Here is a 274,924-nt window from a genome sequence, read left to right as displayed (position 1 = left end):
ACGGTTGCAGTCTCATAAGAATGTGATGTGCCGAGATCTCGACAGGTAGGTGGGGCAAAAAGTAAACGATTTGGGGACGAATGTGAATTCTAACACCCAGGCGATTGACAGACTGGTGCAGGAGTCTAAAGAGACAAAGAAGACAGCGGAGGAAGCCAAAGAGAGGGTATTGGCAGTAGAACAAAAGATACCACCAATAAATAAAAAATTGGATGAATACAAGGTACAATTCTCTTTGATTGAACTTAAAGAGAAACAGACCAACTTGAGAATTAGATCGGTCCCAGAAATAGAAGAAGGAGACTTGATAGAACTGTTGACATCGGAATTTGAGGAGTGCTGGGACCTGGATCCAGAGAAAGAAGAATTTAAGATAGTGAGTGCTTTTCGATTGGGAAGGGTTAAGAGGAAAAATAGGCCGAGAGACTGCTTGATTGCTCTAAGGACAAAAGAGGAAAGAGATAAAATACTGAGTCTACACTACCAGAAAGCACTCGATATCCAAGGGGTGAGAATTGAGATTTTTAAAGATATCCCGAAATACCTGCTTGATCTTAGAACCAATTACGGAAATTTGGTGGACCTGCTAAAAAGAAACGGAATTCTGTTCAGGTGGGAATTCCCACAAGGCCTCTCGTTTACATTTAAAGGAAAGAAAATTAAGATAAGATCAGAGGAAGATAAAGAGAGTTTTCTGAGAAATTTTGGAGAAGAATTACAAAGAGAGGCCAGAACAAAAGACTCGGAAATATTAGGACTGGGACCACCTGACTTAGGAAGAACTCTCTTGGGACTGGACCAACGGAAAGAGATACCGCCGACAAACCAAGAGCAACTTCTAGGAGCAACTGGTGGAACATCAGAATAGAAACAACATGTCTCTGCAGATGTTAACTTGGAATGTTCGAGGTTTGAACTCCCCCAGCAAAAGGAAGAGGATTTTTCATATTCTGAAAAAGGAACAACTGGACCTAATTTGCCTACAAGAAACACATATAACAAGACTCCAAAGGAAATTATTGATAAATAAAAAGTTAGGTCAAGACTTTATTTCATCAGACAAAGTAAAAAAAAGAGGAGTTGTGATCTACGCAAAAGAGAAATTATCACCAAAGTTTCTCCTTAAAGATGAACATGGACGATTTGTGGCAATTGAAATACAATTTCAAGGAGAGAAATTAGTAATAATCGGAGTCTATGCACCTAATGAGGGGAAATCAGAGTTTTATAAGAAACTGCATGAGACGTTAATGGACTTTATAGATCGAAATATCATTTTGATGGGAGATATGAATGGCGTTGTCTCGACATATATGGATAAATCTGAAAGACAAGTAGTCACAAAAGATGGAAGACTACCAAAGACCTTTTTTGAATTGACAGACAATATGGACTTGATTGATATTTGGAGAACTAAAAATCCCCTAGGTAGAGAGGGGACCTTCTTCTCTGAAGCCAATTTGACCTGGACTAGAATAGACCAAATTTGGATTACAAGAGGGATGGCACCCAAGATTCGAAAGGTGGAAATCTGCCCCAAAATCTGCTCCGACCATAACCCAGTGAAGATGGATATGAAACTAACACCCACTGGTTCCTTTAGATGGAGAATGAATGACACCTTGTTTAGAGACTCTGAAATTGTGAAAAAGGCCCAAAAAACACTAAAAGACTACTTTGAGATAAATTTGAAGACTACCGTGGAGAAAAGAGTAATCTGGGATGCAAGTAAAGCCGTAATGAGGGGGTTTCTGATCCAGCAAAATGCTATAAAGAGGAAACTTCAAGAGGAGAAGAAAGAAAAGATTTTAGAGAAAATTAGAGAAGGCGAGAAGAGATTAAGGACTAAACCTAAGTCACAAGACATTCTACGAGAAATTAAATTACATCAGGCACAATACTTGAAAATGGTTAACCAGGATATAGAATGGAAAATTAAACAAATGAGACAAAAAACCTTCGAATCGGCCAATAAGTGTGGAAAGCTGCTAGCTTGGCAGCTGAAGAAAAGACAGAAATTAAATACTGTTACCAATCTTGAAGTAAATGGACGAAATATACAAAACCCACGGGAGATTCAAGACTGCTTCCAGAGATACTTTAAACAACTGTATTCACAAGGGCCACAGAATGAGATTAAAATCGAGAAATTTTTGGAAACAAATGGATTACAAAAAATTTCTCAAGAGAATAAATTAATATTGAACGACAAAATTTCTGAACAGGAGGTTGAAGGTGCCATTAAGAACCTGCAACTAGGCAAGTCTCCAGGCCCGGATGGGCTAACCTCCAAATACTACAAAGACATGAAAGATTACTTAATTCAACCTCTAATGGAGGTTGGCAATGAAATTATGGAAGGGAAAAGAGCGCCGGAGTCGTGGAAAGAAGCTTACATCACGCTTATACCGAAAAATGAGATAGAAAAGACACAACTAAAGAACTACCGCCCCATATCCCTACTTAATGTGGATTATAAAATTTTTGCTGATATTTTAGCTAGAAGATTGAAAAAAGTTTTAGCAAAAATGATTCATAAAGACCAAGCTGGCTTTCTCCCAGGCAGACAATTGTCAAATAACACGAGAAATTTAATTGACATTTTAGAAAAGCTACAAGTTAATATAAATACAAAAGCTGTTTTAATATTTATTGATGCGGAGAAAGCCTTTGACAATATTTCGTGGAGCTTTATGAGGAAAAATTTGCAAGGGATGGGGGTTGGAGAAAGGTTTGGAAACGGTATAGGCGCGATTTACTCAGAACAGAAGGCGAAATTAATAGTGAATAATGCAGTAACGGAAGAAGTTAAGATAGAGAAAGGGACACGACAAGGCTGCCCAATTTCCCCTTTGCTTTTTATTTCAGTCCTGGAGGTCTTGCTGAATATGATTAGAAGGGACCAACAGATTCAGGGTATACAGGTCGGAGTTAAACACTATAAACTTAAAGCCTATGCAGATGACCTAGTACTGACGCTACAGGAGCCAATCCCTAGTTCTAAAAGAGCACTGGAAATAATACAAGAATTTGGTCGGGTGGCAGGTTTTAAATTGAATAAATCAAAAACTATGGTTTTAGAGAAAAATTTGACAGCAGTAGAGAAGGAAAGGTTTCAGGAAGAAACAGGTTTAATATTGGTGAAAAAAGTGAAATATCTAGGGGTGAACTTGACTTCGAAGAATGTAAATTTATTTAAAGATAACTATGAGAAGTGTTGGTCAGAAGTGAAAAAAGATCTTGAAATTTGGACAAACTTGAAACTTTCCTTACTGGGTAGAATTGCTGTTATCAAAATGAATGTATTGCCAAGAATGTTGTTTTTGTTTCAGACGCTACAAATCATTGACAAAATGGACTGTTTTGAGAAGTGGCAAAAAGAAATTTCTAGATTTGTCTGGCAGGGCAAAAAGCCCAGAATAAAATACAAAATTCTTACTGACGCAAAGGAAAGAGGGGGGTTTGCCCTGCCAGACTTTAAGTTATATTATGAAGCAGCAGCTTTTTGCTGGCTGAAGGATTGGCTACTTCTTGAAAACACGGATATTTTGGATTTGGAAGGATATGATAACGTTTTTGGGTGGCATGCATATTTGTGGTACGGTAAGGCTAAAGTGTACAAGACTTTTAAAAACCATATTGTCAGGAAAGCATTGTTTAATGTCTGGATGAAATACAAAGATTTATTGGAAAATAAAACCCCTAGGTGGCTCTCACCTATGGAAGCAAAGGCCTTAAAAAAGCTTAATATGGAATCTAATTGGCCAAAATATTGGGAAATTCTGGAGCAGGAGGGAGATAAAATGAAATTGCAAAGCTATGAGAAACTTAAGGATAAGGTGCGAGACTGGTTACATTATTTTCAAATAAGAGAGGCCTATCATTTGGACAGGAAAATTGGCTTCCAGGTGGAAAAATCAAAGTTGGAAACAGAATTGTTAGAACCCAATGCTAAGATATTGTCGAGAATGTATAACTTGCTGTTGAAGTGGAATACTGAGGATGAAACGGTAAAATCTGCTATGATAAAATGGGCACAAGACGTTGGTCATAACATTATGTTTGTTGACTGGGAACAGTTGTGGACCACCGGTATGAAATTCACGGCATGTAATGCCTTAAGAGAGAATATTATGAAAATGATATATAGGTGGTACATGACCCCAGTCAAACTTGCAAAAATCTATCATTTGCCCGATAATAAATGTTGGAAATGCAAAGAAACTGAAGGGACATTCTTTCACCTTTGGTGGACGTGCCCAAGGATCAAGGCTTTCTGGGAGATGATATATAATGAACTGAAAAAGGTATTTAAGTATACCTTCTTGAAGAAACCAGAGGCCTTTCTTCTGGGCATGGTCGGCCAATTGGTGCCAAAGAAGGATAGAACTTTCTTTATGTACGCTACAGCAGCAGCAAGAATACTCATCGCAAAGTATTGGAAGACACAAGATCTACCCACTCTGGAAGAATGGCAGATGCAAGTAATAGACTATATGGAACTGGCTGAAATGACTGGCAGAATTCGAGATCAAGGAGAAGAGCAGGTGGAAGAGGACTGGAAGAAGTTTAAAGTCTATCTACAAAAACACTGTAAAATCTTTGAATGTTGAGGACATTGAAAAGGAAAGAAGGGGTTCTAGTGACTGAGTTAAATAAGAGCACAAAGGGAGGGATCAAGAATCAAAATGAACAAAGACTGAGCTTGCTGAACTAATTATTACATAGAATACAAGATCGGGAGGCGGGTGGAAGTAAGGAAAATAAGGTTTTGAAGGTTATAATTGGAAAGTGAGGGATTTCTTTTTGTTTTTTTTTATGTTAAAATCCCTTTTTTTCTCTTTTTTTGTGTCTATGTTTTCTTTTCTTTTGCAATGTTTGTGAAAACTTTTCTTTTTGTAATGTTTGTGAAAATTTGCTTTTTTTGTTCTTTTTTGTGAAAAATGCAATAAAAATTATTTAAAAAAAAAAAAAAGAGATCTCGTCAGGTAGGGCAACGAAGTGGAAAGGACTTTTTAATATTAAATAAATAAATAAGCACACAAATCAAATTTTGGCTTGTTGCTTTTCTGTGGAAGTTTATCGATTTTCTTTATTTTATTATAAATCTGGTTGCTAAGCAATCCCTCTCTCCTCCCTCCGCAACGGGAACAGGGGAAGGAGGGGGGGGGGCAAGGAGAAATTTATATCTTGCAATAAAATCAAATAAGGAGATGGGAACATTTCCTACCTTCGGAAACCTGACATGGAGGGGGGGGGGAGGACGCGAAGATCAGTCAATATTAACAAGCATCATTTCAGCGAAAAGAACAATTCGGTTTATAGACAACATTGTCCTTACATGGCAGCAATGATTCACTCGGCGGCTGCTATCGCCAGGCCCAGAACCAGCAGGGCAGCTCAGATAAAGCAAAGTTAGAAGCTCTGCTTCGGCCTAACCAAAGTCTAACCTGGCCTTTGCCAACCTGGTGCCCATCCAGACACTTTGGACTACAACTCCCATCAGCGTGTGGTGGCAGGGGCTGATGGGAGTTGTAGTCCGAAAAATCTGGAGGGTCCCAGGTTGGCAAAGGTGAGGCATAGATGCTAAAGAAGGCAATCAAGTTAGGTAGGAAGCCAGGGTCTCATTAAAAGGGATGGAATTTGATTCATTTCTCATTTAAAGGCAAACCTACTTCATTCACAAAGGGACATGTGTGGCGCTGTGGGTTAAACCACAGAGCCTAGGACTTGCCGATTAGAAGGTCGGCGGTTCAAATCCCCGCGATGGGGTGAGCTCCCGTTGCTCGGTCCAGCTCCTGCCAACCTAGCAGTTCGAAAGCACGTCAAAGTGCAAGTAGATAAATAGGTACCATTCTGGCAGGAAGGTAAATGGCGTTTCCGTGCGCTGCTCTGGTTCGCCAGAAGCGGCTTAGTCATGCTGGCCACATGACCCGGAAGCTGTACGCCGGCTCCCTTGGCCAATAAAGCGAGATGAGTGCCGCAACCCCAGAGTCGGTCATAACTGGACCTAATGATCAGGGGTCCCTTTACCTTTACCTTACTTCATTCACACTTTCTGAAACAAATCTTCCCAGAGAGCTGCTGCCAGCCAGTGTAGACAATATTGGCCTAGATGGACCACCGGTCTGATGACATGGCATAAGGCCTCTTGCTATGTACCAATGTAATATGTCTACTGAAAAACATTTGCACTTTCTGAATATAGTTCGAAATTTGCACTTTCCTTCAAAATTTGCACTTTCTGAATATAGATTTGCAATGAGGTTCTCCAGCTATGTCATGTGCAGAAAACACATTGCTGCTATTATTAATTTTTTATACCGCTTGGATGTCCAAATGCAGTTACTGTGTTAAAGGGTGCATAATAATGCATTGATTTATTAAAATGATACACCAAAATGCATCCTTTGGGGGAAATCTGCCTTGCAGAAATGCATTCAGTTAGGCAAAAATCATACACAAAAATGTGCATTAGAAGAAATCCACACTAAAAATGCTGATGACTTTTCATAAAGACCCTTTTTATTTAAAAAAAAAATCATGAAAAGTTGATGTGGAGATGTGCAGATCTGACAACTATTCCTCCTAGCAGATTGTAGACACGACTTTAAGAAGGTATTATCAAAAGATGACCAAGGCAGATCCTGATGTCTTTTTCTTCCAGCCACAACACCTTCTGCTTTTAAAATTGCTTGCGTTAGATGATGGGCAAATTATTTTTTGGTCCTTATAGCTAAAGCTGATGGTAGCGGCATTTTCCACCCTGAAAGACTGCTTTCTGGCTCAGGATGGCCATAAAAAAATACCTCTCCTTCCGTCTGCTGCCATCGACAGCTCAATGAAGTTATTTTAAAAACCAGAAATCTATTTGCCTGTTGTCGGGAATAGCAGATGGAGAGAGATCAAAGCAGATTTCACAAAATGAAGGATGTCCAAAAAAATAAAAATGGGGGTGGGGACCCAAAGGATTGCTTCAGTTGCAGGAAATAGGATTGAAGTCAGCAGAACCTGGTGACAGAATGGAAGGATACTAAAGGAGTGTGGCTTGGAGACGTTTTCAGGTGCAATGATGCCTGAGTGTCAGGGTAACTGATGGCTCTAGCAAATGAATGTGGGGATAATGAGTCTTTCAAGTCTGATCAAATTCACGGGAGAGAAGGCAATCAGCAGCTGCTGGCCACAAGAGCAATGTTCCACCTCCACCATCAGGAAACATAAAGGAGCAGAATGCTGCTATGCTCACATCCAGCTTGGTGGCTTCCCACAGGTATCCAGTGGGCCACTGTGAAAACAGGGTGTTGGACTAGGTGGATCATTGGCCAGATCCCGCAGGCTCAGATTATGCTCTTATGTTCTCATTGTCATTTGTGCCATATGCACAGAAGAAATCAGAAGTCAATTTTGATCTGGGGGATGGGAGGGTATGGTATGTCGGACTCCTACAAGAAATTCACACAGACGCTGAAATAATTATCCAAGGGAGCAGTACAGGTGTGTTTCTTCTACAGCTATTGGGTGTGGTTTTATTGATGACACAAACAAGATGGGGTCAGACCCTCCAAGTGTCCCTATTTTCCAGGGACAGTCCCAGGTGCAGAAGCCGTCTCGGTTTCTGATTTGACCCCAGAATGTCCCGCTTCTCCTATTTTCATCGGAGAAATGTTGGAAGGTATGGAGTTCTCTGTCCCCAGAGCTGCCTGAAGGCAGCCTTATATAGAATCATATAATCATAGAATCATAGAGTTGGAAGAGACCACAAGGGCCATCGAGTCCAACCCCCTGCCAAGCAGGAAACACCATCAGAGCACTCCTGACATATGGTTGTCAAGCCTCTGCTTAAAGACCTCCAAAGAAGGAGACTCCACCACACTCCTTGGCAGCAAATTCCCTGTCGAACAGCTCTTACTGTCAGGAAGTTCTTCCTAATATTTAGGTGGAATCTTCTTTCTTGTAGTTTGGATCCATTGCTCCGTGTCCGCTTCTCTGGAGCAGCAGAAAACAACCTTTCTCCCTCCTCTATGTGACATCCTTTTATATATTTGAACATGGCTATCTTATCACCCCTTAACCTCCTCTTCTCCAGGCTAAACATGCCCAGCTCCCTTAGCCGTTCCTCATAAGGCATCATTTCCAGGCCTTTGACCATTTTGGTTGTCCTCCTCTGGACACGTTCCAGTTTGTCAGTGTCCTTCTTGAACTGTGGTGCCCAGAACTGGACACAGTACTCCAGGTGAGGTCTGACCAGAGCAGAATACAGTGGCACTATTACTTCCCTTGATCTAGATGCTATACTCCTATTGATGCAATTGATCCTATTGATCCTATTGATATAGGGAAGTATTTTAACGTGTAACATTTTATTATGTTTTCATATATGTTGGAAGCAGCCCAGAGTGGCTGGGGCAACCCAGTCAGATCGGAGGGGTACAAATAGTAAAATTTGGACGTCCATATTTTCGTTGGAGAAATGTTGGAGGGTATGTAGAGTGCTCTCTTTGGGCCTGGTGTGGTGCAAATGGTCGCAACAAGATGGCTGATGGGGGCAGGCTATCGCTAGCACATAACTCTGATGCTCAAAAGTCTGCATTGGCTGCCGGCACACTCCCAGGCCAGGTTCAAGGTTATAACATTAATTTACAATGCCCTATGATACTGCAAGGACCACCTGATCCTTTCTATCCCTGCCCAATCATTGAGGTCTTTGGGAGAAGTCACTGTTAGTGGACCTCAGTATCATGGGCCCCATTTTACTGAATTCCCTTCCAGTTGATGCCAGACAGGCCCCCTCCCTGTTGCACTTCTGGTGCCTACCGAAGACTTTTTGTTGTGTTTCGTTTTGTTCCAGCAGCCAATTTAAACTGAATCCTGCTTTAACTGATTTTTATTGTATTCAGGGCCAGATTTAGGTTTGATGAGGCCTTAAGCTACTGAAGGTAATGGGGCCCTTTATGTGTTCAGCTGTACTTTGTCAACAACAAATTGTCGCTGTTTTTTCCTGTTGAATATATGCTATATGGTAATTTATAGGCCTAATAGGTATCTAAAGCCATTTGCACATGTTGCCCTGCAACCAGTCCATGCAGAATGTAGGCATCCTATATATAGAAATGAGCAAATCAGTGATATTTTAGGGAGCAGGCTAGCAGGCGGGGCCCATTACTTACATCATAGGACCCTACACAACACAAAACACTGTTGTTGAAATGTACATCCAGTTTTTTTCTCTTTAAATTTTTTTGGGGCCCCCAAGAGAGTGGGGCCCTAAGCTATAGCTTGTTTAGCTTATACCGTATTTTTCGCCCTATAGGACGCACTTTTTCCCCTCCAAAAATGAAGGGGAAATCTGTGTGCGTCCTATGGGGCGAATGCGGGAGTTCCCGCAGGGCTCCCTAGGCTGCGGATAGCAGCCTGCTGCCCGGCCCGCGGGCGCCCTGAAGCAGAGCGCCCCGCGCGCCGGGCAGACATCCGCAGCCTAGGGAGCCCTGTGGAAGTTCCCGCAGGGCTCCCTAGGCTGCGGATAGCAGTCTGCTGCACGGAGCATGGGGAGCGCTGAAGCAGAGCGCCCCGCGCTTCGGGCAAACATCGGGCAGCCCCACAAGCTCGGGGGACAGCGAGGAGGCGCAGCGCCGCCATCCCGCTGTTTGGATTCCCCGACCTGGTTTGGATTCCCCGACCTGGTTTTGGGGGGGGGGGAATAAAGGGAATTTTTCCCCCTTTATTTCCCCCCCAAAAAACTAGGTGCGTCCTATGGGACGAAAAATACGGTAGGTAAATCCGGCACTGATTGCATTGCATTTCTTGTAGACCGTTCAGGGACAGTCACAATGAAGTTGTGAGTAAATCGTTTGAATAAATGAAATGAAATGAAAACATGGCTGTCCTTTGACTCCTGCCTATGAGCCTTTGCAGATAGTGTAAAATGGGTTGTTTGCTTTTCTGAAATCTCCAAGTTTTCTTTGTTCTTGGTCCTGTATACCCTGTACCTATATGAAACCGGAAGATGGAGAATTCATTTTGTAGCTTAAAGTGTGATTTGCAATATACTTTACCCTGTGTAGCCAACTGCATTGTAATCTTTTAAGAGTTTGTGTTTTGCTCTTGTATTTCTTTCTTTAAAATGATATATGTTCATTTTTAAATTCAATAAAACTATTGTTGTAGTTACTCAATTAAGGTTTCAAGACCATACACACTTCACTGGTAGTAAGTCCTATTGAACTTCATAAGACTTAAGACAGTCAAATGATTGCCCTGTAAAAGTTCCTTCATTTGTTAGCAGTGCAATCCAACACAGGACTACTCAATTGTAGTGCTAGGAGAATCCGTCAGTTTCAGTTTCTCTGAGTTTTTCATTTTTCATTTCTTAAATTCAGTCCTCCACATTTCCTCATCAGTTAGCATTTTTTTATTTTAAAAAAGCCCATAAACATTTGTCACTATGTATTTAGCACTAATATACTTCTTTTTATGCTATTTTGCTAATATACAAATTTTTGCAAAGCAAGCTTCCCTAATACAATTGCTTACTGTATGTTATTTTCTCTAATGTATGCATTTTTATGCACATTTACCCTAGGATGTGCATTTCTGTCCATGCCACTTGGCCAAAGAAGTGCATTGCAAATTTCAGAGAAGTAGGAGTTTAGAAGGATGGCTGTATTATGGTCCATGTATCATTCTTGAAAGTGTGAATTAAGTAGGGTGAAATGAATTGAATCTCTTGCCCATCTTCCCCATTCCTACTTAGAAGCAAACACTATTGATAACAGCAACGACTGAATTATTCTCCTTGTGATACTTGTGCCGCTGCTGCTAAAGGTGACCCACAGACGAGGCTGCCTCTCCTCCTCCTCTTCTCCCTACTTCTCTCTCTGCCACACACACACTTTCTTGCGTGTGACAGAGCCAGATAAGAGACAAGCTGCACAAAGCACAGCGGCAAATCAGCCCTTTGTCCTGGAAATCACTTTCTCATTTTGCTGCGTTTCCAGTCATTTGAACTTTTCCCGTTCTGAGGTGGATCCTTCCAGGAACTGCTCCTGGAGTCATTCAAGCAGATCGATCCCGCTGCATGGCGTCATGGCTTTGTGTCAGGGAACCAGAGCGAAAACAAGTGCCAAGGGGTCTGGAATGGCCTGTGCCATCTGCGGCAACAGCTTGCCAACTCACTGAAAAGCAAGGAAATGGAGCCATCAACTTGCAAAAGTTGTGAACATCACAGGGTCAGTCTGTTACTAGGGATGAGCAGCCTTTTCTTCTGCTGAGGAACGGATTCCCTTGGGGGTAGTCTGTCGGGGTCATTTGCTGGTGATTGGCAAAGTCATAATTGTCAGTGGGTGGAGGCTGGGGGCAGTGCCAGATGACCTGTTGATGGAGTATTCAGCTTGATTTGTTTTGCAAGGAATCAGATGATGCTGGCTATTTAATAATAATAATAATAATAATAATAATAATAATAATTTATTATTTATACCCTGCCCAACTGGCTGGGCTTCCCCAGCCATTCTGGGCAGCTTCCAACACAATATTAAAATACAGTAATGCCTCAAACATTAAAAGCTTCCATAAACAGGGCTGCCTTCAGATGTCTTCTAAAAGTCTGGTAGTTGTTGTTCTCTTTGACATCTGGTGAGAGGGCATTCCCCAGGGTGGGTGCCACTACTGAGAAGTTCCTCTGCCTGGTTCCCTGTAACTTGGCTTCTCGCAGTAAGGGAACCACCAGAAGGCCCTCGGTACTGGACCTCAGTGTCCCTGCAGAACAATGGGGGTGGAGATGCTCTTTCAGGTATACTGGACCGAGGCCGTTTAGGGCTTTAAAGGTCAGCACCAACACTTTGAATTCATTCTGTTTCCCTCACAGGGAGATGAGATGGCGTTGTGTTAGAACGAGTGTGGTTCCTGGGAATACAAAAAGGTCAGAAACTATTGGGAAATGATATATAATGGTTAAGAAACCAGAAGCATTCCTCCTAGGTATTTTAGATCAAGAAATAAGAAAAAGACAACTGGAAATTATTTATGTATGCAACAACAGCGGCAAGAATTGTACTAGCACAAGCATGGAAGACAGAAGAAATCCCAATGAAAGAACAATGGCAACAGAAACTTATGGAATATGCAGAATTAGCAAAATTAACAGATAAATTACATGAAAGGGACAACAAAGACTTCAAAAGAGAATGGGAACGACTTCTGGAGGTGCCGCGAACGGCAATGGCGGTCCTCTTCCTTCTGTGAAGAGGAAGCTCCATGGGAAACGGGTCGTCCGCTACGGCGAAGCGGAGACCCACGTCGGAAACCCACAGGCAGCAAAAGCCTGTGGTCTCGGGACCCGGCGGGCACCAGAAGCAACCCCTGAAACGTTGAAGGAACCCCGTAAGGGGCTCCGGAGCGGGGAGGGGGTAGCGGCGCTGTGGGTCGTTTCACAAGCTACGGAGTGAAGCCGCGCTGCTGCTGCCGGTGAGCGCTGACCTCTTTTCCTGAAACTTCTGATTTGGAAAAGCAACAATCCGTGAGTAAAGAGGACTTTACAAAATTTGAGACTAAAAATTATTGAATTTGGCTGAAAGCGGAGCGACGTAAAACAGGAAGTCCGTCTTCCGCTGTCACTGAACTTCAAAGCAAAGAGCTGGAGGAGTGGAGGCAAAGAAAGAATTTTTTAACCTAATCGATCTGAGCAACCGCTGAACTTTCTTGTAAGCAAAACAAGGACTTTAAGCACTTGATTTTATGCTCTTTACTTGCATCGTGATACCTTTCTTCTATTGGAAATATAATTTGAGTAAGAAACCCAGGTTCTGGAGCTGCCTGAGTAACTGAGCTGTCAGTCTGCAGATTTGGTTACTTTGAATTAAAAATTGCAACAATCTGAGGGAGTTTGGACTTGCTACTTTGAAGCATCATTTGAAATACCAGTTTGCACTGTTTGAAATAATGTGGCTGCTAATACTAACTCTGCTTAAAATCTGCTATTGAAGGTTCCTGGACTTTAAACTTGATTTTAGCAATTTTACCAGAATTGATCTCTTCCCTAAAGACATTTTAAGCTCCCCCTAGAGGATTCGGGATTTACAGCAGTGACATTATTTTACTTTCCTTTCCCGGCCTCCTGTTTGACTGTTACCATCTGGGCTGTTGTTTTCTCATGGGAACAACTCAGCTTGACCTTGACTTTTAGATAACTCTGGAATGAGTGGCGCAAGAAAAAAGGGACCAAAAACTAGACAAACAACTTTAACAACTTTAACCGCAGCCTCTCAGGCACGCAGATCATCTGTACCTACTCTGCCTTCAGAAGAAGAAGCTGCTTCTCGGCCACAAGCAGGGGAGGGAGAAACTGAGCAATTACAACTGGAAGATATGGCCTCAGGAGCAACTGCTTCTATTTTAGAGAAAATCTACGAAAAACTGGAATCTTTGGACAAGAGAGTAGAATCTCTGGATAAGAAAGCTGATGAGCAAACAGCTAAAATTGATCAAAACACAGAATGTTTAAATAGATTAACTGGACAAGTATCACAGAACGTACAAGCAATTGGAGATCTGACGGAGGCCACGGCAGAAAATCGGAAATTGGCTGAGGATACTAGCCAAAGACTGGGAAATTTGGAACAAGAGGTAAGACCACTCAGTAAACAAGTAGGTGAACACCAGACCTACCTTTCCATGATAGAATTGCGGAACCGGGAGAGTAACCTTAGGATAAGGTCGATACCAGAAGCGGAAGAAGGCAACTTAGCTGAGTTCCTGACTAAAGAGTTTTCCAAGTTTTGGAATTTAGAGGAAAAGGATTTTAAAATCGTATCAGCCTTCAGGCTTGGAAGACTTGTAAAGAAAGAGAAGCCCAGAGACTGTTTGATAACATTGAGATCAAAGGAGGAAAGGGATAAGATTTTGGGCCTACACTACGGAAAGTCACTGGACATTTCGGACAGAAGAATTGGAATTTACAAGGACATTCCTAAACAACTGTTGGATCTTAGATCTGACTATCTTGAACTGGTCAAATTGTTGAGGAGCAACTCAATTATCTTCAGGTGGGAATTTCCCCAAGGAGTATCTTTCACTTTTAGAGGGAAGAAGGTTAAAATCAGAACATTGGAAGACAGAGATAAATTTTTGACTGCATACGGAGAGGACCTTCAAAAGGGAATTGAATTACCCTCTGGGTCTGGAGCACCAGCGGTACCTGCACCCTCGGAACCTGAAGATCCAGTGAACAAGACACCACCCCCAGGAAAATAATCAGACTAATTCAGGATGTCTCTGCAACTCTTGAGTTGGAATATAAATGGCTGTAACATCCCGGAAAAAAGGAGGAAAACTTTTCACATATTAAAAAAGGAACAATTGGATATCATTTGCCTACAAGAAACACATGTGACTAGGCTCCACAGAAAAGTGTTAATAAACAAAAGACTTGGTCAGGAATTTATATCTTCGGACAAAGTAAAGAAGAGAGGCGTGGTGATATATGCAAAAGAGAGCCTGTCACCCAAATTCTTATTTAAAGATGAACATGGAAGAATTTTAGCAATTGAGATACAACATCAAGGAGAGAAGATTTTGTTATTAGGAATTTATGCACCAAATGAAGGGAAATCGGAATTTTACAAGAAGTTGCATGAGACAATGCTGGATTATCTGGACTATGACAACATCATTATGATGGGAGATATGAATGGGGTCGTATCAACTAACATGGATAAGTCACAAAGCCAAAATGTTACAAAGGACGGCAGACTACCAAAGACTTTTTTTGAAATGACAGACAATATGGACTTAATTGACATTTGGAGAACGAAGAACCCCTTGGGAAGAGAGGGAACATTTTTCTCTGAAGCCCAGCTGACTTGGACAAGAATCGACCAAATATGGATAACTAGAGGTCTGGCACCCAAGGTCAGAAAGGTGGAAATTTGCCCAAAGACCTGCTCCGACCATAATGCAACGAAGATGGACATGACACTACTACCAACCGGCTCCTTTAGATGGAAGATGAATGACAATTTGTTTAGAGATCAGGAGATTGTTGAGAAGGCCCAAAAAGCCTTGAAGGACTATTTTGAGATAAACATGAACACTACGGTGGAAAAAAAGAACTATCTGGGACGCAAGTAAGGCTGTAATGAGGGGGTTCTTGATACAACAGAATGCTGTAAAGAAAAGGATACAGAATGAGAGGAAAGATAAGATATTGGAGAAAATCAAAGAATTGGAGAAGAAGTTAAGATCAAATCCGAAGTCACAGCCGACCCTGAGAGAAATCAAACTTCATCAAGCACAATATTCTAAATTGATAAACCAGGAAATAGAGTGGAAGATTAAATTAATGAAACAAAAAACTTTTGAATCGGCAAATAAATGTGGGAAACTGCTAGCTTGGCAGTTGAAGAGGAGACAAAAACTAAATACAGTCACAAATTTAGAAATTGAAGGAAGAAATATTCAGAACCCTGTGGAGATCAGAAAGTGCTTCCAGAGATATTTCAAAAGATTATATACTCAAGGGCCGCAAGATGAGGTTGAGATTAAACAATTTTTGGAAAAAAATGGACTAATAAAATTGTCACAAGAAAATAGATCAATCCTGAATTGCAAAATAACACGACAAGAGATTGAACAAGCCATTCAGAACATGCAATTGGGCAAATCCCCAGGGCCAGATGGGCTGACCTCCAAGTACTACAAGACATTAAAAGACTATCTGATACAACCACTGATGGAGGTCAGCAATGAAATTATGGAGAGGAAGAAGGCGCCGGAATCGTGGAAAGAAGCTTTTATCACATTGATACCAAAATCGGAAGCCGAAAAGACACAACTTAAGAACTATCGTCCCATCTCCCTTTTAAATGTGGATTACAAAATATTTGCAGATGTTTTGGCAAGTAGACTCAAAAAAGTATTAAATGAAGTAATTCATAAAGACCAGGCAGGCTTTCTCCCAGGTAGACACCTGTTTGCTAACACAAGGAATATCATTGACATTTTGGAACTTTTGCAAACAGACATAAATACAAAAGCAGTGTTAATCTTTATAGATGCGGAGAAGGCCTTTGACAATATCTCTTGGAAATTTATGAAGGGAAATTTAAAAGAAATGGGAGTGGGACGGGGTTTTGAGAATGGGATTGATGCAATATATTCAGAACAAAAAGCTAAATTGATAGTTAACAATGTGGTTACAGAAGAGTTTAAAATTGAAAAAGGAACACGACAAGGCTGCCCCATTTCCCCTCTGCTATTTATTTCGGTTCTGGAGGTGCTCTTGAATATGATCAGAGGGGACCGGTTGGTGGAAGGAATCCAGGTCGGAGCAAAACAATACAAACTTAAAGCTTTTGCAGATGACCTAGTTTTGACCCTGCAGGAGCCAGAATCTAGTATGAAAAGAGTGTTACAATTGATTCAAGACTTTGGTCGGGTGGCGGGATTTAAATTAAACAAACAGAAAACTAAGGTGCTGGGGAAAAATTTGACAGATACAGAGTCAGAACGGTTTCAGAGAGAGACAGAACTAACTGTGGTTAAAAAAGTAAAGTACCTAGGGGTAAACATAACAGCAAAAAATCTGAGTCTTTTTAAGGATAACTATGAAAAATGTTGGTCTGAAATTAAAAGAGACTTAGACAGTTGGACAAAATTGAAACTTTCTTTGTTAGGCCGAATTGCTGCTATTAAGATGAATGTATTGCCAAAAATGTTGTTTTTGTTTCAAACACTACAGATTGTGGACAAGACGGAGTGCTTCCGGAAGTGGCAGAGAGACATCTCTAAGTTTGTCTGGCAGGGCAAAAAGCCCAGAATTAAGTTTAAGATATTAACTGATGCGAAAGAAAGAGGGGGCTTTGCCCTGCCAGACCTAAAGTTGTACTATGAGGCCGCAGCTTTCTGCTGGCTAAAAGACTGGCTACTTCTCGAGGACACTGACGTTCTGGATCTGGAAGGTTTTAACAATGCTTTTGGTTGGCATGCATACTTATGGTATGACAAGGTTAAGATCAATAAGGCCTTTAAGAATCATATTGTCAGAAAAGCAGTGTTTAATGTCTGGACAAAATATAAAGACTTATTGGAAAATAAAACTCCAAGGTGGCTTTCACCGCTGGAAGCTAAGGCCCGAAAAAGACCCAATATGGAGGCCAAATGGCCAAAATATTGGGAAATACTAGAAAAAGATGGAGACAATTGGAAATTGCAGAGTTTGGAGAAAATGAAGGATAAAGTGCGAGACTGGTTACACTACGCTCAGATTAAAGAAGTCTTTAAAAATGACAAAAAGTTAGGGTTCCAGGTGGAGAAATCGAAGTTGGAAACAGAACTGTTAGAGCCTAAGACTAAGGTACTTTCAAGAATGTATAACTTGCTGTTAAAATGGAATACACAAGATGAAATGGTTAAATCGGCTATGATAAAGTGGGCACAAGACATTGGGCACAACATTATGTTTGAGGACTGGGAAAGGTTGTGGACCATTGGGTTGAACTTCACTGCATGTAATGCTTTGAAGGAAAATGTAATGAAAATGATATATAGATGGTACATGACCCCAGTTAAACTTGCCAAAATATACCATTTGTCTGATAATAAATGTTGGAAATGTAAAGAAAATGAAGGAACATTCTTTCACCTCTGGTGGACTTGCCCTAGAGTGAAGGCTTTCTGGGAAATGATATATAATGAGCTGAAAAAGGTATTTAAGTATACTTTCACTAAGAAACCAGAGGCCTTCCTTTTGGGTATTGTCGGCCAGAAGGTGTTAAGGAAGGACCGAACATTTTTTATGTATGCAACAACAGCAGCAAGGATACTTATCGCTAAGCACTGGAAAACCCAAGATCTACCCACACTGGAAGAGTGGCAGATGCAGCTGATAGACTATATGGAACTAGCCGAGATGACCGGCAGAATCCGAGACCTGGGAGAAGAGAAAGTTGAAGAAGACTGGAAGAAATTTAAGATTTATTTTAAAAAGCATTGTAATTTGGTTGAATGTTAAGAAGGATGCTAGATCATAAATAATTGAGCACCACTAAACTAGATGGAATTAGGATGACAAGTGAGATTGAGGAAAAAATATAAACCTTTGGGAGAATTATTAGATTATATTTTAAATGAATGGGATACAAGAATGTAAACAAGATGATAAATTGCGGGTAAGAATTGACAATGATGCAAGTGGGAGCGGGAGACGTGAGGGAGTCCAATGAAGCTAAGAAAATATGTTATGATATATGTTTCATTGTTTTTTATTTCTGCAATTATGTTTAAAAATTTTAATAAATAAATATATATATATATATATATAAAAGAGAGAGAGAATGGGAGCCACTTACAATATACATGAAGAGACAACATGAGGAGTTGGACTCATTGGCAAAGTTTGAGTAAACATTCACAAATGTATATAATAATAATAAATAGATGTAAATGTATTAGGAATTAATTGGGGAAATAAGGATGAATGCAGGATGAATATATTGAAAGTAATATTGAATATTACTATTGAATATATTGAAAGTATGCAGGATGAATATATTGAAAGTAAAACAAAGTGGAAGCATGAGGGAAGTCCAAGGGAGGGTGGCAGGAAAAAATGGAAAATTGTTAGAGAGGTATTTCATAAAGGATGTATTTATTGAAAAACCAATGAAAAATAATTTTAAAGGGGGGGGGGGAGAACGAGTGTTGTTGCACTCCTTCCAGAGCATTGTAGGACCACTTTCTTTATTTCAAAACGTTCAGTCTTTTGAAGGAAATGCAAGACTTTTCCAATCAATGAAAATAATGTAGCCTGAGTTGGCCAGTAAGTCACAGAGGCTGTGTATCCGCAGCATCTTAAAGGGGATTCGGCACGTCCCATGTTTCCAAATTCTTCACATCGCCCATACAACACTGTCCCCCTTCCAAGTGACAACATGCACTTTCCATTAAAAAGAAATCAAAACGCACGTCAACATTCTGCATTTCTAGAGAGGCTTGCCTATTGTTTATTTTGTTGTTGTTTATTCATTGCATTTATATCACACCATTTTTTTCTCTGAAGGAGTTCAAGGTGACACACATCTCTCTTCCCCCTCTTCATATAATCCCCACAACAACCCATGAGGTAGGTTAGGCTGAAAGGCAGTGAGCTTCATGGCTTTACTACTGTGGTGAAGCCTCTTCGTTTTAATTTGCTTGATGTAGATGTTGCATTTACCATGGATATCTGAACTGGACCCCTGTGCAGTTCCAAATAATATATATATATATTATTAACACAGGTAAATGGAAGCAGCCAGCAGGTAAAAGCTCCATTACGTTCCCTAATTCATTTCCACAACATCTCCTATTGTGATCGATTAATGATGACCTCAGTCTTCAGTCATGAATTATGGGTGTTTTTCCTCCTGCCTCATTATCCTGCATTATTGATGGCATTCTGCATCCTGCTCAACACATCCCTCATCCTCAGATTCTCTATGAGGATGTCTGCATTATTTGTGGTCACTGTTAAGTGAATACAGTATTGAGAGTATTGAGGACAGAGGCAAGAATTCTTTTAGCCCCAAAATGGAAACAAGTACGAACAAAAGAAGAGTGGCAGATGAAGACGATCGACTTTGCAGAACTGGCAAAGCTGACAGGAAAAATCTGAAACCAGCATGACCAAGTATTCCAAAAGGACTGGAGTAAATTTATATGATATCTGAAAGGTTAGTGTAAGCAATTAACATCACTAGCAGGCTTGCCTGAAGTCTTGTAAGGAGAAATTTTCTACCTTTCTATGTTTATTTAAAATTTGAGCTATTTTGTAATGAATGCAACTAGAATTTGAAAACAGTCAAAATGCAATGATACAAAGGTTAGTTTTGAAAGCTATGAGGCGGGAGGGAAGTTTAAAGGCTCTAAAGAGCCAGGGAGGTAAAGTGGATAATAATGATGTGAATGTATATTATTAAAAAGGAAAATAAATAAAAATTATATATATTAAAAAGATAGAGAATATTGAGAACAGCATTCTCTTTCAGGCATATTATATTGGAATTGGCTTGTTTGCATAGATGCTGGCAATGTCATGCTGAAAACGCCTCTCTGAGGCATATGATGCGGGCATTAACTTAGTTCTGGAAAGAAAATCCTTCATGTTCATGCACTTTGAAATTACTTTCCTGTGATGTGGGGACTAACAGATGGGCAAGGAAAGTGGAGCCTACCGGCCCTTATGGTGGCAAAGAAACACCCACCATCTATGACTTACTCAGTGGTCTGCTCATCTTATGTCTCACTGCTCATCCTATGTCTGAAGATATAGCTTATACTCAACCATCTCATTTAGAAGCCTGTTATTTTTATTTTATTGCATCTATATCCCGCCTCTTCAAGGAGCTCAAGGAGGTATACATGGCTCTTCCAATCCACATTTAACCCCCACAACAACCCTGTGAGGTAGGTTAGGCATACAAGCAGTGAATGCTCCCCACCCCCAAGTGAGCTTCATAGCTGAGTGGGGATTTGAACCCTGGCCCAACAATCTTCTAACCACTCTACACCACATATGGTCTGCTTATAGTAACTTATATGTTGAAGTCAGCATTGATAGGACATTGATCAGACCTTCTTAAATGTCAACTGATGATGCTTCCATCTTTTCTTCCTGTTAAACCTACATTGTTGTTGTTGTTTTTTAAAAAGATTGGGTTGTACCCAAAGCTAGTCCTCCTTCAGTATGACCAAATGAGGTCCATTAATTTCAATGGGTTTGTTCTAAGTAAAGCTTTGGTTTTTTTAAGAAAAACGGCAGCAACACACAATAACATAGAAACATGGGTACCTCCTGGAAATGTCAGGTCAGAACCTGGACCCTCATTGGCACTTCCCCCTGAGCTTGAGGAACCAAATGCCTGCCCCAGGAGGTGGAGAGAAAGACAGACTGATAAAGATGTTGGCTATTTGCAGATTAGTTGCGCTGCAGAGAGCTTGCTGGGGAGACCACACATTACAAGGAACACAAAATAACTTTAGCTAGGTTTTAATAACAATAACAAAAACCCCTTTTACATTAATTATAATATATGAATAAGCATGACCCAACCAGCAACCCATCCACCAGGGTACTGAGAGAGCTAGGTGCTGCTATCTATATACTATCCCAATTGCTGACACAGCTTAATCAACACAACTTAACAGCACCTACTATACTGCTTCACAGCTGTAAAACTAGGTAATGTTGTTTGCTCTGGCCCTTAAAGAAATACACATCTTGTGGAACAATAATGAACCTTCAAATTTAAAGAGACCATTCAACAAGACACACACACACACACACACAGAGAGAGAGAGAGAGAGAGAGAGGTGCTCTTGGAGCTATCCATGGTTCTGAAACCCAACCAATGCTTTTCCCTTTCCAGGCTCCAGCATCAGACCAGGACATGACATTACAGTCCATGGTTCAAATTCCTGCTCAGCCATGAAGCTCACAGGATAGTCACAGACAAGTCACTGTTTGCTGAGTCTTGCCAGGGTTGTTTTGAGGTTTTTGAAAAAGGGGGAGGATCTATGCCATCTCAAGGTAACCAGGATGTCAGGAAAATGAATAAACCCCGTATTAACTGAATCTGTCGGGGTGATATGGGATTGAGGGGGCAACTCCCATCTCTTGTGGGGGTGCAGTTAGTGCCAGCATCGTCCGTTAAGAGCTTGGGTGTAATCTTCGATACCTCCCTCTTTATGGAGGCGCAGATTACAGCTATAACAAAGGCAGCATTTTTTCATCTCCGCCAGGCTAAGCAGTTGGCTCCTTATCTCTCTCGCCCTGACCTAGCCACTGTGATCCACGCGACGGTCACCTCCAGACTGGATTATTGTAACTCGCTCTACGTGGGGCTACCCTTGAGACTGACCCAGAAACTCCAGCGGGTGCAGAATGCCGCGGCGAGACTCCTTATGGGGTCTTCGCTGCGAGATCACATTCATCCGGTGCTATACCAGCTGCACTGGCTCCCGGTGGAGTACAGGATCAGGTTTAAGGTGCTGGTTTTAACCTTTAAAGCCCTATACGGCCTAGGACCCTCGTACCTATGGGACCGCCTCTCCTGGTATGTCCCACATAGGAACTTACGGTCTGCAAATAAAAACATCTTGAAGATCCCAGGCCACAGAGAGGTTAGGCTGGCCTCAACTAGAGCCAGGGCCTTTTCGGCCGCGGCTCCAATCTGGTGGAACGCTCTGTCACAAGAGACTAGGGCCCTGCGGGACTTGACATCTTTCCGCAGGGCCTGCAAGACAGAGCTGTTCCACCAGGCCTTTGGTCAGGGCGCAGCCTGACCCCCCTCCTCTGGCAATCTGCACAAAATTTTGCTTATTGGTTGCCATCAATTTGATTTTAATTAATTTTTATAATGAAATGTTTTTAGAATCGTTGGATTATTTTGATCGTTGTTAGCTGCCCTGAGCCCAGCTTCAGCTGGGGAGGGCGGGATATAAATAAAATTTATTATTATTATTATTATTATTATTATTATTATTATTATTATCTAGCGGTTAACTTACTTTCTTGTTCTTTAGCTTTGTGATTTATGCATATTGTCAAATGGGTGAGGATTGCAGTGGTAATAATAATAATAATAATAATAATAATAATAATAATAATAGTATATTAATAATAAATTATTTATAACCCACCCATCTGGTGGGGTTTCCCCAGCCACTCTGGGCAGCCCCCAACAGAATATTAATAATAATAAAGTGATGAAGCATCAAACATTAAAAAACTTCCCTAAACAAGCACAGAGTACATTTCGTACTCCAGTCAGGAAAGGCAACAAACACAGACATATCACGTAACGTGGTGGTGGACAAGAATGGGGTTTCCCCACCCCAGTTAAATGTCCAACAATTCACAGACAAAAAAGACAAACAATTGAGCATGGTCAGGAAAGCAGATGAAAGATTAAATAAATAAATGAAACTTGTGCAAAAGAGGCAATATGGCAGTATTTAAAGACAAGACAGAAACAACAGATAAAATACTCATGTAATCAAAAACAGTGACAGATGAAATCATATTTGGATGGAACTTGCCATCTGTATGAATGTGTTGTTGAATAAGGTGTACTAAAAAAACCCCAAGCCAGCCTCAGAAACCCCAAGTTGGTGAGTCAATTTCTCTGATGAAGTATTTTCAGATCAGGGAGTCTGACTTCCAAACAGGACTGAGTGACTGCCAAAACACCCTCTTCTTACTCCTTAAACCCTAGCTATGTCGCTTTAATATTTCACATGGAGGGTTCGAATACTGACCCATTCACAGGGCACAGAGAGGCTCTCTCTGAATTGCCAGAGACGACAGCGCATGGAAAAGCCAAAAGACATTAGCCGTGACCAGCAGCTGATTTGGCTCATTTTGGATTACGTCATCCATTCCACCGAACCAGTGTGGGAGCTGATGAGTAAATGGAAAGCGATCTGCACATGAGCGCACCGTGTACCCTTGCTCCAGTTCTACTGCCAGTAGGAACATCTTCCCAAAGTGGAAGATTAATCATGCGCTATCTAGTGGGCTCGTGCAGCAGGGAGAGCGCATGAGAGAGGGCGGAAACAGGCCAGCAAGATGTACGAAAGCCCACGGTAAACAAAACTGCTTCCCCACTATCAAGAAAGGTGAGCAAAACAAAGCATGAGGCCATTCTTAAAAGCAGGACCTGCAAAAAAAAGTTGCAAAGTGCTCCTGTTTCATGGTCCCAGCCAGCCATGCCCTTTCAGAATTCTCCATTCCATCTCCCACCTGCTGTGTTCAATTTTCCTGCAACATTGCCAGTTCTGCACATCAAAGTGTTCCAGTGGGTATATATAGGGTAAGGTGATCTTGCAAGTAATTAATTACTTGATTAATTACGTAGTGATCTTCAATGGATCTCAAGGAAGGGAAACATTTAAAAAAGCACCCTCATTCCCCCCCAACTCTTCCATAACTTTCCCACAAGGGGGAGTTTTTGTACCGTTTTTGCAGGAAAATTAGAAACCACCACCTTTGCAGCAAGTAGCAAGGGAGAAATTTGCTTTGATGCATGTTATAGGCAAAACAGTAGCAAACCAAATCACAGCTCTCCTTAGAAATTTTCACTTTCCTGAATGTTTGCAGTTCCCCAGCCAAGTGTACGAAAAATGCATATACAAGAATGAAATGTGTGCAAGTTGTTGGAAATAGCATACAAAGATTTGCTTATAGTATTTTTATTTTATTTATTTATTAAATTTGCATACTGCCCTTCACTTGAAGACCGCAGGGCAGTTCACAACGTAAAAATACAAAATGGAACATTTTCTTACCAAAGAGAGGGGAAATTGGGCAAAATGGCATTAAGAATGTGTTAGAAGAAATTTGCGCTAAAATGCTGATGGATTTTCATGAGGACTCTCTCTTCTCTCTATGCAGACTGATGCAGAAAAGTGCAGAACCAAACTTAAGATTTTTTTGTAGGGCAGGGGAGAAAGAGAGAAATAAAAATGGACAGATTTGCTCATGTCTCTTTTGCAGCACAATCGTAATCCAATTAGGAGGCGCTCTTTGCTCATTAGAGGCAACAAAGGGTTGTGTGTGAAAGTTTTAAAGAAAATATAAATAGCGGTCTTGTGGGTGTAGTTAAAAATGATGGAATTTGCTCCCCAAAGGAAGCAGTTATGGCTGCCATCTTGGATGACGTTGAAAGAAGATTGGCCAAATTTCTAGAGGTAAAGGCTATCAAAGGCTAAGAGTCATCATGGCTACGTTTTGTCTCCACTGTCAGAGGCAGCATGGCTCTGAATATGACCCAGAGTCCCAAGTGGGGAAGAAGAAGAAGAGTTTGGATTTGATATCCCGCCTTTCACTCCCTTTAAGGAGTCTCAAAGCGGCTAACATTCTCCTTTCCCTTCCTCTCTCACAACAAACACTCTGTGAGGTGAGTGGGGCTGAGAGTCTTCAGAGAAGTGTGACTAGCCCAAGGTCACCCAGCAGCTGCATGTGGGGGAGCGGGGAAGCGAACCCGGTTCCCCAGATTATGAGTCCACCACTCCTAACCACTACACCACACTGGCACACTGGGAGAGGGGTCTTGTGTTGGGGTCCCGCTTGTGGGTTTCCTGCAGGCATCTGGGCGGCCACTGTGAGATCAGGCTAGATGGGCCATTGGCCTGATCCAGCACACTCCTCTTCTCGGACCCAGCCAGCAAGGACAATGGTCTGGGATAACAGGAGTTGTAACACCACAACATTTAGAGGGGCTCCAGCTTGGGGGAGCTGGCACTGCACAAATGGTTTGCAGGATGTGCAAAATGGGCCATCGCTGCCCAAGCAGCAAAGCATCACACCAGCCCTTCAAGAAACAAACATTGATCCTTCCACGAAACATTTTTCTCCACATTTGTCCTTGGGCTTTATCTTAGGAATGCTGGAACTAATGTACCTCTTCCCCACCCCAGTGATTTACCTGGGCCCTCAGATTAGCTGCTTCTTTCCATTTAACACACAGGATAAAAATCTAGCAGACACCCATTTAAGAAAGGCCACCATTGTTTGTCAATTGCAGGCACTGCCAGGAAGTGGCTTCTATTCATAGCCTTAAGCAGATTCTCTACATAATACCCAGACAGCACAGAGGCAAGAAATGCCATTTATCTTCTTGGAAGGAACTGGAGATTGTTTTCATACTTTCACAGCGTTCTTTGGAGAAGGGAGGGATGTCGCTTCCTCTGTTTTGGCACAAAACCTGTTTCGGCAACAAAACCACATTATCGCTTTCATTACGTTATTAATCTGAAACGATCGCGCTCCCCTCAAAAATGGTAGGGTTAGAAAAGGTTCAGGAAAAAAACAGCAACCAAAATGACCATAAGAATGGAATGATGGGACTTCTTAGTTTAGAGAAAAGGTGAGAAGGAGGTGCATAAATTCATAAAAATCATTTATGGCAAGCAGAAAGTGGAGAACATATTTTCTCCCTCTCTCCCTCTCCCTCTCTCGTAGCAGTGGGCACCCAATGAAGCTGAACATTGAGAGGTTCAGGATAGATAAAAGTTGAACTATGGAATTGTTGTTGTTGTTGTTTAGTCGTGTCCAACTCTTCGTGACCCCATGGACCAGAGCATGCCAGGCACTCCTGTCTTCCACTGCCTCCCACCGTTTGGTCAAACTCATGCTGGTAGCTTCGATAACACTGTCCAACCATCTCGTCCTCTGCCGTCCCCTTCTCCTTGTGCCCTCCATCTTTCCCAACATCAGGGTCTTTTCCAGGGAGTCTTCTCTTCTCATGAGGTGGCCAAAGTATTGGAGCCTGAGCTTCAGGATCTGTCCTTCCAGTGAGCACTCAGGGCTGATTTCCTTAAGAATGGATAGGTTTGATCTTCTTGCAGTCCATAGACTCTCAAGAGTCTCCTCCAGCACCAAACTATGGAATTAGCACCCACAATAGACAGGTATAGCCACTAACTTCAAGGGCTTCAAAAGAGGATCAGACAATTTCATGGAGGTATAGACTATCAATGGCTACTAACCATGATGGCTATGCTCAGTCTCCACTGTTGCAATGCAGTCATGCTTCTGAATACCAGTTGCTGGAAGCCATAGGAGGGGAGAGTGCTGAGTTCAGGTCCTGCTTGCGGACTTTCCCCCACCCCCAAGGCATTTGGTTGGCCAGTGTGAGACCAGGATGCAGGACTAGATGGGCCAATGGCCTGATCCAGCAGCCTCTTCTTGTGTTTTCACGCATTCTTTAAATAACTGAAGGGCCATCACATGACCTCCTGCAAGATTTGTTGTCTGCTGCCCCAGAGGGCAGAACTAGCACAAAGAGGCTCAAGTTACAGAAGGGAAACATGAGGGTTAACTTCCTAACAGCAAGAGCAGTTTGACAATTGGTGCCGACAGGAACATGAGGCTGTACCCAATATTGTGCTTCTTATAGAGCAGACCAGGGACGCAGGTGGCGCTGTGGGTTAAAGCCTCAGCGCCTAGGGCTTGCCGATCGAAAGGTCGGCGGTTCGAATCCCTGCGGCGGGGTGCGCTCCCGCTGCTCGGTCCCAGCGCCTGCCAACCTAGCAGTTCGAAAGCACCTCCGGGTGCAAGTAGATAAATAGGGACCGCTTACCAGCGGGAAGGTAAACGGCGTTTCCGTGTGCGGCTCTGGCTCTGGCCAGAGCAGCTTCGTCACGCTGGCCACGTGACCCGGAAGTGTCTCCGGACAGCGCTGGCCCCTGGCCTCTTAAGTGAGATGGGCGCACAACCCCAGAGTCTGTCAAGACTGGCCTGTACGGGCAGGGGTACCTTTACCTTTACCTTTTATAGAGCAGACCAATTAGGCCCATCTGCACTATAAATTTAGAACAGTGTCGCAGCCAAAGAATCCTGGGAAGTGTAGTGTAATGAATGTATGGGGGTTGCTCGTGCGTAAGTTGCCACTATGCTTGGCTAGTTAGCCTGGTTAAACCTTTCCTGACTGGACAGCCCTTCACTTCGTGGCTGTTCAGTCACTAGCAGAATCAGTCAGTGGGCGTTTCTTAAACTTCTTCCAGCACAAAAGCTCTTTGACGCCAAGTCTACGCCTACTTTCCCTGCGCGGAAGTCTTCTGCGCAGGGTGGGTGTGGGCAGAGGAGGACCTGTGCTCTCCCCACTGGTCTCCAGCGAAGAGTCCTGGAGACCCCTCTCCGATTCCCCCAACCGCCCCCCTTTATCCTTGGTGTTACGCTGATTTCCTTCCCAAGTCGATGAGTTCCCTCTCTCCCTGCTTGGCCCTTCTCCGGCATCGCTTGGGAGCTCTGCCTCCACTGCTGGCTCCGATGTCAGTTCCCTGACATGTAGTTTGTTAAAGATGCTGAGAGGCATCCCTCTTTCCCCTCACAGAGCTACAAGTCTCAGAACAGCTCAGTAATCCACCCCACTTCCCAGAGAACTATGGGGACTGTAGCTGTGTGAGGGGAATGGGGTCTCCTTCAGCACTCTTTTTCAAAATTAAAATATATTTTCCATTTTCACATTTTACAAGCATTTTTAACGAGAAAAACAAAATCTTTACAAATTTAATTTGCATTTCCCTCAACTCCCCTCCTTTCTGCAGTTATTTAGTTCATATCTTTTTATTACTGTATATCCAATTCAAACCTATTTACCAAATTTCTTTTATCTTCCCCTTTAATTATCTCTTGCTGCATATGTTTATATCAATGCTGCTAAAATTTTAATTTATTTACAATGTATCTTCAAATAATCAATAATTTTCCCCTATTCTGGTTTTAAATAATCTCTCATCTTGATTTCTAATTCTTCCGGTAAGTTTCGCCATTTCTGCATGCTCCATCAATTAAAACTGCCAGTCCTGTTTTGTTGGGACTGCTGCTTCTTTCCATCTTTGGGTGTAAATCATCTGGGAAGCTGTGGTAGCATACATAAAGTTTTTTTCCTGTTCATTGCGTACTTCTCCAACAATTATACCTAGAAGAAAAACTTCTGGTTTTTTCACAAAAGTGATATTCAACATTCCCCCCCCCCCAACTCATTATAAATCATTTCACAGAAAGCTTTTGCTAACTCACATGACAGTTCTCAGCATTCTTAACCAATTATGCTTCCCACGATTCTTTGGGGTGAAGTGAAAGTGATATGATACTGCTTTCAATATATGGTGCAGAAGGAACCTTAGGTCCATTCATTTTAGGAGTTCTTACCACTGAATGAAGCCGAGTTGACTATACAGTGGTACCTCAGGTTAAGAACTTAATTCGTTCTGGAGGTCCGTTCTCAACCTGAAACTGTTCTTAACCTGAGGTACCACTTTAGCTAATGGGGCCTCCCACTGCCGCTGTGTGATTTCTGTTCTCATCCTGAAGCAAAGTTCCTAACCCGAGGTACTATTTCTGGGTTAGCAGAGTTTGTAACCTGAAGCGTCTGTAACCTGAGGTACCACTGTATTTATTTATTGGCCGCTGTATAAGCCAAGCTATATTTGTGGCCATCTTGCAGGGATTAAATGGAACAAAGTTTACAGTAAATCAGTATAATGCAGTTTATACATAGTATAATACCCCTTGTAAAATAAGGTATAGTGGTACCTCGGGTTATGAACTTAATTCGTTCCGGCGGTCCATTCTTAACCTGAAACTGTTCTTGACCTGAGGTACCACTTTAGCTCATGGGGCCTCCCACCACCGCCGCAAAATTTCTGTTGTCATCCTGAGGTAAATTTCTTAACCCAAAGTACTATATCTAGGTTATCAGAGTCTGTAACCTGAAGCGTCTGTAACCCGAGGTACCACTGTAACCTGAAGAAGAATAGGAAGCTGCTTTTTATGGAACCAGGCCATTAGCAGTGTAGTTATCAGCTACACTGATCGCTGTGGCTCTCCAGGGTTTCAGAGAGGGGTCTCTCCCAGCCTTCCTTGGCAGTTGCTGGGCTTTGAAGCTGGGACCCTCTGCATGCTTAGCAGACCCTAAATCACTACAGCCTGTCCCAAGAACACTTTGACAGTGGTACCAGGTGGCCCCAAAGGTGGCAATGGACTCTCCCTGGTTGGAGGCCATCTGTCAAGGATGCTCTTCTGCCTCTGGCGTTCCTGCATTGAGCAGAGGGTTAGACTATCTGACACCCCTCTCCAACTCCATGGTTCTCTGGCAATCTTAGTAAGGGCTGTTGAGATTATCGTGGTTGGTGGGAAAAGTGCATTGGAATACTGGTTGCTGGAAACTGCAGGAGGGGAGGGGGACCAAATCCTGCTTCTTGAACAAGCTTGGTTGGCCACTGTGAGGACAGGATGCTGGACTAGATGGGCCATTGGCCTGATCCAGCCGGGTCCTACTTAAGGCGTTCTTAGGGTTAACCCAGACAGCATCAGCTGAGGTGCCAGAGTGGGTGAGACAAGGAAGACATCCTGCCTCTCTTGCGAAGGCAGCTTCAAGTTGCAAAGGAAAGGGCAATGTGTGGGTTGTAGGTTTCAGTTAGGGTTCTTCCTGTCTCCCCACCCCACGTAGAAGAATCACCTTCAAATCAAAGGGTATGCCGTTCCTCAAACAAACTCTTAAAAACAATCACACATACACACACCCCATTCAAAGTCATGCATATCGTGGCCACATTTCAGCACACAATTAATTACATTTCTGCGCATTACGGGCTTAAGTGTGCCTCACTTTGCCCTGGATTGGGGCCTGTATTTCTCATTGCCTCATTTACCAATGTACTAGAACACACTGCATTTTCTTTCTGTTTTAAGACAGCAACAACAAAAAATCTCAAAACAGGCACATGCATTTCTGAAAGTGGCAACAGAGTTCCTTTTTACTGAATTAATTCTGTGTTGCCAAAAGATTGAGGTCTAGGACAAAAGGGCAGCCAAATATTCTCACTTCTGATGAGAACTATTTTCATAACTGAAACTGAAAGAGATGGAGAGGAGGGCTGGATTTAGGAATGAAATGATCAGAAACAATTTGATTCAAAAACATTATTTATTTACATACCTATCCTAAGGCTTCACTTGGATGCAAAAGTCCCGGTGAATAATTTCAGCACACCATATTTCTAAGCAAGTACACTTAAGATCCTAGTAAGCATTTCTCTCAAATAATAATAATTTATAATAATAATTTATTATTTATACCAATTGTAAGAAGAGAAGCTGAACCCAATGCACAGTGCAATGAGTTCTGCCAGAATCTTCAAAACAAAGCTTTTCACAAAGTAAGTACTGGGAGCTTGTAGTCCAAATTTGAATATCCAAGGAATATTTCCTTCCCCACACTAACAGCACATGTCCTTAGAAGAAAAACTCACTGACTTCACTGGGACTAACTGGGTGGGGATAGCATTGAAACAATCCGATCCCTTTACTTGGGAGTAAGCCCTATTAAACTCAGTGAGATTTACTGCTGAGTAGGTAAGTGTACAAGATTGCACTGTAAATCTTCTACTTGGCAACAGCTTCTTCCAAGGAGCACTTCATATCAAGATAGGATCTGAAACGTACAATATGTACCACAGCAGATTTGCTCCTTTCTATGGGAGAAGGTCAGGATTCTCTTTCTCTTCATCACAATGTCTCCTGTTGGGTTTCTGATTTTTCTTCTATTAGGTCTTTAAATCCCAATTTTGCCAATGGTTCTTTGGCCATAAGTTGTCTAAACAAACAAAAAAACAAAAACAACAGTGTTTTAAATGTATGGGGTGGATGTGGACTCATTGTCAGCAAAAAAAGAAGAAGAGGAGAAAAGAAAAAGTGCAGGGGGAATTAAGTACAGTGGTGCCTCGCAAGACGAAATTAATCCGTTCCGCGAGTCTCTTCGTCTAGCAGTTTTTTCGTCTTGCGAAGCAAGCCCATTGACAGCTTAGCGGATTAGCGCTATTAGCAGCTTTTAGAGGCTTTTAGCGGCTTATCGGCTTAGCAGATCAGCTGATAAGCGGCTTAGCGGCTTAGAAAAAGGGGGGGAAGGAAAAAGAACTCGCAAGACATTTTTGTCTTGCAAAGCAAGCCCATAGGGAAATTCATTTTGCGAAGCGCCTCCAAAACGGAAAACCCTTTCGTCTAGCGGATTTCCTGTCTTGCAAGGCGTTCGTCTTGCGGGGCACCACTGTACTGTAATTTTACAGATTTCAAAAATGAAGCAGTCAGTGGTTTGCGGAGCCAAAAATCCACTGTGCACTGACAGCCCAGCATAAGTTGTCTCTGGCAAATTGAGAGCAAACCTCCATTAGCTTAAGTGAAGTGTTGCAAATAAGAATGCACTTGCCTCTCCATTCTGCATTCTAAATATTCCTTTGATTCCTGCCTGCACAATGCATTCTCAAAGCTGTTCTCCCTCAGACACTTCATGAATTTTTCTTTGAAGGCTGTACATTCACCTGTGCGACAGAAGGAAAGCATGTTTTTTGAAACAGGAGGCATGAAAAGAAACAGACATGGAATTAAGAGTAAGACAAAACAATAGCGCTATTCAAAAGGGCAGGCTGGCTGCTGTGGCTCACCACGAGAACGTAATGCAGTAGGCGGGGACACACCTCGAAACCACCGAGGCGCCAGCAAACCTCCAGGTCACTAAGCTCCAAGGAAAAAATAGTTTCAAAGGGGGAATTCAGTGTGAAGTTGCTGATTTACAATTCATTAGCAGTTCTCAGGATTCTTTAAGGGAAGCCAAGACTATCGTGGTATGGTGCTCCTTTAAATCTATAGTGGCATTGGCTCAATCTAGCAGGCTGTTCTTATGCTATTGCTTTATATGTACAGTGCAGGTGATGCCTTACAGAGGGGGAGAATTACAAACGCCACCTTGAGCTCCTTGCGCCCCCCCCAAAAAAAAGGGAGATAGATATATATTTTTGTATGTTTTAAAATAGGCTTGTAATTTTTTTTGTTGATTCTATCATCTTATATTTTTGTAGACCACTTTGAGGTTTGTCTGTTTTATACAATCAAATGGTGCATAAATTTTACGAAATAAGATAAATAAATAAAATGCAATCGAAATAAATAAATAAATAAATAATGTTCTTCTGCCTCTCTTACTGGTCCCAGTGTCAATTCTTGTGCTGGAGGTGGAGCTTTAAAAATCATTGATTTGCACCCCTGCCCTTCCATTTTTATGGCGAAAAATGCTCCCCCAGGTGTTGAGGGACTCCAACTCCCATCAGCCCTAGCCAGCATGGCCCCCACCAAGGATGATGGGAGTTATAGTCCCTCAGCAGCACGATGGTCAAAAGTTCTCCTCCCCTCCCCTAGGGGGCCCATGACAGAGGTTCTGCTAACGGAAAGCTATCGTTTCCATGGGCTCACAGCGGTACCCCTCTATCCCTTGCGCATCTATGGGCAAGCGCCCTTATTGACTGTACGCTTTTAGGCCGGAAATGCCTGTCGTACTTTCTCTCCCCCACCCAACGTCCTCTCTATGGTGGGTGGAGGAATCGCACATGCGCAGTCGAGGTGACGGACGGTTGCGGGGGGGGGGAACCTTCTCACCGAAATGATCCAGAGGGAAAGCGCCTTTGTCCGGCGGCCTCGGCTTGAAGCTTTTCGTCCCGAAGTTCATAGCCGTAGACATGACGACGACTCTCCGAAGACCCGACACAGCCGCTGCGCCTCTGACCGAGCCTTCGCCTCACTTCCGGGATCTCCGTGTTGTCAAGCCCCAGGTTGTGGAGTGGAGCGCCGAGCCAGGCCAGAAGAAACGAGAGCAGAGCTGATCGGGCGGGGAGGAGCCGAGCAGTTAGCTCCGCCTCCTTTTGCCCCAGGGGGGTGCCTGGCCGGGATGGAGCTGGCATTTTAAAATCTTATTTTACTTATTGCTAAATATGTGCTTTGCAGAAAGCAAAGGAGCCTTGCGATATTTCAGAGACTAACCAGTCTTAATTGCGCCTTCAGATTGAAACTGGAAGACGTGATTTCTTCAATTCCAGGAAATCTCTACCGCTTTGCTGTATAATTCTTTAGAAAATAAATAAATAAATCTCCAAGCGGTTTGCAACCTACCTACATCAAAACATCAGATAAGACGATCCAGGATAAAACATTACTGAAGAAAGTCAAATATAAAACTTGCATTCAAAGTAACACAATCAACAAGAAACTAAAACATTACAGTGGTACCTCAGGTTAAGAACTTAATTCATTCTGGAGATCTGTTCTTAACCTGAAACTGTTCTTAACCTGAGATACCACTTTAGCTAATGGGACCTCCTGCTGCTGCTGCTGCTGTGCTGCTGCTGCACAATTTCTGTTCTCATCCTGAAGCAAAGTTCTTAACACAAGGTAATATTTATGGGTTAGCACAGTCTGTAACCTGAAGCGTATTTAACCTGAAGCGTATGTAACCCGAGGTACCACTGTATCTTAAAGGAGGTCAGCTACACAGTGCGCATTTACCGCAGCAACGTTAACAACGAGAAAACATTATCTTAAATGTTCCAGTCCTTCAGCTGGGATACTTGTTCAAGCAGAAGGTGGCTTTTTTCAGAATATAGATTTAAGTGTTAGCAGCTTAAAACACAGGCAGTTCTCCCCTGTCGCATTTCAAGTCACATTTGCACGCTGCTGTACACGCCAGAAAGGGGATGGAGCAGACGCTCCAAGTGTCCCTGTTTTCCAGGGATATCCCTGATTTAGAGAATCCATCCCGGTTTCTGCTTTGATCCTGGAATGTCCCACTTTTCCTTAGAATGTCTCTATTTTCATTGGAGAAATGTGGGAGGGTATGGAGGCAACTGACCCGCGAGCCATCTGAAGGCAATCCTGTATAGGATTGTTTTTTAATGTTTTATTATGTGTTGGAAGCTGCCCAGAGTGGCTGGGGTAACACAGTCAGATGTGTGGGGTGTAAATAGTAAAATGATCATTATGGAATGGGACATCCCTATATTTATGGAAGAAATGTTGGAGGGTGTGATGGAGGTGTCTTCACCTAATGAGCATTGCCTGTTTGATTTCTCTGTGGCTTCATTACCCCACATAACTACTATTTAGTGAAGCTCACACCTGTGCATGTGCCATCATCTGCACATGCACAATGGCTGCCTCAAATGTATGCACCTGAGGTTAATTGCAAAATGAGTGTGGTTTCCGTGTTCAAATCGGATGGGAGCTGGTTTAAGAGACAATGCATCCGACAGCAGGTTTTCTCAAGAAACTACAGGACAGATGTGGATGTGGCTAACATCCTGTGTACACTGCTTCAAACACCAGCAGTGGGAGCAGGTTGGAGCCACATGACTTGGTAATGCCTTTCACTGGCTCTGCTTTTGACCTCTCTCCGCCTTCTGCCCTTTCGGTCTCAAGGGCCACTGGACACCACTGGTTGTTGTGAGACACTGGTTGTCTGTAGCTCTTGGGAAGCAGGGTTGAATATACATGGTATAAAACAGTTGCAGAAAAGCAGGTGGTTCGGCAGCTTTCCCTGCAAAGTGGGTGAAATGCCATAACATCACCTGGGCATGCCTTTACTTTGTTCTGTTCATTGCATAATAAGCCCTGCGGTTGGTATACTCATACGGGAACTGTATTTGGTGATTTATTACCACTGGCATTTTGAACAAAATGTTCTTCCAAGAAAAACTTAGTTCTGATTTTACTGCGTTTTTAAAAAAGAAAAAGAAAAGATGGCCCAAGTTACTTAACAGACTGAAGAGTTCAGTGCCATGCAGTCCTGTGCATGTTTACTTCTGAGTCAGCCCCCACTGTGTGTAGTGGAGCTTCATTTTCACAAACATGTGCACAGGATCCTTTTTGTTAAGTTGTGGGTGAACATATCAGATGACACAGCAATTCTTCAAACAGCTCTTGGTTATTCACAGACCAGAACAGAACTGAACTGAAGGGTTCAGCCATCCTGCTTATACAGAGCTCCACTAGAACGCAACAGTAACCATTTTCTGTAACCATCCAATCACTGAATGTCACTTTCAATCCCTTATTTGCATATGTGGACCTGAGTGAAAACTATCTACAGTATCCCCCTGCTGGCCCAGGGTGAGAACTTCAGTACATAACACTTTTGTCTCATCTAAGTTCTTAAGATCAACCCTACAAGTACCTAAACACGTCTCCAATGCTACCATACATCTCAAAGCTGGATTCGTAAGTATCGAGGCCAGAGTATGGCTTGCCACACTGAATTATTGGCTGAGACTATCCTTCCTCCCACGTGGTCTTGCTCCCTTAACTATTAAGGATGGTTTCCAAACGACAGGGAAATGTGTTACATACTCAGTTGCTAGCTTTATGTGTTTTATGTTTTAAGTTTTATGTGTTCAGTTTATCTGTATGTATCTTATGCTGGCCTGGGACCGAAATAAAATTTGATACTGATACTACCTCATTTTAATTTGCTGGGATCTGTTGCAGGAAGAGCTGAAGCCAGCTGCATACCGACACATTTCAGTTACAAGAAAGCCTGATAATTTATAGGCCTGGATAATTTATAGGCATGTCCATGAGCTTCTTTCTTTTTCTTAATAGAGTCATACCTCGGGTTGAAGTTGCTTCAAGTTGAGTGCTTTTGGGTTGCTCTTTTGTAGTTTATTAGCAGCCAGTCTTATGTTGTATCAACTTGTTTCTTTGAAGCGTGTAATATTGTTTTGATAGCTGTAATATTTATTTATTTCTCCTCATGTTTCCTAAAATTTAATATATATGTTAAGGACCTTGCTCCCATACGTTATGCGCAGCAGCAGAAAGTAGATCCAAACTTGGGTTATGTGGGTGGGGCAAACTGAACATGCCTGTTCTGCGGTGATTGTAAACTTAGTAGACATCAGATCCATTAAAAGATGGTCAGTAAGAGATCTCAATGAGCAGGGAAGTACTTAGATGCTCTCTCGCGCGTCCAGATCATAAGGTAATCGTTGCAAAAATATCACTGCCGCTCAAGGCGACCTGTTGTTTGTGCTCCTTAATCCTTTCCCACTCTAGAATTTGAAACTGTAAATGGAAAAGTACACCCAGTTTAGTTACATAACCATCGGATTAGGCATCTTGAAATCTGAGGTCTTAATTATGTTGTTCCTGCAAACCATGAGTAATGAATTTTTTTGGGGTTTCTAAGCAACTGATTGTTTTCTACGGTATATAATGCAATTAGCACTTTGAAATTTGGCTGGTTATTACTTTTGGCAATAACACGAGGAAGGAAACATGCAGGAGGAAACACTAGGGTTGCCATATTTTTTTAAAAAAATCTTTTTTCCTTTCTGGCAAAAGCTGTTAACCTTTTTCCCCCAGTTTTCTCCAAACTTGTTGAGCTTTTTCAGCAAAAACGGCACTGCTGCTAGGGGCTGCTATTCGGCTGGATTTTTCCAAAAATTTTCCTGATTGCCACCCAGACACTGTTGCTGACTGCAGTATTCCGGATACTACATTCAAATAACCACACCTAGAATGCTGGTGGGCCTCTTGCCCAGTCACACATCCCTGCTTCTCTTTCCATAAGAATATCCCCTTCAACATTCCTCACATGAAAACATTTGTGAGTCGAGGACCCGCCACTCACTTGAGGATAAGAAAGACACAAGGACGCAGTATATTAGGTTAATGGGCTAAAAAAGGCCACAACTTTATTAATTACAGCATGTGAGTGGTACAGTGGTACCTCGGGTTATATACGCTTCAGGTTACACACTCTGCTAACCCAGAAATAGTGCTTCAGGTTAAGAACTTTGTTTCAAGATAAGAACAGATATCGTGCTCTGGCGGCGCAGCAGCAGCAGGAGGCCCCATTAGCTAAAGTGGTGCTTCAGGTTAAGAACAGTTTCAGGTTAAGAACGGACCTCTGGAACGAATTAAGTGCTTAACCTGAGGTACCACTGTATTGGCTTAGGCACTGGATAAAACAACAGAGTGTGACTCCACCCCTCAGGGAGAGGTGAGTCTATCAAGGGTTAACCACCAGTAGGAGGAGCTTGTTGATGCAAATACAACTGGAAGTTCCCCCTGATGTCACCGGGGGTCGTGCCATGGCCCTAGCCACCTAGCAAGGGCGTCAGACAGGATCCATGACCGCCGGATTCCTTTAACGGAATAACCAAAAGTGGAGGGGTAGGCGATGGCGACACCCTGCCCTCCAATACACAAACATATTCCAATGCCTAACCGCCACCCGAGCCAAAAAGGCTCGCCGCCAATACCCTCACAGCTGCAACCAATCCCTAAGGCTTCTGATGATGTCGGCCAGCCAAATATCATTGCCAAGATCCGAAAGGTCAACACCATCTTCCCAGAACAGAGTCAACTCGCTGAACCGGATGTCAGCATGCATAATCACAAAGCCATTCATAAAGCGCAATTTGCACACCATCACCCGATTTACAAGTTTTCTGGATTTGTCGATGGCCGTAGGGCTACGGGAGCCTCGCCAAAACCTCCTCTTCAGAAGGTTGGACCAAAACAAAGTTGTCCTGGGGAATAGAGCAGCCGGATCATCATCTGACGAAACCCAGCAGCGCAATGAGAAGGCAACGCTGCCACAGCCGCATTTGAGCGGCTAAACCCCCGCCTCCTCAGCTTCTGCCCTATTGGTTGGTTGCCAGGGGGCGTGGCACAGCAGCCGGGACAGCAGACGCAGGGGCCAGAACACCCCCTACCACGCGGGAAACGACTCCCGCTCACAACTCCTCCCCTCTGGAAGGAGGAGAGGCTTTCTCAACCCAACCCTTCTTGACCCATTTTTTTGTCCTCCCTCCTCCTAGAGCACTTCCACCACCACTGCCCCAACGAGGCACAGCACACCCTCCCTCCATTGTTCCGGGAAAACCCCTTGATCCCAATTTTGTTGTTTTCTTGGGTAATAATAATAGTAATAATAATAATTTATCATTTATACCCCGCGCATCTGGCTGGGCTTCCCCAGCCACTCTGGGCGGCTTCCAACAAAATATTAAAATACAGTAGTCCATCAAACATTAAAATCTTCCCTAAACAGGGCTTCCTTCAGATGCCTTCTAAATGTCTGGTAGTTGTTGTTGGGTAGATTTACAAAAAGAAAAAAACACACACAAAAAAATTTTTTTTTAGAAAGGGGCACGATTAGATGCCCCCTCGCTCACCACTACATTAATTTGTCCAGTTCATAGAAATCATAGAATTGTAGATGATCATTCTAGTCCAAATGCCTGCAATGGAAGTGAGGAAATTGCTGTTTCCCACTAAGGCCTTTCACACAAACCAGATGCTGCAACAGTGCTGTAGTTACCCAAGTAAACAACTGCAGTGACTATGTTCTATCTCCAATGTTTAGAAATATATATATTGTAAGAAAATAGTCACGAAATTAAAAGACGCCTGCTTCTTGGGAGAAAAGCAATGACAAACCTAGACAGCATCTTAAAAAGCAGGAACATCACCTTGCCAACAAAAGTCTGTATAGTTAAAGCTATGGTTTTTCCAGTAGTGATGTATGGAAGTGAGTGCTGGACCATAAAGAAGGCTGATCGCCAAAGAATTGATGCTTTTGAATTATGGTGCTGGAGGAGACTCTTGAGAGTCCCATGGACTGCAAGAAGATCAAACCTATCCATTCTTGAGGAAATCAGCCCTGATTGCTCACTGGAAGGACAGATCCTGAAGCTGAGGCTCCAGATGTTGGGAAAGATTGAGGGCACAAGGAGAAGGGGACGAGAGAGGACGAGATGGCTGAACAGTGTTCTTGAAGCTACCAGCATGAGTTTGACCAAACTGCGGGAGGCAGTGGAAGACAGGAGTGCCTGGCGTGCTCTGGTCCATGGAGTCACGAAGAGTCGGACACGACTAAATGATTAAACAACAACAAATACACACACACATATTTATATTCAAATATCCATCAATTTTATTTTATTGTTTTACAGTTATATATTTGTTTTGTTTAACAGGATTTATATAGCACATACACAGAGTGCACATTACTTTCAGAGTGGAATGGACTTATAAATGTTGAAAATAACTTTTGTTAAAAAACCCAGAAGCTTATCTTTTAGGTATAATTGAGGAAGAGGTGCCCAAAGATAAGAAAAAAAGCTCTTTGTGTATGCTACCACAGCTGCCCAAATGGTATATGCCTAAAGATAGAAAGAAGTTTCAATGAAAGTCCATCATCAGACAGATGGAATACACAGAGATGGCGAAACTTGCCGAGAAGAACAAGAGATCAAGATGAGAGACTTTTCAACACGGTATGGGGAAAATTTGTCAAATATATGAAAACAAATTGTAAATGATAAAAACATTAGCAGACATGAGCAGTAAGAAATAAAGGGAGTGAAAAGGTAACATTTGTAAATAGGTTTGAATTGGTTATGTAGTAAGATTGTGATATATAATGGGGGGGTTGAAGAAAAGCAGGTTGAATTTGTTTAGATTTAATTTTTGTTGTTAAAATATTGTAAAATGCAAAAATAAAACATATATTTTTAAAAATTGATATGTGAACCTGACATGAACCAGAAATAGGTTAACCCATCCATCCCTCGTCTGAGAAAACCTTGTTAGGATGTTTAAGACAAACAAGTAAGGCCAAATCGTGCTTCTGGACTGCAGAGCTGCATCCACAGACTCATAATCTTTCAATTTATTTGCTGTTGCGACCATTATGGTAATTTCAACCATCACTAAAAAAGGAAATATACGTCCTATCCATACTATACAGAATGTGCATAGATGCACCATTAAAAGACCATAGTCTCACAGTGCACGTGGTTGGTTTGCCGCTAGTTACATGCATTGAGTATCCCTCGATGTTTCTAGACAATGGAGTGACTTGTATCGGAAAAATGCTCTTGTATCGGAAAAAGGGGCCCTAGTTTGTTCTCTGGTATTTTCTGGTTCTTGAGCACAAAGGCAAGCTGAGTATAGATTAACTTAGTTGTTCTTTACCAAGGGATAGTTTGCCAGGCTGCACCAGCTGATTGCTGATCATCCTTATCAGCCTGCAAATACAATTCTGTATCAGAAACCCAGGAAGTGGAGGAATGATAAAATTCTCACCACTTGGCCGGATGATACAGGAGATTAGATTATCACATGGTTACATACGCAGTCGTGTAATGCATAACCACTGGGTAAATGATTGTCTGCATTCGCCCAGTGAGATCAAGATTTCCAGAAATATCACATTCAAACTAAACCTACATCTTGCTGAATACCAACAAACACTTGCATTTCAGTTTCAGCCTAAAGCATATTAGTTAGTCTTAGCCTTTTTCCTTCTGCATTTGAAAGTATTGTAGAAATCAAATATGAGATCAGCTGTGATGAGTGCATATATTATGCTTTGCGGTATTCCAGTTTTATTTTGTGGCTTTCAGTTGTTGGACTTATATAAGTATTATTTCTTTGGCTGCCTGGATTACAGCGGATGAGCATTACGATTTAAAATGTATAAATTGTAACATTGGACATGCTTATCTCATTCATCCAGATGATAAGAAATCTTCTAAACCAGGGTAGGTAACCTCCACCACATGGACTCACCTTGACCCACCAAAGGTTCCAATTAAAACCACACCCACTTGTCAATCAGGTGACATCACATCAATAGGCTAGCGACATCACTTTGATAGAATGTCCTTCCACTGGCAGGTGAAGACATTTTTTTACTTCAGTAGGCTTTTTGGGAGCTGTTTTTTTTTTTTTTTTTTTTAAGGAATGGGCTCTTAATAGTGGTTGTTTTGTTTTCTAAGCTATCTGCATTTTAATAGGTATGCTTTTGTATTGTTTTCATCCCAAAGTTAGTATATTTAAAAGGTAAAGGGACCCCTGACCATTAGGTCCAGTCGTGACCGACTCTGGGGTTGCGGCGCTCATCTAGCTTTATTGGGCGAGGGAGCCGGCATACAGCTTCCGGGTCATGTGGCCAGCATGACTAAGCCGCTTCTGGCAAACCAGAGCAGCACACGGAAACACCGTTTACCTTCCCGCCAGAGTGGTACCTATTTATCTACTTGCACTTTGACGTGCTTTCGAACTGTTAGGTGGGCAGGAGCAGGGTCCGAGCAACGGGAGCTCACCCCGTCACAGGGATTCGAACCGCTGACCTTCTGATCGGCAAGTCCTAGGCTCTGTGGTTTAACCCACAGCACCACCCGTGTCCCTCTAATTTATTTAGTTTATTTAGTGGTGTGCATTTTAGCTGTATTTGTTTTGAGTTTTGTGAGCTGCTTGGATCTGGGAAAAAGACAGGATATAAATAAAACAACAATAATAATGTATTTTGGAATTGTTAAAATTTAGTGTCTGTTTCAAGAGGTACAACTAAGGCCAAGGGCAAAGCAAAGCTCACCTGGTGCCTTTGCCCAGCTTCCTTGAACAGCCTCAGGGACACCCCAGAGCCACCAGAATCCCTTCCTCTTCTAGAGCCAGCTGTAACTTGTGAATAATCACTAGGTAACCACTTTTGTTGCCGTAATCCTGAATCACTTTGAGCTTCCAACCATAGCTGGCAGATGTGGGGGATGGAATGTGGCTAAGAAACTTTGCCTGAAGTACTCTTGACTGTAAGAATCGGGCGGGGGGGGGGCCTGTTAGAATTCCTGCTCTATGATTGCAGTCATGGGATTGTTGTCTATCATATGACTGTATATGTTTTGACTCCACAGAGTGGGAAGTGACAGAGACAGGATGTTTGTGTTACTGTGTTCCATGAAGTGAGACTATTGTCTTTTGTTCTTTTTTTCTCTTTGCTGTCTGATGCTAGAGAGAGAGGGAGCCATGTTGCAGTGCTCTGTGTGTGTTTATATGTAAATAAAGTAGATTAGCCAAAATGCTGAGTTGCTGAGGTCTGTCACACAAGGTGCGCAAACTCTGCAGATCCCTAAGTGTGCCGGTGTCGGTTGGCATCAGTCGCTGTGATGTTTGGGCTGAAGAAAGCTTATGAAACTCTTGAACGATCGACCAGGAGGGAGGGAACATGTCAGTCGGGCATGTGTCCCTGCCAGGGTCCTACTTGAGTGTAGGCTGAACTCCTGACAGAAACCTCCATACAACTTCATATGGACATATGGCCTCCAGAAAGTTGCCCTGAAGAGATGGTGACCTTCGAGCTGAAAAGCATTCCCTATTCCTTTTATAAAGCAATGCCAATCCATTACATTAATTTGAAAATTTCATGTCTGAGAAGCGGGGACCCAAAAGATAATTGTAATTAGGAGCCAGATTGAGAAGAGCGGGGGTAACCTTACAAGGATAAACTTTAGTTTTTTCCAGAGTTGCTCCAAGCTAATAGTAACCTTTCTGATGACAGGAATCTCCTGCAAGACATCTGATCACAAATACTTTTACCGTAACCAGTGAAAAGAACATACCAGGAAAGCAAAAGGCAGCATCTTGTTGGGCCACACCTGCAATTTTGCAAAAGGTAAGTGTATTCCATTTAGTCCAGCTGTCATCTGATGGAAAAACAATGTCTAATCAGTTTTGTTTAACAATGTTAACCTCTTCTGCCTTAAAGAAACAGCTTACAGCACACATGTAATCCGCCCCAAACTTTTATCAGCTAGAGTAGGCTTAAACCGATAGCATAAATCATTGAGTGAGCGAATCTATTGTAAAAGTTGTTCTTACGCTTAGTGCACAAGCCTCGTACTTAGCTTGCCTTAAAAGCATTGAGCTAATGGACAGGTTGATCTGCCTTCAGGCTGGACCCTTGTCCCTGACAGACAGTGGTTAATCCTTCATTTGACAAGCACAATCTTCCTTGCCATGACGTGGAGAACCAGTGTCAGAAAATGAGAAAGACATGCTCTATAAAAATCCTTCAAGTTTTCTTTGACGTTCAGCACTATCCTGTATCTCTTGCATGGCCCATTGATTTCCATATGGCTTACTCTCTTGTAAAGTGTACTGTGCATTTCTTGCCAGTTTGTTTTTGGGCCCAATTCAAGCTGCTCACGTTTGTTTAAAAAAAACCTGCTTGGTTCCAAGTATTGGAAATACTGCCTCCTTCCCTAAAGACCTTCTCAGGTATTTGCATCAGCTGTTTATTTATTATATATATTAGTCAATTATGTTTTCCCTCACTTTTGCATTTTTCTAGTCTTAAATTCAGTTCTCCATATTTTCACATCACTTCACTGTTTTATTTTTCTAGTCATCATGAAGATTCACTGATGAATTTATCCTAATATATACTCTTTTATCTGCCTAATTTGCCTAAAACACACCTTTCCCCCCCGCAAAGCAATTTTCTATATTTTGATGCATTTTTGTATGTGACTGCCACATTTCTATATGTTCTGCACACACAATGCCCTTGTAAATGCTTTTTGGAAAACATGACTCGGCTGGAAAACTGCAGTGCATAATTCAGAGAGGTGCGAATTGGAAAGGATGGCCGCGTTTCGGTTTGTGTATCGTGGGCATAGGCAAACTTGGCCCTCCAGATGTTTTGGGACTACAACTCCCATCATCCCTGACCACTGGTCCTGTTAGCTAGGGATGGCGGGAGTTGTAGTCCCAAAACATCTGGAGGGCTGAGTTTTCCTGTGCCTGGTGTATCGTTTCGGGAACTGTGAATTAGGCAAGTTCGCCTTTAAATGCAAACTGAACCCAATTTCGCCCATCCTCCATTCCCAGTTCACAAATAATTGCTCCTTGTCCCCTGGCAATGAGTCATACCTTTAAGAAAGAGCCTCCACCGCCTGCATTCTCCGCAGTAGATAAACCCCCTACTCTGTTTCTGCTCAACCTGGGAGGCACGTAGACTAGCTGTGCAATAAACAGACAGAAAACAGAGGCACTTTCTGGCCAGGAATTTCCTTTCAGCGCAGCAGCCTTGCATAACCTTGTCATTTAAACTGCTCCTCTCTACATCTCTTGACCTTTGTACAAGACAATCCCAGCTTGTGAAGGAGAACATTCCCTCTATCAAGGCATGGGCAAGGGGCCAAAGTAGTGGGTAGGGGCACATACCTCTTAGGTGGGGGGTGAGGGGTGTGTCTCAGCAAGCAAAAATCCTCCCCGATGATACATGTCAAGCTGGCTCGGGATTTATTTATTTTTCAACACGTAGCCACCTGGGCCTTGAACAAATATCACCATGCGTAGTATTCTGCTGGTTCTGACTTTGGCATTAACACCCCCCAGTCCCTCATTCTTTCTCCCCTCTCTGTGCAGTGTGGGAAAGGGCCATGGTTCAGTGCCAGAGCCTCTGTTTCACACTTGGAGATGGTCTTAGGTTCAGTCTCTGCCATCTCCAAGGAGAGATGGGGAAAACTTGGGTCTGTCACCACGGAGAGCTACTGTCAGTGCAGGCAGGACTGAGATAGATGAAACTCTGGTTTGGCTCAGCTCCTTAAGGCAGCTCCCTATACACAATTTTTGGTCGGGCACCTGATAAACGATACGGCCCTTGCCATTCCATCAAATGAAAAGCAAAGACCTTCTGATTCCTGATTTTAGCTCAGTGGTCAGCAACCTTTTTCAGCCATGGGCCGGGACACTGTCTCTCATACCATGTGGTGAGCCAGACTATATTTTGGAGGGGGGGGGGAATGAACGAATTCCTATGCCCCACAAATAACCCAGAGATGCATTTTAAATAAAAGCACACCTTCTACTCATGTAAAAACACCAGGCAAGCCCCACAAATAACCCAGAGATGCATTTTGAATAAAAAGACACTTTCTACTCATGTAAAAACACGCTGATTCCTGGACCATCTGTGGACCGGATTGAGAAGGCGATTGGGCCGCATCCAGCTCACGGGCCTTAGGTTGCCTACCCCTGTTTTATCTAAATCATACTGTCTTCTCTCCATAGTCTTCAAATACTGGACCCCAGGACCCCTTCTGCAATTTCCAGTTCTTGTTTTCAATCTGCAAACAGAACGTAATTGATTATATTGTTTCCAACCCATTCACACTGCGTTTCCTTTACATTGAAATGAATGGTGCGGAATGATGTCGTGATAACGTTATCAGTTACGTAAAATTCCACCCCAGCAGACAGCTAGGGGAGTAACGTAGTTTGGGCGAAATGTGAACTGCAGGAGAATGGAAACAGCCCTGTGTGTGATAGATATGAGTCAGAATGAAAATTGAAGACTTTTGACAGCCCTACAAAATTTGCACAGGTTATTTTGTTTTATTTATTTTTTTACAAAAAAACAATGACCCAACACAAAGATGGTCCTCTAAGACAAACATATGCAGTGCTTTTTTTCGGGGGCTGGGGGACTTTTGTCCATTTACTGTATTTATTTTCCCCGATTTGAACTATAAAATGGTGGTTTCCTTAAGTCAAAATGAGAGTACCCTGAAACATTTTTTAAGAAAAAAAAAAGCTCTGGATACATGTATGTGTCCTTTCTGTCTCCGTTGCAGAAATAATGAAGAAATTATCTGAACGCTTTAGATTGAAGTATATCCCGTGGATGTGAGCTGAATTTGTACTGCAAAATAATTTCCCAAGTTTTAATGCCATGTGAATGACTGCGTACGATGACTGCTAATTTATATGTCTGTTTATAATTTAATGTGGCTGTTGTTGTTTTAACAAAGGGGAAAGACATGAGTAGGCTCTCTGAGGCTCGGCTCAAAGGAGCCAGGTCTACGGTCTCTTGGGTTACTCCCTAACAACGCCCCTGAATTTGGCCAATGCACCTGCTGCTTATTGCGTGTCAAGACCCCGCAGCCACCCCCTCATTGGGAAATAACTCACACAAGGACACAGATATTAAGCTTATGTTATTGGGCAAATTTGGCCACAGCTTTATTGAATTACAGAATGTGAGCGGTTTTGGCTTAGGCATTGATTGGACCCGACTACATCTGACTCCTGCCTGCTGCGCAGGAAGTCCGGTAAGGGTAAACCACAGGTAGGGAGGAGCCCTGTCAATGCAAACCAACTCAAGCTCCCCCTGGTGTTCCCATCGGGGTCATGTCAAGGCCCTAGCCCCCGACCGGGCTTCGGACAAGATCTGCACCCCCAGATTCCTTTAACGGAATGCCCTTAAGCATGGAGGGGCAGGTGATAGCCACACCTCACTTCCCCCGCGCAAAGTCAAACAATGCCTAACCACAACCCTAACAAAGCTGTGATGATTGCTACGAGGTGGGCGAAAACCAAGTGGCCAGTGCCAATTTGCTAAGTGGAAAAAATTCCTACCAGGCCTTTCGGACAACCAAGGTGACCAACCAAAGTCCATAGCAAGGCCAGTGCCTAACCTGCAAATAGGGAGGGAGGGTGGGTGATTGAGGAAGTGAGCCAAGAGGAAGTCCTCTGGCTCGCCCCTTGGTTTAAACTGCCCCGGCCACACACCCCCAGCCAGCGGATTGGCTGGCCGGGCTCTAACGTGGCCGGGATCCCCCGGGCAACGGGGGCAAAGTCCCCCACTCCCAGTGGGGAGTGGGTGGTCATGCGGTCCACTGCAACTCCTCCTCACTGGGAAGTGGAGCAGATTTACCACCATCCCTTGCAATGCTGGCTGCCACTGGCTTTTTGAGGAAGATGCCTTTGCAGGGTTTCAGGTCATTGGAACACAGGGACACAGGAAGGTGTCTTATGCTGAGCAAGAGCATTTGTCCATTTAGCTCAGTATTGTCTACACCAACTGGCAGCGACTCTCCAGGAGTTTTAAGCAAGGAGCCTTTCCAAGCCCCAACTGGACTTGAACCTGCAACCTTCTGCATGCAAAGCAAATGCTCTCCTACTGAGCTAAGGAGAAAAGGTAGACCTGAACCCCAAAGCTCTTTTTTTTAAAGGGAGGAAGGGAGGGAAAAGAAATCCGCAGCCATGCAGATTTTTAGACTGCCCCCAGTTGCCTGAGAGTTGTGCAAACCTTTGCACTTCATTTTGCTTCCAAACTGTCACCGTTTCCCTGTGGGATTCAATCATGGTTGAACCATTCAGCTTGATTTAGAACTCTTGTGCAACAAACTTGCTTCCACCTCCAAAACCAGACCTTCTTTTGGGTTGGGTGGGGAATATAGAAAAACAGAGTGGAAAGTGTGGGATAGCATTTGCTTGGTGCAACTTCATCTCACCTCCCCGCAAACAAATCAGAATAAATGTCGTCCAACTTCCTTGCAAATTCGGTGTAAGCAAATCAGGATGAATGCTCAGTTATGAGGTCACACGGAAGCAACCTTTGTGATCTTCCCTTTCTCCTTTTGCGTTCCTGTAAAAGTGGGATTTAACCTTCACAGCACTTTTTTTTTAGGGGGACACAGTGTTTTCCATGACCATCGCAGCCAGCTCTTTGTGTTCCAGGATTACAAGGGTCATGAAAATGCCAGGAATTTGGTCTGTCTGCATTCTTTAGGGAACTGCCTATGCGGGAGATAGAAGGCCATCCATCTGCCTCACTTACGGTAAATGCTTGATGAAACCTTCCAAGTCAAGCATGGCAAAAATTAATAATAATTGCAACATACCTGGCTGAAGTGCCAACTGTAGAGACAAATCAGCAGGGCATGACGTACTTATTAAGAAATCAAATGGAAAAGTTAAATAGGAAGAACTGAAACATGATCATTAGCAATTAAATATGTTTGGCTGTTCTGAAATCGCCCGGGGCATGGAGCTGAGTAACTTCATTCTGCTTCTTCTTGCCCAAGTCCCAAGTTGTGTTCCCCTCGGTTGCTTGACAAGAAGTAAGAGGTTGCACGTGTTCAGGATCCCAGCCAGCCAGCTAAGCCATTTCCCAGAATATTCCATTGTGTTCCTCTCCCCTCTGGTTTTCCAACTCCCCCTCCCTCCCTCCCAAAATAATAAAAAACCACCCCACCCTCAGTAAATCAGCATTCTGTGAACACTAAGCATGCTCAGTCTCCCCGCGGAGCTGTTTTTGGTGTTCTCCCCCACTTTAGGGGTCGGCCCTGATCACAAAGCCTTTGTTGCATTTCTTCAAACCTTGGGGGTTCCGCTGAGCCTGGTGAGATCCTCTCCTCTCCCCCCCACAATGGTGGGGCCAAGTTCGCTGTTTGGATACAATGAAATTAAGTGACAGGCGACATGTTGCGGCTGCCCTGTGGAGGTTCTCTGGTTCATCACAGAGGTGAAAAGCTGAGGATCAGTGGGAGGCAAGAAGCCATCACCGAAGGAAAGGTTGCTCTCGAGCAGCCATGCCCTCCAGATGTTTTGGACTACAACTCCCATCAGCCCCAGGCAGTGTGCTGATGGGAGTTGTAGTCCACCCCTACATACTGTGGTTACATATGCTTCAGGTTACAGACGCTTCAGGTTACAGACTCTGCTAACCCAGAAATAGTACCTCGGTTAAGAACTTTGCTTCAGGATGAGAACAGAAATTGTGCTCCGGCGGTGCGGCTGCAGCAGGAGGCCCCATTAGCTAAAGTGGTGCTTCAGGTTAAGAACGGACCTCCAGAACGAATTAAGTACTTAACCCGAGGTACTACTGTACATCCACTTACAAATCAGCTTGTGCACACTTCGTGCAAATCCATGCGCTCTTTGTGATGGTGGCTAAGCAGTCACCCACACCAGATTCAGGGTTCACTCTGTGAACCTCCTTCCTTGCCCCACTTGCTCTGAAGAAGCTGGTAGCCCCCCAGTTCCTGCCACAATTCAGTTTAAAAGGAAATGAGGTCGATCCAGCAATTTGGCCCCAAGTCACACACCCAGAAGGCTAGAAGGGTGTGTGAAGCCCCATGGTGCCATACAATGTTTGTATCTAATCCTATACCCAGAGGCAGGGCCCAGTAACTCAAAACCGACTTCTTTTCTTTCCAATCAGAAACTGCTTAGACCACATTCTCCAGAAGTGTTTAAAAAGGGTGGGGTTACTGCATTTACACAAGCTCTGCTAGATTTTTTTTTTGGTGTGTGTGTGGTAATTGCAAAGCAGAAATATAAAGCTCAGAACCAGTGGACAGATCGGGGCAACTGAATATTTTCTCCCATTCTTTCTGGAGAAGCAACTTTTTGAAAAAATAAAAAATGCCTCTGTTAAATTTCCTCCTCTCTTCTCCTGTGTGCATTTGTCTGCTGTGCCTGGTGTTCTTCTTGGCATCGCTCTATTTTCCAAGGAGCTTCGGAAAACCAAATTTTAAATTCCCGCCTGGTCCGACCCCTCTCCCAATCATTGGGAACCTACATTTGCTGGATATGAAAAGGCAGGACAAATCCATATTGAAGGTAGGGAATAAAATTGCTTCACATAAGCTGTGCTTTTGGTCCCTTTGTGCAAATTCAAGAGCGGATTAGGGAAGAGGGAGAAGTCTGATTTGGTTCAGAGGCGAACTTAACCAAATTCACACATTCCAAAAGAATGTGCGAACTGAAATCCACACTTTTCTACTTTTTCATTTTTTGCAATGCAGTTCTCTAGCTAAGCTACCGTCAGGGTAAAATGTACCTATGCATGCATATATTACTGAAAACATACAGGAAAGTATTGTATTTGGCTGAATCGCTTGCAAAAATATGTATATCTGTCAAAACTGCATACAAAAAAGGTGTTTATTAGGATAAGTTTTTACTAAAATGCTGCTGAATTTGTGTAAGGATCTTTTTTAAGTCGCAAATTGCTACAGAAATGCTCAGAACTGAATTTGAAATTGGGAAACTGAGAAACTGAGAGAACTGATAATTGACAGATTTGCCCATCCCTAGTAAAGATTTATATTTCTGGCATACATTTGTTTTAAATCAGTTGAGTAAGATAATGCTGTGCTACAGGAGAAACATGAATGCAATCATATGTTGGTTCGAGTTTAACACAGTCGTTATCTCTTTATGTGCACATCCTCTACATATTTCAACCATTTTATTTATTTTTAACTTTTGTGGAATTACTCTAGAGTAAACAAGGAGTGGGTTGCAGTGGTGCACTTTGAAACAGGTCTTCCTGCATTACTTCCACCAGCCCCTATTCAATAATTAATTAAATTTGCTGTAACTGTGGGGGCTTTATATATTAATTTGACAGCTCCCATCCCCTGCTTTAGCAAACAACAGATGCAAAGAGAACTCACAGTACAATTATGTAACATGCATATGGCTCTAAAGAGGCAAAGTGTTTGTTTAGATAATCTTTTTTGAATAGGGATGGGTTGCAGGGAGAGTTTGCATTTAAAGGCAAACTTACATAACTGGCATTTTCCAAGACAGTATGAGAGCCAAAACACAGCCATTCTTCAAATTTTGTAGTGCTCCAGATTTTGCAGCCAAATAATGTGCAGTTGCCAGGGGTCCAGCAGAGCTTCCTGTTTATACCTGCATTAAGCCATGTCTAGGCACTTAAGCATTCAAGAATGTACATACCTTAGTTCTCGAATGCCTTGGTACTTGTACGTTTTGGCTCCCAAATGCCGAAAACCCGGAAGTGTGTGTTCCGGTTTTCAAACGTTCTTTGGAAGCCAAACGTCCAATGCAGCTTCCACGGCTTCCGATTGAGTGCAGGAAGCTCCTGCAGCCAACCAGAAGTCACGCCTTGGTTTTCGAACAGTTCCGGAAGTCAAACGGACTCCCGGAACAGATTAAGTTTGACAACCAAGGTAGCACTGTCTTATTTGTATTAAAATGCTGATAAGTTTTCATGAGGACTTAAAAAAAAAAAAATTGCAAAGTAATATGGAAATGTGAAGAACTGAAGATCAGAAAAATGTGAAACTAAGAGAAACTGAAACTGACAAGACTCTGGTCCCCAAAGACAAGGCAGAGCAATTGGTTATTCAGTCCATCCTTCCTGGGCACAAAGTCTCCTCCAAATATGTATATGTCAAAGAATAGTGAAATATACTCGGAGTCCTGTAGTGATTTCATGCTCTTTATTGCAGCTTGTAAAACAGTGATTGAATTGCCCCCCAAACCTCAGGCTTTTCTATACATTATTTACACAATGAGTCCCGTCGGATTGGTTGATTCTGCTTCCCTCCTGGAGCCTGATTGGCCTTTTTCTGCAGGCCAATCAGTTGTTGCATTCTACGATCCTACCAGCCTAATAGGCTGATTAACTTCCTCCTGGAGCCTGATTGGTCTTTTCCTGCAAGCCAATCACTTGTTGCATTCTAGGATCCTACTTGCCTATTGCTCTAGGATCCAAGCTTAGGTAAAGGTAAAGGTACCCCTGCCCGTAAGGGCCAGTCTTGCCAGACTCTGGGGTTGGTGCGCCCATCTCACTCAAGAGGCCGGGGGCCAGCGCTGTCCGGAGACACTTCCGGGTCACGTGGCCAGCGTGACATCGCTGCTCTGGCCAGAGCCAAAGCCAGAGCCAGAGCCGCACACGGAAACGCTGTTTACCTTCCCGCTTGTAAGCGGTCCCTATTTATCTACTTGCACCCGGGGGTGCTTTCGAACTGCTAGGTTGGCAGGCGCTGGGACCAAACGACGGGAGCGCACCCCGCCGCAGGGATTCGAACCGCCGACCTTTCGATCGGCAAGCCCTAGGCACTGAGGCTTTTACCCACAGCGCCACCTGCGTCCCTAGTACATAACAAATAGCTATTCATCAGAAGCAGAGTTCTCTACTGCCTTCCACTGCATAGCAGCCTGTTCTATCCAGATCTCCAAGAACACTTCAGATACCCTGAAAACAAGATCCATCTTCAGGGAAGAAGGAGTTGATGATGTTATTCAAGTCATTCTTGTTTGCCTCCGTTAAGGTGTAGGGATTTGAGGGAGATTCAATTCAGTTCTCATTTAAAGACAAACCAAGCAATCCCTACTTTCTGAAACAATATGTGAACCGAAACACAGTTACCCTTCAGAATTTGAACTTCTCCAAATTTTTCAGTCAAGGAATGGGTACCAAAAATGCATGTATATAGTGTGTGCATAAGAATGCATGGTTTAACAAGCAGAAATACAAAAAAAAAAAAAAAATGCATTATATTGGAGGAAAATGCTTTGCCAAAAGTGTAAATTATTGGGCAAAACTGTATATTAGGAGAAATGTGCTGCAGTAACAAGACCATTTGAAGGTACTTTGTTATAACCCCTGCTTACCTTTCAGCTTGCTGAGAAATATGGCCCGGTGTTCACCCTCCATTTTGGATTCCAAAAAGTAGTAGTGCTGACTGGCTACGAAGCTGTGAGAGATGCCCTTGTGACCTTTACGGAGGACTTTGTGGACAGGCCGCCAATCCCAATATTTGAAGAGATTCAGCGTGGAAATGGTAACGGACTGTCGTGGACTGGCTGGATACAGAGGAACGGGGGCGGGGGGGAGCACCAGCTGGGGAACCCCCAAGGGAACCACCAGTGGTAGAAGGTTCAGAGGCAGGGGATTGTTGGTGGGATGACAATGAGGGGAAAGAGGGAGCAGAATGGGAGGAGGAGGTGTCAGAAACGGCAACAGGGTTTAGTGAGCAGGAAGAGGCTGTGACAGAGAGCAGTCCAGACTCAGAGGCAGGAGAGGAGGGTGGCAGATGAGTCAGGCTGCTGAAGAAGCCAGGGAAATCTCCCCCTCCTGCTGTGATCAGCTTCCCTCTCCCCCAGTGTCCCAGAACACGCAGAGAAATGAAGAGGGTGGAGTACAGAGAGACAAGACGAATGAGCCTTAGGCTGCTGGGGAAGGAACCTTAGAGAGCGGTGAGAAGGCAGGGACCTTCAGTCCTTGCAACTGCTTCATTAGTGCAAGAGTTGCTGTGGTCACTAGGCCTGTGCTGTTTTGGTTTCTTTGACTAAAGAGTTAACTTCGCTGACAGTAATGTTTTTTTTAATTCCTGACTCCTCCTCTAGACATTGACTAAACACAATTGCCTTAATTCCTGCTTTTCTGCAAATCCCTTATAAAGTTGTGGCGTGCTTTTGTAAGGCAATCAGCAGCTTGTGAGAAGGAGGGGGGCTTTGATGTCAGGATGCTTGGAACTGCCAGGGGAACTCAGGGTTTGGGAATGTCAGGTGGCAGAGGAACCAACCCCCCCCCCCCACAGCAGGTTGCCAGAACAGATAAGACAAGGAAAAGACCTTACCACCTGCTTTTTATTCAACATTTACAGAGAGAGGCTTGGGAATGCAGCCTCTCGGAATAATGGTGTTGTCCCAAGTGACTCTCCACCACCCCCCTTCTCTCCCACTTCCTCATTCATCAATAGTAGCACCCCCTCTACGGTTGCCACTTAGGGCCATCTGTCTTCGAGCTCTTTTAAGGCTCGCCGGGTTCTGGGAGATGGTGGGTCTGGAATGCTTTCTAGTGATAACATGTCAGCCAGCTGCTCCGGCTCTGCCGCCTCCTCCTCTCCCATTATTTCCCAGCTTCTCTCCTCATCTTCCTCTGAGCTGTGACCTCCCTCAAACCCCTGTTGTAATTCTGAACTGTCGTCTTCTTCTCTGGAAGGATCAGGCTGGGAAGGTGGTCTCCACCATTCCTCTGCCCAGTCCCTGACAGGGGAATGGGGAAGATGAGAAGAACAGTGGTTCTGGTGATACATATACATATACATATACATATACATATACATATGCATATGCATATGCATATGCATACACACACACACACACACACACACACACACACACACATATATATGGAAGTCTTATGTATCTTAAAAAAAAATAATTCACAGAACTCTTCCCTAATTCAAATGAGTGAGACCAGGTCTTATGTCTACCCCAACAGGGGTGTTTTTTTCCACCGGAGAGCTGTGGAGGACTACAAGGAGATTCACCATGGCCAGCATGCGCAATCTTGGAGTGGGGAAGAAGCTCATAGAGCAGCAGATTAATGAAGAACTTGGTTTCCTTGTAGAGGACATTAAATCGTTTGAAGGTGAGTGTGGAAAATTTAGGAGGTTAGGGCAGAACCAGCTGCACGGATATAAGATGGGGGACACCTGGCTTGCCAGTAGTGCATGTAAAAGGGATCTGGGGGTCTTAGTAGACCACAAGCTTAGCATGAGTCCACAGTGTGATGCAGCAGCAAAAAGAAAAAAAGCTACTGGTATTCTGTGCTGCATCAACAGAAGTATGGTGTCGCAATCAGGAAAGTCTTAGCCCCACTCTATTCTGTCTTGGTCAGACCTATACTGGAGTCCTGTGTCCATTTCTGATCACCACAATTTAAGAAGGATATTGAAAACCTGGAACATGTGCAAAGGACGGCAATGAAGATGATAAAGGGTCTGGAAACCAAGGCTTATGGGGTAATTGGGTATGTTTGGCCTGGTAAAGAGAAAATTAAGAGGAGATATGATTGTTGTTGTTTAGTCGTATCCGACTCTTCATGACCCCATGGACCAGAGCACGCCAGGCACTCCTGTCTTCCACTGCCTCCCGCAGTTTGGTCAGGCTCATGTTTGTAGCTTCGAGAACACTGTCCAACCATCTCATCCTCTGTCGTCCCCTTCTCCTTGTGCCCTCCATCTTTCCCAACATCAGGGTCTTTTCCAGGGAGTCTTCTCTTCTCATGAGGTGGCCAAAGTACTGGAGCCTCAGCTTCACGATCTGTCCTTCCAGTGAGCACTCAGGGCTCCTTAAGAATGGATAGGATTGATCTTCTTGCAGTCCATGGGACTCTCAAGAGTCTCCTCCAGCACCATAATTCAAAAGCATCAATTCTTCAGCGATCAGCTTTCTTTATGGTCCAGCTCTCACTTCCGTACATCACTACTGGGAAAACCATAGCTTTAACTATACGGACCTTGTTGGCAAGGTGATGTCTCTGCTTTTTTAAGATGCTGTCTGTGCTTGGCCTGGTAAAGAGAAGATTAAGCGGAGATATGATAGCCATCTTCAAATAAAGGGCTGTCACATGGAAGATGGAACACGCTTGCTTTTCCTGCTCCAGTGACTAGGACCCAGTTAATGGCTTCAAGTTACAAGAAAGGAAATTCTGACTAAACATTAGGAAGAACTTTCTGACAGTAAGGACTGTTTGACAGTGGGACAGACAAGAGGTGGTGGACGCTCCTTCCTTGGGGGGGGGGGGTTAAGCAGAGGTTGGATGGCCACCTGTCATGTATGATCTAATTGAGATTCCTTCCTTCCAGGGGGTTGGACTCGATGACCCTCAAGGTCCCTCCCAGCTCTACAATTCTATGATTCTAAGTCAGAGTGACTGCTCAAAATAGCCAATGTTGTCCGATCTTCCTGCAAACAAGTGAGGATAAATGCTCAATGAACAGATTTTCCCAAGTCTCCGAGGTGTGGGTGCCCCCAGCGCACATGTGCATGAGCATTAACACACCAAGCTGTGCCCAGCTTCCCATTTCACACCCTGCAGCTACTGAGGGATGTTTTGAACCACTGATAATAGCATTGATCCAAGACAGGAGGTGGTGATAATGGGAAAACTGTCGACATAAATCAGCAACCCAAGCTTTCAAGCCAGGACACACTATCAGCAGAGCAAATGGCACACACGGAATAGGCGTGAGGCTTGTGGAAGCATACTACAACTACAGATTTATTAATCATAAATCAGGACAAAGAAAGTTGTCTTCTCTCTTTCTCGTCTTCTCAGAGAGAACCGGAAAAGCAAAAGCTATACACAATGGAAGTTCCCAGCAAGCTGTGCTGGAATGTAAACAGACATGTGACATGCAACAGTTCCACACATCTGCTCCTTAAGGTGGAAGGGAAATCTCAACAAAAACTGGGCCATTTTGTGGCAAGGATCGTTGCACTAGTTGGGTTCTTTATCACTTCCAACTCTATAATTTCCCTGGTAATGGTACAGAAACACTGCTGCATTTATGTGCACAGTGAGCAACTGGCTTTATAGGAAAACCATACTGGAGAAATTATGGACCCCACAGTGGACAGCACAGTTATCACTCCCTCCCTCCATGAACTTTTCTTACCTCTTGACTTCTATGATTCTGTGATTGACTTGGCAAGTGGCCCCTGTTCCACTTCCGAATCTCTAGCTACTGATCTTCATTTATTGTTGCGAACGATAAGGTTTCAACTCCTGGCTTCCACTGGGACTTGTCCCTGTTTTATTCTCGGTTTCATCCATTTAGGTGAACCTTTCGTTCTCAGAACCTTTAACACTGCCCCAACCAACATTACTTTCGCTCTGCTGTTTGGAGAGAGGTTCGACTACAAAGATCCAGTATTCACCACCCTGCTAAGACTCATAGACGAAGTTATGTGCCTTCTTGGATCTCCATTTTTGCACGTAAGAAAACTTTGTAGCTGCTACTTCATACACTTATGGGGTAATAAACTGGAAGGAATTCCTAACTAGATGTTCTGAGTTGAGGGTCCAGGATTTGTCTTCCCCATTCAATAGAAAGTAAGAATGATGGGTTTATTTAGTACATGAAGAAGAGTGAAATTTCCCCTGGGAGCTGTAGTTTGCTAAGGCAGCTGATCTCACAGTTACCTGCACCCTTAAAATGGCATCTCAGTGCCTTAAATACATGATGCGGATGTGACCATAGTCTAATACTCAGTTTCCCCCTGTTTGAAGTCCAATTTGCTAGCCACTATACCACGTTAGTTCTCTTTAGCATGTAAGATTCTCAACCTTGAGTGTGAGACACATTCACACAATTTTAGGTCCCATCTACATCATACATTGAAATCACTCCTATGGCAGCTTTCAGTTTTTGTGTGAGAGAGATTAGATTTCCTCTCAACTGCTTCTTGGGTTACAAAGCTGAAGGTTAATAGAAAATCCATGCAAAATCAGAATGCAACACGCATTCACTTTGGCCTATAGATACCTGATCCAAGAGAGGGACATCCAAGACTATTATAATCCCAGTCTGGGTTAATTCTCATTGTACTCCAGGGAGCTCTGACCTCTTTTCATCACAAACAGTGCTGTTTCCATTCCGCTGCAGTTCAGTTCCCACCAAATACTATTTTATTAATCTCGCTGTCTACTATCTAACACAACTGACATATATACTCTCTCTCTCTCTCTCTCTCTCTCTGTGTGTGTGTGTGTGTGTGTGTATAAATAAAACTTCATTACGGTTACAGACCAGCATATACAACTAACATAAATTTTCTCTATTTTCTCTATGTGGTGTTAGTTACAAATTTAAGGTAATTGATGACATTTCCCTCCTATACCATTCGTTTCAATGCAAAGGCCATTTATTTTGATGCTGAGGAAACATAATTCAAGTCGGGCGGGGGTGCAGAGTGACCATCATCAGTTACATACCCTTTGCAGACTGAAAACAGCAACAACAGCAAATACCAATTGGTATTCACTGGATTGATCTCCATTTCATGTGTGGGTTGAATAAGCAGACATCAACAATTTCTGCTTCTGTTTCGATTTTTATTGGAATTCTCCGACATCCCAACTCAGGGGCAATCCTTCTTCCTGAAGACTCTGGGGAGGGGTTAGACAGTCATGGGAATATGTATTTCCTTGGACAATCCTTTCCCCAAGCACAACCCTGGCGAGTGACTTTTGTCTACATTACTTTTCAAGGTAACTAACATTTATTTCACCACCACTCCCAATGTTTCCCCCTTAATTTCCTCCTGACTAGCTGTTTAATTTCTACCCGTTCCTTGGATTTCTTTTCAACGCTCACAAAATTCTACTGAAGAGGATCGAAGACGTCCGTATCATTATAAGGGAATACATCAAGACAAGCAAGCAAGACATCAACGCCAACAACCTCAAAAGCTACACAGATGCATTGGTCTTTAAGCAACGAGAGGTATTTTGATGATTTAGGTTTCAGGACCTCAGAAGTACCCTACTGCAGGAGTTGGGAATCTCAAACCCAGGGGCCAAACGAATCCTTCTGTCTGGCCCTTGGCACTCTCGCCAGGCTACACCTCCTCCTTGGACCACCTCACACTTTTCACCAGCCCAATTATACACCATCTTTGAGTGGTTTTGCCTGGTTGGAAGATAGAACAGAGTCTGTGTACAAACTAACCTTCTGTAGAAAGACAAGCAATACATTCATGGCTCTGCCAGGTTTTGCCTCTGGCCCCATCCACTACGGGCATGAGAGTGTGGCCTAGTGGTTAGAGCAGGCTTCCTTCCTCAAACTTGGCCCTACAGATGTTTTTGGCCTACAATTCCCATGATCCCTAGCTAGCAGGACCAGTGGTCAGGGATGGTGGAAATTGTAGTCTCCAAACATCTGGAGGGCCGAGTTTGAGGAAGCCTGGGTTAGAGTGTTGGGCTAGGAGCTGGGTGACCAGAGTTTGAATCCCCACTCAGCCATGAAGCTCAGTGGGTGACCTTGGGCCAGTCACTGCCTCTCAGCATTGTTGTGGGGATTAAATGCATATGCCACCCTGAGTTACTTGGAGGAAGATGGGATAGAAATGTAACAAATAATGCAATAATAAATAGATAATGTGGCCCTCGAAAGGTTTCTCCAGAAATGAATGCGGCCTTCAGACTGAAGTCCCAACTTTGGGACTTCAAAGCGCCCAACCACCTGTCATCCTTGTCCCCGATCCCCACACCTGTTGGATTTGGCCTGAGGCTGGATCTAGACACATCAAAAAAAAACATTTCAGGAAAACGCATTGTAAACCTCAAAGCGGTAAATCGTGTCGGTGAAAGATGGAACTCCACAGCGCCATCTAGTGTCACGGTGTTATAACACGTATAAAACGCTTTTCCTTTACTAATTTAACTCAGTCCTGAGAGGCTATGATCCAGTTAAGAATTGGGCTCATTGAGCCAAAAAGGTCCCTTATCCCTGGCCTGTCTAGTCCAGCATCCTGGCCAACAAGATGAGTCTGTGTGCCAGAAGTCCACAAGCAAGATGTAATGCCCCTGCTTGTGTTCCTCAACAACTGGGTGCCAGAGGCATACCGTATACAGTGGTGCCTCGGGTTAAGTACTTAATTCGTTCCGGAGGTCCATTCTTAACCTGAAACTGTTCTTAACCTGAAGCATCACTTTAGCTAATGGTGCCTCCTGCTGCCGCTGCACTGCCGGAGCACGATTTCTGTTCTCATCCTGAAGCAAATTTCTTAACCTGAAGCACTATTTCTGGATTAGCGGAGTCTGTAACCTGAAGCGTATGTAACCTGAAGCGTATGTAACCTGAGCTACCACTGTATTTCCACCGATACCTGTGTATTAAATAGAGTGAGAGTATTTTTGTCTTCAATTTCAATCATGTGTTCTACCACCTCCTCAGGATACGACTAAGCGAGAGAACCTTTTTAATGATGACAACCTCATTGCTTCCATCCTGGATCTTGTCATGGCTGGAACAGAGACCACAGCAACAACATTGCAATGGGCTGTTCTGCTGATGATGAAGTACCCAAAGATTCAAAGTGAGTGGCCAGTTTATTCACAGTCTCCTCCTTCTGCTACTGCTTCTAGATGATATGACCTTCTAGGCAAAAGAAGCTCTATGGCTGAATTAGGCCCAAGGCCCATCTGGTCCAGCATCTGTTTCTCACAGCAACCAATCCGATGCCTCTGGGAAACCCACAGCTGGAACCTAAGGGAAATAGCTCTCTCTGAACTAAGGAGGGAGGAGAAATTCAAGTCAGTATGCATTTAAGGCCAAATCGATCAAATTTGCACTTCCTGAAACAATACACGCAAGTCCCACTATCCAAACACAAGGTGTTATCACGAAATTGTTTGTCTGACAAGCGTTTGCATAATGACTCAACGATTTCCACTTATTCCTATGGGGAAATCTCTAATGTGTTTCTGACCAAGGAATTTTGACCCTAAAAGGATAAAAGAAACCTGGGAAAACCTGTGGATCAGAAAAAGCACAAGGTTTTTATTAAGGCTGCTTATTTGTTTACAGTGCTACAAGTCCAGCTGTTTGGATATCTGAATCTGTGGTGTGTACTAATTCCTCATGTTTGGATAAGTGAATTATCCAAGCCAGGAGTATCTACAGGTGCAAGGAATTTAATGGCACCCTGTTCATCGGTTTTGTTCCAGAAAAGGTTCAAGAGGAGATTGGGCGGGTTGTGAAACCAGGCCACTGGGCCACATACGATGACCGGAAAGACATGCCCTATACCAATGCAGTGATCCACGAGGTACAGAGATTCATCACGCTCTTGCCGCATGTCCCACGCAGCACATCAGCTGACACGCATTTCAGGGGCTACTTTCTCCCAAAGGTACCTTCGCCAAAGGTGCATGCCTGGTTTTGCATGCTGAGAATACTTCATCGTACTTTAGCATTGTTCTGTTAACTCTAGTCAATTTTAACAGCTGAGCTGCTCTTGAGCATGACTTGTGTTCTGTTCTGTCTTCACACCTGCAGGTTCCTCACTTGATGGCAATGTAATGCCATGCAGACCCTGACATGTATGTGTGAATGAAACACATGCTTTCTTGTGGGTCCATTCACACATGCAGCTCATCAGGGGTTGAGACCATATAACACCGGTCCTGAAAGACCTACATTGGCTCCCAGTACGTTTCCGAGCACAATTCAAAGTGTTGGTGCTGACCTTTAAAGCCCTAAACAGCCTTGGCCCAGTATACCTGAAAGAGCATCTCCACCTCCATCATTTAGCTCAGACACTGAGGTCCAGTGCCAAGGGCCCTCTGGCGGTTCCCTCACTGCGAGAAATGAGGTTACAGGGAACCAGGCAGAGGGCCTTCTCGGTAGTGGCACCCACCCTGTGGAATGCCCTCCCATCAGATGTCAAGGAAATAAATAACTATCTGACTTTTAAAAGACATCTGAAGGCAGCCCTGTTTAGGGAAGTTTTTAATGTTTGATGTTTTATTCTGTTTAATATTCTGTTGGGAGCCGCCCAGAGTGGCTGGGGAAACCCAGCCAGATGGGCGAGGTGTAAATAAATAATTTTAATTATTATTATTATTATTATTATTAAATGAAGGCAACATTCATGTGGGAGCTAGCACTTGGTCAAGTCACGTTTCATAGAATCAGAGAACTGTAGAGCTGGGAGGGACGAGGGTCGTCTATGCAATTTCTGCAATGCAGAAATGTTTTGCCCAGTGTAAGGCTCGAACCCACGACATCGATATTAAGCGTCTCACGCTCTACCGACTGAGCTATCCCAAGCTGCCATCTGGTGCTACTCCTAATAAAGGCACTATAGGTGACTAGCAGAAGACCTCTGAAGGGGAAACTGTGAATGTTTGTGTTTGCCTGCCCGTCTTTACATCCTCAAGTTGGAAAATTCAGGACAGATTAAAGAAACTACATCTTCATGCGACATATAGTTAAACTATGAAACTCACTCGCCCAGGAGGCAGGGATGGCCACCAACGAGTTTGTTAAGGGTGCTGGGAATAGTAGCTTGGGGGGGACTACAATTCCCAGGATTATTTCAGTGGAAGTGAGTGTGCTTTAAATGTATGGTGTGTATGCAGCCTTGGTTTGTAAATTGCAAACTGGGTAAAGGTAAAGGTAAAGGGACCCCTGACCATTAGGTCCAGTCATGACCGACTCTGGGGTTCCGGCACTCATCTCGCTTTACTGGCCGAGGGAGCCGGTGTACAGCTCCCAGGTCATGTGGCCAGCATGACTAAGCCGCTTCTGGTGAACCAGAGCAGTGCACGGAAATGCCGTTTACCTTCCCGCCTGAGCGGTACCTATTTATCTACTTGCACTTAGGTTCCCTTTAAAAATGCAGCATGAACAAAATCCTTCAGGGATAAAGTATTTTCCATTGCCTTATTGCATCAGTGCAGGAGCAGTCCTGGTAAATGAGATGGCAATTTTCAGACTCTAAACCTGATCTTCTCTCACCCCTGCTTACAATTTCCATCACCTCCACCCCATGCTGTCTGATCCAGGGAACGATGGTGATTCCTTCGCTCACTTCAGTGCTTCTGGATCGAAGCCACTGGGAGACTCCTCATGAGTTCAACCCTAACCACTTCCTTGACGCCGACGGGAAGTTTGTCAAGAAAGAAGCCTTCATGCCTTTCTCCTTAGGTACTTATTTTCCCCCCAAATACATTCCAAATACAGAGCCAGTGTGGTGTAGTGGTTAAGAGCAGTGGACTCGTAATCTGTGGAACCGGGTTCGCGTCTCCACTCCTCCACATGCAGCTGCTGGGTGACTTTGGGCTAGTCACACTTCTTTGAAGTTTCTCAGCTTCACTCACCTCACAGAGTGTTTGTTGTGGGGGAGGAAGGGAAAGGAGAATGTTAGCCGCTTTGAGACTCCTTCGGGTAGTGATAAAGCGGGATATCAAATCCAAAAAATAAATAATTTTTTTAAATTAAATTTCCACTTTAAACAAAGAAAAAAACAATAAATTTCGACAGTCATTCACACAACTTCTTTTCCATCGTTCTGCTGAGCAAAGACTTCTCTCCCTCCCACCAACAGGTTTTTCTATTCCAGTCTGCATCTCGCAGTTTCCTCATATTTTTCAAGTCTACATTGTAAGACTTATTTCAATCCTGCTAGTGTCTTCAAACTTCTACAGTTATTATTTATGTAGTCTATAAATTTACTCCAGTCTCTTTGGAATTTTGATTCCTCCTGATCTCGGGTCCTGCAAGTCAGTTTTGCCAATTCCGCGTAATCCACCATTTTCGTCTCCCATTCCTCCAATGTTGGTAACTCCTGTAATTTCCACTTTGGGGCTAATAAAGTTCTGGCAGCGGTTGTTGCATGCATAAATAGTCTTTGGTCCACCTTTGCAATTTCCTCTTCCATCAAGCCCAGCAAAAAAGCTTCTGGCTTTTTGGGAAAGGTGTATTTAAACATCTTTTTCAGTTCATTATAAATCCCTTCCCAAAATTGTTTTGATTTCTCGCATGTCCACCACATATGATAAAAGTCTCCACCCTTCTCTTTACATTTCCAGCATACTTTATTACTTATCCTAAGGTACTTAAAGGGGTTCGTTCGTATTGGCGGTATAAATCTGTTGAAAAATTATCAGCCCCCCTGTGCAGTGTTGTGACGGGGCAAGAGCTGTATCTTGAGAAATTCTCAAGCTCTGCAGCCCTCTCTCGTGGTCTGGAACAAGTAACTCCCTTGCATTGGGAGCAAGGTGTGTAGTTATTGGCAAAGTATTTATATGGCCCTGTAGGCTGTTCCAAGTGTGAACTGTTCATTTCCTTTATAATTCTTCCAGCAGCCTTGTAAGGCTGGCCAGCCCTTTAAACCCTATATTGCAGATGAGGCTGAGGTGAGGGGTGACTGGATCACTCTATTGCTAAAGGTAAAGGTGACCCCTGACCATTAGGTCCAGTCGTGGCCGACTCTGGGGTTGTGGTGCTCATCTCACTTTATTGGCCGAGGGAGCCGGCGTACAGCTTCTGGGTCATGTGGCCAGCATGACTAAGCCGCTTCTGACAAACCAGAGCAGCGCACGGAAACGCAGTTTATCTTCCCGCCGGAGCAGTATCTACTTGCACTTTGACGTGCTTTCAAACTGCTAGGTTGGCAGGAGCAGGGACCGAGCAACAGGAGCTCACCCCGTCGCAGGGATTTGAACCGCTGACCTTCTGATTGGCAAGTCCTAGGCTCTGCGGTTTAACCCACAGCGCCACCTGTGTCCCTATACTCTATTGCTAGCCAATGCCAATTTTGCATGTACATTCACAAAGGGCCTTCCTATCCTGTTTCCACACCATAATGAGATTTTGAAAACTGCATTGTAAATATATTTTTTCCACAAACATAGTCAGGTGTGCGTTTTACCCTAAAAGGTTCATTTTGTTTTGTTTTTTGTTTTTTATTTTATTGACTTAAAAAAAAAATTATACAGGCAGCAAAACAAAAAAGCCTAAATTAACATTGCCTTCTACCGATAAGAAATAATAATAACTATTACAATAATGAAAATACTAAATGTACATTTACTTCCACTTTTAAACTTCTGTTCTGGTTACAATATATTACTTTTCTATAAGAATCTATTATATCCTTTGCTGTCCCATATATTATTTTATTTCCCAAATTCAACCTAACCCTCCCCTCCTCCCCACTGCTTCCCTTCACCTGTGTGAGATCTTCCCATCATAATATATTTTTTTCTAGTTGCTGTGATAAAATAGAGTAACTTGAAAACTGTTAAATTATAATTACTTCTTTTGTCCTTACGCACTTAACAATTTGTTAAGCAATTGCTTAAATGTTCTTTTTGTAGGCATTTCCCTACCCTGTAATATACCCATTTTTGAACACATTTCTGCTTCTTTTTAACTGTGCCCTTTGGTATATTTTCTAAGCTACGGCACACGATTCAGAGAAGTGCAAAGGGCGGTGGTCTTTTCAAGGCGTGCCACCGGTCAACTCCCAATTCTTTTTTGGTTTTGCAGGGCGCCGAAATTGCATCGGCGAAAGCTTGGCCAAGATGGAACTTTTCCTGTTCTTCACGGGACTGCTGCAGAAATTCACTTTCCAGCCGCCACCAGGGCTTACGGAAACTGACTTGGACCTGACCGTTCCTAAGACGACCTTCACTTTGAGGCCGCAACCTCAGCTGGCTTGCGCCATTCCCCTGGAGTGAAGAGAGGACATTGCGATGAGATAATCCACACACCATGAGGGGGAACTCAAGTAGGGCATTCCTTTTGGCGGAGCAGAAACTGATGGATCGGTACCTTAGCAAAGCTAGAGTTGCCATGGGGTGTATGCTTGAGAGGCAAATGCAACTGGTCCCAACAAACTTGACTTTTTCCATGCTTGTCATACTTTTAAATATATGCGTAACAGCTTAAGCATGTGGGAAAGCAAACATCCTATACTTGGACTTTCAGAAAGCTTTTGCTAAAAGAGTGAATTCGATATTAGAGATCATTACGAAACGGATTGTGAAAATAAAATTATAGGTACCGTCATGCCTTTATACAAACCTATAGTGTGCCCACACTTGGAATACTCTGTGGAATTAGGATTGTTGCACCTCAAAAAGGATATTGTAGAGCTGGGTAAAGGATAGGAAAGCACAACCAGGATGATTAGAGAGTAGAGGAACTCCCCTGTGGAGAAAGAGGCATGATGTTCGGGGCTTTTTAGTTGTGGGGGAAAAGGAGGGTATTCAAAAGATCTTAGGTTTTGTTTCCCTTAATCGTTGCTGCTTCCCAGAGGCGGGATAATTAATAGCAGTACTCAAGACTAAAACCCTTTCTCAGTTCCCAATTCAGAGACTCTGCTGCCTCCCTGCTGCTAGTCTGGGTCACAGCAAGCACTTTCCCCCAGCCTTTTCTGCTAATAAATTTACACTTGGGATTCTAAAATCCACAATTACTGAGTCCATTTTGTTCTCATATTCTGCTGTCCCGGAACTATACTTCCTGCCGATTTTGGATCTAGAGTCACATTAAAATTTATTAATGGAAAATAGACTAAGGAGAGGTATTCCAGTCCCTTGGTTGCAGGTTCACAGCAGATTCAACAATACTGGAGATGCTTTGAAAAAAGAAGGAACAAAGATTATGACGGTTATAAGAAGCCGCGTGGAGAAGAAAGGTTTATCGTACTCCCAATGTCTTGTTTTCAGATCGTGATCTATGGTTTCAGCGAAGAGTAAACTTCTTTGGGTGGTAACCTGGATGCTTGTGTGCCTTGTTTATTCAGAAAGTGTGGGTGATAATCAGATTCCTCATCTGTGGAAACAAAAGAACTGGGACGTAAGCAGACAACATCCTTACCCTAACCGAACCAAGGTGGCAGTACTGAAAATGAGTGAAAAAGGAACCCTTCTGTCAGGCGGCAAAATTCAAAAACGATATTATATAAAAAAGAGGCTGGATGGCTATCTGTCAGGTTGTTTTGTTGCTGCATGCCTGTGAAGTGTTTAATGAAGGGAAGAGGCACTTCACAGAGCGGTTTGCCATTAAACAGTTCTCCTGGGATGCCTACTACCTAAGCTGCTCACTCACCCACCTGACATTGTTTTCACACTGGAGTTAGCATGATGACAACCTTACATTTTTATGTATATAGGCAGATAAATAAATATGCTAGCTAAACAAAAGTTTTACATTGGCATAGTTTGCATCTGTCGCACCAAGTATCAGGTGAAGCCATGACAATGTCACGGTTCAAACCGCCAGCTTGCTTCAAAATGGCAGCCAGCATCCCAATGTTGACAAAACTTGCCACTCCCACCTCAGGAATCCTTGTGCCAAATTTGACAACGATCTCTTAAGAAGTGTTGAAACGCATAGAGAACAAATAGACAAACTGCTCCCCAAGATATAGAGTAGATAATTTATTATTATTATTATTACCATTATGCAAATTAATACACACCACCCTTTTAACCACCACCCTTTCCCTAATTGGATGACCAACAGAGACATTCAACAGTCAGAAAAATACAATGGTTTATTGAGTTTGGAGACTCCAGTTTGTTCATGACACTATGGAGACTTTGTTCCTCTCCTTTGCAAAACGCTAATGTGGGTAAAATATATGTTCAACCAGAAACAGGAGATGATATCCAACCAAGTCACACTCAGAAAAGCCCCAAACAAAACAGTGGACTTATATAGCTGAATTGATTTTAATGGGACTACGCCGGCCAGCATTGGATCCCATCCACAGCTTTACAAGATATTGACAGAATGTGGGCTTCTATTAATGCAGAGCACTTAATCAAAATCACAAACTAGCTGGGCTCATCTTATCAAGGACTAGAGGTAGTGTTCTTTTAAAAAGATGAATGGCAAAACCTTCCCAATCTTTAGAAGAGAGGAATAAAGGGAGAAAGAAGGGGAGAGGGGGACGCCCCATATGAAGAAATTTTTCACATGGCAGTTAGCAAACAGTACAGCTGGTTCCCATCAGCATATGTCACATTGCCTTGGTCCCATTTCTAGTGCCAATTTCACATGACTGAAAGTTCACCTCAGTTTTAAAACCACATGATGCTTCTGTGTCAGCAATCATGGGTTCTGTGATTCCAGTTTGCTCCTTGGCTAAGAGTCTAGGAGGAGGACAGCTAGGATCTCCATTTGATATGGCACCCAGACTACAATGTTTCGTCCTTCTTTATGAGAGACGGTGCTGGTTTGCAGCAAGCGTTTGAATTGCATTTCCTTGAAAGGCTCCTGAGATCAGCCCAAGCTTTTGCAATGCACTCAATTCTTTACAGACCTCTGGGCAAGCTGCTGCTGCTGAAACAAGCAATTGGAGAACACGGTGCAACTCTCATTCAGATGCGGTCTGATCATACTCAAGTGTCTAATTGTATTTTTCTAGATCAAACGGGGGGATCAATCAGGAACGTGTCTGCTGGATTTTGGAGCCACTCACACTGCCCCCCAGTTCTGGATGGCACAAATGTTTGAGGAAAAGCAAACAAATCAGAATGAAAACCCAGCTGAAAGGTGCACTCGTTTTCATTGAAGGATTTGTGGATTCATGAAGACGCATTTGCCATCCCAGATATGGAGCTGATAAAGTTCCATTAAGTCCTCCTTTGCTGTCTCCGTGTCCTGTTAAAAAACAACATCCCTTAATAAAAACTGGTCAGGTGATGGGAGCAAACTTTCTGCCTAAGACCCTGGTGCAAAAAGCAACTAAAATCTGAGTGAGGTTTTGCCTATATTCATGGTTACACACCCAGCTCCTTAAGCCCAGAAGAACTAATTACTCCTATGGGGAAATGGCCCCCTGATACAGGACCTAAGTGAGGAGCAAAGCATCCTTTGAGTTAATTTGGCCTTTGATTTTCTTAGTGTTGGGTGTCTGATAGGGAATTTGTGCAGTTAGAAAACCTGCTTTTTAAGAAAAACACCAGGCAGCCATCTTACTCTGTCTAATGGTATGGCCCATAGGTGTGGACAGCCCCTTACGGGGTCTTTGCTGCGAGATCACATTCATCCGGTGCTATACCAGCTGCACTGGCTCCCGGTGGAGTACAGGATCAGGTTTAAGGTGCTAGTTTTAACCTTCAAAGCCCTATACGGCCTAGGACCCTCGTAACTATGGGACCGCCTCTCCTGGTATGCCCCACAGAGGAACTTACGGTCTTCAAATAAAAACATCTTGAAGGTCCCAGGCCACAGAGAGGTTAGGCTGGCCTCAGCTAGAGCCAGGGCTTTTTCGGCTGTGGCTCCAACCTGGTGGAACGCTCTGTCACAAGAGACAAGGGCCCTGTAGGACTTGACATCTTTCCGCAGGGCCTGCAAGACAGAGCTGTTCCACCAGGCATTTGGTCAGGGTGCAGCCTGACCCCCTCCTTTGGCAATCTTTACAAAACTCTAGTTTATGGTTGCCATCAATTTGGATTTTAATTAACTTTTATAATGTTTTTATAATGTTGCACTGTTTTGGTGTTGTTAGCCGCCCTGGGCCCGGCTTCGGCTGGGGAGGGCGGGATATAAATAAAATTTATTATTATTATTATTATTATTATTATTATTATTATTATTATTATTTCAGTGAAGGAAGGAGCGCAAATGATTAGACAAACAAATAAGGATAGGGGAGAGGTAAGTAGGCAAAATGCTAACAAAATAACCACAACAGGAGTAGTCAAGAAGTCAAAACAGAAGATTTTTCCTGTGAAGTTTTTAATGTGTGACATTATTATTATTATTATTATTATTATTATTATTATTACCTATTTTTAATCTTTGTTGGAAGCTGCCCAGATGGGCAGCGTACAAATAATAAATTATCATCATCATCATCATCATGTCAAGCAGATTTGGAGGGCAGAGGGCAGGGTGGCTCTTTTTCCTCCTTGCTTGCAAGCTGCAAAAGCAGCCCCTCACTCTCACAGATTTCTTTCCGCAAAAGATGGAAAGTGGAGCTTGGACAGAGACAGAGCAATGAGACAAGAAACAGATGCAGAAAAAGGCTTCTGTCTGTGGAGGAGGGAGAAGGACTCCTTTTTTCTCCCTTACTGCAATTGCTGGAGCCAATCACTCCCTGAGACAGATCTGGTCAGAAGCCACACCTCAATTCCAGCCTTTTTATTCTGCCTGCATCTCTATCTGTGTTCCTTGATATCCACTTTCTTGAAACTTTAGCGGGTGCTTGAGCACCCTCAGCACACCCCTTGAGCACACCTGTAGTAAGGTCACCATTGTTGCTAATCCAAAGCCTGAGTCTACTTAGCAATGTCATTTGGAAAGCATATCTACAGTAGACATTTTGTCAGTTGGTAGAGTATGAGACTCTTAATCTCAGGGTCAATCCCCACGGTGGGCAAAAGATTCTTGCATAGCAAGGGGTTGGACTACATGACCCTCGTGGTCCCTTCCAACTCTACAATTCTATGATTTCAGAGGATTTTTAAAAAAGTATTATACCTGAAGGCAACTGTTTCATGGGCAGCGGTCCTTCTGGTTTATGTTCTTTTTTTCTAATAGCGATCTAACAAAAGAAATAGGAGACAATTAATTTATTTCAACCAAGTAGATTTATATTTGATATAAGTATCAAAATATGAAAAACTGAAAAGAATGGTGCACATAAAAAAGCACACTTAAGTATGAATACATTTTAAAAAATTAGAATAGGAAGAATTAAACTAAAAACAGGGAGCCCAGGTTCCATAGTTTAACTATGAAAGAAGTACATTGACTATGAAGAAGTACATTCTTTTGTTTGTTCTGAATCTCCCAATATTCAGCTTCATTGAATAGCCACATGTTCCAGCATTTTGAGAGAGGGAGAAAATCTTTTATCTACCCACTTTATCCATGCAATGCATGAATTCCTTGATCAGCAAGGAATTAGTGGCCATTGTAACAAAGAGTCATGTTTTAGGAAAATTTGCCATTACCGAAAGCCAACAGATAGCCACTCACTTAAAGAACTTGGCCTGTGTTAAATAGCTCCTAGCTTTTGCGATTTCATCAACAAGTTTCTTTAAATCATCTCCTTCAAACAAGGGGAAAGCTGGATCCTGAAAAAAGAAAAAAGAATACATGTCTTTGGATGGATGGAAATTTATCGGTAAAGAAAATAAAACGTTTTTACAAAATGATGTAGAAATGTAGAGAGAGAACTGAAGAGCAGAAAAATGAGGAAGTGAGAGAAACCAAACTGGACAGATCTGACTAGCTCTAATCTCACCTCACTTTTCATAGGCACAACTATGAACCAGAAAATTAGAGAACTGATACGTCTGTCTATCTGCAGAAATGCCCTGGGCTTGCCTTGCCCTCTTAAATTGGTTCATCTATGTGTACAGGAAGCATACAAACAGGTAGTGCCCCAGGTGTGGACTGCTTAAATGGGCAAGGGATGGATCCGGGAAGCCTATCCCACTCTGTCGGCTCCACTCCCTAACACAGCCCAAGTCCCCAGCCTACATCCCCATTTGCCAAAGCAGGGTTCACACTAGGATCCGGTTCCTGATAGGCGGAATAAATAAATAAAAAGGTTAAGTGGAATAGAGATAGAGAAATGACTGTTCCTGAAGAGCTATGGGAATGTTTATGATATTTATTTATCTTGTTTTTCTATTGCAACCAGGGAAAACTGTTTTAAGGGGGCATATGGCAGCATAGAGAAGGTAATGCTGAATTTGTCAGGAGGAAAAGGGAGACTTTGCTCATGTATGGTGATGGAAAAATCAGAAAGCAAAATGTTTTTGAAGTCTGGTGATAAAGTTGATTAAGGACACTTTCCCAGTTAAACCTTAAACCCAAACCATTGCAAAATTTACTGGATGCAGTAAAAATAGTTATTAGCCTGGATAAACACAAGGCAGTTTTATATGTAATTACAAATGCAAGAAACGTATTTGCTATGTTATGGAAGGGTATTTAAAAAACCACTAGTAAAACAGAGTTGATTAAGAAAATATGGGATCAATCTGAAATGGCTAAGATTACAGCACTTGAACACATCAATAAAATAGGCATTGGCATTAGAGAAATGAGAACCTGTAATTCAAAATATTTTTAAAAGGAGTTGACTATAAATGACTTGGAGTCATTTACAGGAGTCTATAAAGGTTAGGCTTTTAAAGTGACTCCACTGGAATGGATTACTTGTGGCAGAGACAAACCACACATACAGGCGTCTCCCCACTTAAGTGTGAGCGAATTGCACACGACTGTGTACATGTGCGGTGCTGGGAAATAAATCATTCAGACCCAGAAATGGAGGGGGAAAGCTGGCGAGTTCTCATCGCTCACAAGAAGACCCTCCCTGGTGCCTGAAGAGGACGTCAGTGAGGGCGGAGGAGGCCCCAAAGAAACCAGTCATATTCCCATGTCAATTTGTTTGTGGTTGCCAAAGCCAGAAGGGAAGCCTCTCCTTCCATAAATGACTCGCCATGTGAAACTGCTCAAAAAAGCAGAATGAGCTATGACCCAAAAGGAACTCTCTGGAGATTTTCTTTTTGGAATAACAGGGAGGGAAAAACCTGTTATTTGTTGATGGGTGGAGGTACATATCAAGATTCCCATGCTTGCCTTAGCAGCTCAAAGGACCAGACAGACTTTCATGGTACTACACAGGATCCCATGTGCTGGGATCCGGAGTGAAAAATAAGGTACAGCAGGAGAAGCTACATCAACTCAACATACATCTTCGTCCTTAAAGCCTTCCGATAGTAGTCGATGTGCTGCCATCTGTCCGTCCACATCCCCGTGGCACCGATGGTAGCGCCCACCCGTCTGGAAGGCCAGTTTCTTAAGAAAGTCATTAGCTGCTCTGTGGAAGACAAGAGGGATGGGGGTGGGGAGAGTTCTTTGTACTATCTTTCAAATAGGTTTGAGTGTTATCATCACATCTCTTCTAAGAATGTCATTTCAATGTGGGTGACATCGCTGCTATGTTGCATCAGCCCTGCCCAGAGAAATAATTCACATTTGCTTGTAAAATTATTATCTCAAGAGGATTCTAGGCCTTCCTCAAGGAACCCCGGCAGCTTTCTTGAGGGTGGAGGTTGGATTACCCTCTGTGTCTGCCAGGGCCCACTTAAGATTCCTACGATTTTACATCAACTTTGCAAACACTTCAAACACCTTATTGGCCAAACAAGCCTTTGTATCTCTTCAAATGAACACCACTTGGCGTCAAAACCTATCTGAGATCCTGGTTAGATACACCCTACCGAAGTTTAATACTCTCAAACTGTGGAGCCCGGACAAAGTTCGGGAATGGATCCTGGAGAGAGACGCCCTGTTAGACATCACAAAAATACAGAACCCAGGGTCCTCCCACTGGTTTCCCCGACTGAAAACAGTCAAAACCTGCGCCAATTACTTGGCGAATATCACCAATCCCACCCTTCGGAGAGCTTTCACCATGGCCCGTTTTCAAACCATTCCCACGGCCTATCTGTCAGGCAGATATGCAAAAATCCCAGTAGAGCAGCGTATATGTCCTTGTCATATGAGAACCAAAGAGGATCTCACACATTACATGTTGTATTATCCCATCTATTCAGCCTTCAGGGATGTGATGTTACAAACTATTCCAAAATCAATAGTCAACTCTGAGGACCAAGTAAAGTTTTTACTGGTGGACGCTGATCCACGGATTTCTCATGTGGTAGCGGTCTTTGTGGTGAAGGCTATGAAAACTAGGGTATGGTTCCTGGATGAAATGGTGAGGTCCCTCCCATTGCTCTCCTAACCTATTGCTGTATCTTCTTTCCTGAATGGTGGGGTTTTTTGGGTAGTTTCCTTTGCTGGGACCGCATGGCATGAATTTTAGCTTATTTTTATAATTTTATTGTTTATCTTTTTAATAATGTTTTATGGTATTTTGTGTAAAGGCATGGACCTCACAAATTTAATAAACTGTACTGTACATTTGCTTGTAACTTCTGGTTTCAGATCAAACCAAGTCCCTGGGAACATTAAGAGTGAGGTTCGTTCTTGGTTTTTGTTTATTAAAACAAGTAGTTAAACATTTAAATGAATGCACTTTATTAAAAGAATATTGGACCCCTCTGGTTTTCTATTCACCCATCTCTCACTGTTAGCGAGCATTCTGAGCATGTTCTGACTGCCTGAGTTTCTCCCCATAAAGGTATGCCTCTCTCTTTTGGCTAGTTCTGTGAACCTTGAATTGTCCCAAAGCCTGCTGATCCCTCCCTCTTGTGCATGGGATGATGCAGTTTGGGGAAACTTTCAAAACCAGTGCAGCTCCAGTCCTAACCTTACGGATCATGCAGTTTTAAGTGGAAGATCTCTTGGAAATGGAGAATCCTCTGTTCCATTGTCAGCTTCATCCATGTTTTCCCTCATGTCAACAAAAAAAAAGATTAGAAAGCCAACTTTTTTCCCAGCAAAGCAAAACATACCTGTCTGAGCAATTAAACGAAATAGTGTGGATTATAATTCCTCGTTTCTTCAAAAGCATTTCAATTTCTTTCAGGACCAAACTGCAGCTGGTGTCTGGTTTTCCATCAGTCAGAACGTACAAAGCCTCAACCTCCGGAAGGCTGAAAGCTCTCTGAAAGAGCAGAATGGCATAACCTATATAATAATCAGGTTATGCAGAAGCACACTATGGTGAAATATAGTTCACCCCACAGGCAATCAGGGGGAATAATTGGCTCTTTCTAGCTGTCTATGCTTCGCAGCTTTGTTTGCACAATGCTAAACCTAACTCTTCGAATGGCTTAGTCCCTGCCCTTCCTCCAAGCTCAACAAGTCACAAACAAAATGGTGGACTCTCATTTGGAATTTTCTAGGAGGCGGAAACTTCCAGCAGAACAGAGATGGAGCCACAGTAATAGCTGCATGCCAGCTAGAGGTCTTCAGTAGGGAGACACCCACTCTCTGCCACAGGGACCCTGGTGCACACAGAACGCTCTGCCCTGCTTAACAAACCCGTAAAGCCTTGAGAATGGATGTATTCCCATGAGCGTGAAATGTTGACAGCCACTGTACAGCGTCATGGCATGTTTCATTTGTGGCCTCCACAAGGCACTCCTGCCAAACGTCAACATCTTCGGCAAAGCTGATGAGACTGAACCTGATGAGAAAGAGGTGTGTCCGTCAAAACATTAAGCCAGCTAAGACTGCCATATCAACTATGGAGCTGAGAAAAGCCCAGCTTTCAACATTCAACTGGCATGCAAAATCCGTTGGGCAAAAGAAAACATTTAGCTCCACCCACAAGCTTTTTGCCGTGAAATGTGCCTCTTTGTATTATCTAAGCTGGTTGCCTAATGCCCAGGCAGGTGTTCCTGAGGCTGTAGTTAATTTTCTGCTAGAAACAAAACCACTGGGTTTGGCCTGGACATAAAGATGGAGGTTATCATTAAACATGGCTGATGGCACCCAGCTCTCTCTCTCTCTCTCTCTCTCTCTCTCCTTTTCATCCAACACAGGAGAAGCACCAGGGGCCTAGTCCACTTCTTTGTCCAGTTTGTCGCAGAATCTTCCTCTGCCCTTTGTGTGGTGGCTATTGTGTAGTGCTTGACCTTGCTATGGTTAACTGTTGGTTGCTGTATTCAGGGCCCAGTAGGAATTTGCCCAAGGGACATATTGACTCTGTCCTTTGCTTTCACCTACCTCATATCAATTGTTACAACTTTGGTGATTAAGGCATTGGGTAAGTCTTTGGTGGAGGGGAGGTTGTAGCCTGCAGGTGTATCTCATTAAAGGGACCCAGGAGAAGCTGCTTCTGTCCAGAAGGCCAGGTGGGGGCTAGGCCATAGCACTCCTTGAGATGGCAACCCTGCAAGGGATACCTATTTGATGTGTGTCATTAGGTCCTCTTTGCCTTGGGTTGACCCCAAACCTCAGTAGGCTGCCTAATGCTCAAACGGTTCTCCAATGCCTTGCCAAACCTTTTCATATGTAATCAATAAAGTCGTGGCCTGATTTGACCTAAGCTACGTGTCCTATGTAATCACTGGTATTGGTCCTGGGGGGGGGGGGGCGCCTGATTTATGCAATGATTCTTGCCTCACTAAGGCTTGCACAAGAGTGTTAAAAGGATATTGCAAAAGATGCATGCACTGATTAAAAACCAGAAAGAAAAAAAGGATTATTTATGCCGTGAAATTATAATCTCCTATGGGAATCTCCCACACGTTCTGGGTGGAGAATTAGAGATAATAACCCCTCCTAACTGAGTTACTGAAATTGAAACATGCCATCGTGCAGTAGCTGGTGGAAACAGGCATGGTTGTATCATTTGGGCTGCCAGAAACAAAATTTAAAAATTCCTTCCAGTAGCACCTTAGAGACCAACTAAGTTTGTTATTGGTATAAGCTTTCTTCAGATACATCTTAGAAGGACCAAAACACAAGCCAGTCACTACATGTAACTAAATCAACATTTTATCCTTTCTGAGAAGAAACACTTGAGGAAAGCCATATGAGAGCATTTGAATATCCATAAGGGGGGGGGGGGGTACTATGGTGGGAAAGCAAGTTGATACCCCAAAACAGGGTCCTCTCAACAACTCCTTTTTTCTAATCTTAAATTCACTTCTCCACATTTCTGCAGCAATTTGCAGATTCTTAAAAAAAAAAATCCTCATGAAAATTCTTCAGCATTTTAGTGCAAATTTCACCTTATAAACACATTTTTTGTATATAGTCTTGATTTATGGACATATTTTTGTAAGCAATTTCTCCTACTATAATGCATGCTATTTTTCATTTTTGTGCACATTTCCCCCTAACATATGTATTTTGGTAAACAATAGATGGAGAACTGCATTGCAAAATTTGGATACGTGTGAATTTATAAGCATGGCTGTGTTTCGGTTTTCAAATTGTTTCGGAAAGAGCAAATTCGATAAGTTTGCCATTAAATCTGAACTGACTTGCATTTCTCCCTCATCTTAAGGTCACCTCTGCACCTTCCTTACTTCACATTATTCTTCCTCAGCTGTTCCCAGATAAGGGAGGTGAGCTCTTTTGTGACCTCCTGCAAAGAACGGTCCATGGAACCAGACGTATCAATCAGGATGCAAACATTCGCTTCCAAAACGACACCAAACAATCGACGACTACCTATTTTTTAAAAAAAGAAATGAAATGAGCAGGTAGGCTGCACATTCAGATGGGGAGGGGTGTTACTGCATTTGTTTTCGTGGTTATAATGTCACTGCTTCTGTCCCGTTTTGTAAGGTTCCTTTCACTCCGCAACACCCTTAGTTTTTGTAACACAGGGGAATTGAAGGCCATTATGGGCTGAGCTGACATGCATTTTACAAAACACAAAACTCAACTGAGTGTGTTTGCACACAGATGATGTGGGGGTGGGTGGAACTCAACAGCCGCAGGACAGTGAATCCCATCCCTAGTCACCACTGCATCTAGCTTGTCTCTCAGCTCAGTAATTAAACTCAAGTGGCCTTGCACCGGTTACCATTCATTTCTCACTCATAGTTTTTTAAAAATGACAGTGATAATATTAACTAATAATAAACTTCATGTGAGCTATGGGCTATTCAAATGTTGGAAGCCGACTTGCAAATAGTTATCACCTCTCCTCTGTAATTTCTATCTCACAACTATTGCAATGGCAAAATGTTAGCTGTTCTCATGCAATGTCTTAAGAAAGGAGCAATGCTGGTCTTGTCTTTTGGTCAAACTCTGCTTCCTATGAACACCCCTGGAATGTTAAGTGTGCTTTCTCCATGAATCCTTTGGCTGGCCACTCCATGGTGGAAGAGTCAGCTCTAGGGGTGTGGCTGTAAGAGCAGCTGCTGCTGCTGCTGCTACCACCACACACAAAACAAAGCCTTCTCTCCGTTAGGTTTAGAGCAGAGATGTGTCCTTTAGGGCTAGTGGGTCAAGAAGATCAACAGCTGGAGGAGCCACAGTCAATGACAGGCAGAGGCAACTAATTCTAGTTTTGTTCCCATCCTCCTCCCTGCTGAATTCTACAACAGACAACCCTGAGATTACAGAGAAGAAAACTGAGGACGGATCTACACTCATCGTTTATAACATTAAAAAATGTGTTATTAAAATGTTACACCAGAGGCCGCTTCAGAGCAGCGAGCCCCCGGCAAAGGGAAACTGCCATTAAACATTATAGAACATTATATTTTATAACGTTTAGAAGATCAGTGTAGATCCAGCCTGAGAGGCAGTGCTGCCTCATGGAGTGACTCAAGGTTGGCTGGGGAGGTAATATATACCCATCCAATTTTGTCAAAATATATATTATCTTCTTTATACATGAAGAATTACTGGGGGGACTGTAGAAGGCAATTTGTGGGTGAGACGGAGATAAAGTTTAGTGCACTGAGTAGAGCTCTGGCTTTGAGCAGGACAACACTGAGTTCAAAATCTTGCTTAATCGCAAACACCTTGGATTATCTTAGACCACTTAATTCTCTATCAGCCTCAATCCATTATCTAGTGAAAGGAAACTTCCCTCCCAAGGCTGCGTGAATTAGCTTTCTATCCTAGGGCAATAAACAGATATTATTCAACACTGCAGCGACTTCTCCTTCTTAGAGGTAGTACACACCTGACAGAAGCCACTGGACTCTTCGAAGATAGCACCGCAACACTCTCTCCATCTGTTCAATGTACACTTCCAGGTCCTTGGGCTGAATCTGCAGATGTTTGACAATTCCCTAAAAATACAGTTTGCATTTTGTCACTACAGATGTGCAGATATACAGTGGTACCTCCATTTATGAACTTAATTCGTTCCAGCTGTCCGTTCCTAACCTGGAACCATTCTTATCCTGTGGCCCGCTTTTGCTAATGGGGCCTCCCACTGCTGCCACACCGCCAGCGTGTGACTTCCACTCGCATCCCGGGGCAAGGTTTGCTACCCAGAACACCTACTTCCAGGTTAGCGGAGCTCGTTACCCAAAGAGTTTATAAGGAGGACAGTACGGTACAGAAGGCGGTGAAGGTCCTGTGTGAGTGCCTGGAGGCGGTTGGAGGATGGATGGCGGCTAACAGATTGAGGTTGAATCCTGACAAGACAGAAGTACTGTTTTGGGGGGACAGGGGGCTGGCAGGGGGGTTCCCTGGTCCTGAATGGGGTAATTGTGCCCCTGAAGGACCAGGTGCGCAGCCTGGGAGTCATTTTGGACTCACAGCTGTCCATGGAGGCGCAGGTTAATTCTGTGTCCAGGGCAGCTCTCTACCAGCTCCACTTGGTACGCAGGCTAAGACCCTACCTGCCCACAGACTGTCTCGCCAGAGTGGTGCATGCTCTAGTTATCTCCTGCTTGGACTACTGCAATGCACTCTACGTGGGGCTACCTTTGAAGGTGACCCAGAAACTGCAATTAATCCAGAATGCGGCAGCTAGACTGGTGACCGGGAGTGGCCGCCGGGACCACATAATACCGGTCCTGAGAGATCTGCATTGGCTCCCAGTACGTTTCCGAGCACAATTCAAAGTGTTGGTGCTGACCTTTAAAGCCCTAAATGGCCTCGGTCCTGTATACCTGAAGGAGTGTCTCCACCCCCATCATTCAGCCCGGACACTGAGATCCAGCGCCAAGGGCCTTCTGGCGGTTCCCTCATTGCGAGAAGTGAGGTTACAGGGAACAAGACAGAGGGCCTTCTTGGTAGTGGCGCCCACCCTGTGGAACACCCTCCCTTCAGATGTGAAGGAAATAAGCAGCTATCCTATCTTTAAAAGACATCTGAAGGCAGCCCTGTTTAGGGAAGTTTTTAATATTTAATGCTGTATTGTTTTTAACATTTGATTGGGAGCCGCCCAGAGTGGCTGGGGGAACTCATCCAGATGGGCGGGGTATAAATAATAAATTATTATTATTATTATTATTATTATTATTATTATTATTATTAAGCTGAGGTTCCACTGTAATGTTAAATTAAGGTCATGTCAGATATCTATAGGTTAGACAGGGTAGAAGTTCCTGATGGACTACATGGAATTGGTGGAAATGACTGGCAGAATCCGAGACCAGGGAGAAGAGTCGGTGGAAGAAGACTGGAAAAAGTTTAAAGACTATTTATGGAAATACTGTAAAATTAATGAGTGTTAGGAAAATGTTGGAATGAAGTTATATGGCTTTAGTAGAAATGTTATAAGGAATTAAGGATAAATAGATTAATAGAGTATTAAAGGGAAAATAAGGTTAGAATGTGTTAAGATAATTATAGGATTAAAAATAGAGGAAGATGGAAAGGAATTGCTGGAAAAATTAATAGAAGTGGAATACAAAAAGGGAGGTGTGAGGAGGTCGCGGGAATAAGTGAATGAAAGATAAGATATTGAATTTTTTTGATGTGTTTTAAACTGTGTTTGTTTTGTTTTGTTAGTTTAATGTTAGTGTTTTGTTAGTGTAATGTAGTGTGTGTGTTTTTTGTATTGTATTGTATTGTATTGTTTTTATTTTTTGTAGTGTTTAAATTGTTGGAAAAGGTAATAAATATTATCTTAAAAAAATAGACAGGGTAGAAGTTCCTAGACTTGGGTGATCATGTTAAATTACCTGGGTGCATTTGGGGAAAGAGTGCAGGCAAACTTGAGGGAGGGTAGCTGGTGGTGGGAGTTGAGGGCTATAGGCCTGACCATGTTCTTCATTAACAGATTGGGTGAAAAATCTATTTTCAATTGTTCACTGTGCCATCTTGAAAATAATTCATTTGAGAGCCAAGCTATGCACAGGAATATTAATTAATAACTCTTCTTTTAAGTGCATAGGGATAAAGAACACCTTTGTTGGTCCCATGGCCAAGAGAAATAGGTCCCATTGGCTCCTTCTACATCCCATACCCTCCAACATTTCTCCGATGAAAATAGGGACATCTTAAGGAAAAGCGGGACATTATGGGATCAAATCAGAAACTGGGGCAGCTTCTCTAAATCAGGGATGTCCCTGGAAAATAGAGAAATTTTGCAGCGTCTGACATCCAAGTTCTTACTCCCATTTCCTTTCAGTAGCTTTGCCAGGGTCACAATGGGGTCTCCCGTTTCTTGAAAAATTCAGCCACATCTTTGGAGCCAGAAAGAAGAAGGCTCAAGTATTTCATGAAAACATTGTTTTTATAATGAAGGTGATGGACTATATGGAGCTGGCGGAAATGACTGGCAGAATCCGAGACCAAGGAGAAGAGTCGGTGGAAGAAGATTGGAAGAAATTTAAAGTTTATTTACAGATACATTGTAAAATTAAGGAATGTTAGAAGGATGTTGGAATGAAGTTATGTGGCTTTAGCAGAAATGTTATAAAGGATTAAGTAATAATGGATTGTTAATTGGTGAAAGAAGAGAGTGTAAAATTACAGTATGGTAAGATAAATTATTAGGATAAAAACAAAGATGGAAAGGATTTGCTGAAATATCTAATTGAACTAGAATACAAAAAAGGGAGGTGTGAGGAGGTCAAGGAAACAAGCAGATGAAAAATAAGTTATGGGAAGGTTTGATTTGTTTTTTGTTCGTATTTTTCTATGCTTTTTTTTCTTCTTTTTTGTCTGTATCTATTGTGATGTATTGCTTTGTTTTTTCTTGCTTAATTTAGTGTTGTTGTTTTTGTAACCTTTAAAACTGGAATAAATATTATTTAAAAAAAAGAAAAAGAAAAAGAAAACATTGTTTTTATATACAACAGCAGCTTATTCTATGATTTCAAAAAGGCCAGCGAAAATTTGACTGGAACACAGGAAACCACATTGAAAGATGTCGTCAAAGCAGAAGTCTAGGTAACTGGCAGAAATAAGACATTTTTGTACCACAATAGGAGGAAAAGCCATAGGACTTACGTGGATCTCCACGCTCGGGAAGATGTCACAGTATTTTGCTGAGACTTGCTTGTGCAAAGATGCCACCATTTCCTTCTGATGCACACACTCAGGTCCAAAAACAAGGCTGGGCAAGTCTAACTTCAATTTCTTTATACTGAATCTGCTCAGCCACTTTTTGAGAGAAAGGAGGACAAAATAATAGCTATGCTCAACCATCTTATTTATTCAGAAAGTTATTACCCCCTTCCACCCCCTCCACAAGGCAGGTGCAGCTTACAGATATAAATTGCAACATACAAACAACCATAATGCCAACCAATAAAGCACAAATGTATCAAACTAAAGATGATATGTTTAGGACGTATATCAGTCAAAGACATACTGCTGCCCTAGGCTTCTTTGGGGAGAAGGGCAGGATATGAAATGAGTGAAGGAATAAAATGAAGAACACTCAATGCTTCCACAGCAATTCATATCAAAGCGGTAAAATCAATAAAGAATCTAGTGGCATTTTAAGGCCCGACAGAGCCATCTCTTTAGAAAAATTATGAATCATACCGCTTTAGTGGAGCATATCTCTTCTTCAAATGGCAAAACAGGAACAGGAATCTGCTTCTTCACATTTTTCGTGTTTGAATATTTTTTATAAACTGCACCTAGGAAAAAAAAGAAGCTGCAGTGTTCCACTCTGGGCAAAAATATGCTTCATGCCAAAAAAATATGGCATGCCATATGCTGGTGGAGGCACATATACAGTGGTGCCTCGCAAGACGAAATTAATTCGTTCTGTGAGTTTTTTCGTCTTGTGATTTTTTCATCTTGCGAAGCACCGACTTTGGAAAAGCTTCAAAAATCACCAAAATCTTCAAAAACCTCAAAAAAGGCTACCACACCGTGTGCTATGAGTTGCTCCTCGAAGTGAATGCACGGTTTTAAGAAAAAGGAAACAAACTTGCAAGACGTTTTTGTCTTGCAAAGCAAGCCCATAGGGAAATCCGTCTTGCGAAGCAACTCAAAAAACGAAAAACTCTTTCGTTTTGCGAGTTTTTCGTCTTACGAGGCATTCGTCTTGCGAGGTACCACTGTAACTTGCATTACAGTGGTACCTCTGGATGCGAACGGGATCCATTCCGGAGCCCCGTTCGCATCCTGAAGCGAACGTAACATGCAACTGCATGTCTGCGCATGTGCGGGTCGCGTTTTGCTGCTTCCGTGCATGCACGTGATGTCATTTTGAGCGTCTGCGCATGCGCAAGCAGCGAAACCCGGAAGTAATGTGCTCCGTTACTTTTGGGTCGCCGTGGAGCGCAACCCAAAAATATTCACCCTGAAGCTACTTCAACCCGAGGTATGACTGTATCTACTTCCTACCTAATATAAGAGCTCTACCAGTGGGTGGTGCTGTGGGTTAAACCACAGAGCCTACGACTTGCCAATCAGAAGGTCGGCGGTTCGAATCCCCACAATGGGGTGAGCTCCCATTGTTCGGTCCCTGCTCCTGCCAACCTAGCAATTCGAAAGCACGTCAAAGTGCAAGTAGATAAATAGGTACCGCTCTGGTGGGAAGGTAAACGGCGTTTCTGTGCGCTGCTCTGGTTCGCCAGAAGCGGCTTAGTCATGCTGACCACATGACCCGGAAGCTGTACGCTGGCTCCCTCGGCCAATAAAGCGAGATGAGCGCCGCAACCCCAGAGTCAGCCATGACTGGATCTAATGGTCAGGGGTCCCTTTACCCCTTTACCTTTACCATATCACACCAAGGATCCATCTAGTGTCCCACTTGGCCAGCCAGATGCTTCTTGAAATCACTTAAGCATGAAGGCAACAACCTTCCCCCATGTCCCATGTCTGGAACAGAAATCAATGCAACTAACACAATTGGTTTTTGCTGTTGCTTTCAGTCCGCAAACAATATGTCATTGATTGCATCCTCTGCACTGAAATGAATGGGGTGGAATAATGTAATGACTTTACCAAATTAATTGCATAAATGGCTTAATTTCACCACATCAGACAGCAAGAGAAATAATCTAGGTTTTGGCAGAAGACAAACTGCAGGGGAATGGAAACAGTGCTGCATGTGACAAATACACGATGGAATGGAAGATGATGTCTTCCATCATCCCAATTTGGCTCTACTAGAGCAGTGTTTCCCAACCTTGGGCCTCCAGCTGTTTTTGAACTACAATTCCCATCAGGTTGAGAAACGCTGCCCTAACCCCTCTTCTCACTCCTCCGACACCTGAAATGCCTCCCCTCTAGCACACTCAATTGCTATTGGAACAAGTCAGAGAAAAGGAGAAAATCTGCAGTGAGACTCCTCATTATCAAAGTTTTAAAACTGCTGGTTTAGTAAGAAAAAGACTGCACACCTTGGGATACCCACCTACTTTTTTCCCTTTGTCAGCATAAAATAACAAGAGAGAAACCTCTGGACGCTTCTTTGACTTGAAGTTGTGTTTCTTTTTTCCGCTTGTCAGATAAATTTCCTTTGAAGGTACTGCAACACAAGGGCAAATAATAATAATTATTATTCTATTTAACCTAAGAATGCAATGCTTATCAGAATATTAATTTATCATCATCATCATCTCTGGCAGGGTTTAAATCATGGGGCTGTGGAGAGGGGGTCCCCCAAGCTACAGTGTTAGCAAACTATGGAGAAGGTCATGATTTGGCCCTGAAGCCCAGCTCCCAAAGTTCAGACACTGCCTTGATTTGGCTGCTTTAAGCAGTGCTTTTTTCCTGGGGGGACGCAGGAGTACGCATACCCCTAAATATTTTGTGAATCTAAGTTTGGCCTCATTGAGGGGCAGTATTTCAATATGAGTAGGAAAATGAGAGTACCCCTAAACATTTTTTTAAAGAAAAAAAAGCACTGACTTTAAATATCAAGATTCCCTTTTTGGAAACAAAGATGAAAAGGGGAAATAGGTAAGGCTCAGATGGATCCACAAAGGAATACTGCAGAAAACTTGTACTGCGGAACTTGTGGACAGTGTGAGATAAATATGCTATTAATATGAGGAACACTGTTGCCCTGAACTCTTCTCTTAGCCACAGTTATAACTTGCCTTTTTCAGCCCTTTGTGAGACCCTTGACTCACAAACATCAGTCAAAGAAATATGCAGTCAAATGTTTTCTTTAACTGTTAATGACAGTAGGACCACCTACTGTTTCAATTATGAAACAGTTTTCCTAAACACAGCAAGCCTTGAAACAATTTTTTAGCTTTCATTCCACCTGGAGCAGTAGGGCCCATGACACTGATTTCCACCGGCCTTCTTCCCCTACTTGAGCTGGTTACTAGGGCTTATGCACTGGATCCCGGATTATTGGGGAGGGGATCCTGGCTTCAGCTGAGTTGAGTGGAATCAGCCCCAGATCACCACAGGCTCTGTTGGGCCACTGAGTGAGGTGGTCCTTAAAGCATCCTGGGCCTAAGTTGGGCATGGGTTTACCCAACTCAGTCCTACTCAGAGTAGATCCATTGAAAATAATGAACCTAAGTTAGTCATGCCCATTAACTTGATTGGTAACACTCTTGAGTTGGACTAGAAACTGGATGCAAACCATACATTATCAAGAGCCAATTCTTCTCCAGACGCCTCACACACTTCATCCAGCCTTAGTCAGCAGGCTTTGCTATTTCATCAAGCTGGTAGTAAACAAAGCTTGAAACAACAAATATATCTATTTGTAATCATGCAAGCAATAGCAATTCAAATCCATGGGCTTAATTTACACACACCTGGAGGAATTTCTGCTTTGGCACTTGGTGGACGCCATAGGAGAGCTTTCATCGTGCCATTTCTGGCCCCATCGAGCTGGTCTCTGAAGTTCTAAAAAGGCACAGTCAACATCTGAGAAAACCTTCTGCCACTTTGCCCCCGCCTACCAGCATGCTACGTGGTTCTTATTTTCAAAACCGCTTTTGGGATACCACAATGGCAACAATTATGCAACCAGATTGCTGAGTGGAGCGCCTGGACACACAGGTCACACCTGTGCTGAGACAACTGCTCTGGTTGCCAGCCAGCTACCAGGTCATGTTCAAGGTCTTCTTGTTTACTTGGCCCTGTATAGACCTGTATGATCTGCACTCAACCCTATCACAGAGCAGCAACGCCCCCTCCCCCCCCCCGGCATTTTCAGCTTTCGTCCTTGTATTGTAGAATCATAGAAGCCAACTACTAGGGACATGGTTAGTGGCACTGATGAAGGCAGTTTTCATCTTAAAATACCAAACAGTGTCATACCATCCTGGCAAGAGTGAGGGCAGTTGGCCTTGGAAATGGTAGCCTCTGTGGTCTACTCTTCTTCTGTGTTTCTAGCGTTGTTAGGTCTCCTTCAGGCATCAACTGATTAGCCAAATGACTTCCTGAACGCTGCTTTAAGGATCCCACTAGTAAGGCACACTGAAAAACAGAAGGGATAGGAAAGGTTTAGACTTTCCCTGGAAAGCAAATGCAGTGGGGGGGGGGGAGGGAAGCCTTATCAGTTTCTATCAGGACTGAACTAAAAAGGAAATAGCTAATGTATTGCCTTCAGATGGGCAAAATGGGGGGGGGGGGGTCCCATTCCACAACACTTGGAGAAATACAACAGAGAACTACACATACACATCCTCTTCTGATGTGCCTTATGCATCAATAAAAAAATATTTCTTGTTCTCTCTTCTGATATGGCCTATGTTTTATTATTATTTTGATCACTGTCTCTTTGCATTTGTATTGGAACACTGAACATAGTTTGTTCTTGTTTCAATCTGGTTGTTAGCTGTCTTGTAGGACCAAACCTGAGAATGGAACGTAAGCTAGGAATTTAAAAAATCATCATCATTGTCACCATCAACATTAGATGTTGTTCCCAAGCCATCAATTATCATCAACACAGAAGGATGTTGTCATTCCCAAGTCATCCATATCATCATTGTCCATGAACCTAAGAGGATGCAGTTCCTATGTCATTGCAAATTTGGAAATTCACCTTTCCATTTCACGTTTTATGGGTTTAACAATGGAACACCAGCCTACTCAGGTTGTCACCAAACTGATGGCCACCAATGTGGATAGATTTACAAGGGGATGAAACGAAGGCCACATCCACACCATACATTTAAAGCACTCTTATCCCAATTTAATAGTCATGCCTTCCCCCAAAAGGATCTTGGGAATGTAGTTTGCTAAGGGTTATGAGCATTGTTAGAAGACCCCCCCCCCATTACCACCCACCACCCAAATGTTACAGTTCCCTGGGAAGATTGCTAAACCATTCTGGGAACTGTATCTCTGTGAGGAGAATAGAGGTCTTCTAACAACTCACAGTATCTTTAAGAAACCACAACTCCCAGGGTTCTCTGGGAGGGGGAAGCCATGACTATTAAAGTGGTATAAGCATCTGGTGAGGATATGGCCAAATTAATGGAAGATATTAATGGCTACTCATCATGACAACTATGTACTACCTTCAATATAGGAGGCAGTATGCCCCCAAGTCCCAGTTGAGGGAACACAAGTGGGAGAGGTCTATTGCATTCATGTTGTGCTTCCCATAGATGTCTGGTTGGTCAATGTGGGTAACAGGATGCTGGACCAACTAGGGTTTGATGTGGTCCAGAATAGGTCTTCTTAAGTTCTTAAATGTGAAGCAGATCCTGTACATGACTGAACAAATGCATCCCGTTCAACCTAACAAACACAGCACCCATTTCAGAAGAAGAATATCTGAACGTATACCTTGTGAGAATAGTTGACAGCTTTTTCCATTTCAGATAGGATAATGCTGATATCATCACTTTCATAGATGCCTAACAGGAGGAGAGAAAAGAAGAGCAAAAAGGCCAGCAGAAGGCATGTCCTTAAACTCCCTAGCGTTTAAATTTTTTTTTAATAGATCAGTAAGCAACTGCAACATGGAGAAGCATATTGATCATTGATAGTCCCAGACCCATTTCTGTTGAAACATTATAGGGTTGAGTTGTTGTTGTTGTTCGTTTCATTTCTATACCACCTTATATTTTTAAGAAAAAATAATCTCAAAGTGGCTTACAACCCACATTAAACCATCAAATAAAACAACCCAAAATAAAACTTTACTGAAGAAAGTTAAGTGTACGATCAAGGCAACTAAAATATCATCTTAAAACTTCCGGGTTAGCGCCATCGCCGAATGGCGGATTCCCTCTGAGCTCCGGAGGGAATTGGCTCAGCAGGGGGTCGGGTCTGCTGCGGCGGCGACGTGGGGACCCTAAAAAACCACAGGCGCGGAAGCCTGTAGACCTGGTGACTCGGCGGGCACCATTTGCGCCCCCCCGACCCGAGAGGGAGCCTTTTTAAAGGCTTCGGAACGGGGGACGGGGAGAGGCGTGGTGCTGAGCGTCCTCTGCTTCCCCTGCTGAGTGAAGCCGCATGCCATGGACGGAGAGCGCTGGCTTTTTCCTCTGAACTTTCAGATTAAAAGCAACAACCCGTGAGTAATACGGAAATTGGACTTATAAAAGAAAGAATTTTTTTGAATTTGGTATGACCGGGGAAGACGCAAAGAGGAAGTCCGTCTCCCCTGCCTTGTAAACAACCTGAAGCAAGGACTAAATAATTAAGGTCGAGAGAATATCTCCTTTTTATTGGATTAAACTATTAATTACACGGATTGACAGTATAAGTAACTGTGCTGGAGGATAAGAGCTAACTTTGAGAGCTAAAGTGCCCCCCCCCCAAGACCCAGGAGCGATCCGCGAGAGGAGCCTGCTGAGGAGACATAGAAGATTTTGACAGCTGTCAAACTAGCTGTCAAAGTGGGAAAAATAGAGAACTTTGTTTCTGATGTTTTTGCTGGTTACATTAGCTACAATATAGTGATAAATTGTTGAAAATAAAGAAGAATTGAAACAAGTTAACTTGACTTTTGGGCTGGAAGTGTAAGGAATACTTAATAACCAGAATCCCTCTAGAGGGGGTTCAGGGACACTACAAGAATGGAAATAGGTGGGAAAATACTAGCTGACCTGGACGAGGTTGCTTTTCTCGTGAGAAAATTGGTAGAGCAAAGTCATGTTTTGTCTACAGTCCAGGCAGCTGAACAAGAAATGAAACTTGAGAAATTAGAGGAAGTGGAGAAAGAGATATTTGTTGAACAGGAGCAGCAGGAAGGAGGGGCTGAAATGCTGCAGAAGGCAAAGGAGAGCCGGAGGCCTGTCAAGATGGATATAAAAGAAAAAAAGGACTGGATGATGAAAATTTGGTTTGAATTGAAGAAGGAGGAATGGAAAGATCTTCCTTTGTGGAGATCTGAAGATTTTGGGGCATCTGGACCAAAAAGGATTAAGAAACAATTTCTGAGTTTCACCTTTAAATATGGAGGCCCGGCTGGAAGGAACATGGACATTTTCGGGACAGAGCCCTTCCGAGATTTGGCGGTTAATATAAAGGACTATCAAAAAAAACCGGCAGACAGGAACTGAGAGAGAATTAAGAGCCTCTGACGTGAGGAACCCAGGCTGATAGCAGATGGACTAATGGACAATGGTTTAGGGATTGAAACCGGGAAAAGGAGGGTGGGGTTTGGGAATCCGAAGGGTGTACAAATATATTTTGATTTTTTCTATTGTTTATTTTTTTTGCTTTGTTATTAATACAAAAATGGGGAATTCGTGTAAGGGAGATTGGGTCGATCTTAGAAAAACTCTTTAAGCATAATGATTAATGTATATAAGTTAAAGTTTGATATATAAATTGAATTAAGTATAATAACAAATTAGGGTTAAAAATTAGGGATAAGAACTTGTTGAATAAATATTTGGACATGGAATACAAGAAGGGGAGGCGAGGGCAAGTCGCAGAAAAAAGTTATTGAAAATCAGGATTTTAAAGGTTGAATGTTTTTTAATTTTGTTTTTTCTCTTTTTCTCTTTTCTTTTTTCCTTTTTATCTTTTTTGGAAAGTTGTTTTTGGTTTTTGTGTATTATTTGAAACTATAATAAATATCATTAAAAAAATTAAATAAAATATCATCTTAAAAAAAATCTCAAAGTAAAACATGGCGAAAGGAAGTCAAATATAAACCAGCATAATTAGCAAGAGAATAAAACATTATCATACGCATAGGATATATCTGCTGCTGTTGCTGTCAACCCTGCCTATGGTGGTTCATGGCGGGCAGCGGCTGTGGAGGCTCAGGCTCAATGACCTGGGACTGCACTAAGAGACAGCCAAGAGGGTCTCTTGCCTCTTCAGCAGACTCAGCTTTTGTAGCTGGAGCTGAATAAGGATGGGAGCGTGAGCAAGTAAAGGAAAAGGTTTTCTAAAAGTAAAAGGAGGTCCCAGTAGGGTTGCAGAAGATTCCCAGTTCAAGTTCAAAACCATGTGTACAGTTTGTGAGCATGTGGAGAACCACAACAACCTGCCCTTCACCCTAAGGTCTGAAGGTGGGTCACAACAATTTAATTTACTCTACAGTAGTACCTCGGGTTAAGTACTTAATTCGTTCTGGAGGTCCGTTCTTAACCTGAAACTGTTCTTAACCTGAAGCACCACTTTAGCTAATGGGGCCTCCTGCTGCTGTCGCGCCACCGGAGCACGATTTCTGTTCTCATCCTGAAGCAAAGTTCTTAATCCGAGGCACTATTTCTAGGTTAGCGGAGTCTGTAACCTGAAGTGTATGTAACCTGAAGCGTATGTAACCCGAGGTACCACTGTATCTGATAATATTTCTATATCGCTTACATTAAAAGTAATCTCACAGCAGTTTACAATATACATTGAATCAGTGTTACAGATAACTGGGCAGAAGGAACAGGGCTATCATTTCAGGAAAGCCCAAGTAAACAAGTTTTTACTAAATGCTGGGCTGGAAACACCCAACAGTCACTATCTTCTGAATAAAACTACACCATCTGTACTGCTGCAGGTTGCAGCTTTATTAGCAAGGTTTCCGCCATTGATCTTAGTGAAGGTAGTCAGTCCTTTAGCATCCCAGAGACTGGAGACCCTGAGAAATACACTGTGCATCCCAGGGCTCCTTAGGCCGGGGATACATGCCATTTAAAACACAGCATTAAAAACAGTTTAAAAGAAATTGCAATCCTAAAAATGCATGTCACAAACAAACAAAACATCTGAACATCATATACCTGTTTCTCCAAACCAATGAAACCGACCATTGGCAGTCTGGGTGATTTCTTTACAAATCGCAGCAGTTTCATTCAGACTTGCATAACGCGGCGGGATATCATCAAGGGAGAAACCGTCGATGCTGAACAGACAGACATGCAGCTTCAAGTCACAGCCGCCACAGACCTCAGCCAGGTAAGAACAGATGGCATGCTGGAAGGCAAGAATATAAGCCATCGAAACCACTTGGGAGTACTGTTTGATGATACTAACTCAACAATTTTAGCATTTGTATAGTGCTCGCAGTCATCACAGTCTGTAAGGTGGGAATCCTTTTCCAAACTGAGGGCTGCATTTCCTCATGTGCAACTTTCTGGAGGCTGGTTGCCGTGAGAGGCAAGGTGGACAGAGCTGCCAAAGTGACTCTGTACAGTAGCTAACCTTCCAGCCAGGCAATAGTCAGTGGTTGGCACACGCATCTCTCTGCCCTGGCAAGTAAGAGGCATTGCACCACTCAAAGACACATTCCAACCAGGCAAAAAAGTATTGAAGGAATGCACAGAGAAGGGGCAGCGAGGGGCGTGGCCTGAGAAGAATTGCATAGTCTGCATACAGAAGCCTGGCGGTTGCAAGTGGCCCCTGGGTCAAACTTAACATAGAGCACACAGCACAAGCCCTGTGAGACAGAACCACCTTAGAGTCAAGGGGACCATCTCACCTGCAGAATTGTGGGTGCCCAAGCACCCACAGCCGCCTGGAGTTGGCTCCTATGCTTAGAATGCATGTAGGAGAACACATGTTTGAATACATACAGGCGTCAAAATCTCTCTGCGAGTGCAAAGCTATCATGCAATAGTTCTGACAATAACAAGCATCTCTGGGCTGATGGTAAGCTGGTTTGGGGATTTTACCCACCTTTTCTTGGTCAGGGACTCCAGTCGTAAGCAAGTACATGCTTTGAGATTTATGCTTGTCTTTATCTTTAAAGTCTATCTCCACAGCTCTCCTAAGCGCAGTCATAAGATTTCTAGTGCCTTCACACTGAAGGGTCAGTACCCAGCTAGAAGAGGAGTTGAACAATCTTTTATTTTATTTTTAAACGCCCAAGTATCACCAAAACACTAATCATGGCTTCCAAACATTTTGTGACTGCCATGCTGGCTCATGCTAACAATCCTAGGGCAAACTCAGGTAGGGAATAAAAGAAAACATCGATTTCTGCTCCGGCCCACATTTGCCACATTGCTGTTTCCATTCAGCTGCAGTTCGGCTTCTGAGGGAAATGATGTTATATGTCGCAGATACTGACATAATTAGTTATGTAAATAATTATGCAATTATTATGCAATTCCACAGCGTTCATTTCAATGCAAAGGAAACACAATGTAAATGGTTGGAAAAGTCATTGATTACGTATCATTTGCAGAATACAAACCACAGAAGGAAATACCAATCGTATTTGCTGCATTGGTTTCCCTTCCAGACATGGTAGAAATAAGCGTACATTGGCAATTTCTGCTCCCATTTGCATCAGAATTCTTCAACATACCTAGGCATGGGAAACCTGTGGCCCTCCAGAAGTTGTTAAACTGCAGATCCCATCAGCACCAGCCAGAATGATGCACGGTCAGGGATGATGGGAGCTAAAGCTAAACTTGTGGGAGACCACAAGTTGTGGGAGGCCACAAGTTCCCAAATCCTATCCTATAAACAGTTCCAGGCATAGCCTGAAAGCAGGGAATTAGGAAGAGGGAGTAAACCCCACTTCCTGTTTTTGAGTGGTGGCAAGGGCAGACTTATATGGGAGAGATGTGCAAACTGATTCCATTTCTGGGATAAGCACATCTCCCCTAAATGAGTCCCTTCTCTAGTTTTATACGAGCTGTGTAAAAATAAGGAGCTCAGCTCATTCATGACTCCCATTGGTCTACAAACCCACTTCCGACCTCGGGAGGAGGTGGTGTTGCGGGCTTCACGCCCCCAACACGTGCGCGGAGGCTGGCTTCCAGCCCCTGTGCGATCAGGGGAATCCTCGGGCAGCGTCATCCCCTGAGCCAGCCAATCGGCTGGCTCGGGGTGTGTGGCTTGCCTCATTTAAGGCAAGCATGGCCCGGGATGCATCAGCAGGGCTCCCCCTGTTGGTGTTAACCCTTCCCGGTCTTCAAGCAAACAGGCTGAAGCCGGATAGTCGGATAGGACCAATGCCTAAGCCAATACCGCTCTTTACCTGTAACCAATAAAGTTGTGGCCAATTTTAGTCCATTAACCTAAAATAATGTTGTTATGTTTCTTTATTCCTACTGGTGGGAGGCAGGAACTCGCCACGCAACTAGATAATCTTAAATGCATGTGAAAATTGGATTGAACAGAGATCACTAACCTAGGGGTTTTACCAGTGAGGCTTCCCTTAAAAGATGTTTTACTTACCTCCAGGCCCTTTGTAGGTTGTCTAGGTGCAAAGGAACCATTTCTGCCTGCCAGGCCTTAACGTCATTTCCAAAGCTGCAAGAAACACAGAGCAAATAACTAAACGCTACTTCACAGCATATCAGCCTGCAACAGAACATGCTTGAGCAGTTAAGGTTCCAAAAACAGTAGCAATTCTACACCTATCGACCTGGGAGTAAGTTGCATAGCACTCAGTGAGACTTACTTCTGAGTAGGCATGTATAGGATTGCGCTCTCAGACACTGAGCTGCAATGGGTGCTTTCTGCTATTTTAAGCCTAAACATTCAGAGGAATAAAAAAATCAGAAGAGGCCTGCTGGATGAAGTCAATGGCCCAACTAGTCCAGCATCTTGTTCTCGCAGTTGCCAACCAGATGCTTTTGAGAATCCTGCAAGCAAAAACCAAGCCCAAGAGCACTTTCCACTCCAGCAACTGCTTTTATTCAGAAGCATTCCTGCCTTGAAGGCAAAGCAATAGCTAACATGGCTTCATTAATCAGAAGGTTAATTTAGCAAGGATGCCAAATGCTCATGGCCAGACCTACCTCCAAGAAATGGTTGCAAGCATTGCATGGCAGTTACTTACGCTATGATATTGAAGAAATCCTTACTCGACATCTGCTCCTCGAGTAAAAGTCGCAGGGAATGTTGGATATGAATGATGTACATGGCATTTGTTTTGGAGACATCAATAAGAATGACGATCCTGTATGAGAGACCACCAGCATCAGAGACACAACTTTTAAATCAACGTTTCCCCATTTTTATTGTCTAGAAATTTTGAAGGGAAACTATACTGGCGTCAGGGACGCAGGTGGCGCTGTGGGTTAAAGCCTCAGCGCCTAGGACTTGCCGATCGAAAGGTCGGCGGTTCGAATCCCTGCGGCGGGGTGCGCTCCCGCTGCTCGGTCCCAGCGCCTGCCAACCTAGCAGTTCGAAAGCACCTCCGGGTGCAAGTAGATAAATAGGGACCGCTTACCAGCGGGAAGGTAAACGGCGTTTCCGTGTGCGGCTCTGGCTCTGGCTCTGGCCAGAGCAGCGATGTCACGCTGGCCACGTTACCCGGAAGTGTCTCCGGACAGCGCTGGCCCCTGGCCTCTTAAGTGAGATGGGCGCACAACCCCAGAGTCTGTCAAGACTGGCCCGTACGGGCAGGGGTACCTTTACCTTTATACTGGCGTCAAAGGCCTGGGAGTGGGGTCATAGCTCAGTAGTGCAATTTCTTGAAGATGGGAGTGGAATTGTGCTCAAGGAACATTCTACGTCTACATGTGTGTGAAGCTCTGCTGGAGGGGAAAGGGTAGGGAGACCCTTAATGAAGACTAACTTTTCTGATCCCTAACCATTTTAGGCAATTTGTGCCCTGCTTCCAGTTGCCTTTAAAAAAGCTAAGGAAACAGAGCTTTTAAAAAAGCAGATCCTGAACATGCATGCTCACCGAGTGCATGGAAGCATCCATATTTCAAGATAGGGAATGGGAAACTGTGGCCCTCCAGATGCTGTTGGACTACAATTCCCATAAGCCCTGGTGCCATTCTATTGGCTATACTGGGACATTAGAGTAAAGGGCAGGCAATAAATTTATTAATAATATCTGTTTTTCATTATTTCTTGTACACTGTCATGTGTAGGGTGGCATGGCAATGTTCAGAATACATCTCTCTCTCTCTCTCTCACACACACACACACACACACACACAAAAACACATGAGGGGCAATTTAGGGCATCATTTTACAAAACTGGATGTGGATAAGCAAAACACTGATACCTCTTCTCACAAACAGTTCCCCAAATTCTTCTACTAGCTGTGGAGAGCCAGTCTACCCGTCTCTCATACATCCTCACCAGTCTGCCAAGCCGTTTCTGTAGATGCAATTCAAAACATAGTTGATGAGAACGGTTACTTGCACATTTCAGACAACTGCTTCAGCAACCGTTCCATTCTTTGAGTACGTTCTTGGCTTCCACTATATTTCTCACCACAGTTCATGGGCAACATACACCTTTCCCCCCTCCATTCTTAACTGCCTCAAATAAATTAAAAACTCCCAAAACCAAAATGTAATTAAGATAAGACTTCACTCCAAGCATGATGCCTTGATAATAACTGTTAAGTTGTGGGTTGACATAGCAGACGGCACAGCGATTTCTCCAAGTAGCTCTTTATTTTGTAAGCTGGAATAGAACTGACTGCAAACAGCTCAGCCGGCCTGCTTTTATAGGCAGCCGGCTGTCAACATTGTAGCAACAACAGCCCAGAGTTCCCGCCTAAAATAACTGACGTGGACCTGAGTGAAAACTATCTACAGACCTGAGTGAAAACTATATACAGTATCCCCCTGCTGGCCCAGGGTGAAACTTCACTACATAACACCCCTCCCCACCGAGATAAGGCGTTAGTTACAATCGTAATGGTTTCCTTATATACAGCACTACGCGTAATGGTTCAATTAGGCACAAAAGCATATTGGTTACATTTCCCATACTTAGACCAACAGTGATACATGTCCAGCAACATAGTCCTTTAAATAAGTTGGGCGCTTGGGAACTCTGCCAGACCGCCGGGGACTGGTAGCCAAGTCCGGAGGGCCACACAGTTCTTGCTGAGGCTGTGGTGCGACCCTAGGTGACGTTGGAACCAACTCCCCTGGATCTGCTGCTGTGGGTGGAGCCTCCACAAGTGGAGTGGTCTGAGTCTGTGGTAAGTCTGGCAGACCCTCTGAAGCGGCTTGGTTCGGCTCCACGCTGGCAGTTTGCGAGGGAGGTGTAGGTGGGGCCTCGCCATCTGTACGTGTCTCTTCTGGAGCCGCAAGCGCAGTTGGGGGCACCTCGGTAGTGTCCAAGTCCCCAACCCTGCGCCTAAGCTGGTCTATGTGCCGTCGCCACAAGCGTCCGTCTTCGAGTGCCACCTGGTACGAGCGAGGTCCAGTGGCTCCCACTACTGTGGCTGGCACCCAAGGAATGTCCCCCACATAGTTCTGGGCAAAGACCTGGTTTCCTGGGACAAATGACCGTGGCGCGTTGGCACAGCCTGGGGGTTCAGCCACGGCAAAGTCCGGGTGTAGCCGGTCGAGCGGTGACCTGAGGCGGCGGCCCATAAGCAGTTCAGCAGGACTCCTCCCTGTGGCCGCATGGGGGGTGATGTGTTGCACGAACAAGTATTCGGCGAACCGCTCATGCCAGTCTCCCCGGTCCAGGCGCGCCAGTGCCTCTTTTGCCGAGCGCACCATTCTTTCCGCTTGCCCGTTGCTGGATGGATGAAAGGGTGCCGTTAGGGCATGGCGGATGCCCAGTCCCAAAAGATACCGCTCAAACGTGCCTGACGTGAACTGCGGTCCGTTGTCAGAGACAAGGACATCAGGACACCCATGCGTTGCAAACAGGCCTCGCAGCACCCGGATGACAGCTTCGGTAGTGGTGGAGGGCATCAGGGCGACCTCCAGCCATTTGGAATAGGCGTCCACCACTACCATAAAGGTCCGGCCGTGAAAGGGGCCAGCCAGATCGATGTGCACCCTCGACCAGGGTGTCTTTGGCGTCTCCCAGGTGTGTCCCTTAGCTGCCGGTGGTGCAGGCCTCGACTCTTGGCACGCTTGACAGGCGGACACCCAGGCAGTGATGGCATCGTCCATATTAGGCCACCAGACGTAACACCGAGCCAACGCCTTCATTTTGACAATTCCCGGGTGGCCAACGTGCAGAGCCTCCAGGACGCGCTGACAGAGTCCCTGGGGAATCATGACGCGGTCTCCCCACAGCAGACAGCCGCGATGAGCTGAGAGTTCATGTTGTCTGGTTGCGAAGGGCTGGAACTCCGATGCAAAAGGCCCTTGTGGCCACCCCCTCCACACCCAGTTGAGCACCCGGCTGATGGTGCGATCCTGGGCAGACGCGGAGGCCACAGTGGCAGCCGATACAGGCGCTGCCGGAAGATCCTCAATCAGAAGGAGCAATGAAGCTGGAGCCGGGTCTTCCACAAATGCTGGAAGAGGGCAACGGCTGAGGGCGTCGGCATGGCCCATCGATAGGCAGCCAGGAAAACAGTCCATCGCAGCATGCGTGGCGAGAGGACCGGTGGAGTTGGACGATCACCGGCAAGGAGGCCCAGGAGTGGCTTGTGGTCAGTGATGAGGTCAAAAGTCCTGCCACAGAGGTATTCATGGAACCTCTTCACTCCAGCCACAAGTGCCAGTGCCTCCTTGTCGAGCTGGCTGTAATTCCGTTCCGTCGGAAAAGTAGGCAAGCGGTGCTTCTCTTCCATCTGGAAAACGGTGACTAAGGATAGCAGGTGCCAAAAGGTGAGGCGTCGCAGGCAAGGACCAGCGGCCTGGATTCACTGTACTGTACCAGCACACTGTCTGATGAAAGGAGATCCTTGACCGCCGTCTCCCGATGACCCCAGGCCCAAGGCGTCTTAGTGCTAAGGAGTCGGTGAAGAGGCTCAGCCACTGTGGCTTTGTGGGCCAGGAACATGTTATAAAAGTTCAGCAGCCCCAGGAACGCCTGCAACTCCGTCTTGTTCTTTGGGGTGGGGGCCTGCTGGATAGCGTGGATCTTGGATGTGGTCGGGTGAAGGCCGGAGGCATCGATAAGATAGCCCAGGAACTCTACCTGTGGAACGGCGATCTGGCACTTCTCCCTCTTTACCTTGAGCCCGGCCTCTTGGAACCTGGTCAGCACGGCACGGAGGCGCTCGAACAGCTGCTGGTGTGAGTCTACAGACACCAAGACGTCATCAAAATATGGTACCACGCCCAGAAGCCCTTGCAGGAGACGCTCCATAAGGCTTTGGAAGATGCCAGGAGCCACACTCACCCCGAACTGCAACCGGCGGCAACGGAATGCCCCCCGGTGGGTGACGATCGTCTGGGCTTCAGCAGTGGCATCATCGACTGGCAGTTGTTGATAGGCTTGGGCAAGGTCCAGCTTAGCGAAGACCTTACCCTCACCCAGGGAATGCAGCAGGTGTTGGACAACAGGAACCGGATAAGCGTGCTGCTGAAGTGCCTTGTTGATCGTGCACTTGTAGTCAGCGCAGATTCTCACCGACCCATCTGGCTTGACAGGCGTGACGATGGGGGTTTCCCACTTGGCGTGGTCAACCGGCTCCAAAACTCCTTGGGCGATCAGTTTGTCCAGTTGTTCGTCCACCTTAGCCTTGAGAGCAAAGGGAACCCGGCGTGGCTTTAGCTTGATGGGGGCGACTTGTGGATCAAGGCTAAAGGAGATGGGCGTACCTGTATATTGTCCCAAGGTGCCGTCAAAAACCTCGGCAAAGTCTTTGACCAGACCCTCAGTCTCTGCGTTAGAGATGCAGTTGATGCCGGTGACTTCCAGGCCGAGGGCATCAAACCAGTCTAGCCCTAGGAGGCTTGGCCGCTGTCCTTCGACCACCACCAACCGGAGCAGGCCCGAAAAATCCTTGAAGGCGATCCGGAACCGGCCAACGCCTACCACGGGAATGTCGTTTCCCTGGTAGTCTCTCAGGTGTACGCGATGAGAGTCGAGTTGCCTTTTGGACACTCTGGGTACCAGTCTTTTGATGGTGCTCCATGACACGATGGACAGGGCAGACCCGGTGTCGATCTCCATGTCACATGGAGCTCCTTCAATGAGCACCGTGACGTTCAGCTTGCGTCGCGTAGGCGAGTCGGTTTGGCCAATCGTGGTTCCAGACGGGCAGCGGCAGTTGGTGAGAGCGAAACAACTTTCCTTGGCAGACTGGAGTGAAGACTTGGACTTGCGAGTCGATGAAGGGGGGGTGTCAGACGGAGCCGATTGGCAGACCTTAGCGATGTGGCCCCTTCTGGAACACTTCCTACAGATGGCGTCTCTGAATCGACACTTGGCACAGGAATGGTTGCCTCCGCAGCCGGCACATTCCGGTTGGCCCTTGGACTTCTGTTGGAACTTCCTGCGCTCCCGCTTTGTCTGGTGCACGTCATCGTCTTCACTGGAGGATGCCTCATCACTGCTGGCCTCTTCGTGATGCACCGGAACTGGCTCCCTAGCAAGACGCGGGCTGCTGGACTTGCGGATCTCCTGGGCGGAGCGTTCAGCAGCTTCTGAGGCCACAGCCTCCTCAATGGCTTTCTGTAGCGTGAGGTCTGGCTTGGCGAGGAGACGCCGTTGCAGATGGATGTCCCGGACCCCGCAGACGATTCGATCCATCAGGGCATCGTCTAAGTCTCAGAACTCACAGTGCATTGCAGCCTGTCGCAGGGCGGTGGTGTAGTTGTTGATTGACTGCCCCTCTGCCTGGTTCCGGTGGTAGAATGCATGGCGGGCAGCAATCTTGGACGGCTTTGGTGCGTAGTGGTTGCGGAGCTTCTCTTGGATCATGTCCCATGGTGTTGCCTGGACTGCTTCAGGCGCAACCAATGCTCGGGCCGTCTCAAACACCTCAGGCCCACAGAGGCTGAGGAATAGGCCCCGCTTCCGATCCTTTGATACTGCTGTCAGCTCGTTGGCTTGGAGGTAGCAGTCGAACCGAGCGAGGTAGGAGTCCCATGATTCAGAGGCTGGCGCAAACGGCGGTAGAGGCACAAGTGAAGACATGATTCCGATGCCGGCGTGAAGGGCGATGGATGGAACACAGTGCTCTTAGCCAGAACAGTCAGCTCTGAATTGGTTCTGTCCAGTGATTTCGCTCAGTGATTTCGCTCTGTGATTCAGCTCAGTGATTCAGCTCAGTTCAGAGGCTGGCCGCATCTGGCTGTGCTCTGATGTCCATCGATCCCACCTTCGTCGCCAGTGTTAAGTTGTGGGTTGACATAGCAGACGGCACAGCGATTTCTCCAAGTAGCTCTTTATTTTGTAAGCTGGAATAGAACTGACTGCAAACAACTCAGCCGGCCTGCTTTTATAGGCAGCCGGCTGTCAACATTGTAGCAACAACAGCCCAGAGTTCCCGCCTAAAATAACTGACGTGGACCTGAGTGAAAACTATCTACAGACCTGAGTGAAAACTATATACAGTATCCCCCTGCTGGCCCAGGGTGAAACTTCACTACATAACAATAACTGCTTCCCTTTTCTTTGGATGCCTCTTCCTATAGCAGTCCTGGTGTGTCTTCTGATTCTGTGGTCACTTCCTGACAACCTGCTTACTGAGAGTTCACAGGAACATAGGAAGCTGTCTTATACCAAGCCAGGCCATTGGTTGATCTTGCTCAGTATTGCCTCCATTGATTGGCAGCAGCTCTCCATGGTTTCACAAAGAAGACATTCCCAGTCCTGCCTGGAGATGTTGGGGAGTGGATCCTGGACCTTCTGCATGCATGGCATGTGATCTGCCACTGAGTCTTACCCTATACTAGTGAGGAAAGTACTGAGCTAGATAGGCCAATGCAATATAAGGTAGCTCCCTACATTCATCTTCAACCTGTGCACAAACTTCACAGAGAGATTAGATGACAACAACTGTTTGTCAAGCCTTCGTTCTGATTTGTTTGTGGGGAGATTAGATGACATGCGCATCTTAGTCAAAACTGCACACAAAAAAGAGCAGTTGGCTTAGATTAAACTGGAATGCCATTAACTCTGGCCATGGGGATTTATGTATAGGTCCTTCAGTCACCTGATAGTCATACAGTATGGGTGGATCAACGTGAATATTTTTAATCGTCCCATCATGCCATTCAAACTGGGTCATTGCTTTCTGAAACAAGGAGAGAGAGAGAGAGGCAGAGAGAGATAAAATTAATCATATGTTCTAGTAACAAGTCTGACAACCAAATCATCAATCCGGTGACAGTTTGTTTCAGGGTGGGCAAAGGATGGTACCTGACGGATGGCAACAGCCAACAGAGCATGGGTGGCTAACCTGTGACCCTCTACAGCTGTTGTTGGACTACAACGCCCTCCATCTCTGGGATGTTGGCCATATGGGGTAGGGGGTGTTGGACCACATGGCCTCCAGATTCTAATCTAAAACTCCTCTTTACTTACCTCATGTAATGTGGAGGATACCATTTTCCGAAGGACAGGCACAAATTCTTCCACAGGGGAGAAAGCATTGGGTGCCAAAACTTGATAAAGGCTTAATTTCCTGGCTGTAACAAACAAGGAACCAAAGAGTAAATGAAAGGCCCGTTCAGGTGGCTCAAGCAGGCTTCATTTCACATGGAACCTTTTGGCCAGGGATGGGGAAATCTCTGGTCCTGAGGCCAAATGCTTCTCTATTTGCCATATGGAACTTCCCACAGCCCTCACAGGCCTTACTTCACAGCCTGAGTATTTTTGCCTAGCTGGGATGTGTCACTGAACTCTGGTCGTGCCTCTTTCTTGCTTGGATGGAAAGGGGCAGGTGAGTGTATACGGAAACTAGTCTACAGTGGTGCCCCACAAGACGAATGCCTCGCAAGACGGAAAACTCGCTAGACGAAAGAGTTTTCCGTTTTGGAGGTGCTTCGCAAAACGAATTTCCTATGGGCTTGCTTCGCAAGACGAAAATGTCTTGCGAGATCCTGCGGGTTCCCCCCCCCCTTTTCCCCCCTTTTTCTAAGCCGCTAAGCCGCTTATCCGCTAAGCCGATAAACCACTAAAAGCCGCTAAACCGCTAATAGTGCTAATCCGCTAAGCCGTCAATGGGCTTGCTTCGCAAGACGAAAAAACCGCTAGACGAAGAGAATCGCGGAACAGATTCTTTTTGTCTTGCGAGGCACCACTGTACTGTACAAAGGTAACATCTTCATCTGTTGTGCCATTTCCCCGTGACCTTGCCCCACTAATTAATCCACGTGGAAACAGGCGGTTGCAACTAAAATCTCATCCCTGGGCTTCTCTCGAGGTCTACTACTTATCATGGGATACGATCAGGTTAAAGCATTCATTAAATGATGTGTAGTAGACACAGAGTGCCAATTGGATCCACCAGGTACCTTGCCTCCTCTCTGGCATATCTAACTAAAATTGAAGTCTCTAAACCCCGAAGGGCTTTTACCCTGGCTCAATGTCATGCCCTTCCCTCGGTCGTTATTGAAGGCCAATACAGGAAGATTGACCACCCGGAGAGACAATGCCCCTGTGACTTGGGACAAATAGAAATGGTAGAGCATGTCCTTCTCCAGGGCCTGTATTACAGAGACATTCGTACTAGCCTGATTCCCCCATTACTTCATAAGCACCCAGGGCAGACAGGACAATTCTACATCGCCCTGCTGCTCTCGGATACTGATCCTGATGCAATGTATAGTGTTGCTAGGTTATACACAGCAGCACTCGAGATTCGTAGGAAGATGACCTGTGCCACAAATCAGCTTTAATGAACATATCAGAGTGCTCTGTAAATGAGAGCTAAAGCCTTTATGTATCAACCTTTTGTGCTCCTCCACACCCGCCCAATGTTCCTGACCCTTCTTTTGGATTCTTTTAGCTTCTTTTAAATTCTTATAGACTTTTACATTCACCTTGTGTTTTAATACCTTTTAGCTTTCTAAAGAGCTTTTTAGATATTAAATGCTGGTCTATGACTGTAATAAAGATTTGTTGTTGTTGTTGTTGTGCCATCCATGTTTGCCTTTGGCTCCTCCACCACTGGCAAATGGACCTCAGAACGTTGCCCAGAAGGGAATATGATTCGCAGGCTGAAGAAGGTTTCCCACACCCAACCCTTGCCCTTGCAGTCTACTTTACCTTTTAGTCCATTCGTTTTTAACCATTCAGCCGAGGTTTGGGCCGAAAAGCTTGGGATTAGTATTGCAAGAGGACAATCATGTTTTGGCGGCTTTGGCAGGGAGGTTTCAGAGGGAAGCTTCAAACACTCCATGGAACCCTAAATAAAGATATTTAAAATCTCATCTACAAAATCCTGCATTTCCATTTTGTCTCCTCCAAACGCCCAAAAGCTGGGAACATATTAATGAAACATTTAAAAAGGCATTCTAATCTACTTATCTCCTTTCCTACATTTTTTCTATTGTCCACTCCCTAAGATCAAGGGTAGACAGAACAGTGCCCTCCAGATATTGTAGAAATATAGTCCCAATAAAGAACCACACTCATTAAAAATATGTAGCATTGATCAAAATATCCACATTCAGGGGCAATATGCCTTTTGGTTATTGCAAGTTGCTGGACCACAACAGCATAAAAGGGCTATTGTGTTTAGGTGTTCTAGGGGTGACAGGCTGGCTTCTGTAAGCCGATGGATGCTGACCTAGACATGCCTTTGGTCTGATCCTGCAGGGTTCTTATGTTCTTAGGCACTAGCATAATTTCCAAAGTTGCACCCCAGCATCTCTCAGTGATAAAAAAAAGATTAAGCCACAATACATACAGCAAACACATCAAGGCTTTCCTTTTTTATATGTGAAAAAAAGTGCAGACCACTTGTTCTCAACTGTGTGGAATATTTTGAAAAGGCACTAACAACCTCGCCTCGGCCTCTCAAAATCCCAAGCTGACACCTTCCACAAAACTTTGAAACAAAAGAACTTTTTTAAAGGGCTTTACAAATATAGGTAAAAGAAAGGTTTAGATTGTGAGGCTGAGGACAGAGACTGTCTTATCACTGACAATCGTAAGCCGCCATCCATGAGACTTTTTTGGCTGAAGCGAGGGATCTGACTGCTGTTTTTAAGATAATAAAATAAAAAGGGTAGAGAGCTCTAATTTGACTCAGGACTCATCAGAACTATTTAGATAATGGTATCACTACAATACGTTTCTCTGTGGCTGAACACTAATTAGATGTCCAGCAGCTTTTTTTAGATCTACTGGTCTTTTAAAATAAAACAGCCAATTAAATGAGATCAGGTACTTACTTGTTTCATTACGTTAAAAAGTGTGTCACCCATCCTCCCCTGGTAGATTTCACTTATGATGTTGAGCAACTCCTTGGCCTTTTGGCGTTCAAGAAGGATCAGTTGAATATCAGTGCTGTCACAATTCTGATCATGCAACAGAATTAAAAAGCCAATCAGATTGCTTCATTGCTCGCGGGTATACTGGCTTAGCAAGCTTTTATTATTATTTATTTAAAGCATTTTTCTTTTCTTTATTGTTGATAAAATCCCCTAGCAGTTAACAGACACAGGAAATTCTGACTAAGAGGTTAATTTTAAAAAGGCAGCATATAAAGTGATGAACACTAAAAAAGACGCTAAAATTCTGCAAGCAGCAGCTGTAAAATAAAGGTGGAGGAAACAGTGAACCAAAAACGAATTACCGAAAGCCTGGCAGGCCTTAATGCAATCAGCCCCCAATTATCTGAAAGAGGACCTTCTTCCTTATAGACAAACCCAGAGATTAAGATCAGTGGAAGAGGTCCTCTTAGAGACTGGGTGGGGATGGCGGCTTATGAAGTAGCCTCAGACTTCACAAACTGTATGTAGTTATACATTAAAGGTAAAGGTAAAGGGACCCCTGACCATTAGGTCCAGTCATGGCCGACTCAGGGGTTGCGGTGCTCATCTCGCTTTACTGGCCGAGGGAGCCGGAGTACAGCTTCCAGGTCATGTTGCCAGCATGACTAAGAAGCTTCTGGCAAATGAGAGAAGCGCAAGGAAACACCATTTACCTTCCCGCCGGAGCGGTACCTATTTATCTACTTGCACTTTGATGTGCTTTCAAACTGCTAGGTTGGCAGGAGCAGGGACCGAGCAATGGAAGCTCACCCCGTCGCTGGGATTCGAACCACCGACCTTCTGATCGGCAAGTCCTAGGCTCAGTGGTTTAACCCACAGCGCCACCCACAGCATCCTCAGTTATACATTAACACTTATTTATATAGCACCATCAATGTACTTGTCTCAACTGCTTTTCAAGCCATTCAAGTTGGTTGTCATCACCGCCCCCCATGGGAGCATCTGCTCACCTGGCACTCTGCACGGGTGGCCATTGCTGCGCGACATGTCTGTGGTGGGTTCAGGGAATATGCCATGTTCCAGAGCAGGTGGGGAAGCTGATGGTCACCTGGCATTACCCGCCTCCAGCCATGTTGGGCTCTCAGGTAAGAGCAGGCAGTGCCCGCTTAGCCAATCAGAGGCAAGGGCTTGGGGGCTGCAACCCCATGTCTATTTAAGGGAATAGCCAGGTACAGACCACCCTCTTGGCACTCTTATGAGCTCATAAAGAAGTTTCCTGTCCACTTCTACAACCTTATGAGCGGGCAAGGCAATCACCAAGCGCTTTGCTAACAACGTTTTAAAATAGTGCAGTTGTCCAAGTGAGGAGTGACCTACCTCTCTCTTTGAGGAGTAACAGTGATAATAGCCTCCCACATCTTCTGCTATGCTTCTTACCACACCCTGCATAGATCGCATCAAAGAAAATGGTTGAGCACAGAACGGCTGCATAAATACCCATATTCACTAAACCTAGGGTTGCCATACGTCTGGACTTAGCCGGTATTCAACCCTTTTAAACAGTGTCCGGGCGGAAAGCACTGAAAGGTCTGGGAAATGGCAGCCCCCCAAAAGCTCAACTAACAGACAATGAGGGAGGTATTTCTTTGCTGTTGCTTACCTAACTATGGCATCAAAAACAGCCCTGCACTTGTAGGCATAACCACATAACTAACATAATGTGTAGCTGGGTCCTTCAGTAAGCATCAAGTAGTGAAATATTTTTACCAAGCACAAAGAAGGAACACAGAAAGTTGTCTTATACTAGATGAAATTTGCCGCCTAGCTCAGTCTTGTCTCCAGCCTAGGGATTGGCAAATCTATGCAATTTTGCCTAAGACACACATTTTTTTGCAAAGCAATTTCCCCTTATGCAATGGTTTTTTTAACACAATATCCACCGATATGTGCATTTTCCAGCACACTAGTATATGCATTTTTGTACACATTTCTTGGTTGAAGAAATGCATTGAACTGCGCTTTGATTCGCATATTGCTTTGGGAAGTGTGAATTAAGGAGGTTGGCCTATAAAAATGAACTGACTTGAATTTCTCCCTCCTTCACAGCTAGAGAGCTTCTACCATGTCAGCTGTGCTTCCCTGGTCCTTTTAAGTAGAGACAGGCCGACCAGAGGCTGAACCTGAGACCGTCTTGACTCAAAGTATACGCATTGCCCTAGAGCTACACTACCCTCCCCAGACAAACTTACAGGAGGAACTTGATTGCTACAGTCATATGTGACAGTGTGGACCAACAGCTTTCTCCCCACGGTACATTCCTGGATATACTCAGACAATATTTCCGAGGCTTGATCTGGGCTGTTTTGGGAAGGGTGGGGGGAGGAAAAACACACACATGAATATCAAACACCGGATGGATCCCTACAAAAGGTATGAAGAACCTGTGGCCCTCCAGATACAGATAATGATACAATTCACATCATCGCCCCTGAGAACATTGGCCATGTTGGCTGGGGCTCATGGAAGCTGTGTACACACTAAACCAGGCACCCCCAAACTCGGCCCTCCAGGTGTTTTGGGACTACAATTCCCATCATCCCTGACCACTGGTCCTGTTAGCTAGGGATGATGGGAGTTGTAGGCCGAAAACATCTGGAGGGCTGAATTTGGGGGTGCTTGCACTAAACATTTAAAGCTCCCCCGCAAAGGATTCTGGGACCTGTAATTTGAGTTCCTCTCTGTGGAGAAGTAACTATGAGGAATAAATGACAGTTCCCAAGATTCTTGGGGACATGCGGATATATGCTATAAAACAGGGGTCAGCAAAGTTTTTCAGGGCTGGTCCACTGTCCCTCAGACCTTGTGGGGAGACGGACTATATTTTTTGGGGGGGATGAACGAATTCCTATGTCCCACAAATAACCCAGAGATGCATTTTAAATAAAAGCACACATTCTACTCATGTAAAAACACCAGGCAGGCCCCACAAATAACCCAGAGATTCATTTTAAATAAAAGGACACATTCTACTCATGTAAAAACACGCTGATTCCCGGTCCGTCCATGGGCCGGATTTAGAAGGCGATTGGGCCAGATCTGGCCCCCGGGCCTTATTTTGCCTACCCATGCTATAAAAGGTAAAAAGGTACTTTTAAGCTTTAAGTGTATGGCATGTATGAATCCAGAGCCCATCAAGAGCTGGAGAACCACATTCTCTATCCCAGTCCTGCAATATTTGGGGCTTTTAGACTTAAGAAGAAGAGGAGGAGAGTGGGAACAGTGATAGAATTGTACATGATGTGGGGACAGTGTAAAGAGAGACATGTTCCTCCCTTACTTATACTAGAACTGAGTACAGGAATTTAAATAATACAGGTGAAAAAGCAAAGTGGCACTAAGGAAATTGCTCCACCAGAGCATTTCTGCCTGATGGAATGATCTTCCCTCCCCACCCACCCCTGAAATGAATGCAACAAATTCATTCATTTCAGTGGGTCTACTCTGAACAGGACTCACATTGGATACAGCCTAAAAGACAGTGTCTTGCCATGTATTCAGAAAGATGACCTACCAGCTTCCTACCACAATCACCAGTGAATTCAGTTCTTTTACTGTAAGGGCTTTCTTCAATGCTTTGAGCAAATTGCAGCCGCCGCTGGGTTTGAGATTTAGCACCCATTGCCTTGCTTCATCTAAACTAAAGGGGGAAAACAATCATTTGAAAGTGGAATCTATTGTACATCAATTAGATACTAGCAAAAGAGGTATGATAGGCAGGCAAGATGAAATAAACAGGCAACACGCAATGCCCCCAGGGTGCACATCACACCCCCAGGACAGGCACCAGCCATGCCCCCGCCTGTTCTCCACTCCGGGGGCTGCAGCATGTTGCTCCGCCACTGTTGTGAACGACCACCTCAGAGGCCTTTCTGGCTAAAAGGCAGCATAGAAATAAACTCTAATAATAACAGTGTTGGTCTTTGAAAGGCCTTTCAATTAGGAAGGACAAAACTCTCCCCCCTCCCAACATAAACTTATGAAATTTTCAGCCACAAAGAATGTTGCTGACCAATGATCTGTACGGCTTGAAAATTCATGGAAGTGATGTCTTCTCTAAAGCTATCACCACAGTTGTTGTTGTTGTTTAGTCGTTTAGTCGTGTCCGACTCTTCGTGACCCCATGGACCAGAGAACGCCAGGCACTCCTGTCCTCCACTGCCCCCCGCAGCTTGGTCAGACTCATGCTGGTAACCTCGAAAACACTATCCAACCATCTCCTTGTGCCCTCTTCTCCTTGTGCCCTCTTCTCCAACCCCCTTCTCCTTGTGCCCTCCATCTTTCCCAACATCAGGGTCTTCTCCAGGGAGTCTTCTCTACTCATGAGGTGGCCAAAGTTCTGGAGCCTCAGCTTCACAATCTGTCCTTCCAGTGAGCACTCAGGGCTGATTTCCTTCAGAATGGATAGGTTTGATCTTCTTGCAGTCCATGGGACTCTCAAGAGTCTCCTCCAGCACCATAATTCAAAAGCATCAATTCTTCGGAGATCAGCCTTCTTTATGGTCCAGCTCTCACTTCCATACATCACTACTGGGAAAACCATAGCTTTAACTATATGGACCTTTGTTGGCAAGGTGATGTCTCTACTTCTCAAGATGCTGTCTAGGCCTGTCATTGCCCTTCTCCCAAGAAGCAGGCGTCTTTTAATTTCGTGGCTGCTGTCACCATCTGCAGTGATCTCACCACAGTTAAGTGGAACCTTCATGTCATGTAGCTCAGTGGCAGAGGATGTCTGCTTTGTGTGCAGAAGATTCCAGGTTCTATTCCCTGCTAAATATAATTGTTTAATTGTACACTGAAATGGAGAATGCCAGTATGCATGTTGCTGAAAGGGTTGGGGAAAATTTCACTGAAGGATACTTAGGTTGCTGATCCCTGGTTTAACCTTAGAACAGGCGGTTGAGGTATTCGATTGCAAATCTCCATTTTGAAAGGGAGTTGCCTTTACCTTTTCCCAGGCACAGTGAGAGGAAAGATGTGATAATGAAGCCTCTCCAAGAGCTGCATAGCCTTAGGCTGGATGCAGCCTAATGTAAGCTATGGGAGAGACAGAGCTTTGATTTTTGCTCCGATCCTAATTATGCTATCTAAGAAGAAGAATCTATGTTTGGACAAGTATGTGCTCTATACAACTTTCTCGCTGTATCATTGATGTTTTTGTACCTGTTTCGAAGAAGTTCTGGTTAGTAAAGCTTTGACTCATAATTATGGGTCTGGACAACTTTTATTTCAAAAGGAGTCAGCTTTTATGCATCCAATTGCTTCATGCTGCACCATATTAATATCTGCAATATTCCTGGCAGTTAGTGGAGATAGCTTCAGAATAGGATTAGACAAATGCATGGAGGGTGAAAAGCTATTAATGGCTATGAGCGACAATGTTCTCCTTCCACTGCTCTTGAATGCCAATTGCTGGGTATCATAAATGGGGAGAGTGTGCTGTTGTACGCAGGCTTCCTATAGGCATCTGGTGCAAGATGCTAGACTAGATGGGCCTCTGGCAGGATCTAATAGGGCTCTTTTTATGTTCCTACTAAAGGAAGCCAGAGCGGCATACAGCACAATCATAAACCCATACAGTATAAGAAGAACAACTAGCAACCATTATCTGAAAAAAACCAGTATATAATATAAAGCCTCTCCTGAACCTAAGGAGGGGGAGGGGTTGCGGGCTCACGCCCCCGACAACACTCTCACGGGGCTGGTGCCAGCCTCGCGAGATCCAGGGATTCCCCCCATTAATATTCATCCCCTTCAGCGCCAGCCAATCGGCTGGCGGCAGGGGTGGGCTTACCGAGGGGCACTTAAGGTCAGGGCAGACCTGGCTCGCCCCTTTTCGCTCTTACTGCAGTGGCTGTGAATAGAGCCAAGAGGATCCTAGAGCACTCGGTGGCGCGTAGAGTGGCTGCAATAGGTGGGCGGGTCATTGAACACCCATGCATCCAGTTTAGCAAGGAAGCACTCTACCGCGGGGATGGCGTGCGTCTCTCCGATGCTGGTAACGATATTTGGCTAGCCGACATTTTTCAGGGAATCAGGGATTGGTTACAGGTCTGAGGGTATTAGCGGCGAGCCTGGCTCGAGTGGCGGTTAGGCATTGGCAGGGGTATTGTTATGCAAATGAGGTCGGGGGGGAGGAACGCCATCACCTCCCCCAAATTATGAAGGGTAGTTTGTTAAAGGACTCTGAGGGGCGTCACCTCGTCCGAAACCTACGGAGACTAGGGCCTAAAGCGCGCTCCCGAGCGGTAACCCCTTGGGGAGCGCCTAGGGATGTGCATATCGGGGGCTCCCCCTGTTGGTGCTTAACCCTTCCAGGTTAGACCGGATAGTCTGTTAGGGCCAATGCCTAAAGCCAATACCGCTCTTACCTGTAATCAATAAAGCTGTGGCCATTTTTCGCCCATTAACAGAAATTCTGGTGTCCTGTGTCTTTATTTACTTCATCTGTGGGAGGGGGCGGGAATTGCCACGCAACCAAGACCAACACACACACACACACACAAATACTTTAGAGCCAAGCAACTCACTTACACCTTCTCGTCGATAAATCTTGGCTTCTCCCAAAGTAATGAAATATTGGTACCAAATGAAAGGAAGTATAACTTCTTCATGTAAAGCAGCTGCTCATCTATTACAGACTTAAGCAGAAAACAAAAGGCGGCAATTAGATGCTTGCCAAGGTATATAGCAAGCCTAAATCAAGCTCTACACCAAGCTGAGTGTTGAAGTTGTCTTATTTCTTTTCCTACATTCATATCCTGTCATCATAGAACCCAAGAGAACACCCATGTGGCTCTGAAATGGTCACCCACCCAGACACAGACCAAACAGACTTTTACATTGATGGTCGGTTACATGTTTTCAGGCCAGCTCTTTCCAACATAGTGCCTTCCAGATGTTCCAGGTTACAAGTCCATCAACCCCAGCCAGCACTAGGGCCGATGGAATTTTAAAGCCAAAACATCTGGAGAGCACCAGGTTGGTGAAGACCATACTCTGGCACTAGCATATTTTGTTTATGACATCTCCATACACTGAAAATGAGTAAAACCTATGAACAGTGACCAATGCCAATCCCTTTTTCCTCTCCTCCCTCTGCTAGCTTTTCTGTTCTGCTTTAGTTTGCCCTCTTTTGTTTTTATGGTTGCATTTGATATAAAAAGGAAAAAGTCAAGAAAAATGTTAGTACTTGAAACCAAAAAGATTATCAGGGATGCCCCCTGAAGAAGACTTTGAATTCTTAACTCCAACCCTTCTTCCCCACAGATCAGCTTGTCCTGTTGTCATTTTCTGGTTGGGAAAATAAAAAATTCAACCCCATCTTTGGTGAATGAATGGTGAAACCTGAATGAAATTAATCTCTGTCTACTCCCAAACACAACAGCTACAGTTGCTGAACAGAATTTTGTATCCTAGAAGAAGCTGCCTGCTGCCTGACAACAAGAAATGAACTAATAAATATATCAACTGAAGACTGGAAATACTGAATGAGAAGCGAATGAAAATTAAACATACTGCATTCGAGAAGTTCGTTAACGGAGCCATACACAACTACAACCAGAAAATAAGAAAGATGCTAAATTTAAATTCATGTTAAATTTGTCTGATCATGATTGTGATTTTTTTTTTTTTTACTATAGGAGTTACCGGCATATAGATTGAGTTCACTCTCACCAAGAATTACTGTATTTTTCACCCTATAGGGAGCACCAACCCATAGGGCGCACCTAGGGTTTTTTTTTGGGGGGGGGGTAAAGAAAAAAAATTATTTCCCCCCCAGGCGCGGGGCTGGGGCGGGAGAAGCTCGGGCCCCAGCCCCCAGAACAGGCTGCTATCCGCAAGCCTTGGGAGCCCAGCGAGAAGTCGCGCCGGGTTCCCAAGGCTTGCGGAGAGCTGCCCAAAGCCTGGGGTGCGCTCCGCTGCACTCCCTGGGTTTCGGGCTGCAGGCTGCTGTCCTCAAGCCTTGGGAGCCCAGCGCGACTTCCCACCGGGCTCCCAAGGCTTGCAGATAGCTTCCTGAAGCCTGGAGAGCAAGAGGGGTTGGTGCGCACCAACCCCTCTCGCTCTCCAGGCTTCAGCGAAAGCCTGCATTCGCCCCATAGGACGCACACACATTTCCCCTTCATTTTTGGAGGGGGAAAAGTGCGTCCTATAGGGTGAAAAATACGATACCTCTCAAAAAATTCACCACTACCCATTTCAATTCCCAAGGGAAAGAAATTGCCAGAAAGGAAATATGGTAGTTGGTTAAATAATTATATGCAACTGCAGCATATAAACATCACCTGTCCATCGATAGAGCAAGGTAGCTCACATTATCTAAATCCAGTGAGGCATGATATAAAAAGGTCAATACTCAGAGCTATATCCAGTGTTTGTCCTACTTAAGTGTAAACCTTTCGAAATTAATTGTCATGACTAGTTTGGGTTGATTAATTTCAATGGTTATATAAAACTAAGTTCTCCTCATCCATTAGGATTAATGAACGTAAGTTAGTAATGTCCATTTATTTCAATGGGTCTACTAAAACTCATTTGAATGCAGTACGACTATATATTTCCCTACTCAGACCTCAAAGATACAGGCTGATAGAAATGTGAAGGAAATTAGACAAAAAGGCCATGACTTGCCCAAGGCTTCCTACAGAGCATCATAGCCAATCGAACTCACATTTCGCCAGCCCAAAATGCTACCCACAAGTACATCATCATCTCTGATATTAAGTTAGCGAGTGCTTCAATAACATTTACCAGAAGATCTCTTTGGAAATCCTGCAGTCTCGGTCCACAACTTACATCTGATGTGTCAATCAGAACTCCAACTTTATCCCCACGGATCATACCAAATATCTGGTAGGAAAAACAAAACAAAAGGAATGTTAAGGGGCGGCTCCCAGTGGTCCAGTGCCAGGAGTGAACCAACAGAGGGCAACCTGCTCCCAAAGGAAGGGTGCTCCCGTTGGGATAGTGCATTTTTGGGATCACATGGGTTGAGGTTTCACACACAAGGGGTTCCCAAACACACATGTCTATTAGACCCCATGTTAACAGGGCACTGTTTTGAAGGGAAATATAATAAGAATGGAAACTGTTAACACTTTTTAGGAGAGAGGAAATTGCTCAAAAGACTTCAAGACTGCAAGAAGCCAAGTTACAGGGAACCAGGCAGAGGGCCTTCTCGGTAGTGGCACCCACCCAGTGGAACGCCCTCCCACCAGATGTCAAAGAGAAAAACAACTACCAGACTTTTAGAAGACATCTGAAGGCAGCCCTGTTTAGGGAAGCTTTAAATGTTTAATAGGTTATAGGTTTTAATATTCCATTGGAAGCCACCCAGAGTGACTGGGGAAACCCAGCCAGATGGGCGGGGTATAAATAATATATTATTATTATTATTATTATTATTATTATTATTATTATTCCAATGATGTACAAATGCCTCTAGTCAAGCAGGTGCAAAGTTGTCAAGATCCTGGCTGAAATCCCAAATCGTGCTCTTCTTTTGCTTTGCATTTCCTTTTGGCTGGAGCTGCAGAGACCAAAATGATATACAGGAGCTGCTGCTGCTCCTCTCTGCCCCTTGCTGGTTAGACTACAAATTTGCTAGTGCCACTTGCCACAACTTCATTTTTGTGATGTATAAACAGTGTTCTTTAGGTTAGGGGTATGGAACCTGTTCCCCATCAGATATTGCCGGTTCTTCTCTTCCGTCATCCATGACCATCAGCTGTGTTGTCGGAGGCTGATGGGAGTTGGAGTCCAGCATGGCCTGTGGTCATGGACGATGGGAGATAGAGATCAGCAATATCTGGAGAGCCACAAGACCCTCACCACAGCTTTAAGTGAACAAATTGTGCACAGTACCTTCCTGCTTTCCTGCAGCAGCCATTCAATGCGTCTGTCATAGAGAGCAATAGTTCTGTGGGTGGGTGGGTGTATGGGAAACAGAAGAAATGCAGTTAGTGCAATAAAAATTATAAGATATTGTAATGGTGTTAAGAGATGAATTTCCACCTTTCTTATTCTAAATTCAAGTGGGAGAACATAAGATAGGGTTACCAGACGTCCCCAGTTCCCAGGGACAGTCCCCAGCTTTGCAAATCTGTCCCTAGGAAACATGGCAGCGGCAGCCTCAGCAGCCCAGAGCCAGCCTGGTAGCACAGCTGGCTCTGGTTGGCTGCGGGCTGCTGACTGCCGCTACCGCCGCCACTGCCGAAGGGGAACCAGGGATGTCTGGCAGTACAGATCTCCTGCCCCCTTTCCCCTTTGTTTTGACTGATGGGGGAGGCTTGGGAGTTGCAGACGGGCAGCCGTTGCCCAAGAGGGGCGCAAGGCGCACGATTTCTCTGCCGGGCAAGGTGCAAATCCCCTCTTTCGCACCCTGTGAAACATAAATGAGCAGTCTTTAAAAAAAACCTGGGCAACAGTGTGCCACCCACCCATGACTCCCGAGCCTCCCCCAATCTCCTGCCCCCTTCCCTATTTGTTTTGACAGATAAGGGGAGGCTTGGGAGCCACAGGCGGGCAGCCATTGCCCAGTTTTTTTAATAAACTCTGCGCATTTATGTTTCACAGGGTGCGAAAGAAGGGCTTTGCACCTTTATACAATATGCATGTGTGCTTGGGCCCAGGGTCTTTTGCCTCACCATCCCCACTACTGACTCCCTGTTGCTACTCAGCTTCATAAAAAAAGGGGTGGGGGGTCCCCGGATTCATTGAAAAAAATCTGGTAACCATAACATAAGAGGTCGTAGCTTCTTCACTGGTGGCACTAGTGGAATGCCCTTCTGACATGCGAGAGGCTGTATCCACATTGGCGTTCCACCAGTTCCTGCACACACAGAGAGGAAACATGGGAACGTGGGTAAGCTGCCCTGTATCAGGTCAGACCGCGGGGTCCATATAGCTCATTGTTTATAATGACTAGCAGCAACTCTCCAGTGTTTCAGACAAGTCATCTCCAGCCCATCCTGGAGAGGCTGGGGATTGAACCTGCAACCTTTCCCATGCAAGGCAGATGCTCTGTCACTGAGCTACAACCCTTCCCCAGCTGCAATCCTTCCCCTGAACTTGAACTTCCTGACCTAATTTTTCGCATGGTATTTTAACTGTTTTAATAGTGATGCTTTCTAACTGGCTTGCCTTAGCGTATATTTTAGGTACAGGTGTTTTCAAATGCTCTGACTTGTTTGTTTTATTGTGCGATCTTATTCTATTTGGGTTTTATAAATTGATTCTGCACTTGTAAATCTCCCAGGTTGTGTACACACTGAACCTTTAAAGCATATTCAAAACACTTCCTTTCTCTCGAACGAAACTGTGGTTTCTTCCTCACAGAGTTACAATTCCCAGCAAGCTTTAGCAAACTACAGTGCCCAGAATTCTTTCCCAGAAACCTTCTTTTGTGTCTGGTTTCTTTAGTTGTCCATCTAGCCCAATATTGGCAATTGGCAATGGCTCTCACATTGTTTTCATTTGTGACACAAGATCAGAGGCCATATTATTAACTTTCTTTTTTAAAAAATCCCACAGTTGGCTGGCCAAAAAACTGCTTAATTAATTAAAGACACCAGACCTTCACAAAAGGGATCAGCAGTGTATGCGCATGCATTTTAATTAATGGCTATTTGGAAATAAAGCATAATGAAATGAACAGAGAGACAGAGGGGTCAGCTGCAAAAGTAAGGCAGGTCCTCTCGCTCAATTTACTCACTGAGGATAAATTAAATTCCACCTTGGCAGGGTCAATGTTTGAAAATAAAGATTTATTGACACCAAAAGAAAGATAGCGCTTAGTAAAATGTTTTAGAGATCAGAGCCGTTCTGATTTCATCCTTGCAAATAATAATTTTACAACCATTTCTAGGATGGTTGGAGAAAACTCAGCATTCTTTCATGTGCCCCACAAGGTTGTCAAGACTGGGCTTGAGTTGGCAGGCTCTGATGGAAGAGGAGGAGGAGGAAGAAGAAGAAACAGGGTTGAATTGTGAGAGTCTATGGTAGGAGGGTGGGCACTGTGGGTTAAACCACAGAGCCTAGGACTTGCCAATCAGAAGGTCAGCGGTTCAAATCCCCACGACGGGGTGAGCTCCCGTTGCTCGGTCCCTGCTCCTGCCAACCTAGCAGTTCAAAAGCACGTCAAAGTGCAAGTAGATAAATAGGTACCGCTCCGGCGGGAAGGTAAACGTAAATGAAGGTACCTTCCAGTGGGAAGGTAAACGAAGGTAAACATTTCCATGTGCTGCTCTGGTTCTCCAGAAGTGGCTTAGTCATGCTGGCCACATGACCCGGAAGCTGTACACCAGCTCCCTCGGCCAATAAAGTGAGATGAGCGCCACAACCCCAGAGTCAGTCATGACTGGACCTAATGGTCAGGGGTCCCTTTACCTTTACCTAAGGTAGGAGGACAGGGTTAATGCCCTTTCCACCTTGACTTCAGTCACTTCAAGGATGCTGGCTCTCCCCTCTGACCTTCCTGAGGAGTGGGAAGCCTCAGCGAAGGATCGGGAGGGCTCTGATCAGCCAACGAGGGAGACCAAATAGGAGGCAGCAGTGAGTGATCAGGAGTCTGTGCAGGAGAGTGCAGTCTTGTCACCTAGAATTGCCACTGCAGATGAGAGCAGGCCCGCCCACCCTAACAGAGTGTACACTTACAGTCCTGATATTCCCATAAGGCACAAGAGACTCACGAGTGAGTGGGCTATGCCTCGTCTGTAAAAGCTTGGCAGGAGGGGGGAGAGATTTGTTAGGACATCTTCAATGTTTCTGCCCAGTTCTGAACTTCTTGCCCAGGTCCTGAACTCCTGGATCATGACTCTCGAGCACTGTATCTGCTACTGAGCCTGTACCATTACTTGCCTAAATAAATATCTATTTCTTACTTCCAGTTAAGAGCTTCTGTCTGCATGCGCTGGGCTCATTCACCAGAAATTAGTCCGAAGCGAGCTTTTTGTTTTATTCAAAGCTAACTGCGGCCCTCAAAGTCTATTATTACGACTTGTTAAAATTTAATTGTTTAGAAAACAGGACACTCTCCCTTCCTGCGGTTTCTAGCCACAGGAATTCAACAGCATACTGCTTCTGATCATGGAGGGAGAGCCTAGGTATTGTGGCTAGTAGCAGTCTTTTCCCCCTGTGAATATTTCTAATCCTCTTTTTAAAGCCATCCAAGTTAAGACCATCACTGCCTCTCGTGGAAGCTCAGAGAACAACAACAGGTCTGTAAAGGGGAAGGAAACTGTGGATCAGACTTCTTGCCCATTTAATCTCGTGTTCTCTGTTCTGAATGGGCACCAGCTGTCTGGGTTCTCAGTCAGAGAATGACTTTCCTGCTATCTGATTCTTTTATCTGGAAATGCCTGGGGATTGGAGCTGGGACCTTCTGCCAGGAGCGGATTTAGGGGAGAACTGTTGAGAATTTCCATTCCATCTTAAGGAGCACACTTGCGCGTCACATGTCTGTTTACATTCCAGCACAGCTTGCTGGGAACTTCCATTGTGTGTATTGCTTTTGTTTTTCCCCCCGATCTCTCTGAGAAGATGAAGAGAGAGAATCAACATGTTTCTTTGTCCTGATTTATGATTAATAAATCTGTAGTTGTGGTATGCTTTCACAAGCCTCATGCCTATTCTGTGTGCGGAGTTTGATCTGCTGATAGTGTGCCCTGGCTTTGAAGCCTGGGTCGCTGATTTACGTCGGTGCAGAGGCTGATGGGTCTTCACAGCAGGACGGCTGGAAGGAGACGGCCCAGCTGGGGCTAGCCAGCTGGCCTTTCAGCCCTCTGCATGTCAACAAGAACAACTGGTTTGGTCACACTGGGCACGGAGCCTTGAGGGTGCTGCAACAATGATTCAGAATGGAAGGCGAGAGGGTGAGGGGGGTGAATTTCAGCATTGCACATTGCATAGGTGAAATTTGAGGCCTCAAGGTCTGCCCCTGCTTCTACATTCCAATCAGAGGAGTTAGCACTATCCCAATATAGATGTTGCATGGAATGGAAGGTTATGTCGATTTCATCTCTCTGTTCCTCGTTTTTCCTATCTTAAATTCAGTTCTCCACATTTTCTGCAGCAATTTGCATTTTTTTAAAAATACACTACACACAATATTGAGTTTTTATGTACATTTCCCCATAATGTTGTTTGATTGGAGAACCACATTGCAAAATCTTGATACATGTGAATCTCACAGAATGGCTGTGTTTAGGTTCTCATATTGTTTTGGAAAACGTGGATTTGATTGATTTGGCTTTAGATGCAAACTGAACTGGATTTCTCCCCCATTCCTAGATTTGACCATAAACAGATGCAGACCAGAGAGGGGACACGTTTCTGGGGATACTTACTTTCGCAACTCAGATTCAAAATAGTTAACAGACTCCTTAGTAAATTCAATACTCTCTGTTGGATCATCTGGATTTCTAAAAAGGAAATAGCCAAAGATGAATGAAAAGACCAGACATGACCAGCTTGGAACAACATGAGCTCATACTTACACCACAATGCTGCCCTTCTTCATTAGATCGTTGAATGAGAGTTGCAAGGGTTTTAAACCATAGACTTGAATCCAGTCATCTGTGGACTTTAACCCAGCAAACAGCATTGCTGTATCCTTAAGTCTCTGTTGACCAAATGAGAAAAACGGGAGTCAAGAAAAAGCCATTCAGGGACGGAAAGCATGCACTTCAAGTTGTCAGAGCACAGGCTGTAGCAAGAATTTACTTTTGCACCACTTGTTTGTTACCCAGGTGAGGGATCACCTTTTAAATAAAAACAAGGAAGCAGGAGAATGACAGCAAGCCCAACATATCCAGCAGGAACCCAGTTTATTAAAGACTTCACTTATTGCCTAAAAACACTGATGGGTGGGAGCAGTCAGTCCAACTCCCACCCTTCCTCTCAAAGGAACCCAAGGCAGGAAACAGTAAGTGATTAAAAAATAAAACAATTCCAATACAGATTGGGAAAGATCTCAATTTAAAAGAGTTGTTGGAAGAGCAAGGTCTTTAGTAGACACCAAAAAGACAACAGAGATGGGACCTTTCTCATATTCCAGAAGAGGGTGTTTCAGTGGGTTGGTGCCACCACATGAAAGGCCCTGTTCCCATGTTGTTTGCAACAGACCTCTACTGTTTCTACCATCCATGAAGAGCAGGAGATGAGTGCACATAATACAGATATTGACTTACCAATAAATCCTGTGTCTGGTTGATATTGGTAACCAATAGTCCATCATCAGAGACTGCTGCAGAAACATTCCACAAAGATGGGCTTCCTTTTTGTAAAGTGGCATTTGATACTGAATGTACACTGGAGGGGGAAAGGGTTCTTATCATGCAACATTACAAAGCTAGTCATTTCCTTTCTTTTCTTTCTAAAGGTGCTGACCTTTAAAGCCCTAAACAGCCTCGGTCCTGCATACCTGAAGGAGCGTCTCTACCCCCATCATTCTACCCGGACACTGAGATCCAGCACCGAGGGCCTTCTAGCAGTTCCCTCACTGTGAGCAGCCAAGTTACAGGGAACCAGGCAGAGGGCCTTCTCGGTAATGGCGCCCTCCCTGTGGAAAGCCCTCCCACCAGATGTCAAAGAGAACAACAACTACCAGACCTTTAGAAGACACCTGAAGGCAGCCCTGTTTAGGGAAGCTTTTAATGTTTGATGTATTAGAGTATTTTAATTTTTTTTTGGAAGCCGCCCAGAGTGGCTGGGGAAGCCCAGCCAGATGGGTAGGATACAAATAAATTATTATTATTATTATTATTATTATTATTATTATTATTATTATTATTATTATTATTGGAATCTATTATTATTATTATTATTATTATTATTATTATTATTATTATTATTGGAAATCTGGGGAAATTTTCATGGGAGATCTTGCCTAGCCTCTTCTATGTATATTTAGTAAGCCTAAAGAGCTGTGCACACGTATATGTGCTTCTGAGGGATAGGCACCCTAAAAAACTTAATTATAACTTTGATTTCAGATTTGACTAGTGCTTCATTGATTCAAAATACACAGTATGACTTGCCTTCATTCATTATGCTGCTAATAAATTTTATGAAATGATGTGTTTCTAAAAGCGGAAAGTTTTCCATGGAGAAATATAGCAGTAGCAAGTTTTCCATGATATGCAACTGCTTTAATAGAGATGTAAACAGTGTGTGCTCACCAAGCGAGGACACTATTTCTCGTACATAACAGGCAAGTAGCAGATGGGTATTTTAACATGGTTTCTTCCTAGGAAAACTTGGGAAAGACTGTACTTTAAAAAGTGCGTGTGTTTATTTAAATTGTTTAATATATAAGCCACCCACCATTTTAAAAATACCATGGCAGTGTATTTAAACAGATATAACATTCAAAATGTGAAGCTAAAAACAGTGAATACAGTGGTACCTTGGTTTTAGAACAGCTAAGTTTATGAACAACTTGGATTAAGAACACTGCAAACACGAAAGTGGGTGTTTTGGTTTGTGAACTTTGCCTTGGAATAAGAACATGTTTCACTCCCTGTTGAGTGTGTTCCATTTGTAAATTGAGTCCCCCGCTGCTATGGGAAAGCACACTTTGGTTTAAGACCGCTTTGGTTCTTCTGGAACGGATTAAGTTCATAAACCAAGGTACCGCTGTATGCATTAAAGTCATTTTTAATATCAACAGGAACAATATCCAACATTGCTACCCTGAAAAGGCCTGGTTGCACCTAGACTATTTCTGGTGGAACAGACAAAAAAGCAGTCTATGAGACTGAGCAACAAATCAGGAAATATCTGGTTCAAATATCAACTCTCTGCTGCAAATTCACCAGGAAACCCTTTATGCAAGCTGCTATCTCTCTGCCCCATAACTGCCATGGGCGACCCCAGCCTTGCTGCTGGCACAGAATTGGTGCCGGTATCAGCTGAAATTGTTGGAGGAACTGGACATGGAGAGATTTTATTATCATCCCGTTCATGAGATAAGCCAACAGGTGCGAGGCCAGCCAAGCCGGTTGCTGTGACAACAGCCCATCCATTGCTGTCTATATCAGTGAGTATGGCAAGTCAGATCATTAGTCAGTCTGTGAGTCTGACCTATGGATGGCCTTCCACCCACTGTGCAAAGTTCTTATACCAAACCCTTGGTGATGAAATGAGGCAGCTACAAAAGCAGCGGCTGAACCTAGGTGGAACCTTCCAACTGTAAATAGTCTGCCCACCATATCCAACTTGTTCAAAAGCTACAAGTCGCTTACCCAACTTTTTCCAAGAACTGCGCATCGTCCAGGAAACTTGCCACCTTCTTCTGCTTCGACATATTGTCGAATCTTTTTTTTTAACGAAGAAAGAAAGAAAAGAGCGCCTTTGAAAAAAGTAGCACCCTATTTTATTTTATTTGTTTTGCCCTACAGTCCTTCTAGTATCCAGGGTTGGAGGAAGCGGGGTGCAGTAGGAGTGGGCTGCCCCAGTGTCACCACTGAGGGGGTGACAAAATGCTGAGCGGTAGTCACCGCAGGACCTGCAACGCGCCCAAGCCAGAAGTCTCTCCTGGCAGAGATGTGGTGGCTTGCGCGCCTGCAGGCTCCACGCTGCCCAAACGGTCCACCCACTGCCTTCCCCCCAGCTGTAGGGCAGCTGAGTGGGAGGAGGCAGGCAGACTCCGGAGGCCCCACGGTGCACACCACCCCACGGTGCGCACCGCCCCATGGCGCGCTCAAGAGGCTTACTCCGCCGCTGCTAGTATCACAAAGCAGCAGCAATTGCATTCTAATATTGTAATATGTAGGAGTCTGCCCACCATATCCAACTTGTTCAAAAGCTACAAGTAGCTTACCCCACTTTTCCCAAGAACTGTGCATTGTCCAGGAAACTTGCCACCTTCTTCTGCTTCGACATATTGGTGGATCTTTTGTTTTTTAAAAGAAAGAAAGAAAGAAAGAAAGAAAGAAAGAAAGAAAGAAAGGAAGGAAGGAAGGAAGGAAGGAAGGAAGGAAGGAAGGAAGGAAGGAAGGAAGGAGTGCCTTTGAAACAATTCGCACACTATTTTATTTTATTTTATTTGTTTTGTCCTACAGTCCTTCTAGTTAGTATCACAAAGCAGCAGCAATTCATTTTAACATTGTAATATGTAGGGTCTGCACACCATATCCAACTTCTTCAAAAGCTACAAGTAGCTTACCCCACTTTTTCCAAGAATTGTGCATTGTCCAAGAAACTTGCCACTTTCTTCCCCTTCGACATATTGTTGGATCTTCTATTTTGTATTTTTTAAAAGAAAAGAAAAGAAAAGAAAGGGAATAGCTGCTTTGAAACAATTAGTGCACCATTTATCATTTGACCTACAGTCCTTTGAGTATCACAAAGCAGCAGCAACTGCATTTTAATACAGTTACAGATAGGTAGCCGTGTTGGTCTACCATAGTCGAAACAAAATGAAAAAATTCCTTCCAGTAGCACCTTAAAGACCTACAACAACATGCAGTAAATTTTAAAAAGTTCTACAACGCAGCAAAGTTTTTTATGACAGATTTTCGGTGCATATGATGGATATATACTGTTTGAAAATCACACTAGATAAAACAATTCAGTTACAAGTATTCCCTCCACACCGGAGACACGGTGGATATCAGGTTTGAGACAAGAGCCCTGGGCAGTGACTGGAGAAAGGCACTTTGCACATACTCAGGGGCACAGTTTACTACTACCCTACACACGATGCTCTTCCAAACCAGTTTTGGAGCTAAGCACATCATCCCACCGGTCGGGACACCATTGCTCCTTCACATCCTAACCGCCCTTCCTCTGCTAGTGCAGCCTTGGGACTCACCAGCGACCGCTCACTCTGCCATGCATCTTCCCCTGTGCATGTAAAGCCAGGCTTTATCCAGGAGCAAACACTCCCCTGGCCTGAGCTGTGTTTTCGTTGCCAACGGCAACAGAAGCAACCATTCTCCATAGCGGATGGAGGGAGATGAAAGATCTGCAGGGGAAACACGGCTGCGTCTCAAGAGGCGTACGGCAAATTAATCTGCCTGAAAAGCAATTCATGTTTCTGTCTGGGGGCTTTTTATATACTTGGCCAAAAGCGAAAACCATGTGTAGGACCAAAAAAAGAGAGTATTTTGACATCTTTATAAGGAATGAGGAAGCTTTGGCCTTCCAGATGTGGCAGAACTACAACTCCCAGCAGCCTCAGCAAGCATGACCAATGGGCGAGGGGTGATGGGAGTTGCAGTTTGGCAACATCTGGAGGGCCAAAGGTTCCCCACAGCCACATTTAAACAAGGGAGGCGAACCCTTGTCACTGTGTGACCTTTCAGGAGCCATATCTCAGTGACGTGTGGGGCCACAAATGCGGGTTTTTGTCTTTGTTTTTTCCTTTCCCCTCCTGTGATGAGGCTGCATTTTAATGTTTTAATGTTGTATTTTAATCTTGTTTTTAAGTTGTATTCAACCAACTTGTTTTTATTATTGGTTGTTAGCTGCCCTGAGCCCAGCCTTGGCTGGGGAGGGCGGGGTATAAATAAAATTATTATTATTATTATTATTATTATTATTATTATTATTATTATTATTATTTGTACAAAAGCCTAGTTTCTACACATAAGACTTCCCTCTCTTTCCTTCATCCAGGCAAGCAAGAAGCCTGATCAAAGTTCAAGGATGCATTTCCGCTGGGCAAAAACTTTCAGAGAAAGCTAAAGCAGAATCAGTGAAGTGTGTGTGTGGCTTCAGAGGGTGCGACGCCTGAGATTTCTGAGCACCACATTCAGCCCCTGAGCACGAGGTTCCCAATCCTTGCCTTTATAACTGACAAGATTTTTTGCATCAGAATTTTGTCCGTTTTGGCAGATGCGCCAAGAACAGTAAATACATCTTCCCAGTGTGGTTCAGTGTGTTAGATTAAGACCTGAGAGACCAGGGTTCAAATCCCCACTCAGACATGAAGCTCACTGGTTGACCTCAGGGCCAGTCAGTCTCAGCCTAACCTACCTCACAGGGTTGTTGTCAGGATAAAATAGGGAGAACTACGTACGCCACCTTAAGCTCCTGGGAGGAAATGCAATAAATACAAATAAAAAATGGGTTTTCTGTTGTCCCATTTGAAGTTAAAGGGGTACCACACCCCTCCCCAAGCATGCTGCTATACTTCCCTCTCGTGTAATGTGGGCTCCTGAGTTTCCTCTCTGAAGGAGGGACAATTTAACAAAAAAGGACATTTCCAAGTGAATCCTTACAGCGCAAACAGGTCATAATAATCAGATTTCTCTCTCTGTTTGGCAAGTCATTCCTCGTTGTTGCCTTCGCATCCACCCAGTCATGGGTATATATTTCAAACGTATTTGCTGTTTTTAACTGTTTTTAAATCATTCGGGCTGCTTCCAACTCTTATCTTTATCTTGAGATGATTCTTTAAAAGGAGATAAATAAATAAAACCCCTGGCTATTCCGCTGCTTCAAGTCCTGGAAGACCTGCTAGCCTGGAAGACCCTTGCTGGCCTTTTCCCACCTGGCCTAACCAGCTCCAGTTACAAAAGCTGAGGCTGCTGAAGATTTTTCAGGCTGGGGTATGTTGCCGTTGCTGTTATTGATATTACCAGTACTTCGTGTCTTTTTTTAGACCTTTTTATGTGGATTTATTCTTCAGTGTGGTTGTGTACTTCTCCAATGAGCTTTCTTTAGTTTATGACTTTTGTTATGCTTCTAATTGTGTATTTTTTTTTCCATGTTGTATGGTACCTCAAGGATGGTTTTAAGCAGTGCTTCCCCCCCCCCCGGGGGGGGGGGCATTTTGTGAATCTAAGTTTGGCCTCATTGAGGGGCAGTATTTCAATATGAGTAGGAAAATGAAAGTATCCCTAAACATTTTTTTAGGGGGGGGAAAGGCACTGGTTTTAAATATGGAAAGGAGGCACACACAAAAAATGAGGTTTATGACAATGACATGCTGACAGTGTCTTCAGCACCAGGCAAAGTTTTAACCATCCCAGACTTTCAAATAATTCAAAGTTTCCCAGTTCTGTTTCTAAATCTGTTTTAACTTCTGTGGTGAGTTTTTGTTTTCTTGTCATATTTATGTCCCGTTTGCCTCTTTATTTGGTATTTAAATTGCTTTTACTTTTTTTGAGGCTGTCAGAACACTTTCTGTTAGGAGGCTGTGTGTGCGTGTGTGTGCAAGAAAAGGTTTCAGTTATATACCACCCTAAAAATAAAATCAAAATCAAACCAGATTTCTTTAAGTAGACAATTTATTTTGATAAACTTGCTCAATAACAAAAATACAAGTGAAGAAAATTATGTTCATTTTATACAGTTTGTATTAACAATTTGTTTGGAAATTAAATTGGGGCGGGGGAGAGAAATGTCCTAACCAATTAGAAAATAATCCTTAACAGTTGGAAAAGGATATGGTTGCAGTGGAAAGGGGGAAGACCACCACGAAGACCTTGAGCCCAAACATTTATGATCTCTTGGAGTAGCAGAAACAGAACTAGCAACTCCAAGGCAGGAAAACCTATCTGAAAATGCCATTTCCTTCATCTTTTTGCTTTGGGATCCTTCACACAACTTTATATTTTTTAAACAGCAGGTCAAAACAGCAACTGAAATAACACACTGGAGAAAGGAGAGGGGTGTGAAAGTGAGGTTTAGCAGTGCACCGAAGTCATTAAAACAGAAATGCTTGTAAACAGATCCCTAAACTCTACAATTTTATCTCAGGCGTGACTCCAGTGACTGTAAATTTGAAAAATAAGGCCTAAGCTTCAAGGTTCCCATCTCCCCACCCTCAACCCTGAAAAGAAGGCTTTAAAATGGCAACAGGATAGTAAAAAAAATGATATTGTAACAGACACAAATTCAGGTTTGGTTTTTTTTTCAGAGAAATCTCACAAAAGACTCCAAAAAAGCAGGGTGGGGAGGAAGAGTTGCTGCTGTGAAGTTTATTGGTCACAATAGAAATAGAGACCGAACAAGTTTACCATAAGCCTGTCAAAATGACTGTAGAATGAACTTCATTTCACCAGAACCAGGATGTTAAAAGCATTCGGAGTCGTGTGAATAATTTGGGGCATTCACGAAATAGCAGCAAAGTAAGTGTGACTGGACTAATACAAATAATTTGCTCTTAAAAGTACAGCTGGCAGAATTTCAAAAGGCTTTATGTGAATGCTCACCCCACCAATGCAGATTTTGCTGGGCAAAAAAGTTGCACACGCTGAACTGAATTAAGGGACAGGCATTTATTAAAAAGCCTGTAACAGGTTTTCCACAAAAAGAGAGAAAAAAATCCTTGTGCAAATACAAGCGACAAATATTTCTTTGCAGATTTTTAGCATGATGCTCTTACGTATGGGGAAGGGGGGGGAACAATGCTGACCCCCCAAAAAAAAGTAACAAACAGAAGGTTGACAAACAATTGCACCATAAAACTGTGTTTTATATACAGTTTACAAGATATGGTCTTTCTGCTATAAATTAATACTGCATTCCATGTGATCTTATTAAAAGCAACTGCTGATCCTCTCTGTCCCTCCCATTCCTTTTTATAGTTAGGAGGATTATTCACCCCCCCCCCAAATGACTGAAATTAAAGTTAAACAAACATAACACACCAATTATTTATGCATTCTGCAGCTATATTGGTTTTCACAAATACCTGTAGACAGGCCAGGCTCCCGCTCACAATATACAGACTGGACACATTCCATGATCACAGAAGGTCATCGGCAGATGCTCTTCTTCTGAACTTTCCCAACCAGTTTTTAGTTAAGTCAGGAAAATGTCACCATGTGGTGATCTACAGGAAGGGGACAATGGGGTGAGGTCGTTCTGGCAAATATGCCCCCCATGTAAGCAGGTGCGGGGGTCTGGACTAGGGCTGGGTGATGTATCAATACACTGTCCAAAATCAATTTGAAGTCCGCCTTGTGGGAACAGTTTCATAATGTTCAACATGGTGATATATTGTGAATCACGATGTCTGGCTATGTAAAAAAAAATCACAATGTGGGAAAAACCGTGAAGCAGGTCATCGCTGTTCTCATGATTACTATAAAATAACAGTTGTAACAGTATGTTAATGTTAAGAAAAACCATATCAGTTTTAGACCCCTAGATGCCAGGACATTATGCCATTTGCCTCTACATAGTTCCATCCTTATTTCAGACATATATTTCATATATATTGGTATATCATGATGTTTAGCTTGTGATATATCGTGATGCTGAAAAGCAGACGTCGCTCTGCCCTAGTCTTGACGCTGCCCCTACTAAGGCTCCCATGATGCATTTTGGATACATGTGACCCATCTCCCAATACACTTTGACCTCCTGTTTAGCAGAGAACACAAATCCATCAGTTTAGGTTGCTAATCTATGTTCTCAGGACAGTTTCAAACTCAAGTCAAGGCCAGCTTATATTAAACCCTTCCATTTAATAGTTTAAGGATGGGACCTTGGGAGCATTCCTGGTTCTTCCAAAATAATAATAATAATAATAAATGTCCATTTAGTGAGCTTCCACGGTCTTCCGATTTCTCAACAAAGAGCTCTAAAGTAATGCCATTTGCACATGTTTCCAAATAGGGGACATGGGGTTTAATTCAGCTTCCTAACGTAGAAAGGCAGGCTGAGCTTTGGATAGGGGTGCAAGATCCCACGTCTGAAAGATGGTGCCAATGAAGACGGGTGATGGCGGTATGAATTTGGGGTGGGGTGGGAAGATACACACTAAGAAAGAATAGAGGAAGGGCAGGGAGGGCTGCAAGAGATTTGGCCCAGCCATAACTCACTCTGCCTTTTTAGGCAGAGATTGTGCAAGGTTAAATGCTCCAATTCCTGTTCTCAAAATAGCACCTGCAGCAAACAAGGTATGAAAAGAGGACCATACAGTTATTCAGATAATTGTAGGGTACTTATGTCGATAACTATGGCAAGACATAGAATGTAGTAAAAGGGCAAGAGTTTGCAGTTTTTGTTTTTTTAAAAAAAGCTCTGCTCCTGTGTCTTACAACAGCAGTCTGATATGTAGAAATTAAACAGGTGAAGGTTTCTAATATAATTTCATTTCCATGGCAGGAAGAGAGATCATTAGCTGTATTTCTGGATGTCATGCTGCACAGGAGAAGAGGCAGTAACAATACTGGCAGCCCTAGAAAGAACCCAGGCAGGTAACAAACCAGGGATAAAACTTCTAGGAAAATGCACCACCTCCATATTTATTTACAATAATCCTTTGGAGAAGGTGTCATTTTTACCCTTAATAGAACAGGTTATAGCTGCCAGGCCTTTTATCAGCTTGCTCATCCCTTTTAAGTACCAATTCATAAATGCGAACAAATTAACCCCATTAAACTATGAAGATCTCCCCAGAGCTCTGCATGGGATTTCCTGTTGCAATCCAGTTTTCTCCAACATTGCGCATTTTTAAAAGAACTTTCACATCCCAAACCAGCAAGCCCACATTGGGTGTCATTTTAGGAAAGCTGACAGAATTCAACAGCGCTCACAATTTCTTTTGTGAAGAACCTCTCAGCCAGCTGAGTGAACAGGTTAATTTTTTTAAAAAACAAATACTCCAGGCAAAATATATATATATCACAATCATCCATAAACTCTACAGAGAAAGGAATCTGATACATCCAAGTCTGGCAACAATACTGTGATGGGAAAGTCTGCATGATTGGAAGGTTGTTCTGAAAATCACACATGATTTTTCTACCAGAGAACCCTCGTTTTCACAGCAAATTTTGCATACACAAATGAAAATTGGTCAGGATCTTTCTCTTGAAGCCAGAAGCAATTCCCCTCAGTGCCTGATTGTAGCATGAGATGCTGCCAGCCTGGTAACCTTACATTTTCCCACTGCTACGACGATTCCTTGTGGTCCCTTCCAACGCTACAATTCTATGACATCTTTGCAGTGATCAGTTGTACCCGTGAATAGAGAGCAACACCATGTGTTATGCTGACAGTACAACAGCAGTGACTCCCTAAGCAACTTGCATTAAAGGACCAGCAGCTAGCATTCAACACTATTTCAAAGGTTATCAGCTTCTTCCAAAATAGTGTGGGGTTTCGTTGTTGATGTTCCAGCTCCGCTCAGTTGCCATCACTTAAGTGAGCAGGGCTGGCGCCTAGGGTCAAAACCATCAGGCATCTGCCAAAGCCCACATCCTGGCAAAGGGCCTGCTGATGAATGGAGCTACAAAAACCAGACCGCTGCTGCTGGGCCTGGTGACATGAATTAAGGAGCTTTAATGGGGGCTGCCCGTGCCCAGAATGGCAGGCAGGTGCTGCTGCTCAGAAACACTCTGGCAAAAGACTGTTGCTCAGATCTTCCGTTTTGGCTATTGCAGGTCGTTCTTCACTTCTGGTGGGCCCATAAGTGCTCTCTTGGCCGGAGAGCAGAGAAAACAGGAGCTGCCTCCATTACTGAAGGAGGTTGGCAATGGCAGACTCTCTTAAGGGACCAGGATGAGAGGGGAGACGATGCTACAAACTGCAAAGGCCCCTTGGATGTGGGCAAGCCCTACGTTAAGTGTCAGAACAAGGCAAAGCACGGGGACGTCAAGTGACCATATGGCTCTCTTTTTTGTACCAGTGGATTTAACTTAATACTCGCACGTGAAAGAAGAGTATGTCCCTCTTTGTAGCTTTTACTGCCCAACCACCCAGTTCATGTTATGTAGCCAACTTGAGATGATATCTCACGGTAGATTTTCTGTGGAGAAATTCATATTAATAAGTGAAGCCAGAAAGAGCTGGCAAGGTGGAAAGAGGTTTGGGGGCAGGAGAGAAATAGAGAGAGATGGAGAGAAATCAACCCACTTCAGTTGCCCATAATTTAAGTAGTGTAACTTCCCAATACTGGGATCGGACCTTTGCAAAGTATGACACAAACTTGCCTTCTATCCCCAATATACAAATAAATTACCATATAAAGAACAAAACCCTCTTAGCTTAACTTAGAATTGCACCTAGAAAGGTATGGAGTTGTTTGTACCTATAACAAAACATCTGTTAAAACCAAGGGCTGCTACAAAGAATGAGGTAAACTGAAGACTTTCCCAGCTATGCAGCCTTCAGAGAAATGGCTTTGTGTTGTTTTTTTCTATTTCACTTTCCCCCCTCTACTATTGAGTTCTAGTTTTACACACCACAGTGTTCTGCTAGCAAAGCGCTCAAGAGCTCTCTTCCAGAAACATGTGTCTGTGTGTATATATGTGTGTGTATATATATACACACACACATATACACACAAACATATATATACATATTCTGTATACTGCATCAGATATATATATATATATATATATATATATATATATATATATATATATATAATGAAGAATTCCTAGCCACCCTGACGTTCCACGGTGTTTCTAGAGCTCACTGGGGTTGGCGAGAGAGATGGCAGGCAGACGTTTTTGTCGTAACAGATTTCCGAGAACATCTTTTGATCAATTGGCTTCAGGATGCAGTTAGTGTAATGTTGAGCTGTTGGTTGGTTGGTTGGTTGGTTGGTTGGTTGGTTTTTTTGGCGGCAAATGCTTCTTGCCTATCACAGAAGGAAGATGCTTATCTCCTAAAGAGAGTGAGGCCAGCCCCACTTCCAACTCCCTTGGCAAACCTCTGGTCGACCAAAGTTCATAAATACTTTTGAGATTTTTCAAAATTGTCAAGTTATCTAAAATGGGTCCAGTACAGTGATGTGGGGGTGGGGGGGGGCAATAACGCTGCTCAGTGTAGAAAAGAATTATTCTACTACACTAGTTTCTATCACAGTGCACACCTGACCGCATCCAGACGCTCAGGAGATGAGTCAAGGCTGTCTGTCTGTATTTGGTTGTGGGAAAGGCTCTCCGTTCAAAAACAAAAATAAATCCAAAGTGCATAGTGAGAACGCATCAGAGACCTCCTCGTTCCGGTAAGACTGCAGCAGCCCAACGCAGGCATCCTTCCGAGATAGCGACAGGCGTCCTACTCTCCTTCATGACCGAGTGAAGCAGTATCTAGACCTTTGTCAGCCAGGTAAACAGACTTTGCCAGCAAATAGAAGTCCCACTATTGTAAAGAAAATGGATAAAACAAACAGTACGTACGACGACCCAACCACTGTGTTGTTCGGCAGTTTATAAGGTTGGCCGCCCACTTCGTTGATATAAAATCCTATGGGAAATATTAGGGCCGCCATGCAGAATAGGATCACTGGAAGAAAATAAAAACAAAACAGGGATTAGTCCTTGGGGTGTGTGAGAGGGAAAGTCATGTTGATAGCTCATAGCATTAAACAATAGCCACGGATTGCAGGCCGTTGGAAGTTTCATCCCACTACATCTCAAAAGGACAAGAAAGAGGATTGGGATTTAGAGGAAAGTGGCATTCAAACCAACAGATCCTTACATAGATGTTGCTCTTTGTCCTCTGGGTATCTCCCAAGTTGCAAGGCACTCCGACCAGGACTACTTGTCTGCATATATACCTTTCCGTAACTTAAGAACCTCAGATTCCCTGCATCAGTAAAGGATTAAACTAGAAAACCTCACAGGTCTCTTCCAACCCTACAATTCTCTGGCAGAGGGCCTTCCTTGGGTGCCTCACCAGCTGCCATGTGGCAAACGGCTACCAAGTAGAGAGCCTTCTCAGTGGTGGCACCTCAGTTACAGAACACCTCATGAAAAGCCTCTTTTGGTGCCTATATGCCCATCAGTGCTATGTTGGCAACCTCTGTACTACCTGATCATTCCCACCACCATCATTAGAGATCAGACAAGAAGGCCATTGTAACAGTATGCTCCAGCAACAAATACCCTCCTTAAGGCCACTTACCCAACACCGTCCTGAGTTTTAGATGCCAGCTGAAGATTTTCTTGTTAAACCAGGCTCAATAAACAAATAGTAAATCATGATACCTTCAGTTGCTCTCCATTTTAGATGGCTGGACTCTTAGTGTGATGTTCTGTCCTACAGTTTTATCAACAGGGGCTTTTTAAAGCATTTTCATGGATTCCTGATTTAACTGTAAGCCATCTTGGAAATGTTCAATAAAAGATGGGGTATTGATGTATAAAAATGTGTAAGTAAGTTGAAGACAGCACGGTACACATTCCACGCAAAACACACATATGCCGTACCTCAAGGGGGGCAGTATGCTAACTGGAACAAATATTTTGTGGTCACACCCTAGGCACTAGCTAGGAGACCGATGGCTTCTAATGTCAAAGAAAGAACGCTATAGTAGCCATGGACACCTACCTGAAACAGACAGTCTACCGATCCAATCTTAATTCAGTTTATCAGGACTCCAGCTGAAAAACCACTAGAGGGAGCTTAAAGCTTTGTTAATTCGGCACCCAAATGAACACTGCTAGGAGAACAGGATAGGGGTGTGCGCTGACCAGGAGGTTTGGAAAACAGCCCACTTGGCTTCTGCTTGATTTAGCTCGGGTCAGAGGCACAGCACACTTTGGAATAAACAAGCCTTCAGCCTATTCTACTACCCTATCCCACTACCTGTGTGGGTCCCAGATGTGAGGCAAGGAGGAGACACCTGCCCTTGGGAATTTCATGTTCCCAAGGGATCACACAGGATAAAATTCTAGGCTTGCTGACCCAGTGTAGATAACCTTCAACCTTGGCCAGGCTCATCCTCCCAATACAGCTGCATCACTCCCCTCCCACTGTAGAGCACAAAAGGAGCATTATGCCCATGCTTATCAGAAGTGGACATGCACCTGGTCAGACCACCTACCCATCTGGCTTGGTACAACTGTCCATTCCAATTGGCAATAGCTCACCAGGGTCTCAGGTAGAGGTTCTTCCTCATCACTTGATACCTGAACCTTTTATCTGGGGGATATCAGAGACTGAGTATGGGACCTTCTGCATGCAAAGTAGAGAATCAGAGTTGGATGGCTCTACCATTGAACCAGAGTGCCTCCCAGAAGTCAAGACGTTTCTGGCAAGCCAACCATGGGGCAATAGGGCAAAAGGAGCCCCTCTCTCAGCAAATAGAATTCAGAGAAAGGCCGACTCTGCACCTGAGCTCTGCACCACTGACAGTACTGCCCTCTCCTCCAACATTTCTACTCCATTTCTGATGTTCCTTTAGAAGGAGGTCTCAGCAAACTCAGGCTTGCAGAAGTATATTATTTAAGAAAAAAGGGTGAGTATGAACCCCAAAACTCCACAATGCCTCACTCCCCCTTTTATCCATTTTTCTATTTACACTAGCTCTCAGTGATACTGTATGCAGCTGCCCAAGGCATCCTGAGTATGTCTTTTAGATAATGTATTTTTTTTACTTGGGGATATTCAAAATCCTGCAGTAGATTAGGCTCAGACACTTGCAGAAAATTGGTTTCTGGTATAGGTGAAACTGTTGTTGACTAGAACAAAAAGCAGGGAATAAAGCAATCCTATTAATACATGCATGTGCACCTACTCCATTTTTTGAAACGGGTCCTATCTGTTATAATTAGTCTGCATAAAGAGATAAGCTTCCAATTACCCACCCCCAGACATGCACAATGGTTTGGAGAAGGGTGCTTCATGGAAAGCAGGATTTCTGATCTTCCTGGGTGGGCAAATATTTGTGAAAGGAGATCAGTCCACCTTAAATTTCCCAACCTGCACTGCTGAGTAAGCCCATAGTGACTGATGGCTTGTGAATATGTGGTAAGTTCTAACTTGTGGAGTGAGAAATGGGTTTGATCAAAGACAGCTTGCATATGCTCGGTGGAGGCTGGTCCATAAGGACAAATGCCCAACCACCTTCATGTGCCCTCAAACAGCCTATCATAATAATTATTATTAATGATACCCCCACCTTTTTCCTTGAGGGGACTCAAGTGGCTTACAGATAAAACAAGAACTGCTAAGCAACCAGTTCAAGAGGTGGCACAGGCTGTAAACTTCCTCCTCTTCAGTTTCAGCATTGCTCCTTGTAGAACTCAGCAGGGAGAAGGACAGGGGCAAAACCAGCAGTAATTGGCCCTGCTTATCACTGGCACTGACTCCACCTACCACTGGCCTCCCTGCCTTATGCCCCACCAGCGCCAACAGTCACCAGCCACCAGTGCAAGTACTGTGTAACTCAGCAGCAATTGCTATTAATCTGCATTCATACTTAACAGGCGCCACTTTTTTAAAAAAAGTTGCCAGATGAGCCTGACTTGTAGACAGTTAAAACTAAGTGAATATTGCAAACACGGACTGCGAATCTTTTTGGATCCTGTGTGGACAGTGAGTTTCATGTTCAGCAGCATTCCGTGAAGTAGCCAATATTTGGTTTACAGGGCTTGAAGAAGGAGCTGCACCAGAGCAGGGGAAATCTGCTTCTGCTTTGGATACGAAGGAGTTTGATGAGGGAAACAGCGCCATCCCTGCCTTGAGACCTTTTAATCTGGACAGCAGGGGCTTGCAGACTTCCCTTGTATACCTTCATGGGTTGCACAAAGCTGTACTTAAAGGCTGGCTGTGTGGGAGGAGTAATTAATGTATTACATTCATTGCCACAAGATGTTGTGGTTGATCATGGGCTCAGGTGGCTCTGAAAAGGGAGTGAACAAATTCTGAACTATTGCCCGGTGGAATGTTCCTTTTCACTTTGTTCCACTCAGCCAGCCATGCCCTCCACTGTTAGCGTGCTGACCTTTGACAGGGGAACCCAAATTAGGCTTAGCAGTAGGGACGAAACTAGAATACTGCAACCTAGTTGTGTGTGAGAGAAAAGAGCCCTACCCCTCACCCCCCAAACTCAGAAAGTATCCTACCTAGACCTCCCTGGGGGTAATATAAAATCTAATAAACCCTTCCTTCTTTCAGGTCACAGAAACCAATGGCAGATTCTGGAGAAGGAATCAGTACATGCAGGTTTCTTGAAAACAGGGAAGAGTTTTCAGCTTCCTGCCAGGGAAAGGAGGGTCCACATGGGGTTTCAGGTTACGAGGAAGGTGTTCGGAAGCATCTCAGACACAGGTGCTCCCCTCTGCTGACTTCCCAAAAGCCAAGGTGACTCCCAGAGGTTTGGCCTGCTGCCAGATCTACTCTGGAGCCCAGAAGGCAGACTTACTTCCAGTGAATGCTATCCAGCGTGCGTATTTAGTTGCTTCTCTTCGCCAGTGGGAAGCCACTAGCAAGCCACATGTGACAGTCAGTGAAATGATTCCCATGATGATGAAAAACAAGGTGGTGACCCACTCAGGAGGCAACCGTGGAGGAATACAGGTCCTGTCACGTCCATGAATGGTTTGACACTGTCGCACAAGGCCAACTGTGAGAGCACCTGAAACGACACACACGACAAGACAAGAACCCATTAACCGGTGTGCCTTTTTTCTCTCTCTGCCCGTCCTCACCCGCTTCCTCAAAACAAGAAGTTAGGAGCAGCCCTGGCTTTGTCACACCAAAAGTCAATTCTGTCTCCCCCTACAATGGCCACCCAGATATTCCTGGGGGAAATTAAGCTAACAGCCCTTCTGGCCATTGTTGCGACCTGGCAGCTGACATTCTGTGACACATGGCCTCTGAACCAAGAGACTAGTAGCCATTTTGTAGAAAGTTTAGATCAGTGGCTCCCAACATTTCCCCTCCATGGACCACCTGAAAATTCCTGAGCACCTCAGTGGGCCACTTGATGATTTTTCTGTCCATTGTAGCAACTGTACTGTGCTGTGCTAGATGCTGTATGATTTCCAATAACACTTTATTGCTTCATTTGCATTTTACTGTATTGCAATTTGAATTCCACAGAATGCAGTGAATACAATGTAATAAATAAAAAGAATTAAAAATTCAGTTAAAAATCACTATGAACATTTAATGTGATGGTTGTGCCATTTCCCATCCTCAACCAAGAATCCAGAGGCATGCCGCGGACCACTTGAATAAAGCTTGCAGATAGCAAGAGTGACCCAAGACAGAGAAAAAAAAAGAATCAGTGCGTCTAGACAGCATGGTTAGCCCAGGAAACTGATGCATTGCAAAGCAGAGGACGTTTTCTTCTCAGCTCCAACTTGCTGCCCACTCACCTTCGGGCATGAAGTTAAAAGGTTTAACATTGAAGGCAAGGGAAAAAAGTCTTGTGATCTGTGCAGTTTAATGACTCCTCCCTTAAGACTAACTATAACACAATTGATTAAAAGCACCTGCAGACAGAGTCATTGTCTGTTTGTAGGAAATGCACACAGGCAAACACAATAGTCACTGTTCAGATGTCACAGTTACAGTGTTAAGGAATTCTCTTGAGAATGGGCTCAGGCAAGTCTGTAACAGAGGCCACCAAATCGCAAATGCATCAACACGGACAATCCTCACGCTCATCTGCTTGTTCACCACAGGGCAGATGTTGCCTCCCTGCAACCAAAGCTAGCAGTTTGGAATTGTTGTCAGATTCCACATATCCCTGCCCTTTTTTCCCACTAGCACCTCCAACAACAACTTGTCCACAGTAGAAATTTGGGTATGCAATGCAAGGTCTATAGGCTGGCAGCCTGGGGTCTCCTGTTCTAGACACCACCTGCAGGTAGAAATTAGTGGAATTTTCCAAGCTGCGCATTTTCCATTCAAACCAGAAGCTTTCCAAAAAGAGCTGCACAGATTGTGGGCAAACGAAAAGGTCAGTTGACACAGCTCTAAATGCCTCACATAACAGCAAAGGCTACTTTTGATTGTTACAAATGTCCTAATGATTTGCCACAGCGCACAGCCTTCATTTTCCGGAAAATTAGGCCAAAGATAATAGAATAAGGCTGTGCAATTAATACGCCTCGCTTGGCGCTGGGAGATCTATTTCAATTTAGCCGCCTTCACGAAAGGAGCAGGCCAGCGCGACACGACTGCATGTGTTTACAGCACAGAATTCAGGTGCTTCTTGTTAGCTAGAAGAGCAAAGCGTTCTCGTTTAAACAAATCTCACTTAGTGTACTCCAGATGCAAATGGTTTAACAAGTTGAAACCAATTTACCTTGCAAATCCTACTTAGCTTCTGTGCACCCACAAATATGAGCATTCTCACTATTTCCGACCCTACTTTCTGCGGTGTGAGAAGTTGCAGTATTCAATAAAATGGTTTGGGGTTATCGTCCCAGATGAGGAATGAGCATGTTCTGTTGGGGCTATCAGTGGCTGCTAGCCATGACAGCTGTGTCGGTTGTTGGGTATCACCAGTTGCTGGGAACTATGGCAGGGGCTGCATGGAGGGCAGTGTTCTTATGCTTGAATCCTGCCTACTGGTTTCCCACTGGCATCTGGTTGGCCACTGTGAGAACAGGGTACTGAACCAAAAAGGCTACTGGCCTGATCCACCTAGGCTTTTCTTATGTTTTTGGCCTGGGGAATGGCAATATTGCCAACCAGGGGCCTGGGCAAGAAATAGGTAGAGGGAGGGAAAAGGGGGAAATGACCCTTAGTGGGCCCGGGAGGGGGAATGCATGAGGTTGTGGGCCAGGGTTAGAGTGTTGGGTATTTGCAGTTTACTTGCGCTGCAGAAAGCTTGCTGGGGAGACCACGCATTACAAGGAACTCAAAAATAACTTTAACAAGGTTTTAATAACAAAAACAAAAACTCCTTTTACACTAAACATATCAATAAGCATGGCCCATCCACCAAACCAACCCCCAGGGTACTGAGAGAGCTAGGTGCTGCTCTTTATATACTATACCCAATTGCTGACACAGCTTAATTAACACAACTTAGCAGCACCTGCTATGCTGTTTCACAGCTGTAAAACTGGGTCTCGTTATTTACTCTGGCCCTTAAAGACATACACATCTTGTGGAACAATAATGAACCTTCACATTTAAATAGACCAGGGGTCTGCAACCTTTAAGACAAAAAGAGCCACTTGGACCTGTTTCCGAAGAAAAAAAAACTGGGAGTCGCAAAACTCGTCATTATAAAAATAACTTTTTTGTCACTTTTTTATTATTTCTTTGTTTGATCCCTCAGAATTACTGCTCCTCATAGAAATAAACGTTAAATTAACAAGTTACCTTTTGTGTGTGTGTGTGTTCTTCACTCCCTTCAAAACAGTGACCAGCGTACATGCCCCCTTTCAATGCAGTGACCAGCATACATGCCCCTTACAATGTAGCGCGCGGGCGGGCAGGAAGGTGATGTCGGGACGCTGCGTGACTAACGCACGCACCGCCCCCATGCGACGTCACAGCCAGTACAGCGCCCGCCACAGTGGGGAGTGTCGGGGCGCACAATGTGCCTCCTCCCCTCGCTAGTATCCGCCCCGGAGCCGTGGCAAAGGTGTAAAAGAGCCACATGCGGCTCCGGAGCCGCGGGTTGCCGACCCCTGTCATAGGCCATTCAACACAGAGTAGGTTTAGATTGGGTGGAATCAGTTTTGCCAAGTTCTTATTTCGTAGGAAAGGGACAGATCGTCTCTACCCACTTTCTCAGTATCACACATATTTTACAAGTCCCACTTGCAGGGAAAGAGTGTCCGTCTCACTCTGGACACTGCTGGATTCCAACTTGACTGCCTGACTACTGGGATTGATGGGAAATGGGGCTCCCCCATCCCTCCCCTATTGTGTGTCTTCATCCCCACCCACCGCCATGACTTGAAATGAACTAAGAAATGTCAAACACTTTAATCTTTTCTCAGAGGGAAGATGCTCCAATTGCCTGATCCTTTGAATCACTTTTCCAGATCCACAAGATCCTTTTTGAATTCTGAACCCACCTTTGTACGCTATATAATCTCCGCTGAACACAGGTATTATGCAGCGTGTATTTGAGCACGCCTCATTCTAATATAGTTTTATCAAACTGAACAAAAACCATCAACGGCTACACTCCCCTTCTCAGAAGAGATCAAAAGAAGCCAGTAAACCTGCTTTTGTAAGACACGAATTTGGACTTCTTTGGCAATCCAAGACAGGAGATCTGGAGGGCTCTGGAACTGCTGGGTCACAGCTGCTCTACAGGATTACTCTTGGGGGGGGGGGGTTACTTTATAGGGAAACCTGTAAATGCCAAATACACCCCAAGCTACAGCCTATGCAAGGAAACTAAAAACAACATGCCTGTAATTGCTATAAAATTAATGCAAATGTTACCAACTAGCTTTATAATAATAATAAAAACTTTTCAGGGTTTATGGGAAGAATCAACAAAAAGAACCCCCTCAAATGGAATAATGCCTGCCAACCACTTGTGACAAATTATTTCCCTGTCATTTGGAGAGAAAGAGGCCCATTCACTGCCCTGCCATAGATCTCTGTATGGGAAACTGAATCCCAACCATTCTTGTAAAAGGTAGGGTAGTGACAACTCAACCTCTGTTTCAAGACAACGATTCTCAAAAGACAACATTGTCCGGGCTACGGTATAACTGAGCAACAGCGTGAGAGGGCAGCCTTTCCTTCCTAGAAAGAGCAAGATGAATTCACAGCAGAAAAAAACAAGAGTGTTCTCTGTTTTCAATTTAACTCTGCAAAGAACGGAGGTTGGTGGAATCTCTTCCATAGGGAGCATCAAAAGGACGACTTGTTTACTTCCACTCAGTTAAACATGTGGAGACCTAAGCAGCCAGCAGAGTCTCCGTGGACCCTATGCTGGCCAGCAGGAACGTTATTGCAGGTGAGAATTTGCAGGGAGGAATGAACCTAGCTTAACTTTAAAGGCGCGGGCTGTAGCAACAGACAAGCCACCCATCATCACCTAAAATTGGTAGTATCTAATGTCCACCACCCAGGTGCCAGGAGGAAGACGTGGAAGTAAATGGCAAAAGAAGTCATGACTACTGAACATCCTCAGATGGGCAGCTGCTAAGCCAAAGTAAACTCTCTCTTTTGGGTTAAAGCCGACACTTCTCTTATTGCCCCTCAATTCATAATGTAACTATTAATTAAGTTCTCCCTGAATTACCGTATTTTTTGCACCATAACATGTGAGGATAACCTGAGCTTACAGGGTTAAAACAGCTCAGAGTGTACGCACTGCCCACTGTTGGGAGGGGGGAGATTCTACGTCATGTCCGAGAGTCTCCAGTCTTTGTTCTTTTTCTCTACTTTCGCTTTTGAGGAGAGAGGACGTGTTTTCACGATGCTGTTCGCTGTGATAGATAATGGATAGTCTGCTGTAAATAAACTGCTTCTAGGTGCTAATATCCTGAGTGGACTTTATTTTAGCACACTGAAGAAAGCTCTGAAGAAGTTCTTGCAGTTTTCTCTTGCTGCTGCGTAAAACTCTGCGTTATTTTTTGCTCAGAGCCTTTGGAATGTGGCCTTTGAAGTCCAGCAGAGCTGCGCAGCCGAAGTGGGCTGGACAGCAGGGCTTATCTGAGCAATAAATCATCTGATAGGTTATGGACGGTAATTGCAATTAGAGGAAGCTGCTTTGATGTCCGGTGGAGAGCCTGTTTGGAATGCTGTGTGCTTACAAAGGCTGTAAAAAGTGAGACGCTGCTGTTTTTGCTGCCGGAAGAAAAAGACCAGCTCTGCCTGGGAGAAAGCAGGGAGGCTGGCTGCAAGCTGTGTGCTGCAAAGGGACGCCAGAAGCCTATCCTCGGAGCCGGTTTAGTACGCGTGAGTACTCCACAGCCCCAAGGGGGGACCGGGGGAGGAGATGGCAGAACTCCAGGAGAGTTTCAACGTCCCCTTTGATGAGAGATTAAATCAGCAAAATTGGGAGGTCTGGTCAAGAAGAGTAAGGGGGTGGTTTCTGGCCACAGGGCTCTGGAGTATAGCCCAGAAGGAGCCGGCCCCACCCATGCCACTTGCTTCTGAAGATGACGCAGCAGGCTTTGAGGCTGCTTTGCTGGAGGATAGACAGCAGAGAATGCAAAGGGAGCTCTGCATGTTGAAAGCCAGCGTAGATGCTTCGCTGTTGCCCCACTTGGAGGGCGTTGAGTCGGCTCAGGCCGCTTGGCAGTTGCTGAGGAGTCTGTGTGCAAGCTCAGCAAGAGACCAGGGCCTTAAGAAAGCCGAGAGCAGGGAGGAAGCGGAGAGCCCAGAGGGGGCTGCTGGCCATGTTCCTGAAGTTACAGCTGGGAGTAGCTGCTTTGTCTCCGAGGGGCCGTGTGATGTTGAGGCCTACAACCAGAGTGCTGGGGAGCGTGCAGGCCCAGGCTGTGCACCCAAAGGTGGGGGTGCTGGGAACAAAGGAATGGCTGAAGAGGGAGCTGTGAGAGCTGTTGCTACGCCCCGTCGCTGTTATCGCTGTGGCTCCCCCTCCCATCTGGTGAGAGACTGTCCAGTCGAGGCACAGGAACAGCCGAAGGCCATCTCCCGTAGCAACCAGATAAAGAGCTCTGCTTCAAAGCATGGGAAAGGCAAGCCGAAGGCAGCTGGCAGAGACACTGAATGTAAACATTTGGCAGCCTCTATGGCTGCTGTCAAGAGTTGTCAACAGGATGCTGTGCTGACTTTTGTTATAGACAGTGGAGCTTCTCATCACTTAGTGCCATCTGCAGGATTCCTGGAGAACTGCACCTCTGTAACTTCTGGAAAGACTGTGTGTTTAGCAGATGGGACTAAACACCCACTCACGCAGACTGGCTCACTGTTTTGTTCTTTCTTACAGGATTCAATCCAGGCTTTTGTTGTTCCAGGACTGTCTTGCGCGTTGCTGTCTGTCAGCGCCCTTCTTGCTGAAAACTACAAAGTGTGTTTTGAAAACAATAAGTGTTCTATTTCTAAGAATGGACAGCACCTAGTCAGTGTTGAATGTAAAGACAGGTTGTTTGTGATAAATGCTTCTTTTGCAGGTACAGGTGACACGGAGGTGGCTCAAGCACAGTGTGCCAACGTTCCAGTTCATGATGCGTGTGCTCACTTATGGCACCGACGCATGGCTCACGTGTCCTGGGGGTCAGTGAAGAAGATCCCAGAGTGTACGCAAGGGTGCAAAATGAAACCTTGTGCTAAGTTTCTAGATTGCAGAGCGTGCAAGTCTGCAAAGGTAAAAACGTGCACATACCCAAGGTCTGAAAGGGTGACCACTAGGGCTTTTCAATTAATTCATGCAGATTTGTCAGGTCCCATGTCTGTGACCAGTTTGGGCGGAGCCAAATATGCGCTGGTTCTGATTGATGACCATTCTCGGAACTCTTGGACCTTCACGATCCAACACAAAAGTGAGGCTGCACCACTAATCAAAGACTGGATTGCGGCTGTGGAACTGCAGTTTTCCACACGGGTGCAAAGCTTTCAGAGCGATCGCGGTGGGGAGTTCACCGGGTCTGCACTGCAAAGTTTCTTCCGCAAAAAGGGGATTCAACACAGATTGTCCTCTCCGCACTCTCCCCAACAGAATGGGATTGCGGAAAGACGGAACAGGACTCTAGGGGAGATGTCCGCAGCTCTTTTGTTTGATGCCGGGCTCCCACAGCGCTTTTGGGGGGAGGCTTGGCGAACGGCCAACTTTGTTCTGAACAGGTCGTTCAATTCAGTGGTAGGTGACACCCCATACTTCTTGTTGCACGGAAAGCAACCGAAACTGCATTATTTTCGTGTTTTTGGTTGTGCGGCTTGGGTCCTCATACCAAAGGCCAAACGCAAGAAAGGTGAACCCAGGTCCCAAAAGATGATTTTCTGTGGGTATGAGCCAGGGACCAAGGGGTGGAGGTTTGCTTATCCGTCAGGGGATCAGTCCAGGATTCTGCTCAGCAACAGTGCTGAATTCTGTGAGCAGAGTGGTTGGGCTAGGATACACGGGAACCCTGACATCCTGTCAGAGAGTCTGTTTGACTCTGCCGATGAAGGTGAGGAAGAGGTTGAACCTGCAGCCGAGGCTCAGAGTTCAGACCCAGTGCAGGCAGAGGGGAGAACTTCTCCCAAGGCTGTGAAGATTGAGCAACGCAGTGCTCCATCTTCCCCCACAGGTTCGGCTGAGAAGTCCAGAAGGCGCAGTAAGTCAGAGGGGGAGCTCTCTGATGCCAAGGACGTTCTGGCTGGCCCCAGTGGGTCAGAGGAGGTTCCTGAAGTGGTGCTGCGCCGTTCTGCTCGGACGACCAAGGGGAAGCCTCCTGAAAGGTTTGCTGTCACTAGCGTGTGGGTCGGAATGGCACAGTGTGAACCCGAGAGTTTTGAAGATGTTCAGAAACTGCCTCAGGAAGAAGCCAGGAAATGGCATGAGGCGATGCAGAAGGAGATGAACTCAATGGAGTCTTTAGGTGTGTTCTCCCTCACGAAGTTGCCGATGGGCGAAAAAGCCGTGGGTAGCCGCTGGGTTTACCGTCTTAAGCCTACAGCGACAGGAGAACCGCAGTATAAGGCCAGATTAGTGGCGAGAGGATTCACGCAGCGCAGGGGGTTGCATTACACGGAAACGTATGCTCCCACCTGTAGGAGTGAATCTCTACGTTTGCTTTTGGCCATAGCTGCACAAAGAGGGTTGCTGGTGCATCATTTTGATGTGGACGTTGCTTACTTGAACTCAGACCTCCAGGAGGATTTGTACATGCTTCCTCCTCCAGGGTTTGAGGGAAATGAGCGAGGTACTGTGTGGAAACTTCACAAGTCAATTTACGGCCTGAAACAGTCGGCCAGGAATTGGAACTTGTGCCTGAATGAAGCTTTGGAGAAGCTAGGTTTCAGGAAGAGTCTTGCTGACAGTTGCTTGTTCCTTAGAGGATCAGGAGACTCACAGGAACTGGTGTTGTTTTTTGTTGATGACATCATCCATATTGGAAAGACAGACAAACAGGTGCAGAAGTTTGCCAAAGAGCTTGGGAAGCGGTTTCAGCTCAAGAACCTGGGTGCAGTAAAGATCTACCTAGGCGTGCAGATAGCGAGAACTGAGGATGGTAGCTTCTTGCTCAGTCAGAAAGGCAAGATTGAACAGTTGCTTGAGAAGTTCGGAATGTCTGATTGTGCAGGAGTTCGGACACCCATGGAGACGAACTTCATGAAAGATAGCCAGCAAGCAGAAAGTGTCGAGTTTGAGAATGCTGAGCTCTTTCAGTCAGCTCTAGGTAGTCTGTTGTATCTGTCCCAATGGAGCAGACCAGACATTGCCTTTGCTACCAATCTGCTAAGTAGGGAAGCGTCAAAGCCCAGTGTGAGTGCTTGGCACGGTATCAAGCGGGTACTGCGCTACCTGCAGCATACCAAAGACTTCTGTCTTAAGCTGCCAGCTGAAGGTGAGGCGAAGCTCACATGCTATGCGGACAGTGACTGGGCAAATTCGCAGGACCGCAAGTCTGTGTCTGGGTTGCTGGTAAAGTTTGGGAAGTCACTAGTTGGGTGGAAGTCCCGGAAGCAAAGTCTCATTGCGCTGTCTTCTACTGAGGCTGAATTCAGTGCATTGTCAGATTTGTGCCGGGAACTAGAGTTCTATAGATGCTTGGTGCAAGAGATCTATGGGGATTGTAGCTTGCCCATCACGGTTTGGGAAGACAATCAACCTTGTTTGAAATTGGCTGAATCTGCGCAATTTAAGGCCAGAACCAAGCATCTGGACATACGTTTCCAAAATGTGTGTCAGAGTGTTCAGTCAGGTTTGATTCGGCTGAAGTATTGTGCCAGTCACAGTAACCTGGCCGATGGATTCACCAAACCTTTAAGCTTCCAGCGTCATGGGGAGTTTTGTGGTGGTTTGGAGTTGGGGGTAAGTTCTGTACTTACTCCCCCCACAGTGGTGCAGCGCGAGAGGGGGTGTGAGGATAACCTGAGCTTACAGGGTTAAAACAGCTCAGAGTGTACGCACTGCCCACTGTTGGGAGGGGGGAGATTCTACGTCATGTCCGAGAGTCTCCAGTCTTTGTTCTTTTTCTCTACTTTCGCTTTTGAGGAGAGAGGACGTGTTTTCACGATGCTGTTCGCTGTGATAGATAATGGATAGTCTGCTGTAAATAAACTGCTTCTAGGTGCTAATATCCTGAGTGGACTTTATTTTAGCACACTGAAGAAAGCTCTGAAGAAGTTCTTGCAGTTTTCTCTTGCTGCTGCGTAAAACTCTGCGTTATTTTTTGCTCAGAGCCTTTGGAATGTGGCCTTTGAAGTCCAGCAGAGCTGCGCAGCCGAAGTGGGCTGGACAGCAGGGCTTATCTGAGCAATAAATCATCTGATATAACACTCACTTTTTTCTCCTAGAAAGTAAGGGGAAATGTCTGTGCGTGTTATGGAGCGAATGCCTGCGGGTGGCAGGGGGGATCTGCTGCAGTCGTGAGCAGAGGATCCATGGTTCCCCTTCCTTCCCTCCTCCGTGGTTACAAAGCATGGATCCACATGGATCCTCAGGATTTTTGCATTGGGCTACTCCAAACTCACTGTCAGATCACATGTCTGTGGCCACAGCATGAACCACAAAAATCATATATCCACTATTTCGTTTAGAATATTTTTTTTCTTGTTTTCCTCCTCTAAAAACTACGTGCGTGTTATGGTCTGGTGCGTGTTATAGAGCGAAAAATACGGTATTTGCACGCACACACCTTCCTTGCAAACATCAATGCACATTTCCAGGAACATGATTTGAGGGGGTATCTGGGATAACAACTCATTAACCTGTTTCAACTCCCCGTTTTTTTACACAGTTGGAGGACTGACCCAGCAACTAAATCAAAGGGGTGTGGTAAGGTCAACAATCTCTGCTAAGTTCAGGATCTCTTTGAAACATCCCTTTCACACAGTGGTAACACTGTGTTATTTTCATGGATTTCAGAATTCCATAAAAACAAAAAACAGCACCTGTGTGTGATACAGGGGCTCACTAGAAGGCTAAGAGAATCGGAGGGAAAGTCAGCTAGGCAACAGAGGATATCTTAACAAACACGGTGGGGCATAAGACAGAATGGCCATATTAACCATGCGAACACCACCGAGTTAAGAGATGTGCATAATGCCAGGACTCCTCAAACAGTTCTGTCATTGGCACCACATCATTTTAAAATACTGAAAGAGATAAAAGACAATCTTTCAGGAGCCCAATGGAAAAGACTGACCAAGAATATTCTAGATCAGGCATCCCAAAACTCGGCCCTCCAGATGTTTTGGGACTACAATTCCCATCATCCCTGACAACTGGTCCTGTTAGCTAAGGATGACGGGAGTTGTAGTCGCAAAATATCTGGAGGGCCGAGTTTGGGGGTGCCTGTTCTAGATGATCCCAAGACTCCGATGTAGACAAGATGACAGTGAAAGTCATCCCTATCCCTTCTTGATGGAGGCAGTCGGAGATGAACTCTGATTGTACGAATGAGCCAAGGGAGTCAGCGAATATGACTTCCTACACCCCAACATTTCTAAATTTCTTGTTCATGTGAATAGGGATTATCATGTCTGCATAACACCTTTAGAGGGCCATCAATGCTTTTCTTCATGTCTTAGAACTCCGATTAAGACACATTGCTGGACCCGTTAACACCGGACACTATTTCAAAGAGATAATTATATACATGCATTTGGACTGCAGATTCAGGCCAAAACTTAGAAAGGAGGAGTGGAGCTAGAGGGAAGGTGTCCATAACTTAGCAAAGGTGATAAAAGCCTGGGCTATTCAATTGATCAGCAGAGATAATTTCACAGAGGTGGAATATACCTTTGACAGCTGAAACTACTTTGGATTCCACCTGATCATCAACATGCCAGCCGACGCTGGTTTCCTAGGTAACAAAAAAAAAAGGAAGTGCCTACAATAAAAAGGAAGGAAAAACACAGACAGTGGCACCTGCCTCTTCTCCCACTTCTTAACACCTTTGAATTATTCAGACGGGCTCAGGGCTGAGAGCACAGCATTAAGAGTGCCACCCCTCCTACCCCCCCCCAAGGCAGAACAAAAATCGTGATGAATAATTTGTAATGCAGCAGCATCTGAAGACAGCCTTATCCCTTGTTCTGAAGAGTATACAAATAGGAAAGAGGGAAGGGAGCTTCAGGGGGTCCAAGAATGCTAGGAGGCAAAGGTAAATGCATAAAACAGCTCCCCTTGGAGAGGGAGGGGGGAGGGATATAGTTCAGTGGTGAAGCACCTGCAGGTTCAACTCGCAACATCTCCAGGTAGGGCTGGGGAGAAGAGTTGTCTGGAACCCTGGAGCGCTGCTGCCAGTCAATGTGGCCAATACTGATGTAGACAGGCCCTAAACAAGAGTCATTCATCAAGTAAGAGTCATTCTTACTGTTGGTGGTAATGTGGGTGGCGCTGTGGTCTAAACCACTGAGCCTCTTGGGCTTGCTGATCGGAAGGTCAGCGGTTCGAATCCCCGCAACAGGGTGAGCTCCCGTTGCTCTGTCCCAGCGCCTGCCAACCTAGCAGTTAGAAAGCATGCCAGTGCAAGTAGATAAATAGGTACCGCTGCAGTGGGAAGGTAAACGGCGTTTCTGTGCGCTTTGGCACTCATCGCGGTCTTCCGTGCACCAGTAGTGGTTTAGTCATGCTGGCCACATGACCCGGAAAACTGTCTGTGGACAAACACCGTCTCCCTCGGCCTGAAAGCGAGATGAGCACCGCAACCCCATAGTCGCCTCTGACTGGACTTAACCGTCCAGGGGTCCTTTACCTTACTTATTGACTCCATACATATACAATTCAAGCTGGCTGCCAATTAGTTTCTGGGCCCAATTCAAAGTGCTGGTGCTGATCTATAAAGCCTTACATGGCTCAGGAGCTCATTACCTTAAGGACTGACGTTCCCCATACAAACCAACTCAAACCCTGCACTTGTCATGAGGCCCTTCTCCATGTCCTTGCTCCCCAAGAGGTTTGGAGGGTGGCAACATGAGAACAGGCTTTTACTGTGGTGGCTCCCCAAGTGTCAGAGACCAGGCTGAGGAGTACAACTCTGGTGAGAAACAGTGGGAGCCTACCCCTCCCCCAGCTCATGGCCAGGATCCTGAAACTCCACAGGAGCAGTGGAGTAGTGTTGATTTGGAACAATGGTTCGTGGAGGGGCACAGATTGCAAGACAACAGTTGGGCAGAACCGGGAGGTGAACAGCAAGAAGAAGAATGGGAAGAGAGTGAGCTAGCAGACTCTCTATCACTGGAAGATGTGCAGCTTCTCAGTCCCAAGGCTAGGAGATTAGCTAAGGTAACTGCGCAAAAGGCTCAATGGTTGAGAGATCAGGTGGCTAGGAGATGAGAGAGCAAAAGTGACTAGAAGGAAGTGGGCAAAACCGGAATTGGGAGCACCTGCACTCTGAGAAGGGGCGCTTGTTCTTTTGCTGCGTTCATTAAACAGTTCTGTTACTGGTAAGAGACTGCTTTCTCTTTGTACTGCTTATCTATGGCCAAGGGAGGAGGAAGCAGAGCCCCTGACACAAACTGTGGAATGCTCTCCCCGGAGAGGCTCACCCAGCGCCATCATTATATGACTTTAGGCACCAGGCAAAGCCATTACTCTTTACCCAGGCCTTTGGCCATCAAATAATCTACGGCCTATTAAATGTGGGCGGAGGGCTGTTATTAGGATTATTTTATTATTATGCTCCATCTATTGTGTTCTGAATGTTGTATACCAGCCTGGGATCTTTGGATAAAGGGTGGTACAGTGGTAGAATCATAGAATCATAGAGTTGGAAGAGACCACAAGGGCCATCGAGTCCAACCCCCTGCCAAGCAGGAAACACCATCAGAGCACTCCTGACATATGGTTGTCAAGCCTCTGCTTAAAGACCTCCAAAGAAGGAGACTCCACCACACTCCTTGGCAGCAAATTCCACTGTCGAACAGCTCTTACTGTCAGGAAGTTCTTCCTAATGTTTAGGTGGAATCTTCTTTCCTGCAGTTTGGATCCATTGTTCCGTGTCCGCTTCTCTGGTACCTCAGGTTATAGATGCTTCAGGTTACAGACTCCGCTAACCCAGAAATGGTATCTCGGGTTAAGAACTTTGCTTCAGGATGAGAACAGAAATCATGTGGCAACGGTGCGGCGGCAGCAGGAGGCCCCATTAGCTAAAGTGGTACCACAGGTTAAGGACAGTTTCAGGTTAAGAACGGACCTGCAGAACGAATTAAGCTCTTAACCCAAGGTACCACTGTACATAAATAAATAAAATAAACGAATAAATAAATATGTCCTATGGAGCAATACCAAGAGTCACAGGGAGCTGCCTTAGGGGAACATCTGCAGTATTTAAATCACCATGATACCAATTTAACAGCCAGGGCTTCCCCCAAGGAATCCTGGGAAGTGTTAAGGGTGCTGAGAGTTGTTAGGAAACCCCTATCTCCTCTCCCAGAGCAATAGTTCCCTGAGTGATTTAATCCATCCCTCTTCCCAGGGAACTCTGGGATGCTTTGCTCTTAGTACCCAGTAGACCAACCTAGGTAAAAGGTAAAGGTACCCCTGCCCGTACGGGCCAGTCTTGACAGACTCTGGGGTTGTGCGCCCATCTCACTTAAGAGGCCAGGGGCCAGCGCTGTCCGGAGACACTTCCGGGTCACGTGGCCAGCGTGACATCGCTGCTCTGGCCAGAGCCAGAGCCAGAGCCAGAGCCGCACACGGAAACGCCGTTTACCTTCCCGCTGGTAAGCGGTCCCTATTTATCTACTTGCACCCGGAGGTGCTTTCGAACTGCTAGGTTGGCAGGCGCTGGGACCGAGCAGCGGGAGCGCACCCCGCCGCAGGGATTCGAACCACCGACCTTTCGATCGGCAAGCCCTAGGCGCTGAGGCTTTAACCCACAGCGCCACCTAGCGCCAACCTAGAGTAGACCTATTGAAATTAATTGATCTGAGTAAAAGTTAGCTGGCTACAACCCAATGTCTTGGATGCATGGTTTGCCCAATCTCTAAGAAGCAGGAGCCTTAGAGTTGGAAGAGGTGTATGGCAAAGGCACCAGAAAATGATCAACAGGTTGCAGGATCTCCCCTGCAAGGAAAGGTGGCAGTGTCTGGGGATTTTCAGTTGAGGTGGGGGGAGAGGAACTAAAGGCTAGACTTTATAAAATACTTCATAATACTGGAAATTGCAAGCATCCAATGAGAATCAATGAAAGGCAGCAGGTTCAAGAGAGACAAAGTCAAAGACAGTTTATGTGTATTAACCAAAAGGTCACTGCAAGTTCTTCCAGTAACACACAATTACATACAGCAGTTAAAGTTCAGTAGAATGTCAACAGCATTACATCAGTTAGTCTCCAGCAGCCACTTTCACCAACTTATCTGAAAGATTCTCAGCAGTTTTGGGGATTACTGCTGTCCTGCAAGTTACAAACCTATCTACAGCCTCAAAAAAGAGGTAGTTCGGTGCAATGGTTAGGATGCTGGTCGAGATCCACTGGGTGATATTGGACCAATTCCTAGCTCTCAGCCTAACCTGCCTCACAGAGTTGTCAAATACAGATGCTAAAGATCCAGTTTTAAAATCTCCTCCACTAATTTGGAAAAGAGGATTTCTAGGAGGTGGCTTTTGAACACAACATTGGAGGAAAAACCATTTCAGATCTTCTACACCAGTTGTGAAGAAGCTTTGGCTCTCCACTTGTCCCTGGACTACAACTCCCATCAGCCCCAGCAAGCATGGCCAAATGGCTAGGGATGATGAGAGTTTCAGTTCAGCAACTTCTAGAGCAACAAATGTTCCCCCACACCTGCACTGCAATTCACAGGATGCAACTAATCTCTTCCTTATTCTAGTCCCTAGGAAAGACTGGGCAGCTTTGTCCCTCGGCTTGATTTAAGAGGTGAACTGCTGCCTAAAGATGGTTCAGAAGATGTTTGTGAGAGAATAAATCTTTTGATTTAAAAACAAATAGGCAATAAAGTACAATTGTTCCCGGCCTGCACCCTTTCAAACTGCTAACTGGAGCTCTCATGATGGAATGCTGTAAAGAAAAACCAATTATTATTCATAGATACTTAGAATGTCAGGAAGGCTATGAAAGAAACCTTCTCCTTGACGTATGAGTTTTCCATGTACAGTCGTACCTTGGAAGTCAAATGGAATCTGTTCCAGAAGTCCGTTCGACTTCCAAAACATTTGGAAACCAAAGTGCGGCTTCTGATTGGCTGCAAGAAGACCCTGCAGCCAATCGGAAGCCACACCAGACGAAAATCGTTCGTAAAGCGGAAAACAAACTTCCAGGTTTTGAATAATAATAATAATAATAATAATTTATTATTTATATCCCGCCCATCTGGCTGGGCCTTCCCAGCCACTCTGGGCGGCTTCCATAAAAACCAAAAATACAGTAAAATCACACGTTAAAAACTTCCCTGAACAGGGCTGCCTTAAGATGTTGGGGAGCCAATGTGTTCAGGAGCCAAGGCGTCCAAGATTCAAGGTACGACTGTATAGGGAATGTATGAGATTCCTGCATTGCAAGGGGTTGGACTAGATGATCCTCAAAATCTCTTCCAACTCTACAATTCTATGATTCTATGTTTTCTCTAGGTACAGAGAGTAAGTGCCGTGCGTCCATTTGTAAAAGACCCCCCCCCATGCCCCACCCCATCCATCTGAAGTGGCACAGGCCAGATATAAGCTGATGTCCTCACCTGTTTGAGATAATTAAGCCTCATACACATTTATCTTAGTTAACTTTCTCAATACTGCTTCACCTTACTCAATATTGCTTTGTCTTACAACATATACCCCCCCTTTTTTTAAAAAAAAGCATCATGAATGGGCATGTGGGAAACAGTTGGCAATAAAAATGATATGTGACAAGGGAAATATGGACTCCATTCAAAACACACACACACTGTCTGAAAATGTAATAATATTGTCTGAGTAACCATTAGGTTGCATTTAGATCGGATGCTTTAAAAAGCCCTCCACATTAATAATACTAAGGAGGAAATGTACCGGTATATCCATATCCGGAGTCAGAGAGGTGCAGGTATTCCCTATATCTGTACCTTACTAGTATTGCTCTGAATACAGCCAATTTCTGTTGAGACTTCTTAAGATGTAATTTGAGAATGTATATTCAGAACACAGCATGATAGATGGAGGCTTTATTTCAAATGGGCTTCGGGCAGGTTGTTCTGTTTACAGATTAAGAGGCAAGCATATTCAGACTTTTGTGTCCTGAACTCATAAATCTTACCTCCACAACCTTCAGCTCTTGCCAGACATGGTGTAAAGCACATTATCACTTGCTTAAGAGGAAAATCAAGGCACAGAATGCACCGGTCAGAGACTGACTTATTATTCCATCAATGAGGAGAACATTTCTAATGCATCTGAATACTCTTTGGCCTTTCCCCCTCTTTAACTAGCAGCTATTTACTGAGGATGCATCAAGGAACATCACATTTGGAAGTTACTAGTATCTCAGAATGGGAAATCATCACGCTCCTTTAGCACTTGCACCGTAAAAGCATGTCAGTCTCTAGAGATGCTCTGACATGAAAATATCACAGCCATTACTGTGCCTTTCCAGAGATCCACAAATGCAGGCAAAAAAGCATAGGAGGCCATAGACAAGGAGCACTGTTGGGAAGAGTGTCTCAATGTGACCACACACGCAGGCCAGCTCCAAACCATTTCCCCTGTTCCGATGGGCAGTGTGTGGGAGGTGTGAAGGAATAATCTTCATGCATTTGGCCAAATGGTCTTAAGGGACAGGCCCACTATTCGGCTGAATGCATAGACTCCTCCACCAGATCTTCCTTCTCAACGCACAAAGCTCACCGCTGGCAGAGACACTGGAAACAGGATAGTTCAGCAAACACCTGAACAGAGCTATTATTTGTGCAATAACCACTGCGTGCGTTACTAAATTAGTGTGGTCCTGCAACTATGCTCACAAAAAGAATTGACCGCTGTTGTCATGTGTGAGTTCCTGGAGAGAAGAGAACTTGCCCAGTTTGCTTATACATATGAAACTTTGTAAGGTGCCCTGGGGAACACCAAAACTTCCTCCAGCAACACAGTCCACAATGCAAACCGCCCTACAACAGCTATTTAATTGCACCAGCTGCCAATTAGATACCAGGCTAGGTATATGGTGTACAAAAGCCTACACAGCTTGGGACCAGGATACCTCCAAGATCAGCTCACTGCCTGCATGCCCAAGCGATCATTGCATTCTACAGGAGAGGGCATCCTGCAGGTACCATCATATCAGGAGGTCCATTCTGCATGCTCTTGGAAACACCGGCCCTTTGGATCATCCTCCCACTGCATATCAGACAGATGCCTTCTCTATTGCATTTTGGCACCTGCTAAAGACGTTCCACTTTCAACAAACCTTCTAAAACCTTTATCCCAGTTGGTATCTGTCTTCAAACTGAATTGATTTTACATATGCAATTGTTTTATGTACTGTACTTTCCCATCTATAAGATGCCCCCATGTATAAGACACCCCCCCCCATTTTGGAGGGCTCAGTTTTAAGAAAATAAGGGGAGATGGCCCAAAGTTGTTGAGCTTCTCCCCCCGTGCAGCTGCGGGCAGGAAACACTCGCTAGATCGTTTCCCGCGTGCAGTGGCATAGGGGGAAGTTGCGCTCCAGCCTGGCAGCTGGTTGGCTGGAGCACAACTTCCCCCAATGCCGCTGCGTGCGGGAAATGATCTAGGGAGTGTTTCCCCCGCGCAGTGGCATCGGGGGAAGCCAGCCAGCCGGTTGACTGGAGTGCAATTTCCCCCAATGCCGCTGCGCATGGGAAATGATCTAGGGAGTGTTTCCCGCACGCAGCGGCATCAGGGGAAGCCAGCCAGCTGGCTAGCAGCTTCTCCCACACACACAGCTGTGGGCAGGAAACACTCCCTAGATCGTTTCCCACTGCGGCAGCATCAGGGGAAGTTGCACTCCCGCCAACCGGCTGGCTGACACACCACTTCTAACCCCCCCCCCCCATGCCACTACCCGTGTATTGGACGACCCCAGTTTTTTGACACAATTTTTAGTCAAAAATCCTCGTCTAATACACAGGAAAATACGGTATGTTATACTGTAAATCGCTTTTGGGTGCCTTGTGAGAAGTGATTCAGAAATGAAATAAATAAATCAAACTTTAAAATAAAATATAATAAAATAGAGGGAATCCGGCACATTGATCTTTCAAGTTACAAGAGGAGAAAAAAATGGCCACCTGGGCTTTAACACAATGACATTTAAAGCTACTCCAGCCCCTCTACCACTTAGGGGCATCTAGCACATTTCCCCAAATGTTTGCCTCCAGACAAGATAGAACTGGCAGGCACTGAAAAAAGTCACTCTCGGGCAGCACTCTGGAAAGCATAAAGACGACTTTGTTGAGCTCTTGCATACCGAAGCGTAGCATTTGGACTCATGCCGAAGGGTATTCTTGCCTAGCACAAAGTTTAATTAAGTGCCTGTCCCGTAGCTAATATACTGAACTGAGCTAGAAATGATTTACACACACACACACACACACCAGCACTGTGGCAAATCACAACTGCCACTGAAATCCGGAATGTTGGGTTTTCATAATGGCAAGAGGCTGCAAGGGGGAGAACACACAGCGAGAAAGGGAGAGAAAGAGAGAGATGTCAAGTAACTTTAAAGACACCGTTGACGTAGGCCAGTAACCAGCCTGTTGCATGAACCAACAGTGTGTTCTCCAATCTCCACCTTTCCAGTTAAACGAGTTCTGGCCCTCGCTCTGGGGCATTGGAGCCAGAAGCTACAATGACCACACAGCTGTTCTGCTCCTGCGTAAGGCAGCTATATTTAGCTTCACGCAGATATGTAAAGTGATCCCCATCATGCACAAGCTCCCAAATTACAGAAAACCCACATCTCACAAAGTGGGAGGTTCCTGCCCTGGGAGCTGGGGGCACGGATAGGTGAGGAGCAAGCTTGCCCCTAAACCCCACGCAAACGGATTCTCGCTTTGTCAGTAACCTTGGCAGGAGAGCATTTTTCAGCTGCTTAGCCATCAGTTACTGCGGACACTACTAAAAATGATTTGTCTATTTCCCTCTTTTCCTCCCACCCTGGTTTTGTCCCGACATACTTCTCACTGGTCTTCGCTGGTTTCTCTGTTCTCGTCTTCATTTTAAGTTTGTGTGTGTTCAGACATTTCCACTGACTTGATGCTCTGCAATTGTTTTTTCTTCTTTCTAGGCTCTTCCCTGAACATTTTTCCTCTACAGCTACCAATGTCCAAAGGACACCTAACTAATTGCCTTGCCCTCCAGCTGCCCCTCATGTGAATGCCCTTTCATCCGATATTCTAGTCTTCCCCTGTGTTTATATTTACAGTGCAATTCTACACTCAGACACCATCCGCGTTGTGTTCAAAGAGGCTTACTCATAGGTAAGGAGTATAATATTACAGCTTTAAGCAGTCACCTTGACATATCTCCAACTCGACCCCTTTCCTCCAAAATCTGGCTGGCCTATACCTTTCCTCTTGAGTTGCTTCATGTTTGAAAAACATCTAACAATTTCACATGGTGGTAGTAGCAGTAGCTTTTATTAAAGTTTTATACTGCTGTTCATCCAAGGATCATAAGGCAGTTTACAATATAAAAGCTCAAAAATAAATATCATAATAACAAAAACAATGAGCCTTCTTCCAACAATTAGCTTCACAAAATAGCCCAGAGTTTCAGGATACCTCAAAGTGTATTGTACCAAAGCAGGGTACAAATTGGTATCTCCCAGTGAATACTGTTCTGCAGGGAACGAGACTATTTAACACAGGGATTTGCTATAGACACACATCAGAACACTGGGTTGGTTGTTTTTCAAACCAGGCACCCATCACACTCTTCCTGCTCACACTTTATGGTGTTTATTAGTCACGGACAGTATACATGCATGCAAGTACTCATAAGTCTGAAAGTCACCTTCAGTTAGGCTACCAAGGAGAACCCCAGACATGAACACTAGGCGGTGCTCTGTGCAACTCAGAAACATGCTATGTTAGTTGTCCCAACAAGGGGAGACCATCGACATGATTCCATTTTTAATACACATGTACACAAATATACAGGCAGGGTCTCAAGATTCATAGTTGCTCAAAGCTCTTTCATCTGAACAGGAGCTCTGTGGAACAAGGACACAGGCTTCCTGACCAACACAAGTGGGTCAAAAGTTGTATCATTTGAACCAAGTTTGCAAGGCTTCTCTGAAGGCTTGCCCTCTTCAAAATGCACATGCCAGGTGGCTAGTAACAGCAAGCAACAGCACAGAAAAGACACAGGACCCTCTCTGCCCCTATAAGAACAAGAAGCACCAGTCCACCCCCTGCCTATGCAGTTGGAAAATGGATGGGGAACCTCAGACAGAGGGGCCAAACAAGACTCCTAAGGTCTTTCTATCTGCCTCTTGTGGGTCTCCTCAGAGACCACAAGTCAAGAACGGGTGTCAGGAGGAGGTCAGCAATAATGCATCCCTTGGGCTGAGAAAGGTACCCCAACGCTGCCTCAGAACAAAAACCCTGCTCTGTGTATTCTGCCCATCTTACATTTGGCAAAGCAAGCACAAGAGACAGAGACTTTTTGGTCATGGCGCCCAGACCCTGAAATGCCCTTTTGGAGGACGACTGACTGCCGGGCTTCCCATCTGCTTGGCTTCTGGCAAGCTGTGAAAACCTGGCTGTTTCAGCAGTCAACATCATTTATACTCAATTGGCTGACATACCGTATTTTTCGTTCTATAGGACACACTTTCCCCTCAAAAAATGAAGGGGAAATGTGTGTGCGTCCTATGGAGCGAATGCAGGCTTTTGCTAAAGCCTGGAGAGCGGGAGGGGTCGGTACGCACGACCCCTCTCACTCTCCAGGCTTCAGGCAGCTATCCGCAAGCCTTCTGAGCGCTCTGAAGGCTTGCGGATAGCAGCCTGCAGCCTGAAGCCCAGGGAGCGCAGCGCCAACTCCCGTTGCGCTCCCCGGGCTTCAGGCAGCTATCCGCAAGCTCCGGGAGCGGCGGTGAGGTTGCGCGCAATCTTGCCGCCGCTCCTGGAACTGTTCTGGGGGCTGGGGTCAGGGGAAGCTCGGGCTTCCCCCGCCCCAGCCCCACGGCTAAAAACGAAGCCAAGACAGTGAGCGGGATCCATCCCGCTCGGTGTCTTGGCTTCTGCCAAAGCCGCACGCAGCCTCTCCCGGCTGGAGAGGTTGCATGCAGCTAAAGAGGAAGCCAAGACAGCCAGCGGGATGGATCCCGCTCGCTTTCTTGGCTTCTTTGCTCTTTGGGGCTGGGGGGGGGGAAATAAAAATTGTTTCTTTATTTCCCCCCCTAAAAACTAGGTGCGCCCTATGGTCCGGTGTGCCCTATGGAGTGAAAAATACGGTACTTATCAGGTTCTGGGTGGTTCCATATTTTGTAGCTTTTTTAATCATCCTGTTCCTTTTAAACTGTTTTATGACAGGATCCAAAAGGCAAGTGTGATGGGATGATGAGCTGCTTGTGCGTAAAGCTTAGTCCCTCAGAGTTTGCTCAACTTAGCAAGGCTCTGTTTTTAGCGGAGCCCTTAAGCATGGCTCCCTCAGTCGCTGGCAGAATCCGACAGTGGGTGTTTACGGAATCTACTCCAGCATAAAAGCTCCTTGACGGAAACGCGTCGTCTAGATTCTCGGCGCGACAGTTTCCGGCGAGGAGTGGGTGTACCTATGGGAGGACCTGAGACTTCTCTGCTGTTATCGCTGGAAGACTCCCTGAGCCATTCCTTCGTCTCTCTCTCTCCCTGATCTCCCACTCTCCCCCTGCTGCTGCCTTCTGCCGCTGCTGAGTCTCTCCTGACTTCTGAGAGCCCCTCCACCTCCTGTCTTTCCGATGGCAGTTCCCTGACAGCAAGCTAGAAATGTCATCTGAGTCTCCCACAGGTAGTAATGAGAGAATTAGAAACGAAGTCACATCTACACATGTAAAGCAGATTTAAAGCACATGGCTTCCCCTAAAAGAATCTCAGGAACTGTAATTTAAGAGTGCTAGAAATTGTAGCTTTGTAGGGATGAAACTACAGTTCCCACAGTTCTTTGAGGAAGCCATGTGCTTTAGATCTATGTTGTGGATGTGACCCAAGACAGGATCCACCCTCAAAATAAGAGAGCCAAGAAAGAAAAATATTTAAAACATAAAATCAAGGCAATATTGAGTGAGAACATCTAGACTCCACACTTTTGTGGGAACTAGCTCCTGCATCCCATTTTAAAAATAAGTGGGTCAGAAAGTAGTCAATTTACAAAACCCAAAGAAAACCTTGGCCTTCTCCCCCTTTTTCTGAATGGGTCTCCCTGCACACATAACGCCTCAACAAGATCCAATTTCGGTCAAGGAAAGTTCCTATAAATCCTATCTGTGTAAAATGCGGACAGATTTTGAGCCAACATTAATAAAACTGCCTAAAGAGAACCAATTAACCTGAATGGGAGAAAGGAAACCCTGGAAATTTAAAGAGATGTGTGTGAAGAACTTCGAACAAAATGCAAGATTCAGTGTTTTCACACTTTGTAACTGGGACTCCATTTCTATTCCAGAAACTTGCTAAGTTGGACTATTCTTGAGAAAGCCAAAAATAAAAATAAAAAATAACCCACCCATAAGTACTTAACTACAGATCACAGATTTATTTTGGAGTGAAAGCAAGGCTATAGACTGAAAATAATTGGCATACCAAAATGTAAGGGATACATTGCCCCAATTTTTAAAGAAACTGTTAATGGCATTGTGAGCAGTAGTGGAATTTTACTGAACACAATCCTTGGCCCCAGTATAGCCCTTCTGTAGCTCTGTTCCACTTGATCTGCTCGTAAACGTAGACTTTCATAATGTTATAAAAACATCTGTTGCCAATCTTGCTGCTGAGTGCTGGATTTTTTTTTATTGTTTGATCTGCATTTTAATTTTAGCAGTCCAACAAACTACTGTAAACAACTCTTTGTCACCAAGAATCACTAAAACGCCTGATAAGCCATGCAAAAAAATTGCCAGCAAAGACCATCCAGGGAGAGGTAAATAAACTGGGGCGTTAGTAGTGTTACAATAGCTAGCCTGCATTTGGTTATATTTGGACACACAAAGAATGGATGGAGAACCTGTCCCCTTCCAGATGTTGCTTCACTCCCATTCCAAATGAGCACCAGTCACCATGGTCAGGGATGATGGGAACTGTAGTTCAACATCTGGAGGACCACAAGTCTTCCACCCCTGCAGTGAAGATATGGCAATGCACAAGGAAAGGGAAAGCTTTTCACATGGGAGACAATCTCAAGATGGTCCTCTGTCGGATTCTGACACACCCAGTTCTGAACAGTGTTGATGCCAAACCAACACGATTTTTGAGAACAACAACTGAAAGGTATTTCAAAAGGGGGGGGAGACTGTTGGAGGATGACAGAGAGGTGAACTAAATGCACACCTTGAAGGAGAATCCAATACATGTAGGCACATTAAGACACTTGGGAAGGCAAACAAGATATGCAAGAACAGGAGCTGCAAGAACTGAAATATAACTGGGAGATTTTGCAGTGCAATCGACAGCCAGCATGGCACAGTCATTAAGAGTTTTGAATATATAAAGGTAAAGGTAAAGGTACCCCTGCCCGTACGGGCCAGTCTTGACAGACTCTGGGGTTGTGCGCCCATCTCACTTAAGAGGCCAGGGGCCAGCGCTGTCCGGAGACACTTCCGGGTCACGTGGCCAGCATGACAAAGCTGCTCTGGCGAGCCAGAGCCGCACACGGAAACGCCGTTTACCTTCCCGCTGGTAAGCGGTCCCTATTTATCTACTTGCACCCGGAGGTGCTTTCGAACTGCTAGGTTGGCAGGCGCTGGGACCGAGCAGCGGGAGCGCACCCCGCCGCAGGGATTCGAACCGCCGACCTTTCGATCGGCAAGTCCTAGGCGCTGAGGCTTTAACCCACAGCGCCACCTGCGTCCCTTTGAATATATACATTTTAAATAAAGATTTTGGAAATTGGGGGGGACGATGACGCATTTCAATGTCTGTTTCTCACATCTTTAATTTAGGTAAATACAGTCAGGAAGCTTGCTAGCCAAGCCAGGTGAGTGGCCAGTTTACCAGGTCAGTGGTCCACGGCCACCTACCTTGTACATCTTCTCAGGGAAGCAGGAACCTGTAACCTTCCAGATGTTAGACTACAATTCTCATCATCCCTGACTGTGCTGGCTGGGGCTGGTGAGAGCTGAAATCCAACATCTGGAAGGCTTCAGGCTCCTCATCTCTGACATATCTGGGCAGGGATTGGTAGCCAGCTGTCTTGGAAAATGAAGCAACATACCATGGCTGTTAAAAGTGCTAAACTGTTCAAGTTCCCTTTCTTAGACGGTGTCCACTGCATTTCCTTGGCCACAGGAAAGGGCAAAAGGCTCTGCCAAAAGCATCCTTTTTTCTGGAGCTAGAAAGGTTTCACAAAGGAAAATAGCAGTACCAGCAAGCCTGGGGACACAGTGCGGGAAGAACAGGACTAAAAGCAATGCCCCACTCTCAACACTTCTGCTTCTGTTTATTTGTGGAATGAAGAACTGTCAAGAAACTGACATGGTAGCATGCTGCAAAACGTAGTTTCAACGATAAAATGTACTGAAGTCTGGTAGCGTCTGCAGTCCTGAAAATGCCTTTTGAAATGGATACGAAAGGCAAACTTCTAGCTCTTGTTGCAATAGGCAAGAAAAAGCCCATTAGCGCTACCCACATTTCCAGAAGGATGAGGTCCTGCATGCTTCTGCTGTATCACAGGGCTCCACTGTCGTCTTGCTACTTCTGGCACCACACGTGCCAATGACGCAGGCTCCGCTCCATCTGCACATAATTTTCACAGGCATTGCTCTGCAGAACACCCCAAGAGTATTCTGCTCATTCCACCCACTGCTGCCGATAGCAAGCACTCTATGGGAATCTGTGAATGATATTTCAGCAGCCTTCTTCATATGGGAGTTGGAAAGGGCTTTGCCAAACTGCTGTAAAAGCCTAGATTCTTCTTGCTGTCATACGCAGGGCAAAGCTGGGGGGAAACAAGAGCCAGGCAAGGATTGCATAATGTTTCCTTGCTTGTGAAGGGGACGGAAGCAATGCACTGGCCTGCTTCAGATGTAAAAAGCCCCTCCAACAAACCATGATATGTTAAAGCATCAACAAGCATTAACAGCGACAGGTTTTGTGTACAGTAAACTCTCTCACTCCACCTCCTGTACATCTGGCCGTAGAGACCTTCCGGTTTCTTAAACGGTACTTTCCTCCGGTGTCTGAACCAGGAAATCAAGACGCCCTACAAATCAAGATTGTAAAACCAGGACCTGATCCTGATTTGAAGATTACATTTTAACCAGTTTCCTTGTCTGGGCTTCAAGGAAAATGTGGTTTAGAAACTAGTAAGTTTCCTCTGCGGGGAAGGACTTCAGAAGGAAAAGAAGGGAGCAAGCACTATAGCTCACGGGTCTTTTATGCTCCAACAAACCACGGAGTAACTCTGTGATGTCTGAACCAGGCAACCACCTCCACCACATGCTTTAGCCCATCATTAATCTGGGCAAATTCTCATGGATCTACTCCTTTCAACACAACACGAGATTGTGGAGAAGTCCAGGCTTTTGGCTTCTCACACACTTTGGCTGTCTTCTGCTCTCCCAGGCGCAGTTCCTCTTGAACCTTCCAGTTTTGTTTGCCACAGCCTCTCTCCTTGGTAATGAGTTGCGCTGGGGCCATGGATGTCATCAGCAGCTTGACAACATGTTTTAATCATGTCTGAACTCTCATCTTCAGGACTGTTCTGCATTCCACTCTGTTGAGAACTACCTGAAAATAGAAAGCAGCATTATTAAAAATGTTTTCCTAATTATCACCAAAATACACTGTCCACCCCAAACCAACAAAATCTAGGTGGGAGGCCATGATGAAGCTGGTAGCCATACAGTAAGGGGAGAAACCTGAACTAGAAACCTGAACTACGGCTGTCCAGCCTTGAGTTTGGACTGGAGGACCCAGGCTCAAATACCCAACTCAGCCATGAAACTATTTGGGTAATCTGGGCTAGTCACTACCTCACAGAGTTCTAGCGAGGTTAAAATCTGGAAGTGGAAATAGAACCATGACTGTTCAAAGTGGCAAGATGTTGATCTAAATGCATTGTGCAGATGGGGCCCAGGCACACCAGTGACCTTGCCTCATAGCCTCTTGTAAAGGTGCTGAACAAGAGGACAGACATTAAGGAACACAGTCATATCTTGGAAGTTGAATGGAATCTGTTCTGGAAGTCTGTTCGACTACCAAAACGTTCGGAAACCAAAGTGTGGCTTCTGATTGGCTGAAGGAAGCTCCTCAGCCAATCAGAAGCCGCAGAAGCTCCGCTGGACATTCGGGTTCCAAAGAACGTTTGCAAACAGGAACACTCCCTTCTGGGTTTGTGGCATTTGGGATCAAAAATGTCAGAGTACCAAGGCATTTGGGATCCAAAGTACAACTGTATACATAATGGAGCCCACAGGTGGAACTCGCCAAAGATAGCAAGTATCCATCCTCAGGGGCCATAGCTCAGTAGTAGAGCAATGCTTTGAATACAAAATGTCCCAGATTTCACCCCTAGCATCTCCCACCAGGTAGCAGATGATGGGAAAGGCAATCAGTAGTGAATTTGATGAATCAATGGCCGGCTAGCATGAGGAAATCTGAAAGTGGTTCTGCATGAACCTCACTGTACAGAACCAGTATAAACCCAGCATCCTGTGAGCGTTAAGTCTCAAGTCAACTGAAATATCTAAGGTGGAAAAGATGGGCAAATAGTAAATGGCAGGCTATCCCAACCTGGTGGTTTCTCAGAAGTTGTTGGACTACAACTCCCATCATTTCCAACCATTAGCCATGCTGACAAGGCCTAATGGGGGTTGTAGTTCAAAACATATGGAAGGCACCTCGTTCAGAAAGGTTGTAAGGAAGAATGAAATGAACTTACCAGTGGCTGACATCTCCAATGCAGGCATGTGATTGATGTGTGGCCGACTTCCCAGAGAAGGGGATGCAGGAGTTGGGAAGCTCTCCAGAAAAGGGTGAAAGATGGAGCTCCTGCTGCATCTTCATATGATGCTTTATTTATGGTACAGCAGCTCTCATTCTGCACTGTGAAGCCTGCCCAATTTCAGGGACATTATCCAGAAAAGAATAGAATGCTAGTAACTCTGACCCAGCTATACAGCCAAGAATCGGAAGTAAATGCCCCTCTAATTTCTGAACTCAGAATAAAATCATGCAGATTGAATAAAGCATGCCAATAAAGCAATTCCATTCCAGCTTTCAATTTTAACATATCAAAATAAAACAAATATTTTAAGAAACCTGTCTCACAACTTCTCTGTGTGCATTCTCCAACACAACTAGGAAATGCAACCAGAGACTGGACTAAATTATGAAGAGCAGCATCTATCACCAGCCTGTGTGGCTCAGTTGTCAGATTGAATTTTATGGGATAAATACAAGCTGCCACTGGCAGATTTAGCCTTTTTGCCCTGTTTATAGACTATGAGTACACCTTCACCTTATCTGACATAAATGAAAGATAGCCATGCACCTCTATGGGGAAAACCACCATACTTCTGTAGAAAACCCAAACTACTACCTTGCACTTTATGGTAAGGCTAAAACATCTACTGAGTGGAGCCAGCTGGAGGAAGAATCCATTGCATTCCTGAGCACAGAAACCCACCAGCTTCCTTATCATGTGTCCTTGCAAAATTTGAAATTGCTAGTAGCATATCTACCCTCCTCCAGGAAGCTCAGAACAGGTTCTCCTGTCTCTCTTTGTGCAGCTGCCTTCTCTTTTTTACAATGAAGTTGTTTATTATCATTATCATCACCATCACCACCATCATCTCTATGCCACTTCATATATTAAATAACAAATCTCAAAGCAGTTTACAACACATTAAAACGTCAAATAAAACAATCCAGAAAAAAACCTAATTCAAGCTTCAAGAAAAATATTTCAGATCCTTCTCCATGTGGTCTTTTGCTTTCCCCAATTACCAACCTGGCAGCCAGAGATCTTCACATGGTCGCAACTGGACCCATGCCGGTCGCAAAATGTGCCTGGAGCCTGGTTAATTTCTAACACGAGGTATGGACTGGGATGGTAGAGGGAGAAATGAACTGAAGGATGATAGAGAAGCTGTAGAGAGGGACTGATGTTCTGCCCCTTCAACACTGAACTAAAGATGAAAAAATGCTAAAAAGAGGTGGGGGTGGAGCAAGCAGAGATTCTCAAACAGTCAAATCTATTCCACAAATTCTTTAAAATATAACCATCACAGCTGACTGTTAAGTCATTGGCAATATGTAACTTCTGCAGAATATCTTGCATACTGACAGCTATCCCTTTGAACAAACTGCACATCCTTGTATGTGCACAGATAACACTTGACAGCTACTCATCTTTAGAGCTATCAAAATTCAAGTCGCACTTTGACCTTGAGTCAATAATTTTGTTCAGATGGAGGATTTCTTCCAATGAACCTTGGGCAACATTCAACAGGACGGTGGCATGCATAGCTCAAACAGTTCATGAAAATGTTGTCATGTATGTGGCAAGAGTTCCTGAGTTAAAATATGAATGGGATTCTCTTCCCTTGTTATTTCATTCATTTGTATTCAATCTTTTGATCACTATGGCCATTTTCCTCTGCCTTAGATTATCATACCCCAACTCTTCAAATACAACACTTCTACAGTAGGGATTAAGCCCCAGTCATTGCAATAGAAGTCAGAATTATGTGCAACTTTTGCCTCAAAGCACTGAAGCTCAGTTGGCCAGTTAGTGCAACCCACAGCAGAATAAAAGAACTACATCTAGCTGCTTTTGTTACAGGCCTGTCAAAGGGAAAGAAATTAAAAAGGGAGGAAAACTTGAACAGTTCCTCTGCTACCTATTTTAAAGAAGAAAAGTAGGCCAAGTTGAAAAGTGTGACCCACAGTTCTTCCTAACTCTGGCAGAAATGCAAGTCAATGTTTTATATAATCCTATTCATGTGCAAGTACTGTCTGCAAGGGAAACTGCTTTTAATAAGCCAGGAGTCATTAACAGATCACATTTTTCCAATGAGGTTTACTTGGCAATTGGATGAAGTGTGGCTTCTTTTAAGCTAATTACGTAGTAACAACAAACAACTCGTATAGGTTTACGCCACCTTTTTTATATTCTGGGGAACAAATGCATAGACTGGGAAACAAAGCAAGAGAGAGAAAGAAACAGGTCTATGTCTTGACCACTAAAATTCCCCTCCAAGTCCTTTTCGTTCCTAAACACCTAAGCCAAGATTCTTTCGTTCACTCATCAGGTTGATGCTCATCAATTCTGCATCAGACTACATATGATTTGCAGAGAAATCTGAAAGTCGCTGCCCAGTGGTAAGCAGTCTACTGCAACTTGGTGGCTTAGACAAGAATAATAATTTTAAAAATCATCTTTCTTGGAAGCGATCTTTCCAATCGCTTCAATCTGGTGCAATTATTGGGTTTACATTGTGCTCGGCTGTGCTGACCCCTCAACAAGGAATTGACAATGGTACTTTCTGGACACCTTCCAGTAAGAAGAAGAGTGACCACTAGGGTTGGGAGAGGGGAAGAACTGTACAGTGAGTCACAAACAATGCCCATGGCCTAGGGCCAAACTAGGCATTAATTGCATGGATGAAATTAATACACAAGCTTTAATTTTATGAAAATTGCAGTCCCTGGAAAAACTGAGCATGCTTGGTGTGTGTGTGTGTGTGTGTGTGTGTGTGTGTGAAACAGAAGCTGACCTCTCCCTCTCCTTCTTGCCACAGACCTGACAAAAATCATCTCTCTGAAGCTACTACATACATTTCAAGGGAAACCTCTGAGGACATAAAGTGGAAGCTTCTCTTGAAATGCAAACAGTCGCTCCAAGGAGATGGGTTTTTTGCCCAGATCCCTACAGTCACGAGGCTACTCAGACTTCCTCTTGGCTGCTATTTACATTTCAAGATACAGTAATATGTTCATGAGTTTGGTCCTTAATATAGATGCAAAATCAATTCCATATCAACAAGGGGGTGGGGTATAACTGAACTACACCTTAGTTGTGGCCAGGCTTAACCCTATCACTGGCAGTACGGTATGGGGTAGGTGGGTGGGTGGGATTATGCACCTTCAGATTCCTAGGTGCTAGTCTCAAATTTTTAATCTACTGGACAACCAGGCACCTCTGCAGACCGGGCAATATGGAGGAGAAGGCTGTTAAAACCCACAATTAGATCTTGTTTCCAGGCTTAGAAACACCGACGTTCCATTTGATTTATCAAATATTATGAGTGAGCAAATGGGATTAGGAGATGGCCACCCTATTTAAAAAAAAAGGGGGGGGACCATTCATACCCAATGGGAAGGACTGAATCCATACTAAAGCAATAAAATCTCTCAACAGTATTGCAATAAAATCAGTCTGCAATTTTCTGCATTTATGAGAATCAGCCAACGCCAAAGGCTACATATGATTTGCTTTCCTTTATTCCAATACTTTTGATGTATGTAATGATGACAGAAAAAGGAGAGAAACAGGACTTAAATTGCTACTTTTCAGGCACTTTATTTATTATATGAAAATTGCCTAAATGTTTCAACTATGCATCCTCCTCGGAGACACCGAAACAATCTTTTATTTTATTTTAGTGGGCATTAAAATGCAAGCACCATGCTAGAACATTTTATTACTAAATCTGGGTGCCTCCCCCACCCCACCAGCTGAAGATGCTCTCAATCAAAAGTTAAAATATATTATTGTATAAAAAGCTTTTTAAAACAGAAGAATATACAAATTAAACCTTCTATCTCAAAATGAAAAAGAGGAACTCAGTCACCTCCTATAGAGGTTTGGCAAAATCTATGACCTCAGAAGACATGTGCTGCAGCTGGTACACCAAGAAATTAAGTTTTATTTTGCAAGTTTTATTTTGTGCTTTCAATACAAATCAAAGGGCAATTCCATTATCTTCCTTACATCTCCAGGCCTTCTGTGTATATGCCCTCACCAAAGAGATCTCAGGAAAAATACAAACCATTTTACCTACGACAATGTAATACCCAGAAAATTTTACATTTCTTCAGCTCAAAGAAGAGCTACAAAGCAAACACCACTGAAGAAGGCTTTGTGCACCATATAAAGCACATCAGGGTAAGCTGTGTTATAGACTTTGAAGATCATGCCAGCAAATAAGAGTTCTGAGAACCTTCACTGTAATGCCACTCACCAGTATATGTTACCAGTGCATTACAGAACATTTTGAAGTGTGTAACGACAAATGTTTAATTTCAAAGGCATATTAGTTTAGAAGAACCAAGCAAAATTAAGTTTTTATGCCAAATCTTAACCCTAACTGATTATCAGGCAACAGCTATATTAAATGTTTTATTCAGCTGCTCTTGTTTCAGATGGAGGAACCAATATCATCAACTTAGTGTCTTCTCTTTATTACTCCTGTTTATTTGGCAAACCCACGTAAATGTGGAAGACAGATTTCATTAGAGCCATGTTTCCTCAAGGGTGAGGCAGAAACCATCTAGCTGACTGTAAAGCGTTTAATAAATCTGCTGTGAGGATGTCAACCATGCACTCGGCTGGGGAAAAGATCACACAACTGGACTTCAACTGTTACCTCCTCACTGGCTATAAGAAGCATTTGTCCCAGTCTCTGATCTGCATGAGCTTGAAAAAGCAGTGACTGAACCTTTCTGGATCTGCTGATAACTTTGAAGAGGAAAGGATGGGACTTCCGGGTTGGCGCCATCGCCGAATGGCGGAGGGAGCCTGCTCGGCAGGGGCTGGGTTCTACCGCGCCAGCGACGCGGGGACCCTCAAAAACCATGGGCGCTGAAACCCATGGGCATGGTGACTCGGCGGGCACCGTTTGCGCCCCCCCGACCCGCGAAGGAGCCTTTTTAAAGGCTGCAGAGCGGGTGACGGGGGGGGTGCTGTGAGTCCTCCGCTTCCCCTGCCGAGCGAAGCCGCATGCCATTCGACGGAGAGCGCTGACTTCTTCCATTGAAAATTTGGTCTTTAAAAGAATAACCCGTGAGTAATTGGAACTTGGATTAAAAAGGGGGAAAAATTCTATTTAAATTCAGAGCGAGCGGGGGAGGTGCAAAAAGGAAGTCAGCCTCCCCCCCTGTTGTAGAGGAGCTAAAGCAAAGGATTTGACAACTAAGATCGAGTGTAACCTTTTTTTGATAAAGTTATTAACTTCGCGATGGAAAATTTTAAGACTGGGCTGGAGGAGAAAAGTGGAATGTGAATTAAAATGCAACCCCCCCCCCCCCCGGAAACCCCGGGAGCGATCTGAAAGAGTGCCGGGAGAGGAGAAATAGAGGTTTTGACAGCTGTCAAAGGAGCTGTCAAAGCGGAAGAACAAAAAGAGAACTTTGTTACGAGGACTTTGCTGGTCACATTTGTTACAAATTGGATATAAATTGTTTAAAATAAGGAATAATAAGTTACTTTGACTGTTGGGTGTGATCGGGAAGGAAACTGAGTTACTATAATCCCTCTAGAGGAGCTGTGGGACACTACAAGTATTGTTGGCATCGAATTTGAATAGGACTTTTTATCGCCTGGGAAACTGCAGAAATGGAACACTATTTTGTCTACAGAGGTCTACACACTAAAGGAGACAATAGATTTATCTATTGAAGAATGGAAGGGACTTGACGTAATGTTTTGTTCCTGAATAACAAAGCCTCTGCAGAGGAATTAGAAGCTTTTTGGAATTAGAACATTTGTGCAGGAGAGCAGGGGGGAAAAAAAAAAGAGGAGGAGAGAGAACAACAAGAACAATAAGAATAACAAGAACTGGACAAAGTTGGAAGATAGACTCCTTCCAAGATTGGACATGTGAAACCAAAGATGACCAAAAGATGGCAAAGACTAATAAAAAGACGGCAAAGCGGACTGGTGAAGGACTGTGGTTTAGATGTGGGAGCTCCAGGATGACAGTAGACATTGATGGACATTGGGAACGCAACCGGGAAAGGGGGGAGGGAAATTTGGAATCCAAAGGGTGTTAAATTACATTTTATTCTTTTTTTTATCTTTCTGTTTATCTTAATCTGTATTGCATATTAAAGAGGGGAACTCGTGGAAGGGAACAGGTCGATTTTAGGGGATGGGAAATTTTTTTTTTTTTTAATTGGGCCAATGATAATAATTTTAAAATTTGGGGTAAGAATTTGTTGAATCTATTTGAAAGAATTGGAATACAAGAGGGGGAGGGGAGGGGAAGTCCTGGAAAGATGCCAATGAAAATAAGGTTTTAATTTGGATGTTTTTCTTTTTCTGTTATATTTGAAAATCTTTAATAAATATTATTTTAAAAAAAATGAAGAGGAAAGGATGAAACTGGTCTCCAGCTGGTGCTCAAATATTGTAGTTTAATTCTGTAAAGACTGCCCAATGCGTACAAACCAAGGTCTTCCTCAAGGGCAAAGACTCTTCAGCGAAAAAGTGGGATAAAAATATAATAAATGATTGATTTTAATAAACATGATTCCTGGTTTGGGCAAAATGGGAAGCTATTATCTCATTGGCAACATAGGAGGAGTGAATCTGAAGCAAATGCAGCTCATTCATAATAAACCACGACTTACTGTTATTTATTTAATAAAATTTGTATGCTGTTTGATTGCAAGGAAACCTGCATTAAAGATGTTTACAAAAAGAATAAAAAGATATGTAAAAACAGTTAAGAACAACTATTTCACAAGAATAGACCATGAGGGTCATCCAATCCAATCCCCTGCGATGCAGGAATGTTTTGCCCAAGGTCGGGCCTGAACCCACATCCCTGAGATTAAGAGTCTCATGCTCTACCAACTGAGCTATCCACAGTTAAAACATTCAAAAATTAAAACCAGCAAAAACCTAAAAACACATTCAAGCACACGTCAACATTCCAGATTTCTGGGTAGGCTTATCTAAACAAAAATATTTTTAGCAGGTGCTAAAAAGTTGCTAAGGGCTTTATATGCTAATAGCGACACACTGAACTTGGACCAGTAGACAACTGAGAAGCAGTACAGATCTCGGAGCACAGGGGTTATATGCTGACAAGGTCTCACTCCTATCAGCAATCATGCTGCAGGATTCTGCACTAACTGCAGCTTCCAGATGAAGCTCAAGGGGAGCCCCATATAAAGTTCATTGCAGTAATTGACTCTTGAAATAACTAATGCATGGTGCGCTGTGGCCAGGCTTTCCCATGTAGCCAATGCTGAAGTGAATACCGCAAATGTAGATTTTTCATTCTGTTCCTTACTACATTCCATTTATAGACTTAAGGAGTTTGAGAATATCCCCAGTTGTAAATGCCGTAAGTAAGGAAACACAACTGCTGTTTTGCACCTACTTCTGAAGTGCAAATGTGCAAACCGCAAGGTGCAATGCTGAGGAAGGGCCATAGCTCAGCCGTAGATCATCTTCTTGTTCAGAATTGCAGGAGTTGGGACAGTGAGACTAGCAAATCTCACTGTCGTTCCAACACTTCTTTGCATGCAAAGTTCAGTCTCTGGGAAATGCTCCCTGTCTGAAGCCCTAGAGCAGGGGTCAGCAAACTTTTTCAGCAGAGGGCTGGTCCACTGTCCCTCAGACCTTGTGGGGGGCCAGACTATATTCTGAAAAGGAAAAAAATGAACAAATTCCTATGCCCCACAAACAACCCAGAGATGCATTTGAAATAAAAGGACACATTCTACTCATGTAAAAACACGCTGATAACTGGACCGTCCGTGGGCCAGATATAGAAGACGATTGCAGAACTATGCAGAACTGGCAAAAATGACAGAAAGACTAAGAGAAAAAGACAACAGATACTTTGAAAAAGATTGGGAACCATTCATATTATATTTGCAGAAACAAAGGCAACAGACTTGATGGCAGGATTTAAATAAACATTCACATTATTCACATCAGAAAATGTTTGGAAGATAGTGAAATAAGATGATGTATTTAATTTTATTTCTATATTTTCAAGGTTTGATGTTATGTTATTAATAACTTTTCTGTTGAGAGATAGCAAAGCGGGTGAAAACAGAAACAAACCAGAAACACAAGTTGGGGGAAGTCTGGGAGGGGAGGGAGGGAGGGAGGAATATACAGCAAATGTTAAGAATTTGAGATGTATGTAATGAACAAAAATGAAAAATGAATACAATTTTTTTAAAAAAGGCAATTGGGCCACATCCGGCCCCCGGGCCTTAGTTTGCCTACCCATGCCCTAGAGATCTGCTACCAGTCAGTGTGGCCAATACTGAGCGAAATGGTCCAATGGTCTAACTCAGAGGAAGGCAACTTTTTTATGTAATAGACCTGTTTTAAATATGCAGCACAGCAACCTATCCCCAGACCGTATTCTTTGATTAACGGCTTGATAAACTACCAACCGTCCATATGGAAAATGCTCTAGGAAAGCTGGAAGATGCCAGTGTGAGTAAACTAGTTTGGCAGTTAAAATACATCATTAAAATTCATAACTTATTACTGTCACAGTATCTCAGCTTACAGGGCTGTTTAAATGAGAAGAGGAGCAAGGTCACTTGCAAAAAAAAAAAAAATATTACATTTCACAGTTGCACAGCCAACTGAAGTTTACTATTTAACAGTAGCTGCACACAAGTCAACACGACAGCATGCCTGAAATATCAATTGCAGCCAATATGGCCATATGTGAAAATATGTATCAGTCTAAGTGGTTGTGAGCGTTCCTCATTTTGTTGAGTTACCCGCAGGGATTTAGCATCTAAATTTCACGACAGGTATAACGCAGTTACTTTCTGTGTTGCGCACTGACACTGAACAGATGCTCGCAAGGCAGCTGCTTGACTACTGCTTGAAATATAATTGAAGGCACAGGCATTCATTATGAGATTTCATAAACACACAAGCTTCCCTTCTGATACATTGAAAAGCGGTTTGCTTTGGGGCGGGGACAGGCAATTACAACTCACAAGTGTTTCCAGTTCCCAGCAATCAAGTTACAGCTTTAAAATGTCAAAACATCTCTTCTGCACACTTCCCTCTGCCCTAAATAAAGGCACCTACAGATGGGGAAGCCGTGCCCCCCCAGATGTTGTTGGAATACAACTTCCCAGTGTTGGAAACTGGGATACAAAAACTAGGAGGCAAATGGCTTCTGGGACCTGGGTGTGGGGCACCAAAACAGAATGTCTAGTAGCCACTTGGGGGGGGCGACAACACTTTTTATTTATTATTTTGATAAGCATGAACTAATACGCAATTCAACTAAGTGACACATTGTTAAAATCACATTTTTAGCAGAAACTGTTAATACATGTTTCATTTGGTGTTTACAATAAAAATATTGGTACCATACTTCAGTTTTCAAAACACGCTACTCTTTATTGTTAAGCTCCTTAACTAACATATTGTCTATCCTTAACATACACTTTGAAGCTTCAAAGCACATGCATTTCAGTAATTCTTGAGTGTCAGCCAGGCGCAAAAAATGACACCCAGACTTTTTGAGGTGCTTGCAAATGGAGAATCTTTAGGCACAAAATGCGCCTGGAGCCCTGCTAATTTTGAACCCTGCAACTCCCATTAACTGCCCACTGGCTAGTGTCAATAGAAATTGGAGTCCAACATCTGGGAGGGCCAAAGGTTCCCAATTCTATTATTTATATCATGGTGGTCCAACACAACTTAAGTGAAGCTCACAGGTAGAGCACATTCTTTGATTTAATTCCTGGTAAGGTTCAAAAGATCTCCAGGAAAAAGTGCTGAGAAAGGCACCCCCTTTGCGTTCAGTGGAGCTTAGTTCAAAGATAAATGCACATCAGATTGCAGCCTAAATACTTTCATATAGTTCAGAAATAACAAAGAAACTAGATCTAGCGTTCCATGAGCTATCTTTTCCATAGCGGCAGTTTGCATTATTTAAGCTACTTGTCTCATTCCCTGCAGTTTTGCTGAGCTTCAGAAGCAACATACTTCTTTAAAGTAAGCTGAAAGCCTAGTCAAAAACAAGGCCTTGCCCATTTTGTCAGTCTGCACTGAGGCAAACTCCCCTCAGATTAAAAGGAAATGTAATCTGATGATGCAGGGAGCATGACTGAGGACCCCTGTTCATGCTCCAATCTGTGGCCCTTCAGGTGCTTTTGGACTCCTGCCCATCAGTCCCTGCCTGCATTGCCAATTGTCTGGGATTATCTGAGATTGTGGGAGCATCTGGTAGACCACAGACTCCCCATCCTTTGTTTACAGGATCCAAAAAAGCTAAAAGTTTCAATCCACTGTTTTTAATTGCTGTTCTTACTGCGTTTTTTTAATTCAGAGTTTGTGTTGCTTATCTACCCAACTGGGAACCAACTGGTAGAAGAGCTGCATGCAAATACAAATACAATTTATTAACAGAGTATTAAAACCACACATTTTACGCCCAGACGCAACAGTATTTACCTCTGGAACAAAGACACACTTTAAAATATTTACTGTGCCACTTTAGCAGAAACATACCAGATGTCCACTCAGTATCAAAGCAATAGTATGAAGTGTTCCTTTCATACGCTGCGGTGTCTTCTGCTGTTAAGACTATTAATTTTCTCTCTCTTTAGGACCGAAAAAGGGAAATAGCAAACTAAACCAAAGTTCACCAAAATGCCAACTAAACAGTACAGAGCTTGAGAAAAATCAGTGGAAGCTTAAGATTTGCTAAGGTTACAAAGGATAGTTAGCACCTTTGCAACACGTTTTAAAAACACAACAGAGCAAGGTTCGTGAAGTGCAGCCAAAGCATCAAATTAATTGATATTTAATGACTAGCAGAGAAGTACAGTACAAATAAGGGAGAATGTTTAACCTGAAAAACTTGCTTTCTTTTACAATGTCTATTGAGCAGACCTTCCTCTGGCTGATGGGGGGGGGGGATAACCCGTGGTGCTCCAAATGCTGTTGGACCAGAACTTCCATAAACTGTAATCATTGGTCATGCCAGCAGATGATGGGAGTTGGGATTCCAAGAACATTTGGAGGACCACAGGTTCCTCATCCCTGATCTGACTAACAGCAGCCAGAAGGAGTAGAGAGAGGACTCAGGTGAACATCAGCCTCCCAGGACCATGAACAGATTCTGTTACTCCCAAGAAAAATCAGTTAAAGAACAGGTTAATCTCTTCTTGGGAATTCTCTCTGGGCAGCAGAACAACAATATTCACAAACAACTTGGACATACTTCTTGGATACACTTCATGGGAACAGTCATTGTGAGGGCCTCACAAACACATTTGTTTGTGGTTACAGGTAGGTAGCCGTGTTGATCTGCCGTAGTCAAAACAAAATAAAAACATTCCTTCTAGTAGCACCTTAGAGACCAACTAAGTTTGTTATTGGTATGAGCTTTTGTGTGTGCATACACGAAAGCTCATACCAATAACAAACTTAGTTGGTCTCTAAGGTGCTATTGGAAGGATTTTTTTTTATTCTGTTTCGACATTTGATTGTGTTATTGTGGACCACTTTGAAGAGCCATTAATGGCAGCTGAAAAGGAGTGTACATTTGTTTCATCTAAATAAAGAACAGGGATCTCAGGGAATTCCCCAGATAGGCCCACTTTTCGGGTGCCCTCAATTTCATTGGAAGTAGCCCAATTTTAGGTTGCTATGAAATTAAATCATGCTGCTGTTTGCATGCATTCTATCCAATGGCTGAACAGTGCCCAGTGGAAATGTATACGTCAAAAGCAGTGTGCGACCACTGTTACACAGAAACAGAACAAGATACCTGACTTTTGCAGGCTCCACAAAATTTTTCCCAGCCAGTGATTTATTTATTTGCCAAGAAAAACAATGGCTGGTTATTTAGGACAGTCATGTCAAATAATGCTACAAACGGTACCAAATTTTTATCTACCGCATTCTTGCGAACAAGCAAAGGAGTAGAAAGCAACTGCTGTTGCCACAGGGAGGCCTCAAAGAAAGCGGAAAAACTATATACTATTGAAATGTGACTAAATGAAAATATTTAAATAAACAATCACGTCTACAGCGAAGTCTACTGGCATTAAACTTCAGGAAAAACATGAAGGCCAATAACATTACATTAGCACACAATGTAAGAGACATCCTTGGTGCATTTTAAAAAATGCAATCCAGCTCCTGCAGAGAGTGAATTATTATGCCTGCGGCCATACATGCTCCAGTCCCCAATGACTGCCTCACTGCTAACCATCTTGCTTTGCAATGCCCGTCCTCAAAAGGTAAGGAGACCCAAATCCTTGAATTTACTCTCATAAAGATGGAATGGTCTCTGTGCTTTCACAGCTTTTGAGGACCGGAAGGTCACTGTATGTTGTGGTCGGTTTATTTAGGCCCTGATGGAACTGACAAATCGAATGATGAAAATATGAAAATGATAACAAAGATTTGGAGGACAGGGGGCGATGTAACTTAAACAACAAACACACAATAAGATTGCAAAAATCTACTTTAGAGACTTGTCTTCTAAAAAATGTGTGAAGCATAACCCTACACTGAAATTTTGCAGTTCCAAAGCAGAGATCAGAAGAAAACGTAAGCAAAGGGAGGAAAAAAAACAGCTATATTGTCCAGATTTACTAAATGGTTGCAGTAGTTCCCAGCTTCTCTCATCTCCATTTCCCAGTGCCTTTTCCCATGGATCAAATATAAGATTCTAAGCTGATCAGAGTAAATTTGTTAATCATCCTATACACAATGATCACACGGGCACATACATACAATGAGTTGTCGTCCGTCTTTGTCAGAAGGCTACTTCCAGCTTCCAAAGAACACACAATCATTGGAAGGCCTTCCACTTTCCCACAAGTCCAACCCTTAAAAGGAACTGACTAATGGGGGGGTTGCTTAACACTTTCATTAGCTGATTGTTGGAATTAAAAAACCTTTTCTCAGCACTTCCCAAGATTCACAAACATCAGCACGCCAAGGAAATAGTGCTACTTGCTATCATAAAACTAAGACTGTACTGTCAGAAATAAGACAAAAGGAGGATAAAATGTCCCTTACTACAGTAAGCCTCTGGTATCAGGTAGACTTAACTGCGTGTCAACGCGGTGAACTCCTTGGCATTAATTAAATCTATTCTGGTTGTTGTACCCTCTAGCACTGCAATTTACGTCCTTATTTCAGGAAGTTCACCCACAAAAAGGTTAGCATTTACAGTTGCATCAGAAAAACTAAACACCAGCACCAATGAAACCTATGCTGACATCCCAGTATAGCTTCAAGTGGCTGCTACTCATTATCACATTTATTTACAAAGCAAATAGTGATCCAATTCAGATTCATCAAGCTGAAAGGGGGGGGGCGGGGATCAATTCCTTCAGCAATATATCTCACCATAACAATGTATCTGCTTTAGTACAATTAAGAGATGGCAGACCAGCCCTTATTACATGTCCAAAGATGACACAGATGTTGTCTGACCACAGTTGAGATAGTTTTTGGTATCCAACACACACACACATACAACCTTTATTTCAGGTTCAACTTCTCTTTCTCTAGTAATGCATTTCCCTTGTCTATTCCCCTCTGACTTTCACTCCCTATCAGGGCAATATAATGCAAAAAAAAAAAAAAAGGTTTCAAGAACTCTAAGCTCTCCAAACCCAGGTTACTCAAGCCAGAGTACCTCTTTTTAGGTAGAAGTAGTCAATGCAATGCCCTCCATACATTGTTGGGACTACAATTCCAATCATCTCTGGCCATTGGCCACTCTTACTGTGGCAGATGGGAGTTATAGTCCAACAACATTGCCTGTCTCTGTGCTTGTGCAGTCTCTGTCCAATTTTCTTCCCACACACCATACTCCAGGAAAGAACATTTTTCAGGGGATGCATAGTGAAGGAAACTTCTGTTGCCCAAGCAGTTTCCATTCACACAAACTCTGGATCCAAACCACTACTTTCATCCCTGTTCACACTTGCCACATCTCAAGGAACAGCTTGGACTGACTGCCCTTCATGGATAGAGCAAGAATTGTTCCCCCAACCAGAATGATGCTAGTTTGCAAATTTCATTCCCCTGATCCTTTAAAAATAATATCTGTGCAAGTCTAGTGTGCCATCATACGCAAGGAGCATACACCAATTTTTGAAGGACTAAATAGCAAGCCTAAACACAATTTATACTCACATAATTTGCCAGTGTCATCTGCCTTTCATCGCTTATCTGATGCGCAGCCCTTCCAAGCTGTTAGGATAATTGTTTTTTCTACTTTTCTGTAAATTATCACAGATGCCATGCCAGGATTGCACATTCATTTCTCAAACACATTATGAGGCAGAACCTCCCATTAACAACAAACAGTGGAACATTATATTTATTTTCAGTAAACTCACATTCTACACAATAACTGATTTTCAGCTGCAGCTGAATGCAGTCTAGATGTTGAATAACTGGAGAGGGCTAGTGTCATGATGGACCTATCTTCAGACAGAGGATTAGATTTGATAACCTCTGGGCCTTGCTAACTGACTTGCAGCCAAAGTCCTCAAAGCCACAAGGATGCAGTAGAAACTTTAACAATGAAATTGCTCCATCCTTCACCCATTCTCATCAAACCCCACTCCATCAGTGGTTTCCCCCAACAGGGTTTATTGCATCTCCTACGCTTCCAAGGAAATGGCTTGATGACTCTGTGTAGTAAGGGGTGAGGAGTTATTTCTCTGTTCCCAAATACAAGAAGAGCTATGCTGGATCTGGCTAAAGGCTCAGCTAGTCCAATATCATTTGCTGCCAGATGCCTCTGGAAACCCAATAAACAAGGCATGAAGGTAACAGACCGCTTCTAAAGTTGCCCCAGTACTCTATATTCTCTGGCATACTGCCTCTGGGCTTGGAAGTTCTATTTAACCACTACAGCACCACTGATTCCCTCGACTTCCCAGCTAAAAGCCTCCAATCTCAGATTTTATTTGGTAGAAGAAGAAGAAGAGTTTGGATTTGATATCCCGCCTTTCACTCCCCTTCAGGAGTCTCAAAGCGGCTAACATTCTCCTTTCCCTTCTTCCCCCACAACAAACACTCTGTGAGGTGAGTGGGGCTGAGAGACTTCAAAGAAGTGTGACTGGCCCAAGGTCACCCAGCAGCTGCATGTGGAGGAGCGAAGACACGAACCCGGTTCCCCAGATTACGAGTCTACCGCTCTTAACCTCTACACCACACTGGCTCTCACTGGTAGTGTTTCATCCCTCCTTTCCACGGGGATGATGAAAGGACTTAACAAAATCACCAACAGGCAAGACAGCAAGCAGCAATTTTCTACGAAGAATCACCCTAGGCAAAGGTTAGGTTTCTGAGAGCAAGATCTGGCCAGATGGACACCTTCTCCCCCTTTGCCTGCCCCAGTATTTCACCTCCTGCTCCTCCTCTGCTTCCAAAACACAAGCAAGCCAAATGCCCATCGAGTCCAGCACGTTGGTTCCCACCGTGGCCAACTGCTTGGGGAGCTGGAGTCCCCCGCCACGACCCTTGCCCCCAACCCCGAACTCCTCCGGTCCCCAAACACAGGAACAGTGTCGGGTCACGGTGAATGCCTAGATGCCCCGATTTCCACAACAACCGACCTCGTGGGGAGAGCTGGATCCAGCCCCCCCCTGCTTCTTCCCAATGCACTTCGCCGCCCCCCCCTTCTTCTTCCAAAACACAAACAGACCACGCAGCGCGCAGCACCTCGGTCCCTGCAGCAGCCAGCCGCTTAGGAGCCTTGGGTCCGACCTCACTTAGCCCTCCGGCTCCCTGCAGAGCCGGCCACCCCTCGCCACAGCGGCTGCAGCGTTTGTCCCTCCAGGCTGCCACCCCGCTGCCCCGACCCGACCCCCTCCTGCCCTCCCACCGCCTCCCGCCAGCCGTCCTGCCTGGTCCTTCCGTGCTTTGACCCACCCGCGGACTCGCCGGTGTTGATCCAGTCCGGGTTCGCCAGGCTGGCGATAGCGAAGATGTCGGCGGCCAGAAAGAGGCATCCTGAGATGATGGTCAGTTTGTCCATGTCCTCCGGCTCCGGCCTCGGCCCGGCTTCCCAAGAGCGGGGCCCGGGCCGGGGGCTCCTCACAGCCGCGGCTCCATGGCTCGGCTCGCCTTCCGGCTCCGCAGCAGACGCGCTCGCCGTCACCCCGCCGCCGCCGCCGCCCTCAGGGAGCCGCTGCCACAGGAGCGGGCTCGGGGCCCCCCCGCGTCCCGACTCGGGACGGCGCCGGAAGCAAAACCCGAGCAGCCGCCGCGCAACCCGGAAGGGAAAGCTCACGCCCTCGTCCTCATCTCTCCCCGCGCCTTTCACACTTTGTCCCAGACGGGGCGGGGCCTGCTAAGGAGACAGCGGCGGTGGCGGAGGCAGCAAGAGCATTGGGCGGGGCTTAGAGCGGAGAGGGCAGGCTTCAAGGGCGGGGCTTCCTACAGGGTGAAGGGGCGGGGTTGCAGAGATGTAATGCTGCGCGAGCACGTGAGGGGCGGTGCTAAAGGACGGGGCGGGGCTTAGGGGCGGGGCTCGGTGACGGGAGAAGCGTTGGGGAAGGGGGCGGGGCTAGTTCATTTAAATAAATAAATATATTTATTTTTACTGAGGGGAATTTAACTGAGAAAAGAGGAAAGGAAAGTTGCGTTATTATTATACGACTAATTACGTACTAAGGATTTTTATGGGTGCTGGAGCAAGACTTTAGGAGAGCCACGTTCAAATCCCCATTCGCTACCTGTCCTACCTCACAGGGCTGTTGTGAGGACAGAACGGGGGGAGGGGTAGGAGACCCTTGCCAGCTGCCACCTGAGCTTCCTGGACTCTCCTGGGCAAGGCAGGCCACCTAATACAGTCTGAAATGGTGCAGCCATATATTTTCCACCTCAGAACAATACAGAAGATCAAGAGCGTGTGTAGTGAATTTGCTAACTACATTTTACTGCTCTTTTACAAGTAGCCAGAAATCTAAATCTGAACCACTTGCTACCAAGGGTGTAGGATGCTTGGCCAATGATTGGTATTCTAGACTGCCAAGTCTAGCAACTCCAAAGCCACAGAGTTGTATGGATTCTAAAAATATATTTAGCCATAGCAACACCCCTTCCTTTCAATGCCCATCTAGAAATACACACCCATAACACTGGTGCATGGAAACCTAATTGCCATGTGACATTTAAGCTGCAAACTGTCTATCCAGTTTATTTTTAGACCCTTCCGCACAAATTGCAAGGTATAAAAGTGCCATATTCAAGCTGCAGTCCTGCACAGAATTACCTGGAAGTAAGTGCAGTGGAACATAGGACAGAACAACACATTAGCAAACAGGAAGGAGAGGCACTCACACAGGACGATCAGTAAAAGGGGTACTCAACCTGTCCTGCACCTACTAATTTTTCCTCAGACATGCTCCTCTCTCCAAAGTTATTCTTGTCCACCCCATTCCAGCTCAAGTCACTTTCAGAGCCAGGCTTTGGAAAGTACCATGGGGGAAAACCCTTGCTCAGTAGCAGAAGACAGGTGTTAGTAGCTGAATACCCACGGGTCAGTTCTTGGCATTTTCATTTTTTAATCTAGTAGCAAGTGATATGTCCTCTGCTAAAGGCCCTAAGTATTGTTGCTACTTAGGCTGTGTACACACATTTTATTCTAGAATCTATGGAGGCTGGTTCAGCATACACACCTTTGAAGCACATTTCCCTGCACAAAGAATTCTAGGCACTATAGTCTACCTCTCAGAGCTGCAATTCACAGCAACCCTTAACAAACTACAGTGCCCATAATTATTTGAGGGTGTGCTTCAAAGGTGCTTTAAAGGTGCGATGTATATGCAGCCTGAGTACTTGATTTTTCTACGTAGTCCACACACAATCTATGTTTGTGATTTTTTGTTTTTCTATTGCATTGTTTTTGCTCCTGAAAATCACATATTGACTAACTGGCTTCATTCCAAAATAAAATCTCATTTTGGATTGCTTCTGCACTACCCTGCAAGGTGTCTAGAACTTGTGGACATCCAATAAAGCTGAATGTTGGAAGATTCAGGACAGAGGAAAGAAAGTTCTTCATGCAGTGCATAGTAAAACTATGGACCTTGCTCTCTCAGAAGGCAGTGATGGCCACCAACTTAGATGACTTTAAAAGAGGATTGGACAAATTCATGGAAGAGAGGGCTATTGGTGGCTACTATTCATGATGACTATGCTCCACCTCCACAGGTGTTTCCGAATGCCAGTTGCTGGGAACCACAGGAGAGGAGAGTTCTTGTGTGCTCAGATCCTGCTTGTCGATTTCCTGCAGGCATTTAGTTGGCCACTATGAGAACAGCATGCTGGACTAGATGGGTCTTTCGCCTGACCCCGCTTGCTGTTCTTATGTTCATTGGAGATTCCAAGAATCTTGGAATTCCACAGTACTAGTATTCTAAACTGTTACTAGGCATCAATGTCAACTTGCCTACCGTAGTGTTCTCCCTTCACATGACACTGTAGGCTGGTGGTCTCTTCCCAAAAGGCTTTCCAGAGGCATTTCTCTGAACGTCTTTGGCTACACAGAGAATCCACGGAGGCTTTGTCAACATGGACCACCAGAGGTTTTCTGGTAGAAGAGGTTCATCTTATGAAAGAAGGCCATCTATGCGACAAACATCATATGAAAGAGAGAGGTCATCTGACAGAAGTTGTTCAACTGCCAGAAGGAGATCATCTGCCAGAAGACGGTTGTCCGACATGAGAGCTTCATTTGACAGAAGAAGGTCATCCGCCAGAAGAGCATCTGTCAGACGACCGTCCTTCAGACGACCATCCATCAGACGACCATCCTTCAGACAACCATCCTTCAGAAGACCATCTCTCAGACGGCCGTCTGTCAGAAGACCATCTGTCAAATGGTCATCCATCAGAAGACCATCTGTCAAATGGTCATCCATCAGAAGACCATCTGTCAAAAAAAAATTGTCTTTCAAAAGTGCGACATATTTCCCACCAGGTAATCACGACACCAGAAATTGTTTAAGGTTCTTCTAAACATCTGTATACACAAAGCGCACTTAAAACAACTGACCTCCCACAAAGAAATGTGGGAACTGTAGTTTGTTAAGTATGCTGGGCAATTTAGTTAAACATAGTTCCCAATATTCTTTGGGGGGAGCCATGTGCTTTAAATGTAAGGTGTGTATACATTCTGCTCTCATTAATGCCAGCAGTTCTTTGATGGGAACCGTTGAGATTGTCCCTGTGACACTGAGATGGCGCTGGACTGTGACCACATTGTCCTATACAGTACTCTTGGCTCCATGAATTATGGGTTTGCATCTCAACACAGGCCCTACCTGGGATCCTGTGTCCAGTTCTGGACACCATGGTTTAAGAAGGATATTGACAAGCTGCAAAATGTGCAGAGGAGGGCAACCAAGATGATTAAGGGTCTGGGATGGGTGAGGGAGTTGGGTATGTTTAGCCTGGAGAAAAGAAGTGATAGGAAAGCCATCTTCAAATATCCGTAGGGCTATCACATGGAAGGTGAAGTAAGCTTGTTTGCTGCTGCTCCAGAACCAATGTATTCAATGTATTCCAATGTATTCAAATCCAATGTATTCAAATCTACAAGATAGGAGATTCCAACTAAACATTAGGAATAACATTATGACAGTAAGAGCTGTGAGTCAATGGAATGGATAACCTTGGAGGTGGTGGACGCTCCTTCATTGGAGGTTTTTAAACAGTGGTTGGGTGGCCATCTGCCAGGGATTCTTTAGCTGTGACTCCAGCATTGCAGGTGGTTGAACTGGATAATCCATCCTTGGCATCCCTTCCAGCTCCGTAGTTCCATGAACACTCCTTGTTTTCTTTTCAGGATTCCTAAATGAACCTCACATATGTTGATAGACAGGTATCGTGGCCAGGACCCAAAGAACTGTGCAACTAATTCCAGTATGCCCAATGAGGCTTTTGGGGCTCACATTTCTCCAACAGCAGTCTCCAGTGCTTTCTGGGGAAAGTCTTTTGAAAGCTAGCATGTCTCACACAGTTCTTTGGGTCCTAACCCTTGGAAATAAATACATCTGGAATGAAATTGATTTGCTGTATAACTCTGAGCTTAAGTTTTGGGAGCTGGGTCTTGAAGCCCATTAAGCTGAGGAGAATTGTATGCTTGGAGCAGGTGCTCAGAGCAACCTTTGGTCCTTCAGGTGTTGCAGAGTAGAACTCTCATCCTCCCTGTCCCATTGGTCATGCTTGCTGGTACTGGTGCAAGCTGTGGTTCAGCAACATCTGGAGGGCCAAATGTTCTCCCGCACCTGGCTGAGAGGGTTAGGCCACATGAGCTTTGCAACATGTCCAAATTCTCTTTCTTAGCAGATGAAGAAGAAACCTCATCAACAGACTCTGATGATTATTACAGCTGGGACACAGGTGAGTGTGGCAAATTCAATACAGGCAAAATAAAGGATTTCTTCACACAGTGCAAGATTAATTGCTGGAATTCACTGTCACCAGATGTTGGGGTGCTCAATAGTTTTGATAGTTTAAAATGGGAATTAGACAAATTAATGGAGGATAGAGTTATCTGCACCTGTTAGGCAGGATGCTCAAAAGTAGTTGACCATAGGAACATTGGAAGCTGCCATATACTAAATCAGGCCAATGGTCCATCTATCGCAGTATTGTTAGCACTGATGGTTCTCATGGTTTCAGGGAGAAAATATTTCCTAGCCCTACCTGGAGATGCCAGGGACTGAAACAAAGATCTTCTGCGTGCAATACAGATGCTCCACCCCTGAGCACCCTATGTCATGGACTGGTTGGACGCAGAGGAATGGTGGGAGGAACCAACTGGGGAACCACCAAAGAAAGAAGTCTCAGAGGCTGGGGAGTGGTGATGGAACAACAATGAGTGGTCAGAGGGAGAAAAGGGAGAAGACTGCGAGGAGGTGATATTGAAAGCTGAACAGGCAACAGGGTTTAGTGAGCTGGGAGAGCCTGTGGCTGAGAGAAGTTCAGAGACAGTAGCTAAAGCAGAAGGGTGGAGGAGGGAGACCAAGATGCAGCGATTAGTCAGGTTGGTGAAGAGTCATGGGTATCTCCCCTTTCTGTTGCAACCAGCTCCCCTCCCCTCCCCTCCACCCCCATTTCCCATAATCAGAAGAGGGTTGAAACAGGTGGAGCAGCGATAGGCTGCATGCAAACACAGTGTCTGATTGCTTGGGGAAAAGCCCTGGGGAGGAGGGGTTTTAGATGACTGTGGGGATGCAGAGACTTTCAGTATCAGCCACTGATTCATGGGGTAAGGCCTACTGGAGATGAACTGCTGTTTATTTGGCCTGCCACTCAGCCAAGAGTTAACTCCAAATTTGAACAGTGTGATTTACTGCTGGCTCACTTTTTGACACCCTAGCACTGGATACCAGTTTCTAGTGGGTTGGGGGAGGTTGTTGCTAGCATGCCCCCTCCCTGTAAGCTTCCCAAATGTAGGGCTGCCATATTTCAAAAAGTGAAAATCCAGACACAAAAGTTGTTGAGCTTTATTAATGAAATTTGCCTAAATCCACACTTCTGACATGGATTGCCATACATTCAGATTTCCCCGGACATTTAAGCAATTTCCACCCAGATGCTGTTTACAAGGGCTGAATACTGGCTATGTCTGGGAAATTCCAAAAAGTATGACAGCCCTACCAAAGGCATCTGTTTGAGCATTGTGGAAAACTGGAGACTGGACTCAGTGGATCTTCCGTCTGATCCAACAGGGATTTTGTTCTTGGGTGTCACCATATTCAAAGAGCTACTGCAGTGACTAGAGGCTCTGCCAGGCAACCAGTTTATTCAGCGTTCATTATGATTTGCTTGCATGAAACTTATACAGTGGTTAGACCAGGCTTCCTCAACCCCAGCCCTCCAGGTGTTTTGAGACTACAATTCCCATCATCCCTGACCACTGGTCCTGCTAGCTAGGGATCATGGGAGTTGTAGGCCAAAAACATTTGGAGGGCCGAGGTTGAGGAAGCCTGGGTTAGACTATGGACCCCTCCAGAATGATGGGGGGGGGGGTTGGTGGGAGGAGAGTTGGGAGCACATTCTGCAACATGTCATTGATTAAATACTAGTCATTTAATCAATGACATGTTGCATTGCTCAGGGTTTTACACTGGACCACCTATCCATCGGGACCTGTGGATAGCAAGTTGGAAAGCACGTCATCGTGCAAGTAGATAAAGAAGTATCACTCTGGCAGGAAGGTAAACGGCATTTCCATGCGCTGCTCTGGTTCGCCAGGAGCGGCTTAGTCATGCTGGCCACATGACCCGGAAGCTGTACGCCGGCTCCCTTGGCCAGTAAAGCGAGATGAGCGCTGCAACCCCAGTCGTCCATGACTGGACCTAATGGTCAGGGGTCCCTTTACCTTACATTACCTATCCACCATTCGTGTTTTATTAGTTTAATGTTTCCCCGGGGTTACCACTTGGAGGGGCACATATGAACCAAAGTGCAACAAAAGCTGGGGGGGGGGACACCCCCACTCCAGAACATTTTTGGTATGAAAAGTCACAGGACTTCAGCAAGAAGCTAGGGGGCATGCACTAACAAAGCAGTATGTCCGCCCAGAAGCTTTTGCAGGCACAAACAATAGTGGATTGCTTTCTTTCTCATTTAGATGAAGATACCAGTTCAGATATGAGTGGATCTGAACATACTTTAAGTGCCACTGTGAAGACAAATATCCAAATGGGAGAGCAGGGATTAGGCTTAATCCTCATTCAGAATGGGCCCTACATCCAGATCTCAAGCCTGGTCGAGAAAAGTGCAGCAGTAAGAGATGGGAAACTCCAACCAGGTAAGCAGGTGGAAACAACCTCAAACCTGGGGGGTGCATGGCTGGTATGTAGTAGGAACAGAAAGAGCTTTTACAGAAGCAGAGGAAAACCTCTCTCTTGGAACTCCCTCTCTTCCACTGCTTGTTGCATTAGACCCAAATTAGCCGTAAGCATTAATTTCAACAAGTCTATACTGAGTGGGACCAGCACCACACATCAATGAGATGTAGGCAGTGTTTTATTTTATTAAAAAGAAAAAATGGTGACGGTACTCACCATGATGTTGTTACACTTAATATGGTGGGGGTGGGAGATGCTGGTACTGAGTACCATTGAGTACCTCCAGGGGGCAGGCACTGGATGTAGGAACTACCAGGTTAAACAAGCCAAGAGTGCATTCTGCAAACAACTTCCCCCAAACTAATAGCTTTCTTTTCCTTCCAGGTGACATCCTGATTAAAATTGGGCATGCTAATGTCCTAGGGTGGACACTACGAGAGCTAAGGCAGCTTCTGCACACCACTCTCATTGGGACCGTTCTGCAGATCCAAGTTTACAGGGAATTTATGAAATTACCAGTCCGATGGGAAACTGCCATTGACAGCATACCTGAAAGAAAGGGAGCCAAGCTAGAACAGTAAGAAACCATACATTTCTAGTTCACTATTTGGGTAAAGGTCATGAGAGTGCTGGGAGGCGGGGGAGGGTTGGAAATCTAATGGTAACATTATTTGACCATGTCAACTTCCTGAAATGTGTTGTATCTCAGTGGAAGTGCGTACACTTTGCATGAAGAAAACTCCAGGCTTAATCCCTGGGCTCTCTCTTCCAAGGGGTATAAAACCCCATCAGAAACTCTGAAGAGCCACTGCCTGTCAATGTTGAGAAGGAAGGGATGGGGAACCTCGGGCCTTGGGAACAAATGTGGCCCTTCAGGCTTCTCTATCTGGCCCTTCAGGCTCTTCCCAGACCACCCGAGCACTGGTTGTGCTTCACATCCTAAATCTTTTTGCATGGCTGGCAGGTGCTCTTGGACTCTGCTAATACCTCTTGCTTGCCTGGACGGAGGATCGAGAAGGGTATGTGCACAGAGAACCTAGACAACTATGTGAAGGTGGAATCTGCATGTGTTGCTCCACCCATTTATGGAATGCTCTCCCCAGGGAGGCTCACCTGGTACCTTCATTATATATTTTAGGTGCCAGGCAAAAAACATTCCTTTTCAACCAGGCCTTTGGCTGATTAATATCCCACAGCCTTTTAAATGTGTATGTGGGAAGGGGGGTATTGTTTTGCTGTTTTGATTTACTTATTTACTTGTAAATCCTGTTTTCACCCTTAATTTTATACCCTGAGATCTTATGATGAAGGGCGGTAGTAATAATAAATAATAAATAAATAAATAATAGCAGCAGCAGCACCTCAAGCCCTGCTCCATCAGTAGCATGCAGCCCGCAGGTGTTCGGTTGCCCATAAGGGAAGGTGGTCATCTGGCTGAAAAAAGGTCCCAACCCCCACTTTGGAACAGCTAAAAATGAGCCAGTAGTTAAATGATGTAAGGGAAGCAGCAGCATTGCTCCCTTGCTCAGTTGTGAAAGTTTCATCTGGTAATTAGCAAAAGAAATTGGAAAACACATACTACACAATGGAGTGATGTTGTGTAAAAATTAATATTCAGGCACATGAAGTTATTCTATAAATTGGGATAACTCGGTTCAATAAAATGAACAGAGTCCCCAGTAGCATTTAGCAGAAGCTTCTTGTTCTTGCTCTTCCTCCTCCTAATTCCAAGACTTGAGGAAATAAGGGATAGAAGAATGGGGTGTCCTAACCCAAGCTGTTAGGATGAGAAAGAGGGGCCAGTGGTCATAGGAGCTACCGGAAGGATGAGCTGTAGTGTTTCATCTGATGGCTGTCACCAATGCAAGTCTTCTTTGCAACCACCCACACCCTATAAAATTAACCAGTAAAGAGGTCTCTTTGACATCAAAATCCACCTAAGCACTGTTTGCAGACCTTGAAGTAGCAGAGCACTAGCTTTTCCCAAGCACATAATTTATATTTAATAGGCTGCTCTAACCTAGTGACTTAATGCATACAATTATTATACACAATTTCCCCATCTCCAAGGAGCTTGTAATGTTATGTTACAAAAGAGGTGGAGGAAACACAGCATGGAAGCCAGAAGTGCAGGGAGTAGAGGGTCAGCTGCTTTATTTTAAAAATACAGGAGGGTGTTGATAGTAGGCTATGTTGATTGGTAATATGATAGCAATAATCTAGGCCAAACAGGAAACGTATAGCAACAGGGGAAGCTGACATATACTGAGGCATGCCTCTGGTCTATCTATACAAAAGGTGGGGAACCTTTTCTGGCCAGTGGGATAAAGCCTTATCTCCCAACCCCCCAGCAGGCCATCCAATCAACTGACATCACAATGACATCAGGTAATGCTGCACTTTGAAGCCCCAATTGTTGGGACTTCAAAGTGCATCACAGGGGTTATCTGAAAGCTCTTTTGCAAGCAGACCCCCAGAAGAGGGAAGAGGTTTCCAATGAAACTATTGTTTAATTGAACCTGGGACTGTTCAGCTTGCAAAGCTATGTTCTGTCACTGAATTGCAACCCCTTCCCGAGTTACTAAATGCCACAAGTGGCCAAAGCACTTCTTTTAAGATCTGCCCTCTATGAATCAAATAGAAGCAATCCTTACAACATTACTGCTTTCCAAGGCTCTCTGCATTGTCTACATTTTAGGATGTCAACTTACACCAGTGAAGAAGCTTGGTCGAGCAGCGAAGACTCTGAAGATTATGATTGCGGCTGTCATGTTAGTGACGACGAGGAGCTTATTGGTGGGGGCCATGTCGTCAGCTTCGGTAGTGATGAGATCTATACTACAACCGAAGTCACTGAGGTTCCTGTTAACAGAACTGTACATGCCGATGCTTTTCCTAATGTCAAAGCTGTACCATCACTTTCTTTTGAAACTTCTAAGCAACCCAAGTGGATCTCTAAAGACTGGCACATCTTTGAAAGGAAAACCTACACATTTACCGTGGGCTCAGATATTGGTAATGATATTATCATTCATAAAGATTTTGAAGATGAAAGTGATGCTGACATTTCAAGTTTGTATTTAACGTCCTCGTCGCCATATTGGACTATGCTAAAAGGTGTTGCGCCGCCATCGTTGTCATCTTCCTCCTCTACTGTGTCGGATGCATTTTGGCTTGAAAACTTTTCTCAAGAAGTTGAATGAGGCAACTAGATCCAGTTTTGCACCGCCAGGAACTGGGTTTCTGAAACTGGATCCAGTTATAAGCTGGATTTTCACTCATACAACCCCTCCGCCAACTGATGGGTTTCATCTGTTTGGCAAGCAGGAAACTTGGGTGTTTGAAAGAAGCGATGATCCCTCTTTCGAGGGAGGGAGAGAATAATCTCAACAGTGGAGAAATAACTACAGTCAATTTTCATACAGACATGTCTCTGGAAGTCTAGCAGCCAAGCTATATAGCACAACTGCAAGAACAGAACTTGGCCATCTTCTGCTTGTGAAGGTAAGAAACAGTTTGAATTATGCCAGACTCAAAATTAATCTAACCCTTGCCACTTTTTAGCTGAACCATTAGCAAACGTTAGGGAATTCTGTTCTTAGGATTTTACTGCAACACACACAACCCACACACATTTGGAAACTCATTATCTGTATGCAGGAATGGGTTCCCTGCACCCCACAATTCTGGTCCGTGTAGCCTGATGGTATGACATGCACCAAACAATGTACAATCCTCAAGCTTGTCAAGGGCCCCTTGGATTATCGTAACAACCAAAGTTTCCCCAGTGGTGCCAAATTGATCCACGCCTACTTTATATCTGACCCTCCTTTAATTACTTATATCCTACCTTTTAAAGGGGGGGGGGAAACCACCCCAGTCCCACTTTTTAACGCTTTATACAGTTCAATAAATTTGGTGTCAACACTATGGAAGAATTTGGAATGTTGTGAATCCCCTCCATCACCACAAAGGGAGGGATTATATTTTGTACATATACACCCCATTTCAACTAGCTCTTTGTGTTCCTAAAGCAGGTTAAGTGTGCACAATTAATTAAGCACACTTACATACCCCATTGTTTTAAAATGCTTTAAGCATTTGAACTTTAGAAGAATTAAAGGCATTCAACAATTCTCTTGAGATTTTGACTCTCACAAGGCCATCCAATGAACCCATTGGCTGTGGTGAGGTTTTAACCTGGGCTTCCTCAATCAGTTCACCAGCCACAAGACCAAACTGGCTCAGAACAAAAAAGCAGATACTCAGGGTTGTGCTCAACTTACACAATTCCATATTAAGCACCAGATGCTGCTATAAGAGCAACAGAAAATGCTTTAAGTGCATAACAATACAGAAGACACAAAGATACTGAGAATCCTGTTAAGAGGATGAGCTCTGCACTTTATTTGGTATAAGTGTACTGAAAGTAACCTACAGCGCCAAAGCATTAGGAACTCATAAATAATACAGGACGATAATGACAGTCAACACAACTGTCTTAGAACAGAGTCCATTTTGAGGCTGTGCCTCGTGTTCAACTTCTTACAACTCATCCACAAAAGGGGTGTTTGCCAAATCCCCACTAGCTGCCATTGACTTCTTCCCACTAACAAACTTCTTTGCGGCCTGAAAAATAAAGCAGAAAGATAGCAGAGGACAAAATGTTAGGTGATTGAGGCATCATCCGCTTTGGAATCAGCAAACAGAATCACTGTATTTGAAGAGTGGCTATTTTTGAGCTTTAAAGGAACTGCTGAATTAGAATTTGGCTTGCAGTGGGTGTAGGAAGAGCCATTTGTGGAGCAGAAAGCCAGTGTTGGCATTCATTTAATATATTTGTATTCTGCATTATACCAAATCTAGGTCTCTGTGGCAGCTGGCAAAGGACAAAATTGAGAAGCAAACCCAGACACAGAGGACTACAAACACCCCAAACGCAAAGGGTAACACCAGCCAAGTGCCATTGGAAGTGTGGGGGGAAGGAAACATTTAGGGTCAACACTTCACAGATACAGCTCTGATGGGCATTCCAGAGACTGGGAGTCACCGGAGCAAAGTCCTGTCTCTCAGAATTAGGGTTATGAGGACTGCTGGCCAACTCAAGAAGCAGGTCATCTATTTTGTCAGTGCTACAGAAAACAGGAAGAGGGGAAACCATTCTAAATACAAAGCTGCTGATTATGTTGTAATCTACAGGCACCTTACTTACATTCACAATGTCAGCAGTGGCCACAGAATCAATCTTTTCGGCCGCAGCACTTGGTGATGTGTATACCCCAGATGCCAGGGCCTGAGAGCCAATTTCATCAAGCAAGCCTTCTGAAGACTCCACAGACATCAAGTAAGCCGCCTTCAGCTGGTTTCTGTCAAGAATATTGAGGAAAATGAGCACAACAGCCTGCTTAGGAATCTGTAAATATGATGGCAGACAATCAGCAGGAAAAGGATAACGTGGAGTGCATTTATAGACATTCTTACTTGCATCTGCAATGCACTTTGTAATTCTGACATAGTTACAGGATGCCTATTACTTTAAAACGGTCATCTGTGAGACTGTGGAAATCACAAGGCAGGCATGAGAGAAAATCCAGCTTCATGGGAGGAAAAACAACCCTCAGTTAAATAGGCCGAAAAAGTGTTGTAATCATGTATTTTATGAAATCATGTAAAATCTAACAATTTATTAGATTTCCATAGTTTAAGAGTAAAGTAGATTTTCTATACATTTTAGTGTTCTGTTTCTGCTTTTTTTAAAAAAAGTAGTCCAATAATGTATATTTTACATAAGAAACAGCCATTTGCCAATTCAGAGTATTTGTTCACCTTATCAATATTGCTTACTCTGACTAGCAGCTGGCAGTTCTAGAATCTTAGGCTGCCCAAACCTTTTAACTGGGTGGAAAGCAGGGTTTGAACCTGGGATCTTCTGCATGCAAAGCATGTGCTCAACAACTGAGCTACGCTGCCTTCCCTGAATGCCTCAACCCTATCCCATTTGTCCTAGATGAGAGGCACGTTTCTTATTTAGACATAAAAACGAGAGCTCTTACTTTACTTAAAAATACAACTGTACATCAACAATTCCCAAATATCAGGAATGTGTGCCGGGGCAGAAAGAGGGATGTGTATAATATACGATTTTGGGCTGTGAACAGGTCACACAAATAGCTCTGGTAAGCTAACTTACTTGGCTCTTGTGACTTCTGCATCAGTGACTCCACCCTGGGCAATTGCCTTCACTTGGTTCAAAGCAGCTTTGATTACCTTGATTCAAAAACATAAAAATATGTTGCTGCCGGCTACAAAAGTCAGAATTCAACCCCTGCCCCCACTTTATTTACATATACCTAGAACTTTTATTAGCCAGAGCTGTCCCTTGGGGTGTGTAGGGCTGAGGAAGGATCACTCTGTGTGGTCCTCACATTATTTGTATACAGGGATAATCTGAGCTAGATCAGGCCTTCTGCATCTGCAATGTGCACTGGGGGGGGGGGGGGAGAATATCCAATTGGAGTGAATGCAAGTCCCATCCCCTGAGCAAGCTGCAGGGGCATGGATGGGTGGGTTGAAAGTGGGTGGGTGAGAAAGAATAGCAGGCCTCTGGGGCTTCTTTCCACCTGCTACTAGATCCCTTTCTTTTAACTGGAGATGCCAAGGACTGAATTTGGGTTCTTCCACTATGGTCTTTTCCAGAGCCAGATTACTTCGTTTGCCCACTTACAATCATATGAATTAAGGATATTTTTTAAAAGAAGCTAATCTACAAGATGTTTCATAAAGATATCTATCATAAAGTACATCTATCCCTCTGACCATAGCAACTTAAGGACACATTTTCTACTTTCAGCACATCCTTCCTGAAAGCAAAACACCCCTTGCAGTGTCAGGAATACACACATTTGTCATAAAACCCTACCAATTGTTAAATAAATCCTTATCATAACTTGCAGACTGAACGTGCTTCCAATTAACTTGGTCTGAGAAAACCAACTGGTGACTTACCTCCCCAGCAGCTGAAGCCTGGGATACAGTGTAAACGCCAAAGAGTCCGGAATCAGAGTAATTCACATTAAATGCAGCTGCCTGCGAAAAAAATTTGATTTCAGTTAGCATATTCCAACAAGCTCTTTTCTTCATGCGGAAATATTTTTGGCATTTTAAAGTAGTCCATGTTTAGACAGGCTAAAATTCAAAATAGGAAACAGAGTTAGGAAATAGGCCTAGGAAATAGGGTTATCATTAGTTTATTATTGATTGTTCATATTTTAGTTAATGTATGTAATTGTGCATAAATTTAAAACAATCAGAAGCCATAATCTCAAATGAAAAATTCTCCTTGTATGAGAGAAGTGGGAAATGCCACTTCTTAGAGGGCATTTGCCATATGTATCTTTTGTAATTATTTGTACAGTAGTATCTTGGTTCTCAAACTTAATCCATTCCAGGAGTCTGTTTGACTCCACAAACTGTTTGAAAACCAAGGTGTGGCTTCCAACTGGCTGCCGGAGCTTCCTGCACTCAAGCAGAAGCCGCGCCGGACGTTTGGCTTCCAAAAAACATTTGCAAACGGGAACACTTACTTCCGGGTTTGCAGTGTTTGGGAGCTGATTTGTTCGGGAGCCAAGCCGTTCCGAGTACCAAGGTACCACTGTGCTGCAAATTTACTTGTATTACTTAAGAAAATAAATCCATAGGTTCATTTAATCAAAGATACTTTATAAAATTGCACTGAACACTGCAGCTCTGGTAGAAATATTTGACAAAAACCATTAGGAGCTTCTATCACATGACCCCTTATAGAAATTCCATTCATTCCAAAGGGACGTCTGCCACACGTCTGTTGTCATCGTTGCTGATAATAACTTAAATAATTTATATACCACTTATATACTAAAATTACTTCTAACTGGGTTTAACAACTATACAATCAAGTATGAAATCCTTGATTAAAAAAACACACAATTACAATTCCATTGGGACATTAAATCAACCCTTAATTAAAATTAAAAAGAAACAAGCAAGTTAAAAAGTATAATTAATCCAGTAAGAGAAGAAGTCCAAGTCCAAGAAAATGCTTGGCTAAACAGGTGTGTCTTCAGCAGTTGGCAGAATGCCAATACTGATGCAGCCTCTCGTATTTCAGTAGGAGTGGCATTCCACACCACCAGTGAAAAAGCCACCCCACCCCCATGTTACCACAAGCCAATAATTATCAGGCTGTGGCAAAACTAACCAGGTTCTATTAGTGGATTGTAGCATCCTTACAAGGCACTGGAGATAAAAAGAATGGTTTTCAGGTAACTGGGTCCAGAGTTATTTAGGACACTGTATCTAAGCAGCAGAGCCTTAAAACTGGCTTGGTGGCTACTAACCAGCCAGTGCATGCTTTTCCCAAATAATCATTTCCCAAAATATAAACGGGTACAGGTTTTATCCAGTGCTAGTCCTGCACAGAGTAGATCCATCCACTGAAATTACTGAACATAACTAACTTAGGTTCATTAATGTCAACAGTTCTACTCTGAGTAGGACTTACAATGGATACAACCCTACACTTCTCTGCTCTTTTTTTGCTCACATTAAAATCACAGGTGCAAGCCTACATACTTACATCAAAAGGTAGGGCAGTTGCCTTTGCAACACCTTGGATGAGCTTACTGGTAACACTACTTCCTCTCTTAATGAGAGGCCCTGCCCCAAGAACATGCTGAAGGACACTAAAGGCGTTTGCTTCTGCACTTCGTACAGCAGCTCCTTCAGCAACTACGGCAGCATGGACAAGGCTATGGCCGTTCAGCTCTCGGATTTCACCTTAGTGAGAGGCAAAAAGAGGCATTATATGCTCATCAAAGCATAACACATCAACAATCCCTGCAATGATAGCATTTTCTCTGTCAAATCGTCTACAGAGAAGCCTTCCCAAACCCACCATGAAACTGGTAGCGTTATCAAGCCACCTCCTAAGAAACTACAAAGTTCCCTAGAATGCAGTTTGAAAACTAACACAATCAAAACACAAATTCAGAGAGAAGCCAAAGTGACTTTCAGATAGGATGTTAATGCTGCTGCCACGAAGTATGCTAGAGGGGGAGCTTAGAATTTCAATAGATCTTCAAGGCCCAAGTCACCAACAGACACATTATGGCTACTGAATTATGAAACTGTATTTTCAAGGTGATCAAGTAGACAAGAAAATTCATTTTCTTCTGTACCCTGAAAAACTACAGCAGCCTTAGAATCTGGCACTTGCCCAGCAGGCAGCAGGTCAAAGTGCACAGGCCAAAATGGTGTGATGGCTAATGCTGGTCTTAAGAAAAGGGCAGCCTGGGTCCACATCTTGCTCAGCCAATGGAATCCACTGAAAGGTAAGTCACATGCTCTCACCCTGCAGGACTGTTGTGAGGAGAACTAGGAACAGCACTGTGGGATAACATCTGTTTTGCAGGGGGAAGGTCCCGGATTCATTTCCTGACATCTCCAGTTACATCAGCAAGCATCTGGAAAGGCATCTCCCTACTCAAGACTCTGGATGATCACTGCCAGCAAGAGCAGATGACAAAGGCCTGGATCAGCTTTTCCCAACTGTTTTGGACTACAATCCCCATCAGCCACAGCCAGTGCGGTTAATGACCAGGGATGATGGGAGTTTGGAGAGCACTAGATTGATTGGGGAAGGATGCCCTTGATGGCAAAATAGCCCCAGCCTGGCAGTTAGGAACACGGAGTCCTAGGAAGCTGCCTTATACCGAATCAGACCACTGGGTCCATCCAGCTTAGTATTGTCTACGCTGATGGAAGTAGATCTCCAGGGGTTCAGAAAAGGTTCTCTCCAGATGTTCTACCATTCATCCCCCAAAGAAAAGATGCTGCTTTGTGCTGAATAAGACTATTGAGCCATCTAGCTCAGTACTGTCTGCACTGACTGGCAGTGGCTCTCCAGTGTTTCATACAGGAAATTCCCAGCTGTACTTGGAGATACCGGGAATTGAACCTGTGACCTTCTGCATGCAAAGCAGATGTTCTAGCATTGAGCATTGGCCCCTATGTTCCTGTGAAGCATGTATGCCCCACCCTGAACATCTTGGAGGAGGGGTGTGATAAAAACGTAGCGAACTGTAATATGCCTATTGGGAACAGTAATCTACAAGCCATATAACATGTGCTGGAATTCTATGGTCTTTGTGAAAGGTTGTCCCTGGATGTGGAGTAAGGCAAGAATGCAGTGGCTGGGGCAGGGGTACAACAGGTTTGAAGGCTAGATGATGGCACAACAGCAAGATGTCAGAAGGTAGGATGGACATACCCCATCAATCTAATTCAGCAGCACTGCTACAGAATTATCAAGAAATACGCAGGTACCAAAAAAAGAGAGAGCACATTTACCTCCACGATACTTGGCCTTCTCACCAGCTGAGCCAGACCCGCTGCGGATGTTTAGGAAATGCTCTCCAATCTGCTTCAGGTCAGAATGGCTGACACCTGAAAGGCAGTGTTAGCATCAGACGAACAACCCAGAGGTTTGCGGCAAAGGGTGTTTTTGTCTTTTAAAAGACCACAGTACAGCCACAAGACAAAGATCTTGCCTTACATACCGAGCCCCACCAGAGCCATTCTGCCACTTGTGAAGTTGTTCTGTACGAACTGGTGCAGCTGTGATGAAAAGGAGGATGTGCGTGTTAGTATTTCTGCCACATAACTAAAATAAGAACTTAAGAGTCCTTCTGAATCACACCAAAAGGTCTATCGAGTCAAGCAGCCTGCTTTTACAGTGGCCAACCAGATACTTCCGAGAAGCTCATAAGCAAGACATGGGAATCATAGAATTGTAGAGCTGGAACTGACCCCGAGGATCATCTAATCCAACCCCCTGCACTGCAGGAATATGCAGCTGTCCCATAGGGGATCGAACCTACAACCTTTGCATTATCAGCAACAAGCTCTAACCAACTGAGCTACCCAGGGCCATTTTAAAAAAATTACCTTATATAAGTTGTTTTCCTGGACTATAACTGTGCTTCGCTTCCAAAAAAGCACATGGAGGAGCCTTAGTATTTGAGGCATTTCAAAACAGAACTGGTTTAAGTGACACCAGTTTTAAACATCTTCACAAATATTTTGATTAAGTGCAACGGCTTGTGGAAACAAGTGATAAAATGCAACATGATGCTTTATAACTGCAATCCCCAATGAATTCACTGGGGCTTCTCAGTTGGCATGCATAGGATTACACTGTTGAAAAGTCAACCAAAACAAAGTAAGGGAAAATGTCCAGGTAGGATCAATACACTCAGATAGGGGAGGAAAGTCTTCTCCAAACCAGTACAGTGGAACCTTGTGTTATGTATCGTCCTCCTTGCGAACACTGGGGGTTATGAGCTCCGCTAACCTGGAAGTAGATGCTCCCGGTTGTGAACCTTGCCCTAGGATGCAAGTGGAAGTCGCACAGTAGCAGCAGTGGGAGGCGCCATTAGCAAAAGTACACCTCGGGTTATGAACTGTTTCGGCTTAAGAATGGACCTCCAGAACGAATTAAGTTCGTAACCAGAGGTACCACTGTACTCAAAAAAGATGGCACCTTCCTTACAAATAAAAACTTTCAGGGTAAATTTAAGCTGTTCTTTTACTACTGCTTCTGTGAAGAGAGACATCTCCAGAACCCAAAGTTGCATTCAAGCAGGCAAAGGATGGCTTGCATAAACCAGGATCAAACCCTGGTTTTCACTTATGGTTTGCTGAGCAAGTATAAATCATAGGACAGGGAACCTCTGGCCCTTCAGATGTTGCCAGACTACAACTCCCATCATCCCTAACCATAAGCTGTGCTGACTGGGGCTGATGAGAATTGGAAGCAAAACAGCAGCAGGAGGGCAGGGAAGAGACGAACGTTGCAATTAAGTTGATGTCTTTAGTGCCAAGTTTATCTTCATCTACAATAATTGAGTATAAAAGTGCTGTTTAAACTCTTACTTGTTCCGAAGTAATCTTCCCAATAACATAATCTGGACAGTACAAGGAGTTGGCAAGGGCATTCCGATAAGCCGCTGCATGCAGGTTTTCAAGAACACCTATGCATAAGACAATGGAAGGTTTGTTTACTTATTGTAGGGAATCATTTGTACCCAAGCTGTGCTCTGCAGAAATGTGTTTTTCATTGATTGTATGGAGCTTCCCCTTCAATACTAAGGGGAAGCCCCTGTTCATGCAGAATATGCAAATCAAATCCACCCTGGGGAAACAAACTGTCACTTAGCTCTGTCTAAACAATCTGCAAAACAGTTTGCTGGACCATGGATGTTGGGTAAGGATCGAAAAGATATTTTTAGGCATATCCAAGGTCCTAGTGTGGGTCCACTGAGTTTTAAATCACACATACCTTTGTTCCACTAAAAAGCAGCCCTACATTTGTTTATTATTATTTTTAAATGCTGCTCCTTAAATTCTGCTTGGCACAGAATAATGTTTTCCAACAAAGAACTCCACAGCCCCCTTTATCACTGCAAATGTCAGCAATAAAAGATTAAGGAATCATTAATTTAAAGCAGTATCAGTTGTTGAGGGCACACAAATTTAAGTTGGAGAAGTGACGTTTACAGACCTCTCTCGAGCACAATCCTGGAAAGACAACTGTGATATCCACCTATAGGCAGGGAGAAACTATTCCACTCAAAAGGATTGTTTCATACTTGTACATTCTTAAAAGAAATACACCTCGTAGCCCCCAGCAGACTAGGAACACTCACCAACTTGAGGGTTCTGAAAGGCAATTGCCTTGTCAATTCTTAAACGGGGATTGGCCTCAGCCACTTCCCAGTGCCTGAATTCTGGGGCCGTTGTGACATTTAATAAATACTCCAAAACGGTATCACTGAATAAAGGAAGAACAACATATATCAAGAAAGGATCAAACAACTGAGGCTCCAAAATATTAGAGAGAAGATCAAGGGCAAGCTGATGTTAAAATATAAAAATTTAAAGGTAAGTGGGTTAACATGAATTTCAATGGCATTCCTTCTGAGAATATAAGACCGGACTCAAAAGTTACCTAGTCTCTACATGGCACCTTAAGGAAAACACACACGGCTCCTGGACCAAAAAGCTTACAATCAATCAAAATACTGGCGGGGGGCAGGGGGAGAGACAGGGAGTTAGGTAACGAACAAGGGCAGAATTAATAGATGTGTTTTCTTCCTGACAATCCTTTTAGGAACAGACCCACAGAAAAACATGTGCCATGTTATTTATAGCTCAGAATAAAGTCAAACTGTGCATTTCAAGGGCAGGAACAAAAATTATTTATGCAATGATGTTCTGTTGCATTATCAATGGGAATGCTTACAGAATGCGTTGAAAACTGATTTGCTACACATCTAGAGGCTTACATATAGTCACGCAGGCATTCAACGGAATAAACCATGTTCTCTCTGGTAGATGTCACACTAAAAAAAGAAAAAGTACATTTTTCAAAAGTTGATATGAGGTTACTGGTTCCTTCTGTTTACAATCCTATTGTGGGCTTGCTTACTATTAAATGTTTTGTTATTAATGTTTTCTGTCTTAAACCATAATACCCACATGCAGATTTAGTACACATGTATACTGCCTATTGTAAGAGTCCCCTTGAATAGTTATCTTTCAACCATATAATAAACTACTAATTATGCAATGCTAACTCTTCTGACTGAGAAACATAAAACAAGACATAAGAGTTGTATCTGATCAAGTTCTACTCAGAGTAGACTCAATGAAATTAATGAACGCGAGTTACCCATGTTGATTAATTTCAATGGGCTTACTCCAAGTAGGGTCAGCACCGGATACAAGCCATGTGATTCTGATTCACAAGAGTTTGCAATAAGACTATATTAAATAAGGAGATAAAAGCCGCTGCTACTGCTGCCCCCTCCAGTTGCCGCCATGAGGACTCGCAGGCCACCACTGACTGTGCCGCCACCGCCAGGCCTTGCAGGTTGTCACCACTACTGCTGACACATACCACCACCATGGCCAGCTGCTTCTGCCTCCTAGCAGGTCTGCTGGCAGTCCCACATTATTTGTATTCACTGACTCATCGGCATACTTTGGATTGTCCTGAATATCACCATTTGGTAGGCAAGCCCAGAACCAAACGTCCTACTGGGATTCATTTTGGCTTGTCTGCTGATGAAACTGAGTGTGTGATGATTGATAAGATTGTCATTTATCTGTTTTAGGCCCCTAAGCAATAGCAGTTGCCTGGACATTGTCCTGTTCACCTCTATATAGTTCCTTCCTAATTTTAGACATTGTGGTAGACTGCAATGTTTAGCTGGTGATAACATTGCAGTGTTTAGCTGCTGATAACATTGCAGTGTTTAACTGGTGGTTTATTGCGATGTTGAAAACCAGATATCGCCTATCACCTGATAACTTAGCCCTCCAGGTATTTTTGGGACTACAATTCCCATCATCCCTGACCACTGGTCCTGTTAGCTAGGGGTGATGGGAGCTGTAGTCCCAAAACAGCTGGAGGGCCAAGTTTGGCCACCACTGGCCTAGCCCTTACACACATTGTGATTCACACGATATTGCCAGCTCAAATATTATGAAACAATTATCACAATGTGAACTTCAAAGCAGTTTTAGACAATATATCAATATATTGCCCAGCTCTACCTGCAACCCAGCTTCAGGTGCAGTAAAAGAGACGGAACACTGGAAGTTACCTTATACCATTGGTCTATTTAGCTCAGTATTGTTTACAAAGTCTGGCAAAATCTCCAAGATTTTTTACTAGACTTTTTCCAAGCCCTTCCTCAAGATGCCGGGAACTGAGCCAAAAACATTCTGCATGCAAAGCCTGCGCTGTCCCGCTGAGACACAGCCACTCCTGACTTCTCACTCTAAGCGAGAATCATGCCCCAAGCAAAGTCATATGTTTCTAGAGATCTGACTCCTTTCCCCTGGTTTATATGAGCATATATGAAAAATACAGGACTCTCTTTCACTGTCCTTACACTTCCTTTCTGCGCTGATATCATCACTGTTGAACCATGTGCTACGGTTCTACATACCAACATGCTTGAGGAAGCACATATAAAACAAAATAATTAAACTCCAGGATGAAACTGGGAGTCATTTTTGAAAGAACTATTGCAGGGGGAAGTGCAATTAAAATTGGATAGTGGAGAGATGTTTAAGTGAAGCCTGCCTTGAGATTAAAACATGAAAAATCACTTTTTAAAAACCCACCCACCCTTATTTTCAGTACTTCTGCCTTGGGCTATTCAAAGTCATCCAACTATGAACTGCCATAATCAGAGGAATCCCATTTCCATGTAATTATTCAAAACACAGTTGAGCATTAAACAATTACAAACCTTAGGCTACCACCAACAGCTTCAATACCACGGGTGATTTTGAAAGCAGAAGCTCCTTTTGTAGTCTGTAGAAAAACCAACATTACGCTTTCAACTGCAGGCATCAAAACAAAACTTCAGTCATATCTAGCCCATATCTTTTAACTTGGCCACTGGGTATTGTAACCAAATACACACAGCTAATGCTTGCATCACTAAACTGTTCAGGTATAATGAGTAAGCCAGAGCATGTTAAGTCAGTGTTATGCTGCAAGATAAACACCCTATGGAAATTCAGAAGGCTTATTATATACTTAATCCTTATGCTGGAACCAGACAAAACTGAAAGTAGCAAGGCTGCACCTCCTTTTCTCCCACCCGGATAACAGTGATAGAATGTGGTGGTTTTAGAACAGGATCAGACAAAATCATGGAGGATAAGGGTATCAACAGCTACTAGCCATGATGACTATGTTCAACCTTCATGGTTGCTGGGAATCACAAGTGAGGAGAGTGTTCTTGCATTCTGTTCTTGCTTGGAGGCTTTGAAGAGGCATCTGGCTGGCCACCATGACAAGATGCTAGAAGAGATGGCCAATGGCTTGATCCAGCAGGGCTCTCTGCAATTCATAACAGTTAGCGGTGCAGGACTAGGGCAAAGGAGCAGGCAAGCCAGCCTAGATCTTTGTGCTGCTGCACATGTCAGGTGTGAAGTGGGAGGTGGTGGCTGCTGCTAATCAGCTGGCCAGCCTCCACTTTGCTCAGGGGACCCAGGAGCAGCTGTGCTAGAGCATGTTAATAGCCTGCTAGTGCTCCAGCCAAAAGCCTCTCCATTAATCAAGGGAGGTCTTCCTCAAAGCCAGCTAAGCCTTTGGAATAATTAGAGACAAGGAGAATATGGAGAAGAGCGTCTGACACTTTTGTGCTTGCAGGTCCTTAGAAATATCTGCCAGCAGGGCCTCCTTAAGGGAAGAAATCATTTCTTTAGAAAATGAAGATGTTTACTTGGATACATTTGCAGGGTCTGCTGAGATTCAGAAAGGCTAATTTGCTGTTCCTTAACACAAGAAAGCAGTCTTGTTCTCCAATGGCCTCTGGTGGTCATGGAAAGTGGTGCAGCCCAAAACTTTCAAATAAACTGATGCTGCTCCAGCTGAGGAGGGAGTAACAGCAAAGGGACACAAGCAGCTGGTCCAAACTCTTGGCACCTTGCACTTTCAGGTGCAGAAGAGGCGGCAGAACTGCTGGTTCCCCAAGCCTTGTGCCAGTCGCTGGCATGGATCACTATGGCCACCTCCTTGACTTCTTGTGACACCATGCTGAGTGCCCAAGAGGGGCCCTGCGATAGAAGCGTTCAGGGCTGGAGGCAATGGACATTCAGTGATGGTAGAAGTATGCTTGAAGACAGCTCTGTCTTTGCCTGAAGATGTCATGGCAGCAGAGAAGAGGAAAGTAATATCAGAAAATGAGGAATGGTAAGGAGTTTTTTTTAGGGTGAGTGAGGAAAGGGCAGAAAAGGCTAGAGAAGGAGCAAAATAAAAAGAAAATAAGAGTAGACCAAAAGTCCTTCTAGTTCAGCATCCAGTTTCCTACAATGGACAACCAGAGTCTCATGAGAAACAAAAAATCAAGGCATGAGTGCAGCACCCCTCTTTTTGTTGTTCAGAGACATTCTGATTCTAGGAGGCAGTACACAGGGATGAAGATCAACAGCCATTGATAGCCTTATCCTCAATGAATTTGTCCACTTGCCTTTTAAAGCCAACTAACTGAAAAGCCTGGCTGGATTAGTAAGGCCCACTTAGTCCAGCATCCTGTTCTTACAGGGCCAACCTCTGTGACACCTACAAGTATGATCAGTGCAGAAGGGACAACAAATGGCCCATAAAGCAGAAGTGATAGGAGAGGATATACATTTGATTGGGTGGAGGCAGGGGAAAAAAAGAGGGATATCTGAGAGAGCGCAATATAATGATACTCAAAAGCACTGCCTGGGCAAATGGCAACCCATCATGTAGATGCTACACACAGGACAGCCTGAGAATTGTTTTACTTGAATTTGTATTGACACCATTTTTTTCTCCTATGAAAATAACAAAAAGTATTCTCCTCTGTGGTTTTTAACACAGTAGCACAAACGTTTGTTTTTCCAGAATTTCAAAAGTACTCCACTCACCTCCCCACCCTTTCCAGTCTCCCAATTTCACTTTTAGGATATCAACACTAAATAAGCTGAATATAACACTTTGCTTCCTTAATCTAAAGTCAAAGAAGTTGAAGAAGAAACCCACCAGGTTAGATGCAAGGCGGAGCAGGTGTGCAGTTCCCAAATTGGTGGTGGTCTCATATCTGCTGCCTGCTTTGATGAAGACACCAATCCTTGAAACTGGAGAATAATTTTCCAGAGAAGCAATCATCAAGCCATTTGGTAGTTTTGCAATCTGCATTTATAAGAGGACACATCAGTCTACGTGAAATCACATTGCTCCGCTATGTGCTGCTCTAATTAGCATAAATATCAAAATGCAAAATAACTTCCTCTTCAGACTAACCTCAAGATCCTGGGGGTGCAGCAGTACTTTTGATCGCTCTGCTCCTCCAGGGGCTTCAACTTTAGGCGCAGTCTTGAGAGAATAAAAGCTCCTCTAATAAGAGAGAACAAACAATGGTAAGCTAGATCCATACACATTTCAACCAATTAAATTTGAAAGATAAGCAATGTGGTGTAGTGGTTAGCGTGTTGGACTATGACCTATGAGACCAGGGTTCAAACTCATCCACGACGTTCACTGGGTGACCTTTGGCCTAACACTGCCTCTCACCCTAAACTACCTCACAGGATTGTTGTGAGAATAAAACTGGGTAAGAAAAATATGTATGGCTCCTTGAGGTCCCTGGAGAATATATGTAGTATGTTATAAATAAACAACTGGCACAAAGTAAACATGCCAGGAACAAGCATGTCCATGTTCCAAGTCTATGGATATCAAGCAGGCATTCACTAAAAACATTGTTTAGAGTTAGACCGCTGAGCCTCTTGGACTTGCTGGTCAGAAGGTCAGCAGGTCAAATCTGCACAATGGGGTGAGCTCCTATTGCTCTGACCCAGAAACCTGTCTGTGGACAAACGGAGGCTCCTTCGACCCGAAAAGTGAGTTGGGCGCCGCAACCCATAGTCGCCTTTGACTGGACTTAACCGTCCGGGGGTCCTTTACCTTTTTACTTAAGACAACCCTACCCTGATGCTTAGTTAGAAACGCTGATGTGAATTTTAATCTGCTTTTAGCTTCTTGTTCTTGCAATTTCTCCTGAATTTTCTGGTTTCCTCTTTTTGGGATGTGTTGCCGTTGTTTGCAATAAGCGATGCGTAATTTTTTTTTACGAAATAAATAAACAGCTTAGCCGTTCTCCCTGGAGACTAATTTGTGGCCGGGGGTGTTTCCGTGCGGGGATTTCTTTCCTTCGTTTCCAACGGTCATTTCTCCCCCTGCCGGAGCGAATAGCATTCTGTCCTGCGTACGTCTAAAGGGGAAACGCCGACTGACCGCTTCAGATGGTGCTGGGGCTCGAGGGGCAGGCCGACCTCGGGACCTTCAGCCTCCCCGCAAAAGAGGGGTCTGCCACCACCCTCTTCTCTCCCCCAAGCGGCTGCTGAGAAGCAGCAGCGGCGCCCGGAGATGGATGAGGCGCCGGCCTTCCCTTTCCCCTCCTTCCCCGGTCGAAGGCCCGAGTCAAGGTCGCTCCCGGGCAGCGGGAGTCGCGCTTCCTCCATCGGGCCTTCCCCGGCCCAGGCGCCTGTCTTGCTCCGGAATCCCGCCCCTTCACCGCCGCCGCCTCTGGAGCGCTGCTACTCACCGAGAGGCACCGCGCCGCCGCCGGAATGGGCTTCATGGTCTCTGACCGCCACAGAGCCCTCCGGAGCCTCCCCGGGGAAGAAGAAATCCAAGATGGCCGCCCAGGAAGCGGAAGGCTCTTCCGGCCCACGCCGCGCGGCCACTCTTTCCGCGCCGCCCGAACCATAGAGAAAGCGGAGCCTTTCTATAATCTCGCGTCTACGCGCCCAGCGCCTAGGGAAATGCCCCCGCCCCGTAGAGGTAGGGGAACGCTGTTCCAGCATGGAAACTAGGAGAGGAAAGCGGCTAGAGCGTCCCAGGCCAGTCCATCAAGGGGATAATCGTTCACCGCTGAGAATCATCATACACGTCCGGTTCTCATTTGCAGTTGGTAGAATCCTGGATGGCAAAGGACGAAAACAGAACCTGAGGACTAGGAACTCTGTTGTGCGCAGTTAGCTCGCGGGCTGACCCTCCAGCCACCTAAGTTGTAACTCACGATCGTTTCGCAAATTTGATTTTCTCTCCCCCCCTCCGCTTGCATTTGAAGAAGAAAGGACATTAACCTTAATTCTGATAAATCTTCACATTGCTTTAATTTTCGAGGATCGGGAGCGAAATCTGCAGCTGTTCTAAAGCATGCTCTATTCATTTCTCTTGTTCTCTCTGTAAAGGTGATTTGCGGTACTACCATCCAGAAACTGCCACCCTCTTGTCAAGGAACAACCAGGAGCACACATTTAAGCGCCTTTGCAGCCAGGTCTTGTACGTGCCCCACTGCAGTTTGGGGGAAGCAAGTTAAATTATGACCCTTGCAGGAGGAGTGGGGTTCACTCCATGCATTTAAAGCACATGACTTCCCCCAAAGAATCCTGGGAACTGTGTTTTCCGCTTAAGGTAAAGGTAAAGGGACCCCTGAGCATTAGGTCCAGTCGTGGCCGACTCTGGGGTTGCGACGCTTATCTCGCTTTATTGGCCAAGGGAGCTGGCGTACAGCTTCTGGGTCATGTGGCCAGCATGACTAAGCCACTTCTGGCGAACCAGAGCAGTGCATGGAAATGCCGTTTACCTTCCCACTGGAGCAGTACCTATTTATCTACTTGCACATGACGTGCTTTCGAACTGATAGGTTAGCAGGAGCAGGGACCGAGCAACGGGAGCTCACCCCGTCGTGGGGATTTGAACCGCCAACCTTCTGATTGGCAAGCCCTAGGCTCTGTGGTTTAACCCACAGCGCCACCCGCGTCTACAATTCTCGGAATCCTTAACAAAGTATGTAAAGTTCCCAGGATTCTTTGGGGGGGAAGCTTGGTGAGAGCACTTGTCCTGGGAGGGCTGAAAGCATAAGACATTGACTTTAAACCCAGGATGATCTACAAGTCACCCATCAACAGAAGGTTTTCTCTTACTCTTGCACACAGTTTATTTATATTTCAGAATTCATTCCCTGCTTTTCTTTTCTTAAATAGTTTTCATTAAATTTTCCATTTTTATCTTAATCACAATACATTCCCTGCTTTCCTTAAGTTCATGAAGTACAGTAAAGCAAAATGACGGAAAAACACACAAACCCAGTTGGAATGACCGAAGTCTGATTTGCACAACAGGACCCAAAGCATGGACTAAACAGCTGAGCATAAAAACAGGGAGGCTGGACATTAATCCACAGCTTAAGTCTGGCAGAGTCAAAAGGTTTTAGGATCTGCCTTTAGCTTAAGAGTGCAAGAGTCAAGGGAACCCATCCGGGAAGAGAGTTTCACAGCCTGGAATGCCTAATAAAAAAAGCCTTTGGGTTGTATGCACTGTTGGACCTACTCAGAGTTGACTCTTTGAAATTAAGACATGATTAACTTAGTTCTATTAATATCAACAGGTCAGCTATAAGTAAAAGTTAGTTATGGGCAACCCATCGAAATCAATAGGCATGACTAACCTTCACAGCTAACAACAAGGTCTTGGTCACCACTGTTGCCTTATTCAGATCACCACACCTTTACAACACCTGTGCTGCTGACTCTCAAACTTTGGGACTTTTGAAATATATACAATAAAAATAATAATCAATTTGAGTCGTGCAACTCCAGTTGGGTCCAGTAGACCCAAAAAACTTAAGCAATGTGGACTAAAGTCGCTTCTGGGGTCCCTCGAGGATTAGGGGCCCTGAAGCTTAAGTTTCATTTTTTTCACAGTAGATCTGTCCATAGCAGGGTTTGCACCTGTCCTGTATAATACAGAATTGTCCCGTATTGCAGTGTAAAATGCTATGTCCTCTAATGATACAGTTTTGTCCTTTATTTCAGGTTTTCTATGTCTGTCTGTCTCTCTGCCAAGTTAGGGATCCTCTCCAAACGAATGTGTTGGAAAGGGTGCGTGAAATAATAATAATAATAATAATAATAATAATAATAATTTATTTGTACCCCGCCCATCTGGCTGGGCTTCCCCAGCCACTCTGGGCGACTTCCAACAATGGAAGTCATGCATAAGCTCTGGGCATGGGTCTAGCCAGGATTTTTGTTGGGGGGGGGACACCTCAGTTTGCTATGTATTTTTATTGAATTTTATTGATTTAATGGGTTGCAGCTGCCCCTCCCTGCCCCCCTTGGCTATGCTCGGGGCTCCGGGTAGCCAAGTGCAGACAGATTTACAAATTCAGGTATTTGTGTGTGAGAGAGAGACAAATTCCAGAGGGCCACCCCGTTAGGTTGCAACAGATTGCAGTTTATTTGCTTTGAAGTCATAGAATCATAGAATCATAGAGTTGGAAGAGACCACAAGGGCCATCGAGTCCAACCCCCTGCCAAGCAGGAAACACCATCAGAGCACTCCTGACATATGGTTGTCAAGCCTCTGCTTAAAGACCTCCAAAGAAGGAGACTCCACCACACTCCTTGGCAGCAAATTCCACTGTCAAACAGCTCTTACTGTCAGGAAGGTCTTCCTAATGTTTAGGTGGAATCTTCTTTCTTGTAGTTTGGAACCATTGCTCCGTGTCCGCTTCTCTGGAGCAGCAGAAAACAACCTTTCTCCCTCCTCTATGTGGCATCCTTTTATATATTTGAACATGGCTATCATATCACCCCGTAACCTCCTCTTCTCCAGGCTAAACATGCCCAGCTCCCTTAGCCGTTCCTCATAAGGCATCGTTTCCAGGCCTTTGACCATTCTGGTTGCCCTCCTCTGGACACGTTCCAGTTTGTCCGTGTCCTTCTTGAATGTGGTGCCCAGAACTGGACACAGTACTCCAGGTGAGGTCTGACCAGAGCAGAATACAGCGGCACTATTACTTCCCTTGATCTAGATGCAATACTCCTATTGATGCAGCCCAGAATTGCATTGGCTTTTTTAGCTGCACAGGGTGCGGGGAGAAAACCGCTTCCCCCCACCGGTCCTGTATTTTGCCAGATCGAAGCTGGCAACCCTCCGAGGACCTTCGAGGGGGTTCCCTGCTCAGAGGTCCCGGACCAGCTCCGTCGGGAGCAGCAGGCGTCTCGTCCGCCAGGGGGCGCTGGGCGGCGAGACGGGGCGGGTGGAGGCGCCTGGCCGCGGGCGGCTCTCAGGCGAGGGGCACCGGGCGCCGCCGCCTCTGCTCTCCGCAGTCCCCGCCATGAGCCACGCCGTGCCGCCTCCCGTTTTCCTGGCGGCCGGAGAAGTGGAGAAGCATTTCCCCGCCGCCAGCCGGCTCGTCCCCGCCCTGGCCACGGCCCTGGCAAACTTCTCCAGCGGCGCCGAGGGAGGCGTCGTGCAGCCGGTGCGCACCGTGGTGCCCATCCAGAAGTACAGCGGGTGAGGATCCGGGATGGGGATTTCCTGCTAGGTATATCCCCAGGTGATGTGGGAGGTTTTTTTTGGGGGGGGGGGGTCGGTTTGTAGGGATGTCCCCCCGCCCGCCATGACTTATGCAATAAAGATAATGGATGGGTTTCAAACATAGGTGCTAACTCCTTGGGGCTCTGGGTGCCCCAGCACCCACAAAATTCCCCATAAGGGGCCGGGCACCCACATATTTCGGTACAGCGTGCCTGGCACCCACGACCCAGGGTATCCCCGGTCGCGGGAGCTGGCACTCCTGGATTCAAGTTACTGCTACTCAGAGTAGACCCATTGGATCTAATGGACCCCACTTATTCACGCTTATTAACTGGTCCGCTCTGAGTACAAGTTAGCTGAATGCAATCCAACTAAGTCTTACATAAGAGGAGACCCGGTGGAATTCGTTCCAAGAATTTCAGCCGCGGGTCAGCTCCCAGCACAACTAAAGCTGGTTGACGTTTGCTACGGATGTTCATTAAGCGGACGAAATTAACCTGGAGAAACTGGGATCTTTTTGTGCCCGCAGCACTCCGTGGGCTTCCCTGGGAGTAAATCCATGGGATCTGGTTATAGGTTAGATCTAGACATACTCTGCTATGCTAAACCCACTTTACCTGGGAATGAGCTCCCTATGCATTCAATAAAGCTTCCTTTTGAGTTATTGTTGTTTAGTTGTTTAGTTGTGTCTCTCTTTGTGACCCCATGGACCTTGAGTAGACATGGTTAAAAATTGTGGTCAAAACAAAATAAAAAAATTCCTTCCAGTAGCACCTTAAAGGTCTTTAAGGTGCTACTGGAAGGAATTTTTTTATTTTGTTTTGACTATGGCAGACCAACACGGCTACCTATCTGTAACTGAAAAAATTGTGGTGTTAGTCATGCTTTGAGTAGATGTGTTGACATCGATGGGGCAACTTAGCAATTAAAAAAGACAAACAACGAAGAAGAAATAACTATTCTTACACACACAATTTACAAGTTTTAAACCATATATATTTAAAATTGGCACATGTTAATGTTCAGTAAGGGACGCAGGTGGCGCTGTGGGTTAAAGCCTCAGCGCCTAGGACTTGCCGATCGAAAGGTCGGCGGTTCGAATCCCTGCGGCGGAGTGCGCTTCCGCTGCTCGGTCCCAGCGCCTGCCAACCTAGCAGTTCGAAAGCACCTCCGGGTGCAAGTAGATAAATAGGGACCGCTTACCAGCGGGAAGGTAAACGGCGTTTCCGTGTGCGGCTCTGGCTCGCCAGAGCAGCGATGTTACGCTAGCCACGTGACCCAGAAGTGTCTCCGGACAGCGCTGGCCCCTGGCCTCTTAAGTGAGATGGGCGCACAACCCCAGAGTCTGTCAAGACTGGCCCGTACGGGCAAGGGTACCTTTACCTTTACCTTTACCTTTAATGTTCAGTAAAGTAAATACAACAAAATAAGGAATCCGGACGGGCATGTACAAACCAGTTTCAGGTATAGTCATATAATTGTTGGGTTTTATTTTGCTGAATTTTATAATGTGTTCATAATAAAAGCAATTGCTGTTTTCACTGCACAGGGAAGAAAGGGAGTGAGCAGTGCTGAGTTGTGCTCTCAGCAGTTACTAACTTTAAGTACAAGTAATTTCATGGGGTCCGCTCTAAGTACAACTAACGCATGCATCCAGTTTTGTGAATGAACATGCATAGAATTGTGCTGTCTGTCTTCCACGCATTGCAAAGGGTCACTTTTGCTTTTTAGAAATTTTTTACCTACAGTCATCAAAGGCTGTACTTTCCCCATTTTGTTCCCTTTTGGACCCTAGAGTCCATGAACGCACATTTGAGTGCATGCCTGCACATGCGATTCCAGCATTGGGGACTAGATGACCCATTGGGTATGTTCCAACTCTACAATTCTATGCCTCTGTGTGCTCTCTGAAGTAAGCCCTGTTGAGTTCAGTGGGGCTTACTCCTAGGAAAGTGGGCATAGGATTGTAGATGGGCAGAGAATTCTTGGAAGGGGGCCTGGGAAGCTTCATTAACTGCAAGCCCTGAAACGACAAAATCCTACAACACAGCTATAAAACTTTGGCAACAGTTTGGAGTGAATTGGACAAGGTTGGATTTCTGGGTGTTAACTTCAAACCACAGCTTGATGTTTTAATTACTCAGTTGGGGGTGTGGCACGCTACAAAACACAGGGTTTGCGCTACAAAGCGGCTGCAAAACTTTGGCACCCTTATGGAGGGGACCCAAAATTTCATGGTTTGTAATTAATGAAGCCAGCCTAGGAAGCATTCTCAGCCTACTGGCCAAGTTGGAAGATGTAGGAACATTTTTTTTGCAACCTTTCAAGGTGGTGTAATTGAGCCCTTCTCTGGGAAACTGATTGGCTTAGGATCCTGCAGATCTGTGGCTGACCCAGCTCTGCCACACACCCCATAATGCCCATTTTTGGAACTCTCCGCGCCAGCTTCTTGACTGCCTGTGCAGACATTAATCAGGGTGTTATGGTTGCACTCTGAGTCTTTAGGGTTTCCCCAAAATCCTTGTTGTGCCCAGAGGATAACTGCTCACTGTGCTGATGGCACACAGGTTTCTGCTTTGATTGACTCTGTACAGTTCCAAACTGATGTTCTTTCCAAGTAGAATTCAGTCACCCAAGCACTTTGCACGTAAAAATGAGCTAACCAAATTGTGAGCTGTTGAGAATGACAGTCAGGAGCCTTGTGGTCTGCTAGAACATGAGAACAGATTGATTGTGGCAACATTGTGTGTGTGTGTGTGTGTGTGTGTGTGTGTGTGTGTGTGTGTGTGGACTGTCTCCCAGAAAATGCTGCTCTCCAAATTCACACACCCACAGCAGACCTGCCAACCTGCTTTGCTGAACCTTAAACAAATTGTTGCAAAAGCTTAGCCTGCGATTTTAGAAGACTTCTTTTGTGGGGGGAAAGAAAAAACAAGTTCCTGAACACTTGCATCTGTGGCAATTTGCTTGAGGTTTCAGTTACAGATAGGTAGCCGTGTTGGTCTGCCATAGTCAAAACAAAATAAAAAATTGTTCCTTCCAGTAGCACCTTAAAGACCAACTAAGTTAGTTCTTGGTATGAGCTTTCGTGTGCATGCACGAAAGCTCATACCAAGAACTAACTTAGTTGGTCTTTAAGGTGCTACTGGAAGGAAAAAATTTTTATTTTGTTTTGCTTGAGGTTTGCTACCCTGGGTTTCTTTGGGAGGAATTCACAGAATGCTGTGTGAGATAGTAAGTCTGCAGGCTTGAGTTTGCTAGCTGATGCTATCTGCCTACAATACTTTCTATGGAAGTGCTGAGTCAGAAAGATTGGCTGTTGATTGGCTGTCATCGGTTTAAAGGGAAACCTGTCCAGCAGTACATGGGTGGTGTAGAAGTGTGTGGTCAGAGAGAGAGAGAGAGATAGAAAGGTCTTCCTATTTGCCTTAAGGTGCAGCCTGGTACTCTGTTGCACTGTATGAACTGCTCGTGTATTACAGCCTGTAGATTATTGTGTATATAGCTCACAATAAATATACTGCACCACACTGAAGAACCTGGAACTCTGAGCATTTCTGCTAAAGCGCCGCAGAGAATTCGCGACAAGGCAGGGTAAAAATTCAATAAGGAAATGAACATAGAAATAATTTCCAAGGTCTTTCGCTGACACCTGCCTTGGGCTGCCTATAAAACAGGGGTAGGAAATCTCTGGTCCTCCCTGTGCCAGTCATTGGCTTGGCAGTATGTGTCAATGAAGGCATTGGCAGGGGAAAACTGTTACCTGCTGGAGCTGCTGGCACCATGAAAATAAGCTTCCTAGGACTCCTCCTGGAGGGGCGCCACTAAAAGCAGATGGCCACACTGGCCAGCACTTATGAAAGAGCCCTCAGACCTTGTGCCAGCCCTGGTGACTTAAGTTATTCATTGCACTTCCTTTAAAGTTTTAGATTAACTTGCTAGCTTAGTTGCTGAGGGAAGAGACCACACTTGAATGATCATCGCGCCGCCTCCGTCTTCTGCTTGTAAGCTTTTTAGGGATCATGCCTGCCTTCAGCGAGAAAGATGACGCTTTGACAACCAAGCTGGTGACCTTTTATGAGCACGGGACGGATCCTGCAGTTCCTTCCCATCAAGCAACAGTGCTCCTGTTTGAGCCAAGCAACGGCACTCTCAAAGCTGTAAGTTTCCCAAGGCAACAGTGGGCACAATTTGAACCGCTTTAGCCCCACCAACCTCAGGCTGCCCTCAACCAGTTGACCTCCTGCCTGCCTTTTTCCTTGCATTCAGGCCAGGAGGCAGCCCCGGCTGTCAGCTTTCTCCTCCTCCTCCTCCTCCTCCTCCTCCTCCCTAATCTCAGAGTTGTGCTTGCAGAACCCATCAGGTAGGAGATGGGGACAAAACTAGGGGATAGACAGGCTCTGCCTGTCATTATCTCTGGCGCCACCTGCTGTTGGACTCCTTGCCTCCCTCCCAATCAGTTGCACAGGGCCCTAGCCACCACTGCCTGGTACATGTAGGGTGCGAAGAGCTTGGCCCCCACCTCTATCAATGTGTGAGGGGTATTCCCTTGGAAGAGGGATTGGCTGTCAATCCAATCTGGGAATTGTAGTTCTCTGCAGGGAACACGGATCTCCTAGTGCCTCTCAGCTTAACAAGCTACACTTCCCAGGATCCTTTGGGAGGAAGCCATGACTGTTTAAAGTGGCATGATACAACTTTAAGGTGTTGCATGAATGGGCCTTGTACGCCTGAGGAAAAGCATTTTGTATTTAATCTTGCATCTTGCCATTTTTCTTTTCGTTCTGTTTGATGTTCTCCTTTGGAAAGGTCATGGATGGTAGCGTTATAACAGCCAAACGGACGGCGGCCGTTTCTGCAATAGCCACTAAGGTGGGTGCTTTTTATTAAGTGGGACGAAGAAAGGGATTGTGGTTTGGGGAATACGGCAGCGCTGTCTTTACCATATGCGCTGTCGGGGTGCAAAAATCCACCCAGCGCCCCCAAATTTAGTTTAGCCCCCAAATTAACTTTTATTATACTTATGTCAGACACCACACTTACGCCTTATCTCTTGTTTACGAAAGAAGGGAGGAAAAAGAAACAAACTTCTTTATTTGTTCATTTATTTACAATATACTTATACTTAAGTATACAACACCACCACACTTAAACTTATAAGTATTGTTTAGGCGGAATGCGGGTGGCGCTGTGGGTTAAACCACAGAGCCTAGGACTTGCCAATCAGAAGGTCGGTGGTTTGAATCCCCGCGACGGGGTGAGCTCCCGTTGCTGGGTCCCTGCTCCTGCCAACCTAGCAGTTCGAAAGCACGTCAAAGTGCAAGTAGATAAATAGGTACCGCTCCGGCGGGAAGGTAAACAGCGTTTCCGTGCGCTGCTCTGGTTCACCAGAAGCAGCTTAGTCATGCTGGCCACATGACCCGGAAGCTGTACGCCGGCTCCCTCGGCCAATAAAGCGAGTTGAGCGCTGCAAGCCCAGAGTCGGTCACGACTGGACCTAATGCTCAGGGGTCCCTTTACCTTTATTGTTTAGGCACCTAATATAATATTTTGATATAAGAGTTAATTTCAAGAGTTAATGTCAAGAGCTGTCGTTGAGTCTGACAAGCACCCCTGTTGTGAATGACAAGCGCCTTTAATGAAACAGTAGGTATGCATTTTGATAATACCTAGGTATATATGTATTTTGTTTTTCTAGCTTGATCAAAATTATTTATTATTTCATAACAGGCAGATACTTAAGAGCTTAGGTGGGTTCAGCAGTGGGCACCTGGCGCCCCCCAGAATTCAGCACCCGGATGTCTCGCACCCCTTGCACCCCCGGGTAAAGACGGCCCTGGAAAATGGCATGGTGGGCCAAATTGGAAACGCCCCCCACCCAGCAGGCCAGGATTGATTAGCAGGCTGGGTGTTCCCTACCCCAATAAAAGGCCATGAACTTTAGGGTTGACAAAAGTTGTTAATATGAAAGGTGCCATATGAACAAGTTTTTTTACCTTCCCCTGTTGGATATATTTTCAGTTCTTAATGCCGGTGGATTCTGAAGTGCTGTGTATCCTAGGAGCTGGTGTTCAAGCCTACAGCCACTATGAGATTTTCACAGAGATGTTCTCGTTTAAGGAGGTAGGAAGTTCAATTAAACCAACTGATTTTTATTTATTTTATTTATTTTTTAACAAATTTACCACTCAGCAATAGCCTCTGCCTTAGGTATTTCTAGCACGCACAGAGTACCTGTTGGTTTGTCAGGCACATTTTGGTCCCTCCCCCCTTCATCTCTTAATCAGGGGTGGGCATACTTCAAGATTGTGGGGTCTGCTTTGTTTCTTAGGACACCCAAAATTTACACCAGCTGGAGCCAAGTGTAAATCATGGCATAGAGTTAAGGAAGAAGATATCTCTCAGGGATTTGTTCCTCCCACCCCCAGTTTTGCAAAGAAAGAATAAGACATTTTAGCAGAGGCTGCAGCATTGATAAAATCGAACCAGTTATCAAGGGTTCTTAGGTATACTACAATATTGTATAAGTTTCTCTTTCAACAGTCTAGCTTACAGAGTTAATTACTATTTTCTTCTTTCACTTCTACTCATCCTGCGGAGAACAAAGTCAGCGGGGGCCCACTAGGGGGCACATTGGAAGATGGCCGACAATACCATCTCTCCGACCCACACGGGGTAATTAAGAGGCTGTTATGGGAGTAGGCAGCCTCCCTTGTTGTCCCAAGGAAATGGGGAACACTGCCCTTGCCTGCTGTGCCCATAAATCACCCCCTAATTCGAAAGAAGGGGGTGAGGGCCCTAGGCAGAATGCCCCCGTGTGGAACTCGGCTCTCCTGGACGCTGTCTCTGATCGCGCACTAGTTGCAGCAATTTGGAATAATTAATTACAAAAGAAGCAAATGCACATATTTCAAGTGAAGAAGGGGAGTGAAGTCTGCTAATTTAAGTGACCTCTGCAAAAGAAAACGACGGGCTGGAGAAACAGGAATATTTTACGATGAAGATACACCAAAGGCAGGGTATGTTGACAATGGGGCTGAATGGGGGGGGGGGAACCTTTTTTACTTTCCTTGTATGTGATTTACAAGAACCCCTCCTCATTAGAACCGTCGTTTGAACTGACCCAAGCAGGATGATTAAGGTCTGTGTGGAGATAAACTTTAACCAAAAGTATGCTTTATGGAGACCGAGAAGCAATAAGAGCTTTTGGGAATGATGCAGCAATTAATTCGGAGTCGCCATCTTGCCAAAGGATTTATGGCCAGGAGGAAGAACGGATTTGTTTTCAAACTGCATTCCTAGTGAATCTCCTCAGAGGTTTTGAGAAAGGAGGCAGATGGGTGAAGATTAATGACGCTAAGACTGTTTTGATGTATGGAAGTGATGTTATATGGAAAACGTCTGGATATGGCTACTGGATAAGAAAAATAATATCCACGCAGGATTACAAACTGTTCTAACCAGCTTGCGGAGACTATCAGAGGTCACAAAGAGAAAGGAAAAATATATGAAAATAACAAGAAGAGATGTGGAAAAATAATAAGAAAGGACTGGATAGTACTGTGAACATCATAAGGTTAGATTTGTGGACATTAAAACAGCAGTAAGAAGCAAGAAGTTGATTGGATCCCTTCAGAACTTGAAATATGGGTACCCCCAACAAAAATTTAAAATTCGGCTGTGTAATTTGGAATTTATGTAATTTGGTTTGATTTGATGTGATTGGTCGGTTAATAAAAAAATATTCTTAAAAAAAAAAGAGAACAAAGTCAGCATCAGCATTACAGGGATCAAAAAAGAAACCGTTGCCAGCAAATTGACTTCCATGATTTCCATGTTTTTCACAGCTGCTGAAGATGTAGCCTGGGGATTTGTTTTCCGTTCCAGAAATGAACTCTCTGTTGTTTTTGATGGGATCAGGGATCCTGTGCCAGATTAGTGCCTGGTGGGGGTGGCAAGGCCTGGCCTGGTGCTACAGGGGAGGAGAGAGTAAGGAAAGGTTGGAATTACTTTGTAGACATTCTGGCCTGGCTTCCTTAGAGTGCGTGCACAGATTGTTGACTCCTGCTTATCTCCTTGACTGGCCAGGCCCACTTGAGATTATAGCAATTACAAGAATACCATTCAGCTGCAGAGGTAATAATAAAATTCAGCTGTGGAGGCAAGAGACCATCCACCTTTCTTCTCACCTCTTAGAGCAAAAAAATAGACATCTAAGAAGCCTTGGGTTGGCTGGTTTGAAGTCTGAGTGGACATATGAGAGCCATATTCAAACATCTCAAGGGCTGGCACATGGAAGATGGAACAAGCTTGTTTTCTGCTGCTCCAGAGGTTAGGATCTGAACCAATGGATTCAAGTGACAAGAAAGGAGAGTCTAACTAAATATTAGGAAAAACTCTCTGACAGTAAGAGCTGTTTGATAGTGGAAAGGACTACAGTCGTACCTTGGAAGCCGAATGGAATCCGTTCCAGAAGTCCATTCAACTTCCAAAACATTTGGAAACCAAGGTGCAGCTTCCGATTGGCTGCAGGAAGTTCCTGCAGCCAATCAGAAGCCGTGAAAGCCACGCCAGACAGTTCCAGGTTTGTGGCGTTCGGGAGCCAAAACGTTCGACTCCCAAGGCGTTTGTCAACCAAGGTAAGACTGTACCTGGGAAGAAGGACTCTCCTTCACTGGAGGTTTTCAAACAGGGGTTGGATGGCCATCTGTCAGGGATGATTCCTGCACTGCAAGGGATTGGACTAGATGACCCTTGGGGTACCTTCCAGTTTCCTTCCCATTCTATGCTTCTATGATCCCAGGGATATAAAATACTCTGTTACAACACTTGAAGCCACTGTCCATCTTCTGATTGCATGTTGCTGCTTCTTTTGCCTGGTCCTGGAGTCCTGGACCTCACTGCCATTGCATGGGGCCAAGCATGGCCGAGGAATGCATTAGGGACTAGCAAATTAATTTTATGCATTTTCTTGTGTTTGCACTCTCCTGGAAAAGTGTCCACCGGTCCCCCGTCCACGTTGTAGGACTTCCTTGAGGCCAAGATTTTATGCCACTCCATTTCCCTTGTAGGTGAAGATCTGGAATCGGACCAAGGAGAAGGCAGAGAAGTTTGCTCACTCAGTTCATGGGCCAGTCCAAGTCTGCTCTTCTGCTCAGGAGGCTGTCACTGGGGCGGACGTGATCGTAACAGTCACAATGGCAACAAAGCCAATTTTGCATGGAGAATGGGTGAAGCCTGGAGCCCATATCAATGGTAATGTACGCTTTGTGTATGGATTTCTCTCTCTCTCTGGATACTTAAAGGGGTGCTTGACTTTGTTGGAACCAGGGAGCATGATGTGGTCCAAATAGTAGGGGGGATGGGACCTGTTTTCTGGTGTTCCAAAACAGCTCCTTAAAGTGACAAGGGAGGGTTTTTTGGCTAAACGTTAGGAAGAGCTTCCAAATAATTTGAGCTGTTCAGCACAGAAGCAGGCTCCTTTGGAAGTGATGGACTCTCCTTTACTGAAGGATTTAAAGCAATGAGTCAGGATCCTTGATTCCCCCTCCCTGGCCAACATCTCAGCTGGGCAAAGCCACTCACTTGTCCATCTCCTGATGGAGGAGGAGGAAATTGATGGCTGTTGGCCATGATGGCTATGTTCTGTCTCCATGGTCAGAGGTAGCAATGCTTTTGCATACCATTTGCTGGCAACCACAGGAAGGGGAGAGAGCTGTGGCTTCAGGTACTGCTTTGGGACTTTCCCTCAGGCATCTGGTTGGCCACCGTCAGAACAGGAGGCTGGACTAGATGGGCCATCAACCTGATCCACCAGACTCTTAGCTACATATGCTCTTATCAGCTGGTCAGCGGTGACAACAAGCCTTTCTTCCCAAGAAACAGTCGGAAGCAGTAGCATAAGTGGAGTAATGAGACTGTTGTCCTAACCTTGAGCAGAAGGATCTAGGTGTGGTGCAAGATTGGCCGTCAATATTCAACAAAAGTATTAGCACTGCTCCCAGAAATAGGCTTAGTTGGAAAAGGAAAAAAGAAAAGCACCTTGCTTTAATGAGCTTTAGCTAAAGCATCTTGCAAAGGATTAGCTGATCCAGATTAACTGGTTTTAAAGAGGGGGTGCTAATCTGTTTACAATATCGATGCGAGGCACACTAACATTGCACTGCAGTCTGTTAAAATCGGTAGGATACACAATGTAGAAAACATAAAAACATTCCTGAGGCTCACCTGTATTCCACATTCACTAATTACTCAGTACAGAATTTAATGATAGGCACATCAATTTGAATATAATATTGGGGAGCCCTAGGTAAAAACCACCCCACCCTGCCCTGTCAATCACAAGACACAGCGTGCACATTCCATTTGAACAGCAATGCCCATTAACTTTGAGGGCAGCCCCCTCAAGTATATTATTGGGGGGGGGGCTCGGCTTCTAGGAGTTGGCTCCTCCTTCCATTGTGAGTTCTCTGAGTGGGGACCAATCACATCTCTCTTCAGGGTTTGGCTCTGTTCTCTGATGAATATCTTCACAGCAGATGAAGAACCGGCCGGTTCTTTCTTGGAAAATTTCTTTGAACTCTGGTTTATTCTCATTTTACTTCCTGAAGTGACCTCCCAGGGTTAAAAGGTCCCTGCAGATGTCTCCCTTCTTTACACTGAGATTAATGAACTTCAGTTAATTGTGTGTATTAATTTCTTCTCTGATTAGAATCTAGTTGCATCATATCGCCCACTCCACTTCTGTCCTGCGTTGTCTGCAAAGGACATAGAAAGGGATTCATGGAAGCAAATGGGAGGTGCAATTCGAGATTTCATCACTGTCTGACCGATTTCCACCCACCCCTTCATAATCAATGCTTTGTGTGATGTATTCTTCATATTGTGTAGAGGCACACCACAAAGGGTCAGGGGACAATTGGTGTCCTCGTTCACCACCGCAACACATAAACAAAGGGCTGCCTCTCCTTGCGTCACCACACATTAGGAACTCATTCCTAATGCTTGAGCAGGTTTTCAGAAAAATATGTGAGTCTCTGTTTTGTATAGCTGCTTTCTGTTGCTTTCTTTATATTGGCTTAAAAGGAGGCTGATGGTGGCTTATTCTCCTTAATTATAGGTTTTGGATGAAAACAAAACAACAACAACAGCCCTACAGCAAAATCTCTCCTAAAATTTCAAGTGATGCAATCAAATATTGTCACATGTCTAAGGGCTTTCAACCAGATGATGGGCTGAAATTGTGCAACATTGGTACATTAAAACAAAACAAAACACTTTGCCAAATAGCTAAGCCTGCCCTGATCCAGTAGTATAGGATTCTATTGCCTCTCGTGAGGATTCTGACTAACATCATGCCAGTTGTCTGAAGGAAGAACTGTATGGCAGGATCTTATCTGAGAGGAAAGAGTGCTTTTGGGGAAGGACTGCTCTTTATTTATTTTATTTTATATTTTTGCTGCGAGCTGATGGGAGCTCTTTTTATTGGAATAAATTTGGGTCAATTTCACTTACAACTCATTTGCAACAAGACACCCTGAAGCAGTTCGCAAATATATGTAAAATATATGTAAAACAGTTACATGCTCTTTATTGAGGGCAAGACAGCCAGAACCACCAGTGGCATCAGCTGTACGTTGAAGAACTGTTCAGCAGAAGAATGTGTGAATTTGCTTTTTCCTCCCCCCCCCTTTCCCCCTTTCCCTTTAGAGCTATGTCTTCATAAGGCGCCCTGGAAGCCTCACTAGCTAAATGGGTGGGATCTAAATGCTAGGGGTATTCTTACTGCAGAAGTGTCCCCCTCCACATGGCATATGGCTCAAAATCTGTGGGTCTGGATTAAGGAATGTTAGAAGGATGTTGGAATGAAGTAATGTGGTTTTAGCAGAAATGATATAAAGGATTAAGTAAAAATGGATTGTTAATTGGTGAAAGAACGTTAAATTATAGTATATTAAGATAAATCATTAGGATAGAAATAAAGATGGAAAGGATTTGCTGAAATATCTAATTGAATTAGAATACAAAAAAGGGAGGTGTGAGGAGGTCAAGAAAATAAGCAAAGGAAAGAAAGTTAAGTAAAGGATTGATTTTTTTAAAAAAATTATCTGCATCTTTTTTCTGTTTTTTTCCCCTTTGTTTTTTTCTGTTTAAATATGTTCTTTATTTTTTCTTTTTGTAACCTTTAAAATCTTAATAAAAATCCGTTGGAAAAAAACAAAACAAAATCTGTGGGTCTGGGATTGCACATGAGAAGTCTGACTTCCTCGTTGTGAGGAGAAGACTTGGGGCTGGGAGATCTTGTACTACCAAGTAGACCCTGCCTCCATTTTGGTATGCTTGCCACTTCCGCTCTAGGGTGAACTTGAAGTGAGCTATCCCAGTTTAGGATGAATGGAGCCAGTCTGAGCAAACTGCTTCCATCTTCGCAGGCAGGATTTTATGTGGGAAGTGGTCTTGGAGGTGGGGCCAGTCTAGGTTCATAGGTTTCATTGAGAATTGTAGGTGAACCTGTGACAAAATTAAGGGTTTCTGGCATATGGTATATGAAGAGTTAAATAAAATATTTAAATAAACTTTTGTAAAAAGAAAAAGAAAAAAGGAAGAAGCTTTTTTATTGGGTTCAGATATCATTAGGGAAAACAGGAAAATAATTCCTATATGCAACAGTGGCAGCGAGAACCCTAATTGTAAAAAATTGGAAAAATGAGACAGCACCAACAAAAAAAGAATGGCAAGAAAAATTATTTGATTACACTGAGATGGCTAGAATGGCAGATGCAATTAAGGGTCAGTCTAAACAAAAATTTCAAAAAGAATGGGAAAAATACAGAGATTATCTTAAAAAGCAGTGCTCTCAAATTAATATCTGGACTTGTTTTGATTAAGTTTTGGAAAACAAATAATGGTATAAAAGCTTAAAATGGAAAGAAAAGGGGTGGGGGGATGAAGTGAGAAGGAAACAGTTTACTAAATATGAAAGCAGCCCCCCGTTGAGGACGAAGGAAGTCAACTAGAAGAAAAGAAGAACTGAAATATGGTTACATATTCATTATTTTTTTCGTTTTGGTTTTGTATTTTCTTTTTGAGTTTTCTTTTTTAATGTTATGTGTGTTTGTGTTGCAAAAGAAAATAAATGTGAAATGAAAAAAAGAGAGAATCGTAGATCTGTGATGAGAACCGGGATCTCCTAATGACCCTTAATAAACTACAGCACCCAGGGTTCTTCGGGGGAAGCCATCTGTGTTTAAAGTGGTATGATACTGCTTTCCGTATATGGTGTAGATGTGGCTACTGTAAATGATGCAAGAGGATGAACGAAGCCCATGGTTCAGCCTGGAGTCATTCAGCACCCTTTGCGTGTTAAGCATTAATATCGCTCCTGCTCTGCAAGAGTCATTTAAAGGCAATTGTCAATTGTGAACAAATTGTACCCATAAGGTTGGGGTGATTGTCTTAACCCTTTTCATCTTGGGAGATAAATCTCCAATTTGTTTGATTCTGACATTTAGCCATTGGAGCAAGCAGGCCTGACTGGCGGGAGCTGGATGATGATGCGATGAGGAACTCTGTGTTGTATGTCGATTCGAGAGAGGCTGCTATCCGTGAATCGGGAGACGTCATTTTATCGGGGGTAAGCAAGCAGGGGCGGGGGGTGGAGAGTTGTGTGTCTCCTTCTTTTACCAATAAACTTTGAGTGAAGTTCCTGACACCTTTGCCCAAGGTAGCCCCAAGTACTTTTGGAGATTTCTGTGGGGATGACCCCAAGTTTGAGAGGAAATTTTGGCAAAGGACCCTCTGAAGGATTCCTATATTTTGTGGGGCGCTGGCCACAGGTTTACCTCACCGTTCCATCAAATTAAATTTCTCACAATCCCCCTGTGTAGCACTGTTACTTCCATTGGAGCTGCCATTTTAATTTCCCACAATCTCCAGGAGTGACTCTACACCAGGGGGACTGTGGGGAAGTTAAAATGGTGGTTTACACAGACTGAGCCATTCAGGGTAGATATCTGGACCCTCAGTCTCTGCTAGCTGTCTGAGGGTGCCAGGTGCTGGTGCCAGGCCTGGTTTTCTGTGGGGACTGAAATCTGAAGAACCCTTAAGAACCTGTAACTGTGTCTGAAGAACCCTTAAGAACCTGTAACTGTGTTTAAAGGCAGGGCCAGAGCTCAGCGTGGGGAGACCCCGAAACTCTTCCCCCACTCCACCCCACAGGATTTCCTGCAAAATCTCAGCTTCCCCGAAGTCTTTCGATACCTTCCACTTGTGGTGCTGTTTTGGCTCTGAAAGCTCAGTCTGAACCTCAGAAAAAGGTGGCACCGGAAGATGACAAAAGGTCTGTGTTTGTTTTGCAGGCAGAGATTTTTGCAGAGCTGGGTGAGGTGGTGCTGGGAACAAAGCCAGCTTTGCGTGAGGAAACCACTGTGTTCAAGTCCCTGGGTAAGAATGGCCCCTTGCTGTGCATGAATAAGAGTGCAAGACAATGCTTTATTATTTATCCCCCCCTCCTTGCGTGAGAATGCTGGCAATTATCTTCAAACTGACAACGGATTCCCCCCATTTAACAAAGGCAGACATGCCTCTTTCCCTCCTTGAAGACACAAGACAGAAGCCATTAGAATCAACAATGTATTGTTCGTCTTTGTACGCTACTTGAGCTCTATTCCCACCCACCCCCCAAGACTTAAGAACTTAACAAGAGTCTGGAGACCCAAGTTAGGGAAACCCTGATCTATTCCAACCCCCTGCAATGCAGGAACGTTTCGTCCAATGTGGGGCTCGAACCCACTACCCTGAGATTAAGAGACTCGTGCTCTACCTACTGAGCTATCCCCTTTCTATTGCCTTTTGGAACTCTGCAGGACCAGCTTTAGAGCTGTGACCCAAAGAGGAAGTAGTTCCCTTTGAAGTGAGTTCTTAAATGAATGAAAGTACTTCTGGAACGGTGCTAAATAGTAGTTGTGCGTGTGCCTTTCTTCCCTGAGAACAGCTGGCAGTCTAGATGGACTTCGTGCCTGTAGGGTGTGGAGCTGGCAACCCTTTGATCAGTGAGCAGGGCCATGCTGCCTTTGTTCTTGCTCCATGGAGGGCAACTTCCTGAAAATGGGACATGGGTTGGTTGCAATTGTTGGTCAGCAGGCCAATTAATTAAGTGAGGGTCTTTGGGGTCTTGTCATCTTTTTTGCCACTCTGGAGTAATTGAGGCTGCTTACACACTGTACAGGGACGCGGGTGGTGCTGTGGGTTAAACCACAGAGCCTAGGACTTGCCGATCAGAAGGTCGGCGGTTCGAATCCCCACGACGGGGTGAGGTTCCGTTGCTCGGTCCCTGCTCCTGCCCACCTCGCAGTTTGAAAGCACATCAAAGTGCAAGTAGATAAATAGGTACTGCTTCGGCGGGAAGGTAAATGGTGTTTCCGTGCGCTGCTCAGGTTCTCCAGAAGCGGCTTAGTCATGCTGGCCACATGACCTGGAAGCTGTATGCTGGCTCCCTCGGCCAATAAAGTGAGATGAGCGACGCAACCCCAGAGTTGGTCACGACTGGACCTAATGGTCATGGGTCCCTTTACCTTTTTACACTTGTTGTTGTTTAGTCGTTTAGTCGTGTCCGACTCTTCATGACCCCATGGACCAGAGCACGCTAGGCACTCCTGTCTTCCACTGCCTCCCGCAGTTTGGTCAGACTCATGTTTGTGGCTTCGAGAACACTGTCCAACCATCTCTTTTTACACACTGTACACTTAAAGCAGGGTTTCCCAAATCTGGTTCTCCAGCTGTTGTTGGACTACAGCTCCCATAATCCCTAGCTAGCAGGACCAGTGGTCGGTCCCCTCCTTCCCCAAAAACAGCTGGAGACCCGAGTTTGGGAAACCCTGACTTAAAGCACATGGCTTCCTCCAAAGAACCCTGGGAGCTACAGTTCCTAGCCCTCTTAACAAACTACAGTTCCCAGGATTCTTTGGGGGAAGTTATGTGCTTCAAATGCATGGTGGCACTGGTGGAAGTTGGCGTCCAACATCTCGAGGGCAGCATACTAGGGAAGGCTGGTGTAGATAGTATTAGAGTCTTGGGTCTTACAGCTGTCGCTAAATTACAACTCCCATCAGCCCCAGCAAGCATGGTCAATTGTCAGGATGGTGGGAGTTCAACATCTGGAGGATTAATGGTTCCCCACACCTGTATCAGATGGACCAATTTATGTGCAAATTTGCTTAATATGCAGACTCTTTGGAGTATTGTGGAATGTAGTAGAAGTGACAGATTTTAAAATACTTGTATATGATCTGATCATTCTTTTCTTCCAGAAAATATTGTGGGGTTCCCCTCATCCTTGTTGACTGTGATGTCAGTTGTTGTTTATTTTAGGAATGGCGATTGAAGACACAGTCCCGGCGAAAATGATATTTGATTCCTGGTCGGCTGGCAGCTAAAATGAAGATCTTCCAATAATCCAAGCACCAAAACAATATTGAGAATGAAGTAGCATTTAGGGTTGTATTCCCACTTTTAGCAGGAGCTGTTTTTTAAAAAATAAAAATGATAACATTACAATCTTATGCTCACTTACAGTGGGAGAAAATCTCATTGAATTTGGGGGTGCTTTCTTTTGAATCAATATGCATAGGATTGCAGTATAACTTTTTTTTTTTTATAGTCTTTCTGTTGCGGACAAGGTAGTTAAAATAGAAGAATAGAATAAACCAAACTTTTGTCACATGCATAACCGATATGTTTTTCTGTCCACTTTGGTTTTGATTTACACTATTCAATTCTGTCTTGTGCTCGCTATGAGGTAAACAGGCACAGGGTTCACCCCCCCCAAAAAAAAAAATCTTTAGAAGGTTACATAATTTCTTGCTGCAAAGCATTAGGCTGAAAATTATTATCAATAATAATAATAGGCTCCAACCACATTTTCGAGTCCCAATTGGCTGCTTAATTTCATACCTTCTCAAGGATGAGAAATAGTTCAAGAGGCTCATCTATGATTAAGCTTGCCGCAGTTGTAAAATAATAACTGGAATTTGCAGTTCTCTCCAACTTTCCCTGCCTTTTGTTGACACTGAGTGGATCAAGGAGGATTGCAAAAAAATCATAATCGTGATGTGGGTCAAATCCCTTTGAGTGCTATTTGCTTAAAAAATAGAGTAACAGAACACTACATTTTGTATTGCTTTAATACGTACTGACTTTCCCCTCTTACACTTTATTTTCTTTTTTAATTGAAGTGAGTCTGTGTTGGTTGGAAATCTCTGGTAATGGGTATCTACTGAATTTTGCTACAAGATAAAGTGGTTATTTGCATTTTGATCAGAAGATAATTCATGGTGTTTAAGAAGTGGATAGAGAGAGGTTGCTCTCACCTCAGAATACTAGAACCCAGGGTCACCCAATTAAACTAATTGGCAGGATATTCAGGACAAACAAAAAGCCCTTCTTTGCAGAACAGTTAATTTATATGTGGCATTCACTGCCACAGGTTGCAAGGATGACCTCTGGCACAGATGGCTTTGATTGGAGAGAGGACCATTTTCATGGAAGTCTTATCAGTAGGCCTTAGGGTCTCCCTCTGAAGGGTGCTTGTTTTGTTCTAAAATTTCAGACCCAGCTTGACTTTTATTTCCCATGTGTACATGGAGTGTCTTTTAGCCAACCTGATCTTTACAGCCTTACTAACAGCCTGAAGAAGCCAACTGATCTCAAACAACAATGTTATGCTGATGCAGATATGCTCTAATGGCTAGTGGGCAGTGGTAGCTGCTGAAGGATGCTAACTAGGGGCTCAAGCATATGGCTGGGTGGCAAGAGAGTGGTTACCCCTGACAGTGATGGGGATCTGGTGCCTGTCAGATGTTGCTGGACTCCAGCGCCAATCAGTCAAGCCAGCATGGGTAATGGTCAGGGGTGAAGCGAATTGTTGTTTGGCAACAACTGGAAGACAATGGGCTCCGAGTCGTGGAGTTCACTTTATCAACCGGGAGGGCCTAATCTCTGACCAATCAATGGATACAAGCAAATAAATGAAGTCAAGGTCTAAATCAGTGATGGCCAAACTTGGCCCTCCAGCTGTTTTGGGACTACAACTCCCATCATCCCTAGCTAACAGGACCAGTGGTCAGGGATGATGGGAATTGTAGTCCCAAAACAGTTGGAGGGCCAAGTTTGACCATCACTGGAAATGAACACAATATATTTCTGACATGTAGGTCTGTAGGAATTTGAAAACTTTGCAAAAAGAAAAAGAAAAGGTCTATGCCTGGCAGCCAATAGAATGTACACCAACAACCCCCCCCCCCAAAAAAAACTCCTTATGTACTTCACAACATCACAATGCAAACACAGTATGTAATATCACTAAATTGTAACATACTGGCGATGCAGACTAAATTTGTCTCTCAAATACTAATTACCCTGCAGCAATGAACAAAGGCAGATTATTCAAAATACATCTCTGGTAACTGTCTTTCATCATCTGGACTTCAAGTTTGTTTCTTTGCATTTGATTCCATTCCAAAGACCTTGACTTTATTCATTCGTTTGTACACTTCATCAAGTCTAAGGCTGATCACCTTGACTTCCTCCTCTTGGGGCTTCTGGGCTACAGCCAACTTGCAGAAGACCTGCAGTTCAGGTGCAGAGCATATGCTTGGCATGTAGAAGGCTCCATATTAAGTTCTTGGCTCACCTGGCTACTATATCTGAGTCAACAGAGCTGGGAGAAGCTTCTGCCGGAGTCCAGGGGTCCAATTACCAGAGTCCTGGCCCAGATACCTTTTGTGACAGCTGTCTTAAGCTATTGTTTCAAGAGGCTATAGGGGCCTGAGAACTCATCCCCATGGCTCCCTGCCTCTATGTCCCTCTGTAATTTTATACTTGCTGAAGAAGGCAGTCTGGCCTTCATCTCTGCAATGCTTTGTTTTCCGAGGTTGTCTGTTGTGATCCCAGGGTCTGACTCTCCATCTTTGGGGAGACCCTGTTAAGTGAAGAGACTTCTCTCATCAGAGGCGGTGCCAGCCTTCCAGCCTGAAGTACAGCTCTACTTATGAGGCTGCTTGTTGCTGAAGCAACATTTGAGCCTTGCTGCTCTGAGTCTCCAGCTTGAATTCCTCATGGAGCTGTCCAAGGTGCTATCTGCAACCTGAACTTCCGTGCTCTCTTGGGCTATATGCACACTATAAATTTAAAGCACCTGTCTTCCTCCCAAAGAATCATGAGAACTGTTGTTTGCTAAGAGTCCTGGGAATTGTAACTGAGGAGCAAACTTCAACTCCCAGGATTCTGGAAAGGGAAGCCAGGTACTTTCAATGCATTACATGTATGGTAGGGATGTGTCAGAGACATCACCTTGCCAACAAAGGTCCGTATAGTTAAAGCCATGGTTTTCCCAGTAGTGATGTATGGAAGTGAGAGCTGGACCATAAAGAAGGCTGATCGCCGAAGAATTGATGCTTTTGAATTATGGTGCTGGAGGAGACTCTTGAGAGTCCCATGGACTGCAAGAAGATCAAACCTATCCATTCTGAAGGAAATCAGCCCTGAGTGCTCACTGGAAGGACAGATCGTGAAGCTGAGGCTCCAATACTTTGGCCACCTCATGAGAAGAGAAGCCTCCCTGGAAAAGACCCTGATGTTGGGAAAGACGGAGGGCACAAGGAGAAGGGGACGACAGAGGACGAGATGGTGGGACAGTGTTCTCGAAGCTACCAGCATGAGTTTGACCAAACCGCAGGAGGCAGTGGAAGACAGGAGTGCCTGGCGTGCTCTGGTCCATGGGGTCACGAAGAGTCGGACATGACTAAACGACTAAACAACAACAACAACAAAGGGATGTGTCTTTGTTTTCCTTTGTCTTACCTTTTTTTGCATCACCAGAAGCAAGTATCTGTTTGTTTGCTTCTGCTTTGCATTGCTGGAAGCCGGACTCTCCCCTGCTTTGCCTTTTTTGCTTACCCATACCTGGAACATTTACAGTGGATGCTCGGGTTACGAACATGATCTGTGTGGGATGCACGTTCACAACCCGCAGCGTTCGCAACCCTTCTCTGCGCATGTGCGGGTTGCAAATCGGCGCTTCTGAGCATGCGCAAAGCACGATTTAGCGCTTCTGCGCATGCATAACGGCCGAAACCCAGAAGTAACCTGTTCTGGTACTTCCGGGTTTCGGCAGTCCACAACCCGAAAAAACGCAACCTGAAGCGGCTGTAACCTGAGGTAAGACTGTACTGTGATCTCACACTTGTTAGAATACTTCTGCTTCTGAAGACAATACTTGGACCAGAACATCAATCCTTTGCCACTCACATTCAGTGCTTGAATTAAATGGGGGCAGTGGGGGCCTATGTTCAGCGGTGAAGCAAGCTGATCAGGCACCATGGGTGGTGGGCGTGCCCTGTGCCGGGTGGCGGGGCCTCCAAGGAGTCTGCCTGCTTCCTCCCCCTCAGCTGCCCTACAGCTGAGGGGGAGGTGGCGGGCGAACCATTTGGGGCAGTGCAAAGCCTGCGGGTGTTCAAGCCACCACGTCACACCCAGGAGAGATGCGTGGCTCAGGCATGCTGCAGGCCCTGCTGTGAGTGCCGCCCGCCATTTTGTCACCCCCTCAGTGTTGACACCCGGGGCAGCCTGCCCCCACCCTCCCCCCTTCCTCTGTCCCTGCCTGTGTTTTTGGAAGTTATGACTAAAATTAAGAAGTGTTACGGAGGCGGTCTGTGGATTTCATTAAGCCTCCCCCCTCCAATAATCAGAGCAACACCCGAGACCTCTGAATGTCGATAGCTTTGGAGTAAACAGACCAAATGACTTGGTATAAGGCAGCTTTGTAACTTCCAATTTTATTTGCCTGATATAAATCAGCGGTGGTTTCACCATCTTAAATATACTGCATGAGAACAAAGGCTGGTTATTACAGTGGCTGTCACATGGAATGACATCTCATTTTCATGTACTGGGAAGATATATGCTTGCTTTGTTTTAAAATGGGCTTCCCTGGGGAAGCTGTGCGCACTTGCTCAAAGAAGCAAATAACCTGAAACCTGCCAGCACACATCAATCAACCTACCTTTACCCTCTCTGTGTTGACTGAAATGATTTTAGCGGCTGCATGGATGGTGTCATTTTAGAGTTTCATCACTAGGATTTGGAGAATACATAGATGTGCATGTTAACAAACACATTCACATTAGAATAGTCTGCATTGGAATGTGAGGACTCACCTGCACTAGACATTTAAAACAGTATCATACCACTTGAAACCGTCATGGCTTCCCCCAAAGAATTATGGGGAGTGTAATCTGTTAAGTTAACAGCTGTTAGAAGACCCCCACCTTCCTCTCACAGAGCTACAATTCCCTGATTTCCCTTGGAAGAAAGACTGAGTGTTAAACCACTCTGGAACTTGTACCACAAACATTCCTCTTCTCCCAGGCCTTTGGCTAATTAAACAATCTACAACCTTTTGTTTTTGTTTGTTACTATGCTATCTAGCTTTGTGTTTTTGTGTTGTAAACCACCCTCTGGTCCTCGGATGAAGGGCAGCATAGAAATTTAATAAATAATAATGTTAGCAATAATAATATGGGGTTCATTTGCATGTATGACCTCCTTCTGCTCCTGTCTCTTCACGCGACGCTTTTCCATATAAAGATCACCTGTAGAAACCTTAATTGCTATTATGATCATGGAAGTGGCGGTACTTTGTCCCCTTGTAGAAACCAGTCCTATGCATGTATCTGAGCCACTAAAACAATCACCATGCAGACTGCAGTTGAACCTGTTAAGTTGCACCACGGCTTCAAAAAGCTCAAATCCCCTGCTGTCTAGAATCTAAACACATTGAATGAGGAAGCTGTGTCCCTTCAAACTGTTGCTGGACTGCAACTCACTGGCCATGCTGAAGGGAGTTTGAGTCCAACAGATGAATGGTTACTGGTTCCTCACCCCTGATCTAACACCCTGCAGGGCGCAGTACCATTGCAACAGCTGCACCCTGCAGCGGTTTTGGTGGAGCTATTGCAACGCAGGAACTTCATGGTTTATAACTGCGTATCCCCAGCCTTGCCCGGGTTTGCTAGAGCCTGCATTCTTCTGTCAACTGCATGAAGGATTTTCTTCCTTGGGCCTAGCTGCATCTGAATGCTCCGCAGGTCTTCATCCGAGCAAAGCACAAGGGCCTCTAAATCAATGTTTTCCCTCATCAAGATGGGAAGGAATTCATTCAGGTTCTGGGACGCCAAAAACACCTCCAGGGGGGTGGTCTCCACTTTCTCATCATCCCACCTGATTTCCTCTTCGATCCAAGATTCTTCCGGATTGTTCTCCGCATCTGTGTCACCACCATCATCTTCAGGCTCTTTGAACTGAAGCAACGCATCGGGCATTTTGAAGCTGATGCCTTCTTTCTCAAGCATCATTGCGTCAAAGTTTTTGCCCATGGTGGGCAAGTTGTTTTTAAATACAATGTTGCCAAGACCCGGCCGGTGGAAGATGGACCTTTGGCCCAGCTCGTTGTCATCTTCAGAAATGCCGTTTTTTCTTTGGAAGTCCTTGGTCAGGTCTTCCTCGTCTTCTTCATTGAACACATCCATCACGGCGGTTCGTCCGGCTGGGGTACCTCCCTCTTGGGGATTTGCTTCTTGACCATCGAGATTCTCCTCTTTCTTTTTCATCCTTCGCGTGAAGGTGTCTTTCATCTTTTGGGGCAGTGTGCCCAGTGAAGTGGATGCAAAGAAACTGGAGACTTTCGTCCTGGTGGCTGTCCCCCTCTTCGAATGCATGGATCCTTTGCTGAAATTCCTGGCCATTTCGTGTTCATGTTTCTCCTGACGCAGTTCGCATTCGTGGATTTGCCTTTCTGCATTGCGCCGAGCCTGGGTCTTGAGCTGAGAGACTCTCTTGGGATTCTTGAGGTTCTGCTCAGTAGCGGCAGCGTCGAGGATCCGGACGCATTCGTATTGGTTCCTGCTGGCAGCCACGTCCAGAGGAGAACACATGTCATTATCCAGGGCGAAGATATTGGCGCCAAAATTGATTAAGAATGTTATGCAATGGACGTGGCCATTCGCGGCAGCGTGGTGGAGGGGAGTGTTCCCCCAAATGTCACACTTATCTGGGTTACCTCTGGAAAGAAACAAAACATGAAGGACTCAGACAATTGAACTCAGCTCTGGAGTTTTCCAAAGGCAACATAATAAGGTAGAATGGATGGTACTACTTCAAACTATAGCTGGGAGCACCATTTTTTAATTCTTCCCTGCAAGGCGAAAACTAGTTCACTAAGGAGACAGCTTCTAGGCCAGCACATTCCTAGCTGAGCTACTTTTCTAAGTGTGGGGAATTTTTGCCACTTTATTCCCATTTTATTTTGTTGCAGAGCTGAAATTCCCAGAGTTTCCTGGGAAGAGCGCTGGTTAAACCATTCTGGTCATTGCTTAGGAACAGCCTGGAAATATTTTGAAATAAAATTTTAAATATCTAGTTCAACTCTACAATCAGCGGGTTCAACTCTACAATCACTGAGGGTTGTGTGGTTGTCATTGACTTGTGACAAGGCCTTTCTGGTGGTGGTTCCCTGTTTGTGCAATGCGCACCCTGGTGAGAGGAGTCTTGCTACTGACTTTCAGGAGGAAGGGAAAAGCATTCCTGTTTGCCCAGGCATTTGATGGCTGAAGATGATTGATCCTGAGAACCCTGAGATCACAGGGTGACCAAATGTTTTTAACTCCTTTTAGAATGTTTTAACTGTAACTCTTTCAGCTGTTTTTAGAATGCTTGTTTTTCAAGTAGTTTTAGGTTGTGTTCTAATAGGTTGTGTTATATTCTGGATTATGTATGTTTTAATAGATTATGTCTGAATAGGATGAGAGTGTTGGAGATACGTGCAAATGTGTATGTGAATCCGGTCTTGGGTGTTTGATTTTCGTTGTTGTGTATACTGTGTATATACGGACAATGACAATAAATTTATCTAAATCTAAATCTATCTAGTTTTGCTGTGAATGTGTTTGCTCCTTGAAGAGGAAGGGCAAGCTATACATTCAACTACAATCTCTGTTTCCCCGACTTTGGCAATATGGGGCAACCTTATCTGCAGGTTTCCCTCTCTGAATATAAATTGTTGAGACTTACATTCAGTGGCTGTATCCATGGCAGCCTCTTGTAAATTCAGTAAGAAGAAGCACATCCTGGCTCTATATACTTAACTTTAATGCTTTGCTATTGAATTCTGATAGAACTCATCTATTTCCCCCAAGGCCTTTGTTCTCCCAACTGTATTTGCTCTTGAGAAGTTTTTCAAACATTTGCACAGAAGGCATTACTTGTCTTCAACTGGAGCTGAATATACACCACATATTCAGAGCGTATCCCAGACCCCTCAACTGTCCCGATAAAATCAGAACGTCCCGCTTTGCGGTGCCACAGCAAAAGTAGTTTCTTTCCCAAATAGGTTTTATCTTAATAGCAAACACAATAAATAAAGAGTTCACTTGTAATACATCAGTGCTTCAGTGCTCATTTCTTCTCTTTCCAAAATAGATTTTATCTTGAACAATTGCAAACACAGTAATAGAGAGTCCACTTGTGATATACCAGTGATTCCATGTTCGGACATCATTCCGGTAATCCAATGTTTTGTTGCTAAAGAGCTTAGTCATCAAACCTTGTAGTAAATAATATACAATATGTAATATGTATATTACATATGTAGTAAATGATATACAATATGTAAACGACTTAAAGCAGGGGTATATCTATCCCCATCAGCATGTTTCCATTGGGAGGAGCATAAAAAGAAGATGATGTTCTTCAGTTTGTTAAAGGAGGTTTCACAAACTAAAGGACGTCATCTTCTTTCTCTTTTGGGAAAGAAACTATTTTTGCCATTTTTATGGATGTTTATTGTTTGTTTACAGATAGTTGCCTTGGTGATATTATCTTGTGTCAATTGCAGTAGTCATTGTATCACCATCCTGTTCATTGTTTTATTGTAAATACTCAGGCAGGCAGGCAGGCAGGCAGGCAGACAGCATCAGTAAATACTGTTTGTCCCAAAGCTTCAGCTCTCTGCCTATCTTCAGCCTGGCTCAAAATGATCCCCTGTGCTTTACACACACACACACACACACACACACACACACACACACACACACCAGTCTGAAACATCCTCTGCTTGGATGCAGGGGAAGATCTCCCCCTTGTCAGGAATTTCCCCGTCATTCAAAAGGCAGCTATTGATAGCAATCTGACAATCTTCTGGACAAAGGAGACATGTGCAACTATTTGGGTAAACTCCTGTCTGACTGCTTTAGCAGACTCTTGCCCAGACCCCAATCTTGCAATCATACAATTACAGAGTCACCGAACTGGAAAGAACACTCAATGCCATCACGTCTACCTTCCCTAGCTCGCCACGGGGGATTGCATCCTGCCAGGCTCTGCTCAGTGCAACCCGCTTATATTAATGGGCCTCGGTTGGTCATTCTCATTCATTTTAATGGGTTTCTCTGAGTAGAATTTAGTGGGATGCCACCTATAATTGGGGGTCAGGCAACACTGGTATACTAGTTTAACTGTCCTTCCTTCTTATGGGGTGGTGTTATTGGTTTGTTTTGCTTTCATTCTTGATTTTAGAATGCATTTTGTGTTTATGTTCTGGAACCATAGTGTGCAAGTTAAGTGCTAATTTCAGTGTTATTTGCTTCCAAAACAACAACAACAACAACACCCCACCTGCAAATAATATGGAAATGGTTGCTAAACTTGTGCAGGTATTCCACTATAGTTTCAGAAGTGCCTTTTATGTTGTGTTTGTGCTCAAATATAATGAGCACAAGTGTTTGTGCTCAAATATAATGAGCACAAGTGTTTGTGCTCAAATGTAATGTGGAATTAGGCTTCCGGGTTGGCGCCCCCAGCAATGGCGGAGCTCCTCCGATCGGGAGGAACTTGCTCCGTGGAAAGTTGGGTCTGTACCGCCACGGCGAAGGCGGAGACCCATTGAAATCACAGGCGGAAGAGGCTTGTGGGCCTGGGATTCGGCTGGCACCTTTTGTGCCTCCCCTACTCGCGGGGAGGCCCTGTTTTGGGGATCCGGAGTGGCGTGGGGTGAGCGACGCGGTGCTTTAAATCGACCGCTTCTTTCACAGAGTGAAGCCGCATTGCTGTTGCCGGAGAGCGCTGACTTTTTCTTGTGGACAATTGGATTTTAAAAAACAACCCGTGAGTAAAACGGAAAATTGGATCTTAAAATATATTAATTTGGCATCGAACGGGGAAGGTTCAAAACAGGAAGTCCGCCTTCCCCTTTTGTAAATAGACTGAAGCAAAGAGCTTACAAGTTAAGGTCTCGGAAAGCCTTATGTAAAGGATTAAACTTCCATCGATTGAAATTATTAGACCCCCCCTTGGAAGCAGGAGAAGAGGGGGGAAATTTTGGACTGTGTATCCTGCAGGAGAGAGTGATTAAAATTAAATTACCACTGCTCTGAACCTGGGAACGGGCTCCCAGTGATTGACGTTTCGGGAGAGTTCATTGACAGCGAAGAGAACGGATGTTGACAGTCAGTTAAATAAGAGAAATATATTGTTTCCATTGTCCGCTTCTGCGTTTAAAAGGGAGGAAAAGTATCTGAAAATTGAAACTATCTTTACTTTTTGATCTGTGTTGGAAAAGATTGATACAAGTGGAGACTGTTCCCCTCTAGAGGGAGCTTTTGAAACTGTTACAAGAGTGGAGCTGGGAAATCTCCAGCTGCTTGATAAGAACTGTGAGAACTAGAGACTGACCTTGGATATTCAAGAATGTTGACAGGAGAAGCCTTATGGACTGCATTTTCTAAGATAAGCCATTTGTTGGAACAGCTTCATAAAAAGATGGATGCTATGACTACTAAAATTGACATTTTGGAACCAAAAGTGAGCACCAATACAGAAATTATTCAGGATTTGGCACAGGAATCTATTTCAACAGGACAAATTGCTGAAAAGGAGAAGGAGAAAGTTGCTGTTGTTGAACCTAAAGTAATACAAGGGGGAGCCTTAGCCTTACAGAGGCAAATTGAGGACTACAAGTTGAGGCCCTTTATGATTGAGACTAGAAAAAGTCAGATTTTGAAGATCGGAGCCTGGCCTGGACTAGAAAAGGAAAGTTGGAAAGATCCCTCTATGCAGGGATTAACTGACTTTTGGAATATGGACTTGGGTCAGGAGGAGATTGGAGTTCTGGGGGCCTTTGGATTTGGAGGAATTTTGAAACATGCCTGGAAATACTTTATGGATCCTAATTTTAATTATGGAAATCTGGCTGACCTGTTGAGAAGGAATAAAAGTATCGTTGGATTGGAGTTTCCCCGAGATCTGCTCTTTAGCATCAAAGAATATGAAGAAGACCGGCAGAAGGAACGTGGAAAAGAGTTAAGAGCCTCGGACATAAGATCTCCAGGTTGATGGACTGTATGGAGTTGATGGAAGTGGCTGGTAGAGTCCGAGACTGGGGAGAGGAGATGGTGGAAGAAGATTGGAAATTTAAAGTCTATATATAGAAATATTGTAAAATTAATGAGTGATAGAAAAATGTTGGAAGGAAATTTTATGGCTTTAGCTGAAATGCTATAAGGAGTTAAGCTTAAATAAGTATACTAATTTTAATGGAAATAAGATTAAAAATATGTTAAGACATTTATATGATAGAAAATAGAGAAAGTTGGAAAGGAATTGCTGAAACAATTAATGGAAGTGGAATACAAAGAGGGAGGTGAGAGGAGGTCAATGATACAAGGGAATGAAAGATAGAATATGGAAAAGGTATGATGTATGTTTTTAAATTGTTTTTGTTTGGTTTGGTTTAGTTTATTGTGTTAGTTTAATTTGTTAAGGTTGTGTTTTGTATTGTTTATGTATTGTATTTTTTTTCTCTTTTTTGTTCTTTTTTGTTCTTTTGTCTTCTTTCTTCCTTTTCTTTTTTGTAAGCTTTAAAAGTAATAAATATTATTTTTTAAAAAATGTAATGCGGAATTAACAGTTAGGGAAAGGTTGTGAAAGTGCGATGCGGATGCAGCCTAAGCAACTCAGGGCAAAGTACATCGTTATTACAATACAATAAAATACAATTCAAGAAACAGAAGCAATAAAAATGCAATTTCAAATCACCTAGCACAGAGAACTGCAGTTGCTACAACAGGCAGAAAAATGATTAAGTGCTCCACCAAAACTCTCAACAACGTTCAAGTGCTCTGTAGAGGAAAGCAGTTTGGGAATTGCTGAACTAAATCGTTTTAAGAGGACTGATCTTGTGTAAGGCATCAGAGACACAGTCACACTTAACTGGGAAGAAAGTTTCATAGAACTCAGCGGGATTAACTTCTGAGTAGATTTATACTGGATCATGTTGTAAGCTACAAATATCACAACCCATGGTTTGGATCTTGCTTCTGCTGTGAACTCACTAGGCAAGCCACTCTCTGAGCAATATGGGTGACAATAATACTACCTGACAGGGTTGTTGTAAGCTAGATAATGCACATGAAGCATGTGAACACTTGAAAGCACTACACAGATGCTAAGTATTATTGCTAATTACCTTTGATTGCTTTGTATCCAGACATAGGGCTACTATATAGCTTCTCATGAGTTTACCCATAACTGGGTTAAGCTAAACTGTTAAAATCTCATTTTACACCTATTGACGTCAGTGAAATTAAGGGCCTGTCTGTGCAAATAGGTCACAGTGATTCAATGTTCTCCAACATAAGCTGCAGGGCATCTGTTGTCTTATACCAAAGGGTTTTATATAAAATCCAGATCAGGCACAAACTTTTATTGAGTTTGTCTCTTAGATAATTTAATGTGATCAGTAACAAGTCAGGAAGATGACCCATTTTATAAATGATAGTTTCGCTCGTTGAGATTTAGGATTTGCCTTTGTGATGGAGAACAAAGAATTTAGGCTTTTGGGGTGCCAGATTCCCCATAATTCCTGGATTTAGTAAGTGTTAAAATTTAATGAAGCCCCCAGAATCCCCAGCTCCAGCTGGGATTCAATTGCCGGAACAGCCAGGTCAGCATGAAAATGGCCACTAAGTATGAGTCACTAATTTAACAAAAGTATGGTGATAAGACATTAAGAAAGCAGGGACTGTGCGTCGGATGGCTCTAGGGAGAGTAATGGCTGATTTCTGCTGGCATCCAAGACTGTGGCCATGGAACAAGCAAAACCTTCTTGGCGTGTTAATGCTGTGAGCCCCTCCATCATAGGCTCAGGTTGTGTGTGTGTGTGTGTATGGTAAAGGGACCCATGACCATTAGGTCCAGTCGTGGCCGACTCTGGGGTTGCGGCACTCATCTCGCTTTATTGGCTGAGGGAGCCGGCGTACAGCTTCCAGGTCATGTGGCCAGCATGACTAAGCTGCTTCTGGCAAACCAGAGCAGCGCACAGAAACGCCGTTTACCTTCCCGTATTTATCTACTTGCACTTTTTACGTGCTTTTGAACTGCTAGGTTGGCAGGAGCAGGGACCGAGCAACAGGAGCTCACCCCATCGTGGGGATTTGAACCGCCGACCCTCTGATCGGCAAGTCCTGGGCTCTGTGGTTTAACCCACAGCTCCACCCGCGTCTCTCTCTCTCTCTCTCTCTCTCTCTATATATATATATATATGTGCAAATAACATACATCCTAAAGGCAGCACAGTCTCCGCTGTACCTCATTTCCAAAAGGAAACACGAGCCGTGGGTGAACGCCTGGAGCCCCAGGAATCTTGCATTGCTCTGAGATTGAAGTGTCATGCAGCATTATTTTGAAAATCTAGCTCATTGCTGTCTACACTAAGGGCTCATCCAGACTTCCTTTTGTGCCACTTTTCTTAGGCTTTAAAGCTCCATGTCTGAGCAATGGCTTTTTTTTTTGTCCTGGGGTTTTCCCTTTTACCATTGAATAGGAGCAAATGCAATTGGGCTTTTGCTCTGATTCAGGTGCAAGATATGTGTTTTCCTGGGGAAAGCACTGTGACCAAAACAAAAAACAAAACCACTCCAACACGCAGCTGTGCAAAAGGAAGTCTGGGTGAGTGCTGAGTTACAGTGGCTCTTCAGGTTTTGAGGGAGTCTCCCAGCCCTACCTGGAGATGACAGGGACTGAACCTGGGACCTTCTGCATGCAAAGTAGATGCTCTGCCACTTGGCGATGGCCTTTCCTCAAAATATCATTTTGCACTGAGGAGTGGATTCCAATTCCTGCTGCTCTCCAATGGACCACTTGACATTTACTGACCACGTCATGATCTTTCCGCCTCTTGCAGTTATTGTAATGCACTGTACTAGACACTACATGATTTTTAACTGCATTTTAACAGGTTCACCATGGACCAACTGAATGATGTTTGCAGACCACTGGTGGTCCATAGACCGTAGTTTGGGAATCCCTGGCATAGGGGAACATTTCATCATGTGACATCCCACCCAACCCAGGTCAGTTCAAAGTGGTATAGCCCAAGTAGGCTATATAGATTGACCACCTTGGCAATGACAAGCCTTGGTTCCTTTTTTCATTAGTGAAGTCTACAGAGTGATAATTCATTTTACTAGGCTGTAAATTTAGGATAAGCAATTGTACTGTTTAAAGGTTGCTTTTATTGGCAATAAAACATAGCATATGACAGAGCATGCCACACCCAAAAGCCAGGAACTCAGAAATGCTTTATCTTCCTATACTTGAAGTTTGCCTTCTGTTCTAACACTCTAAGCCAGCAGTGAGGAATTGAGGGCCACATTCTGTTCTGAACAACTTTCTGGGGCCAACATGCCACTGAGCTTTTACTGATAAGCGTAACAGGAGCTGGACTTCCTGGGATTTATATTCTGCTCCTAATGTCATCTGCCTAGGAAGGAGACAAGTTCCCTCCCCGTATAAAAAAGAGAGGAACTGAACCTATTAGAAGCTTAATTTTTATCTGAACCTGATGCTGTAGAGTATGTTTTTCTGTAAGTATACCTGCTTTCCATCAGAGAATTTGGCGTTCTCTTTTTCTGAGACTCTCCAGTGATCACTGATTGCATGTGCACGAATAAAGCTTACATGCAGCTGAAGAAATATTTTCCTGCATGCATTTTAAAATGCACAACAGCACTGACAGATAGGTTCAGAGGCAAAAAGCAGGTGGATCTACACATGTGAGGGCATACCATACATTTAAAGCACATTCAACACACAAGATTCTTCCCCCAAAAAATCTTGGGAACTGAATTTTGTCAGAGGGGCTGGGAACTGGAGCTCTGTGAGAGCAAAACTACATTTCTGGTGATTCTTTCTTTTTTTCCCCCCGGAGGAGGGATCATGTGCTTTAAATGTGCACCTGATGTCCTTTAAATGGATCTGCCGTTGCTTTTGCATTGTGAACTGCATTGCGGATGAGCAAGAGTCATATTTCTAACCAGGCAAGCAAGAGGCACTGCTACAATTCAAGGGCACATTCCAGCCCGACAAAATTACATCAGGAGGACGCAAAGCAGGACAAGTGAGGCTTGTGGTTGGTTGGGGAAGTTGGGGCCTGAGGACAGTCCCAAGTGCTAGACAGAGGGGTACATTTGTCCCCAGTGGGCTGTGAAATTTCAGTGACACCCTGTGCAACACTAAAATTTGGTGCCTGCCACATCTCATGCTCTGTTCTACACTGCACTGTTGTGGTGCCCCCTCAGCACAACACCCCCTGCAGCTGAACCAGTCACACTACCCAAAAACTGCCTCTATTGCCTCCTAGGCTTGAGCAACCTTCGCTTTATGGATTATTTCAGCATAGCTCATAGCAGTCTTTTATTCTACACAGACACCCCCCCCCCAGTACTACGGCCCCCAGTCAATATCCTTATTGGATTTGAAATTGTTTTTATATATGTAACTTTTTAATCTGTTTTCGTATGTGTAACAGTTTTTACCTGTTTCATATATGCAATTGTTTCATACACGTTTTTATTGGGTTGTGAAATCGCTTTGAGATGCCTCATAGGAGGCAATTCATAAATGAAATGAATAACAATAATGTATTTTAAAAACTGAGGCTAACACATAAAAAGGAAGCTGGTGGGTTCCTTTCTTGCTGATGCAGCAATAAAACTGCTAGCACATTTGCAAAGCTAAGCAGGGTCTGGTATGGTTTCAAATTGGATGGGAGACCATGTGTTGAGATTCCTGCATTGCAGGGGTTGGACTACATGACCCTTGGGGTCCACGCCAACTCATACTATCATTTCCTCCTTGTTGATACTTATCCTCCTCATTGGGCCCGTTGAACAATTCAACATGTGTCCAAAAATCCACATTCATCTCCCCCGTTCAGTCAGCCCTTCATTGTGGAAGTTCAAGAGAGCAGTTCAATGCACTGACGCAGATTCCAACCCAAGCAGATTGAAAGAGATGAACACAGACTGCAAAGCAGTGGTTGAGGTACCTTTGTGTGAATCTAATTAGAAGAAGATTGTTTCTTAACTGGATTTCGATCACCTACGTCTTCCACAAACGCATGTCAGTGCTAAAGCCATTATTGCAGGTATTCTCTCTCTCTCTCTCATATATATATATATATATATATATATATATATATATTAAGTGTGGTTCAATTCTGTTCAATCCATTTCTAAGTCTACAAGCAATTTTGAGTCTACAGAAATTATTGTCTTCCTTGTTCTGAATTCTTTGGACTGGAAACCTCTGAGTTAAACAGATTTCCTTGTTGGGAGCATTCCTTCCAGTGTTCAGGAGGAAGGCTCACCACATACACCCCACTTTCTCCTAGCCATGGTTCTGGTGTGGCCCAGGATAGCTCAGTTGGTTAGAGCTTGGTGCTGATAATGGTAAGGTCACATGTTTGATCCCCGTATGGTTGCAGATTCCTGCATTGCAGAGGAATGGGTCCTTTCTAACTCTATGATTCTAGGAACCTGCCTTTCTGAGTCAGATCATGGGACCATCTAGCAGTGTTTTGTCTACATAGACTGTGCGCAGGGTTCTCCAGGGTTCCAGGTAGGGTTCAACTGGTGTCAGAGACCTGGCTGGCAGCGAGGAGTCTCCAGAGGGGGAGGAAGAGGCAGAGGAAAACAGGAACTTGATTCTTTTACACAACAAAAGTGAGATAAGCCCTTCTCGGTTTTTGCAGCAGCACGGAGATGCAGGAGCAAGAGGCAGGTGGTAGGAGCGGGTTGGATTCAGCTCCAGAGGAGGAGGAATTGGCTGCACCTGAGTCTCCAAGAAGTAGGAGGCAGAGCAAGCAATTAGAACAAAAGAAGACCAGCAGGAAGCGGAGGAGGACCATGGCGTATATCTGGCCTTGGGAGGAGCCGGAAGCCAGTTGAATCAACTGACTCAGACACTGAGGAATGAGTTGTGGGAATTCGGACTGCTGAAAGTCTGTTATTGCTAAATACCTCAATTAGTAAAACTGCCAGCATTGCGTGTCTTGTGTGACAGAAGTGCTAAACCTGACAACTGGGGAACTGCACCAGAGACCTTCTGGATGCAAAGCAGATGCGTTACCACTGAGCTATGGCCCTTTCTTCTAGCCTTCTTCAGTATTTCTGCATGCACCCTGGCTCTACAAAATGATGCCTTCTTTCCTCAAGGGTCAGAATGGTTAGGCATGTGTTGAGTGCCCACAGCCCTGCAGGAAGTCCACCGAGAACCTGGGACCTGCTCTGGTTATTGTGGAGTTGGAAAAGGTTCAGGGAAAAAGGGCAACCAAAATGAGCAAGAGGTAGAGCGAATCCATCTACAAGCAAAGCTTACAGCGTTTGGGGCTTTTAAGCTTAGAGAAAAGGGGAATAAGAGGTGACCTGAAGGAAGCTTATAAAATTATGCATGACATGAGAGAAAGTGGATGGCGAAAAGTGTATCTCCTTATCTCCTAACCCCAGACTTCATGGACATCTCATGAAGCCGAACATTGGAAGATCCAGGACAGATGAACAGACGTCCTTATTCACACAGTGACAAGTTAAACACAGAATTCGAACCCACAGGAGCCCCATGATGGCCACCAACTTGGATTACTTTATAAGAGAATTAGAGAAATTAATGGAGCACACAAATACCAGTGGCCACTAGGCATGATGGCTATGGTCTGCTTCCACGATCAGAAATAGTAATGCCTTTGAATACCAGCAAATGGAAACCACTGAAGGAGGGAGTGTTATTGACATCTGGTTGGCCACTGTGAGAACAGGATGCTGGACTCGATGGGTCATTGGCCTTACCCAGCAGGTTTTACTTAGGTTGCTGCTGTTATTATTTAATACATTTATATCCCACCCTTCCTTCCAAAGGAGTCCACAGTGGCAAACATGTAAATGATGAAAGAATACAATTAAACACTTCTAAAGACAGTTTACCTTCTAAAAGGATCACCAGCTCTCAGAACTGATGATTCCAAGGAATCTTTCATCCATCAAATGCCTGGGTAAACAGGATTTTTTTAAAAAAGAAATTCCCCCTAGAAGTCCTTAATGAGGGAAACAGACACACCTCAGTAGAGGGGGCATTCCACAAATGAGGAACCACCACTAAAAAGGCTCTGCCATGACTTCCACCACCAAGCAGGTAGCCCAAACTGACAGCACCACCAACAGGCTCTTTTATGTCTTAAACACAAGGCAAAAAGTTGTATCTAAGTAGGTTCGACTCCCACTAGAATCACTGAAATCAATGCCCATTAATTTCAATAGGTCTGCTCTGTGTAGGACTAGCATGGGATACAACTTCTGGGTGGGGTTTCTTAAATAGATTTTCCTTCCTCATCTCTTGAAATCTGATCAGCTCTAAAACAAAGAACCTATTGCCTGTTATCCCATCCCTCTCCCTGCAGGTTTTAGGATTTTAAAATACAAACAAACCACACACATTGTGGCATCTATCAAAGCCTGCTGAATTTACCCTCTTCGGCAGATTATTTCCATAGCCTCCAGGTTGCCATGGTAAGCCACCAGCAAGGTCGGTGTCATCCCATCCGCGTCTGAGGTGTTCAGGTCTTTTCTGGTGGCTTCTCTGAGTAGGTCCAAATTGCCGTCAGCAGCTGCCTGGTGGTACCGGGTGGACATCTTCCCCGCTGGTAGGATCTGTCTGAGGCAGAATCCCCCTCACACAGTGTAGCCGTTGGATTCAATGGCTGAATGCTTCCAGAAACACAGCTAGTTAATTAATAGCCGCAGGCAGCAGGGCAGCAAGATAAAAAAAACGAGGAAGCAAAGGTCACTCCTGTTTGCACCGTTCTTGAAAATGTCATCTCCTCAGTCATAACCTTGAGGGACGTTCACTGTAGTTCTCACAATGCCCAAATGCCTGTGCAGAAAACTCCATTTTCTTCAGCGTTTGACAAGGGGGAAATAGGCCTATTTGTGTTATAAATGAAGGCCTCTCCTAACAAAGGAAGCTGCCTTATACTGAAGCTACGTACATCCACACTGCACATTTAAAGCGGTATTATGCCACTTTAAACGCTCACGGCTTCCCCCAAAGCTGTGAGGAGACCCTTGCTCCCCTCCCAGAGTTACAGTTCTCTGCGTGGTTCAATAGTATACCTGTCAACTGTTCTGGGGGGGAAACGGGACACCCCGTTTTTAAACACAAGATCGTGTCAGCCATTTTGGGTGCTGTGATCTCCCTCAAAGTTGAGGGGAACCATTTCCATTCAAATGGTTGTGTGTGCCACATCATGTGATTAATTATACAGGGTGGGGCTTACCTGCTTACCCCCCCCTCCAATATTTTATTCAAGTTGGCATCCTTGGCTAGGAGGGCTGTGTTCCAACATCCTGTGTTACAACTGAATATATTGAGTGACCAGCAGCAGGGGAGGGGGCGTTATATGAGTTTTTTGGCCCGTTATAAGGAAACCAGACAGAAGAAGGAGAAGGAGAAGGAGGAGGAGGAGGAGGAGGAGGAGGAGGAGGAGGAGGAGGAGAAGAAGAAGAAGAAGAAGAAGAAGAAGAAGAAGAAGAAGAAGAAGAAGAAGAAGAAGAGACTTAATGCCTAATGAGTCACACTGTCGGTTCTGTCAAGCAGTTTGGAAAAGATCCAATGAGACTCACTGCAAATTTGCAAATTCCCTCTTGGGAGGACTTTATTAGCCCTTCCATTCTAGACCCTTGCAAATCTCTTAAAGAATGAGCTTCATTTGAGTGGGAGCCTTTCTTCTTCCTCTTTTTGTATGTGTTGAATCAACATTGAATGGTGTTTTGAGCTAGCAGAACGATTCTTTCCCCTTTCATCCTCAGAAAGATAATCCAAGGCCCAAATCATTTCGCTCTGAAATGGGGAAATGAAGCCTCTGTGTGTGGGACTGATTAGGAGGAACTTGACAGTTATTTGAAAGGATGCTTTTAAACTTCTTAGAGTTGTTTGATACCTTATCCTTTGTAGTGCAAGCAAGTTTCCTGAAAGGAAATACATTTCAGTGTGTTGCGTGGCAATTCCCGCCCCCTCCTCCAGATGAACACCAGAACTGGACACCAGAATTTAGGTTAATGGGAGAAAAATGACCACAACTTTATTGATTACAGGTGATACGGAAAGGGGGGGCATGTCTTCTTCACCTTCTTCTTCGCTACAATATATCCATTTATTTCCAATTGTCAATGTCAAAAGGGACTAAAATCTATAAAATTCATAGAAACTCAACGTGCCAATTTGCTCAATTTCTCTAGGACTCCATGACACCTCCCCTGTCCTCCATAATCCCTCAAGCAAGGTGTCAAGACCCTAATCCTGTCAAATCACTCTGCCAAGCCTTTCCTCCGGGCAATGCCAGTACATGGACCATTATCTTCTCATCACCGGTACTCAGGATGTGCTTATCTGCACATATCTCCAGCTCTGCATATTCCCCCCTCCCTCCTCCATATGTTAATCCTGTGTAACCCAACCTCTTCTTAATATATTCATGATGTAACTGGGATGTATTTTGCACTGTATTCTGGGACATGGAGGGAAGTTTCAAAAGTTCATGTCATCCTTTTCTCGCTGTTCAATCTCGCCTTGAACCTGTTGCGAAATAAACTTGGATCTTCTGCAGCTTGCTCCTGTCTCCGGCTGAGCTCATTTTCCTCCACAGGGACCCGCGGACTTAGTCCGATGAGCTGGGTGGCAGAGCAGCCTCGCACCCAGATTTTACCATAACACAGGTAAGAGCGGTATTGGCTTTAGGCATTGGCCCTATCAGACTATCCGGTCTAACCGGGAAGGGTTAAGCACCAACAGGGGGAGCCCCCGAGATGCACATCCCTAGGCGCTCCCCGAGGGGTTACCGCTCGGGAGCGCGCTTTAGGCCCTAGCCTCCATAGGTTTCGGACGAGGCGACGTCCCCTGGAGTCCTTTAACGAACTACCCTTCAAGATCTCGGGGGAGGTGATGGCGCTCCTCCCCCCCAACTCATTTGCATAACAATACCTCTGCCAATGCCTAACCGCCCAAACCAAAGGTGTTATGACGTTTTGCTACGAGGTAGGCGAAAAAACCAAGTGGCTTCCAAAATACAGCCAATTAGCCAAATGGAAAAACTCCTACCAGGCCCCTTGCGGTGACCAGCCGAAGCCCATAGCAAAGTCCTGATGAGAACCTAAAGGGTGGGAGGGAGGGAAACCGCAGCTGCTGAAAGGAAAAGAAAGGGGCGAGTATGGGCTGCCCCGACCTTAAGTGCCCTCTAGTAACCCTGCCCCTACCACCAGCTGATTGGCTGGCTGCTGTGGGTGATGAATAATAATGACCCGGGGAATTCCCTGAATCCCGCGGAGCTGCAGCCAGCCCCGTGAGAATGTAGGTGGGGGCGTGAGCCCGCAACCCCCCCTCTTTATGTTGGGAGTGGCTTTGTGGGTCTTACTCCCTTGTAAGCACTAAGCACTGCAGCCTTGGGGTGGGGTGGGGAGTTGGGGGAGAGGACTGGGGGTTTTTTTATATAAAAAAGTTTGTATCAAAACAATTTAGAGCTACTGAGAGCACCATCCTACAAAAACAGACACAAATATGTTTTTTCTGCATTGTGTTGAGCCAAGCACTCCAGATTTCTCTGTTTACCTGGGAGAGTTTGTTTTCTTATCCCTGCTCTATATAAATTATTGCCCCTATTTATAGCTTTTGGAAATGGATTGTTAAAATTTTGTTAATTTGGCCTACTGGGTGTAGTTAGGTCTACAAGTCCGAGCTTTCCCACCACTGCTGTATTTTATTCAATAATTTTATTTATTTATAGACATATTTATATACCACAATCTCATCAAGAAATTGTGTGGTACAGCATTTAACAATATATGTAACATAAAACATTAAACATCAGTAATAATACAAGACAAAATAATCATTAACATAACTGGCTGAACAATAATAGTTTAAACCAGTGGTTTTTCAACCAGTGTGCGGGGCATATTCATAGCTGTCAACCGTCCCTTATTTGGTGGGAAAGTCCCTTATCCCTTATTGATGATGTCCCTTAAATTTCCCGGGTTTCAAAGGAAGCAGCTCCTCTCCCTCCCTCCCTGCCGGCCAGGGAGGAGGGAGGCTCCAATTGTGTAGCTTGACTGCGTTGCTCACCCAATAAGGAGTCTAAGAAAGATGGGGTGGTGGAGCTTGCATGCCTTGTGCCAATCAAATCGGCCGCGTTGCCTGGTGACTCGCCTTTGCTCAGCGCTTCCCAGCTGAGAGGTGACGGTGGTTTTCCTTGCTGCATCCCCTTTGCCAGGTTGCTGCGCTGTGGGAACCACCGCTTGAGGCTTCATTTGGCTGCTGGCTGGGCTTTCTGCCTTTGGCTTGGAGGGGCTCAGAAGTTGAACATACCTGTGCTGGGGAAATCCCTTATTTTGGCTGCGGATCCCTTATTTTCGAGGCTGCTGGTCCCTTATTTTCAGATCTGTAAGTTGACAGCTATGGGCACCCTGAGGTACCTTGAATGCTGGTCAGGGGTGCCCTGGGCAACATTGGCCTCTGTCCCTCTTTCCTTCCTTCCCTTCTCTGATGCCCTCTTGCATTTTCTGCCTCCCAAAGGCTTGTAGGGCTGTTTGTTGCAGCAGCCGCAGCTACAAGCTCCTCAGGCAAATCGTGCCTCCGGGATTGGCCAGGGGGCACTGGTAGAGGAGGAGGAGTGAGGGGGAGCGCACCACCCCTGCCAGCGCGATCCCGGTGGGCTGCCATCGCGGTTGCCCCCTTCGCCCGCGCTGGACACCACACCCCCACAGGTGGTGTGCCATGCCCCCACAATGCAAGCAACACCCCTGGGACACATGCCAGCCCCGCCCCACCTGCTCTCCACCTCCCGGTGCCAGAGCATGAAACTCCGCCACTGCCAGGGGTTGATGTTTGCCAGGAGCTTAGGTGGCCTCAGAGTAAGCAAGCAAGCAGGCAAGGGAACCCAGCCAGCCAGTCCGCCAGCCCTTGCTGTAGTCCCATGCCCCTGAGGCAGGGGGGCAGCTCAGAGACCACGGGCAGCAGCAGCAGCGGATGCCTGGAGGACTCCCAAGGAGTCAAAAAACGGTGAGGGGCTGCCAGCTCTGCATGCAAAGGGGTGACATAACTGGGCTCCTGAGCCCCACAGGAGTGCCACAGAAAGAATGCTGTTGTTCAAGAGAGCCGTGATCCCAGAATGTCCCGCTTTTCCTTAGGATGTCCGTATTTTCATGAGAGAAATGTTGGAGGGTATGGAGTTATGCAACTCCCGAGCCAAGGAAATCTGAAGACATCTGAAGGCAGTCCTGTACAGGGAAGTTTTTGAATGTTTAATGTTTTATTATGTTTTCATATATGTTGGAAGCCGACCACAGTGGCTGGGGCAACCCAGTCAGATGAGCAGTGTATAATAATAATAATAATAATAATAATAATAATAATGGGCATCCCTAGTTTCATCGGAGAAATGTTGGCGGGTAAGAACTCTTGGTTGAATTGATAGCATTTTGTGTACTCGTTAATTGCTACTAGGCTCTTAACAAGCCAGACGCTTCTGACGCTTTTGAAGTGACAAAACAGGCTCTGCTCCCTGAGAGTTTATGGCACTCTCAGGCAGCCAACTTCGCTGCCCTTTCATCCCGAAACAAAAATGCAGATTGTGTAATTGGAAACAGTTCCCTGGGAGAACCAGAGCCACTTGCTGCGATTTGCTTGTTAGAGCTGCTGGCGGCATTGAGATCAAAGCTCTGGTGCGGACAAAGCAGCAGACAGCTCAAAAAGCAGAAAGCAACTCGAGGCTCCATGAGAAGAGATGGTTGGCAGATAAATCTTGGTAACTGCCTGCAGCCCTCATCTGGCCGTGCTTTTTCCTGCTACTACACCTTTTTATGTAACATAGGAAAAAAAACGCCTTTTCTTAGCTTCTGGCTCATGTCTGTTCTAAGAACACAGATAACAGCCCTGCTTTACCCTCTCCCTGGAGTGTTTTTGCCTGGCTGGAAAGTGCCCTTGAACTCCTGAAAATGCCTCTTGCTTGCCTGGAAGGGAGAGATAAGAGATGTGTTTGTGGATAGAACTAGACAAAGGGGAAATTTGCGTTCTCTGCTCCTCCCACTTTAGCCTCTGGCCCCACCCACCACTGACAGGTGGCCCTTGGGACATTGCCCAGGCATTAATGCGGCTCTCAGGCTGTGAAAGGTCTCCCATCCTGGTGTAATGCTATGTATTGGGTGATGTGGTGTTACCGTTTGCCCTAAAATGTTGATGAGTTCTCATGAGGACTTTTTGGGTGGGTGTGTTGTTGTTTTTTAAAAATTGCAGACTGATGTGGAAATGTGGAGAACCAAACTCAAGGGTGGAAAAACGAGAAACTGGAAGAAACCGAAAACGACAGATTCTCGTATGAGAACTGTTAAGTTGTGGGTTGACATAGCAGACGACACAGCGATTTCTCCAAAGCAGCTCTTTATTTTGTAAGCTGGAATAGGACTGACTGCAAACAGCTCAGCTGGCCTGCTTTTATAGGCAGCTGGCTGTCAACATTGTAGCAACAACAACCCAGGGTTTCCCGCCTAAAATAACTGACGTGGACCTGAGTGAAAACTATCTACAGTATCCCCCTGCTGGCCCAGGGTGAGAACTTCAGTACATAACAAGAACCAGTGTGGTGCAACAAAGGCCATGTTCACACCATTCATTTAAAGCGCTACGATGACACTTTAAACAATCATGGCTTCCCCCCAATAATTCTGGGAGAAGGAGTTTGTGATGGTTGCTGAAAGTGGTTAGGAGACCCCTGTTCCCCTCACAGAGCCACAGTTTCCAGAGTGGTTTGACAAGCAATCCCTCTTCACAGGGAACTTGGGGAATTATAGCTCTGGGAGGGAAATAGGGAGTCTTTAGGGAAGAAATTAGCCTTTCTGTGTAGGGGTATGTGGGTGGATGGTTGTATATAAAAGCATGCAGCCACATTCAGAACTCTGAAGCGGGTAGCAAATAAAGGGCTTCGTTATACTATAAACCACTCAAAGAGACCGGCTTATATCTCCCTTGTTGAATTGCACATTGTCGGGCAAGGCCTGAAAGGCTAAAGTGGTCACACTTAAGATGTAAAGAAACCAAAACAAATAACAATGACAATAAAATTATTAATTTATAAGAGATCACGTTTCATATTCCTCTGTGTTTTGATGTTTTCCTATTGCATTAAGGCCCCACCCCTTCGTCCCTGAGGAGCCCAGGAGTGCCTTCACTTACATTTTGTATTTCAGCATAGCAGATTTTGCCAAAGATCACTCGAATGGACCAAATTCGTTCATTTTGTAAAGGGACAAACGTGAACTGAAATTAGTTCCTTTTTGGACATCTTAAACTTGTTCCTTTTTAAAATTAACTTTATGTGCTCTGACATGCACACAAGCGCAATCACAATTCAGAACTGGTCTAGGCTACCTTTGACCAGACCTGTTTGAGACTCTACCAATTTAGGTAGTTTAAAAACAACAACAGGGAGTATAGCAACCTTCCTTATGTGTGCGCCAGGCATCTGCTTAATGAAGGGTACAACTGAAAATTACGGTATATGCTGCAAAACTGAAGGGGGGGGAGCGTTGTTAATGGATAAGCAAATACTGAAAGCCTCCATTCTGAGCAACCACAGTTTAGAGACCTCTCTCTCTCTCATCATACAGTCTCCTAACCCTCCCTTCTGTCTCTTACAATGAAAAGCTACAGGCAAGCCACAAATTGGAAGACTAATTAAGAACTTGAAGGAAGAATCACTGTGTGTGCCTAATCTCAGAACTTGGAGAAAAGCATAAGCAATTTAATAAAGTATCTGGACTGATTAAAGCGCTCAGCACTGTATTCCATAGTTGTTCGGCTTCCTGGCATTCAAGCAGGACTGGAAATAGATGCAAAGGAGCAGCTTTTGACTGGAAGAATTGAACTAGAAGACTGTGCTCACAAATCCGGTCTGGCAAGTGAGAAACGGAAGGTATTTTTGCTGAGGGCTGCTGTGCCAGAGTCACAATGCAAAGGAAGCAAATTTGATGTTAATGAGGCAGTTATTTCGGTAGAGATATCCTCAAGACTTCTTTGTGGATGGTGTGCTACTCTTCGAGTTTTATCGTCCCAGTCCAGGAAAGCTTAAGGGTTTGACACACAGTGACCTGATCCCATGTCAGTCACCCAGGGAGCTTCAGGGATGAGATTTGAACCCTGCTCTCACAGGTCCTAGGTAGGCAAACTAAGGCCCGGGGGTCGGATCTGGCTCAATATCCTTCTAAATTCAGCCTGTGGACTGTTAAGTTGTGGGTGAACATATCAGACGACACAGCGATTCTTCAAACAGCTCTTGTTTATTCACAGGCCAGAACAGAACAGAACTGAAGGGTTCACCCAGCCTGCTTATATAGAGCTCCACTAGAACGCAACAGTAACCACTTTCTATAACTATCCAATCACTGAACGTCACTTTCGATCCCTTATTTGCATATGTGGACCTGAACTATCTACAGTATCCCCCTGCTGGCCCAGGGTGAGAACTTCAGTACGTAACTCGGACGATCCAGGAACCAGCGTGTTTTTACATGAGTAAAATGTGTCCTTTTATTTAAAATGCATCTCTGGGTTATTTGTGGGGCCTGCCTGGTGTTTTTACATGAGTAGAATGTGTGCTTTTATTTAAAATGCATCTCTGAGTTATTTGTGGGGCATAGGAATTCGTTCATTTCCCCCCAAAAAATATAGTCCAGCCCCCCACAAGGTCTGAGGTACAGCAGACTGGACCCCTGCTGAAAATGTTTGCTGCCCCCTCCAACACACTAACCAATACACTATGTAGGGGAGACAGTGTGAACCACCTGGCTCAATTGCATGAATGCAAAAATCCAGTTTTGAAAAATGTAAGTACTGTAGACAGGGAGGCAGAATTTAACCCTTTCCAACTATGTCATGGTCCTAAAGAAAATGGCCCACCACTTGCTGCTTTTGTCTATGCTGGCTGGCAGCAGCTCTCGAGGGATTCCAGGCATGGACTGAACCTAGGACCTTCTGCATGCAAAGCAGATGCTGTTATCACTGAGCTGCAAAGTGTGTGTGTGTGTGTGTGTGTGTGTGTGTGTGTGTGTGTGTGTGTGTATAATGCAAAGTAGATACCCATGGTAGAGACTCATACATCCAGCTAGGAGAGTCCATCAGAAGACAGTTGTTTCTGGAAAGCATAGATAATGAGCACCTGTCATAACTCGACAGGTGTGCTGTCCACAGAACAGGGGCAGCCACATTGAAATGGAAACATTGCTAGAGTGTATATTTTCTTCTGTTCCCAGGATGAGTCAAACATCCCATCTCAGTGTCTCCAAATTCTCTTGCTGTCTAATTTAATAGTCTGTAGCAGGAATGGGGAGACTGTGGTTTCTCTAGATGTTGTTTGGCCGGGACTGATGGGAGCTGGAGTCCCAAAAGATTTGTAGGGAGGAACAGAGCTTCCCCAACCCTGGCCTTTTTTTTGCAGACTGAAAACACAAGATTCTGGAATGACTGACATATATTATTATTTATTACAGTACCACAAATGAAGGCTATGTGCTGTTTTTATTTCACCGACAGATATCTCTGGGCATCAGCTGATAAGTCTCACTAAGATCAAATAGTGGCTTTTTCTAGCACCCCATGGAAATCAATATGTCATGTGTCTGGTTTCTTGACTTTATACTCTTGTCCTGTTATTTACCCTCTCGGATACCTTTCCTCTGGCTAACCCTTGACTCAAAGCATGCTAAAATCAATGAATGTGCTTGATGACACCCAAGGAAGATCACACAAAACAAGGCTGCCCTTGTGGTTTTCTACTAGTTATATTTTATTGTTATATTTATTCACTATTCTAGCAGAAGAGGATTTCAGAAAACTTGTTTGGGTTTATGTAATTTTAATATCGATGTCCCATGCATGTGGAAAGGAGATTACTTGCATAAAGCAAAGCTAATGCAGAAAGATTTATTATTTATTATTATTTGAATATTTACCGGGAGGGAATTGAAAATATGGTCCAGGGCATTGTAACCCCATGAATGCTTTTTTAAAACTCATTTTTATTTGATTTTACAAATAAAAGTTTATAATAATCCAAATACATATCTATATATAGAGATTACTCTGAATCTCAAGACTTCCCCCATCCCCTCCATGGCTCCTATTGTCAACATTTACAACTGCATATTATTCCATATTCTATATTTTGCATCCAACCACATTACCCATAGTATTTGTTACATTACAAGTGAGATTAAAATCCTGCTAATGTTTTCATCTGCTTGTAGTGGTCTCTTAAATAGATTATGAATTTTCCCCATTATTTTTTTTAAAGTTTTTGTGCTCTTGGTTCCTGAGCTTTCCGCTCAGCTTTGCCATTTTGGCATAGTCCATCATCTTAGCTTGCCATTCCTCTCTGGTAGGGACAGGGGTGGAGGAAAGAGGGGCGGTGGGGGTGGTACGCCCCGGGTGTCACCACTGAGGGGGGTGACAAAATGCCAGACAGCACTCACCGCAGGGCCTACAGCACCCCTGAGCCACACATCTTTCCTGGGAGAGCCACAGTGGCTTATGCGTGCAGGCTCTGCGCTGCCCCAAACAGTCCGCCCTCTGCCTCCCCTCAGCTGTAGGGCGGCTGAGTGCGAGGAGGCAGGCAGACTCCTCAGAGGCCCCACGGAGCTTCCTGCCCCGGCTGGCCCCGCCCCATGAGTGACTGGCCCTGCCCCTGGGCGCAAGACATGCGTGCCGCCCCAGGCGCCCGATCAGCTTGCTCCACCACTGGGTAGGGACTTTTTCTTCTTTCCAGTAACCCCATGAAGGCTAACAGAATCTCAAGGTGCATACAGTGGTACCTCGGGTTACAGACGCTTCAGGTTACAGACTCCGCTAACCCAGAAATAGTACCTCGGGTTAAGAACTTTGCTTCAGGATGAGAACAGAAATCGCGCAGCAGCGGCGAGGCGGCAGCAGGAGGCCCCATTACCTAAAGTGGTACCTCAGGTTAAGAACAGTTTCAGGTTAAGAACGGACCTCCAGAACGAATTAAGTTCTTAACCCGAGGTACCACTGTACTTCAATGAGGGCATGAAATTGCAATTTACATGGTATTTCATAAGCAGTTTCAAAAGAAGTCAACTTTCTTCACATCCCTAGCCAGGGGTAAGTTCTATTGAATTCAGTAGTGCTTATTACTAGGAAACCACACACAGGTTGATTGCAGTTATGCTGGTCCTAATAAATTGTGTATTTTGCAATGGCCTGTTGCACTTTGCTCGCTCACTCTCTGCCTGTCTGCATGAGTGTGATATACGAAGCACGGTTGTGATGAGAGCTCCTGCAGTTCAAAATCTATCACTGGATCTAGCCAGCCTTGTGTTGCAATCAGTCTGCTGCCTGGAAGGCAAAATCCTTTTCAAATGCTTGCTGAGCCACAGCACGTCAGTCTCAGTTCTGTAGACCGAAATGTATTGATTTATGCAGAGGAAACCATTTTTCCTTGGCAGGACATATATGGGCTTCCCCTCCATCACTTTGTGTGAATCATCGGAAGGTGCTTTAGAGCAGAGCAGACTGTTTATCCATCAAGCTCAGCATGGTCTGCTGTGTTAGTGGTTCTTTAGACCTGCAAGCAGTGGTGGCTGGTGTCCATTGAGATGGGTAATAATAAATAATATTTTTTTATTTATACCCCGCCCTTCCCGGTTCAGAAAACCGGGCTCAGGGCGGCTAACATCAAATTTAAAACACTTAATTGATGCAACAAAAAACAGCATAAAATACGGTATAAAACACGAATAACAATAAATTCAGAATTCAAAAATCAATTTACAGGGGAAATCCATCCAATAAACATTAGATGATCACCAGGGCTAGCTGGCTAAATTAGTCCTATTTGGGCCAGCAAGGAGGCCAGGGGAGAATTAGCTGTGGGATCCCAGAGCGGGTAATCTTCCTAAAATGGGGAAGGGGAGGGAAGGAAGGGGAATAAAAGATCAGGCTAAGTTCAAATTGAAAGCCAGGCAGAATAGCTCTGTCTTAGAGGCCCTGCAGAAGGAAGTTAAATCTTGCAGGGCCCTGGTCTCATGGGACAATGCATTCCACTAGGTCGCAGCCATCACTGAGAAGGCCCTGGCGCTGGCGCTGGCCCTGGTGGAGGATAATCTGACTTCCTTAGGGTCCTGGACCTCTAAACTATGATTATTCATGGACCTTAAGGTCCTTTGTGGGGCATACCAGGAGAGGCCCTAAGCAGAAGGCAAGGAGACTAACAGCATGTGAAGCCACAGCCAATGATTGGCAATGGTTGTCTGTAACAGCTGGAATAGCACAGTTGGCAGAGCATGAGAGTCTCAATCTCAGGGTTGTGAGTTTGAGCCCCTCATTGGGCAAAAAGATTCCTGCATTGCGGGGGGTTGAACTAGGTGACCCTTGACTTAAAATTTACAGCACACTGTGAGCTGAAGGAGAACTATATGAAAATGATGTATCGGTGGTATTTAACACCTCTAAAATTAGCAAAGATGTATAGAACTGCTTTAAATGTATGTTGGAAATGTAAGGAGAAGGAAGGCACGTTATACCAGATGTGCTGGACATGCAAGATAATAAAAGCATTCTGGGAGATGATATATAATGAGTTGAAAAAAATGTTTAAAATAACATTTGTGAAGAAACCGGAGCCTTTTTTATTAGGAATTTTAGGTGCAGAGATACCAAAAGAGCAGAAACGACTATTTATGTATGCAATGACAGCAGTGCGGATACTACCGGCCCAGAGATGGAAAGAAGATAAAGTCCTGACTAGAGATGAATGGCTGATGAAGGTGATGGACTATGGTGAAATGGCAAAAATGACTGGGAAAATCAGAAACCAGGAAGAGAGGAACTTTATGGGAAGTTTATGGGAAATTAATGGGGAAAAGTCACAATGTACAACTAAAAACAACTAAAAACTTTGGCAGGATTTGAGTAACGCTTGTAATGTACTAGAAACCAAGGTAAAAATGGAGTATTTAGGAAAAATAGAGAAAAATAGAGAGCAGTGGAAAAAGATTGAAATTGGTAACCACAGAAGGGTGGAGGGGAGTCTAAGGATTCCCGGAATCCTAAATGAGGATGAGGATGTTTAACGTTTGAATTTAAATGTGCAATGTAAAACATAAAAATGGGCATGAATTTTCAGATTTTTTTAAAATTGCAAACAGAGGTGGAAATGGTGCAAACTGAACTAGAGATGGCAAAAAAATAGAAACCAAGGACTCAACTATACAGCTGCAAATATAGCATTTTAAGTGTGTTCTAATTGCATTATACAAATGGGACACTAGATGGTGCTGATGAGCTAATGGCAAATTCCATATATATTTAAAAACTGGTATTTTTTTAAAAAAGCATTTTCACAGCATTTTTAATATCTGTGTAGATTCAGCCCAAAATTCATAGATTTATCCTAAAGACTCAATGAGGCTGAAAAAAATGGCTGCACCCAGTGCTCACCCTACGCAAAGTAGACACCTTGAAACCAATGGACATATTCACTTAGATTCATCAATTCCAGCATGTCTACCCTGAGTTGAATGTAATCAGAGTGGCACCGCGGGGCTTGTCAGCACCTTGGCGCAATTCTGTGCTGCAAAATTCCCCTTTCCTGTCTTACCTGACTCTCTCACTAATCACCCAGCTCCTTTCTCCTGTATATAGAAGTCCCTTTGAACCAGACAAGCATTTCATCTTGAGAAGGGGTGTGGGTGGAATGCCTGATGCCTTGCTACCTTCCTTGCACTTGTGATTAGGCACTTGAGTTCTCTGTCTTCTGCCGCGGGACTTTTATTCCCAGGTCTGTGGTTTGATGATGAAGTTTTTTTCTCTTTGCATAATTCAGAGGATCAGTCACTTTTGGTTTGGCTTTTGATGTTCCCCTGCAGGCTGAGCAGGGCTTCTTTTCCAAAGATAACACCGTTTCTGATAACCCTTTTAATGCACATGTACACACATGCGCTCCCATGGGTCATGTTGCTATGATGCAGCCTCAAAATCCAAGAAAATGCAGTGGTTCAGTGTAGGCAATAATAAAGTACCGTATGCTTCCTCCAAGGAACACAGGGTGGTGTATCCTTGTCTCCCTTTTTTGTCTTCACAACTATCCTGAGAGATGTTAGTTTAGTGTTTCCAAACTGTCTTTGGACTACAATTCCCATCATCCATGACCACTGGACCTGCTAGCTAGGGATGATGGGAGTTTTGGTCCAAAAACCGCTGGGGACCCAAGTTCGGGAAACACTGGTTTAGAGAAAAGGTGAGGGAGGGGCAAACTGATATGTGTTTATAAAATTATGGCAGGCTCTCAAAGTGTCCCTATTTTCCAGAGATGTCCCTGATTTAGAGAAGCCATTCCGGTTTCTGATTTGATCCCAGAATGTCCCACTTTTCTTTAGAATGTCCCTACTTTCATTGGAGAAATGTTGAAGGGTATGACGTTATCCAACCCCCAAGCCGTCTGAATGTATAGGGAGGTTTTTTAAAAAAACGTTTAATGTTTTATTATGTTTTTATATATGTTGGAAGCTGCCCAGAATGGCTGGGGCAACCCAGTAAGATGTGTGGGGCATAAATAGTAAAATTGCCATTATGTAATGGGACATCCCTATTTTCATGGGAGAAATGTCGGAGGGTATGTTATGGATGGCATGGAGAAAGGTTTTGTCCCTTTTTCATAACTCTAGAACCTTTGGGCAGCAAAAGAAGCTGAATATGGAAATATTTGTGAACTTTTGGAGGAAGGGGGCAGCCTCATTTCGCCTGTTAAAGTCAGCCCTGTCAAATCACATCTGTATTCCCTCTATGCAACAAATAAAGATGTGATCCACCAGGAGTGGTTCAAATCTGAGCAAATAAAGAGTGATTCACAGCAAACAGAAACCGAACTCCCTCAGCTTAGCTGAGACCTCTAAGATTCGTAGCTCAGTGGCAGACACCAGCTCAATTTGAAACCCAAATGCTGCTGCTGCTAAACTGTTGTTTTGGTTCTTGCAGAGAAGACATTCTGGCTTTGCAGAAGAAGATTTGACCTTCCTTGTGGTGTAACTGAAATCCTCAGGGATTCTGTCTTTCTGGTGTATCTGAGCGGTGAATCTCAGGGGAGCAGAAGCGTCGGTCTGTGGCGACCAAACCAACAAAGAATAGTAGGGCACCTTAAAGAACCACGTTATCAGAACCACCATGGCTAACTGCACAGAGTTACTCTCACCTGGTGGATTGAACATACAGAGAAGTGCAGGATGCAAATACTGGGGCCATTTATCTGAGCTTTGACCTTTAATTTGTTTATCACAATATTTGTATACCACAATTTCATCACATCAAAGCAGACTACAGCCGTGATAAGACAATGGAAAAGACATAAAGATGAAAATAGATCACCAGCTGATTATAGAAATGTCACAGACACACTGCCACCCCTTAATTTCATGGCCTTATGGCCTAACATTTTACAACTTTTAATCCGTCTCTCTATTTTCTGCAGGGTGTCAATCTTACAATTCCATTGACAGGTGCAAAAAACCCCTCTGCCTGTACATGCCTGCTCAACTACTGTCATATTTTCCCATTCTTGCAAACCCAGTGACAAGAAGTCTATAATGAAACGGCTGTTCCGTTTGCTTGTTAGGGCAGAGGATTAGGGTTGTTATAATGGGCTAATGGTCTTAGCGCTGGCATTATCTGCCCTTTCCTCTATAAGCCATTTAAACTGGCGTACCTGGATTTAAGCCAATTTATTTTTCACAGGCAAGTCAACAGCACCACACTGGACTGCAAGCAAGTACTTAGGCTTCATCGGTTTTTGGAACAAGCTGTATGGAAAGATAGGAGAAGAAAGCTCCCTAGATTCTGTCAGGAATCAATCAATAGCTTTTAACAGCTCGTCATTTTCTAAGTGGAAGTTGTTAAGTTTTTGTTGTTGAAAAATCTGTTGGGGGAAATTGGAGTTTGATTCACAGTTTTTATAGGCAAGCTAAGGAACAGAGCTTTTATACTATCGGTGCACCATTGGCACACATAAGAGGTTGGGAAAGCATTGTCTGTTGATCAAAACTTTGGCTCCCTTGCGTCACAAGAACCCTATTGCACCAGGCCAATAGCCCATGTAGTCCAGAATCCTTTACTCACAATGACCAATCATGGGTCATTGTGGGAAGTCCGCAAGGAAGTCCTAAATGCAACAACACTCCACCTGCCTCAGATTGCCAGCAACTGGCATTCAGAGACATATTGCCTCTCATAGCAGTAGTAGGACATAGCCATTGTGGCTTGTGGCCATTGATACGCAGTATTATCTGATGAATAGCCAAGAAAGACATTGTAAAAGGGGTTCCGACTGGAGAAAATCCTGGTGCATATCCTATGCAGGAACAGTGCGCAGGAAACAGTGTGTGGTATAAAAGAGTGTCTTCCTAAGAGCTGTTCAACAGTGGAACCGTCTCCCTCAGGAGTTTGTAGACTCCTTCCTTGGAGGTTTTTAACCCTTTGAAGGGTTTGTAAGTAAAGCATTTTAAACTTACTAAAGGTAATAATAATAATAATAATAATAATAATAATAATAATAATAATTTATTATTTATACCCTGCCCATCTGGCTGGGCCTCCCCAGCCACTCTGGGCGGCTTCCATAGAAACCAAAAATACAGTAAAATATCACACGTTAAAAACTTCCTTGAACAGGGCTGCCTTAAGATGTCTTCTGAATGTCAGGTAGTTGTTTATCGCTTTGACATCTGCTGGAAGGGCGTTCCACAGGGTGGGCGCCACTACCAAGAAGGCCCTCTGCCTGGTTCCCTGTAGCTTTGCTTCTCGCAATGAGGGAACCGCCAGAAGGCCCTCGGCGCTGGACCTCAGCGTCCGGGCAGAATGATGGGGGTGGAGACGCTCCTTCAGGTATACTCGACCAAGGCCGTGTGGTCTCTTTCTCTGCTAAGGGAAGTGGGTAGCTTTGGAAGAAACTTAGAAGGGTTTTTTTATTTATTTATTTAGTTTTTTTAAATATTTATTAAGAATTTTTCATTTACAGTAAAAAAAAAAAAAATACCTTCCTTAAGAAACCAGAGGCCTTCCTTTTGGGTATTGTCGGCCAAGGGGTGTTAAAGAAAGACCGAACTTTTTTCATGTATGCAACAACAGCAGCAAGGATACTTATTGCTAAACACTGGAAAACCCAAGATCTACCCACACTGGAAGAATGGCAGATGCAACTGATGAACTACATGGAACTGGCTGAGATGACTGGCAGAATCCGAGACCTGGGAGAATAAATCGCTGAAGAGGACTGGAAAAAATTTAAGCTTTATCTGCAAAAATATTGTAAACTGTATGAATGTTAAGCAGGATGCTTGATTTTAGACAAATTGGCACAATCAAAATAGATGAAGTAAATCATGAAGATAATTTAAATATAAGATGAAAAACCTATTTTTTTTTTTTAGATAATTATTAGGCTAAATTAAATTTTCTTTTGTAAGGATTGGAATAAATGTATCTAAAATTTGAAATATATTCGAAATTTGACAGTAAGGATGGAGATAAGGGAATAAATTGTTGTTTTAAGTGTATTAAACTAGAACGTAGGAGCGGGAGATGTGAGGAAGTCCAGAAGTGATAAGAAAATATGTGATATGCAATGTTAGAAGGGGGTATTTTAAAGGTCTGACAGTCTATATTTCCATGCTTTGCTTTGCTGCATGTTTTGTCATTCAGAATCTCTGCTGGGGCTCTCTCACTGGCTGTGCTGGTCCCGGGGGGGGGGGGGGTTTACCGTGCAGCGTGGTCTAAGTCCGGTCCTAGGTCGAGGGTAAGGAGGCTGTCCGTCAGGGGCAAAGCGAGGTCCAAAGCGAGGAGTCGGGCATGGTCAGGAACTCTGGCAGGAGAGCAGGTCAGGGTGTTGGCAGGTTACCAACGATGTTGCTCCCGCAACCTGGGACTGGGCTGGCTGGCCTTTATCTCCTCTGAGGCATAGGGCGGCCCCAGTCCACAGGTGACTCAACTCTCCTGGCCTGGAGGTGAGCACTCCTCCTGTGACAACTTAGTTCCCTCTGCCTCTCTACCCTGAGCCTCTGCAGCTCTGGAGAGGCTGGAGGGTTACTGGACCCAGAGGCAACCTCACTTTCCCCTGACAGGGCTGGAAGAGGAGCACCTGCAGGCAATGGGTCCTCAATCACCTCCGGAGCCAGAGTGGATTCAACTGGTGTCTGCTCCTGAGGATCCAGCACAGGTTGGGGCCCTTCAGGTTCAAGCCCCTGCCCCGGCTCAGCTGGCCCTGGAGGCAGGCACTTCTGTACAGGCTGGGATTCCTCAGGTTCAGCCTCTGAATCCGATTTCCAGGCCATCACACTGACGTGAGCAGGGGTGCCTCTCCTGAGGGTGAAGGTACTCCCCCCCCCAAAAAAAGTTTTAAAGTATTGTCCCCTCAACATCGTTTGGGGCTCAAGTCCCAACAAGACAAGATATGAGACCACACCTTGGTTGGCACTTACATAACATTCCTGGATATGCCAACGTTTACTGCCCAGATCTCAGGGGTCCTTCTGTATCCCTCAAAGCTGTTTCATCGTTTGGCTGATGCATTCTGCCAAATATTTTGCAATTGAGTTTAGCACTGCAGGTGCTGTATGCTTAATCTCTGTGCGTTTCATGAAGGTTAGCATTCCGTTGACTGTGAAAGAAATTGTCCGTCGCAGCTTGCAAAGGCAGAGGTACACCAGACATGATGGAAATAGCACAGAGATCTCAGACCTCATCCAGCAAAAGCTGGATGAGCCCTGACTAATATTGTTTGTGATCTGTTGTCAGGCCACGATAAAACCAAGGTGGTTGCGTTTGCAATAACGGCTCCAAAAAATTCCTGTGATTTTCTAAAGACTTCCATCGTGGACTGCAAAGAGGACCATCCACAATATAGTATATTGATGTTGTGGTTAATTTCAGTTTCTCTTGACAGTTATCACTGCCATATATTATTAGTGTGATTTGTCCCAACTTCCCTCGTGTTTTTCTTAGCAGGAATTTAGATTTCCTACCCATTTGTGATTGTAGGTGCTTGTTCTATGCGCATGCGTTGTTAGGGCCATTATGTCACAGAGAAGTATAATCGTTCAATTCACCACAGTGGCATTTGAAGAAAAGCATTGGCTTTGGGAGTTTTCAATGAAAGTGTCTCTAAAATTAATCGCAGGCTGCAAGAATGAAAATGTTCAAAGTGCCCTTTTGCGCTTTTGTTTTGTTTTTTAGCAGCGTCATATATATATGGAAGTGAAAGGATTTTTTTTTTTAATGATTGTTATTCCAGTCAGGTCTGCAAAGAGATTTTCACAATTCTGCAGGCAATGGAAGATCTGGGTTTGCCTGTTTTAACAGGGTCCAGGTGGGATGAGCTCATCTAGGTCTTTCCCCAAAGATCTTTAGACTTAACAGCCATCATGACTGGACATCAGATTCTTAAGTGGTTCCAGTCTGGTGTGTAGGAAGAGAAGCTGATCAGTATAACTGCCTAAGACTGGGATGAGGGATCCTGTGACAGTAAATTGGCCGAGGGACTGACAAAGATTTATTTATTGATCACATTTATGTCTCACCTTCCTTCTACAGTGGTAACCTCGGATTACACACACTTCAGGTTACATACGCTTCAGGTTACAGATTCCGCTAACCCAGAAATAGTGCTTCAGGTTAAGAACTTTGCTTCAGGATGAGAACAGAAATCGTGTGGCGGCAGCAGGAGGCCCCATTAGCTAAAGTGGTGCTTCAGGTTAAGAACAGTTTCAGGTTAAGTACAGACCTCCGGAACGAATTAAGTACTTAACCCGAGGTACCACAGTATTTGCTCAAGGTGGAACTCGGTGTTCTCCATCTCCTCATTTATTTCATTTCTTCTTCATTTCATTTCATTTCGCTTCGCTTCACTTTTCGTTTGTATACCGCCTTTTTTATATCACTATACCCAAGGCTTTTACAAGCTGAAGAAACAACAAAGATCACACACACCTTACAACAATCGGGTGCAATACAAAAATGTCATAATAAAAAACACACGTAACTTTAAAATAAACAGCTTATGTCAAATAAAGTACTGCTCAATAATCCACGAGAATATAATAGTACACTGAAAAAATAAATACCAGCAAATAACAAACAGAAATTCACTATTAACAATTACAATAAATAATTTCTAAACTATGATCGATAAAAATAGCAGCAAGTCACAGTGCATAAAACAACACAGTGCAAATTGAGAAGCAAAGATGCACAACTTATAAAATTATTTTTTTAAAAAAATATCCCTGAACTCTTCTTCTCTCTTCCCAGCTGCTTCTGACTGCTCTTCTGCCTGTCATGGTCTGGGAAAGGCTACTGGAGGTGGAAGAAGGCATTGCCTGGTGGCCAGCACAATGCCTCTCTTCCCATCGCCTTCCCCTCACCTTCATTGCCCTGTCCACTTTTTCCTCTGACCCTGCTCACCTCGGGCATATGACCTTTGGAAGTTTGACCAAAAACGAATGTGGTCATCAGTCTGAAAAAGGTTTGCTATTCCTACTACAACTTATAAACTTATCTCCCGCTTGGACTACTGCAACGCGCTCTACGTGGGGCTACCTTTGAAGGTGACCCGGAAACTACAACTAATCCAGAATGCGGCAGCTAGACTGGGAGTGGGAGTGGCCTCCAGGACCATATAACACCGGTCCTGAAAGACCTACGGTACATTGGCTCCCAATATGTTTCCGAGCACCATTCAAAGTGTTGGTAAGGTAAAGGTAAAGGTACCCCTGCCCGTACGGGCCAGTCTTGACAGACTCTGGGGTTGTGCGCCCATCTCACTTAAGAGGCCAGGGGCCAGCGCTGTCCGGAGACACTTCCGGGTCACGTGGCCAGCGTGACATCGCTGCTCTGGCCAGAGCCAGAGCCAGAGCCGCACACGGAAACGCCGTTTACCTTCCCGCTGGTAAGGTAAAGGTAAAGGTACCCCTGCCCGTACGGGCCAGTCTTGACAGACTCTGGGGTTGTGCGCCCATCTCACTTAAGAGGCCAGGGGCCAGCGCTGTCCGGAGACACTTCCGGGTCACGTGGCCAGCGTGACATCGCTGCTCTGGCCAGAGCCAGAGCCAGAGCCAGAGCCGCACACGGAAACGCCGTTTACCTTCCCGCTGGTAAGCGGTCCCTATTTATCTACTTGCACCCGGAGGTGCTTTCAAACTGCTAGATTGACAGGCGCTGGGACCGAGCAGCGGGAGCGCACCCCGCCGCAGGGATTCGAACCGCCGACCTTTCGATCGGCAAGCCCTAGGCACTGAGGCTTTAACCCACAGCGCCACCTGCGTCCCTTCAAAGTGTTGGTGCTGACCTTTAAAGCCCTAAACGGCCTTGGCCCAGTATACCTGAAGGAGCGTCTCCACCTCTATCGTTTAGCCCAGACACTGAGGTCCAGTGCCGAGGTGAGAAGTGAGATTACAGGGAACCGGGCAGAGGGCCTTTTCTGTAGTGGCACCTGCCCTGTGGAACGCCCTCCTATCAGATGTCAAGGAAATAAACAACTATCTGACATTTAGAAGACATCTGAAGGCAGCCTTGCTTAGGGAAGTTTTTAATGACTGATGTTTTAATGTATTTTTAATCTTTTGTTGGACGCCGCCCAGAGTGGCTGGGGAGACCCAGTCAGATCGGCAAGGGTATAAATAAATTATTATTATTATTTATTTTTATTATTTTATTATTATTTTATTATCTTGTGGTGCTTACACACGGAGAGAGAAAGAGAGAGAGAATATGCATTGCAATTTGTTTACTTTTCTATTCCTTCTAGGGAGGGAGAGATGAGAAATGCTTTTGGTTTCACTGATCTTCTCACAAGAACCCTGATATCAAAAGGCTGCTACATTTCATCCCAGAAACATTTCTGCGGCAGCCTGCCATCCGCTGAACCAAGGATGTTTTGTGTTTCTTCCCCCGCTCTCTTCAATCTTTTAATAAAGAACCAAAGTTTAAAACACTTGAAAAAATAAAAAAGAACCTTCATAGAGAGTGCTGTGGGAATTAAATGAATGCTTTTATGTAGGCAGTGGATTAAAATAAACCCAATGTCTAGAAAAGGTTTAAATTAATATGTATGCATTGGCTCAGAACCAAAGACATGGCAAGTTCCTATATTCTTGGAAATTTAAGCTGCTCACACAATCCACACTGAATACTCTTTATTCAAGATTTTTCAAGGACACGGTTCAAATGAGCTGAAATACCTCCAGCACATCATACCAAGTCTGAAGCGAAACCAAACAAAATTAAATTGTTGCGTAGCAGGTTCAAGTTGCATCATTCAATTGGTCAAAACACCAGTACAGGTAAACTCATATACTTAGCGTTAAAGAATATATAACAGGGTTCTCTAAATACATTGTTAATGAATGGCACACATCACAACCCACTTAAAAAAGAGAGAGAGAGATTTTCAGATTTAGCCAAATTTAGAGAGAGAGAGAGAGTGTTTACAAGTTGGAGTGTCACAAACTTTCAACAGCCTTGTGTGGGGCGTGATAGAATCTATTCACAGGGAAGAAGGTCTTAGCATTTCCAGGTTGGGTTGGGAGAGAACCCTGGCTTGTCGCCAATCCTAGTAAAGGTAAAGGGTAAAGGGACCCTTAACCTGAAGGTCCAGTCACTGACGACTCTGGGGTTGTGGCGCTCATCTCACTTTACAGGCTGAGGGAGCCGACGTTTGTCCGCAGACAGTTTTTCCGGGTCATGTGGTCAGCATGACTAAAACGCTTTTGGCGAAACCAGAGCAGCGCATGGAAATGTCGTCTTCCTTCCCGCTGGAGTGGTACCTATTTATCTACTTGTACTCTGGCGTGCTTTCGAACTGCTAGGTTGGCAGGAGCAGGGACTGAGCAACAGGAGCTCACCCTGTCGCGGGGATTCGAACCGCCGACCTTCTGATCAGCAAGCCCTAGGCTCTGTGGTTTAGACCACAGCGCCACCCACATCCAGCCAATCCTAGTAGACCTGTTCAAATTAATGGGCATGCCTTGCCTAACTTAGGTTCATCCCAGTGGTTTCACTCTAATTTCAGCCCCCTACTTGAAACCCTGGAGAGCTGCTGACCATAGGCACCAACTCTAAGAGACCCAGACCACTTTGCCCACCAAATTGACAGTTCCAAGCTGCCCCAGCCTCCTCCTCCACTGTGTGAAAGAACAGGTAAGATGCCCAATAGCCCAACCACCTCCCCTTCTCCTGGGGTGCCTCCCCTCCCCGCCTTGGCCCTGCTCAGCACCTTTAACAAACTACAGTTCCCAGATTTCTTTGGGGGGAAGCCATGACTGTTCAAAGTGGTATATGCTGCTTTAGATCTATAGCACAGATGGAACCTACGTCAGATGCCACCTCCACATCAGAGGGCAGAAAGCTAGGTTAGGGGTTCGTGCGGCTGGAGCACACTATAAGACGCACAGAGATTGTTCCTCCCACACTCCTCTCCCTTCACTCCTCAGAATCTGCTGTCTGAGGCAGCTACCTCACTTTACCTTATGGTAGCGCCAATTCCACACAGATCAAAAGTATAGATTTGGTGTGTATGTTGTATGGTGGTGTTATTGTAACCCACCCTGGCACCTTATGGTGGCTAAGAAATCCTACAATAAATAAATAAATAAAACAGAAGCAAATCTACGTTGTCCAATAGCTTTCTAATCCCTTTCTCGCCTTGCAGAACCATAGATGATAGGCATATATCATTAAAGTGTCTGCTTCCCATCCAGGTTTCTTTGGTTGTTCATTTTGTTTTGTCTTCCTGCTCATCAGACTTTGTTCAAACTCTGGCCATGTAATTGCAGATGACCATATGGAACTAAGGTCAACCTACAAAGGATGTAGCTCATGGCACTCAAGCCAAAAGCTTTGGGAGGGCACGGGAGAACACCATCTCTTTGAGGATGTGGGTTTGAATTCCACCACTGTAGGAAGCCACTGTTCAGGGGAAGAACTGCATCTTACCAGATTCAATCTCTGGTATCGCCAGAAAGGGCTGGGAATGTCCCCTGTCTGAAATGCCGAAGAGCTACTTCTAGTCTGTGGTGACCAGGCCTAGGAAATGTAGTACCTTCCAGATGTTGGCAAACTTGGGAGACCAGGGTTCAAATCTCCACTCAGCCATAAAGCTAACTGGGTGACGGTGAGCCAGTCAGTGCCTCTCGGTCTAACCAACCTCACAGGGTTGTTGTGAGGATTAAATTCAGAGTGGGGAGAACCATGTACACCACCTCAAGGATAATAATAATAATAATAATAATAATAATAATAATAATAATAATAATAATAAATGCCACCCATCTGACTGGGCTGCCCCAACCACTCTGGTCAGCTTCCAACAAATTATAAAACCACAGCAAAACATCAAGCAGATGTCTTCTAAAAGTCAGGTAGCTGTTTATTTCCTTGACATCTGATGGGAGGGTGTTCCACTACTGAGAAGGCCTTCTGCCTGGTTCCCTGGAACCTCACTTCTCGCAATGAGGGAAGCACTAGAAGGCTCTTGGAGCTGGACCTCAGTGTCCGGGCTGAGCAATGGAGGTGGACACGCTCCTTCAGGTATACAAATGCAATGAAACCAACCAACCAAATGAGTGAATGAAAACCCTGATCCTTGTCAGCTCCTTGCTGTGACTGATGAGAGTTGCAGTCCAACAACATTTGGAGAGCGCCATGTTGGCTACTCCTGCTGCAGACCGTACTGAGCTAGATGCATAAGGTGAATGTTCCTCTCTTCTTCCTATCAGCGGACTATCACCAGTCCCTGCAGCTAACTGGTCTAAGAATGGGAACAAGGCCGTAAAATTCTCATCCCTACCTGGCTGAAACAGAGACCAAATGCAGCAGAGGCTGCCCAGACTCGCTGGGCTGTCCCCGTGCGCTTTTGACCTGGTTCTGGGTCACCTCCTCCCCGGCATCCGCAGGCCGGACGGAGATGACAAGGCGCCTGCGGAAGTTCTGCCCAAGCAAGATGTAGATGAAAGGGTTCAGGCAGCTGTTGGCGTAGCCCAGGCTGATGGCCACATTGTAGGCATAGTAGAAAGCGAGGGTGGGCTGGGGCACGGCCAGCTGGACCAACTGCAGGACGTGGAAAGGGGCCCAGCAGACAAAGAAGGCCAGGCAGATGGCGATGGCTACCCGAGTCACCTTCTTGGTACGGAGCCTGGTGCACCTCTGCCTGGTCAGGGCTTGCGAGGAGCTTGCCATCCTCAGCAGGATCCTTCTGTAGGCCACGGTGATGAGGGCGAAAGGGATGGCAAAAGCCAGAAAGAACTGGTACAGGGTGTACCAGTAGACGTCCCGCTGAGGGTCCGGCAGGCATATCCCACAGCCCAGCAAGCCTTCGCCCAAGGGAATGAGCCTTGCGTACATCCACACGGGAGTGATGCTGAGGAAGGAAAGAGCCCAAAGGATGCAGATGGCCGAGATGGCTACGGGGGGCTTCCGGAAGCGTGTGGAAGTGAAGGGGTAGACCGTGGCCAGGTAGCGGTCGATGGACATGGCAGTGAGGATGTAGGTGCTGGTGAACTGGCTGTTGGCGTCCAAGGCGGTGATGATGGTGCACATGGTTTCTCCAAAGTGCCAAGCGCCGTTGCCCAGCAGCTGGTGGATGAGGAACGGCATGCCCAAAAGAAAGAGCAAGTCCACCATGGACAGATTGATGATGAAGATGTCCGGGACGCTGCTGGTGGGGCTGGGTTTCTTGAAGACGGCGCAGATCACCATGCTGTTGCCAATGATGCCCAGCAAGCAGATGATGCCAAACAGGGTGGGCATGATGAAGGTAGAGTAGCTTGCAGGGCTGAGGTCACCTTCCAACGGGGGAGTGGGGAAGGAGAGGAAAGACAGAATAACTTCAAATGATGCTCACATGGCTGTCCACAAAGGATAAGGCTATCAATGGAGGCTAACCCTTCACTGTTAGAGGCTGACTGCCAGTTGCTGGGGAAGCACAAGCGAGGAGAGGGCTGGTGCACTCAGGTCCTGTTTGCCGGTTGCCCACAAGTCCCAGGTTGGCCACTGGGACAACAGGATGCTGTTCAAGATGGGCCATTGGCTTGATCCAGCAGTCTCTTCTTACATTGTAGCATTATTTATTAATTTTATATTCCCCCCCCCCCTTCTTCCCAAAGGAGCCCGGAACGGCAAGCATGTCAATAGTAAAAAAATACAGCTGCATGCTTCTAGAGACAGTGAAAACCTTCTTTTTAAAATAATGATAATCAACCTATTCCTCTTTTTTTTTAAGGCAAAACATTAATTTTATTACTGAAATTTTGTCCAGCAATGACAATTTTAACTTGTCCCATCTTGACATATCTTTTTAAATTTCAACCCATGTTTTGACATAATTATTTTGGAACAATGTACTGTTCATATTTGTCATAATAATACCCAAGTTCTTTGGACATGTCTGGTTTGCACAGTGCTCACTGCACCCATTTGCAGTTACACTAATCTTGCAAAATGTGACTGGAGAGAAGCATCAGAAGAACTCAGAAGGGTCTATATGTGCTTTTTCCATGGAAAAGGCTTCGGAATAGACACATAGCACATCCTCCTTGCCTCTTATTTACCAAAGCGTTTGGAAGAAAACAGCACCGTTTATGTTTGTTACAGCAGAAAAAGATATGTCTCATGGACATATCAGACCATAACAGTGGTATAAATGCGCAGGAAATGCATGCAGAAGCCTCCAAATTAAAAGAGCTTTGCACACCTAACTCTACATGTTCCTATGCTACACAGTTCCAGAACTGTGGCTGCCTATATAAATGCATGCACTAGTACCTGCACATAGACACACATAATGTTTAATGTGCAGTTATCACCTGCCCCAATTCCTTTTGCAATAAATCTAATGCACACAGGTGTTGGTGGGTCTGACATGGAAAGAGATTCAGATGAGAATCCATATAAAGTTCCCATGGAAAAGAATCCCTTCCTCTTGTCTCAAAATACTATGGCTCCCTCCCCTGACTTACCATTGTGGGAAAAGTTTTGTCCTATCTTGGAGATATTTGGAGTGCTGTCATTCATGCTCACGGTGTGATTCACGTGGAAATCCATCCTTCAGGGAAGGGAAACTGGATCCCATCAGCGGTCGGAAGATGCCATGCTTTCATTGCTGTTTCATACGCAAGAATGACAGGAGGGAGGCTGGATCCCCAGGAGAGCCTGTAAAACCGACAATTCTCCAAGCGATTCCTTTTGTGCAGCTGGAAGCAGCAGTTTCCCTTGCAGAGTGGATGCGTTCTAAAGCGACTGCAAAGGCAGGGAGCGGTGGCGAAAGCAGACTTTGCTTGCTCTCTGCTCCACCCTCAGGACAAAACTGACACCAGAGTAGAAAGAAACAGAGTCTAGAATATCGTCACTGCAACACCTTTGCAGTATGCAGATAAAAAGGGGGATCCTGGAAGTAGGAGAAATTTGCAGGTTCATTCCCTCTCCCATGGCATTTCAAGCTACATTTACATAGTGACGTTGGCATCAGGGAGGTGGGCAGATGTCTTTGACCAACCTGTATGGCTTTTTCTTGGTTTCCCACCCTTGCAACTAGCTTTGGAAACCAAGCCTGATGAGGAGCGGTTGAGAGAGATGAGCATGTTTTCTCCTGGAGAAGAGAAGACTGAGAGGTGTTAAATAGCCATCTTCAAATATCTGAAGGGCTGTCACATGGAAGCTGGAGCAAGCTTGTTTTCTGTTGCTCCAGAGGGGAAGACCTGAACCAATGACTTCAAATAACAATGAAGGAGATTCCGATGAAATGTTAGGAAGAACCTTCTGACGGTGAGAGCTGTTTGACAGTGGAACAGACTGCCTTGGAGCGTGGTGGTTTTTAAAGAGAGGCTGGATGGCCATCTGCCAGGGATTCCTTAGCTGCGATTTCTCCATTGCAGGGGGATGGGCTGGATGACCCTTGGAGATCCCTCCCGGCCCTACAATTCTATTATTCTAGCCTCCAGAACACCTATTCATGAAGCTCTCATCTGTGCATGCACGATTATTTGCAGATGTGCAATGCCATTTGAAATCTCCCTTTAAGCATGAAGCAAACATGGGTTAAATTTTCTAGTTGGCTGGTTTGAGAGAGAAAAATCCTGGTGAGGTAATGGGTCATTAAGCTAACAAAGCATGAGGCTCGGTGGCAGAAAACACAGGGGTGACCCTTCCCTCAACTCACTGGTAGCTAGAAAGACAAAGGTCAGAGATGTGTGTGTGCAAGCTAGAAGAAGCAGCAGGCTGAAGCCTGTGATGGACAGACATACCTGATTTCTGCTCACATCCAAGGCTGTGGCTATGGGAGAAGCAAGAACCCTTCGTAGGCTCAGGTTGTACATATGTTTAAATAAACCACATATCATGAAGACACCACAGTCTCCGCTGCCTCTCATTCCAAAGGAAACACAAACCTTGAACTCCTGGAATCTTGCACCATTCAGGGGTTTGGGTGGCGTGCAACCATATTACTTCTTCTTTGGCGATCACTTGTAGCCGAGTAAGATTGCTTTTCATGAACACGGTTTTAACAGTGAATCCGTAAGTGGCTGTGGAGGCCAATTCTGGATCCACACATCCTTCCACAGTGGGGAACATTGGTTTCTGAATGGGAGTTGATCACGTTGAGGGTTTGCCAAGCATGCCTTCCTCTTAGCACGTTTCATCCTGAGTTCAAGTGTCTTCAAAGCCCATGACACCTTTGGTAAAGGCTGTTCTCCAATTGGAGCTCTCGCAGGCCAGTGTTTCCCAATTGTTGGTGTTCATACTGCATTTTTAAAGATTTGCCTTGAGACAGTCTTTGAACCTCTTTTGTTGACCACCAGCATTACGCTTTCCATTTTTAAGTTGGGAATAGAGTAGTTGCTTTGGAAGACGATCATCAGGCATCCAAACAACATGACCAGTCCAACGAAGTTGATGTTGAAGAATCGTGGCTTCGACACTGTATTAAATATGGAGTCTTGCCTGCCACACTTCGAACACAACTAGGCTGCAGCCCCATAGAGCAGGGGTCACCAACAGGATGCCTGCTGGTGGCGCATGGACCCAGAGAGGCTTTCCCTTGCACCCCACAGCAGGGTCCCCTGAGCTGCTTGAAAGAAGGCTCGGGAGTGTGGTTGGTTGCTGTATGTTGTGTGTTGGAGAAGAGGCTGCAGCTGACTGGCAGAGCATCTGTTTTATGTGCTGAAGGTCCCAGGTTCAATCCCCGCCATCTCCAGGTAGAGCTGGGAGAGAAGCTCCTTTCCTGAAATCATGGAGAACTTGCTGCCAGTCAATGCTGAGCTGGACGGACCCATGACTTGACTCAGTGTAAAGAAGTTTCCTTTGTTCCTATGTGATGCCGCCGGTTTCCAAATGTGCCCATGGGCTCAGGAAAATGTATTGATCCCTGCTAAGGACATTATTGGGACGCAGGTGGCGCTGTGGGTTAAACCACAGAGCCTAGTGCTTGCCGATCAGAAGGTCGGTGGTTCGAATCCCTGCGACGGGATGAGCTCCCGTTGCTCAGTCCTAGCTCCTGCCAACCTAGCAGTTCGAAAGCACGTCAAAATGCAAGTAGATAGATAGGTACCACTCCAGCGGGAAGGTAAACTGCATTTCTGTGTGCTGCTCTGGTTTGCCAGAAGCGGCTTAGTCATGCTGGCCACATGACCTGGAAGCTGTACGCCGGCTCCCTCGGCCAATAAAGCGAGATGAGAACTGCAACCCCAGAGTTGGTCACGACTGGACCTAATGGTCAGGGGTCCCTTTACCTTTACCTTTAAGGACATTATTTTGGGGAGAGTTCTGTTGAACTCCATGGGGCTTCCTTGTATAGGATAGGGTGGGTGTTGGCAGTTTTTATTTATTCAAGTGTAAGCTCTGTCACTCCAAAGACAAGCAGTATCTTCAGTTGTCTCTAAGTGCCCATCTATATTGAGCTTTGGTCAGGCCAAAATGTACTTGAATTTCATCAAGTAGCTAATGGAACAATTGATAGATGGCTGATTAGCGCTAGTCACCAACTAATCTCTTAGCTCTTATGATGACTGCAGTATCAAACTTTTGAGATGCTGACTGCTGGTTTTGTAATTAGAAATGTTTCCCATTTCTTGCCAATGAGGAAGCCTTATTTTAAAGACTTTTAGGGCAAAAAATAAAATAAATGTATGAAACCCTCCCAAGGCAGCTTATCTATATACAAAAAGCAAGACATAAAAACAAAATATCCCATTCTGTTATTTAAAACAGCCGTCTAAATGGCGGTTCACAATGTAGCAAGCAACAAACACGCAAACTCATTTGACACAATCTAGAAGAAAGGAAAAAAATTAAAATATGTACAGCAACTGTTGAAGCTCAACATCTCAGCATTTCAAAGCCCATTCCCTAATACTCTGTTGCATTGTGTATTTGCAGAGACTTTCTTAGTTAAATGCATTCACTCCTGAAACAACAAATACTGCTTTGCATATTAAACAAAATGCTTGATAATTATCTTGATACCAGTTGAAGGAAAAACAAAAGTCAGATAATGCAGGGAGGGGAGAGAAAGCAAGCACTAGCCCCCACTGACTCCTTTCATCTTAAGACATTTCCTTGCCTGCAAGCCTCCCGAGGTGCTTTTTAAAATAAGAAGAGGCTGTTTCAAAAGCACAGACCCTTCTTTGCCCTTCAAATCTTTAAGAGTTGGTTTATTTTGTTGCTCAGAAAATAACCCTCTCCACGGGAATTTCTACCATTAGAATTAACATATGGATGGAAAAGGGAAGAGGGAAAACAGATTCTCCCTCCCTATTTGCTTGCAAAATTACAAAGCAACTCAAGTCCTGGTTAATTTAGTTCCTTGACAGAGGAGGAAAGCAATTAGGCTTTATCAATATTTCCATTACACGTTCCTGAGTCTGTTTCCCCAGGCAGACTTTTATTTCTTTCCTTCTCTCTCCCCGTTTTGTGAGGGGATGGGGAACATTTGGTCCTCCAGATGTGGCTGAGCTGCCACTCCCAACAGCTCAGCAACCAGGACCAAGGATGCAATTCAGCTACATGTGGAAGGCCAAAGGTTCTCCACTCCTGATTCAGGGCTTCAAAGTACAGCCACTGAAAACCAGCCAGCTGCTCTAAAGCGGGATGTTGGAAGTCTTATCTCTGGCCTCATTTGTACAGTGTAGTTGAGAGGGAACCTGAGGGTCATCTAGTCCAACCCCCTGCAACACAGGAAATCTGCCCACAGCCTGTCATGCTACTGTAACTGTGTTTTATAAGTTGCTGCTTTTTTAGGTTACAGCTGCCCCAGGAGGGCTTTTTTTTTACCTTGAAAAGTGGTCTCAACATATTTTTAATGAAGCAATTTATCTGCTCTGTTTGTTGCTGCTATGAAATTGGATTTTTTATGCATGCTGTGTGTGTGCACGCACACATGGCTCTGGCTTTGTAATTTAAGTTACTTGCATGATTGTTTACAAATTGATTTTAGCCTGCCTCCCCAGCGGAGGCTGGTCCATAAGGGCAAATGGGGCAGTGCCCTACCAACCTCAATCTGCCCTCAGGCAGCCCCCACCTGCCTATCTACTGACAGCTGGTCTAGTGGGCAACCTTTGCTGTCAGCACCCCCCTCCTTGCCCTTGTAGAACTGAGCAGGAATGAGGATGTGGGAATAACTAGAATGAGTTGGCCCTGACTGTCATTGGCTCCTGCGGTGCCTAGTGTTGGCTTCCTTGCCACCTGCCCTAACAGTCCCAAAGGGTACAAGCCACCATAGTGCTGACCACTTTGGTTTTGCCTTTGGGAAAGGAAAAGCATGCAGACTGTTAAACAAATAGAAGGCGAAAGACAAGATAAACCCTGCAAGACACTCTTGCCTAGGGATAATCTGCCACCCTTGTGGAAGCCTGGGTTGGTTTATTATACGGAACTCACTGTGGTCTAAACCACAGAGCCTAGGGCTTGCTGATCAGAAGGTTGGCGGTTCGAATCCCCGTGACGGGGTGAGCTCCCGTTGCTCGGTCCCTGCTCCTGCCAACCTAGCAGTTTGAAAGCACGTCAAATTGCAAGTAGATAAATAGGTACCGCTCCGGCGGGAAGGTAAATGGCATTTCCGTGCGCTGCTCTGGTTTCACCAGAAGTGGCTTAGTCATGCTGGCCACATGATCTGGAAAAACTGTCTGCGGACAAACGTCGGCTCCCTCAGCCAATAAAGCGAGATGAGCACCACAACCCCAGAGTCATTCGTGACTGGTCTTAACTGTCAGGGGTCCTTTACCTTTTTAGCAACCAAGATGGAGAATACATCTCAAGCAAGGGAGCGCAATTCTGCTTCCTACATTTTAAGAAATGTAAGGAAGGGGGGTTGTTCTCCAATGCCATTCATTTCCAGTCCAGGGGTAATTTGAAGAACGTATAAAAACACAAAAGCTATCCTATGCTAGATCAGGCCACTGGGACATTGGTACTGTTTGGATTGGCAGCTTTGCTACGTCCCAGTTAAGAGGCTTTTTGAAGTCCACCTGGACTCTTTAAATTGGATTGGTGAGCATCTGCATGCAAAAGCTAAAGGCTATGCTCTTG

At 44.5% G+C, this 274,924-nt stretch overlaps 9 protein-coding genes across 15 annotated transcripts; 3 read left to right on the top strand and 6 right to left on the bottom strand.

Moving 5' to 3' along the window:
- Window positions 1-30,445: 30,445 nt before the first annotated feature.
- Window positions 30,446-33,156, bottom strand: COX19 (cytochrome c oxidase assembly factor COX19). Its single transcript, XM_079954098.1, has 3 exons — window positions 32,966-33,156; window positions 31,743-31,854; window positions 30,446-31,133 (listed from the first exon to the last, which is right to left on the bottom strand). Exons 1-3 carry the CDS (start codon window positions 33,045-33,047, stop codon window positions 31,046-31,048), a joined length of 282 nt encoding a protein of 93 aa, XP_079810224.1. The 5' UTR covers window positions 33,048-33,156; the 3' UTR covers window positions 30,446-31,045.
- Window positions 33,157-49,275: 16,119 nt separating this feature from the next.
- Window positions 49,276-65,482, top strand: LOC307203219 (cytochrome P450 2W1-like). The gene is made up of 9 exons (XM_079953877.1): window positions 49,276-49,561; window positions 52,380-52,542; window positions 53,988-54,137; window positions 56,332-56,489; window positions 57,826-57,999; window positions 59,452-59,593; window positions 60,225-60,409; window positions 62,067-62,208; window positions 64,555-65,482. Exons 1-9 carry the CDS (start codon window positions 49,364-49,366, stop codon window positions 64,743-64,745), a joined length of 1,503 nt encoding a protein of 500 aa, XP_079810003.1. The 5' UTR covers window positions 49,276-49,363; the 3' UTR covers window positions 64,746-65,482.
- Window positions 65,483-66,724: 1,242 nt separating this feature from the next.
- VWA3A (von Willebrand factor A domain containing 3A) lies at window positions 66,725-122,539 on the bottom strand. 5 transcript variants are annotated; one of them, XM_079953675.1, is made up of 36 exons: window positions 122,063-122,538; window positions 121,415-121,489; window positions 121,070-121,141; window positions 120,492-120,563; window positions 118,437-118,557; window positions 117,744-117,868; window positions 117,594-117,668; window positions 113,113-113,167; window positions 112,000-112,098; window positions 109,780-109,886; window positions 106,760-106,885; window positions 105,438-105,546; window positions 104,566-104,631; window positions 103,147-103,272; window positions 102,017-102,155; window positions 100,331-100,434; window positions 99,960-100,040; window positions 94,149-94,243; window positions 92,966-93,085; window positions 92,359-92,433; window positions 90,847-90,991; window positions 89,952-90,144; window positions 86,560-86,630; window positions 85,081-85,239; window positions 84,573-84,663; window positions 83,207-83,320; window positions 81,379-81,476; window positions 80,839-80,991; window positions 77,609-77,717; window positions 75,993-76,137; window positions 73,996-74,140; window positions 73,464-73,615; window positions 71,737-71,863; window positions 70,006-70,103; window positions 69,505-69,568; window positions 66,725-67,680 (listed from the first exon to the last, which is right to left on the bottom strand). In XM_079953675.1, exons 2-35 carry the CDS (start codon window positions 121,474-121,476, stop codon window positions 69,520-69,522), a joined length of 3,678 nt encoding a protein of 1,225 aa, XP_079809801.1. In that variant the 5' UTR covers window positions 121,477-121,489; window positions 122,063-122,538; the 3' UTR covers window positions 66,725-67,680; window positions 69,505-69,519. The 5 variants fall into 5 exon arrangements, with proteins under 5 accessions (XP_079809801.1, XP_079809805.1, XP_079809802.1 ...); XM_079953679.1 differs by lacking the exon at window positions 85,081-85,239 and having other exon boundaries at window positions 122,063-122,539; XM_079953676.1 differs by lacking the exon at window positions 104,566-104,631.
- Window positions 122,540-124,466: 1,927 nt separating this feature from the next.
- MOSMO (modulator of smoothened) lies at window positions 124,467-178,286 on the bottom strand. The gene is made up of 3 exons (XM_079954080.1): window positions 177,950-178,286; window positions 134,312-134,524; window positions 124,467-130,446 (listed from the first exon to the last, which is right to left on the bottom strand). The coding sequence occupies exons 1-3, from the start codon at window positions 178,053-178,055 to the stop codon at window positions 130,262-130,264; spliced, it is 504 nt and encodes a 167-aa protein (XP_079810206.1). The 5' UTR covers window positions 178,056-178,286; the 3' UTR covers window positions 124,467-130,261.
- A 304-nt stretch (window positions 178,287-178,590) lies between these two features.
- On the top strand, window positions 178,591-190,093 carry PDZD9 (PDZ domain containing 9). Of its 2 annotated transcripts, none has more exons than XM_079953903.1 (6): window positions 178,591-181,004; window positions 182,375-182,428; window positions 184,668-184,847; window positions 185,272-185,464; window positions 187,586-188,391; window positions 189,754-190,093. In XM_079953903.1, exons 1-5 carry the CDS (start codon window positions 180,596-180,598, stop codon window positions 188,088-188,090), a joined length of 1,341 nt encoding a protein of 446 aa, XP_079810029.1. In that variant the 5' UTR covers window positions 178,591-180,595; the 3' UTR covers window positions 188,091-188,391; window positions 189,754-190,093. The 2 variants fall into 2 exon arrangements, with proteins under 2 accessions (XP_079810029.1, XP_079810028.1); XM_079953902.1 differs by having other exon boundaries at window positions 178,592-181,004; window positions 182,372-182,428.
- UQCRC2 (ubiquinol-cytochrome c reductase core protein 2) lies at window positions 189,271-204,260 on the bottom strand. The gene is made up of 14 exons (XM_079953876.1): window positions 204,081-204,260; window positions 202,778-202,870; window positions 202,517-202,666; window positions 200,247-200,311; window positions 198,270-198,326; window positions 197,631-197,755; window positions 196,858-196,955; window positions 195,483-195,540; window positions 195,274-195,369; window positions 193,502-193,701; window positions 191,893-191,973; window positions 191,078-191,154; window positions 190,100-190,253; window positions 189,271-189,516 (listed from the first exon to the last, which is right to left on the bottom strand). Exons 1-14 carry the CDS (start codon window positions 204,243-204,245, stop codon window positions 189,433-189,435), a joined length of 1,503 nt encoding a protein of 500 aa, XP_079810002.1. The 5' UTR covers window positions 204,246-204,260; the 3' UTR covers window positions 189,271-189,432.
- Window positions 204,261-207,586: 3,326 nt separating this feature from the next.
- CRYM (crystallin mu) lies at window positions 207,587-224,594 on the top strand. Its single transcript, XM_079953984.1, has 8 exons — window positions 207,587-207,844; window positions 211,878-212,028; window positions 212,678-212,740; window positions 213,890-213,991; window positions 216,940-217,123; window positions 221,380-221,501; window positions 222,226-222,310; window positions 224,237-224,594. The coding sequence occupies exons 1-8, from the start codon at window positions 207,666-207,668 to the stop codon at window positions 224,299-224,301; spliced, it is 951 nt and encodes a 316-aa protein (XP_079810110.1). The 5' UTR covers window positions 207,587-207,665; the 3' UTR covers window positions 224,302-224,594.
- A 4,089-nt stretch (window positions 224,595-228,683) lies between these two features.
- Window positions 228,684-243,151, bottom strand: ANKS4B (ankyrin repeat and sterile alpha motif domain containing 4B). Its single transcript, XM_079953925.1, has 2 exons — window positions 242,777-243,151; window positions 228,684-230,983 (listed from the first exon to the last, which is right to left on the bottom strand). The coding sequence occupies exons 1-2, from the start codon at window positions 242,938-242,940 to the stop codon at window positions 229,900-229,902; spliced, it is 1,248 nt and encodes a 415-aa protein (XP_079810051.1). The 5' UTR covers window positions 242,941-243,151; the 3' UTR covers window positions 228,684-229,899.
- A 23,481-nt stretch (window positions 243,152-266,632) lies between these two features.
- On the bottom strand, window positions 266,633-269,962 carry MCHR1 (melanin concentrating hormone receptor 1). 2 transcript variants are annotated; one of them, XM_079953966.1, is made up of 2 exons: window positions 269,362-269,962; window positions 266,633-268,188 (listed from the first exon to the last, which is right to left on the bottom strand). In XM_079953966.1, the coding sequence occupies exons 1-2, from the start codon at window positions 269,444-269,446 to the stop codon at window positions 267,191-267,193; spliced, it is 1,083 nt and encodes a 360-aa protein (XP_079810092.1). In that variant the 5' UTR covers window positions 269,447-269,962; the 3' UTR covers window positions 266,633-267,190. The 2 variants fall into 2 exon arrangements, with proteins under 2 accessions (XP_079810092.1, XP_079810093.1); XM_079953967.1 differs by having other exon boundaries at window positions 266,633-268,178; window positions 269,362-269,415.
- Window positions 269,963-274,924: the final 4,962 nt, after the last annotated feature.

This window comes from Podarcis cretensis (assembly GCF_951804945.1).
Source record: "Podarcis cretensis genome assembly, chromosome: 14".
NCBI lineage: Eukaryota > Metazoa > Chordata > Lepidosauria > Squamata > Lacertidae > Podarcis > Podarcis cretensis.
The sequence above is the reverse complement of the archived record's forward strand: the minus strand, read 5'-3'. Positions and strand labels throughout refer to the sequence as shown.

Excerpts from the sequence above, each read along its gene's own strand:
- COX19 (XM_079954098.1), bottom strand. The coding sequence starts at position 33,047 with ATGTCTACGGCTATGAACTTCGGGACGAAAAGCTTCAAGCCGAGGCCG. Across the intron at positions 31,855-32,965 it reads TTTCCCTCTGGATCATTTCG|GTGAATGTACAGCCTTCAAA; the intron begins GTGAGAAGGTTC and ends TCTGTCGCACAG. Across the intron at positions 31,134-31,742 it reads TTAGAATGCAGAATGGAGAG|ACAACTTATGGCCAAAGAAC; the intron begins GCAAGTGCATTC and ends TTGTTTGTTTAG.
- LOC307203219 (XM_079953877.1), top strand. The coding sequence starts at position 49,364 with ATGCCTCTGTTAAATTTCCTCCTCTCTTCTCCTGTGTGCATTTGTCTG. Across the intron at positions 58,000-59,451 it reads TGGTCTTTAAGCAACGAGAG|GATACGACTAAGCGAGAGAA; the intron begins GTATTTTGATGA and ends CCACCTCCTCAG. Across the intron at positions 62,209-64,554 it reads CTTCATGCCTTTCTCCTTAG|GGCGCCGAAATTGCATCGGC; the intron begins GTACTTATTTTC and ends TTGGTTTTGCAG.
- VWA3A (XM_079953675.1), bottom strand. The coding sequence starts at position 121,476 with ATGTCGAAGGGGAAGAAAGTGGCAAGTTTCTTGGACAATGCACAATTC. Across the intron at positions 90,145-90,846 it reads GAGTCCCTGACCAAGAAAAG|CATGCCATCTGTTCTTACCT; the intron begins GTGGGTAAAATC and ends CTTGCCTTCCAG. Across the intron at positions 80,992-81,378 it reads AGATATGCTCCACTAAAGCG|TGGCTGAGCAGATTCAGTAT; the intron begins GTATGATTCATA and ends TCTCTCAAAAAG.
- MOSMO (XM_079954080.1), bottom strand. The coding sequence starts at position 178,055 with ATGGACAAACTGACCATCATCTCAGGATGCCTCTTTCTGGCCGCCGAC. Across the intron at positions 134,525-177,949 it reads CAACACCGGCGAGTCCGCGG|GTGCTCTCACAGTTGGCCTT; the intron begins GTGGGTCAAAGC and ends GTGTCGTTTCAG. Across the intron at positions 130,447-134,311 it reads CTGGATAGCATTCACTGGAA|TGATCCTATTCTGCATGGCG; the intron begins GTAAGTCTGCCT and ends ATTTTCTTCCAG.
- PDZD9 (XM_079953902.1), top strand. The coding sequence starts at position 180,596 with ATGGACCACCAGAGGTTTTCTGGTAGAAGAGGTTCATCTTATGAAAGA. Across the intron at positions 181,005-182,371 it reads TGCGACATATTTCCCACCAG|CAGATGAAGAAGAAACCTCA; the intron begins GTAATCACGACA and ends TCTCTTTCTTAG. Across the intron at positions 182,429-184,667 it reads TTATTACAGCTGGGACACAG|ATGAAGATACCAGTTCAGAT; the intron begins GTGAGTGTGGCA and ends TTTCTCATTTAG.
- UQCRC2 (XM_079953876.1), bottom strand. The coding sequence starts at position 204,245 with ATGGTTCGGGCGGCGCGGAAAGAGTGGCCGCGCGGCGTGGGCCGGAAG. Across the intron at positions 202,871-204,080 it reads CGGCGGCGCGGTGCCTCTCG|AGGAGCTTTTATTCTCTCAA; the intron begins GTGAGTAGCAGC and ends CTCTCTTATTAG. Across the intron at positions 197,756-198,269 it reads GAATGCCTGCGTGACTATAT|TGATACCGTTTTGGAGTATT; the intron begins GTAAGCCTCTAG and ends TCCTTTATTCAG.
- CRYM (XM_079953984.1), top strand. The coding sequence starts at position 207,666 with ATGAGCCACGCCGTGCCGCCTCCCGTTTTCCTGGCGGCCGGAGAAGTG. Across the intron at positions 213,992-216,939 it reads AGATGTTCTCGTTTAAGGAG|GTGAAGATCTGGAATCGGAC; the intron begins GTAGGAAGTTCA and ends TTTCCCTTGTAG. Across the intron at positions 217,124-221,379 it reads GCCTGGAGCCCATATCAATG|CCATTGGAGCAAGCAGGCCT; the intron begins GTAATGTACGCT and ends TCTGACATTTAG.
- ANKS4B (XM_079953925.1), bottom strand. The coding sequence starts at position 242,940 with ATGTCCACCCGGTACCACCAGGCAGCTGCTGACGGCAATTTGGACCTA. Across the intron at positions 230,984-242,776 it reads GAAATAATCTGCCGAAGAGG|AGGTAACCCAGATAAGTGTG; the intron begins GTAAATTCAGCA and ends GTTTCTTTCCAG.
- MCHR1 (XM_079953966.1), bottom strand. The coding sequence starts at position 269,446 with ATGGATTTCCACGTGAATCACACCGTGAGCATGAATGACAGCACTCCA. Across the intron at positions 268,189-269,361 it reads ACAAAACTTTTCCCACAATG|GTGACCTCAGCCCTGCAAGC; the intron begins GTAAGTCAGGGG and ends CCCCGTTGGAAG.